Consider the following 205,175-nt stretch of genomic DNA (forward strand, 5'->3'; position numbering starts at 1 on the left):
AGGCTCTGCAAGCTGACAAACCTTCTGCCCTACCCCGGCATCGCTGAGAGCCCCGTTTTGGAAATCTCATTCTCTGTATCTAGGTAGACAGGAATGGCTCCCGAGCCCTACTGTACCTTCCATTTCACATCCAGCTCTCCACTGGAGAACCAGTGCCAAATCTGATGGTGTTTTTCCAGCAAACTGTATTTGGAAACTCAGATCCTGAATTTAAAGGCAACTCCCCAGTTTTTGCTGCACACAGATATTTACCTACACGTTGATATTTCTCTAGCCATTACACATTTTTACACCCAGTGTTAAGTAGGTCTGACTGACACTGGCAACAGAAAGTAGGGTATATCCCCTTTTATATCTATGTGCACACACTCTTTGATACCTAACACCCTCCATGCATTGAAGAGGAAAAAAACACCTCCTCTCAAAAAATGTCCAGCTACATTTTTCTCAGAAGATAAAAATAATGTCTGTAAGTTCCTCTTTGTGCCCCAATCAGGCCATGAAAGAAAAAAAAAAAAAAAACAGCCCATTGTAAACATATTTACTTAGAGTTACAGAGCAGGAAGGGCTGGCATATTTCAGTATGTATAATCTGTTCGAAAGTGAGGACCTTTGATATAAAAAATGGGAACAAACTAGCATGGCAGAAAAATCAACATTTGTTTAAGCTCAAGGAATTCAGATCCAGGTAAATAAGAACATCCCCACCCCAAATCCAGGTACTAGATGCTAAGAAAGTAATCAGATGCACAGTGAGGGAAAATCTCTTCTGTTACAAATTTTATGACATGACCATCTTATTGTATTACATCTGCACCACTTTCAAATATATGTCAAAATCATATAGCCTAAGGAACCCATGTCCTTATGGCGAAGGCATAAAATATACATACACATTATTAAAGTTGAATTAGCTTTGTTCATTCTGCAACACAAAGCCTTGGACGAATTGTTGCCTTGATGAGCAAAACACCAGTTTTGGTAGTTAGGAGCATAAATACTAATCCCTCCTCTGATATACACCTAGCTTGAAACTTCAGGTATGTCACTTGTGCTGTAATTTCCTTCCTTGTGAAGTATGGAGGAAATAGTATTGTGTTTGCCTTGCAGGGCTATCTTGGAATGGTTAGAAGTTGACTCTGCTTTAAATGGGTAGGGTACTGCTACTTAATAGCTCAGTATTTTTAAAAGCCACTTCTTTTTCAAGAACTCAAAGGTCTCTTTAGTGATTCATCTGGTTTTCCCTTGGTCACCCTTGTGACAGGCTGTGAAGATGTTCCCAGAGGAAAGAAGGAGGGGACACTGAATGGCAGAGTGCCATGCTGCCTTTCAGAGGGACACCACAGCTGCCCGTGTAGAACAGCCTGGTGATGCATCCAGCTCAGCACATATCTCCCACAGTGTCCCCTGCCATGTGCTCTGGAGGAAAGAGTAGATATTCCCCCACATTTCAACCTGTCAGGAAGTCAACATTGTACTACAGAACAAGCTCTGCATTCCTGACTGCCTCTGCCACTCATGACGAAGAAGAGGATTTTTGAGCCCTCTAATGACCAGCATATAAATGATACAAAAAAATATCCTTCTCCTCTCTGTACTATCCAGATTTGTACATTAGCACAGACCTGCCTCTGAAACTTCCCAGAATTCCTAACCAAAAGTACCAAAATCCTCGTGCGAAGACTGCACTGTCTGTGTAACACGCTCACATCTGCAACAGTGCGTTGTTTCTCCCGGCTCCGGGCAGCTCCGGCGCATTTTGGCCCCGCCTCCCTCCGGAGCTCGGGCTTGCCGCTTCTCTTCCACGTGCCACTGTGGCGGCACGCCGGTCGGGGCTTGCCGGGTTCTGTCGCCCGCGCGAGGGTCCAAGGCGAAAAGGGAAGCAATTGTCCAGATCACCCACGAGGAAGGCGGGAAGGTTTTATTGGTCACGGAGAGCTGCAGCGGAGGGGGCCTCGATCCACACTTCCAGTGCCCGCATGGGGAAATGGCGCCGGGACCGGGGAGATGCGGGGTTTTATCAGGGGCGGGGCGAGGGGAGCAGGAGCGCCCCCTGGCCAATGGGGCACACGCCGTGGCAGTGACGTCAACAGGAGCATGGCAGGGGCGGACACGGGGCTCCGGGGCAAACGGGGTTGCGGGATTGGGGTGACAGACACCAAACTCCCGGGACTCGACGGGGGAGTGGTCACAGGAGTGGCGGGGGAGGCTCCTATGGTGGGCAGCCTGGAGTGGGCCACCGCGGGTGGGGGGAGACACGGGAGGTGCATGGGGGTACACAGGACTCAGCTAGCTAACATAGATTAGAACCCCTAATCTAAACATCACACACTAATCTACAACACACATCTCCCTTGGTGCTCTGGAAAGTTGTTTGCCCCTCTTGTTGGGGTGGTTAATATGCCATTGTCTTGCCTTCCTCAACCATCCTGTCAGACCCAGCACCACTATACTCGTGACACCCAAGGAAGAAGTACAGCCATCTCCAGACACCACACGTCCAGAGTGTTTTACCCTGACCATTGTTACAGAATCTCTGTATTTCAAGATACTGATGACGTGAACATCTCAGGTTCATTCAAGACAGGCAGCCATAGAGTGGATGTGTCCAACCATAGCTAGTCTGTGGAACACCTTGAAATTCTTGAGTCTTAGGAATAAATGGTTGCACTAATCTGATAGACAAGAAAAATACAGTGTATGATGTGTAAGCAGTCTGCTGCTGACCAGAGCACAGGGAGCCTGAAAAACAGGTAAAACCTATATCAGAGCTGATATAGGGCTACAGCCTTCTCCCTTTCCAACATATGTGAGAAAGATCTCTTTTTTTTCAGTAATTAGAAAGGAGGCCTTAAAATATAAAGCATTCAGTGTAATACAGCTGCAGTACTGATGTCAGATGTGCATAACCCAGAGCATGGAGAAAGAAAACAAGAGCACATTGCACATGAATAATAACCAATCTCTGTGAAATCATATGACTATTCCAGTTGGTGGATTAATAATTTTAGCAGCTGTTCCAACCAGACTGGCTCTCCTGAGGAAAAGCATTAAAGAAAAGCTTCCCTCCCCACCGTCCTGAGAGAGAGACCCTCTGCAACAGAGTCCTTAGTATCAAATAATGCATTGAACTAGAACTGCAATGTTGAATTTTTTTATGTCTCCCACATAGCAAGCAATCCTTTGAGCCATCAAAGTTTGGTCACTTAAGAAGTCCAGTGTAAGGTAATACAGATGTATTCATCAGGATGAATGACTGACACAACTGATTTCCACTTTCCCATCATGCTAGGCTGTTGAAATTTGATAGAATCATACATTAAGAATGGAGCTGCATATAAGCACTTTGAGGAAAAATTTAAAAATGTCATTTTTGATTTTTCTTTCTAAAATAACCAGAAGATTTAAATCTAGTCTCAAACACAGATATACCTTTTAATATAAGATTTTGAAATTCATTCTGGTCCTCTGATTATAGAAAAAGAGCAACTTCAAACTTTAGTATTTCTGTCATGAAAAGGTCATCACTCTAATGTTTTATCATTCTATTTCATTTTCCATCCATGGGACATGTAGGACATAAAACTTCTGACTTGGAGAAAGTAGGGTCAGTTGAGGTCACTTGTTCTGTTTTTTAAGCTTTAGGCAAGACACCTCTCAAAGGGGAGCAAGTGCATTGTAGACATTGATGCTGATTGTCTGTGAGCTAACAGGTCAGCTGCAGTCCATCAAAAAAGCCTTGAGGTCTGTACAAAGAGGATCCAGATTTTGGATGAATCTGAGTGCACAGATAGAGGAACTGCCACAGTAAATAAGCGTTTGGCAGGTATGTTCATGTTTCATATTGTGTTTCTTCTTAGTAACACTACTTAATGTGCTAGGATACAGAGCCTGAAATTTATTTAGCTGTCTAATGAAGAGTAAAATCATTGGAAGAAAACATCTTGAAGCACCATGGAATGTGTTTTAAGTGTCACGTTTCCACAGAAATTGTAACTTGCCAAATATCAGATTACTGATACTTCTTTCTCTCTGAAAAGCGCACCATGACCTTTTCCAGTCTTTCTTAGAAGAAGAGTTTCCATGTTCAGAAGCAAGAATCTCAGGGGAGTGAGAAAGGTTGCTATTGCTGATAACTTTCCAGGACAGGTGCTCAGAGCAATGGTGGGCAGTTATGAGTCTGCACTTGGGCCTGAGTGCTTAAGTCTCTCTTGTAGTTAAGTCTCTTCCTAAACAAACCTGTGGTGTGCCAATCAGAGGACAAGTCAGAGATTGAAATGTCTCTGCAGTGCTGAGGAACAGCATAGGGACTTTGAAGGCAGTTTAGGTCAATGATCATGAAATTCTGCACCCAAGAGGACATACATAATCTATAGAAATCTTTAAAGCCCTCACAGGACTAAATTTAAAATTATTAACTATGAGACTAATGCTTTGATCTCAAAGAAAACACGCTGCTTCTGAGCTGGAGCTGTAGGCAAGCCTCAAACCATCTTTTTCCAACCAGTCACAATGAAGTGGGTTATTAATCAAAGTTTTGCTTCCTCTTCCTCAAATGTCCACCTAGCAAAACTCTGTTTCCAGGACAGAGAAACTGAAATACTGGAGGAATACAGGCATCCAACATCATCCATGTTCTACATGTTCCTGGACAGAAAAAAAAAAAAAAAAAAAAAAAAAAAAAAAGCAGCAGAGATGTGTCTAAACACCTTTAAGGAACCAGTACTTCATTCAAAAGTTTGAGATGCTTTGAAATATAACTGAAGTGAACTTCCTCAGCACACCTTGACAGAAAGTTGTTGTTTCTCTCCTACCTACCACATTAATTCTGAGCAGGAGCTAGATTGGCATAGGTTGGAAAAACAACAGGTGTTGAAGAAAAAGCTGGGAGGATAAACATCCTCTTCAGCAGAAACTATGAAGCACTTTCCTAATCCTGGTGGACGTTCTCTGAAGGCTTCCAAAAATATGCCCCCTGGAAAGATCAAGATATTATTTGCTCTTGCAACAGCTCCTCCGAAAGTGTAACATAATGCCTGGCTTTCTTCTAAATTCTCTCTGTGTGTCTGTCCTTTGACTGGGTGCTTCTCTGATCAGAGTATTCTTGGCACAATTCTAACATGTACTTGTGATTAATTAATTGTAGTCAAAGAGAGACCTGTAGGCATAGACAGATTGCTTTCATCCTGGGAGAAAACATTGCCTTTCTCATGTCCCATATCTGCAAAGGAAACAAGAGCTCCACACACCACCCATTGTCATCAGTGTTAGAAAATTTACATTCGGGGCAAAATGATGGGAAAAACAACATGTCCTACCCAAGAGCTCCAAGTAAACGTCCATGCCCATGAGTACACATGATTCAATGTCGAGAAGACCATGTCTCAGCTACTGGAGATAACTACTGGTGAGTTCGCTGCTGCCCATAGACAGCACAAACCTAGTGCTCCCATGGGGTAACCAAGAGCCTAAAACAGCAATTTCTGCCTCCCAAGCAACTCTCTGCAATCAAAACACTCTCTTTCCTAAAAACCTCTCAACATGAAAAGCAAAAGCCAAACTCCAGAGGAAAGGAACAGAGTCTGAGGTGATGAGCCTAGAGGAGATTCCTCTGTTTATCCATTTCCATACCTATGTTAGCACAGCCTGCATCACGCCAGAAACTTAGTCTGGGTATGAAACTGACAAAATACTGCTTCTCTTGGAAGGTTTCTGGTGCAATGGTACACTCAGACTAAATCACAGAATCACAGAACAGCCCAAGTTGGAAGGGATCTTGAAAAGTCATCTGGTCCAGTCTTTTGAGGGAAAGGGAGCACAAATAGGATTATCTAGCACTCTAAGCTATCACATCTTGAAAAACTCCAATGATGGGGGCTCTACCACATTCTTGAAGAGACACACACACAGAACACAGAATGGCAAGGTTGGAAGAGACCTACAAGATCATCGAGTGCAACCCATGCCCTAACACCTCAACTAAACCATGGCACCGAGTGCCATATCCAGTCTTTTTTTAAATACATCCAGGGATGGTGACTCCACCACCTCCCCAGGCAAGCCATTCCAGAACTTTATCACTCTTTCCATGAAAAACTTTTTCCTAATATCCAAGTTATATCTCCCTTGATGTAGCATGAGACTGTGTCCTCTGGTTCTATCATTTGCTGCCTATAGAAAGAGACCAACCCCCACCTCACTACAATCACCTTTTAGGAAGTTGCAGAGAGTGATAAGATCACCCCTGAGTCTCCTTTTCTCCAGGCTAAACAACCCCAGCTCCCTCAGTCACTCCTCACAGGGCTTGTGTTCCAAGCCCCTCACCAGCCTTGTTGCCCTCCTCTGGACACACTCAAGCGTCTCAACGTCCTTCCCAAACTGAGGGGCCCAGAACTGGACACAGCACTCAAGGTGTGGCCTCACCAGTGCCAAGTACAGGGGGAGAATGACCTCCCTGCTCCTGCTGGCCACACTATTCCTGATACAGGCCAGGATGCCGTTGGCCTTCTTGGCCACCAGGGCACACTGCTGGCTCATGTTCAGTCAGCTGTCAACCAGTACCCCCAGGTCCCTTTCTTCTTGGGCACTGTCTAACCACACCGTCTCCAGCCTGTAACATTGCAGGGGGTTATTGTGGTCAAAATGCAGGACTCGGCACTTGGACTTATTAAACTTCATGCTGTTGGACTCTGCCCATCCATCCAACCGTTCCAGATTTCTCTGCAGAGCCCTCCTACCTTCCAACAGATTGACACACACTCCCAGCTTAGTGTAATCTGCAAATTTACTAATGAAAGACTTGATACCCTCATCCATGTCATCAATAAAAATACTGAACAGAACTGGCCCCAGCACAGAACCCTGAGGAACACCACTGGTGAGCAGCCACCAGCTGGATGCAGCACCATTCACCACCACTCTCTGGGCCCAGCCATCCAGCCAGTTCCTAACCCAGCAAAGAGTGCTCCTGTCCAAGCCGTGGCCTGCCAGCTTTTCAAGGAGAGTCCTGTGGGAGACAGTGTCAAATGCCTTGCTGATGTCCAAACAGACAACATCTACAGCCTTTCCTGCATCCACCAGGTGGGTCACTTGGTCATAAAAGGAGACAAGGTTGGTCAAACATGACCTCCCCCTCCTATACCCCTGCCGACTGGGTCTGATACGCTGGCCATCCTGTAAGTGCTACGTGATGAAGCTCAGTATAAACTGTTCCATAACCTTACCAAGTACTGAGGTCAGGCTGACTGGTCTATAATTACCAGGATCCTCATTCCCACCCTTTTTGTGAATGGACATCAGATTGGCCAGCTTCCAGTCCTCTGGAACCTTACCACTGAGCCAGGACTGTTGGTAAATGATGGAGAGCATCTTCACAATCTCATCTGCCAGCTCTCTTATCACCCTGGGATGGATCCCATCTGGTCCCACAGATTTATAAACATCCAAGTGGCTCAGCAGTTCTCTGACTGCTTCCTCCTGATAACAGGGGGACCATTCTGCTCTCTGATACCATCGACGAACCCAAGAGGACAGTTGTCCTGAAGGAAAGTCATCTTCCCACTAAAAACTGAGGCAAAGAAGGCCTTAAGCACCTCTGCCTTCTCCTCATCTGCAGTTACTAAGTTCAATTCTGCATCTAACGAAGAACAAAGGTTGGTCTTTCCCTTCCTTTTACCATTAATATATTTGTAAAGTAATTTATTATTATCCTTTACAAAAGTCACCATAAGTTCACACTGAGCTTTGGCTTCCCTATTTTTTTCCTACATGCCTTAGCAGACCCCTTAAGTACTTCCTGAGAGACCTGACCCTCCTTCCAAAGATGATACATGCTCTTTTTATTCCTAAGTTCCTCCAAATCCTCCTTGCCCATCCAAGCTAGACATTTGCCTTGTCAACTCGTCTTTTGGCACACAGGGACAGTCTGTTCCTGTGCCCTCAAGATCTCTGTTTTGAAGCACACCCACCTTTCCTGAACTCCTTTGTTTTTAAGGGCTGCTTCCCAAGGAACTCTCTGAATAAGTCTCCTAAATAGGCCAAAGTTTGCCCTCCAAAAGTCCAGTGTAAAAGTCGTATTGATGTTCCTCCTGATTTCACCAAATATTGAGAATTCTATAATTTCATTATCACTGTGCTCCAAGTAGTCTCCAACCACCACAATTCCCACCAGCCCATCTCCATTTACAAACAACAGATCCAACATAGTCCCTCCCCTGGTGGGCTAACCCACCAGCTGTGACAAAAGTTGTCCTTCACATACTCTAAAAATTTCCTGGACTGCCTTTTTTCAGCTGTATTAAGTTCCCAGCAAATGTCCAGCAGGTTAAAATTGCCTACAAGAACAAAGGCTGATGATCCTGAAATATTCTCTAGCTGCCTATATGAGTTGTCCACCTTTTCTTCCTGGTTGGGTGGACGATAACAGATTCCCAGTAGGATGTCAGCCTTGTTGGCCTTCCCCTAAATTCTTACCCATAGGGACTCCATCGTCATTAGTTTCAATACCTATGGTGTCCAAAGCCTCCCTAATATAAAGGGCCACCCCTCCACCTCTTCTTCCTCTCCTGTCTGTCCTGAATAGCTTGTAGCTATCCAGTGCAGTTCTCCAGCCATGTGAGTCATTCCACTATGCTTCTGTGATGGCAACTACATCACATGTCTGCTGTTGCACCATGACCTCCAGCTCCTTGTTTGTTACCCATGCTGCGTGCATTAGTGTAAATGCACCTCAGCTGGGCTGCTGATTTCACCCCTATCTCAGGCTTACCACCTCTTGGGCCTGCTTCTAGACAGCCCAACTGCATCCCCTTCCCCCTTCAAACCTACTTTAAAGCCATCTCCATGAGTTCCACCAGTTCATGAGCTAAAAACTTTCTGCCCTTAACAGAGAGATGGAGCCCGTCCAGTTCCAGCAGGCCAGGTGCCATAAAATGGCCCCATGATTGAAGAATCCAAAATTCTGCTGACACCAACCCTTGAGCCACTTGTTGATAATGTGAGCTCTCCTATTCCTTTCACCATTTCTCTCAGCCACCAAAGGGACTGAGAAAAAACTACCTTTGCCCCTGTCCTATCAACTACTTGACCCAGTGCCCTGAAGTCCCTTTTAATTGCCCTGACACTCCTCTTTTAAATCTCATCACTGCCAGCCTGGAGTATCAGCAGTGGGTAATACTCAGAGGGCTGAATCAGCCTAGGGAGTCTCTCAGTGATATCCCATACCCAGGGAGGCAGCAGACCTCTCTGTGGGATGGGTCCGATCGACATGTTCCCTTCAGAAGAGAGTCACCCACTACGATTGCCATTCTTAGATGTTTGTGTTCCTTAGAAGCTGCCTCACTCTGGGGCAGATCAACACAAAAAAGAGCCATCCTCCTGCCCGTTGCAGCAAAGATTCTGATGATACAGTAGGTGTAAGTAGCTACTCATGGGAAAATAATAACAACTGATCTATGACCAGAACCAGCCTGCATGACTTGGACATGCAGGACAGTGAAGCATGTTAATATGACACACTCAGAAATGTGCCTTTTCTGCCCTTTGTGGGTGCTGAGTGTAACAGAGGCTATTTTCAACCCCTCAAAAATCCAGTTTCTTCCAGAAGAAACAGTATTAACATGCTGAAAGGGTGATGACTAATGCTGGACAAATTAATTTTGTTGCAACATTTGTTTTATGAAAAACCTTAAATTAACCTATTTATTTTATTTCCAGAAAGCGTTGCTCCTTACTGATGACTGACTTTTACTGATGGCATCCTTAGAAACCCACAAATGATTGGTTTGGGGGTTGTCAATGTGGCTATTTGCAGGTGATGGAGAAAGGAAGTAAGTAAAAATATGATTTGGCATTTCATTAGTAAGGCTAGAGATGGCTGTGCATGGAACAGAGGCAATGAATATTGCACCTGCTGGAGTGCAAGCAATAAAGGCAAATGCATAGCCTGCTCTGACCTCTAGCCTTCATTACCCAGAACAATATGCCATTCCCTGTATCCAAAATCATACTATGCTTGTGATAGCAGCAACCAGTGGATGGATTTACATCTACCCAGCCGGAGCTAAATTGCTATGATTCAGCTACCTCCTTCCTTTCTCTCTTGAACATAACCTGTCTTCTAGCTAGACTACTGCCTTTCCAGTTGAGAATAAGCTACTGTTTTAAAGAAAAAGAACTGTGTGGGTGGAATGAAATGCTTGCAGGATACAGTGCTCTGCCATTTAGATTTTTTTTCCCTAATAAAGAGAGGGTGCAAAAAGGTGCCAGCATCCAAATCATAAACCCAAGTGTGCAGCTGCATCTTTGAGCTTCTTTCTTGACCATTTAGCTAACTATATTACAAAAAAAAAAAAAAAAAAAAAAAAAAGATTGAAATTTCCAGACTAACTATAAGAAATCTGTGGTGACGAGTCCAAATATTTTAATGATAGCAATGATTAACAGTCAAGTGAAATTCCTCAATAAAGATTGTGGCAATTCATGCAATTTACAGTGGTATAAAGAAGATGAGACTTTGACCCTGTATGAACACATAATCAATCAGTGAGCTACCCTATGAACAAAAAGCCATTTCCTTGTACTTGATACTTGAGGAGATTATAAGGAAATTACATGTTTTGTATAAAATAGAGTGCAAAGGCTTGTGCCTGGAAGGAGAGGTCATATGCACAACCCATTATTAAGAAGAACCTTATTTTTCTGCTGGTCATCTAGTTCTTAACTTCTTAAAAATAAGAGCATCTCTTAAACATTGTTAGTTTTCTTTATAGTGGAGGTGATAAAAATTCTTTCCTAGCTCCATTCTTGTGTGAGGCATCCACATTTGGCTCTAACAGGACCAGTGGGCAATCTCAGTGAGAAGTGCACTGGAACAAGCTGGCATGTGGGGTTCACCAATAGTGAACTTTCTTCATTTCTCCTGGCAGAGAGAGCTGAGTTTAACCAAGTAACACAATCTCCCTGTCCCACAAACCATCACAGCTGGGTATATCATCATGGAAAGTATAAAGCTGTTAATGAAATGGCTGAGGCTTTGTAATAGATCTGGGCTTATATTGACTAAGGAAATAAGCTTTATATTGTGCCAATCTAGAGAGAGAGATACATAGTGAATATACTTACACACTTACCTATGTATACATAAGAATAGATATAAAGATATAAAATATATAAACATGATATATCCTTCTTTACCAGTGGGCTATAGAATATTTATTTTGGGTCAGCAACTCCTATCTCTCTTTGGAGAGCTGACCAGTCTCTGAGAACATCTGCTTTCTGGCTTAGCTCTCTCTCTTCCTCTTTTGGCCACTTGCCTCCAAAGAACGAATTACTTACACTGGTTTATGCCTGGATTAATTAAGGTTTCATTCCAATGTGGATGGAAGTCAGTTCTCTCATTGACTTGGTTGTTCACATGCACACAAACACCTTTACAGGACACAATTCAGTGGCATTTGGGAAACCTGTTTTAAGGCATGACCTGATGGTGAAGATGAGAAAACTAAACAGTCCTTTACTGGAAGCTAGTGAGGAGTAACTATTCTGGTGGTAGCACTGCCTAGGTGCTGCATTAATGGCACAGTGCTTCCTAGAGGCTCAGGCAATGCTCAAAGCATTCAGCACAAGCTTTACTACCTGAATTCACATCCAAAGTTATTCTATTGGTATTTCATTTTCAGCTTAACCTTGCTCTCAGCTTAACCTTGCTCTCCAATTTGAAGAATTATTTCAGACAGTGAGGAACAGAGCTACCAGCAGTGGTCACTAAGTGATCATTTAGGGTACTTGGTAGTACAGCATTTATGGCACTCATCAGATGGGTGAGAGACACAAGCAAATTCACTCAGGTAGAAAGCAGAGTTGAACCACTGTCCCTGTAGGTAGCTACAAGCTGTGACCACAGAGCTCTAAGATGTACCAGCAATAGTCTCACCTCCCTTCCAGACTCTCTGCTGCATGATAAATGGTGAGACATGCACAGTTGATATAAACAATGGGTTTGACAGTAAATAAAGCATACCTATGGAAAAATAGTGCTTAGCTGTACTCCAGTGTCATTTGGCTGTTTATGAAAATATTGGCCCAACCCAAAAGAAGCCCTTATCAGATTTCAGTATAAAACATAAACAGAAAGATAAATAAAGAAAATGAAACCTTTCTGAAATGATTTACCATTATTAAAGCATTAAGTGGGCAAGGAGTAGGCAGGGTGTCTGAAAAGAAAGGAAGAAGTGCCACAATCACCTGGAAAAGTGAACTGAACAGTCCATCTTACTCAGATCTGTGAAGAAATCAGTCTGAGAAGGATGGTTTCTGATCCCTTCTGAATCATGCCTTCACTCTACAAAGCAGTAATAGAAACAGTATCTAGTCTTACATAGCACTTAAAATCTGCAGCAGTTGAAGTACAGGACTCATGCTTTGAATTACTTACTCAGATATGGAGTCAGGAGTTTGCAATTTGTTCTCTAAAGAGGGAAAGAGAAAGTAGCAACTATGTTCTTGTTTTGTCCAGGTAAAATCAAAATTTTTTGTGGCTCTGAATAAGCTGAGAAGCACAGGTTTAGGCTGCAATGACAATCAAAACATGGTCAAGATGGCAAGCACAGAGTCTGGGGACTGCACATAAGCATGTGTTCAAAACCAAAAATGCACCTTTGCTGCTGCATTCACCAAGGCTAATGTCCTTTGAAGTGTTTCTTTGAACTGTAGTCACTGGATTGGGGCCCAGAGAGAAACAAATTCCTGGCTCCAGTGAGCTTTGCAACCTGCTCACAGGTGTATAAATCTCAAGGCACCTCATCTAATTACAGTTTCAAGCAAAATATCAGAGGATGTAGTTCTAAAAAAAAATGTTACCATCACTCCTGCCACATAGATATTTATGATCTCATCTGTGTCTGCAGGGTCAACACTTCCACCTAGAGGTGGTTTTCCATAAGAATGTCAAATTTATGTTGACGCTTTTGTAGAGCCGTTCTGCAGAAATGAACGAGCCGGAGACTGGGGAAAGCTCATGCCTACAGCCAATTATTCCTGTTTGGCAGGACTCCTTCCTTCTGTTTTCAAGTTGTGGCTTACCATTTCCCGGTGATTCACTCACACTTTAGTGCTAACCCAATGTACAGATCCAGTGCAAAGCTCAGAGTACTCCAGTGGGTGAAGCCAGCTGGCAGTTCAGAGGAGCTAAAACCTGACCTGTTTACTCTTAAACCATTTCTTCCCTGGCTTGCTGTAGGGCTAGATACTATATAAATTGAGTTTTCTCACTCTTTTTTTGGTGATCACTCCTAAAGTCTCTTCTGGGAGAGGATGAAATCTTCCTTCCTGCTCAGTTGGAGACCTCTGCAAGACTTCAACCCTAAAACACACTTCAGAAGTGTTGCATGGGGCCCTCAACACAGAGGTTAATTTTACAGAATTTAACACATGCACATTGACTCTGAAAATCCAATATGTTCTTAACTGCAGAAATGATCAGTTAGCATAATATTTTTGCATTCTTTGTTTTCATGAGCATATCTTGTACCTTGGTATAACTTTAAGCATATTCAGATACAGTTTCTCTAACTGTTGACAGCAGAAGAATGGTTCACATTTATTTCGTCTTTGTGACTTACTACAAAGGCAAGTGGTCAAAGTATTTGTTTTAAAAATAGCAAATCATTTTCAGCTTTAAGCTTTTTTTAAACAATTGGCATTATATTATTCTGAATTGTGAAAACCTCAACAACAACACTGTTCTTGGAATACCAGGAAAGCTATGTCTGACAAAACCAGTGCTGTGCAGACCATGAGTCCAAATCTCCGTCTCACTGAAATCACTTGTACAATTTAACTTATTTTCAGAAAAGTTGAAAATTTATCACCAACCTAATTACTCAGAAACAGGAAGAAGCCCCATCTTCACAGGGGCTTTCTGCAGAATAGGTTTTGTAGAATGTAACGGAATGTAAGTTTTCTGAACAGTCTAATGGGGAAACAGACTGCTTTGACATCTCCATGTTTACACTGACATTCTTTTTTATCTGAATGTATTTTATAAGAAAAGTTGGGTACCTAAAATTAATGAATTTTAGAAACTTATAAATCAACAGGTTATTGGGTCTTTGGGTGTGGCTTGTTTTGTTTTGGGTTTTTTTTTCAGAAATGCTGTTCATCCAGCAGCTATGTGCTGAGGATGTTAGAGAGCTGTAGTGTGTCAAACAGTACCCACCAAGCTCCCTGCTTGTGCTGGGCACAGCACAGATGCCTTTCCCCCACCAGGACATGGAGCCATGGCACCAAGCAGGTCACACTCCACAGAGATGCTCCCCATAGACAGCATCCTGCTGCTGACCATGGGGCACTGGCCCTGGGGCTCACAGAAGCTCCCTCTCAGTCTTCCAGTGCCATGTTTCGAAGATGGTCCTGCTTTTTCTTCTGGTTTTCTGAAGGAAGAGGCACACTAGGAGTAAAACAGGGATAACTGTTACTTCTACCTTTCAGAAACCCCACGAAGACGCACCAGGGCTGTTAAAGTCTGGCTGAGGTCTGAAACTTGCTGACATGCAACATCCAGAAAGCACCATACAGAAAAAAACGAGATCTGTATCACAGAAATTAAGCTTTTGTGTTGCTGCCTGAGTCCATGAGGCCTGTACTCTGATAGCTGTGCAGAGATGGAACCACCACCCAGGACACAGACTTCTATAGCAGTGGAGAGGGGAACTCTCTAACTGGGTAACCCATCTCAGGAAGAAAAGCATAATCACACGGGGATAAAAGTTGCTACTATGTTTGGGATTTTGAATTTTCTGTCATGCACAAAGTTAATAGTTCCACGCCTAGGTCCACGTGGTATGTTTGATAGTGGGGGGGGGGGGTGTGAATGAGGAAGATTAAGAGTTGTAGAAACACAGTTGTGCAACTATTCAGCTGATTTATATGAATGGTCCTTGTGTTTTTACCCATGCTTCTTCCTTTTAGTCTTTTTTTTTTGAGAAAATATGTTGGATGCAATCCTGGTCTCTCTGAGATGAATGGGAAGGAACATTGACTCACTTTGTGTGGGCACTGTGGAAGAAAGTGGTGGGATTTTTTCAAGGAGAACTTAAATAACAGGCTGGATGGACTAGCGTAGTGAAAGACAACTGAGACTGCTGTGCAAAAGTGGTTGGCGGTGTTGTGATTTTTTTTTTAAAGAAACCAGGGCAGAAAAAATATTGTAGGGGCTTGTTACTTCATTGGGGGTTGGGGATGGCAGGGTGAGCACAGCCATTTTGGAAAGCTGATCAAATAGGACAGTGTCATTGAGTAATGTGCTGAGCTAGGAATATGAGGAGCTATTTCATTCCCACTTCTAGTGGTAAATGCAGGTTCATGCCAGGCAAAACAATTTACCTGTGTTGCCTTCTCCAAGTCCCTTTTCCATGGCTGTCCCTCAGGATTGCCCTGCAGGGCAAAGCAACATTTCTGACTCTGTATTTCTCAAAGTATGGATTAGCAAGAAAGTCCTAAATTGTTTTAGAGTCCCTCTTCCTCCACCTTTCTGGCAGCCACGCTGTTGCTGGTGCTTTCACCTCCATGCTCAACGATGTGGCTCTATCCATGGCAGCTTGCACCATGCACTCAGGGATCCTGACTTTGCTCCTAGCAGTGATGACTTGGAGAAGTCCTCAACAATCGGCCGGAGCAAAGCTTTTTACGCGCACTTCTGACAAATCCATCTGATGTATTAGCTGGCCAGTTCTCACACTCTCCTGTTGTAACATACACAGTAAATAACAAACAGAAATGGCAGACACTCACTACAGCTAAATGCTATCCAGACCATAAAACTCAGACAGAAACAACAAAGAAATGTTCCACTTTGTAATTACAGCTGGAAATATTTCAGGCATTAGAAGTGTGAAGTAATATCAATAAAAAGAGAAAGTGCACTCAGGAGCCTAAAATAAATAAATATTTATTTGAAAAGTGATCATTTCAAAAATTATGTTCACAGTCTCTTCAAAAGAGGCTGAATATTTACTGGTTAAGCCAGAGACCAGTGCCTTGGCCATAGGTAAAACTGCTGAGTAAGGGATGTACCACAGGCAATTTATACTTCGCTCTTAGTCCCAGTTTTAAGGCACAATGATGCCTGCAAGCCACTGCCTGAGAACCACTTTTTTGCACCAACATTCTTCAGCCTTTTGATCTCAACAGATCATACCTCACTCTTCCATCAAATAAGCAGAAATTTCTGTCCAGTGTTCTTGATTCTATGCTTTTCCAACACTTGAGGAGCATGTCATACAGCCCCCAACAAGCAACTTGGCATAGCTCCACAGCATATCTGTGTCTTTTTAATACAGTTTGAGGTCCCTGAGAAAGAGGGTAGAAGGAAGAAGGCTGAGAGATACCAAACCTCTGAGCTGGGAACATTGTTTGTTCCCTCTCCATGTTTGACAGGCTTCAGGAAAAATCAGGAGCAAACAGTGGACTGGGTTAAATCTTGTGACAGGGCTGAACTCTACCTACTGGAAATTATTAAATTTTTTTACAATACATATTGTGGCAATTTATTGGTACCTCATACTTGACCCACACATTTTTCATGGCCACAATAACAATTACAAACTTGTAATTTTTTTTGTCAGAGCATTGTATTCGGTGTGTGGGGCAATGTTTTGGTGGAGGGGAGCTACAGGTATAGAAAATCAAGAGTGAAGTTGAGGCTGGGAAGAAGGGAGGGCTAGGGGGAAGGTATCTTAAGGTTTGATTTTCCCCAAGTCAAGTCTGTTTTGCCTGTGATGATAAGAGGTGAGGGATCTCCCACTGTCCCTATCTCGACCCATGAGCTTTTCCTTTTATTTTCTCTCCCCTGTCCAGGAGGGGAGTGATAGTGCATTGGTGGGCATATGGCCTCCAGCTAGGGTCAATCCCCCACACACATATTAAACCAACACTATCCACCTGTGAGTGGCACCAGCAGAGTCTTGCTATCTTAACTGCAATAACACCATAGATCTCTTTTGCTGGTTAGGTCAGCAGTCACATCACTTCAGTTCCTACCATAGAGTAGGGTATGATCAATTTATTTAGGTTCCAGCAAGTCATCTTCCTTGGAACAGTAGATTTTTATCATCATAATAGAAGAAATGTAATTCCTTTATCACAGAAGATAGGCAGGGCTGTGTCTTAGAGATTAGTGCTATGATGAACTCTACACTTTAAAATGAACTAAAATATTATGTCCATCCTGAAAATATATAAATAAGATGTGGGAAAAGATCCATAGCAGCTTAGAGCATTGCAGCTCTGTTGATTTCAGTGAGCTATATTAATTTGCATGAAATGTAGGTCCAGGCTGCATTCCCAGTGCATCCTTCTCAGATGGAGAACGGGAAAAAAATATAGAAAACACAAGGGGAATCATAGTAGCCCTAGTGCCTCAAACTGAGTACTAATCAAGATAACAGAAACATAAAACAGACAGTAAAATATTATCTTATTTCTCATTGTGTATATTCTTTCCTTGGGATTTTTTTCCCCCTCCATTTGCATTAGGCATAGGTGCATAGGATGTAGATCATATCTTTAAGGCTTCCTCTGATTCTGCATCTAATAATGCTTATCAGTTGCTGATTTAAAAGGAGCAAAAGTCATCAAGTAATTGATGCCTTATCTGCAAGAAACAATTCTCTTGGTAGTAGTATCTGAGCAACACAAAACCAATTATTATTTTCAGTAACTTTTAACTAAAGAAAAATGCAATCTAATTTCTCAAAACTCAACTGTTTTCTTAATTTTTAATAATTTACAGCTTTTCCCCAGTAGAAAGCTATGTGTGCTGATCAGAGTGGTTGGTAAATGGGATGAGGTGAACTTTCTGAGACTCTTAATTAATTGTCCCATGCCCACTGGTCTGTGCCTAATAAGAGCTTGTGGTGGCCTCATGAACAAGAATGTTGAAAAATAAAAGAAAAAAATCACTGTTATCCACAGCTGATAAACCTAGCCTGTTTTCTAAAGCTGTTCTTCTTCCTTCCCTAAAGAGCCAGATCCAATTTTCTGGATTCCAGCTAGAGGTTTGAGTCTGAGAAAGAGGGGAACCATTGTGGACACCAAATCCCATCCACCGAAATCACAGGCAGCCATTCATCTGTTGTCACTGGCTGCTTATCCCACATCCTCAGTATGACTTGCTTTTCCTCAGGATTTTCTTGCTTGGAAATCCTTGAATCACAAATGCTCTAGAAGATGCCCAAAGCTTAATAGTATTCTGCTGTAGCTCAGTGGTGAATCGTGGAAAAGACTGGTAAAAATAATTTTTATTAAAAGTTACATCGTAATTTTTCTGTAAGAAACTTTGGGACAATAACATGGAGGGTTGCCCTTGCCATCTTCCCTGAATCCTCAGTAGTGACAGCTGTAAGTCAGAAAGAGCAATTCCAATGAGGTGAAGCTACCATTTTCCTTCTTTTCCTCCTTGAGAGCAACAAATGCTAGACCCGACTTGCCTTTTCCTAGAGAGGTGAATGGGATGATTTCATGAGGATATGAGGAAACCTTGACAGTTTAAACAACATATATAGCAGCTAATGTTTGAAAATATCAAACAAATGGAGTAGTCTCACTGTCAATAAACATAAATGATCTAGAACTGTAGCCAAATCATGAAGAAAAGAGTATTCTGGGAAAATGGGTGTCAATAAAAAAAGCCATTCTGGAATTATGAAATTCCTTGAGAGGTTTTATAGAAAAGAACCAGAGTAAACATCCATCAGTCCAAATGGAAACACAAATTAAGACTGAATTAATTATTTTATGGAAGAAAATCTTGACTAAAATTGTGACTACTTCTAGTTTTTGGGCAAAAACAAGTTAAATCTCTTAAGATAAATTCAAGCTTCCCTGTACTTGTGTGTCACATGACATCTGTGCAGATGATCTGAAAACATTTTAAAACAATCTGGTAGTTTGCATTAATATTTTCAGAATTCTGCTAAGGTTATTATCTATGAAATAGTAAATTGCAAGACAGTTCCCTAATTAATAACCCATTTATTTTTTCAGACTCAGGGCTAAATTCAGTGGTGAACTTTATGACCATGTGACACATACCTCAACAGCTTCTCGCTGGTCTCCCTTCCAAAGGGACCTCTCTGGTGCCATCACCCTAAGAGAAGCAGAACCACTTTTGGAGAATAAATGAGAAAATAACCTATGTCAAGACAAAAATTGACCATGGGGATTTACACAGATCAAAAACTGTGCCTTCACTAACATCATAACATTTTAAATCCATCTAGATGTGAGGTGGTTTAACTTACATTGGATCAGCTGAAGATACTGTGGATTCACTGGAGATGCAAAATTTTGTCCTAAAAGATCAAATTCAAACTTTAGTTAATTCTTGCCAAACACACTAACAACGAGGTAAAAATATGGCTGCAGGTATGAAGGAATGTATGGATATGGACTAAATTAGGGAGATGCTTGTTTTGTAGTCTTTCACTAACACTGTTCTTCTGTCTCTTCGGTGCGTCCATCATACTCATTTTATAAGATCAGATGGTCCAAGCTGCAATACATTGCAACTTCTGTGTTTTTTCTGACTAATCTGTTACCAACCTGATAATGTCTTCAGCTACCTGTTCTAACATTTCTTGCCTGTATTTGATTGCTTTTCTTGCCCCCCCCGATTTTCTGTTTGAATCTCCTTGTACTTAAACACACTGTGAGTCTGATCTGACACCCACTCCATGTATCTTCAAAGGCCTACAAGGTATAGATCCCTACATCTAGACTAGTTTTTCTTTAGAGTCAGTGGAAGGAATCAGGTGATTCCTTCACAATACGTGATTTATATCACTGATTTTAGACCTACAGTAGATGCAATGCATCACAGCCTCAATGTCCTTGTTTTGCTTTCTGTGGACTCAGAGAATGACTTGTTAAGCTGTGGATACCTGCAGCTGAGATACCTACACCACAGATATCAATATAATATTAGATAGATCCTACCTCAGATTGATAGCCTTATCATTACAGCAGTGTGGCTTTCCAGAAACTTTTTTTATTGGAATTGCTTCTAACATGTATTTTTCCTTTTTCCCTTTTTTCCTTTTTCATTCTTCCTCTTAGCGATGCTGCTAGACAATAAATTGAAAAGAAAGAGCAAAAGCAATCTCCGTCTTCTACCAAGGATTTGATGACGGGTTAGACAATTGATGGCTTGGATTTTTATATTAGGTGCAAGGAATTTATGTTGGAAAACATAAAAAAATCCAAAATACATTTGCTCTTTAATAATTCCCAGCCTCTTTAGAACAAGATGGCAGGCCTATCTATGTTCTCCTGTGATTCACCATTTTGTGAATCCTGAATTTCACTTTAGCAAATCCTAATTTAGCAAAATTTTCTGTTTATCTGTAGCTTCTTTACAAATTGCTGGGGCAGAGCTCATATAGTCATGGACTCTATAGTTCAATACCTGTGTTTTGTAGTATCCAAACTGAATTGATGTTGGAGTCCAAAAAGTGTACAAAGAAAATGGGAGGAGAGCTCAGCAAAACCATGAGGCGAATGGCCAGTTGTTTCAAAGAGCCGACTGGAGACTCCTTCCCTTGCAACTCAGACATGATATTAGAAGGCAGAAGGAATACAAGAAGTAAAGCAAATCATCAGCATTGCAATGTCAAGGAAATGTCCAGTGGAATAAGAAATAAGGGATATATATATTCACCTGTTTGCATAGAATTTGGTCAGGAAAAAGTACACAGTTCTCCAATGCAGAATTGCAGATACTCAGGGCAAAATTTACTTCTATCTCAGCACAGGAGAAGAAAGAGAGCTAGAAATCCATCGAAGGCATAGACAGAAAACAAATAACTTCAAAAGCAAATTTCTCAAAGAAAATACTATATCTAATAAGATATACTGAATTTGTAAGAAATTCTATAGCAGAGAGCTTCAGAGGCTCTTAGGTCATCCAAAGAAAAAGGAGAGCGAAATGACTGGAGATTATTCTCAGAATGAATCTGAAGCATGTCTCAAGGCAGCAGGATCTCCAACTTAGCTTCAGAGAGCCTCCACTGAGCAGCATATAAAGGGGGCTGTGACATTTAACTACTGTGAGGACCCACAGAGGGCAATCCAGGGGACACAGGGATCTATGCTTATGTCAGGGTGGTGTAGGAAGGACATTGATTCAGCCTGGGAAAAATCCTAATCAGAGAGTAGGATGGCAATCATGGTAATTGCAAACTCCTGCAAGATCTGCCTTTTGCCATCTCCCATGGAGATCTAAGCAGTCCATGCACAGCACAACAGAGCCACCACTATATAATGTATATCTTACTTAAGCCATCTAAATAGTATTTAGCTAGAGATAAAGGGAGCAGAAGGAAATTGGGGTTTTGCCCTTCATTCATTAGACTAACACATTATATATATATTCTCTTGCCCAGTATAGCAAATTTAGGCTTGTGGGGAGCATACACTCAGAGATACATAAAACTTAGGAGCATGTTTAACCCAAAGGGCAATGCTGGCATGGAAACACAATGTCTAGTTTTGGATTTTTGTCAGCTATGAGTAAGCTGACAACAGACAGTTTGTACCTCCTGCATCAGAAAGGCTCTGGAGGAACCTTCCAGGAGTAAGATGAGGGAAGGAGAACTATTTGGTAAAGTGATGCATTTATAAAAGAGATGGTATGACCTGTTTGCCCATGATAGAAAAGAGCTGAACACAAGGATTTTTATGAAAAGCAAGGTGATAAATACATCAGTTAAACACAAATGATGACTTTTGTTTATTACAGTCTTTGGAATACTTTCCCATTATCATCACTGCTTCCAGCAAATCCTTGGAAAAAACATTATCACAGACACATTAATTGTGGGAGGAGAGGAAAAAAGACAGCATGGGACAGGGTGGGGAGGATGTGCATGCACTCTGACTGAATGCTGCACTCTTAGCTCCAAACTATCTGAAGCAAAAAATATATATATCAACTTGTGAAAGCAGCAGGACAGCAGCACCCATGGGATCGAGTGCTGGCCTAGCTCCAAGCAGAGCAGGGTGCAGTTCAGGTCTTGGCATGCTGGATGACCTTCACTGAATCCCTTTATCTCCTGAGGTTCCCCATCAGCAGTGATCATCAGTGCTGATGATTACAGCCCCTTTCTTCAAGGGCTTTGAGATCTACAAATTTAAATTACTGCATGAAAAAGATCTTGTCACTTTGCCAAAGATTTAGTGACAGGATATTTAAATTTTAAATCCAGTAAACTTTTTCTAGTACAATACTGAAAACTCTTATTTCTACATGAAAAAACAGGACCTTGGATATGTTTTAAAAGCTGTTTAAGAAGTAAACACTCCAAATGCCTTTTTAAATATCAGCTTTGGCTATTAAAGAAAAAAAGTAAATTGTAATCAAAATTAGGAGCAAAATTACACAGGAATTCTGAAGCATAAGTAAATATATGTTCACAAAAAATTGGCAAAATAGTTTACCTTAGATTTTTCTGTCTCTACAAATATGTTACCAATATTTTTGAAAATGTACTGACTAGCACTGGGGTTAAGACTCACAAATCTCCTTTTAATAAAAGAAGTTTTGGTTTCAGCTGACTCTGGTCTGATTTAGCACCCAAGAGAAAACTAATGATGGTGGTTCACCTTTCTTCATTCTTCTTTAATGGGCTACCAAGAGCCCATACACAAAGCCAAATATTAAGATTTCTAGACTGACATTAATGGTCACACTACATAGAAAAGGTATTGCAATTTCTGTCTCTTTGCATATGTTCTCTCTTTATCTTGTCCAAATATCCTCACCCCCAAGAGAGAGCAAGATACAGCTACCTGCAACCGTTGGAAGGTACACAAGGAACAGCTGGGCTACTCACACCTTCCAGGGAAAGTGCACCCGTTCGAACTGTGTAACTTTCTAAAGGCTGAGCCAGTAGTTGGGATTAGAGCTCTGTAGGTGGCTTCCCTCTCCATTTACCTTACCTTTTGTCCCATGTGTTTAGGGCTGAGCTTGCACTTCCTGCAACAGGCTTTGTTTTGTAGGAAATTAAGGGCTATGTTACTTACTAAAAATAAAGCTGACCTGGCACTACTGGTGAGCATATTAATCACCTAAATTTGTTTTGGCACATACTTTGTGATTGGGATGAGGAAAACATGGTATGAATTTGACTTTGTTTCACTGCATTACTGAATGACTACATTTCTTCTTGGCAGGTTTTATTCCAGTTGAATTCTTTTTTCTAACTGCTTTTGTTATAAAACTGTTTTCTTCTTCTTGAAGAAACAATAAAATTATTAAAATATGCTAACCCAGAATAAAATGTTTTGAGTGAGGTAATATGAAATACATTTTAAATATAGTTCTCTTTGAGATCTTATTCTTTTTTTTTTTTTTTAATGAAAAATTAATGCAGCACCAGTCAGTTGTAAGGCTCTCCTCCCACTCCCTACATGGGACTGCAGACCAATGCAATCAGACCTGTGGTATTTTATAGCCACTTCTGTTTGAACAAATACAATTAGAGGTCAGGATAAGATACAAGGCAATGGTCTATCAGGCCTTTTGTCTTTATGGGTGATATCTGTGCACTGCCTATACATTTTGGGCAGGAGTCCAGCAGCCAGAATTGACACAGCTGGCCTCTAGAGGTAGTCTTGCTTTTCCATAGTGTAAACTATGATAAGGGCTGTATTGTAAAACCTATGTGGAGACTGAAACAGATTATCACAATGTATTTGGGAGTTATAACTGACGCCAGTGTAATTCCTGCTATTTTCTGCAGAGTAGATTTAGATACAGTTGAGAACCTGGCCTGGCATTATTTCCTGCCTGGGAATTTCCTATTTGTACATCTCTTTATGCCTTCAGAGAGACCCTAGAGCATATTGAGAGGTTTGATAGATACCAGCCATAAGAGGTTTAATTTATAATAGTTTACAGATTCTAAACAAGCTTCTGCCAATAAATTCCATCAATTGATCCTAACTTCCTAAAGCAAAATTCACTGCCTCAACCAAAAAGTTTATTTTTTTTCTTGCACTCTTGGTTGACATTTTTCAACTTCTGGCCCTTGCTTTTAAATAACAAGAACATGTGTATGGTGGAAAATGCACCAGAAGACTTTGGCTGACATGAAAGACCTGCATCATCTTGAGCTGCAGACACACAACTTCATTTGTAAAATGCACAAGTAATTATGTAGCATAATTACATGGTCTATCCAGGTAATTGCAGGTGAAATTAGGCATGGTGTGTGCTAATGAGGATTACAGCTACACTGAAATATTTTTGTGTATGATTGCATTGATTAGGAAATTTTAAATCTACTCTTAATAGTAAGAGTTATTCAATTGTCTGGTCTAAAGTACTCCCAGCAGGGTAGAAATCTACCATCACAGACGTTTAGCATAAGGCCTTTTCATCACTTATATTTTTCAAGCAGAAATTAAATGTGAGCTCTTTCTCCTTCCACTGCTGGTCCAGTCACTCTGTAAGAAGTTGCCTAGCAATGATCCATTTCTCTTGTGCCAGTGGAAACCAGGAAAACAGGAGAAATCAGGAAAATCGCTGAGGTCCTGCTGCCACTGTCATGTGTCAATAGGCTGTGTACAGACTGGCAGATAAAGTGTGTCATGTACAAACTGGGTGTTTAGTGCTGACATATCAGAGTGATACACAGATGGTTATCCCATTGCCTCAGGGAGAGAGCAGGAGGAAGGCCTGGTAGACCTGCCCCAGTATGGTTTTGCTCCTTGGGGTGATGGAGGGTATGTTCAGCATCTCTCAGAAAACTGTTGCCAATGTTATTTCAGTCCATTGTGCAGCCCCAAGGGTTGCTTTGAGGCTAGGTACTCCGCATAAATCCTGCAGAGGCCACTGTCCCTGAAGAACCTGCAGCATACCCTGCTTGCTGCTGGCTGGGGTCACTTGCAACAGCCACCAGATCTTGGGGTCCTTCCCCCCTCCATCAGTCCCCAGGCAGGAGCTGCATCACCACCCATGCATGACAGCAGCTCTCCTCCATGACCCATCTGGCTTCCCTTCCCTGTCACCAAGCACTGGAAAGCATGGGAGGGACTGCAGCAACAGCAAGGATGGGCCGAGTGACCCCTCTTGCATCCAGTATTACCCATCCTTTCCTGTTATCCATGTCCGTGGATGTGTCGGCTGTGCCCAACCATGGAAATCAGAGCTGTGTAAAAGACTCGTTTACAAGGAAGGTGAGATCAGACCAGAATACAGCACCTGGCCTTTCTTGCAAGTTTATAATACTAACACCTGCTAACATTTAAAAAATACCCCGTTAGGAAAATTATTTCATCCACACTGTCTCACAGCAGTCTTCCCTTTCACTGAAAAGGATACATTAGCACCAAAATCTTCTGCTGCTGTTTTCCCACTGGCTACAGCAATATAGGAATGAAGCCTAAATATGAATATAATTGAGAACTCTTTTGAATAAAATTACCTCATTCAGACATACTGGTTCTAGGAAGTCTGGCTAATGTAATCATTACAGTGGGAGTCTAGAAGTCCAGGGCTGCTTACCTCTCCTGATTTGCCTACTGACTTGTTTTATGACTTTAGAAGCAACTTAACTTTTCTGTGCTTCATCTCCTTCTGCTGGAAGATAGATATGATAATGTTTGTTTATTTCAATTAAGTCTTGAGTGGTTTAAAAGGGATTAATTAACCTCCATCAGACAACTTTGAAAGGTTCTAATTCATAGTGTTAATAATACCATAAAAAACCTAAAAATGAGGAAGGGGAGGACATTTTAGAAGTTGCAGAGCTTTAAGCTTAGAGGTGCTGTGTAGGAAGGACAGACAATATCTTGGTGAGTGGGAATATAGAAACTACTGCCATCTAGTTCACTCTTAAGCAAGACATCTTAGATTTTGTGTATTTAAGTATCAGTGAACCACATGTCTTCTGATTACCCCTTGGCTGCTAATTAATTCCATTTAGTAGGAGAATGTTCACATTTGTTCTCATAAAATCCCATTCATACCTTTTATTTTTTCAAATTAATTATCCTTGCTCAAACTTGGGTATACCATTTAGAGATAATCCTTTCAAGAGTATCTTACTCTGATAATACATCCAATAGACAGTGCTTGGGATAACACCACTTTGAAACAATATTAGATTTGCAGCATACACCCAGCCTGAGTGTTTTTTTTCCCAGCACAAATTTGCATTTTAGGGGCTGAAAGTCTGAGCTGATAGTTTGAGTGACCTGAAGCAAACCACTCTACAATTTCTCTGGAGACAACTGAAATACATCCATTCAGAATAGCCAAGGCTCTAGTCATGCCATAATAATTAAGACACATGTCCATGTAAAAAAAATGTACAATCTGAGTCTATACTTACTTGTGTATTTTTAACCAAATAATTTAGTGCTAAATTCAGACCTTACATACAACTGTGAATATGCACATGAGGGCAGAGTTGATTCTTGTCATCATAAATGTCATCAGCCTTTTTCAGGCTTCCAGTGGAAAGCATAAATCTGAGGAGCCTAAGGCTGCAAGATCCATGTCTTTCCATGAGCAGGTGGGGAGCAAATTGTGCTCCAAAGGTAGAGTTTGTGAGCGCCAGTGTGTGTCACCAAGTTATCATGTAAGTTCATTAGTGTTTTCTGATGAGTAAGTCATTGCATTTACAGGCTATTTTCATAATAATTAGTGCCTTGATTCAGTCCTGTTTGGAATAGAAGAAAATACACAGCTACACTAAAAATAATCACCACTGTCCATGCAGCTGACCACTTTCACCCCTTGTCATCAATAAGTTGAACTGAGAGGCAGCTCACTTATCAGTTCTTATCCATGGAAAGATTGTTTGTCTCTGTCATAGTATTGAACACCTTCTATATAATAGCTCCTTCCTCTGTTGAGCAGCTATTCCTCTCCAAATATTCGTTTATTAAAATTAGATTCTATCAGTCCCCAAGTACACCACTTGGTCTCATATGTATGCAGCTTCCACACTTCTCCTTGGTGGATTTATTATGAATGCAGTATTGGTGGTATTTTAGTCTTCACAGCAAGTAGCTGTTCCTAAGTATTGCTCCTAGGAAACTTGTGGTAATGTTTTCAAAATCACCTAAGAGGCCAAGTTCCACTTTTAATGGTGAGCAAGGTGACCACATCTCTGGCCAAAGGAGCACATTGACAGCCAGATGGCCATTTCAGCCCAGCATTATGGAAGTGCAAAAATTTCCCATCTTTTGGTCACACTGGGCTGCTGAAGGAAAACTCATGCTCACAGAGCCTTCTGGATATCTCCTACCTCATCTGCATTCATTCAGTATCCCTATGACAACTACAGCAGCAATTGCCCACTTGAAATAGTGATCTTAGGACACTGTTATATCATTCTTTCTTTTAACTGATTTAGTGACTGAAAGTAAAAGAACACAGTCAAAGAGCATCCATGACCTAGCAGGTCTGTGGAGACAACATTTAACTACTCAACAGGACCAGAAGATGTCCAAGCTGCTTAGAACAACTGCACTCAGCAAAAAGCTATGGTCTTTCTCTTGGGCAGCTCAGCACTTTGCCTCGGCGCTAGTTAGAATGATGGAAGGGGAAGTAGCCCTTAGATAAGGAAGAAACCTCACAAGTTACATCTAGGGAGGAAGTACCCTTTTTTAGGTCAGTGCTTCTGAGGTGTGTAATTTGTAGCATCACTCTCTTGAAAGGTTTTTGCATCTGAGAACTGAAATTCTTTATCATGGACTCTAAATGGCAACCAAAATTTTACAGTGAAGGGCTCAGTTAATATTGGGATATATTTCTCTACTCCATCTTATTATTGATTAGAATCCATATCAATGTGATGGGTCTGGTTTCATCCAGCTACTGCAGCAGCATCAGACTGTCTGTGCACCAATACCTACAGGATATTTTTTGTCTCCATCTGCAGACATTTCATGGAAAATGTCTGCTGAAATTTTCAGGTCTTCATGCTTTGCAGAGGTTTATGGTGCTTCATTTTGAAAATCCATAGCTCAGTGTCATTGTCAGTGTCAGCAAAGGTGAAGTCAATCAGACTGTTTCAAGGTCTTTACACCACTTTAAATCCAATTTAACAATGTCAAGATATTTTAGTGACATAGAATACCTGTGCTGGGCCTTCTTTTGTTCTTTAAGAGCAGATATAAAAACATGCCTACATTCTTGAGGTCACTCCCAAACTGGGTTATTCTATGATTTTGGTTTTTCTAGGTACAGTTTTCCAAATTGGTCTCACTTGCATTGGCACATTTGAATTACACTCACCTCTACTCTGCCCAGCTTTCAAATTGAATACTACATGTGAACATGCAGCAGGTCACCAAATTGTAAGCTCAGCTTAATGGCTAAAAGATTTTAAAATAGCAATATATCTATACTAGAGAAATTGTGGCTTTATGCAACAATGGCCTTTGTAACACTTAATAGTAAATTTGACCATAAGTTTCTGAAATACTGACTGATATAGGACTAAATTATTTAGTTTCTATGTTTAGCTCCTATCAAGCTTCATGGGAAGATACATCACACATGAGTGAGAGAGTGGTCCTGACAACAGAGACAACAGATATTGACTGCCAGAGACAAGCTGGGGAGTCTTTTTCTTTATGAAAAAGGTTTTATTTGATTTTTTTTTTTAATCTGAGTGACAACAGAAAAAAGGTGAAAATTTCATTGCAAGTTATATCTGTATTTAGAAATACAAAACCAACCAAATGACACCATCTTCATGCACTCTTACTTTGGCCATAGCATGCATTCTTCCATACTAAACATGATTGGGAGGAACCTCTTGTGTGTGCATGTCTGCAAACATCTAATCACACAAATACTTTAAAACATTACTGAAATTAATAAACATTTGAGGAAGAAATGTGTCCCCACTGAAGCCAATGGTGTAACACCAACCTCAACACAGCCATCCTTACCTGTAATTATGTCTTGAGGTTGAAACCTCTAACTTCAGGGAACTAACTGGAAAAGCTTAATTTGCTGCCAGTCTCTTCCCTCCTAGTTTATTATACATGGTTCCTCCCATGAAGAGCAAGAGATATTGTAAAAGGCAGGAATAGAAATCAATTTTTAGATTGGTACATGGGAAATCTGGCTGGCAAAACCATTCAGGTATACTGAGATGAAAAACTGAATATAAAACTTGGACTGATATTATTGGAAATATAAAGTTTGAATGATTCAGAAGTGAGAAATGTTGACAATTATAACTATTTCACGCATTAACTTTCATTATTTCTTTAGTTATAAGTAAACAGTAAAGTTACAATACAGAAATATACGCTTTTACAAGTTTATTCTTCAAAATACATTCTTTCCAATGAATTTCCATTTCCATATTATGTTAAACATTGTATTTCCATAGGAGCCACAAAAAAAAGAGAAAATAAACATATATAGAGATGTACATACTTCTACAATAAACATATGCTTAATTAAATCGTTATTTTGCAATTAAATCAGTTTTCTGCTTCAGAAGCTTTCCTGAAAAATATATTTGTGTGGATGAATCATTTTAAGATTCAACAGTCAGTGGAAGTTGACAGAGTCTTTTCATATGAAATATGACACAACCTTATGAACATCAAAATTATATGGCAGGACTGTTCTGTTGAGCACTACATTCACTTTCCCAGGATCAGATCAATACATTTTCTGTCAAAGAAAAAGAATCTGCTAAAACAACAGGATTTTTTTTCAAGAAAATGTTATTTTTTATACAGCTAACAGTATAATTCTACAGCAATAGACTTTTTAACATGGTTTCTGATTGAAGTAAACTGAGGAGGTACTAAACAGATTTCTTGCACATATTCACAGCATCAGACCCTTCTTGCAAAAGCTTGTGAACATGCTTAACTTGAGGTTACACCTCAGAGAGGTGTATTTATTTCAATATTAGGTCTCTGCCTGCAAAGTGTGCACATATGTTAAATCTTTTCAAAATCAACCACACAGGGACTTTGGTTCTGATCCTACAGGCAACTGCATAAGCTCATCCCTGAAACTAGCTAAATGCCATATACAACACATGAAAGGCTTGTCTTCACAAACAGCTCTCAAGGTCCATACAAACTCTGGAAACATTCTGCCTATCCATAGCTTTTCAGGGGTGCTATAATTAAAGACTGCCTTATTCAATCCCAGTGGATCTAGCCATAGTTCCAGAATTGTTTTTGAAGACTTCTTATGTGTCAGCTGCAGCTCTTTTTGCATAACTCATGTGGAAGCTTCTGAGCAGCTTTCAGAAAATGTCGAGACCTCTTACTGTATTATATGATACAAAAAGATAAAAGAAAGGGTTGATATTTCTTTGCTTTTTCAAAAATTAGAATTATCATTTGAAGGACCAGTCATTATTTGCTCTCTTTAGTTTGATAAACCTTCACTCCCAGTCTCTGGCAGTCAATATCCCACTGTATCAGTAAAAATAATTAGTGCCCTGTGTTGGATTAAGCATAATTGGATTGTATTGATGATTGCAATGATTGTAACAGGGTGAGGAAATAAAATAGTTGTTGAATTGGATCTTGGGTTGAAGAATGTGTTTGAACTATATAAACTAGATTATTTGAGGCAGTCATCCCTGTATGCTTAATTTAAATCCAGTAGATAGGAAATTTAAATATGGTAGGCAGGAAATTAGCATTTTCTAGGTTCTCTGTTCTTCTAAATCTTCATACAGGAAAGCTAAATGGAACTGTGACACCACTCACTTCAGGCATGTACATGACTCTAACAAAAGACACTCTCATCAGATTCTTTACGTAGATAGTAAGGGGAGCTGAGCAACCACCAAAAGAAATCCAGAGTGAGTCCAGGTCCAAGGGGAGCCTGTGGGTCTCTTCACCACTTACAGCAGGAGCTGAAGGACATCTAGCCTAAATTGAATCACCACCTAATTATACTTGTTCTAGGCCTTATAATCTATTGCTTACATATTAATCTCCCTATTCACAAACCCTTTGGTTATGAGTCTGTACACAGGCCCAGTTAGTAATTCATAGATTCTCCTTAAAAAACTGTGCCCAAAGTTCTACATTTTTTATCTGAATTACAGCACATAACTGGATAACAATGCCTTTGTTTGTCCTTAGCCTCTTTTAACAGATACTCAGGGAAAGCCATGGAATGAGGACTGAGGGAACCTTGTGAAGCAACTTCAGAAGATGGCAACAGCTGCAGTGCCAGGCATCTCAAGGGGGAGTTGCACATGAAGCCAAGGTCTGGGCTTCCAATGCCCATGTCCACTCTGGGGGTGCTTACTTGGACATTGAGGTTCTGGGAGGGTGCCTTGCCTGTTTTCTGATGAGCTGTCATCAACTTACCACTTTCTATGAGATAAACCCAGTATGAGTATCTGCTGCTGTCCACATCTGCAGACCAGCTTGCTCCTTGCCTCAGAGTAAATTTCTCTGACAGGAAGAACCAGTTGTGGGGACTGAAGGCTGATTTTTTGAACTTCTGCCAATGCCTTAATTTTCTTCAACTTCTTAGCTACCATGAAGACTTCCTGGAAGCTGGGGAAAGATACCTTCCCTTTTCTTCTCAGAGGTCATAGGGATCCATACCTTCAGTAATGTCACAGTCATCTACAAAACCATTCTAGTGTCTGGGTGATGTAGGCCATGGTGTGAGAGTCTCCATCCTCCACTGTCTCACACTCTTCTCCCTGGGTTATTGCAAGAAAGAGAGAAGCAAAGAAAACAATCCCTGGGCTTTGCCTCCTCTGGGGACATCAGGAAAGCCATAGTTCACCTTGGGCATCTGTCTTCGTTTGAAAAGACAGGAGTCTGTGAAGGAAGGCAAGGGCCTCCCGTGAAATGGAAAAGGTAAACCCCCTCCCTCTAAATTACCACAATTTCAAAATAAAAAGGCTCTCAGGCAAAAATATGGGAATAACAGTTCTTTACTAGGAAAAAATTATAAGAAAAAAAAAGTAATTAGTACAAACAAAATTACTGATAGTGTCAGAAACCTGACACCCTGAGGAGTCAGGGTGTTAGTGATAGTCCAGTTAAATGGTGGCTGCTCCTCCTGCTCCTGGAGTGGAAGATGAAATGCTGTTGAAGCGATGATCTAGTAGAAGGGTATAGTTTTCTCTGAAGGTCTGGTGATAGAGTAGATGGGCCTGGTCTTCCTCTGGGAATCCAGTGAAGAGGCTGAGTTGCTGTCTTAAGAAATGCTGATTTTATGCAGGTAGGGATGCTTGGCTCCTCCCTCTGGGTGGAGCATCTTACAATGGGGTGATGTAACTTTATCAGTCATGCAGTGAGCCATTCAATGGCACATTAACAGAAGATATCTCCCCAGAGGGAGACATTGTTCTTGGAAAAGATAAGAAAACTGCCCAACAGATGGCAAATAGAATATATGCTTATTTTACAAGCCAGGACAGCATCCTTGGACAAAGTTACACACATCGGTTTGCAGTACTGATTCCTATCATCCCACACACAAATGAGGGCTGGGTCTGGTAGAGACAGCTATCCACACCTTGAGGATTTAAGTGGTTTTGTACTTGTTTCTGGAGTGCCAGAAACAGTGAATGCTTGTGTTCAATTTCAATTCAAGTTCTCTTCAACGATTTCTTTTTGCAGAACTGTGAGGATTCAAATTTTCATTGTCTCCAGCCAAGAGAGAATGTAAAATGGCCTCAACAAGTGCAACAAAGAAGCACTTCAGAGTCCTCTCATAACTCAACAGACATAAAGTAAATGTATTCAATAAAAATTTTATTTTGACACATAATACATATACGCAGTTTAAGAAAATGCTATGGCTAAAGGGATGCTTACAAATATATTGACCAAAAAAAACAGAAAAGCATAAAATTATAATTTTCCTGAAGAGAATTATTTTTGTACTTAGAAGAATTTTTATGCTATTCATTGAGAACCATCTATGTGTTTTATACTGCTGAGAATGTACAGCCCACCCTGCAATAAATATTTTCAGAATCATCCAAGTGATTTGGAGATGAAGACCTACTGACTGTCAGTAGTTATTAGGTGCTTTTGATGGTGTTACCTGTCTTGTGCAGTCCACCGGGCTCCTTATCTAAACCCTTGAGGTCACTAGGAGATTTTCTGTTTACTTCAAGGGCTCTGTGTCAGATCTGCAAAGTGCTATAAGCTCTCTATTAAGGAGATGGGAACCTTTTCTGGAACAACAGATTGCTTTGGACTACAAGAGGTCATTTACTGAGGACAATATTAGGTATTTTTAAGTAGGTGACACTGACTGCTAAAATGTAAACAGCTGAGGGAGTGGTACTAGTGTAGTGCTGCTTTCCAGTGAATTAAGAAGAAAAACCTACAAAACCAACACACCACTTTGCTTCACACCACTTCAAACTGCTGCATTTATCCATGGAAACCTCAAGTAATCTTTGGCAAACCTTCAGCATCCCAATAAGATTAGCAAAGAAAAAATATTACTCACCTTGCTCTCTTCTGTCTACTCAGATTTAAAAGAATGAGGGATGCCTTTTGTTATGAAACCCAACCTTGTGGGGATTCCAAGCTGGAGAGCACAAGTGCCTGAAAATACCAGAAAACTGTGGTTTAGCAAGAAAAACAGGGAATGAGCAAAGGAGCCATTCTGTTGATTTTGGAAGGAGTTGCAAAAGTTCTCCTGACTTCAGCTGGGCATCAGCCAAGCCCAATGGGCATAAGACTCCACTCAACATCTCTTCTATCTTCCACACACAATACTGACAGGGGTCCCACAGACAAAATTTAATTGCCTGTGGCACTCAGACACCACCAAAAATTGTTTCTTTGTGGTAGAGTTTACCCGTGTGTAAAAAGTCAGCACAAACAGGACTCTGAGGGACTTGGATGGTACATAAACCTCGTTTTGTTCCTCTGCATAACTGAATTCCACCCTTGGAGAATAAGCTAGGAAGTCTGATTCTTGATGGTTAGTTTTCTGTTACAACACATGATGGATGACTGTTTTAAAAATATTTGCAAAGGCATGTATGTATTATACTAAAGAAAAGTGTTATTTTGATAGCATTGGGGAATGAAACCTTAGATTTAGCCAGAGATAAGAAATAATCCTTTAATATGTCCATAAAATCTCTGGTTGAAACAAAGACACAGCAGCATCCTATGCCTTCATCAGTCCCCAGCACTAAAACTGTTTCCTAACAGCTTTTTACGGAGCCTAATACAGAGGACAAAGATCAACAGGATGCTATTATCAAGCACCATGTGCTGTGAAAGGCTAAATGCTGAAACAGTCTGTGCTAGCATCCTTGTTTGTATTATCTCTGAATCCAGGGATAGTGAGAAAATGAGGGCTTCTAAAAGAACACCTAACGAAATTGACCTTTGTCTTATTATGATGCTAAAATACTATATCATACATAAAGGAGTCCAAAAGTGGTCTAGGACAGTTACTATACTGAAACTTTTGAATACTGTAGGATATTATTCCCCACTTTTTTCATACATACATGCCTGTTCAGCATAAAATTTATTAGCAAGCGATACACAAAATTTCTCAAAGCACACAGAAGTTTTGAAAAAGAAAGAAATTAGTTCCATTGTCAACATATGTATTTGGTTACTGCCACAAGGAAAGCAGGCTACCCCTACAGATCTCTTTGCAGGTATAACAATCTGAAAAAATCAGACTCTGGACTTTCTTCAGTGTCATTGTAAAAGCTCTGAATAAAGCTGTAGAACAAGAGGTCAAAGCAATATTTTAAATGAGAGGTTGTATTCCAAGAAAAACAACAAGATTTTACCAGCTAGGCCTTTTCTTGGGAAAGTGATGAGCAGTAACAGAGAAGGTAGCAACCACACAACTTTCTAGCCAAAATCTAATACTACCCTTACAGAAAGTGCATCACTATTCATGGTAACAGGAAAATGCCTAAAAAGTTTTTGGGCCTTTCCATTAAACCATCACAGTTGATTATATAAAAACTACTTTTGAGGAAGGATTCTCTATCTGTTACTGGCCCTGAATCATAAAGGAGTATAAATGTGAACAAACTCATTTTTCCTTGATTGAAAGTGTGGCAGAGGCTGTGTTCAGCATCAAGAGAGATTCTGAAGTAAGAAAAGCAGGAACAACAATGGACAATTTCCACCCAAGTGTGAGCATGGTAAAAACCCAATTTAGAGAAAAGATAGGGAAGTGAACGTGGTGAAAATACATAAAAGAGAGTGTGCACCATATTCCCACTTGAATGTGTCTTGGAGGACAAGGGGCATTCCAGCCTCTCCTACCGTGATGGAACAACTCAGCAGAAAACACAACATACCAACAGTCAGCAAGACTTTTTCCCTTGGTGGGGCAATGCTTATGATCAGAAATCAAACCAAGTTAATATAGAGGCAACACTTGCAGAAGAACTAAAAAAAAAAAAAAACAAAACAAACAAACAAACAAACAAACAAAAAAAACCCCTAGCATAGAACTACCTACTTCAATAACAGAGTTTTTACATATGGTGGCCCTTGCACTCTCATTTTCCTAAAATATACTTTCTTATAGGACTACAGACAGATTTGGCCTAACCTGAATGTTGAAGGAGAGGTCTTATTCTCTAGCCATTCTGCTAGCAAGGGCCATGCAAGCCCACAGCCTCCCAGGTATGTGCTGTATCCAGGTGCTGAACCATTTAGAGGCACTGACATTCAAAGCAGCTCAGTGAGGCACCTGTGGAAGGAGGCTCTTCCACCTAGCACTGATTTGAGGCCATTGCAGCCAGTTCATTTGGATTGGCGATATTCCATTTGAGAATGCATTACTGTAAAACATCTCAAATTATTAAATTAGAAGATAGCTGAAGTTATTCTTGTCCTAGCTCCCAGTACGTTTTTTCCAATCATAACTGATGTCAAATAGTTTCAGTCCACATTTCTGTTTGTGTACACCATATCTTAATGGTGTCTTTGTTTTCCCTGCCCCATTTCAGAAACATGATAAAACATTCTGGAAATGGGTTTGCCATTAAAATATTTGAATCCTTGGGGACATACTTGGTTTTAATCATGCACTTTCCTATTTTGAAAGGCACACAGTGAGGAAAAACGGTTGTATTTTGGTCACTGTGTGCATGGGATGAACCCCACAAACATGCTGGATGAATGTATGTTTTGTGTAACTGAATTTACCCCTGGCATTAATCTGTATTCAGGCCTGCATGCTTACCCCATTTCCATGTATTTAGCTCTTTCTGCTTGTTAACTTGTGTGTACAACGAAATTCAGTCCAGTATTCACTCTGGAAGTATATCAACAGGCAGGTAGAACTGTGAGGACCTTTTCTGTGTTGGTGGGCATTTACTTAGGTCATTGTACCTGCTGAGAAAGTGCTTGCCAACACATATTACAGCTCCACAATCCAGCCTCATGTAATCAGGTTCTGGCTGTATGAGGTTAGATGCCTCCACAATGAAGCATTTCCATTCCCTGAAAAACAGCTGCATGTGGAATCAAGCAAGCAGATATTTTTACCCATACAATTTTCCTCTTGCCAGACAGCTGTTTGGGTTTTATTTGCTTATGGTTTGTTTGCACATTTGTTTGTTTATTTGTTTGCTTATGAGTATGTCCAGAGGGAAATGTCATTTACACTTAATGTTTTTATTTACTTATTTTGATAGCAAATTCAAACAATTCAACGAAGATAAACATTCTGCTTGGCATATGTTGCATAAGAAATATGAACAATTTCTAATGAAATGTATTCATTTGAAATTGTAAGGTGCAGGGGTTCCTGTCAAATACGATGTAAAATACGAGGAGGATTTTTCCTTAAGGAAATAACACTTCCCACAGCAGTTAACACTCTGTGTGGTAAGGAAAGGAAACAGAAGAGGATGCATGGTCACAGCTTCTGCTCCACTCATCTACACATGCCTGTTACACCTGCATGTGTGGATACAAAGATGCTGAGATCTAAATTATACCAATGGCGGCAGAAGGGCACAACTCGAGGACCGCCCTCCATTGATTGACATGAATGTGATCATTTCCAAGAACTCTGCCAAGGTTTAGTACAGCACCCTTCTTAGAATGGGTTCACACAGCATTGCTACTTTGAGTTTGTGGGGGCAGCCAGGGAGAGGCTTCACCTCTTTGGACAATTCAGTGTCTTATTTCAGGCTTATTTGTGAAATAAGTGAAAGATAAGAGAGCATTGCATACACACACTCAGAAGCACAATGAGAAAAATATAAACAAAAATTATTATAAACTTAAAGCTATATAAGCAAATGTCTCACAAACTAAAACCCTCAATTCTTTCCATTAACAAAAATTTGGTATGTAACACTGGCTGAATGAGAAATCTCAGACCAGGTCTTCTGTCTAGCTATTGCCATCTATAGTGCAAAATAAGAGATCCTGGCAAGTATTTACAAACTCATGATAGCAGGAGAAGATTCTGTGGTAGTGAATGAGCTCTATCACTGCTTTTCACACCATCAGGATTTTGCTCACCAACTGTAAAGTTTTGAAGCAAGAAGTGTGTCACAACACAAAGCTCCAGCTTCACAAGAAAAATTAAGAAGTGACAGACTTTTGAAGCTAAAGTCACTTGTTTCTGGGCAGGTCTTTTTGGAAGAACCAAGATAATGCACAGGTTAAGCTCATATGCATGAACAATTCCCTCAAAGTCAACAGAAGATACATAAACCTCCCTTTACCTGGGTTCTAGGTTTTAATGTAAGGAGCTCTAGTACTTTTCAACATAAGGTTTTAATATGTGCAGAAAAAGTGGAGTGGAAGCAACAGTCATCTGGAAATTGAAGAATGTAGGGGAAATAATTATTAATCTGAGCACTGCTGAGCATGCATGACTTGAGTTCTACTCAGTAGGGCTTCAATAGAGTCACAGATTTAAGGTTTCTTTATGAACACCCAGTTTATCAGAGACCATAAACTGGATCTATGGTAAGACTTACCATAGATCTCTGCATGCCTTCCACTAGCCAAATTTTCAAATTTTCAATCTGAAAAAAAATGCAGACATGGCTGTGCAAACCACTGATTTTTCAAATTGCTGGAAGTTACAAAAAAAAAAAAAAAAAAAAAAAAAAAAAAAAAAAAAAAAAAGACAACAGATCACTTGTTGTGACCTGGACTGATTATTTTTCAAAATTTTTTGTTGAAAAATAACATTGAAGGCCAGGAAAATGCTATGTTTCAGGCTGGAGCATTTTAAAGGATTTTTTAAAATTTGAAACATGAAAATGCTTAATTTCGAAAGCATTTGAAAATGTAAACTTCTGCATGCAGATATAGGTACTTCTACCTCCCCTTCCCTTTACAGACATAAATATAACCCCCCAAACCAGCAATTGACAAAACTCATAATTTGAAAAGAAACGGCCTAGTACTATCAAACTGTTTTTTTGCTGATGCAGTTAAAACTTAAAATATGGATCAGCTCCACCACTTACCTGTACAAAATTATAAGGAGACACAGCATTACAACCAGTGAAGGATGTAACTTCTAGTGATACAGAGATTTCAACACAAACAAGCCCTTAAGCTAGAGTTTCAGACAATCAGAACAGGGGAAATGCACACCCATCACAGGTGTTTGAGGGCTAAACCAAGTATGGCTGGCAGACAGACAGTGTAGAATCTGCCTGTTTTCTAGAGTAAAGTACCTTCCTTGCTGCAGCACTTGGCATTGGGGAAAGCCACGAGAACCTGCTGACTTCAGGGAAAAGCCCCACTAAAAAGGCAAGCAGGAAGGCACATCATGTATTTCCAAAAGAGCTAGCTCTTACAGGCTGGTCTGCCAATGATTGTCATGCTGGAACAGGGAGGAGCAGAAGAAAATGCCCTTCTAAAATTTCACCTTCTTCTCCGTTTGAACCTAGTGGGACAGAAACAATGCAATGTTCGGATTTAATTTCCTCTTGCAAGGCCTCTCACCTGGATGCACTGAAGCGGTGCACAGCCTTGATCCTGTAAGAATATTTATAGTAGGTGTCACTAGTCCAAGACATGAATTTTTATTCCTTCCTTTTCTTTTTTTTTCTCTAGAAGGCTTCAAGATCCATCCAGTTTTGCTCCCCACCCTAATCTTTCTTTAAAGCTGAAAATTTTAATTCCAAAAGCAATGCTTCTAAAAGGAAACACTAGATGTGGTTCCCTGTCTTTGTGTTCCACTGGACTGGGTGTTTTTTCCTCTTTGACAGGAGCTGAGCTAGGAGTTCTTCACGGTGTCCACTGTGTCACATAGCCATCACCTGAAGGAATAAAATTCTGATCTCTGCCTCTTTGAAGCCTCTCCCTTGCAGAGATGAACACGATCCCTAATGCTACATCTGCAGTGCTCTGTATTTCCCTATATATAACAAGAGTCTTGGAGTCAATATAACCTTGTCTTTGAGTAGTACAATGACTAATGCATGCTCTTGTTATTCAGGGTCAAATGGTCACTTGCTTTGTTTACTTTACAAATGGTAGCAACACTGTGTGGCCAAAAAAGCATGCTGTGGTCTCAGAATGAACATAACTCCAGACGTGGCAGTGGGGCAGTGAGACATGCATCTAGGAAGCTCACCAAGCTGCAAGGATTCATGCTCAGACCTAATGGGTGCTGCTCTTTCACCTGAGTCACTGCAGGCACTGGCCACTTGTCAAGCACAGACTCAACAACATCCTCTTCAGCTAAACAGTGGCACTACCAGGTGGAGAACTTTTTGCTCCTTGACTGTCCTCATTCTTCTAGACAGAAGTAAATACATATTTGTGAGGTAGCTTTGAAGTCTCTGGTGGTACTCTGGAAGTTGAAGAAAGACACTAGAACAGAGCTGTAGTGTCTTCAAAGCACCATGAAAAGGAATAACAAGCAAAAATTGAATAATACCAGAAACAGAAATAGGAAAAAGAGACCTTTGGGTGGAAGAGGAAGAAATCCACTTGATAGCACTAAAATGTAATAAGGGGCAAACAATCTAAAACTGAAATATGAGTTCCAATTACATTTTATGCTAAAAGCAGTTAAATATTATTGCAGTTTACATGAGAATTAAAGCAGAATTGTAAAAACCGAAGTGTAGCATTGAGGAAAAACTGCTACGCTTTGGCCCTGCTTTTAACAGGGACTTTGCTAGTAAGTGAAAGAATCCCAAGTTACTGGATGTGAATGACAGACCCACTGCTTTCGTGTGTCATTGGCTATGGAAACTGATTTGCATGCACTAGACTAACTCAAAGGGCTACACAACATCAAGCAAGCAGGTCTGACCTGATTTACATATTTTGTATACTGCAGTATACTTGCATAATGACAAGGAGAATCTGAGTTTAGAGATTAGCAGACAATTGCTTCACTATTCCTAACATTGTATACTTCATATACACTAGTATGGTTAGTTAATATATATTAGTTTAACATATACCTAAATGTCTTCCAGGGTCAGATGGAGTTTTTTACAGAGATGATAGACTCAAACGGATGTGGATGTTCTGGCTAACCTATTATTCATTCCTTCTGAAACAGGAAAAATGGTAAATAGTTCCTCAAGGTGTAGTTATGTTTTTCTGAAAAAGGGAGGCACTATGAAAGAAATCTCAGAGCAGCAGATAAAGAAAGAAATGGATGGAATAATGCACTAGAAGTTAGAAGCTCAGATTTGATTTTTGACTTTGCTGCTTCCAAACTGTGAGACTCCTGGAAGGTCATTTCACCTGTTTGCCTTCCTATTCTCATGTCTAACTTGTCAAATGAAAGTGGTAGCAGCTTAGGCCAGAGGTTGCTTGTAGGATCTAATGCTCTTAATGTCTGGTTCTATTAAAGGGTTGCAGTTACTAATGCTCCTCTAGTAAAAAGAGGTATTAAAAAAAAAAACAAACCACTTGATAGGAGACAGTAGGAATTAGATAACTAGATGAACTAGTATAGAAAAACAACACACAGAAGCAGTATCTCAAAATTATGAAGAAAATACCCAGATTATTTTAATGCTGTGAAAGAACAGGAGTGAGGAATAGGAACAAAGAAATATAGTAAGAGTATAACTGTCCTCCTACAGAGAAACCAACAGAACAAGTTGTCCTTTTCTTTGACTTCTACAAACTTCTGTTGAGTTCTCAAGAAACTGAAAGTGGAGCTGAGGTGGGAACAATAACTTCTAGACGGGTGCTTCTTGAAGAATGGTTGTCCTGCACTGATCCTGTGGCTCTGTTCCTACTCCACAGTGAATATTCTGCAGCTTTATTTCAGCTAAAATGCCTCCTCCCTTCAATGCTTGCACATAAATTGCTATTAATATTACCATGTTATACAAGTGCATTGGGGAGGAAAATAGGCCCACTAATGCATTGTCCTGCTCCAGTGTTTTTTAACCTGGAGGATGCCGGGATGCCGCGCTATTCCATGGACTGTGGGTGGGCATAGGCCACAGGAAAAAAGCAACAGAGGTGGGACATGCTCCATAAGGATGCATCTGCCTCACCCTTTCTTCCCCATGCTTCTCCCCAGGCTGTGTGCAAAGCTTAACGCAAATAAAGCATATGTTCCCAGAGTTGCCTTATGGCCTTCCTTCCCTGCTCACATGACAACCGTCACTTGTAGTCAGCCATGGTAGCAGCTCAAAGGGATCCAGGGCCTGCAGGCTCAGGCTGCAGCTGGCTAGTCCAAGCTTCCTTTATATTATTTGAATAAATTTACAATGGCCATGGAACATGCTTCTGCCTCAGCCCGGAAGAGCTACCAGTGGGCAGGTCAGTTCCACAGGCAGGAGGCAGAATCTGCCCTGGGCAGGAGAAGATGATGGTAATTAAGATCCAACTCAGTCCCCTCCTTAACACTACTGAGCTCCATGGCAGGCCCCCAAAAGAGGGAGTTTAAAAAAAAAAAAAAAAAAAACCTGTTATTTATATCAATGCTACTATTTTTTCTGTTATTCTTAAATAAGAACAAAGTGAATGGAAATATTTTTTTCTCTCTTGACAGAGCACAGACACATGGCTGCTTATGTCTTTTATGTTGTGCCATGGATTAATTAGGAGGGGACATGCAACTCCGCCGCTAGCTAAGCGCAAAGCAGGCAAACCCAGATGAACTCACACAAATTCCATGGACGCGCAACTTGGAAGCCCCAAATCCCGCTGTACATGCAACAGAGCAAATGCTTTATCTGAGCTGAACTGCACCAACTTTAGTGCAGGCTGGCTGTGCACAGCAGCCCACGTGAGCCTGCCACATGGTAGGGCCAGGACATCACTCTCAAAAACTAATACCAGTTACACACAAGTGACAGAAAGGTCCTATCTGATGACACAAGTTTTTGCAGAAAAATCTAGAAATGCACCTTGTGTGGAGTTCTAAAATACTAATGAGCAAGCAACTTAAAACATTTCAGCACTTGCTGTCTTGCTGTCCCTTGAAAAATTCCTCACAGACACTTGCTAACACCTTAAAACTCTTGATAACAGTGGCTGATGAAAGCCAGAAATATCTCCAAGTGGGCATAAAAAGAGATTAATTTGCTTGAAATCATATACAGAAAAACAGAAACCCAGAAATATTTACTATCCTCTCCCTCTTCCCTTCATGACGTCAGTATTTGCAAAAGGTTCTGTATTGACAACCCAAGAAAATATATTCTCTCTTTCACTATGGACAGAATAAATCAAAGGCAGTGGAAAGGCAAACATTCTGTTTTCTGAACAAGCACACCTCAGGTTACTCATCTCTCTTAAAGGATGAAAAAATCCTTGTGCTTCTACAGACCTAATAGGTGGCCTGCCTTGCAACTAACTCACAAGCCATTTGTAACTGTATGAACCTGGCACAAAACACAATTGTTCTATTTAGGAGCACTGTATATCCATTTTGTCCAGCTGTAAAAAAACTACATTACATGCAAAGTGTCCTTATCTTGGCCTCTTTCCTGAAAAGGCCAGCAAAGGTATCAAGTGTAATAGAGAGATCTGTTAACAACAAAATGAAACAATCTTTAAAATGAGGTCCATGTATACTGTCAAGTGCCTACATCACTTATATTGCTCAGTAATTACCTGCTTTGACAGGATTTTAGCAATGAAGAGGTAGGAGAGGCTCCACAGTGTGGTGTTAATATGGGTTTAAGAATCCAGGACACAAGGCACTAATAGCACTAATACTGACGTGTAAGAAACTATACCATGTAAGTTTTAACTGTCTGGATTAGGCCTCTTACTCTTACCAGCAACTGTTTATGCATACCGAAAAGATGCTGCTTACCCACTACTGCAAAGCACTTCACAAAATCTGGAAATGATAGGAGGAAGCTCTGCCTAAAAATTAGGCCAACCTTTTTATATGTGACTAATGAAATGTGTGTGCTTTCACTTGCCAGTGTCCCAGCCTCTGACACCTGACGTGCACCTGAGTTCCAGTGGATAGATGGTCAGTTGTGTCTTCTTAGCAATGAAAATGAAATACCGAAGTAGAATGCATTAATTACAAGAATATATTTATGCTGTTATTTTTATATTATTCAGGCACTGACAAACCCATCCCTGCTTAAAACAAACAAATGGGTGGGGCATTTACAATAATTTTGTCACATCTTAAGAAAAATGTGTAGGCTAATTTTAAAATGCTTTCTCAGAAATACAGATACTATTTAGTTTTCTACTATGAGCTTGTACTTTACTGCGTTGTACTATTCAGACAAGACATGGGAAGATGCTGAAATTAACCATATTACATTGGAAAAAAGTTCAGGACTGAGAACATATGGAATAAACTCTGCAACATCCTTGGATGTGTAAAGCCATCATGAAACACAAACATAGTTCTTCTATTGGAAAAAAATAGCATATTTCCATTATTATTATAACTATTATTTCTTAGTTTATTATTTAAAAACTATTATTATAAGCTATTAGTTAGCTTATTAAATAAACCTTATTATTTTCTTATTAGAACTATTATTTCTTTTTTTTTAGTATGACAATTGCTGACTGGAAGTCAGCATCCCACCTAGAGACAGAGCCGCACAAAAAATTAGTTCTTCCTAATTCTAAGAATCAATGCCACGTGTCTTCTGCTTAAAAACCATGAGGGCCTCATGTTGCATTTATTCAAGTCCTCATGAACATTAATACACAGGGTCAGCGCATGCAGTATGTTTCCACACTGTTTGATTAATGTAATGAAAGGGAGCTTCCCACAGAAATTTCCAACACCCGTCTGCACAATCGCCATGCAGCCACGCAAAAGCTGCTGGCCTCACACTGTCGCTCTGTGCATATCAGCTCGTCAGCCACAGAAATTCTCAAATTAATTTCACATCCATGTGTTTGGTACCGTCCACGACGTGCAGGGCAGAGGACCGGGCAGGACACGGAGCTTAGCGCGGACCCCAGCGTTATACTCGGCTAGTTCTGCCAACAGAGCGGTCTCTGTGGGAAGCCGATGTGAACCCGGCCGTGCTGTCGATGCTGGCCCGGGGAGGGCCTCTCCGCCACGCCTGGGCGACGATTCCTACGGCAGGGGGCACCGCCCGGAGCTCCGCCGCATCCCCGCGCGGCGCCACTGCCTGAATCCCCCTCGCCGGGTCAGGGGGCAGCGCCGGCCCAGCCCGTCCGCCCTCGGGCCGCGGGGGTGGCTCCCCGTGTGTACTGCCCCAGCAGGGGCTGCGCGGATGCGCTGCTGCCTCCCGCAACTTCTGGCTCGCCGTGCTGTGGCCTCTGAATGAAACTCGCCCAACTCGGCCGAGTAAGTTACCGGGAGGCTGCTCGTGGTGCGCCGGGCCGGGCCGGGCCGAGCCCGCACCCCGCTACCCCGCGGCGCTGCCCGGGCGGCCAATGGACAGTGTCTGCCGGCGCCGTGGCCGGCACGGCTCCGCGCTGTCCCGGGCGGCCCCCGCTCCCTGCCCCGCTCCGGCACCGCCGCCGGGGGCTCTGCGAGCCCTGCAAGGGGCAGCGCGGCGATCTTTGTGTGTGTGCGGGGAGTGTGTGCGCCGGCGGCTCCCTCGCGGGCCGCGGGTGTAACGGCAGCGCTGATTGGCCGGCGGGCCCGTCGCTCAGCGCGCCGGCCAATGGCGGGGAGCCTTATATCGCGGAGAGTGTTGTGGCGCTGCCCGGGTTGCATGGCTCTGTGTGGAGCCGTGTTCCGCGGGCGCCGAGGCGGAGGGGCTGCGCTGCGAGCCGCGTTCGGCCCAGCGGCGCGGTGCGCACTCCGCCGAGGTGAGTGTCCCCGCCCGCAGACCCGCACCGGGCGGGCGGAGATGGGCAGCGGCAGGGAGGGAGAGATAGGGAGAGGGGTGCCCTCGCCCCACGCTTTACGCTCCGCGCTCAGCTGCGGAGCAGCCCCCCGCGCCCCTTCTGCGGCGCTGGCGGACGGGAGGGAGGCGCGGAGCTTCCCCTGCCCAGCTAGGCGGCTGCCGCGGCTCCCAGTCACTTTTCCTTCCTCTTGCCAGCCTTGCCTTCGTTTTGAAAGTTTGGGCAGCGGAGGACGGGTGGGTTGGTGCCGCCAGCCCTCCGCCCGGCCGGCAGGGTAGGGATGACCGGGGGTATGTGACGGGGAGGGGGCCAAGTGGATCGCGGTACAGCGCAGGGCATTTAAAACACCAGCGAGCCGAGCCAGAGAGGCGGCGGGGGTAGGCCAGCCAGTGCCAGGCTGCGTTTGAAACCAGGCACCTCTCGCCGCCACAGAGAGAGGCAAGAGCAGCGGCGGAGAGAGGAAGGGGAAGGAGGGCGAGGAGGAGGAGGGATGGCCACCGGCCGCCGCTCGGTGCGTGCCTCCGAGGGGACTTGACAGGGAAATCGCGGCAGACAGAAACGAAACTTCATCCCGAGGGGCGGCGAGGCGCGGGGGAGAGTGCGCGGATCGGTATCGGCTGCCGCCGGCCTGGGGGGGCTCCGCGCCGCCGGGAGAAAGGGCGGGGGGGGGGGGGGGATATAAAACCGGAGAGGGGGAAGCAGCAGATCCAGCGGCCGCACGGGGAGCGGGAGGAAAAACCCCGGCACCGACCCCGACAACAACAGCGGCCGCCGGGCTCGGCCGTAGAGTTGGGCTGTGCGTTTTCCGGTAGTCATCGGCGATCCACCCGGGGCGGCGGCGGCCCCGGTGGGCAGCAGCGGGGCGGCCCTGCCGGAGTTTCGCGTGGATGCGAGATTATGTTGTGTCAATAAGTTTAAGGTGGAGAGGGAGGGAGGGAGGGAGGAAGGCGGGCGGGGGCCGGGGGGAGGTGGCGGCAGGCCTCGGCCGCGCGAAGTCCTATTTCTGAAGGTAAGTTGTGACATTGGGTGGTCGCGATGACAGAAAACTTGGCGAGTGATGCCTTGGGGAGGGGGCGGCTGCCTCGGGGGGGTCTCTCCTGGCCGCCGGGAGCCGGATGGGTGCTCGGCTGTTATTTGCCGCTGCGAGATCGGGTCGCTGGTAAATTACAGAAAGCAGCCCTCCTCCTCCTCCCCCCGCTCCCCGCCAGGCGCTTCGCTCTTCCTCCTCTCGGGTTTATTTGCAATGTATGAAACTTGCATGGCTGTGAGGACAGCCGATCCAGTGTGGGTTTGCGAGGAGGAGGAGGAGGACGGGGAAGGAAGGGTTGGAGGCAGGGGAGAAGGAGGCAGTCGCGTTAATCCCGGGCGCCGCACGGCAGCAGGTTTTCGTTAGGAATATCGGTGGCAGCCCGCTGCCGCTGCTGAATGAGGAAGGTAAAACGAAGCGATGCGAGAGCCGCCAAGGCGACATGCACGGCGGCGGGGCGAGAGGCACCGGCAGGCGGCTGCCCGCCCCCTCCCTCCCTGCCTGGTGCCTCCTCCCTCCCTCCCCGCCGGGGCGGGGAAGGACCGTGCCCGGGTCTCCCCCGCTCGCCGCCAGCCGAGCCGGGGGGCCGCGGGGCTTTAACCGTGTGCGGGGCGGATTCGCCACTTTTTCCGGGGAAGGCCCGCGGTTAAAAGTTTTCTGCGGAGGTGAGTGTGTGCGGGGAGGCCGGGGTGCCGCCAGGCCGGCGGTGGTCACTCGGGCCTGGGGCGCCGAAACCATTGCCCGTCCTGCTGGTGACACGTCCAAGTTCCGCAGCCCGGCGAGGCGGCGGAGGGGCCCGGCTCGGCCACCGGGGCAGGGACGGGGTGCCGGTCTCCATGTGGGCTCTCCCGGCAGCGGCACCTCCTCCCCGGTGGCAGCGGCGGCAGCAGCGGGATCATCGCCCGGGCCCGCGGGGAGGAGGAGGGGAGCAGCAGGGAGGTGTTTGCTGCCAGCCTGCCTCGCTGGAGCCCGCCGGGGAGGGCAGCTGGGAGGCCTGGAGAGCCCACCGCGCCGCCGCCCCTTCCCTGCGCGCCCGCCCGCCCCCAAAGGTGTTGTGCAGACTTTTCCCCCGGGAGGGTGAGATTTATGTGCTGCATTATTGCTCTTCTCCTCCCCCCTCAAAGCAAGATGGACTCTCGTCTTTCTCTCACTCACTCTCTCCCTCTCTCTCGTTCTCTCCCCCTCTCCCTGTGTCTTGTCAGCCTTCAAGATCGACATTTTGTAACTAGGATGCAAACTTGATGGTGACCGGGGGCGGGGGGCGAGGAGGGGAGACGGGAAAACCCTGGGTCACGGCGGTCTTTCTCCATATTTAATACCTTTTCTTTCCACCCCACCCCGGAGCCCGGATTCCGGTGGCCCTACACTTTGCACGGGCGGGGGTGGGCGGAGGGCGGGCGGCGGCTGCGAGCGCCGTTCCCCCCGCGGCGACCGGGGGTCTCTCCCCGCGGGCTGCGGTGGCGGAGGGGCGCCTGGGCGGCCGCAGCGCTCCGGGCGGCTCTGCTGGGGGGCAGCGGGCATTACCTGAAACTCTGCTCCAGCCTTGCAGCCTTCGTCCGTCGCTCTGTCTCTTTCCCCGGGTGGATCTCGTACCTGCGGTGTGGCGGCTTATTCTTGTTGCTAATTTTTGCGTTGTTTGGCATATTGTCCACTCGCGGGGATTGATCGCTCACTTGTAAGTTCCCGGGGATTACTGTCATGTATGCCTCCTTGCAGATGGTGGTCAACTTTCTGTCTTTTATTTTGATAACACATGTGAGTATTACTCTATGTGCGTGTAAATAATTATGTGATGCATCTCTGTGTGTACGCATGTCTGTGCACGCTCATAAACATGCATCTGTGTGAGAGAGAGAGAGAGAGACAGAGGAAGAGCAGCTCACCCTGCTGATGCACACTCAGATGATTTGCTCCATTTGCCCACTCCTAATGCCCTCTAAAGGCACGGTGCATCTTTTGTTTGCTCCTTACAGTTTCCTGCGACTGTCATCTTGTTTTAATGACGACTTAGCTGGGATGGGGGTGAGGAGGAAGCAAGTTTCAAGTTTGTTGGTGATGTGGTGAGTTGCAATATTGTAAAATCATGGTGTGCTGATAGTGTGCCTTTATTTGATGCTTTATAGGTCACTATCATATGACAAAGGCTTTGAGACAGCTTCATCTTCGTCTGTCTGTAATTTCCATTTGCCTTCCTGGGTAAGTATGTAATCTGTACACATGAAAAAAGAACTTGGTTGTTGTTGATAGAATAGAGGTCCTCGTGCTGCCACTTTTTGTCCTGGTTTTAGCATCTCGGAAAGCATGTCTTCTTCAGGTGCTAATAGCTACTGCTAGAATACAAAGTTTGTATATAGGGGTGCCTCCAAGTAACCTGGGAATTAAAAGGCTATGCATATTTAGAGCTCTCTTTCTGTATTTTTTAGTGGTGTTTTTTTTCCCTTAAACTTTGTAAAGACAACCAGCTAATTGACTTAGGGTAAAAGTTTTAGACCAAAGTAACATTAGAATATGCAAAGTGCAACACACAAGTCGAAAATGTAATGAGTGTGTAAAGTCCTTTTAAAATTGAGTGGTAGAAATGTATGAGAATGTAAACTGAATAGGTAATTAGAAAACTCTGAAGGTCAAGAATTGGTGACAAGTTTAGCAGAACTGTAATGCTGCTGCAACAGGAGTTCGTTCAGTTTTAACATGTAAACTGAGAGCTAATTAGAATTCCATCCATGCTCATTCTGTGTTACTGTTTTTACTTTTGGCATTGATGAATGCCGATACCAATCAATTTGAAATATGTATCTCAGTGACTAATTTACTAGTATTCCTAAGTTTTCAGGTACACAACAGTGTTTTTCTTTAATCTACATGCTGGGAAAAGTTATGGTAACTTTTGAAGGTTTTGACACCTTTTAAGCTGAAGTGAAAGTGGTAGTTTAAAGAAGAGGTCCTAAATTTTTGGGTCACATTTATAAAGGACATAAAATTAGTGGCATTTGGAGCACTTCTCATACAATTGCCCATAGTGTCACTGACCTGCATTTGGCCCAAAATGGGAAGTGGGAGGTAGCATATCTTCTTGGCACTATTCTGCACATAATTAAAAACAAGACAGGACATGTATTTGGGGTAATCTTAGTACTCATAAATGCAAATGATTAATAACAGACTCCTGACCTTTTGCAGGCAGTGTATAGCAGACACAGGATAAGTGATGGTCCCAAACATTCTGACTTGAAGGAGGCTGTTGGGAGCAGCTGTTCTAGTGTGATATTATGACCACAAAGCTAGTGTTAAAGGTGGGGTAACCACTGTGGGCAGTTGGCTGGAAGGGAGAATTCTGCTGTTCTCCTGTTCTGGCTGATTTACACCCAAATTTCAGGTTTTCAGATTTTGTATGCGATGTGGTTGGTGTGTGCAGGTCTCAGAGTATAAACACCAAATTCAATTAGTGAAATTTTTTATGACAGACTAGTTGCATAGGAGAATATTGCTTTTGGTTTTATAGCATTACTGACAAGGATCGTGTTTTGTGAAGAGTAATTGTTGCAATAATTTTTTCCAAGTAAAAATGCATGTGGAAATTCAAAACTGGCAGATAGGCTTCAAAATGTTGATCAGGGCTGAATACAAATGTACTGATTTCTGAACTTAATTTTCTGTGTTTTCAGTTAAGAGTCACACGAGAGTGCTATAAGTGTGAAGGATGTTTTCTTTATTTCGAGTAATAGTAAAGGATCCTGAAGAAGAATAGCTCAGAGACCTTGACTCAGGTCTTGAGTCATTATCTGGTTTTAGTTCTGTTATGAAGTCTTTTGGATATATGGAATGTTGATCTGGCAGCGAAGAGGTGATTGTAATCTTCCCGCACTTGGAGAGGAGCGGATCTTGGTTTTGTGCATTGTGCTAAATGTCTCACCTGATGCTGAACTGGCTTGAACAAAGAAAAGGATAGGGTACCATTTTTATAAAAAAAGCATATTAGGAGCTGTAGAGGAAGAGGAAGAAATACGTTTCCTCGTAGCTTAAAAAAAAGGCAATGAAAATAATGTGCGTAGTTAAGGTGAGAATAGAGATGTTGTTAGATTTGTCCATGACTAGAAATCTCCGTTTACTTTAGGGACCTTTTATTTTGGTAAAAGGGAAGTTTTCTTTTATTACACAGTTCTCACTAAAGTAACTGTTCATGACTGGATTTTAGTCATTCAGTCTTGACATACAGGAGTTCTAGTTTGCTTGGTGAGTGCCAGTGCAGGGCTGGTGTGTCACAAGATAGACAGTGATGAGCTGCTTTGCGAGGGGCCTTGTGGATGTTTCAAAAATTGGCCCAAGCTCTCAAAAGTTTGTTGCACACTACTGGCCCTCTTGGCACAGCAAGCTGATAAACCATGTCAAGCAGGCATGTAATTTAGCAGAAACATAGCTGGTTTCTGTGTGGAGGTAAACTCAGAGTATTTAAGAAGCTTACCCTTGACCCTTTGGAGTTATTTGGGGGTTGCTTGCTGTAAGCTCATTGCCTGCAAAACTTCCACTGGCTTCAGCAGGAGGTTTATTTAGGAAAGGAGTGTAGGAGTGATGGTGAGAGGAATTTGTCCATGTTCATTTTTCCCTTCAAGGAAGAAAAAGTTTCTCTTTCGTAGCTGTTGTGTGAATAATTAAAGATATTAAATGTCAGTTTTCCACATAAAATATCAGAGGTAATCATGCCATTATTTTATAACTAATGTTTTTCCTGTTCATCCAGAATACTCTTAATACACCTTGTTCGTAAATTAGTGGTTCTGTAATTGGCAAGCCTGTAAGCATGTGAATATCTTGAAGCAGATGACAAGTCTTGTTAAATTCACTGGTATGATCGCTCGCATTCAGAGCTTAAAGTTCTTCCAAGTTGCTGCCACTTGTGGTCTGGGGGCTTAGGATGCGCGGTGTCTGGAGCTCATGAACATGACATTAGGCAGGGCAGTCTTCTGGCACAGAGCTGGGTAACGAGTGGTGTGAAGAGAGGAGAGCTTGACTGAGCGAGCTGGGACGAGGTGCTCTTCCACCACATGTGGTGGTGGAAAAGGTGCAGGTAATGTTGATGAGACCTGTGGTGTGCAAGGCTCTGTTGTGATGTGAAGTTGCTAAATACACCTGCAATGAAATTTGGATGCCTGGGAGGTGAGGCACTTCTTTTTCAACTACACCATGGCTGGTGTAATGTTCAGATCCCCTTTCTTTCTGAAGGAGGTTCTTTGGTGGAGGAATGTACTACAAATTAAAATTGGAACTGAAGTGAAACTCTAATTTTAATTTTTGAGTGTGTTGCAGGCTGTCTCTGTGAGCTCTGGCAAGTGATGTAGTCAAAACCAGAGGCTGCTTTCCAAATTTTGGACCCAACCTGGACTTCCTGTGCCCTGTCATTATGATGGCCTGCTGTGGCCACTAGTGGAATCAGCAGCACAGCTTTGGCCTGCTGATGGCTTCCAAGGTCTTTACTTTTACAAGCATAGCCATATGTCCCTTGGTCACTTCTAAATGGAGAGTGACAGTACTTCCCTGTATCATTAAATCATATGGTGCCCATATATTGGGACAGTTTTCATGAGTGATTTAAGTTTTTCAAAGCAGTATAGATACTGTTGTAGCTTACTGTAAACTTAATAATTTATGTTTTCATTATTACTTAGGGGTCTATAAAGCTGGATTGAATTTACTATCATATGTATTTCAAAATATTCTTGAGAAGAAATAGGTTAAAGTCATCCTTCTAACTTCTATAGTATTATTTCTTTTCCTTCTACCATGTTTCTCCCTTTCCTGGGATATTATTGCCAGAAGCATTTTTGTTCAGTTTTGTATCAAAAGATTATTAGGACTTACTTCCTTTTTATTTTTTTGTTTTGTTGTTTGTTTTTTTTAAGATCAGTAATGATACAGTGTTTCTGTGTGTGAGTAATGGGGTGAATGTGGTCCTGGTGGACATGGGAATTTCACAAAAGATTCCTACAGCTGTCACCCTTCTTGATAGTTTTGGAAGGGGTAATATCTGAAGTAGCCTAAGGATTACTCCGAATTTAAAAATGGCTTGATGGGCTGCTGTTTTGCATTGCTTGAAAAAGAAAAAAGGACATACTATTTTCCCAATAATAGTGATATTATTAAATATTGGCGTTTGTAGGCTTTGCCTTATTTATGTACTTCTGTCGTGTTTGGTGAAGTACACAAGCCATACTGTAATCACACACCTCAAGATCAAGAACAATCATTTTTTCCCCAGTTTTAGGCATCTGAGATGAAAAGCTGCGAAGGAGCGTAGGCTTTCCTGCAGTCATTTAGCAGGATAGCAGTAGCAGGGAATGAAAAAAAATCTGCATCTGACTCCTTAGTTTTGTGTCCTTTCCCTTGCTCTGAAGCTTTCCTGGTAAGTGCTTTTCTTGAGATGTGAGTAGACTCACTGAATTCTGTGCCACTTGGACATCTTCTGTCAATACTCTGCTTTCATTCATAATGCTGCTTAAAGAAAATCCCACCTTCAGAATGTTGTGAAGTTACTGATTTACAATTTGGTTATATTTATTGACAAGACAGTGTAAAGTAGGAGGAGAGCTTACTTAAGAGCTTTTGCCAGTAAACATGGTATTTAAACTGCTGTTTATTGCAGTATTTATTAGCCCTATTTATTTAATACTAACTTTGTAAAGTTAATGCAAGGAAAAAAATGATTCTTCATAGTGATGTTTTTAAAATGTGATTCATGTGAAATAGTTCTTCACAATTATTTTTTCATATTCATAATCTAATGTAAAATGACAACTGATTTTCTTAAAAAACTGGAATTGACAGAAGCAGCTACTTTGGCACTCTGACAGTATTGTGATAGGGTAACTTCCTTACTGAGCTTTTATTTCTAGAGATGGTAAACATATGTAAGATTTTCAGGTTTGCTGTTTACTGGTGTTTTGTTACTTAAAATAAAAATTTGATGTAAAAATTGGAGGTGAATTTGAGGAGTAAAGCACACTTTACTTAATGCCTGGGTGTAGAACTATTTGAATATTCTCACAAAGGTAGCAACATTTTATTATTTCTAACATTTATAAATTTAATTACCTAAAAAATGAATCAACAAAGAGGAAAAGCATGGTTTTGACACTTTCCAGTGTTCATGCTTTTTCCTTTATAGCACACAAATGCATAATGTAATAGCAAGTCCTTATGAGCATGGACAATTCAGCATGTGAAAATAAACTAGCTTCAGGCATATCTGAGTACAAAGAAACCTAGTATAACAACATTTCAATTTTTAGCGAGGGGAAGGAAAGTTAACAGGATTTTATGAGGCTACACTAAGAAAATCAGTTGCTTAGGAAGCATGGAATTTTTATTGTCAGAAATCTTCCACGTGGGTGTCTCTATATAAGACATTTTATAAAATGTAGCAAATGCTGAAAGTAAGAAGCAGCATTTTATTGACCCTTAATGTCACAGAGCCTCATTCAGCAAAGATAAAAATAATTCAGTGGACTTGCACAACATGGGATCTATGGAACTTAATGCAAGTGGAAGCTCTCTTGACAAGAAGCTTATCAAGTCCTGTCTACATCTTCCCGTTCTGAGGGAAAGTGGAAAGGTGCCTTCCCTCTGGCCGTGTGGTGTTTTGTTTGGGGGTTTATGATGCTTGCTTTCGGAAAGGCATTATGTGTATAGGAAATGGTCTGTTTTGAGACATTGTGGAACACCCCTAACTGCCTTCCTGGCTGTGCAATCACTCTCCTCTTACGCAGGTGTAGCAACAGGAAGATTTCTGCCACCCTCACTCCTGGTACAGGCTTTGTCCTGTGCTTCTGAAACCCCAAGGTCCCCTTGGCAGGGTTAGGCATTAAAGGCCTGCTCCTCGGTTCTCTTCATGATAACTGAACTGGCCTGTTGCAGGATTCAAGTGAGAAAGTCTTAAACTTGGTCCTGTGCCACTGGTGAGCTGGGTAAAGGATTGGTACAATGCTGCTGAGTGTCAGGCAGTGTTTCAGTGCTTGAATGCTTTCATCCAATACCTTTCAGTTCATTCCCCAATATGTTTTCTAATGCTGGCTACATAAAGACTTTTCAACTTAAACCTTTTTAGAAGTTGTCTGTCTTTTTGTTTTGAATATTTTGTTTTTCATTTGTACTCATGCATTGCAAGTCAAGAGGTACCCAGCATCGGGCAGAGCACATCATAGTTAGGATTACATCTCTTGCAGTAGAGTAGTACATCTTCCCTCTGCAGCCTGTGTGTTCTTCTATGAAACAAGTAAGTCTAAATTTTTGTTTGTGTATGTGAGAGAATGCATTGTTTTGTGGTTGGCAAAGCAATATTTAGGAGAGACTTCAAAAGAAAATTGAACGTGAAGATGAATAAAGAAAACATTAGGTGAGAATGGAAGGACTGAGGGAGGACTTGATTCTTACCTCATTTCATTTTTGTGGTTGGCCGTGTTTGGGTTTGCTTTCCCTAAGTGGTGGTCTTGAGCCACATCCTGCTTACAGTGAACTACAGTCAGCAACATCATGCTGACTTATGGGATGAACTACAGGAACAGCAGTTTCTCTTAACCTCATGGCTGAAGAGCCTGATCCTGCAGTTACAACTGCGCAGGTGAATTCCTGAACAAAAAGCCAGAACCAGACCTGCATCTGGTTATGCACCCCTTTGCAGGTTTGCTGGCTGAAGTTCCTGGTGGCCTGAAATTCTTCAGAAAAGCTGCAGATCTCATATTATTCTTAGTTATTGATGTGCAGTCTCAGGGACTGGCACCTGTTGTACTCACAAGCTTACAGGCCATCCTTGACCTGATGGTGAGCTGGGGATAGAGAGACATTGCTGAAACATGCCAAGTTCCTGTAAATGAGAAGAGGGTGGAAGAGCATGAAGTGTGAGAATGCCATTTGGTAGATGATAAGTCTTCTGGCATGTAAACCATTTTGTTCAAGTATGTTTGCTTCACAAGTTGGCTGTCTGTTTAGGGAAAGAAAGCATTCTGATGTACTTCAAATCAATGGGCAGAGGTGATAGATTTGGAAAGAAGTACAATTTTCACCTCCACTTCCTTGGTAAAGCTGTCTTCAGCTGTTCTTTCTCTTTCCAAAAGGTTTCTTTATATCCTAATTTCATGTGGGGTAGTGTAAACTTCTTGCCTAGCTCAGTTCTAATCAGTCAGTGTTCCATGCCACAAACTAGTGAGTTCCAGGGTTTAGCTCTTGTTTGAATATACCTGTAATTCTTTTTCTTATTTAAGTTTCTTTATTTGTATTCCCTCTAATTTGTTTGAGATGCTCTTTCATACATGGTGTTAAACATCAGTCATCAAGTGCTCATAATATATTTTGAAACAAGCATGCAAAATTGCAGCATAATCCTGCACTGATTACAGAACTATAGCATATGAATTAATAAGAAAATAAAACCAGCATAATTAATTTCCAGCTGCTTTTGGAGAAACAGAGGTGTTTATAAGGGGAAATTTGGTTTGTGCAAATTAAAGAATAACAAAGCTGATAGCAAATATATTTATGCAGACAATTATTCACAATTTGCTTCCTCTGTTGTATTGATTAAAAATATGTTTTTAGTGCTGAAAGAGTAAGCAGCAGAAGCTCCAGTGCCGTTCTTCTAAAATGGTTGGACTAAATGAAAAGCACAAGTGTCAGAAGTAGAGCAAGAGAAGGAAGTTTTTAACTTTATTTCTTTGTATGGAAGACCTTAAATAAGGGAAGTAAATGACAGATAACTAAGTGTAATGGTGGATTTTGTCCATGTCTCATTACTATGAGATTTCGATTAATATGAGAAAACTGCCTGTTTGTGTGTGTGTGTAAAACAGTTTTTGAGTGTTAAGTATTTTCCTTGCGTCTCTTGTATGTCCTTGTGCTCATCTGTCTTAGCACTGTGTACCAAAGCAGCAGAGGGTAAATAAAGTCCATGGTTAAAAGTGATCCAGGCAGAATCTCGCACTGTGAGCACCCTTGCCATAGTTTGGTTCTTCAGAGTCCTTTGGAGGAAGCTGTTGAAGGGATCTGGATACTCAGTTGCCAGTTTTGAAATCACCTCATTTGCTGCTACTCACGTCTGGCCTGTTGTTCATGTGGGAGCTCGTGACAAAGCTTTGGGTCTGTGTGCCTGCAATGTCTTCCTGGTTTTTAATCAGCAAAGGAAGATCCTGCTCTCCTGAGAGATATGTCTAAAGGAAATGGATTATTTATTTATATAGTGAAGTAGACTCTCGAGGATGTCCCTGTCGAGCTTTCTGTTTTGCTGTGCCATGTGCTGATGGGGCTGAAGTGAGTGAGAGGATGCTGGAGTGCGTGGAGGGAAGCACCTGAGAAAACTGACCAGATACTGTGTTTTATCTAAAGTGTTCTGCTGGTTTCTCTGCCACAGCTGATCTGGTTTCTGTGTGCAGTCTTGCTTTCCTGGATGGACCCACAGCATTTGATGTTTGCTGTTACTCTTCGCAGAAAGAAGGAAATCAAAATGGGAGGTGAGGTTGTCATCGCAGACATCCCCATGAAATGGGTTACATGAGGGAAGGGCACATTTCAGATCTACAGTGGGGACAGTATGTGTTCTCTTATTCAAGGATCCTAAAAGGGGGAAAAAAAAATCTTTGAGTGGGGGATGACGTTTTGTGGAGCTCTAACAGGCTTTGCAGAGATTGAGTAGGGCTGAAGGAGAGAGTGGGGGCAGGCACACTGAAAGCAGGGAGGGTTTTATGCCTCCTGTTCCTGGCCCTTGTGAGCCCCTCTGTACGTACGCTCACATGTCTGCTGCCTTGACATTCCAGTTACACCTATTGAACTGATTTAAATCAGGATTTAGCTCAATAAACACTTGGGTTAAATTGGTGCTTATAATCTCATTTTGCTTTGATATTTTTGTTTTCTTCGGGAGCAGTCTGTATTGGTAGACAACCATTAAAATATGTTGCCAAATTTAGCTTTTACACTAAATTAGGCACTACTTGTTTTTGTTATTTCAGAGCATGCACTGTATGCCTGCACACTTTCTAGGTGATTTCCTGGCCTATCTGCATTTATCTAGATTGCAGCTGTTAAAGTTTTTATTTAGGACATGAAAAATTATGCTTTTTTTTTTGATGGTGGCCTTTAAACATGTTCTACTTAATAAAATTACACTCATCCACAAAAACACAAATAAATGCAAATAGATTTTGCACTTAAAATAAAACTAAAGTATTATCCCTAGTAAGGTGACTGATTCTGCTTAACTGAATGCAAGCTTTTAGAACTAACAAACTCAAACTTCTTTGTTTTCTCAGAAGAGAAGGAAAAAAAATAATCTTACTCTTTCAATTCCCAGTTAGTTTCCCAGCTTTACAGGAAGTGCCATTAAGTGACTTATGGAGCAAAGACACTGCAGATGCAATGGAAGGTATTAGTTTCAGGTAACTTGGTTGTAAACCTAATACTGGTTCTTGGTACTTCAAGGAAGACTTACCTGTTTGGTGTTTGAGTTCTTCTTACAATTTTGACATCAAACATTTGCAAATTTTTTTAATATAAATCAAGTTACATAATATTACAGTGGAATTTAACATTGGTTTGTAATTTAAGGGCAAATTGCAATTAGATATTTTTTGTTAAAATATATCTAGCAACAATAACATCTGAAATGTCGATATGATTTATTTGTTCAGAAACAGTTCATTTGTGACAGTATCTGTTTCTGTTAAGCAGAATATATTTTTTTAGATGACTTTAGCGTCTATTATCCAGTTGCTATTTGTAATAGCAGATGCCTTCGGCTGTATCTTCTGCCATTAAGGAATGCAGAGTAGCTCAGTAGGTAACACTGTGGCCATATTAATGTATTTTTTTTGGTGGGTGCTAGATGCCTCATTAATTATTTTAAAATTGCTGTTACAAGTTTTCCATTTGACTAGGTGGTATGTGATTGACTATGTGGTATGTGATTAATGGTTGAGGGGGTACTTTACAACATCCAGGAAGGAATCTAGCACTGCTGGTGAGAGAAAGCAAAACATGAAACTGAGTTGTTGCTGGATGCTGCATGTATTGCTAATGTATTAGAGGGAAAAGAAATAAGGAAAAATAAATTGGTGTATATACCATAGCAACTCCATGGCTGACATGAATTCTAACCCCCACCATACCAAAATATTAATAGCATCTGTGCAGTCAAAGAGCTTGATAATATGTATTGGCTCTGCAGCAAGGGAGCTGTATAGCAGTATTTGTGACCATTAAGGAATGCAGAGTTAGACCTCTTAGTTAGGAGAAGAGTTGTGCTCAGAAATGCAGAGTGTGCCTGAAGCCTGATAGTACAGTTACACAAACTGTGTACAAATGCAGTTTTGCCCCTGCCTCCCAAAAAGGAGGAGTTACACACTTCAAGAAGTGGTTTTATGGCCTTCACTCCCTGGTGTAAACACAGGTTTCATGATCCTGTCTCTGTCCTGGTTTTCTATTTTCTTTTGTATCAATGTATAGGGTATTCAAAGTCTCAGCAGTTGTTGTGGTCTAGTAGAACTAAATATGATAAGATTAGGAAGTGGAATAGAAATCAGAGGAAAATTGAAGCAAAGGTCAAAATGTTATTGTAGGTTGCAAATGTTTAAAATGGTCAACTTTTATAAAGAAATAAAAAGAAAACCTTCCTTAAAAATTGAAACAGGAAAATTACTGAGTATTTCTTACTCTAAAGCGAACAAGCCAAAGTAAGATTAATCACTCATCCTGAAAGGGTCATCATTTTCATTTTCATATACATTTGATTCGATATCAGTAAGAAAATAGTATAGTCATATATTTAGGTAACTTTTTTGGTAGGAGCTGTTTATTGCTGAAGCATTCATGTTTTTAACTGCTCTAAAACAAATAGCTTTTTTTTAACATAAGCATTCCAGCAGAATGCATTTTTACTTCTCACCCACTGTGCTGTTCTTGTGTCACTCCACCTGGAGAGCTGCATCCAGCTCTGGGATCCCCAGTATAATAAAGGCATGGACCTGTTGGAACAAGTCCAGAGGAGGGATATGCAGTTGATCAGAGGGCTGCAGCACCTTTCCTATGAGAACAGGCAGGGAGAGTTGGGATTTTTCAACTTGAAGAAGACATGGCTCCAGGAAGACCTTGTAGCAGCTTTCCAGTACCTCATGTGGCCTATGAGAGAGATGGAGAGGGACTTCTCATGAGAGCAGGTAGTGACAGGACAAAGGGGAATGGCTTCAAACTGAAAGAGAGTAGATTTAGTTTACATATTTGGAAGAAATTCTTTACTCCGATGGGATAACTGCACTGGCTGCCCCATCCCTGGAAGTGCTCAAGGCCATGTTGGATGGGGCTTGAGCAACCTGATCTAGTTGAAGGTGTCCCTGCCCATGGCTGGGGAGTTTGAATTAGATGACCTTTAAGGTGCCTTCCAACTCAAACTATTCTGTGATTCTACAATGCGGCTGATTTTATAATTACTGTATTTTCATAGAATTGAATTATTCTTGTCCTAACTTGTTCCTTCCTCCCCTCCCCTTATAGACGTGAAATGTTGAGGCTTTCCTTCCTTTCAGAAAATAAGTATTGGAGCCAAGATTTTATCAAGAGAATTTGTATCTTTGACAGTGTTCTGTCTGAAATGTCTCAGAGAAACCTGTTAATCCACATGTGCTGAGCAGTGTTCTCCTGCTAGGTTACATTGAAATGGGCTACTGGTCAGGCTAAAAAATCTGGATGTAAAATTCACTTTGGTCTGAAATCAGAGTTGATATGAGCTTGTGCAATTCCACTGAGGCTGCTGAACAGAATTTGGTTGTGTTAGTCTGGGGGATTGTGGCAAAACCAGTTAAGAGAATTGTGTGCTTAAAACATTGCTGAAACTATATCAGTAGCACATGATCAGAAGAATGAGACACCCTCACTACTTTTTATTTTTTACTGGGGAGCAGGGGAAGAGGTGGCAGTGGGTAATGGTGGTGGTGGTGTCCCATCACTGCAATTAAAACTCAATTTTTTTCTTTGGAGAGTTAGTCACATGGATGAACTTCGTGAAATAGTCAACTGGCAGTCCATATTTAGATGATGGGCCAGTCTTTTTTTTTGGAACAATTTTAAACTGAGGAACCGGAAGTATTTCTGCTAGTGCTGAACCAAAGTAGTGTCTCTGCCAAGCAGTCTGCTTTCATGGCAGCTCTAGCCAAGCATAGAGGGAGTGGAAAAGCAGGTGCACTGTCTTAGCCTGAGCACTTCAAGCTTGTGTAAAGTAAACTGCAGAGGAATGTCCTTTGCAAAGTATCATATATGTTGTGCACTGTCTGCAAAACAGATTCTGTTGCTTCCCCAAGTTCTTCTCCCACACACCAAAAGCAATGGTGGCAGCTTACCATATGTTTGATTTTGCCCATCTCCCATCCAAAAAAGAGCTGTACTGTTGCCCAGGAGCTGGACCCCATTAGATGTAACCACTGCCACGCTGAGTTCAGTAAGAATTTTGTTACAGACTTCAGTGGAAATAAAGATTTTCTTACAAGTCAGAATTTATTGATCTCCTTGAGGTTTCTGAAAGAATCATCTGTACTTCACCAGTATAATGACACTGCTGATTGGCATGAATTTCCCAGTTTTACAAATGTGATTGAAAGTATACAGTAGCCTTAGAATAAAGGTAGAGTATGCCACTGCAGCCTTTTCAGCAATGGAGACCAAATAAAGCAGTTTCACCATTTACAGATGTAGGGTGGTAATAGGTTCTTCCCATATAAAGTGTTGTGCAGTTTCTGAAAGAAAAACTAGTTAGTGCGTAGCAGGGCAGAAAGTTGAGAAGAGTTGTCCACTTCTGTTGGTTGTTGTTTTTGTTTTTTTTTTGTTAGCCCTGTCAGGGTAAAATGACAGTTGCATTAATTGTAGTTGTGTGATAATATTTGGGGAAAATTTTACACTGAGGCTCAGTTTTGTTGATTGTGAAGATCTAGAAAAAGAGTTTTCTCTGGGGAAATGGACTTCAGGTCTATCCTACCAGAGAATCAAAACAATTCACTTTCTAAACAGGTATATAACAAATCTTTTAAGAGTGTGTACCATAGAACATAGGTAGTGTTGTCATTTATGTATTATGTATTTTGTTAAACAGCGTGTTTTTAGGGTGTAATAACATTTTATTCTTCTATTGTGTGCTTTTACATACATCAACTAACTACATTTTACAAACATTTCAGAAACAGTGCTACCCACCCCCATTTTGCAGTTTGCAGAGTAGACTCAGGGATATTCAGGTAAGACCAAGATGACTGGTGGTAGAATGAAGTACAGAATTCCTGAACTTCCTGAAAGTTCTTACATGACTGTTAAACTTACTACACCAACTACTTCTTTGTTACTAAAATATCTGCCCTGTGCACATTACTTTCCTCTATTGGTTGGTGAAAAAATGGTGATGAATTGTTACCTGTTGATTTCCAGCTTACTGGTTGAGTACTTGTGAACTTAGACTTGAAAAATCTGTTTGCTTCCAAATTCAGTTCAGGATTCTTCCTCCACATCTAAGAGCTTTTGCTGCCTGATAGGAAAGTACCCTTGCAGGTCAGAGCTTTTGGGCCTGGTCTTCTGTTCTTCCAAGCCAAGGTCTCTTCTTACTGTAGTGCTGTGTGAATATTGCCCTCTGTTCTTCCTAATTCTCTGAAAAATACTTTTGCAAGGATGCATAGGCATAATTTGATTGCTGTACAAGATGTGTGAAGGTGATAGAAACATACTTGTGCTGGTTCGAAGAATGAGTTAAAATATCCTGTTGCTCACAAGGGCTTCATAAAGTCAAGCTTTGTCTCTACCTACATATTTCAGTGTGTTCAGTTCAGCTCTTCAGCCAGAGCTTCTTGTTGTAAGGATTGGTATAAGTGCCCTGAAGGAAGTCAGCATTGTGACAGTGTAGGGTTTTGCAGGGTACTTTGTAATTCAGGTGCCAGATTTGAACTTGTAGTTTAGTTTTAGGTCAGTAACAAGCATGTCTACTGACTGTCTTTCAAAGCAGGTAAGACTGAGAATCCATGGATCTTGGGCTTTCATTTCTTAGGCTAGTACAGTTCAGAACTGTGGACTTGTGTGCACGTAGGGTTTTAAATAACTCCTGTTTTCTCAGTTGGTACACAATCTTGAGCATACCAGAATCTGATTTACAGAAAACTCTTAATATCTTGTTCACCTTCTGATTTCAAATCCAACTATCTGTATGCTATACTATAGATCCCAAGGGAGTTATCTCCCATCCTTGCTCTACAGTTCCAGACAGCGCTATCAGGTTTTTTAACTGCTTTTTTTTTAATGTGAACAAATTTGCATCTTTTGACTGAATCTTTTCATCTGTTGGGCTTAGGACAGGGGCCTTGCTGTGTCATTCTAGTAATTCTGTCTGCAAGAAAAAGCTCCAAAACATCTGGAAAACAAATTCTATTAAAAAAAAAAACCAATAAAACAAAAATAAAAAGAGAAAACAGCTTATAGATTTTAAGGAGCTTGTCCTGAAGAATGCTGGTCCTGCTTGTTGTCCAAAGAACTGATTTTTATTTCACAAATACAAAAGTTTTTTGTTCCATTCATTTTTAAGAATTGTGCTTCAGTTGTGGAGAGCACAAAGATCTTTATATACTTGATTATTTTAGGGCCCAGTCCTGCAATGCCTCTATCATAGCAGTCTCCTTGAGCTATTGCAGTTGCAGGATTGAAGCTGTATATGCAGCTAATCTTACAGGGGCCTGATCCTGCTCTGAGACTTTTTGGCACAAATTCTTGGGCACATACACAGTTCTGGGTAAGCTCTTGTGGCTTGGCATCAATGAAACAATGGTAAAGATGGATCTGATTGTGTATTCTGGTTTATGAAGCAGTGAGGTTCCTCTTGGAAATCTCATAAAGCAGGCTATGTACAGAAGTTTGTAAAGTCTGTAACCTGGGCGATTTTTAGAGGTGTTTCTCAAGAAATAAGACAATTAGATTCAGAACTTTTCTCTTTTCTCCTTGAAATGTAAGGCCAAACAGTTGACAGCAAAAGTATATCAATAAGAATATAGATAAAATAAAAAACAGAAGGAACAAGTGGCCCAGTGGTGTTTGGTTTGTTTTGTGGGTTTTTGTTTGTTTTTAAATACTTCTTTCTCCAGTAAGTACATGAATAAAGTAATTAATTTATGAAACTTCTTGGAAAGTTCCCTCAACAAAAGTTTGCAAAAGTCAAATGTTTTTGTAGAAAAATAAATATTCTGAGAAAATGTAAAACAAATCTTATCCTGACAGTTAGGCAGTAGTGTTTCAGATGGGAACCAGGCTCAAGCCATGTCATGAGTCTTCCTTGACCTGGACGAGATATTTGTCTCATTGGAGAACTCACAACTTCAAGTGAAGTTAATGCAGGCCAGTTTTTGCTGCTGGTGTTCAGAAAACTGTGCAATACTTTCAGGAAGAGCTGAAAAATCATCAGGGACTTTTCAGTCTGCTGCTGCTTGGGAGTCCTGTATTGTCAGGTCAGTGAGTTACACTTACCAAAGAGAGCATGCCTAGTTGGGGTATGAAAAGTGTGTTTATGCTTCTACTGGTTTCAAAGCATCCTGAAGAATAAGATGCTAGTTAACTCTCTGGTACTACAATTAGACAGCCATGGGCATGCAGACATGCAGAAAGTTAGCTCAGGGATCTTCCTGCTGTATTAGTAGCACTGCAGTATACAGGACTCGTAGAGAAATAAAATGAAAATAGAAGGATATGTCAGGATATGATTCACTTGCATCAAAATGAAATTTCTTAAAAGGTCCTAGTATTTACTTCTTTTGTGTTACGGTGTTACTGAGACCTGCAGTGGGTGTTGGATCCAATCCACTCTCTTGCTAGGGCATGCTATTTCTTTTTCTGTGTAGCCAGGGATGGAAGATGGCTCTTAGATACATGTCTGCAGTTACAGTGAGACTGACATAACATCAGGGTGCTCCAGGGCAGGGAAAAATCTGAATCAAATAAGCTCTGGGTAAGGAGGTATCTGTATTCCTAACACTCACAGTGGGGTAGAGAATAGTGCTGCCTGTCCTGTCCTTGCAAGGTGATGGCTGTGTTGGGGTCAGGTAGAATATGCTCTGTGGTTCTGATTCCCTCATCATCCGGACTGATTACTCTTCTAGAGCTCCCTACCAGTTTGTCTGTCTGGATTTCCTGAAGTGGAGATTGGGATGGGTAAGGACAGCTGTGAGAGGAGTGTTTTGGTGCCTTCCAGACAGTCAGGACACTGACATACCTCAGTCTGGGAGAGATTCTCAGTGTTGGAGCAGAGGTGTAGTCAGAGATTCTTGTGAACACGTATGAGCTTTGCCTTGTAAGTTAATTGTGTGGCTACTGGGACCTTAACAATATATAAAAAGAGATAAGGGGTTGTGTGTGAGGGAATATGATGGCTGTCAGAAACAACCTCACTTGTGAAGTTACCAGGGAAGCTAGTGAGATTCTGAAACTTCTTGTTTAAGAACATACAATTTATGTTCCTTAGGTATGCTGTGCCAATTGATTCATAGCCTGACATTTTGTTATTGTTTCAGTCTTGAGCAAAAATGCATTCTGTTTATGGATTAAAAAAAAAAAAATTGCTGCATTTCCTTTGGCTGTGGAGCTGTAATTATTGTTCTTGAGTCCATTTATGAACTACTAAAGGCCTTTAGTAGAGATGATTTGCTTTTGACATCAGGAAGAACTGTTCCTGTTTCAAGTCTGTTGACAGTTTTTTCTCTAGCAGAAGGAAGTTCCAAGGACTTAAGTTTGCTACAGTTAGCATCAAGTACATAGCATGATAGATCTCCCAAGTTCACTGAAGCAGTTTTGGGATGGTGGGGGGGAAGAAGTGCTCCCTAACTGGTCTTGCATTTTTGTGCATCTATTACAAATCACTCGACTCCAAGAACAGACAGGAGCAGGTTTGTTGAGGTTGTTGATTAGGTTCATGGAGTCACATCGTCTGCAGTCCTCTGTGCTCTTGCAGTTTTGATATTTGGAACAGCAGAGGTTTGGCTTAAATAAAAAGAGAATCTCATCCCTTCCCAGTGATTGCAGCTGCTGTTGTCTTTTGCATCTCTACAAAGTAGGTGTGACAAATGCCTGTCAGAGGGGCAGCAGACAACATGTAAGACATGAGGATGAGGATCCATGCATCTTCACCTTCTTGTTACTGTGGTGGAAAAGTCTTTCTATTACAACTGTCTTATTCTTCTTTAGAGAACTTGACTCATTCATTAAGTTGGCCATGTATGATAGAAGTGGCTGGATGAGGAGAGGAAAAACGAAACAGGAAGTCAAATTGCAGTTAAAAGGTAAATACATGGAATAGGGTCTTGTGGGAGAACTAGACATGTCATCACCATATAAAAAATTAAGCATATACATAATTCTTTGAGACTGAAGTTATTATTTGGATTTAAAATTGCACCTGAATGCAAGGATTTTCAGTCTAAATTTGTATTATTTCTGTGTGGAATCTATTTTGAACATGTGAAATTTGCTAGTGGTGACAAGTATTTGATCATAATGTTATTTTAAACTTGGATGCATCAGCTTCCAAAACTTAGGACTCTTGACAGATATTTAAATATTTAAAACACCCTTTATAAGATTACTAAATCCAGCAGTTCAACTATATAAACAATGCTAGGGATAATGAACCAGAAAATATTCAAAATGGCATACCCTCTCCATAAATATTTCTCTCTTATTTCAACATTCAACAGAATGAATCACAAGAAAAGTAACTCCCAAATGTTTATTTGTTTTAAGTCACTAGTTTACTGATGATCTGAGCTTTCAGGGAAACCCATGAAGTCCCACAAGGTGGCAGAAGCTAACTGTTCTATACTAGACCATTACGTGATTTAGAGGAAAATAAAGGTAATAAACTCATTTTGCTAGTGGCATGCATTCAGATCATAAGTCAGGCCAAAATTTCAAAAACCACCTTTGTGTTTCTTAGACTTGTGAATAATTCTGGTAAATGAACAAGATTCTGTCCTCAAGAATCTTACTTCCAGACATAAAATTCAAGCATTCTTACTTTGTCAACAAAACAGGACCTTTATTTTCAGTAAGCAGTCGTAATTTGCTTGTAATGTGTATTGTCACTGTAAGTGGACATCAGGGGTGAATCCATTCAGGAACTTAGTGATAATTGACATTCACAGTTTAACAAATTGGCAGTGAGCATCTCCAACTTGCACATTCACACTGACACTGTGGGAATGCTGATCATGAGGTGGGACACAGGGCTAAGGAACTGCAGAAGCAAAGGCATTCTCTGCTGCTTCAGTGAGACTGCAGAGATATTTTACTTTGGAAACTGAAGAATCAAAACATCATTAAAAGTATCAGAGTTGGGGGATTATTGGCAATAATTGAAATAGCTTATCCTAACTAGTGAGACAGTGTTGGCTAGTATATAGAACATAAGGCTGAAATTTTGTTTTTCTTTTCCCAGTGCTCCAATCTTTACTTGGCCTGCTGGATTTCTTATTCCACTTTTCTTGCTTTTGTTTCCATGTACCTGCTGATGGGCCAGCACTTTCCTGAAACATTCTGTGATCAGGATGTAAAGCACTGCAAAAGAGCAAGCAATCAAGTATGTCTCCTCAAAAGCATGATTTGAGACCTGTGATGGTATCCCCATGCTTATTTAACCTTGCACTTTGAGTTCCAAATCTCGTTTTTAAAAATCCTCTCTGGCCTGCCCTAGAAATCCATGGACCTGGAGGGTTTTCGTTGGCAGAAGTAACACTGAAGGAAACAGTAATAAAATGAAGTGATTGTCTCTGATTCAGTGGACCATAAAGTGTTGGTTTGAGACTTGACTCTCTCGATTTTTGTTTAGAGATTTTATTTTAAATCAGCTAATGTCCATTTTTGTTTTTTTAAGTGAGGGGACAAATATGTATATTAACCAGGTATCTTCAGGAATGTGAACAGTGTTGCTTATGTGGACAAGACAATGCAATTCAGTAGGATTAGGTGAAACAGCTACCTAAGATTAGGTAGCTTTCTTAATCAATAGACAGATACTAGGAGTAAAAATATTTCAACTCTCATAAGAAATTTAAAATTCCATGCCACTTGGTGTCAATTGCTTGTCATTATGATGTAGAGAAAGTTCCTAATACTGTATTATGGGGGTATCTGTAATAGCCATATAAGGTGAATGAAGTGAAAATCCTTCCACGCCTGATATGAAATAGTATTGATGAAAGGAACTTGCTACACAATTGATTTTAAATGTTCTTGACTTACAGACCTATTGCACTAGTGTGTTGTCCAGTAAAATACCTGCACCTCACTAGTACAGGGATTGTGGGATGAGATAGAGATGAGCGTTCTCAGCAGCTGCCACAAAGAAGTAGCATAAACCATTGTTCTGCCAAAATATGTGAGCTTTAGGACATTTATTTTTATACCCCTGTTTGCAGGAATGCTTGAAATTTAGAAAAACCCTTGGGTTTAGATCTAACCTGAGTATTTTTAGTGGCTGCAGTCAGATGATACTTATAGTTTCAAGTGAAAATTCTGTGATTTTCAGTAGTTACACCTTTCATTTGCCTCTAATTTGAAAGAAATTCTAGTTTTTACATAAACATCTTAATGATTAGAAAGTAAATAATTATTAAGGATTCAGCATTTGATGAATGTACTAGTGAAAGTTGTTCAATGCAGTTGAAAAGGTGCACTATTTACAGAGTAATGTACCAGTAGGAGCAGGACTCTCAGCTGTGGATTAAGTGATTGTTGCTTATTGAAACAAGCCTGGCTATATCTGTCATTTCTTCTGTTTGAAATTTTCAGTTACATAAGTGAGGTAGATGCCTCACTTCCATTGCAACTCAGAAGCAGTGGGTCACTTATACTGATGTGAAATACTTAAAAAAAACCCTACATACCTTTATGTAAATACAATGAAAAAAATCAATTTCAGACTTTAAGATGGAAGATCATGTATTACTGTGGTGTCTGTGTTCAGCAGTGTCACCCGATATGATGTGCAAACATGGATGTTAATGTGGCTTGCAGAGAATTTGCTGCTGCTGCCTCTTCAGACCACTATGTCAGGGTAAAGTTTGAATCTTACGTTTCTTTATGCATAAAAAGTCAGCGATCATGATAATACCAGGGTTAGAAAGAGTAGTGCAAGCAATTAATTTTAATTTCACCACACAGTCAATACAGGAAAAGGCATTGGAGTGTATATTGGCATATGTGCTTTTGGGCAGAGGAGTAGCTTTCCAGAGAATGGTGGATGCTGTTTCTCAGCAGTGGCAAATTGTTATGAGAGATACCTGCTTTGTGGTGTACTTAAAATTGTTATAATGAAATGGGAGGCTTAGTAAAGATTACTGAATAGTTTAGCAATTGATGGCAATTGCTGTATAACTCCAAATTAATCACAGTATTACTAGAGGAAACGTGGGAGGTGAAGAGGAATGCACAGGGCATGTGGCCCTCCAACAGAGGTATATTCTTCCAGGAAACCCGGAGTCTTCCCTCCCTATCTGCCAAACCCTGTCTTAAATGCCTCAACTGTTTGCTGACTTTGGTTAATTCAGGGACAATTGGAGTTGCCCCCTCCACCAGATTACCTGCTGAAGTGCTGAATGCCCTCTCTTATCCATGACCAGCTTGGGAATTCAGGGCATCACTGGCCTCTGGTAAATGCCCAACTCAAAAAAGAGTCCAGCCAGACAAATGGACAAATAGATACTGCCTGTTTAGTAACTAAGCCAAGAGTTGTATACATCCCTCCCAAGTCAGATTTGAGGGATTTTGAGGTCTAGAGAGTTGGCTGTGCAGCATGCAGGGTCTTAAAAAGAAAGAAAAAGTGCAGAGATTCTTTATTATCAACTTCTTGGAAACACCTTGCTAAAATGTAGCATTTAAAAATACATATTAATAGAACCTGGCATCATCTCAAATCTTAAATAGTATGTCTCTACATGGTTTTGTGGTCACCTGAGGGTTCTTCCAATAAGGCAGAACAAGTATCAGAAGGAGGATAGGGTAGCATGGAGCTGTGTGTGTGCTAGTTTAACTTGCATTGAGTAAGGGGAGGCTAGATCATGCAGAGTGGGGCTAGGCTGGTGCACTTAGAGTTCCTGGTACTTGATTTGTTGGTTTAAATCAGGTTGCTGTGTCTAAGAGGTACCAAAACTACTGAGTCTCTGGGGCCAGTCACTGACAATTAGTGTTGATGAGACAAGGACATGTCCTGGACATTCCTTCTAGAGGCAAGATCTGGTTAGGCTGCACTAACACCTGCGCCTGTGCTAGGAGGTTGCAAATCCTGTCTGTGGATTTCTTTTAGAGCACTGGATGTCGAAAACAGTACTTTCTCTTGGGAAATGATTATTCAATTAACTGGGTATTTATTTTGATAATAAGTTTTGTTGTTATTGAAAGTGAAAACTAATTGGGGATAAGATCTGCTTATTAGAGGGCTTGTTCTTGGGTTTTATATGAGTGAGGGAGGCAGGGGAGGATGAGCTTACTGCCTTTGGTGCTCCAGGTAGAATTTTTGCCCTGTTTTTCTGCCTTTCCTTAAAGAAGCTGTCATTGAAAACTGGAGTCTTTGGGAATGTGTGGGAAATGCAGGAGTAAGCAGAACACTGAGAAGTAGGGTCACAGTACAGAAGTAAGGCCTCAACGCTGAGACCCAAGTTACCTGTGTTTCTCTAAAGTATCTAGTGTTTACCAGCCCATTTAGTATCTAGACTGTGTTTAACATTCTCCCCAACCCTCCCCCCCCACTCTCTGGTAGAAAAAGTAACATTAAAAAAAACTAATAGAACAATTAGTGTGCTGAAGATTTGCTTAGGTATCTGTTGATAGGGAGTTTGTGTCTTTGTGGTTTATATACTGCATTGGTTTATAAGTGATGCTGTTAAATTCACAGCCCACATGTTCACCCAAGCAGAAGATCAAATTGTAATACTGGAATCACTTTAATATAAATGTAAATGTTGGAGAAGATGTTGAACTACACCAAATCACTTGTTACTGCAGTCTCTTACTTCTAGAGGAGCACACTTACCCTTGCTCAGGTATTTTCAGCACCAAAGTTAAAAGATGCTTTTGTTCTCCTCCCTTTTCCTGGGCTGTACCAGGCAGGGTCCCAAACAGCAGCAATAGTGGTCAGCTATTTGAGAGATGCAGGGATGCAGCTGGTAACTTCTCTAGAGTTTAACAACACCATCTGGGAGTTTCTTGGTGTCATGGTTGGACACTGGCGCAATGCCAGCGTCCCTATGAAAATGCACTTTTTTAAATAAATGCTGTGAGATGTTATCAGGAACAGAGCAGAGCAGGCTCAAGCTTAATAACAAAGGAAAAAAAAACTTTATTAAACTACTACTAATACAGAAAACACATAAACTAAATTTAGGATGAAGACCTTTTAAACCACCCTTCTTCTTAATTCTAAAAACACTTAGCTATGAAACATCACCCGGGATTCTTGATCAAATCACTACCCTTTAGGTAATCTATACTCAAACTATTAAGGGAGAGAGAAGTCTCTCTTGTACTACAGACCCCTAGGAAACACAGCTGCCCCGCTGTGTTTCCCTGTCACACATGGCAACTGCCCGGAAAAAATCTGCTAGTGTGACACTCTCTATTTTATGTCACAGTGCTCTCACCACCGTGCATGGACAGACTGCTCATAGGGCTCCTTTAAGGATGCTTTGCCACGGACCTAAAGATATAACAGTTCAGTTTCTTATCTTGGGACTACAGTCTTCCCTATTTTCTCCTGGGGCCGAGGGGTCTAAAAACAGGACTCATCTTTTTCCCGAAGACAGAGGGTATCACCATTCCCTCTTCAGCTTTCTTCGTTTTTCGCCATTCTTGTGCTGCTCGAAGCTGAAACAGGTCTCCTTGGGTCACCACTGCATCCTCCTAAAATGCAGTCTTTATTGCAGGAGAGTTTGGTTCAGTCTATGGCTAACAAGAAAAGTCTAGCCAAAGCTACTTCATCATCTCTTTTCACCTAAATATTTTTTCTTCTAACATCTCAGTTCCCAGACTATCTCTCTTCCCCTACAAATCAAGGAGGAGTAATACTTTTAAAAAGCCCTCATTTCTTGGAAAGGGTTAAAAGTTCAGACTCTTTGGACGGCTGATATCTCAGTCCAGCATTCCGCCTCCCACGGTGGGCATCCCCCCCCCCTCCTTCTCCTCTGCCGGCAAATTTCCAGGTGCCGCCAGGATTTCTGTCTCTTTCCCTCTTGGGGGGGGGGGGGGGGGGGTAAAGGCATCTCCGCTTCTCTCTACCCTTCTGTCTACAGGAGCTGGCTCGGTTCTAGACCCTCAGCCCCCCTCGGCCTACCTGGACAAGGCCGCGTGGCTTCCCCTCCCCCACCCAGCCTAAGGCTGGGCAGGGGGAGAGTCTGCACTCTCTGACGACCGGAACCAAAAGAGAGAGTTCTCCTGGGAGTTCTTGCTTTTAACCCCCTGTGTTCTCAGAGGCGTGTCCATACTTTCAGTGGTCACTCCAGGTGCCAATATCTAAACCTGACCACTGATTGGTTTGACCCAACTTCCTTGAAAAAATTCACTTCCATGTCAAACCACGACACTTGGTCTCATATGGACCATTGTACTGCTCTGTTGCAGTTCAAAATGCAGTGGTGGAAAAGTTATCAGTGGGTCAGCTCTGCAGCAACTGCACTTCACAGCATGATGTTTTTGTGCAAATAGTTCTTACTGCTAATCTGTGATTAATTTAAGGAGTGCTGGACAATTGCAGGAGTAGGACAGTTTGTATGACTGGCAAGCCAGTGTTGTACCCTGACAAGTATAGTGGCTCTGCACATAGAGCAAGAATGCAGTTGGGATCCGTAAGGCTTCTTTGGTATAGAGTAGCCTATCTTAAACCTTTTCTTTCCGTCAGTTAAAAACAAGCAAAAAACAAAAACAAAAAAAACCCAAAACAAAACAAAAACAAAACAAAACAAAAAAAACAAAAAAACCCCAAAAACCAAAGTGTTTGTATGTTAATGTTGTTACTGTATTGTATTTATACGGGCAGCTATATAACATGGAGATTGGAATCTGTGTTCCTTGCATTCATGCTGGAGTGGCAAGGAAGAGACCCACCCTCTTCTGTGGTGTCACACACATATATTTTAGACTTGAATGCAAGGATCCTGTATGATTTTTCTTGATGAAGAGATCTGCTGCATTTCTATGTGCAGTATCACTTTGCATACTTCATTAACTTCTGGTGAGTGAAGCTAGAAAGTAGAAAAATAAATTTGTTTGGGCAACTTTTTTATGGGGGGAGATGCATTTTTTGAAGTAAAATATGAATTTTGACTTTCAGTAATCTGTTTTGTATTCTCTTACAGTAAAGTGAAATGTTGTATAGTAAAAACTACTTCTTTTAACCCTGAGTCCCACACAAACACTGTGGAGAAAACCATGGGCCAGAGGATAAAATAATACCTTTTTTTTAATTGAATGACAAGAATTTCTCATTTAGTTTTAGGTATTATGCACAAAAAATGTAGAGAAGCTTTTAGAGGAGACCATGTAATAGTCATTGATTCACATCTGGCTTTGGTGTCAGGTCGTTAGACAAGAGCAGACATCATCACAAGGGATGTTATAGCAGGTATTTTGCTCTGGTATAAGAAACAGTAAGCAGCATTTAATGCTGGAGATGAAATGATGCTACTGTTTTTTTAAGTAGGTTTGCAATTTGCAAATGTTGCTTTTGGAGAAGCACCTTCAGTTCAATTTAGTTGGAGTTATTCAGAGGAATTAGTACTTGGTAAAACAAAAGAACAGCTAAAGATTGGGTGACATCTCAGAAAATCATAGGGTTAGTTGAAAATTTTTTCTTTTTTCGCTGGATTTTCATGTTTGCTACTTCATGTATTTATATGGTGCATTCATGCTGGCATAACCCCCTCTTCCTCGTGTTTCTAGGGAGGAGTCCTCTGTCCTTGCTCACAGCTGTGGTGGCCTTGGCTGGGGCCAGCCATCCTCCTGCAGCTCTGCTTCCCAGGGATGGCTGTGCCAGGCCAGCTGTTTCCAAAAAACCATGATGTGTGCTGATGTACCCTTGCAGGCACCCTGGGGCAGGGTAGGCCCCCTCTGCCAGGGGGCAGGGGTGGCAGGGGAGGCTGTGGAGATGGGAGAGCAGCCGTAGGTTAAAGAAGCATAAGGACAGCTAAAGGTCAGGCAGGGTTTGCTCTTAAGTAAAAGTGAATGAAAATTATTTTCCTGCTGCTTTTGCTGCCCTGCTCACTTTTCCAGCAAGCATGTTTATGGAGGAAGATATAACCTGAATATGCCAGGAATGGGATGGCAACCCACCTGCAGGGACCTGACCTCTCCTCCATGCTTGCTCCCTCTCACTCAGTGCTACCACAGAGACTGATCTCATCTCCTCCCGTGGCTGGCACAGTTGCCAGCTGTCCACAGGTGCAGACAGAATATATTTCTTTAAGTCCCTTCCCTGTTTTCTGAATCTTGCCCACTTTGTTCTCCAACTTTTTCCAGGGCCTACAGAGGTCAGTCGGATTTTTGGGCCTTAAATGTAAAAAGAAATCTAAAGGTCACAGATTACATCCCCAAACAAAGCTGAACTTCAGAATTCTGGCAAAAGTGACATCAGTGAGATCAAGCTCAAAAAACCTGAGCTCTAGTTCAGGTGCTCAAGCTTCAGTGGCATTTGATCACTGTCTTAATATACAAATAGGTGCCCAACTTGTGCTTTCTGATGTGCAAGCTAATACTGAAACCTGAAGAAAATTGCAAATGTATCCTGAAAGCAGACCTCAAGCTGCTGTGATGTTTTTTTAGCATTTCATTAAAATAAGCTAAATTTGAAATACTTATTTTTATATACATTAGGATTTTAATTCAGTGAAGTACTTAGTGAATGAGATGTGAAACTGGAGGGAGTGTGAGGGTTTTCTCCTTGCAGAAAAGATGACAAGATTTGGCCCAATACTGGAGGATTTTGTAAAAACAATTATACATACTTTAAAGGAAAGTTCAAATAAATAGTTGTGTGTAGTGACTGTTTCTAATTGGGCTTGATGTTTTATCACAATTAGTTTTCCATTTAGGAGGGAGGATAGAAACTATAAAACTTTTTGCAAATTAGCAGAGTGAAATAGTTTTCAACTGCTCTTTGAGTCTTTGCACCTCTTTTAAGTATATGTTTAGAAAATATTGCTGCAGTACATCTAGGAAGAAAACTGAGTTGTTTTGGAAATCTTGTTTCTGATAGAACTAGAAAATAGAGAAGACTATACTAATGGAAATTCGTTTTTAAGACTTTGGATTGCATTTTAACCCCATGGAGAACAGCTGTCATTATTCTTAAAGTAAAAACTAGACAAAACCCTCCTAATTTTAAGAAACTTTGATACTGGAAATGTGTTGATATTTTTTTGCTACAAGTAATATGTGAATTATATTGTGAGAAGTAAACTTCTGTATCTGTAAATTTGCGGGTAACTTGTTCTCATAATTTTAAAAAGGGCACAACAGTAATAGGATTTTATTCTGCCATATTGTATGTAGTATCTGAGCACCTTCCACCTATAGCAGAGAAGAAGTGGGATTTAATTTCTCAGGATAACAGTGTGGGGGAGGGATAAGAAGAGACAGCATGCTGCTTGTTGGTAGGATTTTTGGCTTGGGTATTTTGTGCATTATTGATATGATATGATATGATATGATGCTTGTACCTGAAGTTTTTCTGACATTTGAGGTGTGTGGGTGTGTGCAGTAGGTAACAGGGCAGTGGCTTTCTATGATGGAAGTGTGCTGTTAATTTACTGCATAGCTCAGAAAGCACTGCTGTGTACATGTGCATATATGAAAATATTGGATACAACGTCTAAGAAGTGCTGAGATCCAGGAATGATAAAAATGGTGATTCTGCTATTTCTGAATACGCAGATTGTCAATGTTTTCTGGAGTGTTTTATCAGTTAATGTGTCTGTTTAGTGTTATATTGATTGTGTGGTATTGCAGTCTTATATAAGCATTGGATTGGGAGATTGCATCTGTTTTGAGGTGAATTGTGACTTTGTTTAGATTTAGTAATTAAAATTGTATTTCTTCATGGAGTTGGAATAAAATGCAGAGCTTCAATAAAGATGCTACTTTATTAGTATTGCTGCAATACTCTATGTATATGTGAGCGCAGTTCAGGTCTGAATTTTACTGGAGGCAGGATTACAGTAGTAGACTGAAATTGCAGATTTGATTGGAGAATTGTTTGGATGCCTTCACTGATAGTCACTTTCAGGTTAAGTTTTGGAGTGTTGTAAGCATACTCTCAAGATATGTTTGTTTCATTCATTTAATTGTTTGCTGGCTCACAACGCAGCTGTGAACTGCTGTATTTTCTTGCTATATAGCAGGGGAAAGCCTTTACTTAGGCAAGATTAATCAGTGCTACTTTTTCTATATTCTTTGACCAGATCTTCTCCATCCTGGTCACTTACTAAGCAATTTTAATGCTCATAAAGTACCCAAGCAAGCCAGGAGAAGTGATTTGGTCATATCAGTTCAGGACAAGATAGATAAACTGATGGAGTGAGTAAATGAGTGATCAAACTACCTCTGGCTTGGCTTGTTTTAAATAAATACAGAGACAGTTTGATGCCTAATCTCCACGAGCCATTAATGTAGGGAATGAGAGGTGAGAAATTGTCACATGGAAATTTATTTTGACAACAGTAGTTTAAGCAATACAAAACATCAAGTTAGTTTTAAAGCCGTAACTGCTTGACTGAAAGTGCTTGGACTTCTAAGTATGTTCATACCCACACTTTTACTGCTTGCTACTTCTTCCTTATGCCTTCTTGTGAAGTAGTTTTTTATCTAGTAGCTAATGGATGATCCCTTTTGACCATGTTCAAGCTTTAAGAAAATATGTATCTCCCTGCAAGAAAAAAGCTGACACAATTTAAAGTAGTGGGTTTTCAACTTTTCCAAAATTACTTTAAAGACATTAAAACATTGTCCTGTAGATGATGCGAATGCCTGAAAGAAGGAATGTAAGCCTACCAACAGACTCATCTTCTTAGTTCCTTCTGCAGACCTGTAGGAAGTAATGAGTGCAGTGTTAAAAGCTGCTCATGTACTGCTGTATCTGTACTGCAGTGAGAGACCTCTGGACAGGGTAATAACAGTAGTCAGCAAAGATAATGACAGAAATCTAACTGTTTGGTAGTTTTAAGCACAAACAGTTTTGCTTTGAAAAGAATGGTGGCATAACATGACTTGAACAGTCCTGGCTGTGGAATCCTACTGAAATGATAAACTTTGATTTTAAAATGTACTTGTTCTTTTCTTGACCTCAGTCAAGGAGACTTAGGAGAGACAAATGAGCAGAGAATAATTATTTGAAGTACAAGCAGATGATACTCTTGTTTCTCAAGGAAGTTTCTTGCGTAGAAAGGCAGGGTTAAAGAAACGGAGCTTTTTGTACTGAAAACAATGCAATACTTTAGCCTATTTTCCCAGCTTTTTCTTTGTATGACCTGTCATCTTAAGGATGAAGTGCCTTTAATAATGAAAGACTGAAGTGGACTGGTAGAGGAGGGTCTTTCAGAATAGTTTAAAGTCATTTACAAAATACATAATAGCAGGTTACTTAAAAAGATGTGAGAAAGTTTTATTTCGTTACCAAATCAAGATGTGCTTTAAGTGATTTGTTAGTTAACCTCATAACAATGGTTAATTATATTTATTTCCTGCTAGAAGTATTTCTTCTAGGAAAAAAAAAAATAAAAGATGCTTCTGTTTCTGCTTTCTGTTTCTGCTTTTGAGGTTGCTGAAATAAATGGTCCTTGTCTGTCATGTCAGGAGTGCCAGACTGTTTTTCTGTATCTAGTGAAATACTCTCAGGTGTACCTGAAGTAAAGAAGTAGAGGAGAGGAAGGAGGCTTTTCTGTGCACTGTAGCAACACATACCTGTCCAGTATTGATGAGAACTAAGAAGTGCCCTTTCAAAACTGAGTATCAAATTGAGAAGCAGGGGAAAAACAATGCTCATTGCTGTAGAATCTCTTCTATACAGCAGGTAGGAAACAGCTTCTCTGAAATACACAGAATAACCCTGAGATTGGTGGTGGGCTTATGAGCTCATTTATCTCAGGGGTTGTGGACTCCCAGAGCTGTGAGTAATGCAGTACAATTGTTGGTTTTGATTTGAAGAGAAGCCCAGGTATTTATGTAACAATAATTGTATCAGAAAAGCTTTGGGAGTATCTTTGCTGTTTCTCTTAGGTTGTTTACTATTAAGAGCTCTTACCTGTATTTTCACTTTCTCTGCTGTTGGTCCACGTACCACCACAGCACAATATTCCATGCAGATTTTGTGGTTTCTTGGTTTAAATGCTCATTAAATCTGTTCAGCTGAGTGTATAAATCACATTTGCAGTTTTGATATAGCTCTGGCTTTAAGGTGTATGTTTCCTTAGTAAGGAAGCAGCTGTATATCTTTCCAGTGCTAATAGTTTCCCCCAAAAAGAATGATTAAGTACTCGTGGGAGCAAAACTAGTTAAAGCTGCCAAACTACAGGGACACTAGTGCAGAAATGGCATTGATATTAAGGGGGATAGGATGTGGTGTGTTGCTGCTCAAACTCTGGCTAGCCTAGCCTGAATGCTGAGATTCAGGCTGCCTTTAGTCTCCTTGTGGCTTTTGTGATGTTGCTGCAGCACCTGAAGGTCCTGCTGCAATGAGGCTTTGCATCCGCTCGGTGGGAGCTGACTGCTCCGTCGGAGGAGCTGTAGATGGGGATGTATGTCTGTATCAGTGACCTTCAGCTTACAGCCTGAGGATTCAGTGTAACTGCAGTCACCACAGGCAGGCTGTGAACTGGGAAGCCTTGGGACAAAAGCATGGGTCCTGTCTGCCCACTCCTGGAAATAAAGGCCACAGGCTTTGGAGAGAGGCCAAGAGAGAGGTGTGATTGTGTTTCTAGCTTAGTCTGGATTTGTCAGCAGACTGAGTATAGGACATACTTTGAAACAGTGTCAAAAAGTGAACAAGCCACAGTGAATTTTAAAGGAGTCATTAAATGCTTTCTTAGAAGTTGCTGAGTTTCATAATCTGGAATGGAATCTTCCAAATGGGATTTAGACATGCTACAGGTTCCTTTACTGAGCAGACAAGAGAAAATATATGCAAGAAGTGGTAAAAATAAAATTGGTTGGCCACCTTGCCTCTGTTTTCTGTTCTTCTGTCAGTATAATGTAGAGGACATGAGATGGGATTTTTTTAAAGTGTAAGAACTTCACTTAAACTGATTTTCTGTTTTATTTTGGCCCTATTTTATATCTACTCTGTACCTACCAGTACAAAACACCCTGCATCTTGCTATACAGAGCTAATGGGGCAAAACATTGAGACCTGAAAGAGGGCAAGACAAGTATAAAAACCATGCAGTGTCCCTACTTACCTCCACAGCCTCATTTAGAAAAGCCCTAAATGCGTGGGGATTCTCTCCTTTTGGCTGAGAAGTATAGATCATCAGATCCTAGGTGTGCTAGTGTTACTAACATCCACTGCCATGCTGTTTCCTGTTACGAATTTAAATTATTACTTTGAAACACTGGCTGATGGTGCTCATGGTAGTCAGTCCACCCCCTCCTTGTGGTTTTTTGACTTCTGTTTTCCAAGCTCATGTTTATTTAGAATGCTGTATATCACTGTTTTTTGTGGGATTTTTGTAACGCTGTCCTAATGACACAAACCAGCCTTGCTGCTGAGGAATGTGGGGGACAGGCAAGCAGCAGAAGCAGCCCGACTCTGGCACAGGCCAGGACGGCAGCACCAGCCTTCCCGGGGTTACCAGCTCCTGCAGGGAGCAAGCTTCCGTGGCCTGCCTTCCCGTGGGAACGGGAGCCCCGTGGAGGTAGAGAAAGACCTTACAGCGTGGGAGATGCTGTTGTCGAGGTTAAGCCCTGCTTGCGTCGGTTTGAGTTTTAGAATGAAAAGCCTCTCAGTTCTTCAAGCTGTTTTCCTAAAGAATCCCCCCCTTTTTCTTTTAAACCTCATCAGAAGAAGTTATTTACGCGCTAGACGCGGCAGTTCAGTCCTTCAGAAGATGCCATAATCTGTTGCTGTTAGCACGCCGGAGGACTTCCCGCAGTTGCAGGGCAGGAGAGTTGGGTCCGTCCCGGAGGACGTGCCCTTTCAAACCGGCTCACGCGTGATAACGGGCTCGGCGCCCACGGCAGCCCTCACCCCGGACCGGGGCGAGCAGGGAGGCATCCAGGGCCGCTGCAGGGCCGGGGACTGTGGCGGCAGCGGGGCGGGTGGCGTGTGGGGCCGCTTGCGCAGGGCCGGTACCTCTGCGGCGAGTGCGCTGCGCGGGGCTGCCGCGGGCCTGCGCCCCTGGGCCAGGGGGTGCCGGCGTCCGTGTCAGGCCCGGCGCTGGTATTTCAGTAATACGGTACTGAAAACCAAGCTATAAGCAGCGAGTCTTTGCTCCACTTTTCCTCGCTCCGTGCCTCTGCTCCGCCCCGTCCGTACTCCCCGCGCTGCTGAGATCAGTTTCCTGCTTTTCGTTTCCCTCGGAACAGCGCTGTTATTCCTCCCCCGAAAGAGTTATTTTCATCGGTCTGGAGCTAATTTCTGCGTGTGGCTGTGGGTTCTGTTTGTGACAGGCGAACGCCGGGCTGGAGGAGCGGTGTCACGGCGGTCGTGGTGTGTTGCAGGGCGCCAGGGCTGTAGGCAGGATGGCAGAGCTCTGCGCCGAAAACACTTGTGTGCCAGCTCTGTGACCGGGAAGGCAGAGGAGGTGAGTGCCGCTCGTACTTGGCGTGGGTCCAGGCAGTTGTTGGAGGTGGAACCAAGAGTCACAACCTAGCCCGGCTCGATAACAAGAGACGAGCAATTATGTTGTTACCGTCTCCGATTAGACGGTTTTACTCCTGCTAATACTGTAATGGAGTATACTCAGGAAATTATGTATTTTGCTGTAGCAAAGATCTGTAGTCAATAAAAGTTTATAGTTTGTAAATATGTTTTTTCTCATTGAAAAGTATAAATAGGTATGACACAAATGCAGCCATAAAAGATGATAAAGGTAAAGTTTAAACAACTTTAAAAACCCACTCACGTTATTTCGGAACTTCTGGATGGATTGAGTAATGCAAGAAAAGAGACTTTACAGTGGTTTAGTAATAACTGTGGATCTAGAACAGTGTGATGTATTTGAGGGAGTGATGTTATAACATGGAAATAACATTATACACATGAAAAGCAAAAAAGAAAAAATACTTTTTACAGTTGCCAAGCATCCCTCAGAAAGGAAGCCAGGTTGGTTGAGTGAAAACAGCGTGTGGAATAATGTCAGTTGCAACAGATGAGCAACTTCTACGGAAAAGTGTCTTCATGCATTATTGCATTGGATTTTTAAAAATTATTTTTCTTTACAGAGTGAAGAATGTAAATATCACAGGTTCATTAATCAATTTTCAGCTTTTCAAACAGATGAGCACCATTCTCTGTATTCCCTCAAAGTTCTGGAATTGCTAATCTGTAACTGGTGGTAGGTTACACAAATACTTTGTGTTGCCATATTCTGCTTTTGCTGTGTTTTTATTACTGCCTGTTAACAATCAGATTAATGGAATGACTTTTTTTGCTCTGGGTGTGATGCTCTGAGCGAGTTTGCAGAGGACTCTTCATGAGAAGCCACTCAAACACGCAGCTGTGGTGGGCCAGCCTGGTGCTGGATGTGCCACTGCAGCTACAGGGCACTGCCACAGGTCTGAGCTGCTCCCCAGGTGACAGGGGACAGTAGTAACAAATCAAAGACCTTGATCAGGATCATCTGAGGCCTAACCATAATTGCTTGTGCTCTTGATCCAGACAAGGGTGTGTGATTTGAGTAGCTGTTTTCTGTTCTGACAAGTTTAATTTATTGATTGTTCTGTAAAATGAAAGCCGTGGAACCCTTTATTAGATCTTACAGTGAAGTTCTCCAGTAGCTTTGCTGAAAGCCGTTCTGGAGAAGCACGTGTTTTAAAGTTCGATGCATTGTGGTGAAAAATGAGAGAGGTGCAGTAAATTGGAAATTGGGAATTGATTTCTGGTAAATTTTTTTGATGAATACTGACTTGACATTTTTCCTTGGTGGAAGTTAGCTCTGCTTCTTACCAGCAGCCTTACACTTTAAGGAGTCTTTCAAGAAGGCTGGAGAGACAGGGCATGTAGTGACAGAACAAGGGAGCATCACCTTAAGCTAAAGAAGGGTAGGTTTAGATTAGATATTAGGAAGAAATTCTTCATCCTGAGCGTGGTGAGGCACTGGAACATGTTGCCCTGAGATGCTGATCCATCCCTGGAGGTGTTCAAGAACAGGTGGAGTGGAGCTCTTAGGAACATGGTCTAGTTGAAGGTGTCCCTGCCTGTGGCAGAGGGGTTGGAGCCAGATGATCTTCAAGGTCCCTTCCAACCCCAACCATTCTGTGATTTTATGCTTCTGTGATTCTTCAAGTTTCAGGGCAAGTAGAAGTCATAAGGGTGTTGTATTATTGGCTCACACTTACTGCTTGCAGTTGAACAGCTTTGTAGGTAAAGGTGTAAGGGCAAAATGAAAACAAACCACTTTTCTAGCCTAATCTGTGGCCTCCACTTGAGTATTGGTGGAGGAGCATTGTATAGGAGGTAACAATAAAATTTCCAGTCATGTGTGGCCTTGCATCTTTTATATTTGTTTTCATGTGCTGGGTATACTGCACTGCATGTTTTTTCCTCTATGCAATCTTTAAATTCATTGCTGCTAAATCTACTACTTGGTATAGACTTGTGCTCAAGAAATTAACCCTGTGTTATGTCATTACTCTGAGGGATAAAAAAGTGGATAAAGACATTTTATGTGCCGTGCACATTTTATCAGTGTGTTAAAAAGACAACACAAGCCCGTTTGTTTCAGTGTGTTGAATATAAAGATAATTCTATGTGCTAATGTCTTCACAAGAAACGTGTGGTAAATGTGCTTATGCTGTAGATTCCCATTTCCATTGTGGGCCCGAGTATCAACCCTTATTTGCCAAAGTTACTACCTTTTTACTTGCCTTCTGCCAGCAAAGAAACTGTGTAGCATTGAGTGCTTCAGCAGAATGTGAAGTGTCAAGTGCAACAGGTATTGGACCTTTGTTCTGTTTTATTCAGTTTGTACCTATTTTCAACATCTCAGTTATAATTGATAGGAGGCGGCTGTAAAAAATCCAACCTGTATCAATAAAGGGTGGCTCTACATTTGGTTCTAATAACTAGTTTTCTTGCTTCACTGACAGCTAGAGTCAAAGCATTTGCTGCTTCTCTGTCATACTTCGGCAACCTAGTTTTCTCTTAGCTTGTAGAAATTGGTTTATGTATTTTGGCATCTACCAAAGGGGGATAAGAAGTTGTGTCTTAAAGCTGGATACTTCCTTACTGGAGATATCACAAGGGTACTAAGAAGTGCTCTGTTTTTGTAGGCATGAAGAGAAGAATGAAGGGAATGGCTCCCAGAGTATTTTTTTTCACCTTCAACATGTGTAATGTTGACCACTATCTTCATTATAGATAGAAGATACAGACATTATTTGAATTACAGCTCCCTGACAAAGAAGTGGAATGCGACATATTTAACGGAAGTAATAGTGAATCACCATATTTAAATGACAGCACTATTACTTAAAGAAACAGTCCTTGCATCTTGGGACCATGCTAATGTTTTTGTTGTATCCTAAACTAGACTGGAGGAATGATCATAGCTAAAATTAATGTTGTTTATTAGCTAAACTCTTTCTGCCTAAAGATAAAACTGACCACTACTTGGTGGACCAGCTAATGTATTGCAAATCAGACTGAAGAACTGAACAGCTCTGTTGCCCCCTAAAAAGGGGTCCAGGAGCGCATAGTAGAAAAGCAGGATAGGGGACACAACTCATTTTGGTTTCAGAGCTGGCCTATGCTTGCTTCTTGTCAAGCTAGAGCCTTAAGGGCAAGCTAAGTAAAGTCCAAGAGGAGGAGGATGTATCTCCAGAATTAGAGCACTACTGTCTATTTCTTTTACTAGGGTCTTACATGTATCTTTTAAACATGATTTTGCAATCTGGATAGTTTCCAGAGCAGATAGCATCAGTTAGTTACTGATGCTGAAGATAACATGTCTTAATTGTGATGTTGTTTTTATCTTTCTCCTGTGATCCTTTCTGAAGTTGATGCTGTAAAGTGTTAATTTCATCAGTTACTCTTGAGATTTTCAGTAATGGTGAACTACCTGAAAAAGAGCAGATAGCTTCTCCTTGAGTGGCCTGTAAAATGAGTACATTTCTCTGGCCAATATTCTAATATTTCTTTGTTTGTTTTTTAAATGGCAGGGTGATATTAGTTGTTTGAGTGTGATTTGTGTGGAGTTCAGGAAGTTTTTGTTAATAGTTTTCAAGCTTTTGTCATGTGTCAGGTGCTGGAGAAACCAACAACAGGTATTCAGCAGGCATTCACTGGGTCAGTGTTTTGGCTAAAGAAGTCAAATGTTACATTCCAAGGTAAAGTTCCTGTTCTGAGATTTGCTAATGTGTACCCATGCATTTTGTCTGGGGCCTTGTTATTTTCTTAGAGACGCCATGCAAGTACAGAAATACACAGTAGTGAATTTTGACAAGGCATAAAAGGATCAATGTTTACTTTGCTTGGAAATTGCTCAGATGGTAGAGTTCAGAGTTGAAAATGTTGTCTCTGCTCTTTCTCTTGCCCTATGAAAGTAAACTGAAAACCGTAGAAAAATGTGGCATATTGTGTCTTCAGATTTTTGTGTAATATTTTAGGATACCTTAAGCTGCAAAATTATACTGTTAATTGAAAACTTTATACAAACCCAAAATTATAATTGTGGGAAAGTAACAAGAGGAATGATAGTTTCAGGATGAGAAAGAAAACTTATTTTAATATCCCTGTCAAGCTTGCACAGTTTTTATAAAGCCAAAAGGACTGAAACAATGACCTAGAAATGCAAACACGACAAAAAATATAAAAATTGGCTACTTGGTTTGATTGTATCTTTCTTTCACAGGGAAAAGTAAGATTCTCGCTTTTTGCTGTAAGTGGAGAAGGTACTTATTAAGAGTAAACCACAAAAACCATGCTTTCTTTGGTAGCCAAGTTATGGCACAATACAAGGGGACCTTAAATGCTCTAGAATTGATGCAGCTGTGCCATGACCATGGCTCTCTAAGTTCGCAGCTTCTGTGCACTTTCGGGGTGCTGCCCCTGTTGCAGCACCTTCGAACAGTGCTGTGTCCTCCCTCCTCGTGGCTGTGGTGTAACAGCAGCAGCTTGGACCATTCTCCTTGGACTTCTGTGTGGGATGATGCTGGGAGAGCCTCACTGGGAAGCATGGTCACAGAAGTGGAGGGACTTAGCAGGGAGCTGGGGTCATGTGCTGCTTTGGGAGACAGTCTTCCCTGATGGCCAGCTAGCCTGACTTGAAACCCTGGCAGCCTCTGAGATTCTTTAGATGTGAAACTTGAGTATGGAAGGGCATGGCTTTTGTACTGCTCTACAGATTACTTCTTCTTTCAAAAGCAGCCAGAGAAGGTGCTGCCAGAAAAACCTGTGCATTTCAGTTGAAGATGAGCAGGATCTGCTGCAGGGGAAAGTTACTCAAAATGTATCCACCCCTTTTTATCTGTTACTTCACTACTGCACAGTAAAGTGCTTTTTATGATATCAGGAGATTAAAATACTTTCAAATTAAAGGGATATCTTTATGCAGATGTTCAAACAAAATATTTTCCCCAAACTAATTAAAAAATTCAACTGTCTGTAGAAATGAAAATAATTTGAGTTTTCCTGTTCCCTGCTAGCTACAAGAATATATAAGGGTGTTTTAAATTTAAAATTGTGCTATTGTAGCTGTAACTGTTCCATACTTAAATAAATAACTTTCTTCTTTTTGTAACTAATGCTACCCCTCAAAGCTTGTTAATGTATGAAGTAACTTGGAAGTAGTAATCAGGTAATCCAGGTGTAAACACCTGGAAGTTTTTTGGGTAAAGATGCAGGCAAATTCCACACGGGCCTATTGTGCATTGACAAAATCTCAGTAAACAGAATTTTAGTGCATGTCACTCAAGAAGCAGGTTCTTGCTAGTCAGGAGCAGTAAAGTGTTACTAGATGTCAGGTATTTCCTTCTCCCTTCAAGGCTCCAGTAAGGCAGGCAGCTGGCCAAGACCCATTTGAAAAAAAACAATGGTATATTCTAACAACGCGACAGGCCTTCCCATCTGTAGCGGTGCTCATGGTTTATTCAGAATGATCACAGGAATAAGACTCTGGTAGAGGTTTTCTGAATTAGATGCTGGGCTTTGACTGAATGTCTGATCTGAGTCCCTGCTCTGTGAATTCTGAATCTGCACCTGGAGATGTTTGCTGCAGGTACTGACATCTGCTTTCTGGTGGACCTCTAGTGAGACAAGGAATCCAAACTGATGTGTTGAAGTGGTGGCTAGGCAGAGGAAAAATAGGTATTTTCTGGGTGGCATTTCATAAGAAGTGAATATACTCTATTATCATCAATTTACACTGTTGCTTGTGACTACATTTTCTGCAGTATGAGTTGACAAATGCACATAAAAGCAGATAAATCCTCTGCTTTTGGCAGTTCTAAGAGGTATTTCAGCTTGTCCTGCAGGTCCTTAGAGAAAGACATCTTCAGTTGACTGATAACTCTTTAGCACATTTCTGCTGAGTAATTAAGGTGCAAATAGAGGCTGTAGAGATGCTTAGGCTTCAGTTAGTAATGTGTTTGTTTTAAGATGGTCAGCCTCCTTCATTTATACATAGAAATAATTAATTCTTGAACATTTTGTCATCTCTTGAAGATGATTAAGGAGCATGATATGCTCCCTTTGTCAAGCCTGGTGGGGAGCAAGGGGGTAAGCAGCTACTCGGCTAACCAAAGTTCCCAGGTCTGTGTTAAGACCTCTAGAAAAGGCATATTATGGTTGTCTTTTGGGGTGATAAAAGCCTGGTCAATATCAGAAACCATTTATCAAAAGGAAGTATGCCAACCTAGGTATTTGCAGCACTAACAAAGTACATGATTTGTACAAAGTGCCATGGCTGATCTGCATATTAAGAAGTAGTAGAGTGGCTTAAAGAGTGGTATTTTGCAATTTCTTGTGTTTTCAAGTCTGCCACTGATTTTGGTTTATGCATGTCACCTTTGCAAAACAGGCCTGCTGTGTGGTGTTCACTTTTATCTTGCATGTACCTGCAGAAAAGTATGTATAGATAGCTACACATGTAAACACTTACGTGTGTGTATGTATGAACATGTATGTAATAGAAAAAGTATGTGCATCTTTACTGTGGTAACAGGACAAAATGAGCTTTGGTGGCTATTCCTGATCCCCATTTACTCTTGCAGTTCACTGAAAATATGAGACAAGGCAACAAGACTTGGCCTAATACATGAGACATGAGTAGACCTCTGGTGCTATCTGCTGCTGATTTCATCAGTGATGTTTTTTGGCATGTTGTGTTAGACCAGTAGTGAACCCACTCTTTCATTGTTGTTAGAGTATGTAAGAGTATCTTATATTTAAAGTACCTAGATAAAGAAATAAAGTGAATTAAATTTGTGTCTAAATAAAAATCCAAATAAAGTAAATGTTACATAAAGTATTAAGAGTGGCATTACCTTTCATATGATTCTGGCTAGTCAAGGCTGCAAAATACTGATATTATTTTTGTTGATAGTACGAATTAGGCCTGTTTAAGAACTAGGGAAATAGATCCGATTAATGCCTGTACAAACCTCTTGAGTCCTGCAGAACTGTTTTCTCAGTTCCAGAGACCTCTGTGACTGGACCGCTGAGCAGTGTGTAGCAAGAAATAGCTCTTGTTGATTTATGGACCTAAAAAGATAAAGGTGTCCCCCATCTTGGAAAAATAAATATGATTGAGTCAGTCTTTCTGCAGGTCCTCCACATAGGGCAAATCGGACCAACCCTTAATTTGTTAGACATGTGAAGCAAGGTGGAGGTGTTGCCTGCTGGGATCAGAGCTTTTAAACATCACTTAGCTGCTGCTCATGCCCTCACTATTTTGAAGGAATCTTCTCTCTTTAATTCTGACACTAGGGCTTGCAAGGATCATTTTTTTTTTCTTTCATGTCTTTGTATAGTTGTAGTACCACTGTTTTCCACCTTCAAATGCAGATTGAAATAGGTTGGAGCTCCTTAACCATACCAGAATGATAATTTGCATTTTATAGCCTTTTTCACTTGCTGTACTTGAATGATGTATAGGATCAATGAAAAAAGCTACGTGACACCTTTGTGACTGAGGTGATTGAGGCAGGTGGAACTCTGAATCACAAGAAGGTTAAGTATGAATTTAAAGAAGCCTTTTGGCTTCCTTGAAAGGTTTGGAGAACCTATGGTTCCTTATTTTGAGGGTGGGGAGGGGAAGCTGCTGCTGCTGGGATTCAGTTATAGGATGTTAAACCGCATGGCAGGGCATAAGGGGGTATATTATAAAATGGTGTGAAAGTTGTGTGTGATGATTAGCACCTGATGCTCACTGTATTAGATTCACCTCTGATCAACAGTGCAAACATCCCAAGAGAAAATATGCAAACAGGAACTCCTAGTCTGTGAAGGAAGAGTAGCAACATGTTCTTCCAGAGTCTGGCATTAGCGTGGCAGCAAAGTGATTTCCAGGAACAAAAAAAAGCCTAAGACAATCTTGCCTAAGATGTATTTAGGTGTCTGCAATTCAGTTATTCAACAGGTAACACAGATTAACACACAGAAAAAAATGGATCTGAGTTTGTTTTGAAACCAAGGTGTTGATATGAAAAATCAGTACCAGTTTTTCACTTTATTACATAGTTGAAATGGCCATTAATTTGAAGAATGAATATTTGATGTTTTCATAAAAAATTCTGTGCTTAAATTTCTGTAGCATACCTGGCTGGAGGGGTTGTACAGATAACTGATAGCACATTACAAATATTTATGAAGCTTAGTAAGATTATTATAGATGTTAATACTGTTTATCAAATCATTATTTTAACTCATACTTCAGATACCTGTTCAGTCTATTATGGTTCTTTCTTTTGCATGTTACTAGGTAGCTGATTGTTCCATGGCAAGCCTACACAGTGGGTTTGTGGCAGAGGAGGGATATGGACCAAGGAGGATCCCTTGGCTTGTCCTGCTGCTGCTGCTTAGCAGTTTAATCCGTGTCACCTGAACTGGTGCTTCCCAGGGGTAGCGACGTTTCTCAGAAAAGGTTTGCCCACCCCTGAAGAGGAACAGGCAGCTGCACAAGGGTTAGAATAACACAGCCATGTTTGTTCCCAAGCATAAGGAGAGAACTTGGTTTTGGCCTTGACATGGGCTGGAAGTGGGAAACTAGCATCTAGGGCACACTAAGGAACATCAGCAGGGAACATCATGAGGAAGGCTGCAAGGACTGTGTCATGCTTCAGATACTGGACCTGCATTGGACTCTTGTCAGTGCTCTTGTGCTTTAAGCGGTAAAAAACCTTGTCTTGCACTGGCAAGCTGGACTACAGAAGCTGGTGAGGCTGCAGGCATTGTTTGTGGCCGCTAGATGACTCCTTCAGCCTGATGGTGGATAAACTCAGAGCTGAAAAGAAGTCTGAAGAGCTGGTGCAGGAAGGAGGGGCTGTTCTGGGTCCGTGCTGAGAGAGGTGCACCAGAACAAACGGGTTATGCATCTCCCAACTGATGGAAGTGTTACATGGTTTTTAGTTTGAGTTGAAGTAGTTCATGGTAATAAAACTCTCCAGGTGACTAATTTGGCATGTTTGTTAATAAGTTTGCATTTTCAAAACAAGGGTGCTAATCTCCGTAAGGTCAGGCTGGATTGACTGAGGCAATAAACATGTAAAGAAGCTAATTTTACAAGTTGTACTACTAGTTGACTAGACTGCAAATGATACCTGGGTTGTGAGGGGCTCTGGCTCTTACTTTGCAGGCTTTCATGAAAAGAACTCACTGAACACTCCATCCAAACCAGCAGCAACATAATGTTATCTTTGCCTCTTCTTTGCATCTTGTAGATGGGCAAGACAAATCCTGTTAGGCTAGGAAAAATGTAAACAGATTTACTGAAGTCAAGGCCTAGACAAAATTCCCACAAACTTGCTATAAATTTTGTTGCATATGTAGAGGGTCCACTCACTATGTGATGCTCAGGATTAAATAATCTTCCTGTCATTTAGAGAGAGTGCAGACAATGCTTTAGTTGCATAAACATCTATTTGCCAATGTCTGTACTAAGTGTGTAGTACCTTTATCAAGGTAATTAGGTGATGAGGTGGTTCTGCTGTTGCTCCATGTGTTTCCTCATATCTGTTTCTATTTCTGAGATGTAATAATGAATCATTAGTTGCCATTAAATGTGACCAGTTCCTGGTGCAAAGTATGTGCTGGATAAAACAATAGTGCCCATGGCTGATTTTTTAAAATTCAAAACTGTTTTTTTAAGCCAAGAATCTCATAGCAAGTAAGACTTGCTATGAGCCTCATCTGTGGCTTGATCTGTGAACACATTATATGATTCTTTGAAGCTGTGAAGTCTGAGTGCTTCAGTGTTTGTGGTAAACTAATCTTGTTTTTAAACTTAATGCACAGTAAGAGTGTCATATTTGGAAATTTTCTTCAGTTAAAGTTTTTTCTCTCTTAAATACAGAAGACCTGTTGGTAAGTCCAAAACTACTTCTGAATTAGCTTCCAAAAATGCAATTCTGGATTGAGTCTTTGCAAACCAGGACTAGAATTTTCTTGACCCAAACTGTCTCTTGAGGGTTATGTTTACCCAGTGGTATATTGGGGTTTAGTTCTTTGGATGTGTCACCATGACATGATATAAAAGCAGGTGTTGTATGAGATTTTCAGTTACTTTCTATTTATGCATGTAGGATATGTATGTAATACATTTCTTTGTATGAATATATGCAAACATCCCTTATCTCTTGTTTTCCAAATATGCATACCTTGACACATACACACAGGCATCCTTCCCTTCCTCTCTACCTTGTATTCTATGCCAAGACCCTGTTTTTGAGATTGTGTTTAAAAGCTGTGATACAGCAATTTTGTACTGGTCTAAAGGGAAACTGCATAACCTGTAATTTACACTACATTTATTTGTAAATAAACTGTGACAGAATTGATGAGCAGAAATACTGAAAAAAGAAACTGAGTTTTGGCATTTGCTTAAATATTTTCTGTCTGTCTTGTTGCTGAGTCATTATTTTGTTACACTAAGTGTTCTGTTTAACTTGCTTTCTGAGATTTCCATGTTTTTATCTGTTTACTTAAAAGCTGTAGTTCTAAGGAGATGCCTTGCGTGGTTTAATTGAAAGGCCAAGAAGGAAGATTTAGGGGCAAGGCCAGGAGCAAAGCTAATGGCCATCTATTTAAGCTTACTTGGTCTGGGTGCGTTCAGTGTGTTGATCTTTTATGTGCTGCAAGAGAAATAAAGCTGTGCTGCACCATGTTAAGATCTAGCTAATAAAATGTAAAGAAAAAATAAAAGGGAAAATTACCTAATCCTGTAGTTCCCATTAGATTCTCGTTCTGAGAAGTGTTTTATTGTTGGATTTATGCTTTTTCTGCTGCTGTCAGTGATGGTTGTAGATATGAATAGAAGGCAGCATGTGTAGCATGGATCAAAGCGAGGTGAATGAGCTGAATTGGAAATTTACCATGCTTGAGCTAAGCTGGCAATGGAAATGACATGAACGGCTTAATTTTATTTAGAGTTGTGTAAAGGGAGAAGCATTCATGTGAGTGCATGTGTGCAGGTGCTATCTCCCCCAGCCTCTGCCTTGTCCCTCCTCTCATTCTCCTGGGCCCCTGGTGACGTGCTGGACATACAGGTTATCAGTTCTGAGCACGTCTGGCATTTCAGGAATTAGCTGGGCTGCTGCTGGGAGCACAAGGGATGGTGGCATATTTTATGTTCAGCTTCCTCTCTGAAGTGGCTGAGCTGAGTCAGACAGCAGGGAAAAGGCTGAACAAGGCACTGATGTTTCCCTGAAGACTGCTGGTGTGCTTTCCTGCCTGCCCTGTTCGCTGACTGTGATCTGGTGATGGAATAGCCAGTCTCTTTGGTATTTCTTTGTCCCAGCCCTCAGCATAGTCAGTGTTCAGGATGGTTAATAGGCATACTTCCTAATGTTATGTCTTAAGAAGGAAAGCTTCAGATATTTCTTACCCATTCCTATTTTCACCTCAAATGCAAGCATTTGATTATGAAGCAAGATTTAACTGGGAACTTGAAATGCTGTTGAAGACTGTTTGCAGAAAGTTTGTCCTTTTTATTCATGCATTGAATTACTTAAGTGTAAACTGAATGTGTCTTAAAACAAGAACTCCTAAAACTTTTATTTTGTCCTGCAAAACCTTGGGATATCTTTGTACCCTAACGTTGTACTTTGCAAAGGTTTATACCTGTATTACCATCACAGGGAACATTGCACTAGTGCTCTCATGAAGTTTCTGTCACCTGGAGTCTTTCCCAGCATCAGTTTTAGAAGTTAGGTTTCATTTCCTAATGCCAATATTGACATAGTTGTGATTTGGGTGTATTTAGTGTTCACTCTGAAGAGGGTATATTCTTGGATGTGCATCCAGAAAATTGTTTTGTTGTGGGTGGGACTTCTATTGTATATGGGCACCAGGGTTCCCTCTAGGATTAGATTTCCTCATCCTCCCAAAGCTGCTTTGAGGAGAATGCTTTTTGGACTGCTGAGAATTGGATTTGGCCTCAAAGACTGTTCCGGTGCATTGTGTATCAACTACGCAGAACACCCGACAGTTCACAAGTGTCCTCCCCAGCCATGGGGACCAAAGTCCTGCCATCTTCTTTACCCTTCCTAGCTCTCAGAACAGGAAACCTATAGAAAAAGACTGGTGAAATGCTTAAATTGCAGCTGTTATTACTAATACTTCATTTTAGAATGATACCAGTGCTAATTTCACTGGTTTATTTGGACTCCTGTGAAGTCAGTCATAATCTCAGTCTGTCTCGTTTCCAGCCTTGTATTTCCAGGTAATGTGCAACTACACAATCTATTTATGGCTTGTGCCAGTGCATCATGCTGGATGACACATAATTTTTTGCATGTGAATTAAGGAGGGGATAAAGAATCTGTATTTATTTAATAAGACTTGGTTCCCTAACTGAGTTGTGGCAGAAACTCTACATGAGGTGGTACTAGAGACATAAAAGTAATACCTCACACTGGTTAAGCCCTTCTAGTGCAGCTGAAAGTTGTAGATCAAGTCTCCAAAGAGATGGACTATCTGTAGCAGAGCTTTTACAGCCTGAGATGGACAGATCCCATGTGAAAGTGGGGTGCTGATGGTAACTAGTTGAAACTTATTCTGGATTTTGGAATTGTTACTGGTTTTCCCTCTCAGCTGTGAAGAAGCAGCAAACCAGACTTTTAATAGATGCTAGATATTTGTTTGTTTATAATAGGTATCCCATCCAGGTGATTGATGGGCTATCTCTGTTTATCTTGAGGTATATTTCTGCATCAAGCACTTACTTTAATTTGGTAGAGATCTGTACCACTTCAGTTTGTGATAGACTACAGGGCAGCATGCATAGATATGATTGCATAAACCTGCAATTTAGGTGCTATTAATTACAAATTTTTTTAAAATCCCTAACCTAAACCTAAAAAAAATCCTAGCACCACAAAACCAACCCCTCTCCCAAAAAAATCCGCCCAAACAGCCAACAATTGAATATGCATAATTTTGTGTATACAACAGTTTTACAGTCATCCTTGATGTTCTGCTGTTGACTATCTCTACTGCTAGAATAGGCAAAAAATGCTGAAAAGTGTTCTTTACATTGTATTGTTGTGGTATTTTTATTTTTTTACTTTATTTTTCACTTTATTTTTCACTTTATTTTTCACTTTATTTTTCACTTTATTTTTCACTTTATTTTTCACTTTATTTTTCACTTTATTTTTCACTTTATTTTTCACTTTATTTTTCACTTTATTTTTCACTTTATTTTTCACTTTATTTTTCACTTTATTTTTCACTTTATTTTTCACTTTATTTTTCACTTTATTTTTCACTTTATTTTTCACTTTATTTTTCACTTTATTTTTCACTTTATTTTTCACTTTATTTTTCACTTTATTTTTCACTTTATTTTTCACTTTATTTTTCACTTTATTTTTCACTTTATTTTTCACTTTATTTTTCACTTTATTTTTCACTTTATTTTTCACTTTATTTTTCACTTTATTTTTCACTTTATTTTTCACTTTATTTTTCACTTTATTTTTCACTTTATTTTTCACTTTATTTTTCACTTTATTTTTCACTTTATTTTTCACTTTATTTTTCACTTTATTTTTCACTTTATTTTTCACTTTATTTTTCACTTTATTTTTCACTTTATTTTTCACTTTATTTTTCACTTTATTTTTCACTTTATTTTTCACTTTATTTTTCACTTTATTTTTCACTTTATTTTTCACTTTATTTTTCACTTTATTTTTCACTTTATTTTTCACTTTATTTTTCACTTTATTTTTCACTTTATTTTTCACTTTATTTTTCACTTCATTTTTCACTTCATTTTTCACTTCATTTTTCACTTCATTTTTCACTTCATTTTTAAACTGAATATTATTGCAAATGCTTTAAAATATGGTGACAATACATTTTTATTATGTCAGAAACAACTAAATTACATTTAGGCTAAGTTGGAGACTCAGAATATGCTCTTATTTTGTCTAATAGGCATGTACATAGACCAGGCATAGTAAGGAAATACAGGTGGAAACTTGAAGAGTTGTCTTGATGCCACTTTTTCCTATGCAGGTGTAGGCACAAGGACTGAAACTGAGGATTGGAGTAAATGAGTAGTCCCCCATTCAATTATTTCATTTCCTGATAAAATTTTATTAAGAATTGTCATTTTTATTTTAAGAAGTTTAAATAATAACAAGGTATTTGTGGCTTTTCTTCCCACCCCCACAAAAACTGTTTTAGTTGAGCATTCTGATAAGGTCTGTAATTCCATGATTACATAGCATTGAGGAATGAAGGAAAATATCATGCTATTCAGCAAACACAGTGTACAAATACAAGTTAATGGTTAACTACACTTAAGTCTGGAAATGATTGTATATTAATTACAGTTAATTATGAGATGATACAAGCACATTGCCGTGCAATGTGCTCAGAACGCACTGTGACTTCAAAGTGTGTTTTAGGACAAGAATTTGGGTATTAGCACCTCACTTTAGGACAGAAATACCATTCTTCACTACAAAAATCACTGAAAAACCTTTATGGCTCAGCCTGGTCTTAACGTGCAGGCTTGTATTCTTCAGTGAACACCTCCAAAGAAAAGTTAATCAATTTCCATTTGAGCAGCAGTGATAACAGCTTGCCCAGCTGCATGGTTTGCTACCTGTGACTGGCCCCATAGAGCAAAGGTAGTTTCTCCTGATGGATTTTTGGAACCACTTTGAAACTTGTCCCTGTTAGAGTTGCCTTTAGGCAACTCCTAGCGTGCTATGTTTTGGCTTCTGCATATCTGTTTTCTGGCTGCACACCAAGATGAGATATTTAAGAGTGTGCTGTGCTCCCCTCTGACTATACCTCTGGAGCAGCCTCTATGAAATCAGGATTTTTGCAGCCAGTTTTCCCTTACTTTCTGCCCTTAATCAGAGGCTGTGTCAGGGAAAAAAGTTTGCTTTCCAGATTTTTTTTTTCCCCAAGACAAAATCAATCTGTTCTTCATCCCATGGTCTTTAGCCTTTTTATAATATTACTACTAATAATACTTACTATTTTTGGCTAGCACCTTTTGCTGAAAGTCAGTTTCTAAAAAAAAATGTCAGCTTGTATGACAAGGAACTCCTCTGTGCAACCCACCTCATGAAAGTTTCACAAGGTCTGCAGAAGTGCTCAGCAAGTGGGAGCTCAAAGGCCACAGCTCTTAAGTCTTGATCTTGAGAATATTTGCATGTAGGCATCGCTTCTCCACCAAAGCTCCCTTCTGTTGACCTCAGGGCTGACTTGTGTATTTGAAACGGAGCCCAAATATTAACGCTCGCGAGTTGGTGACAACAGGCAGTGGGGAGGCAGGGTGTAAGTGCACTGCTGAGAAGGGTGGCATTCAGTTTCCTGCTATCAACTGCCCATCCCGGTGGTCTGACTACTGCCCTGATACTGCTCCAGAAGGATGGGCATGTTCTTGGGCTCCGCTGGCATATTTGCCAGCCCATGAAGACATCATAGGTACTCCAGTCCTTCTTACACACTCACAGGTACTGAAGGACAGATTTTAGGAAGCAGCATCCATTCCTAAGTAGCTTGACTCTATTTTAGAGTAAAAGCAACTTTTCTGAAACTCTTAATAAAAAAGCAGTAATTACTGAAATCATTGTCAGGGTCATGACGAGCTGCTGCATCAATCTCTCAAGGCAGTTACGATCATCCTGTTTTCTTCAATACTCTGGGGATACTCATGGTGTTGGAACTCACGCTGAGGAATAGAGGCAGGGCTGATGGATGATAATGGTTGAGTTGGTCTGTGTGTGATATTGATGGAGGGGGAAACAATGCTGTGTTTCAGCCGGCTTTAGCCGTGGCTTTGGTTTTCTGTCAGCATTCCAGTTAACAGTGTTGTTTAAAATTCAGCTCTGTGGTATCTGTAAATGCCTCTTATGAAGTGGGGAGAAAGTACTTACATACTCTTACAGATGCTTTCAGTTACCACATATTAATATAAATACTTGTCCCTCTGAGTGATTGCACAAAGCAAGTAGGACCTAAGACATCAGCACTTCCTTAAAAAATGGGGATGTTTTTCACCCTTTGTAAGTTTGATTTGTTTTCAGGTGGTTTGTAACTGGCCACTCGCTGATACGGTGCAACTAATTTTGAATACCTAAGCAATTAGTTTTTTACATCATAAGCAGCTACTTGTGCAGTGAACTTAAAGCTGATTTCTGCTGTATAGTACAGAAACAAATGTATTACTTGGCACTGGGGAATAATAATCCCTACCTGACGCCTAAAGCTCCTTATGGACTGCATTACTGTGACTCTTCACTGGGTAGTTAACAGGTATTGTTTCCTGTTTTTCAGAAAGCTGAAATAGGATGTATGTCCTGGGTTGCCAACTAGATAGATAATGGAGTAGAACCCTTTCAACACCTCCAGTGCTATGTTCAGTCTTCCATGGCCTCTCGGTTTTTACAAGAAAAGTCAATGTGACCTGCAGCACCAAACATAACAAACTTGCATAATAAGATCCAGAATTTGGGGGAGACTGTAAAGTGGTGCCTGTTGACAGGCACACTTACTTAAAGATTCCTGTGTTAGGAAGATTATCCTCATACAGCTGTCTTTTCAAAAGAGTTGGCATTGTCACTAAGCAGCATCCAAACAGATCTGTTTTCATAAATCTAAATGAGAAAAGCTTTTGGGAAAGCCGTGAGGCCTTATGTAGGCATATGGGCTACCTGTCTTCTTGCCAGCAAAATGCTACCTGATCCACAGGAAGATGAAGCTCCCATCCCAGCATGCTTCCTTGTTGTTGCACCCAAATTTATGTGAGGACTGCCTTGAAAGTTGGTCTTTTACCTCTTTCCGTGAACCTGAAGAGGAAGGATAGGAATGTAAATGTACTGAAGGCACACTCTTATCAAAATTATCAAATATCCCAAAAGCATTACAAATCTACACATTTATTGCAAGTTTATGTAATCTGTTTGTAAAACTCCTTACCATAGTATAGTTTTAATGATGTATTCCTGAGATAAAACAACAAAACCAAGTAGGATTATTTTTACCTGAAACCAGTTCTTGTAAGTCTAGTTTTGAATACATCTTTGTGGACTTGCAATCATACCTGGTATATCTTTAATTTCTTGAATTTAAATGCAGTGCTTCCCATTTTGAAACAAAATTGGACTGGAGAAGGGGTTGTGAAGAACGTCAGCCTTACTTTGAGAGTCCCTATGTTTCTTCCAATTAGTTTGAAAGAGAAATCTTGCTCAGGTGGTGTTTTTCAGTAAGACCGTTGACTCTGCCAGAGCTGATACACTGAAAATGTGTATGGATACAAATGCACCAGGTACATTTGGAGAAGGATTGTTTTCTTTTCTGGTCATTTACGTTGATTGTAACCTTTCTACATATGGGTTAATCCTGCTGCTCTCAGTGTGGATGGCTTTAATGGAAAGCCTGACAGAGGGTATCCATAAAGTCTTCTAAAATACACACAACAATGGGGGTAAATGTAGACCTTCTGAAAAGAAGTCTTATCTGTACTAACTAGTAAAATATTTTTTCTGCCTTTTATTTGTACACATTTCTGTGCTTTTCCAGATTCTCAAACTACCTAGGGTATAAGTTTTTCACTTTTTTTTTCTACTTTAGGACTTCTGTCGGGAATCAGTCCAATAAAAGTTGAAGATAACGTGTTAGGAAAACAGTTCTGAGATTTTATTTTTGTGTGCCAGTAAAGAAGAGACTGCAAAGCTGTTGACTGTTACTGGAACAGCATGTTTGGGGGTAAAATAATTCCTTAATGTTAAATTGAAGATGTCTGTACATAGATATTTTTTAATATCCGATGCCCATTATTTAGATTACCTTTTATAATTTGGTTAATCACAAGGTGTGAAAATAGATGTAGTCACTCTAGTTGATTTTAGAAGCTGACAGGTGCAATTTAGAAAAAACTATTTTGATGTTGAGTATTTTGCTCTGCTATGGCTTTCAGGGTGGAGGTTTTCTGGTTTAGTGTTCTGGATGTTGTTTGCTTTTTGCTTCAATATTTTGTTCAGAGAGATTTAAACTTTTATTTATGTTTCTTTCCTTCTTCCCCTCATGCATCATCATTCAGTATCTACTAGTGCTCTGTAGGATTAAGAAGAATTAATAGTCATCATTTTTCTGTTCATTGTACTGTTTTCCAGTCTCTTGTAAAAGAACTTTTATTTTTTAATACTGAAATCTGTCAAATGATGTAAAAACAAAACAATGGAGAAGATTTATAATTTTATTTCTTTCTTTCTGATATGAGAGTGTATTCATTTCCAATTTATTTTTGGCATTAAAAGAAAATCAGATCAAGATAAGGATCCCATTGAGCTGAATACAGCAGACCTCAAAAGATATAGTACATTGTACTCCCAAGCACTAACCACCTGGAATCACAGTTACTTCAGGCTATTAAATGCTGTGGTTATAGTTCCAGACATAGGAATGCTGCAGTGGTTTTGGACACCTGTCCGTCCATTCCACCAAAATGCTTCTGCAAAACTAGAAATACGGCTTGAAGGTAGCTGGTGTGTGGAGTAACTACAGAAGCACATTGGTGGGAAGTGGAAGAGAATGTTCAGGAATTCCTGGCAAAAATCAGGTTTAAAAAAAAAAAAACAAACCAAAAAAAAAACAAACAGGTTTGGCTGTAGGCTGGTTATAGGGTTTCTGTGACAAATCTGCTGAATGCAAAAGCTGGAAGAATGAAAGGAATGTGCATTGTTTGTCCTGCACAGTTCAGCTTGGGGGAGCAGAGTTAATTGTGTTCTTCCTGCGGTTTTACTGTGATTGATAAAGTTAATTTTAGGCTTGATTCTGCCTTGTCTGGCAGCTCTGCTATCCTGTTGTGCTCAGTGTGGGAGAAAGGGAAATAGGTCACATGCACAGAAACTGGTCTTGCAGGCAAAACCTGGTGGGCAGCTTTGGTGACACGGAGATGGAGCTGTGATCTGTTTATCCGCTTGTTGTTCTGCAGGCTGGGGCCGGGAGTAGGACTGGGAACTAACGGGACTCTTTGTGTTGTTAAACAGTGCACTGACAGGGAGCCTGTCTGCTGAGTCAGGAAATGGCAGGTTTGCATCACTACTTCTAGGAGTGCCTATTGAGGGAAAGGGTGGCAGTGCAGAATTTTATTTTGGAACATTCCACTGAATGTATGTAGTTAAATAAATCCAGATAAGATTTTGAAACAGTTCAGAATAATAAAAGGGTATATGTGTGTCCATGCTGAAGTCAAAATGCTTCACGTTATTACTGTTTGCAGAATTTGAGACATTAGTGTATTGATTTATTTTTAAATATACATATATATATAGATAGATAGATAACATGTAGGTTGCTGTTGCAAATAAAAAAATAAACAAGAAAATGTGTCTTGTAAAGTATGAAGTAGCAGTATGAAAGATTTCACAGAAAGCTTACATTTCCTTATTTTGTGGTCTCTTGTTTGTTCAGGTTATATGTTTGTATATATATATAAAAAAGATAACATACATATGAAGGTTTTTACTATATATATATATTTTTCATCTTGCATTTTACATAGGAGGCTTGAGAATTTCCCCTCCAGGTGCTGAGCTTATGGAAGCAAAATCTGAGCCTTTTCCAATATTTTTCTCTTTGTATCTTTGTGGTTCTGTCAAACTGTGGCCAGAGTGTTCTGGGCTGGAAGGGACCCACAAGGATCATTAAGTCCAACACCTAAGGGAATGGCTCTGTTATGCCCAGTGTACAGGCAGACTTGTGCAGTATCAGCCACAAGAGTCCTGCATCTGTGGGAGTAGCTCCATAGGCTGGCTTGGGGAAGTTTGGCAGGGCAAAGAGGCTGGGCCCAGGAGTTCAGAATAGTTTGAAAGAGCCCAGGAATACACATAGGGAAATATGAGTGTTTTTTCAACTTCTGTTTCACAGCTGTGTTTGTAAACATGTCCAAGCTATATCAACCTGCAAGTGAAAGTAACTTCTGCTTATATGGATAATATTATGAATTAGTATGTCTTACACCAAGCTTTGCCTTAAAGAGAAATTCTGTTTCATGAGAGAATTAACCTGTGAAACTCAAGGTTTTTCTTTTGAAATTTATTATCAATTAGGTATCTGAGCAGCTTTTTTTACTGCTGATCATGTTCTCCTCAGAGGGAGAAGCTGTGGAGAAAGGAGGAAGATTTCTTTTGAAACTCAGGATAAACCCACTTTCTTCTCAGTGCTTTCTCACTCTCTTGATGTAGTGTAAAGCAGGTAGCAACAATCTGTCCTAATTCTAGTATATCCATGAGCAAGTCACTGGGTGTTCAGATGTGTTGCTACGCCTCTGTTACTTTCCTTTTTTTTGTCTTTTTCCCCCTCACCCTCTTAGATTTAATCTATCTTAGGAGTTACCAGGCAAGGTTTGGGATCCATTGAGGGGAGTGATGGTGAAGAGCATTTCATTTTCTTCACTTACATACTCTGTTTGATTTTCAGACAGTTCATGTGGATAACCCTCTAAAAGTCTGGGGGCAACTGCATTTTCTGGTTTGTGTGATTCTGAGCTATACCAAATATCATGAAACACACTGTGCTGAGTCGAAATAGTTCTCAGATCTCTGGCTTCTTTGAGAACCTTTTCCAGTTGGAGGTTGGCTTCTGTGTCAGAGACTATTTTTAGGCTGTGAGATGCTTAGGTCAATGATTTTTGTTGCTTGAATATTTGAAGACCATATGTGAAACGTAGAAAGTTTTGGTATTGTACAACTCTCTCTTGAAAAAAGCTTTTTCCTGGGGATTATGCCTGATGCACCAGTGGCTTTTAGTGAGCCTATACATGAACCTGAGCCTCTGCTGTGCCTGTTGTGAGCTGGCTGTTGTGAGCTACAGGGATACACCTGCAGGTCTGCTTGCAGTTCCCACATGTTTGATGGCATTTCTCAAACTTGATGTACTTTGAAGCACTAGCAGGCTTGGTCGTTGCTTTTGGGCTAAGCAAATAGATGAGGAGCCTTGGAAGTGGCTATTCAATTCCCAGTTACTTGTATCTCCATTTCACTTCTATTTCTCATGGAAAGGGTGCCTGCTTGGGTCCTGGGAGGCTTCTGAGCCCTTGGCTACAGCCTTGAGCAGGCATCTCTGACTTGCAGCATTTCCAGACTATAATGTCTTCCCCAGGAATAATCTCCTCGCTAGAGATTGATAGATACTCTAACTAACATTGGATTTAGCAGCAGTTGCCATTCATCCAATCTTCCTGATGGGGGGAAGAAGGTAGGTAAATTTCACTCCTGTCAAGCCAGAGGTGATGGTTTTAGAGCTCAGGGGGCACAAGGAGTTCATCGATAACATGGATCAGATCCTCTAGGTACTGTGAATCAGTGTAGTCAGCTGGATAAGGTGGCCTTGCTGGGGTTGTGACCTATGACTTAAAATAGGTAACAAGATTCAATATTGTGTTGGTTAGTTATGGCATCTAATACTGACTGTTCAGGAAAATGCCTGCTTCTTCATTTTCCTCCAACTCAAGCTTGTAACTTATATCTTAGTGTTGTCTTAAATTAAGCCTCAGCCAATCCAGTATTGTGCCATTCTCCTTTAAGCATAAGTTGAGGTGTGCAGGGCACACACAGAACTCCAGATAATCCTTGTTTGCTTTTGACTACTGGTAACAACTTTGTTGAGTTAGGATGAGTTGGATCACCAGTATCTGGCCACCATCTGATGATGTGTCAGAGCCTTTTAACAGTGTGTTCAGCCATGAACAAATGGGCTGTGTAATGCTGATCTGCATCCCTGTATCTCAAACTTCAGCTGTAGTAGGAGAGTTTATTTTTATATTTTTATATTTATATTTATATTTATAAATTCCATCCACTGTTTCTATGGCAATGGGCAGTCTGCTGCAGTCACCTAGCAGGTGCTGCTGTGTCCCCTTTGTGTCATCATGAGAGATGCATTAAGAGCTAGCTGTTGTGTTAGGTACGTGGCCAGGCATGTGGTGGGACACACCATGCAGAGTTTTCGCATGTGGAGAATTCTTGATGGTCAGTGCTCTCTGGAATGTGGACACCTGGTGGGTGTTACGGTGTGAGCACCAGTCTGGTACTCCTGTGGGATGGACCTTGCAGCAGATCATGGGATAAGGATGTTTTTTTGATTGGGTATCTGCAGCTTCTACAGGGAGTGCTGTTGTCCCAGTGGTGAGGTGGAGTGAGTAGACTCCATAAATCCTCTTTCGTGACATTTTCTCCATTCAAATCCCCTATCATTTGACTTTCATAAGGGAAAAATGTACTTGACCTGGCTTTTGCTGTAGGCCAAAGTTCACATGTATAGTCAGCTACACAGCTCAGCTGCTCAAATTACAGTAACTTAGTCCTGTTTCTAAGCTCATAAATCCATTTAACCTAAATCAAAGTAGTGAACTCTCTAAATTATTTGTCTTACGAGGCTTCAGCTTTGTGGATTCTTTGATCAGATATCAGCCTGGTTTTTGTGACACGCTGACAGTCACATGCCAAGGATGTAAATTCCAACATTTGGTACAGCTGTGTTTCCCTGGCATTCTCTGAGCTTTGTGGTGTTGAGGAACAAGCCTAAGCTATCTGAGAGTAAACAAGTCTCCCTGAAATAAGAACTGAAAACATCTGAGTTAATTTTAGTTAACTGTTCCTCTGTAAATAAGGGCTTGTTGTCTATGTAAGATAACTTCCGTAGCCTAAAAAGTAGGAAATTCTCTTTGCTGATGTGAATTTCTGTAATGGCCTGTGAAAAGTTATGTGACACAGGTAGTCCAGAGAAAGCAAAATGTCAAATACCAAACACTCACTGAGTGATGTAATTCCTTTCTAATCTGATACAGAGCTTGCATATAGTGCATCTTAACACTGAGCTCTAGCAGGCTCCAGCATAAATGGTCTTCTGAGATGCATCTTGTTAGGATTTAATGTCATAAAGCAATTCATAATTCAGAAGAGTCTCTCTCCAAGGGTAAAATTCCCCTCTCCTAGCTCTTGTAAATATGTGTATACAATAAAATAAACAAGTTTGATAGAGGTACAAAATGCAAAAGTTGTACATGTTAAACTGTATCCCAGCTGTTCTGATTTAGTAATTTCACTGTATATATAATACAACAGAGTAGACAGTATGATTTCTGGCAAATTACTTATTTTATACTTTCTCCAGTGAGACCATTTTAAAACACTGCATTTCAGTATGCTTTTATTGTGCAAAGCAATAAGAACTGCATTAGAATTTTTCAGATAGCACTTAAAAAAACAGTGAAGTCAATCTTTCTTCACTGAACACCCATTCAAAGTGATAAGAATGCATACAGGATGCTCAATTAGAGTCTACAAAATGTGAAATTACAAACTTGAATGTATTTATTTTATTTATCCTGACTTACCTATTTTATTTATCTTCGGCTTTGCTAGGGACTCTTTGTGGTGAAGAGCTGCTCCAGAATGAAGTCATAGAGTGATTCAGTAGAGGTGTTCAAGCATTATGTAAGCTGTCAGTTTGCTTTTCCTCTTTCTGGATCGTTCTCCTTCTATAAGATTTTATTTCCATAGCCTGGCATAGGTATTGTAGGTCATTATCTGCATTGTGAAGGGTGCTTTTCCATGAAGCAGGGAAGGCAAAATCTCAAATTGTCTGAGGTTGAATAAGAAAACCCTTTAAATACAAAGGTGTCAGTAGTTCAGTAATGGTCTGTATTCCTACCTCTCATGCATGCTGATTTAAATTAGCTTTGAGTCTAAGCTTGGTGTAGCCATATATATTTATATATCGTTTCTCTGGTATCATAATAGAGACTTTTGGGCTTCCTTGGCAAAACAAGATAGGGAAGTGGAAATGAAAGTAACCTGGGATTTTTGTTTGGTTTGATTGCTTCTTTTCTCCAGAGAGATGGTTTTGTGGGTCTGGGTTTTTGTATGTGATGATTACCACACTCAGCTTGTTTATAACCTTATCTATGAGGAAACCGTCATCTTTTAATGAATGTCTAGGAAAAAGCCTAATTACTTAAAAGCACAGCCTTTTTAATAAGGAGATATTTTCTTCTGCATCACATTGCTTTCTAAAGATGTCTCTGAAGCTGAACACATTAAATTCAAGTCTACAATGCTCTGTACCACAAAGACCTAGCAAGATCTTAGGACTTCAGGACACAGCCTCTGGAGTTGTGCCTGGAGATGTCCTGAGTACTTGCAGATATGAGTATACTCAGTGTGCTGTTACTTGCATAGCAATAACTGATGACAGGTTTTATTACAAAAAAGGTGATCTCCAAGGTGTGCTGCCCAATACATCTGCTGTCACGTCCCCCCTCTCCACAGACACTCTTGTATCAATCTCAGAGCAAACATCTAAATAATACCTGGAAGGATTTAGTCTTTAGGGCCTTTTTTGTTTTGGAGTGGGGGTTTTTGGTTTTTTTTTTTGTTTAGTTTTTGTTGTTGTTTGGTTTTTTGGGGGGGGGTTGTGTTTTTTTTGTTTGGTTTTTGGTTTTGCTTATTTATTATGCATCTTCTGATAAATCCTGATCTTATGGAAAATAAATCCTGATGATTTTAGGCTGCTTTGGAGTCAGTTCACCACTGTTGCAGGTGTGAGCCTTGCAGATGGAAAGGTGTGCCGAAGCCCTGGCTTTAAGCCCTTGGAGAGAAGGCTGGCAGTGCAGAAAGTGGGCTTTGTGGAGCAAACGGGGCCATGTGTGGCCCCAAGCTTGGCATTGCTCTGAAGGCAGCTGAGGCTGTTTCAAGTGAAATCTCTGCTGACTTTGGTGACGTAGGAAGAGCACTGAGTTATGTAGTGAGGAAAGGAATTTGGAGCTTAAAAACCCCCAGTGCCTTGAGGTTGATGCTGTAGCACTTGTCAGCCCTGTTGCACAGATGTCCCTCTTGGGCATTGGAGGTTTGCCCACACTCGGCTTCCTGTAGTCCCTTGTGCAGGGAAGGGAAGGGCTCGAGATGCTGTTCAGCTGTCCTGGTGTCTCTAGCAGTGTGTTTTGCCCAGTGGTAACTGCAGGCAGAGATGTGGCTGACAAAGCCACTTACCTGCCATGGAGTAGTGTGATTGAAGGAATGCTGAGATGGCAGCTGCTGTATTCACCGGGATGTTTTCAAAGAAAGCTGCATTCATAAGGACACAGCAGGAGTAAGGAGACTTGGCAGTTACTGTTTGGGTGCATTGTGGGCTGCTCATTATTAATTCATCAGCACTGGATGGTCAGTGTCATGTCCATCTGGCTTCTGCTCCCCTCTGTTCCAGGTGATGGGTGAATGTTCTGAGCAAAGCAAAGTTTGAGGGAGGGTTGACAGGCAAATAGTTTTCCTTCTGCAACAAGTGAGGTCACTGTAGGAAAGTGAAAAGGTGGAAGGTGGCTGTCACTGTTCTGCTTTGTAGTTTAAATCTCTCTGCTGTGGTTCCTAATGTAAACAGAAAAGGGATTCTGATCAGCTTTCAAGAAAAACTGAAAGCAGATTTGCTACATTTGAGTAAACCAAATTTACAGCATAGAGGAACTATCCTGTGATCTTTGACTTCATTGTATCATTTCCAATTACTTGGACATGATCAATTCCTTAATTGAAAACTGACTGTACAGCAAATCATTATTAAAAAGATAAACCTCAATGACATTGCTGTACCCATCAACAGAACAAAATGGAAAATTCTCTTCTATTCAAAGAGATCCATTCCTTAAATGTAGAGAAAGGGATTTCATCAGCAAATATTCTCATTACATGAATAGTTTTGTATTGATAGTTTCATTTCAGTAAACTATATCTTGACTTGTCTTGTGGGCACAGCTGCCACTTCTTCTGTAGCAGAGCAGCTGGATGTAAAACCTTGAGTTTATGACCTGACATGTATACATAGTTAGATGTAGATATATCTTGTCTGAACCTATATCTGTATTTCCATCTAGGAATATCTGTATAAGCATAATCATACAGTTTGTAAAGCTCATTAAAAGTATGGAGGCATTCACAAATACTCCATTCTGTATGTGTTAAACAATCAGCAAAGATTCCCAGTAGTGATCAAAAGAACTGAGAAAAACAATATTTCCATCTTTGTTTCTCTGTGGTTATAAAGATAGGAAGATAAAACCCATAAAGCCTACCTGTAATCTTGTTTGAGGTGTAGCTTACTTGTGAAGTGGCTTTTTTATGTTGGCTGGAGGTTTATTGTTTTGGTTTTTCTCTGCTGGAGAACTACAAGAGCGGTTTACAAGAGCTGGAGCCAGACTGTTGGAATTTTTTTTATGAAGCCACTTCTTTGACTGTTGGTTAAGAAATGTGAGTTTTACATAGGTAATATTAAAAGCAAAATGAGAACCCAAAGTTTAAATAACCCATTTTACTAAGAGAACTTCTCCTTTCAGTTTTTATGGGCCTCTGGTACTTTCTTGGGGGTTCTCCAGAAAGTCTTGCCAAAAGGAGATCTAACGAAACAGTACAGGCCAATATCCTCTACTTAAGGCAACGTTGTTTTTGACTACAGCTCTTCAGTTTACTGTTTTACTTGGTATTTTTGAGGTGTACAAAGCATTATTAAAAAGAATAACTGATAACAACAAACCCCCAAATTAAAAGGCAGATGTTTTCCACACTTCTCATATTCACTCACACATCTTCATATGCACTCAGAGAGCTGAATCACAGACCATGGGACTTGGCAGCAGAGGGAACCTGTGTTTTATGTGTTAGTGCTCTCTTTCCAGACCTCAGTGTTTCCTAGGAATGCCTACATCAAATGTTTTCCTACAGTTCTTTTTCTTTGGTTTTTTTCTGGCTGGTTGTGTTGTATTGGAAGTTGGCCATGGGTGGTCCTGAGGCATCCTTCTTTTCAAGAAAATATTCAGTGTGTAAATGGTTTATGTTGAATGCTTTGCCATTACATTTTGGGAGTCTGCCTTTGCTGTCTTATGTCTCTGGATTTCTCCTGCAGGGATAGGCCCGTGCACTGGAAGTGTGAATTAAAGATAATTGACTGTGGAAGTGGTGTATTTTTTCCTGTGAGCTGACTTTGCCCTTGTACTGAGAATGTTTACAATGATGAGAACTCATTTGCACTTCCTAAGCTTTAGTCAAATTTTTGACTTGTCATAATTTAACTGTGATATAAAGCAAACTGAGGTATTTAATGCCAACACCAGAAAGAGTTACCAAGAGCCAGTTTTCACAAATCCAGTTTTAGTTGTGGATTGGGATGAGTCATTTAATCTGATGCAATGAAAACAGAAAAGATGTTGAAGCACAGGTGTGTGAGTTCATCTTCCACTTCTCATGTTCCAGAGGAAAAAATTTTCCTGTCTGGGGGAAATTTTTAAGCTGTCTGCAGTGTTAACTTGTAACTTGATAGACATCCCAAACAGTAAGAATTCAAGACAGTGTTAATACTGATCATGGAAAAATAGGTCCTTAGAACCCACTGAACTAAAGGAGTCTCTCTTCTGAGTTCATATAGTAGTATGTAGAAGGTAGGGTTGATCGAATAACCTGGCACATCCACAGTTAAGTCTGCTTCTTTCCTTCGCCACAGCATTGCAGTTTATGTCAGCAGAGGAACTCTGGTCATAGATAATGACCATAGGTGGTAAGATGTACTCATTCCAGGAGCACAAGGAATAGTAAGCTGCAGAGCCAGTATGTGCTTGTGTACAGAAGCCTGCCATCACTGATACCCAGAGTGCTCAGGAGAAACCCATCTGTTTCCCCAGTCTTTTGAAAATGTTGGATACACGTGGAGATAATTTTTTTAAGAGTGACAAGAGCCTAAAGAAGTTGTGGTTTGTTGGCTCATATTTTAAAACCTTTTTATTGATGGAATTTGGGTTTTTTAAAATTTGTTCATTAAATGACAAAAGGGGTCCAGCATTATGAATGGCATCAGAAGATGAAGACAAAGGACTACTCAGTGTTCCTGAGTTGTTGCTTAATGATGGGTATGTGTTCCAGTTCACATACGCATGAAATCCACCAATTCTGAGAGGACTTCATTAAGGGCTCAGCCTTTAATAAGCAAGACTCCAACAGCCATGTTTGAGAGCTTTTTGTGTTCCAAAGTGCCACTCCAGTTAAAATCTCTTCAAAAAGAAAAGAAAAATCTCTCCCTACTTCCTGCAGAGATTTCAGTGCAAATCTAGACTACTCATGGGAGGAACTGTCTCAGATGATTTCAAGTGTTTGATTCTTGAGTGGGCTGACGAGTCTCTTGCAGTGAGATTGTGTCACCATTCAAGGCTTGTGAAAGACCCGTGCACCCCAGAGACCGCTGCCAAATGAATGTATCCTATGGCAATTCTAGAGTATTGCAAAGACCTTCCACCTGTTTTCTCCCAAACTGCAAACTGTGGCATACAGAGCAAATTATTTTAAAAATTAGATTGGAAAGTGCTGTCCAAGCTTATTGACATCCTTTGGAATCTTCACGGTTTCTGGTAAGTTTTTGTGAGCAAATTGTATGGTTGTTTGTCCAGTTGCTTACCAGCTCATCAGGGACCTAGACTTTCAGAGAAAACTTGTTTGGATTTAAACCCTTGAGCCTAGAACAACAGACTTGTGAATAACCTGTCCGCTGCAGACCTCCCTAGATGGCAAACATCTGGATTTTAGATTTTGTTCATTGGGTGCCCCACATTATTTGATAAGGAAGCTCACTTGCTTCCTCTTGTTCTCTTGCTTGCTGAGGTTTTTTTAGAGCTTGCCTCAGAATCACAGTAACTTCTTGTTCTTCCCCCTATTGAAAACCAAGCTTTTCAAAAATATAAAATGTAAAGAAAAGCTTGGATTAAATTGGACTCATATTTTCAAACACAATTAAAATACCTTGCCATGTTTAGATTTCATGGATTTTTAATTTTTTTTTAAGTGGGGCAGAGGTGTTTGCAAACTTCAGTTTGTAGTATTGGATAGTTTCTTGAAAGAAACAGGAAGGGTTGAGGCAAACTAGTTGTGCTGCTTGTTCTCCAGATACCAGTATTTCCAGCTCTTCTGCATTTGGAATTGCTGCCAAACAGGTAGCATGGTTGTAATCTCAGGTCACCACAGGTCAAATGAAACAGGGTTATCATTCTTTTGGATCATACAGGCAGAAGAAATCGTACTCTCAGGTGTTTCATTGTGCTCTAAGGCACTAATAAACATCTGGGAAACAGCAGGCTAACTGACCTCAGCTTGGTCACTGAGCAGACTGCAGCACTGGTCCTCCTGGAAATCACTTCTAGGCACATGAAGAGCAAGAGGACAGGAAACAGCCAAACATGAATTTACCATGGGCAAATTCTTCCTGAGTGTGAAGAAGTGATGGAGAGAGATCTTGGCAAAGGGAGAGCAGAGGACCTTGTTTACTTCGATGGTACCAAGGTTTCGACACTTTCATTATCATCCCTGGAGCCAAACTGAATTCCCTCTAGATGGATTGTTGGATAGACTTGCAGTGTGTGAAAAATTGGCTGAGCCAACATTGAACTGGCAGAGAGTTATTTGCGGTATTCCTTGTGGGCTGATACTGGTGCCAGTGTTTAATATTTTCATTGGTGGTACAAATGACAAGCTGGAGTGCACTCTCAGCAAATCAAAGGTGACATGAAATTGGTGGAAGTAGTAGATTACAGGAGCTGCCATTCAGAGGAACTTGAGAATGCTGACATGGGCTAGCAGGAACCCAAGAAGTTTAACAAAAAGAAAGGCAGAAAACAGCTTTGCAGAGAAAACCTGGGCTGTAAGTTGACTAGAATTCAGTAGCAAGACCTTGTAGCCACAAAAGCAAACCACAGACTGGGCTGTGTGAGCAGGAGTGTAGACAGCAGGTTGAGAGAGGTTTTCCTGCTCTGAGCTTGGGAGACTGAATACCCATACAGAGGGACTGTAGGGAGCAATGTCGAGGACCACTCCGGGGGTTGGGTCAGAGCACATGACATACCAGGAAAGGCTGTGAGAGCTCCTTGTGTTTCACCTGAGAAGGCTGAGGGGATGCTCCAGTTGACTCCAAACTATCCGTAGGATCATTATGAAGAAGAGGGACCTAAACTTTCAGAGGAGTCTAGTGAAAAGATAGGCATGAGGTGATTGTCAGAAGTTTCAGGTGGGGAAATTCGGGTTGAGCATAAGGAAAAATACCCTCCATTGTGAGAGTGGTGAAAGAGGTGATAGATTCTCTATCCCTGAGGGGGGTCTGGAGCAGTGTTGTTCAGCTTTGAAGCTAGGTCTGCCTTGAGCAGGACTAGAGACCCCCAGCTGCTCACCTTAGTATTTAATATTGCCTTTTTCTTGAAATAATGGTTTGTTAGTGCATGAAAATGAATAACTATATCATGGCTTTTTGAGAGGAACAATGCAAAAGTATTTTTTTCCTAAATCTTTCACATGCAGCTCATGTCACATTTCTAGCTTTAGATCTTTAGAAGTGGACGTTGCTGAATCCTGTGATTGTCTTTCTATGAATGAAAAATAAGCCAAGTCTCTTTCTCCTTAAAAGAGACTGTTATGTTCAGCAGAACTCGAGGTGGTGATGCATTTTTGCATATGAGCATGCATATGGCTTGAGAATGGGAGCATTGTCTACAGCCCTGCTTACTTTTGATGGTTTAGTTCAAAGCTTATTTGAGAGATTGTTAGGGGAAAATTCTGAAATGTCTTCTAGCATCAAGCTACCTCCTTGGCAAAGAGCACATTTTCTTGGTAGCTTGTTTTCTTCAGGAATTTGATATCATTCATACTCAATATCCACAGAGCTTCAGAAGAATGTGGCCATAATGCTACAGGGAATTGCCATCAAAAAAATATGGGCATTCTCACACATAATTTGCCATTATATAGGGCTTTCTAGCTCATACTGGTATATATGTAGCTCTCAATTAAAGCAATTTTTTAAATTGTGGTATGAAAGTAAAATTACTTTTTAAAAATTTTAAAAGCTGTGTGGGTTTGATCTTTAGACCTTTTCCATCAAGTGAAGTACTATAAATCTCCATGCAGAATTTTAGCTCACATTTCCCTGCCAAAAAGAGCAGTAGACTTACTGGTGTTGTGTAGCATCCTGGGGGAACTGCTTTGCTAACTTGGCTCATATCATTTTAACACATGGGCTCTTAGAGGGGATACAGCTGAGGGAGTACACAAAGTACTCTCATCCTAGAAAGAACTTGAAGCAGTATAGGCCAAAATTTCCATGCCCTTTTAATGGATTAACTGAACTAGCCGAGTACAGTGATTTAGGCAACAGGATAATGGAACTATGGAACTTCAAGTTATTTTGATTATTTTGATAGGTGTTTAAAGAGGGGTTTAATGTGCTAAGTAGCTGAGGCTGCTTTATTGAGGTTATACATGGAATAAAATAGCATTCTACCTTCTGAGGGCTTTTAAAGTAACATTGTTTATTCCTTTCATCTGTGTATTACATAATATTTTTTTTACCCTTTCAGGCATTGCATATGTATGCCCTGTTCTTGTATTCAGGAGCAGCTTTGTGATTTCCTGCATCTCCAGATCTTTGTGTTGTTTATTATCCAGTTGCCTAGGGGTAGTTGCCCTATCCTGTAAGTTTTCCAGGACTGGTAGTTGGGTTATTACACTGAGGCTGTCGGATGAGCCCTGGTGTGTGTAAGGGGTTGTGTGCATGAGGAGTAGGACACAGGGCTGGGATCTCGAGTGAGGAATGGGCCAGGGCTGTCCATTGGAGTGCTGGCTCACATGAGCAAGCTCGTTGCTGTTGGTGCCCTGGTGGGATGACACCGCTGGCTCTGCGAGGCTGTGCTGCTCCCCAAGGGCTGGGCAGGGGCTGTGGGGTGAGGGACAGCAGTGTGGCCCTGCCAGGGGGACGAGCTGCCTGTCGCTCCACTGCATCCTCTGAGCTACATGGCTCTGGGGACCCCCACTTGGAGCTGCATCCAAAGTGTGCCTTGCTGGGCATGTGTAATGTCTCTGAGTACGCATGGAACAAGCACACAAAACAGTTGCTGAATGTGAAAGTTTTCTTTTCAGATTCTTTGTTTTCTGGAAGGGGAGAGACAGCAGAAGGGAGCACAGACTGGGATCAGAGTTAAAAGCTCTCTTTCCAGTTTGACTATGAATTTGTTTCTGACCTTTTGTCGAAGATTTTTTTGTCTTTGTTAGACTCTTTCCAAACTGCAAAAGTCAGGAAGATAACAATGTTCACACATTTTATTAAACTGCTTTGAATTCAAGATAGAGTTAATAAGATCTAAGTGTTTTTACTTTTTTCCCCAGAGAATTTGTTTCTGCCACAGCTAACAAGTCTTTCAGTAGAATAATAACAAAGACAATGTTTGGTTATGGTATGTTTTTAACTTTGGCTCTGTCACAGACTCAGAGTTCTAATACTTTTTCTATAGCCATAGGTGAATACAAAATTATTTGTATGTTACTGTAGCTCTGTGGATGTATATTACAGAAATAGAAACATCTTACTTTTAGGCTCTCTGAGGTTCATTGTGAAGAAGCCCAGATGTTTTCCTTATTTTGTTGGCTGCCTGACACAGTCTTCCACAAATTTCCAGGTGGAATGGAAGCACACATACATGTCTTTCCATACATATTAAGTTCAGGATTTGATATGCTCTGTGTGTTTCACACAGGCTGTCTGCATGGTACGCACAGTTGGTTTGATGCTATCTTGGGCACACTACTGCACGTGCACATATAGCCATTTTTTGGGATACCTGGTGAGCCCAATTCCTTATACTTGGGGAATAAGAGGATATTTGAGATGGGATACAGAAGACATAAAGTAATTGTTCCCATTATGAGACTACTATGTTAAGTGGTCAGATTTTGCTGAGTATTTTACGTTTTGGGCTTGTGTAATATCACAGGTTGGGTTGAATGTAAAACCGAAACTTTTTGATATGGCACTGTGGATTTTTGGCTTTATCCAGTGTGAGGAATGCTTAGAACATGCTTTTTTTCTCCGGGATTTTCTTGTGTGTTTAGTTGACACCCTAGTTCTTTACAGACTTCTAACAAGTCAGAATTTTCTCATGATAAGAAGTCAATGAGTTGTACTGAAAAAGCTCTATATAATGAACTGACATTTGTGCCTTGTTTCCATGGATGAGGTTGGGGGAATTTTTCCCCTTTTTCTTTCAGTTCTTTTTTTTTCAGAAATCTGCTGTTTTCTGGCCCAAATTCAGTTCATCAGAATGCTCAAACTTAGGCTTAATTCAAGCATCTATTTACCATTGCACGGTCAAGAGTCACATCATAAAATAACAGGAAGTGATAGAAATAATAAACTTAAAAAAAAATTTAAAGATAAGGAAAAGGGAAGGTTTTTTTTTAAACTCACTTTTAAACAAAGTGAAATAGAAAATAACCACTAGATGGCACTTGAAAATTGTGTATAAGATAATACATCTGCTTTCAAAATCATTACAAGTGTTCATAGACCCAAAAGATGTTTATGTGGATCCACATAGTTCTGAGGCAGTGATACTTCTGAAAGCAGAATTAAAGTTCTTCAGCTTAGTATCTCCTTCTGTGATCAGACTAAACCACTGCATTAAGGAATCTAGTCTGAATTAAAAGCTCATTTCTGAGTCTTAAAATGCTGCCTTTAGCAAGATGATAAATACAAATATTGCTGATAAATGTATGCAAATTAGTTTGGTTTCCCCTTACTTTTAATGGAATCACAGAATTGTTTAGGTAGGAAAAAACCTTGAAGATCATTGAAGTCCACCATTAAGCCATGTCCCTAAATGCCACATCTACATGTCTTTCCAAAGACCTCCTGGGATGGTGACTCAACCAGATCTCTGAGCAGCCTGTTCCAATGCTTGACAACCCTTTTGATGGGGAAGTTTTTCCTTATATCCAGTCTAAACTTGAGGCCATTTCCTCTTGTTGTTTGGGAGAGGAGATTTGTAGCCATTTGTTTTAGCAAAATTCTGCTCTTCCTTGGCGTTCTGTTTACCTACTTGTGTTATGCCTAATGTTAGATACAATGTATTTTGACAAAGTGTTGCTGCTTTAAAGATGGTTAATAGCTTGGAAATTAACTCAGAATTTGCTAGGGAGGGGTTTATACAAGAAACAGACTCACAAAGGTTAATTTCTCATTTTTGGCTTTGTACACTTGCCCCTCTTGGTAAGGGAAGAGGATGGAAGATGATTATGACAATTTGATTATGAAGAAAATATTTTAGTAGCCCAGAGGAATTTATTATCAAGTCAGTCTTGTGGTATTTCTGTTAGTGAATATGGCACAAGCCCCTTTTATTTGAAATTCTTGTGTAGCCTCTTTATGGTTGTTTCTGAGAGTTGCATTGCATAAGAGTTACATTACCATGATTTACAGGCTTTATATTGAAGATACATTGAGCTGAGTAAATACTTTCTGTAGCCATTAATTTGATTCTTCTTCCATAGGAGTAGTGGATAGTAGCTGTACAAGGGAATGTTTAGACAACTGCCTTAGCCTATTGCACTTGAACTGAAGAGAACAGAAGTAGACAAACTATAATATGGGGTTATGCAGGGATATTTTATGGCCTATTAAATATGTATTAAGGGAGTGATTCTTTCATTTGCTCATACAGCTGTATATGGTTCCCCTGACACTGGTGGTAATTATGAGTGGATTTTATATGAAAGCTCTGTTAAGCACATGGTAAACCTTAGAATGGGTTACAATAGTGATGGACACAGCTGCACTGTCCTGGTTTTGCAGAAGACACTGGGACACAATCAATAAGAGGTGAAAAGGAGAGTTGAACAATTTTACCATTCAGCTGTGCTCCCCCTGCGATGTCTGCTGCAGGAACATCTCTTTGTGCTGCTCTGCACTGCACAAAAGCACTTGGCTGTGTTTCTGCCATGACTGCACCCTACAGCAATTTGTATGCCTGCTAATCACAGATAAAAATGGAGCTTTGGGATTGACAAGTCTAGAACATGTACTTTTTTACTTTTTTTTCTTTCATTCATAGGGTCTCATCCTCCGAAGGCTGCGAGCAGAACTCCAGGCCATCATTTTTGTTCACATAAAATTCCAATTTGACTTTGATTTCTTACCTGATAGGCCCTTCAGTGAGGAAGCTGTTGCTGAACTGCAGATGCCCTCCTGGGAATGATCTGATGAAAATGTCCATGCACTAAAATTCATTAAGATTTTTGTGTGGCCATCTTACCTGTGAGCGCACTAGCCCTAAAAACTTTTTATGCTGAGATTAAGAATTTAGTAGCTTGCAAAAGCTAGAGAGCTAGCTGATGATCAAGTTGACAAATCACAAAGACTTTCATTTTGCAACACTGAAATAATAGGAAATGCAGGAATGACAGCTGTCTTTCTAGAAAAGCTGCTCCCCATGCAGGCTCAGGTAGTCTTGCTTACACAGGAACCCAAAGCAATTTTTCATGGTGTGCTCCCTCAGATCTAACTTGCTGAAAGTCAGTGGTTTTTTGGATTGTGCTGTTGCTATGGTTTGTGATGCTCTGCAGACAAGCTCTCATCTCCTGTCTGAGAGGTGATTGCACTTTACAGTCTATTCCATGAAAAGTGCTCTGCTGACAAATGACTCTGGTGTCAGTAGAGGGCTTTGAAGTGGTTGTTGTAATTATCTCCCCTCTGTGGGAGGAAGTATTGCAAAGTAGGTTGGGCTCTGCTGCCTCTGTGTTCTGAATTTCAGGCATTTATTCTGCTCACCTTCCCAGGTTTCTTGGTGCTCTCTCCTGTTGTGGCAGCAAATGTAGAAACAAAAAGAAATGCTGCTTTGGAGCAAAAGAATTGCCAGAATTTCCAGGTTCTGTGCTTTATATCTCCTTCATCTAGGAGCAGAGCCAGGTTTGATAGTGCAGGTGTCCCAGTGTGTCCCTCCCCTGGGTGACTTCACCTACATCTGCAGGAGGCCTTGCTCTGCTCCCCAGTTTGTAGTTCCTTTGAATTAGCACTGCAGAGAGCATGCAAGGAGAGAACCCCCTGCCTGCTCTCCGGGAGCTCCAGGCAAAGGAAGTTGCTAGACTAATAATCCAGGTGTCTCATTCCAGCAGATGCACAGGGTTATAGGCAGACCTGCTGGTGATCCTTTGGCACGTGGGATGGTTAGCACCTGGTGTCCAGAAGGATGGATGTCAACCTAACAAATGCTTGTCTTCTGTACTTTATGACCCGAACATTTTGGCTAGCAGAGTGTGTCACTGGAGCCTTGCTTGGTGAAGTAAGCATAGCTGGAGCCTGTGACTTGATGGGTTTCTGGTTTTTGTGTTTCTGCCTTTGCAGCTGCTGAAGTCTAAAATGAGCCCTACAATAGCAAATGTCCTACTGTAACTTAAATTGAAGACAACAAAAGTTATGGTTATATGGTTAAGACCTGAGTCTTCAGACAGCTGCTTTTACCTAAGTGACTCTAGGCTACTGTTAATATGCTTCTGTTTGAGGAAAGATGTTAGTGATTTGCAGCCCCAGACCTTTTTCTGCAAGGCAAACTCTTCCATCAAATCTTCCCCTTCATCGGCACCAGCAAGCCACTTCACAGAGGCAAAAGGTGCCATAGTGAATGCTGTTGTTAAACATAAAATGTTTTCCATACTAGACAAAGCTTGCTTGATTTCTTTGCATTAAAAAATGCCAAAGAAAATATTTCTTATTTTGCATGTCTGAAGGAAAAGAGAAAGAGTAGAGTTGAAGTTTAAACTCAATTGACTTGTGTTATATGTTGCTTTTCTTCCTCTTTGGCAGGTATGAAATGGATACTTAAAAAAACCCCAAAATTTAAAAGAAGTGCTGTTGACGTTTTTCTATGATCTTGGAGTTTAATTTTATGTGTTAGAGAACAAAGAAAGCAAGCAACTGATATCGGAGTTTGAGAATAAGGAACAGTTTAAAATAATTCTGAAGATGGAAGAGTATGTCATTAAAAATTAACTAACACTTGTAGCTGTGCTGCTAAGTGTTTCATGTGGTGACAGTCTCTCCCAAACCTCCACTGGCAAACAGGACCCCATTGAGTCTCAGCATGTCCCCCATTAAACCATAACATCTCTGAAAATTAGAAAGCTCATTAATGGCTTTCTGCTGTGAAGCAATAAAGAGTATATTCACTGACTGGTCAGCAATTAGTGCCAACTAGTTTTTGTCTTACATTATAGAAATATTCTGGTTCATTTATTCCACAGCTAAAAGAAACCTATTAAAAAAAAAAAATACTTTGTATTTGTGTAGGTGTATTTTCCAGCCAGCAGTCTCCTTTTACTTTCATGTGAAAATTCAAATACCTCTTCAGCCCACTAGACTGCTGAGAACAAGAACTCATTTCCCAGTCTCCTGCTTCTTTATTGAAACAGCTCAAGTCACTGACTTAGTAGTCCCCAAAACAACAAGCTATTAGTGTCATAGTTTCATAGTTCAATCCTCTCTTTTCTTGCTAGCATTTGTTTTTATCATGTAGTAGAGAATTTAGATGTGTAAAATAGAGTAGAAAGTGTGGAAAATCCACTTGAAACTCAGCCTTTGCTCCTTTGTACCAGTAGTCTTCATTGAGTCAACCAAGAGCCCAGCTGGCCTCTAGGAAATGTGGGGGTTTTTTTAAGGTAACAGGAAATCTGAAATTCATTTCCACTGTCCTCATGGAAATGAGAGTTGCTGAAGCTCAGATGTTGTTCTATTGAGAATCTTCCAACAGGGAATTGGAAGATAGTCGCAATCCATGTCTATGGGGTTCTCCTTTTGCAGGTCTTGCATTTCTTTCTAACCTGTATTACAACATGTGCCTTAGAGCACTTGGCTGTTTTTGAAGGCCTTTATAAGGATTTTGGTGTTTGTGGATGTAGTTTATCAAGTGTAGCTTATTTAGCACAAGCAGCATTCTCAGTGGCAGATCAACACTGGGATGAGATAGTCCCAAAACTAGTATTGCTGAATTAGTACTTGGTCACCTGTGTGTATAAGGTTTTATAAATAACAGAGGAAGATAGCAGAAAAACAGAACTTAGCATTATCAAATGTAATCAAATGCTTGTTGTTTACGAACACTTTAAAAAACAAAGACTTGTAAACAGTTACGTATTTGAAATCGAAACAGAGGCAGTAAAAAGCTAAACATTTTCTCCCCTACTTTCCCTCCATCCACCTCTTTTCTTAAGGAATTTTTTTTTTCATCTGAAGCTCTATTACCTATACATAAGACATCCAAGAAGAGTGTGATTCTTTGATTAGTGTTTCTTGGACCAGGACAGCCAGCAGACGCACATACACACACACACAAGAAAATTCTAAATTTTTTTGTACTGATGTAATATTTCTGTAATATTTGATCTGTATATGCACGAAAAGTAAATGTACAATGTCACCCTAAAGGTATCTTGCTGTCAATTAATCATGAATGTCAGCCTTGACAGGTATCCTCTAATGACATTATAAAGCATATGTGGTTTATTTTAAGGAAAGCTGTCCATACCTTTGTCTTGTCTTGTTGAAATATTCCTACTTTCTCTCTAGAAGCTGTCATTTCATTTTTGTCATCCTTAAGCTGAGAAGTAACTTGTTGCCCGGTTTTAATAATTTTTACTTTTGCAAACTTCTAAAAGCTATTACATCTGCCTTAAAAGATACATGATATTTCTAGTGATATCTGTAGAAGAAATTACTCTCTTTTTTTTATGTTCTGGTTCATAAATTCCAGTTATTGCAAACTTTGCAGTTTAGGTGTTGTGTATCCTCTCTACTTTTAAACCCAAATCTCTCAAAGATTTGGCTTGTTCTGTGACTTTCTATGGACCTTCTCAGTTGCCAAGCTTAAATGTGTGCTGCTGTTCTTGTAGGGTCCAAGTCCAGCTCTTTCTTTAAAAGCATGCTGGTAGAGATGCTTGCCAGCACTTGAGGATCCCTGAAAGAGAAACAGGTGGTATTTTTGCTTGCTTCTGTCTGCCAACTTCCAGTCTCATGTAAAACAAGCAGCTAACGTGCTATTGACGATGTGTCAAGGGGAAAAAAAAATCAGAGAAATAAATAGAATCCTAAGAGTCAGGTAATTGGATTCCATTGATGTTTTGCCATTCAAGAAGTAAATAATGGCAGTAAAACTTTCACTGTCGTTTCATCATAATAACACATGCATTCTGCTATGTCTTGCCAAAAGGAAAATGTTCATGTCCATGTTAGCTGTAATTTGCATTTGTCTGGATTTTTAAAATGGATTTCTCTCATAATTATGTATGTGAATGTATCAACAATTAGGAGACAAATGACCATAAAGCATGGGCATTGTAAAATAAAAGATGAAGCAATCCAGAGGAAAACAGGTTTACCACATTATGTTGGCATCCATTTTTAACAGGATGTCACATGTAATGTAATAAAGAATTAGAACATTTTTCATTATGCCAATCCTATATTTGACTGAGGGGCATCAGCAAAAAGTACACCAAAAAAAAGGTCTCTGGAAAGTCTTTGAAATCTCTCTGTCTCAAATGTAGGTCAGAACTTACAGGGACCTGAAGAAATAAATATGGGGAAGAGGATTTGGAAACACAAAAGTATGTAAAAATAGGATACGACCCACCCTTAAGTGGAAGGAAATAATTTTGTGTTTGTTATGAATTAATTCCTATTTTAGAGGAAAGAAGAGCGGGCATAAAGAGTAGAGTACATAGCTTGACATACTTAAGAAGTGAGGGACTTCTATGATGTAAACATAAAGTTTGAAGTCTGTCTGTTGCCTCAGTCCTTCCATCAGTGGGGTCAAAATCAGGAGGGGCTTTGCTGTTGACCAATGCAGAGATTCTTTATGAAGCACAAAGAGTGACTGTTTTTCTGTGGTAAATGGTGCTCGTATGACAGCCAGGATCTGTCTGACTCTGTGTTGTAAAATGGTTCATAATTTATTAACCTAATGAACATCCCTTGAATTCTTGAAGCTGAGTGTGCATTTTTATTTTAGCACTAATGACATTTGATTAATTTATTTTAGTGATGAGTATTTAATACCTAGCCTTCATGCAAGGAAAACAAAAATTATTTGTGAGCTCAGCTGTGGTGAAGAGGTATAAGGTACTGAGAGCCCCTTAGGGATTTGCAAGGTGACTGGTGCCAAACTCAGCACAGAGCATCGCCAGGTCTCGGGAGTGATGGAGAACACATGTAAAGAACACCTCAGTCCTGTGAAGTCTTCCCTTGCTGATCCTTTTAAAGGGCAGCAGGCAGAGAGGTGCCAGCTCTAAAGGCAGTGCTGTTGTTGAAATAGCCCTGAGACTTCAGCTGAGCTTTGTAAAGAAGGATGATGGAGAACTTCTCAAACATTCGTTTCACACTAACAAGGTAGAAGGCTACTAGTAGTACTCATCATACTTAGGACTGATTGAAGACAGAAGCCATATGATTAGCTCATGTACACGAGTGAGTGGTGAGGGCTGGAGTAGCTCTCCCCGTTGTACAGTAGCGTATTTATCCTCTCAGAAATAGGCCACATGCTTTATTGACTGCAGTAATAGGCAGATCTGTATCACTTAGCAATCTCTGAACAAATCTCTGCTTCCCACGGGAGCTGAAGTTCCTGCTTGAACATTAACTCAGCTTTGTTGATTTGTGTCTGAGAATGCCCCTAACAAAAGCAAATGGTGGTTCAGCACTTTAGGAAGAGAGATAGATGGAGAGCACAGTGTAGTGTGGTACATGGCAGAGTCACAGTGGGATAAAACCAATTTCAAACATATATTTCGTGATACTGGATTGTGGCTTAATTTTCCACACTTTAATGTTTTTTGTTTTTTTTTTTTAAGATAAAGTGGTTCATTTATTTGGATCTGTTTTGCAAGTCATGGATGAAAATTTAGGTGAAATGGGGCGTGGTTATGTGCTGCATAAAACTCCCTGTAACCTACAGGAGTTAGTACAGAAAATGAATAGAGGAGTGCATGATATGAAATCAAAGCTTAAACATTTTCCAGGCAGAAGTGGCATTATGTGGATAGCAAAGTATGTCACTTAATGGGACAAAGTTACTACAAAGTTACAGTTTCTGTAATGAGTTGGGGGGCAGGTACTACTGACAAATGGGGAAGGTCTAACAAACTTCAAAATACATCCAGGAAAATGCTATTTTAAAATGTAGGTTAAAATTTGTGAACCTTCTTCCTTCAGGCTTGAGTTGTTCCTCCAGCAACCAGTGTTTGAAGGTCCTTCAGCTTTCTGCACTCTCGAAGTCTGCAGGGGAAGCAGCTGCTTATGCGTGTTTCAGGTGCCAGCAAGGGCACATTGCTAAAATGCCAGTGAGTTAGCCAACAAGAAATAACCTGGAAGAGATCATCCAAAACCAGAAGTAGTGCTCACTAAATGTAGGAGTGTGGCTGGAGCTGTGCATGATGGTTCTTGTGGGGCATTTGCCCTGGAGGTGACACAGTGGCTCAGGCAGTTGGTCTTAAGTGCAAATGTGGCAGCTTTCTCGTGTGCCCCTGCAAGCTGAAACATTAGCATTGCACCAGGGATCTCATAGAAAGCAGCATCCTAAAATGTACTGTGACCTTGCAGTTACAAGGTTTGATTCTTTCTGTGCCCTTTTCCTGACAGTCAGCAACACAGCTTCTTGTGGCTTTGCCTATGGAACCAGGGCTTAGTGCAGCTGCTTTATCCTGCTGGTGAGAAACTCCTGTGAGACTACATCACATTTATTTGCTTTATAAAGATGTAGCTGGCTAACCACTCTTAAGTTCAGTTTGTTTTGATGTTTGTGTTGTTTTCTTGGAAAGCTAGCCATGCTCCTGTCAGAATTGCCACTGATATTACACTATGCTAATAGAAGGCTACGAGGGACCAGACTGTGTGCCAGCAGCACTTGCTGGGCACTTCAGTACTTTGATGTGATGTGCTGTTTTTATATATATATATATATATATATATATATATATATATATATAAATTTGTCCCTTAGTTGGGTAGCACATCTCTTAACCCTTAAACTGATACTTTGGATGTGTTAAGCATGTATTTTTACTAAGAGGTAGTTCTGAGGTATTTTTTAGATAAGGACACATGCACAACTAAATATGATTTGTCTTCTGCGTGCACTTGGCTCAGCACGTTTTTTTTGTTTCCTGTGCAGTACTTTGGAAATGTAAGCATAACTATCTCTGGTTGTTTGCTTCAAATCTGTGTATTCAAATTGACTTCTCTTAGGGACTCAGATTTCCCTATCACACCTTTTAATGGCACTGGACAAATCCTAGCTCATAGTATCATGGGGCTCTGTATCAACATTGGTGTATATAAGTGCATGATTAACACGTGAGTGGCTGGTGATATGTTCCACTGTGAGAAAGAGGGATGTCCTGACATTGACATTTGCAGTGGCAAAATATGAAAAGCTGCAATGGATATATGTATGAGAGAGCTGTGGAGTCTCTTGCTCACTTGGTTAGTGAAGGACTTCTCTGCCATCCTTCAGACAGGGGCAGTTGAGAGCTGGATTAGCTGGCATCCTTACTTCATGCTGTTAAATAGTGTATTGCTAGTTACTCTAGGCATTAGGTGAAAGTGTTAAGATTGCAAAAAGTACATCCATGCTTATGTTGATAATTGGAATAAATCTATCTAATATCTTGCCAGAAAATTCTGAGAGTCTTGCATTGGTACCTCATATATTTGCCACTGGTTTGATGGTCATTTATGCCTAAGTGAATTTATCAATATTTTTGCATGACAGGTCACAGTAATGAAAGGCAGTAGTAGGAATAAGGATCACTCAACAGAAGGTGAAGGAACTGGGAAGCGACCAAAAAGGAAGTGTCTTCAGTGGCATCCCCTGCTTGCCAAGAAACTCCTTGACTTCTCTGAAGAGGAAGAAGAGGAAGAAGAAGAGGAAGATATTGATAAGGTAGATTTAATTGGATGCTTTGACTCAAGATGGTTAATGGTGGATTGGATTCTCCCTAGCTGTGTTTTTTATTTTGTGTTGTCTTGTTCTCTTCTGTGAAGAAACACAGCCAATAAAAAGTGATCTGATGCGGTGTCCATAAGGCTGTAAAGGCAGATAGTGACACAAGAAAGTGAGTTGTTAATCATGCCTTTAAAATAGTGGACAAATTTTTGAAGTCTGGAATATTTTTATCTGCTTTGTTTCAATAATGTGTTGCACATCCTAATCTTGATTGCTCAAAGTGGGTTTCTGATGTTCTTTTTTTTTAATTGCTTATTTCAGACGTGACATTGGCTTGTGGTTGGTATCTGCTTCTAGTAGCTCTGAAGAGCATACCAAACTACAACTTTTCATTCTTCTTTGTTAAAGGTGAAAACTACAAAGATTAAAAGGGAAAAAGAAGGAAAAAGCTGTCTGCAATTTTTACTGTCTTTGCATGTGAAATTCAACTTACCCTCCAGAGTACTGAGTGCACAGTGGAAGTAATCTGTCTCTGGTTTGACACTTGGTATTTTGGTATTGTTCAATAACGCTGACCTTGACCTTTTTTAATGCCATGTGGCACCTCACACTTTTCCAGTTAGACTCATTCTCTGTAACAAGAACTGGGAACTGTTTATGTAGATGCGATGATCCCATCGTGTGGATGGCATTCATATCTGTATCTCCTTGATGCCTTTCTAAGGCTGGAATGGAAAGGTCAATGCTGAGGACACTGCCTTGAGCCATACACTGATAAGAGAGGGTGACCTTGACAAGGATAAGCAAGAGCCCAATTCTCTGATGGTGCTTTCTGTTGATCTTACAGGTCCTTTCACAACATGGCATAAAATAGCAGTGTCGCAGTTAGGTAGGAGGTGGTTTTCTGTCTCATGCAGTAAGTTCTGTGGCTCGTCCCTTGTAGGAATGATACGCTGGCCTGTAAATGGAGAGAGCACATTTTGGCAGTGTATTCTGTTGAGATTTGCCCTCTGCCTCTGCTGGGCAGTTTTGTGGTGGCTGCACTGCTGTGCTGCTCACAGGCTGAGCAGTGATCAGCAGGAGAAGGGAAAAAACTGACAAACTAGCAAACTATTTACCTGTTCCTCCTTGTGTGCTCTGTGGTTGCAAACATGAATAATCAAGGTCCAAGGTAGCTCTGCTTGCCTCAACCCACTAAGATGATTTCTAGGTTGTCAGAAGGAGAGTAGATCTTGTCCCTCTATCCTCCCTTTAGGATTGTTAGTAGAGAATGGTCCTCAGCTTAGAAATTTTTCCACTTGGAAGTCAGTGTTAAGTCTTGCAGACCATGAATGAACCTGGGACCATCAGGTGAGGAGGTTTGATGTAGAACTCTGCTCTGTGTGGATGGAATGGTTGGCCTTTGGAGACAGCTGCGTGTCATGTGCCCATGGACAGTGTGTGTCCATGTGCCTCTCCCTCACTCCCATGCAGCACACACCGTCTCAGTCTTTGTGCGAAATGCAGATAACTGAGCTTACAACCCTTCCCTTTTGGTTCTGCTAGGTGCCGCTCCTTGGCCCTGATGGTTTAGAGCAGGATGCTGATGAGACTGAAGATGATGAGTCCTCAGAGCAACGAGCTCGCCGACCAATGAACGCGTTTCTCTTGTTCTGCAAACGCCACCGCTCTCTTGTGCGGAAAGAACACCCTCGACTCGATAATCGTGGCGCAACCAAGATCTTGGCAGATTGGTGGTCTGTTCTAGATTCAAAAGAAAAACAGAAATACACTGACATGGCCAAGGAGGTATGTTCTGTCTGAATGGTGGATGTAAAGGGAGTTCATTACATATTTCTCTTCTTTTTCTCTTTGTATTAAATGTTTTGTGTGGGATCTTTCTCTTCCCCCTGTTCCTCAACTTCACCATGGGATTATGATGCCCAGAGCAGCTGCTGTTCTTGCTTTAATTCACTTGATCCTTTGGACCATAATGGAAAGCAATTGGTCTGTGTACACAAACTAACCTGGTTCCGGTAGTCATTGCTGTAATTATATGCACTTTGTGATTGTATGGCCTGATAATTTCTGCTGTACAAGCATTAACACAAGGATAGTGGCCATTGTAAACACTAACATACTGTTCCGTGTCAGCTGACTAGTGATACTTAGCTGTGCATTCTCTGTCGGTGGTGCCAGCTACTGGTGGACCAAACCAATGGCACAGTCAAGAAATGTAGTCCCTTTTTACCTTTGATGCTAATGAATTAAAAAATTACTAGTGTTTCTTGAAGTACATTTCCCATTAACCAGTTTCTGATGAAGCAAGATTTGGTGAGCCCAGTACCAAGTCAGAGAGCAGTGCCTAATCAGAGTCCATTAACCAGGAGCAAGGAAAGGAGATTTATCGCCCTATTTCACAATGTATCTTTATGTCAACTTAAAAATTCAATGAGCCTTTTAAGAAATAGCTTTCTTGATAAGCTGTTTTCAAGAAGGCTGTGGTTATCAATAGTAGAGTGAGAAAAACACAGCAAATTACTTAGTCTGATAACCTTACCCCAAAACAGATCCCTGTGATTACCTGTATGATACAGATTGTGGGTAACCTTTGAATTCAATCTTAATAAAAATAAAGGAACACAGTGAGAAGGAAAAACATCTCTTTCCTTTGTTGAGTATGCTAGCACACTGTGGGAAGTGTAGATAGCTATGAAAATTTTGGGCAAACTATTACCCTACCTGCCCTGGGATCTGAAAGTGTCTGCTACTGTTAACAAGCTGTAAGGTCTGTCTGTTAAGCTTCCATGTGAGCATGGAAAGGTCCACAAGAAAAACAAAGTGTTTAACATGGCAGATCCTTTTTTAAGCAGTGTCTGTAGAACCTCTGTAGTTCCTCATCTGTGGCACAGTATTGAAACATTTGAGTCTGAGCTTTGTCCAGCCATTCCAGTTTCATTCTGCATCCCTGCTTATGAATTAGTGATATTTCTCTAAATGTCTGGAGAAAGGGCAATTAGAAGATTCAGTACAGATACAGAGAAAGGAAAGATGAGAATAAAGAAATAATTTTTGGAAGAAACAAACCCAATGCAACTGTTTTTCTTAGCCTTTTGTCTTGCTGAAGGAAACTTGTTCATTAAGAAGGAAAATAATTGCAGAACTTTCGTATGAAGTGACAGATCTGAAACTGTTAATCATATTGTTATAGAAATCATTGTTCTTGTAGTGATTTTTTTGGCATGAAGAAGAAATTGAATATTCAACATCAAAGCAGAACAATAAATCTAAGTCGTTTACATCATTATAAGTAGTTCTAAGAATGAGAACTAGAGGAGAGATAGCATATAATTTTTATTCTTTAAACAGTGTATGTTACAGCAATAATTAGCATAATTAGCAGCTATAATGTGCTGTTGAATCCATTTGGGCCTTCTTCAGCAACAAGCCTATTCTGTCTGCATGGATTGGTCATTTTATTGTAACACTTGCTTTTCACAGAACCACAGAATGGTTGGGGGTAGAAGGGGCCTCTGGAGATCGTCTTGTCCAACCCACTGCTTAAGCAGGTTCACATAGAGCAGGTTGAACAGGTTCACCTGTAAGTAGGCTTACTGCTGAGACTGTCAAAAAGAGGTCAGTGTCAACTGTAGTGAGAACCAGCTGTTGATACTTCCCTTTTTCCTAAAGAGAATTTATTTAAAAATCAAGAAGGTGAGTGCCTTTGAAAGAAGATAAAAATACCATTGTACCAATGGTCTTCTGTTTGAGTGCCTATATAAGCTCACTGAGATCTAAGATACAGTGAGTTGCTTAAACGTAGCTTTTCAGTGTCCTTTGACTTCCATATTTCACTGCACAGGCTGTAGCCACTGTCCTGGCAGGACACACATCTCCCAGGGAGCCCTCTATCATATCTGTTCTCCCTACAAAGTGTCTTGTATACCGTGAGCATCCAAACCACTTCTGCAGAGATACATGTGGGCCTTACAGAAGTGGTCCCTCCTGCAGTGGCTACAGTCCCTGCTCTTCTACAGTCTCTAGAATGTTTCTTTACTACTCATTGCTATAGTTCCCAAAATCATTTAGATTAGATCATGTGCCATGCAAGAAGCTTTCAGTTTCTTGCCGGCTTACTACTAGCAGTGATATTACCTCAGCAGCATGCACATAAAGGCACTTATATATTTACTTACTTATGTCTAGCTGTGTGCAAGATGTATCATTTTGGAAGATAGTGAGGCACCCAAACTTTTTGCTGGCTGGAATTATGAGAAGTTTCCTAGTAGATGGACATCTGTCCTTGACTCCCTGAGAGGCTCATCAGGTCTTTAGTTCATTCAGGCACTGTGGAAAATCCCACAGTCTGCACCTTGGGGTACCTAAATTATCTGGAAAAAGTGGCCCCACACTCCCTCTATTTTCCGTCTTGTGGTTTATGGTCTCTTGTAGCAACAGCTGCCCTGGAGACCTGGTGCTACACCTGCAGAGCTTGATGTGTGCTTTTGCTGGTGTTACTTCATGCGTAGGCTTTCTATTTCTACCCTGCAGACTTCCTAGACCAGCTTAAATTTGAAAGTTTCACTGTCTAGGATATAAGCCCAGTAGTTGATACATACTCAGAAAGGAACCAGAAGTGTTGCTCTATGTTTCAGCATTGTCCTTCACTGAGGGAAATTCATCTGGCCACTCATAAATATGCACCAGCATTTTTATTCAGTAATAAGGGTAGTGTTATTCTGTTAACTCTTACAGGACTTCTTGGGAGTGTTCAGCTGCCTTAGAAAGTATCTGGTGAGATTGTTATTGTTTAAGCCCTATTCCCTTGCTAGAAGACACTTCATTTTTAAATATGTCTTTGCGTCAGCAAGATCCAGGCTGTCAGGATTGTTTCCTATCGGGAGCAGCCTGATAAATGTGATTAGACATTGGAGTGGACTGCTCCAGAAGGTGGTGGAGGCACCAACCCTGAAGGTGTTAAACAAAAGACTGGACATGGCTCTGAGTGCCGTGGTGTAGTTGGCAAGGCGTGTTGGTCCGTGGGCTGAACTCAGTGATCTCAGAGGTCTTTTCCAACCTCACTGATGGTGTGATTCTGCTGCCGTTCAGTGGCTAAGCTGAACACTTCTCCCTGCTGGTCCTTGACCAGTGGTGTTTTGGGTCCAGTCAGCCAGACTGGGAGCTTGCTGGCCTTGTGGTGCCACTGCTTTGGCAGCTCCTCAGGGTAGGAGGGACAAATGTCCTGGCTTGCTGGCTGGAGTTTGCTAAGTCCACTGGCTGATGTATGGACTGTAAAATGTGTAATGCGAACTCTGCATCCTTCAGGAGTGAAAAATTGAGTGCTGTTATTTTCTCGGGAATTTTTTTAATGTTAGGTGTTGTTAGGTCTCTGAGATTCATGTGACATTTAATAGCATACATTTAAAATTAAACACGTGCTAACAGCTAGCCTGAGGTGTAGCTGAAATCCACTTGTGAGCTCCTGTTCCTACTGCAAATAGAGGAAGCAAATCTTTTTTTATTTGGTGATGAAAGCAACTTGTGGAGTTTTAACCTCAGTTCTGAAGTGGTACCGGTCCTGCTACATAACACAACATTCTCCAGGCTTTCACAAAACAGAAATAAGGCATCAAACCAATCCCACCAACACATCTTGTTCTATTTCTTACCTGAAACTTCAGAACATGACTCTGCTGGGCAGTCCCTGCCATTTGTTGTGGAAAGCAAGGTGGTGTCTTTTCATTCCAGGTTAGGTACTTATGTTTGGGTTGGGTTTTTGTGGTTTTTCTTTGGTTGGTTTGGTTTGCTTGTGTTTTGGGGTTTTTTAAATCAATTTTAGACATATGCTTAGACTGGCTGTGTTAAGTGCTTTACTGCATAATTGGTGAAAGAGAGGAAAGCAATAGATTACGTTATTGTCTTAGACCTTTTCTTGTTACTGTGTAACTCATTTAAGTTATCTTCTCATGACCCAGTAAACAAAATCTATTTGTCTGTTTTAGGCCTTGGTCTAGTAATCACAAAAGTCAATACTGAAAAGGTTTTAAGATTTGGATCAGGCCCCTGTATGAATTTATATGAAGTCCTTCTTGGACATTGTTTAACTTCTTAAATTTTCTCTTTTTTTATCTTATGTATTGAAACTGAATCGTTCCAATGAGTTGTTCTCCCTCAGTTTGCTCCCTTGCCTTCAGAAACTGCAGTTAATGTTCACTTCTTGGCTTTGCAGAGAAAAAAAAAAAGACATTACTAGACCAGCTCACTTGAATTGCTCTTGTTGAAAACTGATTAAAAGCTTATTGCAGCCTTGTCCTAGTTCTCATTTGATGGGCAGCCTGTCGGCTTGTCAAATTACTCAATAGAATAATTCAATTACTCAAAGCAGCATTGCTGATATGAAGAGCTTATGTAGCTCACTGCTAGCAACTCTGCGCTTTTCACTCTGCAGGCTGGAAACATGATTTATGAGTGGGCTGTGGCTTTAACCATGGAAGGCAAAGCTGCTTCGTCGTGTATTTCCTTTCCTCCTCTTCCCTTACCCTCCCCTTCCTATCCCTTCCCTCCACTAGGCTATTTTTGTGGTGTACTGAGCTCCCAAAGCAAACTGAAGGAAAGGGAAAAGGAGTGAGGTGAGCAGTGTCACAGTCCGTACTTTGCAGATTTAATACATACACCCTATTCAGAAAATACAGCATGTATGTGGGTCAGTGATCCCTGCAGACTTTTATTATTTTTAGCCATTTCTATAAATACAGGACTTCCCACAGCAGGGTTCACGCAGTGCTGTATTTCTTGTAAACTGAAACGTTTTTATCTGTGTTACAGTCTGGAGGTAGCAAGTGCCAGCTCAAAGGTGAAGACAGAAATGAAAGAAAGCACTGCACGTGCAGTGGTGACCCTGCCACAAGGCAGACTGTTGAGCTGGGAAAACACTGTAGTGGCTCTAGCAGAGGGCAAGGCTTTCAGTGCTATTTCTGTATTTGATGCCCAAGGGATGTTTTTTCCTCTCTATGTTTCTGTGCATGCATGTGTGTGAAATATAGGTGCTTCTCTGTGCCATGAGTGGGACTGATGGCAGCAATGTGGGTGGGAATGTGTAATCACAGAACAAACTTCCTGCATCTGCCCTGCCATGTGCTTCCAAGCACAAAGTCGGTCTTTTGGTCATGTGCTGCCCCTGAGAGCTACCCAGTCGTGAAGGGGTGTTGGGTTCCTTCTCCCTGCAGTGAGCACTGGTACTGGCTGGGCAGGCTCCCACAGCAGCAAGTGCTGTACACCCCTATCAGTTGTTAGGCAAACATCTGCAGCTGGAATGTGTGGCATGTTCCTCTGATTTGCCAGTTCTCAACCTTGCATAGCAACACATGTAAAATACTGAAATGCTGTCTTTCTGTTACTGTTAACATTCAAAAATCTTGGTTTAATGTGGGCAGTAAAATTCTTGGAAGACGTTGGTGTTTTGTTTTGTGAATAAAATAGATCCCGGTCCTTTCCCCCACCCCTCAAACTGTGGGATCCAGACCCTTTCCCCCACTGCCCGTGTGTAGTTTGGCTTCCTTTGTTTTGCTGCCTCATACCAAAAACACAGCAAACAAGTGAGATGTGTGCTGGGTGCTCAAGGCCAAAGAATGTTTTAAATGGTCACAGTTTGTTTTATGCAGCCATACAGCATGGTACATTTTGGAAGGAACACTGGGATGATGTTATCACAAGATACTGAATATGATGTTATACTGGTTGCAGTTTGTTTTCGGTGCCTGGTTTAGGAAAGCATATACTCAAATATTCTAAAATACAGAACTACTAGAGAAGAATGAGTGCAAGTTAAGGCATCATGCTGCATTTATTGCTAAATGAGTGTTTGTTTTTAATTCAAACTAGAAAGTAAACCTGCAAAGAATTCAAGTATCTGTTTCTCACAGCATAAGCATACAAGCACTGGGGAGCAGTTTGCAGGATAAGAACTTCAGCCTGCTCTGGGTAATAGACCCTCAGGAGAGGAAAGAGAAAACCCACGTTTTTAGATACACCTCTCTTTATCTTAATACTTCTTCTTAGCATATTGTGTTGGTGGTTGGACTCTAAGCATGTGATATTTAAGGATTGGTTACTGTATTAAATCTTCTTACATGCAGTGTGCTCTGGTTGCCCTGTGTAGAGAATAATGTCATGATTGATAATTTCTGTTTTCTTTTCTAGTACAAGGATGCATTTATGAAAGCAAACCCAGGGTACAAGTGGTGTCCCACAGCCAACAAACCTGTGAAAACCCAGGCATCCAGTGTTACAAACAGGAAAAAGCTATGGGCTATTGCATCAGACTCTGCAAAAGACTTACCAAGCCCAAGGAAAGTAACCAAAAGTGAAGAAATGCCACAACTTAACTTTGGGATGGCAGGTGAGATATCCATCCATGGTACTCAGCTGTAGCTCTGGGGATGTGGTTTTGAAACTGAATTGGGATACCTGTTTTCTTTATTGCACATGATACTGTAGTGTCCCAGATTAAGTTGCCAAAACTGTAGTTAAACCTCTGTGTAACAGTTTTCTAAGATTTTCCATAGTGCATTATTTATTTTCAAGAGTCAATTCCAGATATGAGGCATCCTAACTCTTACCTCCTGTAGGGCCCAGATTTGATTGATTTTTCAATTCCAGCTTATGTGCTGTTAGAGACCTCCATTCTCTGGTTAAAAAAGGAAAGTGCTGATTGTGTGCATTCTATTTCTCTGTCATAGAATGCTGTACTCTTTTAAGTAATTTACTATTTGCAAAAATAATTTATGGGTGTCTCAAGTTGGATATGCTAATCTTGTAGATTAATGTGCCAGTGGGGCTAACACTTTTGTATTTTCATCAAGAGAAGTATAATTTTATTTCACTTAAATGTGCTCTTTTACCCATTGTATCTTGGAGGATCAAATTCTAAACTTCTAAACATTTGAAAAAAAAAAAATGAAGAAGTATAGGTGGAGTGCCTGAACTGGTGAAAAGTAGATAATCTCTTGCTGATATCCATAAATAGCAGAACTGTTATAATCATGACCTTGAAATACAGGGACATTAATGTTAAATACTGGCAGCTTGAGAACCTAGCAGTCAAGGGGAAAAAAATCCCTGCCATTGTTTTTCTCTTTTGATTTCCTTGGTTTTTGTTTTTTTTTTGTGTGTGTGTTTTGCAGGTTTTTTGTTTGTTTGTTTTGTTTTTTGCTTGTTTAAAGTTTCAGATGCATCAGTAGTTACAAAATTAGAAACTTTGTCATATCCTGCCTGGTTTATGACAGGTGTTTAGCAGATAGAACTTCTCTGCTTAGAGAGATTGTGAGCTGGAGAGTAGAAAATGGTTTTATGGAACAAGGGTAAAAGAATGAAAAGGGTTAAAGAGGCATGTATACCTTAGTATAGTGGCATGAAAATTCCTATAATGAAATTTCTTCTGGCTCTTAAGGAACTGAAATGTGATCAAAATAAAAGTGTTTCATGTTTCATAGTTCTTTTATATGGGACAGCATTTCCAAAAATCACAAGCCCCTTCAGACTATTCTGCTTTTGCTTTTAGAAGAGTCATTTCTATGCTCCTTAAATATTTAGTGACTTAACACAAAAAACAAGTAAGAAGCCTTAATCTGCCTCTCATCCATCCCCCAGTACTCCTGCTAGGCTATCCTAATGTCAAGTTTTTGAGCACAAAGGTCTTGAATCAACACCTGTCAGAGTAGGGGACAGAGAAATTAAGAATTAATTAGAAACTAATCCATTGTTCTATCTATAGAGCCATTCATATCTGAATAAAGTCCTTTAGTGCTACCTGTGATTGGTTTTTTTTTCCTGCAGGTTGAGTCAATGAGCATAGTAATTCATAAGGATCTTGCTCCTGTCCTCATGCCAGTGAAGGCTGGCAATATCTTGGGTATAAGAATACCTTATAAAATAAAGACCGCTTCTGACAGAGATGTTAGCAGCATCCACATGATGACAAGTGTGCCATGCCAAATGGATTCCTGCTTTGTCAACTATATACCAGTTCTTGCTAAATATGTTTATTGTGCTCCTCTCTGCTTGACTTCACATGATAGTTAAATTCTCACTCTTCTACCCAGTACAGTGTCTTAAAAATCCAGTCTGTGTACTAGCTGATGAACTGAAATGTAGCTGAAGCACCTCAAAAACCTTTTACCTTTGAAATGCCACTGATTCACTTGTATCTTCAAGGCAGAAAATTTCCTCAGGATAGGGTTTATATGAGTCTAGAATCATGCCAGGAAAATTGTTTCATTTGTTGGTCATTGCTAATCATGTGTTGATTGCTTTTTGTGTTTTACATTTTACTTTGGAAAATCTAGTATGTAGAGAGTAAGATCTCACTTCATTTTTCAAAGTCCCACACAGGCTGTTTCTGTCCCTTTTTGGCTTTACAAGAATAACCATGCCAGATTTAAGTCTGTTATGCTGACCTACCATTATGTGGAGGTGTGGCACCAGCATTGGGCTTCCGACCTGCAGACCCACTAGTGGTGTCTTTGTCATCCAGCCTGTAAGCTGTAATTGAGCATGTTTTTCTTATACAGCTCACCTTTGTAGGGTGTAGGGCAAAGAACACTGTTGTTTGAAAAAGCTTTGCCATACAAATATGTGAGATTCCCAGTACTTGCATATTTTTGCTTCAGAAGAAAACCATCCATGCTTAGTGAGGCAAAGGCTGGAAGAAAGGCACTTCTGGAGTAGGCTATATCCCTATAGAAACACAGTTTCTGTTTTTTTAGAAAGAAGCTCAATTATGCACCCAGGTAAAGTTGGTTGAAGTTGGTTCCTGCTAGCCTTCTTCCTGCTTAGTACTTCCTCAGTTTGTTGTTTCCTCTGACAGAGAAATGGCTAAGATGAACAAGCCAGCCTGCTGAGTCTGTAACCAGCCCAGTACTAACAAAGTATGTAATTCCCAAACAGAGATGGTTTTAAGTTTCATCAATATTAAAAGCTGTTGAGAAAGTCACGAATGGCCTGCCGTTCTGCAAGTCAAATGTGTGCTATTTTCTCACTACTGTTGATTTAAGAATAAATTCTGTAAAATACCCCTTAAAATTATTCTTCATACCAGTAAGCTCCTAGTGCCAGAAGAGAAACATTGTTGTGCTGAGAAGGCACTATAAGCATATGGCAGTATTTGGATATGTACATTTTGTCTTCCCTTAGGTGAAGTTATTTTGTAATTGGAAACCTTAGTAGAAGGATTTTTGTTTTTCTCGTGAGCAGACATCTAAGCACCAACCCTCTGCTACAGCTGCAGCATAAGTGTTGAAGTTGTTTAAGCATCACATTAAACTTTTATTTCCAATTCATCTGACATTTTTTCCTTCCTCCTAATTTTTATATTTAAATAAACAGTTTAAGTATTTGCTTACTTGGGGAGAAAAACACTAAACCACACTTCTATCTTTGTTCTCTTATGATAAGCTACGTAATTGAAAGGCAGAAAGCCAAAACTACCAAGAAGATATTTAAAATACAGGCAAGAATTTTACAGTCTTAAACTGGGTGTTCTTGAGATGGCCAAAACTGGGGAGGGGGAAAAGGACCAACAGGTAATGAAAATAAAGCAAAAAAGAGCAGCTGGGAGTCATCAGGGTGATGCAGGCATGCGAAAGTGCTATACTGCAGTTTGTTAGGCAAAGTGTTTTCAGGACCCCCCCTCATCTGATGTGGTTGCATTGCTGGTCATCCATATAGAAGGAGGATGAACTGCACCTTGGATAACTGCAGAGGATAGCTATAGAAATTGCTGAAATTATGGGAGATAGATGTGCTCGATGACATTGGGAGATCTTGAATTGTTTAGACCAAGAAAACAAGTGGAAGAAGAGTAGGAAAAGTCCTGTAAATGCTGAAAAGGGAGATACCATTTAGGGAAACAGTTACTAATCTTAGAGATGGAAGTACCAGAAAAACATGTACTACCTGGCCCTGAGTATATTTAAGCTAAAACCTGGAAGAAAGCCATTAATGCTTAGAAGATCTGAATCCTGCAAAAATCTTCCAAAGGGAGTAAAGAAAGCAGAAAGCAACCAGCCAAGGCCTTACTGTTTAATATGGGGCTCAGTAAGTTTATGGAGGACCTGGAGATCTCTTCTAGTCTCTCCTTCCTCCAAATCAGCTGCCTGCTCAGGCATTATCTTTCAAGATATGTGTTCACTTTTCACTTCCTAATTGCTCTGATGTTCTCTGGTTTGAAGGACTGAATGGTTTCTGATCAACTGCTTGGATGGCAAAAAGTGCTGTTGCTGACAGGATCACTTCACTTACGAATTGTGTTTAGATACTTACTGGCCCTTCACATTTTCTGTGTCTCTTACTGTTGCTACATCCTACACTTCTGGTAGTGTCTTGTCTCTTCATTGAAGTGTGATTTTTTTTCCCCTTTTTTATTTAAAAAGGCAAACTTCTTCAAAAAAATGAAAACCTCCAAAACACTTGCATTCTATGTGTTTATTATGGTGAAGGAAAAGGTTAATTCCAGTTGAATATTGGGTTTGAAGCTAGGTGCTATTTAGGATGCCTGTTAAGTACTATTTAATAATCTGCCACTCTTCTATCCATGGGGTAGTGAACAAGCCTGGTTTATTTACATTGTTTTCTTCTGTTTCTATTTAATGCCCTTCTAAAAGACTATTGGAAAAATTTACCTTGAGAATGTCAGTGAGAGATGCTGTGTGCAGGAAAACTTTGGACAGCATCTGTGGTACTAAATTAAACAGCATTGATGAATATTCCCATGAATTGGACCATGATCATCTGTAGTCCTAAACTGTTTGGAGGTTTACAGGTACAGGTTTGGCCCATGTCAGCTGAAAGCATCAAAAATTCCACTCACATTATGGCTGTTGTATGAGACATTTGGCTGCTGTCTGTCTCCCTGTCTCTACGTGACAGTGTTAAATCAGGTGCCTGCATTGCTCCCAAGGCATTCTATAAAATCAGAAAATTAGTCTTCTTAGTGATGAAGAGCAACCACTGTTCTGAGTGGAAAAGCTACTCCATGAGTAATGCAGTGTCAGAGTTTATTGCTTTCACTTCTTGTCATTTTCTGAGCTCCTGAGGTGTAGGAAGGCTAGAGGGGAAAAGCTGTCAGTATCAAATACTTGGAGAAAGAACATTTATCTCTCCATTTCACATTCCTCAATTATGTATTGTATTGACAGGGCAACAAGTAGGCAGGCAGCTTGCCTGGCCAGTGCTTGTGCTGTTCTGGCTTCGTGCTTCAGAGCTGTCAGGCTGGCACTTTCCACCACCAAATACAGCTCTAAATTACAGACAAATGAAAATAGAAATTTTGCTTCAGAGCTTGATCATGTTGTTTTGTTCCATCCCTTTATTTGATCACTTGCCAAGGAAGGAACTGCTCCCTTGGTAAGAGCATCCACCGACTTATAAACCTGTGCATTATTAGAGCATCTTTGTGTATATTTATATGTGAGATCATTACAGTTGCTGTTTTAAAGATACTCATCTCTGTAGTACATAAAACCTTTGGCAGTAGAATTATAAATCCATGCAATGGGGTGTTAAGCACACAAATCCAATTAAATCCTTCAAAGAGCTTTGAAAGCCTTCCCAGAGGGTACAGAAATGGTTATTTGTGATTCTCTTGAACTGCCTTTTATGGCAGCTTGCTGAGAGTGTCTGTGACAAATAGTCTTCTGGGGGTTTAGTGGTGCAAGTGGTAGGTTTTTTAAACAAGCAAATGAATCAACTTAAGACTTCATTTTACTCTTTTAACAGATCCTACACAAATGGGAGGCCTTAGTATGCTGCTTCTAGCAGGGGAACATGCACTTACTGCACATGAGGTAAGGAACTCTCTTCTCTCTCTTACCATGAACTCTTAAGTTTAAAGAGCTTGTAAGAGGAATATTTGACCAGTGAGGAATAAAAGTTAGGGCACATCTCAGGTAACTTCAGCTGGGAATGAAATGTGTGTCTTGTATCCCTGCTGTGAATGTAGGTTGAGCACAGTTCAGTATTAACTCTGCTGATACTTTAGCACAAGTCAAGCCTGCCCTATGAAGAGACATTGTCACAGGTAAAAGGGTTGTGTTAACCAACAGGTGGTTTGCAAGCTTTTCTGGGCAAGGATTCTATATGCTTGTGCAATGCCTGACACAACTGTGGCCTCGACACTAACAGATAAATAAACAAGTAATTTCCTACAAAGTCAGCATCATTGTATATACATTCTGAAACCCAGAAAGTGCTAACAGGTAATTGAAGTATTGCAGTCTGCTCCTATTCACTAAATCCTTATGTCTAAAAAGAAGTTTGTAGTTCAGTTGCCATCACAAATGTGTTATTACATTTTTACAAAAGAGGCTAGTAAGTGTTTTTGCATATCTCCAGTAGTGCAGAGATCTCTGGTCTTTCTTTAGACTGATTAATAATATCATCTGGTTTTTAGGCCAACTTTGAAAATTGTTCAAAAGGTGGCTTATTTGTTGGGTATAGTAAGTAGTCACTGCCATAAATCTCTAGCTCTAGGAAAGAGCTCTCTTTTGTTGTTTGTTTTATTGGGAGGAAAAGTAATAATTAACTTAATCTATATGTGTAGTTCACTTGAGATTTATTGCTCCTGTACTGCCAGGACTCTTCAATGCTTTGCACACCAGTTTTAGCCATGGAAATTTTGTGCTGTGTGGGTACTGGCCTTCTGTGCTGCAGCATGAAAAATAAGAAACATTCAAGCCAAGTTGACAAAGAAGTGAAAAGAAATACATTATTTTGTGCTAAAATTACACTGTCCTTCTCAAACTTGTAATCTCTCAGCTTGGAGCATAGAAGCTGCTTTTAATATGCTGTTAGGTTTAAATGTGAGGGAAGGTATATTGTAGTCACAGATACTGCATTCCTTTAAAAAAGGTCTTTGTTATGACCTTGAGAGCTGAGGTGTCTTAATTCTATAAGAGCCATAGTAGTATAATTTCAGATGGCAATGTAGGAATAAAATCCACATGTAGATTTAGAGTCAAATCAAGAAGCATGTTGTGTGATTGTTTTGATGCATGAAAGTTCTTATAATCAGAACTTTCTTATTCTGAGCAAAAGACATGCTTCCTGTGTGCCTCAATAAATCCTGGTTTTCCTGATAGAAGCATGCAGTACTGCTTGTGATGAAATATTCACTTTATGTATAAACTGCACTTTACTCTCCTGGGCCTGTGGTCTTCTTTAGAAACCTGGCCCTCTACATCAAAGAAGCAAGCTGTGTAATCTGCTTTCCCCAAAAAATTAGAGCAAAATAATTGTCATAGATACAGCCTAGACAAAACTAGTTGGCAGATTGTTAGAATTGTGATGGGCCATAATCTAGCCCATACTTACTAATAAGTTACCATATTTTAATTGTCCGACCCTATCTGACAAGTGTTTAAGGGGCAGAGCACTCTCCCAGGAAACTGCACATCTCTGATTCTTTTTGAGGGTCCCCTTTATGAAATACCTCCTCCAGATCGATTGGGGTGATTGATATTCTTAAAGAGACCCAAATGAGCAAAGTCCTCCTCATTGTGTGTTTGCAGGAGTTAAGTCTCCAGCTGTGTGTCCAGGTGCTGAGAGACTTTCTCCGTTTCTTTTGTGTAGCAACCCTGGTGTGTCTTCCATTTTTCCTTTATTTTCTTATGTTTCAGTGGTGAATAGATACAGAGCAAATATTTCTTAGGCATGTGTTTCTCAAATGCAGTAATGATCCTAAATCTGTTTAGACTTGAATAAATGAACAGCTCTTCTGTTTTCCCACCCTCAAGCATGTAGACAGAGGAGGAGATGTAAGATGGTCATCTTCGCGTACCTTTGGGAGAATCTGTGGTTGGATTTCCATGCTTATGATCTTGAACTTAAACCAGCATTTGGGAGACTAGCAGAACATGCTCTAGGAGGTAGTATGACAGACTCAGAAAGCAGCTTGAGAATTCATTGTAGAACTGGGAAGCTGCTTTGCTCTTCAGTGGAGAGGAGGAGTCAGTTGTGTTGTATTAGAGTTGGTATCCACATGGAAGAGAATATGGTGTGCTAATGTGACTACAGAGGTATGGTTAGTGAAAGAGGTTCAGAAGTTGCTTTGTTATGGAGAATGTATGTATTGTTTTTATATGCTCATAAGTATATAAATACACATTTATACATCTAAAGCATTGGCATTTCTTATTTAAAAAAAAGGACAGAGTGTCATATTTTAAAGAATGCTCTAAATTATAACATGTAGTCTAAATTATCATGGAAGTGTGTGTATACACTTAAGATACATGTACACATATATGGTTCTTAAAATGGGGATCTGCCAGACAGAGGATTAGCTGTCAACATGTGTATTGACTGCTGTGCATATGTATGATTATGTGGCCTTGTAAGCAGAGGTCTTACATACTCCTACAATTTTAAAGTTGTTAACAGAGGGAAGGCAGCACTGACACAGTTTTGCTCAGCACTTGAGAGAGGATGAAGGACATTGTACTTAGAGGTCTGCTAATCCAATGAAAGGTATTCAACACCTGTTGATGTTCTGCCAAGTGTATGCTAAATGAATGGATAGGGATTTTTCAAGTGAAGTGTTTAATCTGCAAGTTGTCAGAAGCCCAGATGTCAGTTAACGAAGTGACCAGCCAGCAGGAGGATGGGAAGAGGCACAACAGTCATATGTGCAAAATTGTTTTGTAATTGTCAGTTGCAATCTCTGTGTGTTTGCCAGTATGTTTCCAGTTTTGCAAATTTTTGTGACAGACTAGAGAGATAACAGATAACAGAATACAGAATTCAGTGTTGGTAGGCGATTGATTTCTAGGCAGCAGCTGGAGTAACTAAGCAGACAGGCAAGAGAAGCTGCAGACCTTACAGGTAGTTGGCAAAGGACATGGATATGCAGTGAGTTTCCCCCTGCATTTTGGATGCTTTCATCAGTTACACAAGACAGTAGTGTATGAGCATATTTTACGGAACACCTGAGCGGAGATGCCGGACGTATCATCTCCAGCTGCTGTGGTTGCGCCAGGCAAAGCCCGGTCCTCGCCGCAGGTTACTGTCAGCAAGGCTGAAGCCGGGTGAGCGGCGTTCCTTGCTTGCCCGTCCGCCTCCCTGGACATCTGCCGTACTCGTCCGTCGGGCCCTTTCCTTGCCTTACAGCATCACCTAGTGGAGTCTCTGTGGGTTACTGCCCAGAAATGCCGAAATCCGGAGCGGCCTCCAAAGCCGGCCTGTCTAGCGGCGCTAACGCCTCGCAGCAGTCAGGGTGTGGACGGCCCAGGGATTTCCTCCACCCTTGTTGGGTGTGATGGTTTTAGAGGAGGTTATGGTAACCTGCAGGGACAGGAAGGCCTGTGATGGCCTTCTTTTTGAGAGCAAAAGGCTATCTTGCATGTGATGCAGGGTCTGTGCAAAGTGTGAATGAGAAGTGAAAAACCTCTCGGTGCAGCTCCAGGGAAGGCTTGGAGGAACAAACAGGAGAGGAAATGGGATGTTGAGGACATTTTGTTAGAGCAGGAAATAAGATGTACAAAATGGCACTATCTGTGCATCTGTTCCTTCTGGTAATTATTTTAATGCTTTGATCAGGTTCAATCTGGCAAATGGTAGAAGTCCTGGAGATAATAAGTTTCCCACAGGTCAAGAATGTTTGGGGAGCAGCAGAGTAGAAGAAACAAGCTCCAATTAGTGCTCTGCCAAGTAAAGGCAACTCTAGAAGCATTAACTTTTTAAAGAGTAGCAGGAATTGATAGGAAAAGCATAGTGGTTCCAACCACAAAACCTCCACTGAGTTACTGAGCACCAGCAATCTGTCCTCTACACATAAAACCGTAGAAAACTGGGATTCACACCTCCCGCAGCAAGTGGCTGCTGGCCCAGCCCCCAGCATGTGGCCTCCGAGGCAGAGAGAAGGCTCATCCTGAATGTCTGACAGCGCCTGTGTTGTGGGGGCTGTGCCCCTCTTGGATGGGCACTGCCACTCTAGCACAGTGGTCCTGGGGTCCATGGCTCGATGGCTCCAAACTCAGAGCTAAGCAGTATAAGGCAGCTGGCTGAACTGCAAAAAATATGGGAAACAAGTCCAAAATTTGGTCATTCCTTTAAAAATTCCACCAGGGCAGTGGCCTAAAATAACCAAATGAGTGCTCAGACGTGCAGGCAGCAACGTTATATATCTGCACCTTGCAGAGTCTCAGACCTTCAGAGATGGGTCTCTCAAAAGCAGCCAGATACTTTTCTGATGGTGATCCAGACTACTGTTGAGGCACAGGCATCTTAAACAGACTGTACAGAAACATGATAAAAGTCAGTAATAAACATTACATCAGTGAAATCAGTAGCACAACCTACTAAAAAGGCAGAAGATAGACATTAAAAATACATTCTTTGTGGCCCTTTAGGTTGCTGTACTCCCATAGTACACTGATAAAACATCCTGCTCAGTGTTTAATAAATACGGTGGAAATATAGATCACAGGAGTCACTGTTGTTGCTCAGTTTTATAGCTGGGAAGAAACAAGTTTGTTTGTATATGTAAGCAAATTGTCACGTTGGTGAATTTTCCCTTGTCCTCTGGGTTGCTACACTTGGATTTAGTGTTTCCAGGGGAGCGTGGGTAGCAGATTCTTGAAAGCAAATGTTGCTATTGCAGTGCTTCAGGATGTCAGACAAACAGCAGCAGGGCAAGCTGCACATGCTGTGGGGCTTTGTGCTTACTAACAACAGGTGCAGTCAGTAGCTAAATCTCATGTGCTTTCACCAATAAAAGCTGTTGATTTGCTTGTTTAGGTAATGAATAAGAAAAAGCCCCATATTTATATTTGAAGTTAAGTAAACTGAAATTTTGAGGGGAAAAAAGTTAGGGAAAAAAAGTCCATCCTGTTACTTTTTATAAAATCTTACAAAGCCTCCTTCGTTTTCTTCTGTTTCTTACAAGCCATATTACATACCTTATTTTATACTAACAGTACTTCATTCTCCTAGGAGTTACACATGTACATCTTTTACACTCAAATGTAACACTTTATGAATGTGTCATATTTGATAGAATTCCTTTACAGAATAATGCTTGATTAACACATTTCTAGCTAATAAGAACACCATGGCTAAGATCTGTGTTAATTCAAACAAGGCTTTTGGTTTTGAACAGTCATTTCTTTGTATTTTGTTTTCAGTTACGACTTTCTTGCACTGTTTCTCAAAAGCACCCTCAAAATGTATGTTTATGTACATGATTTGAGAAATTTTAGGCTTGTACTGTCCTTACCTACTTAAATCCATGCTGTTATGATAGGAGATTATTTTTCTAATTAGTATTCCTGTCATCAACTGTGTCTTCAAAATATTCTTTTACCTTCTATGTAATCTTACTCAGAATTATAGGACAAATTACAGATATAGCAGTGTTGATAGCATCACCAATACAAGATAGTTATGTGTGTAGTCTAGTATAATCCATTGATATTCTATTGTATAAAACTATTCTGACAAGTTCAGAATCTTAAAAGGAGAAGAAAAGCCTGGTATTTTTCTGGTCTTTTTTCTAAGACAGTTTTCAAATACATTAAAATGGGCGCTAAACAATGTTTTCATCTGTAAATATGATTTAATCTTTCCAGGACTGTGAAACATTAGCTTGTCCTTCTTCTCTTGAATGGTTTATTTTGCTCACTGTTGTTTTAGCTTGAGGAAAGCACCTTTGAGGTCTTACTCTGCACTCTCTTTTTTTCAGGTTTCCTCCAGTACTTGCCAGTCTGATACATCTAATTCTACAGAAGCCTGTCAGAAGTCATCATTGTTTCAGTTTGCAGAGGTGCGTTTCTTTAAAAAAGGGTTTTTTTCTAAGTGTTGTATCCTTTTAAGAAGCATCTGATACCCAGCTGAAAGAAAAATCAAATGTCTTTAACTAAAATTTATGCTTTTATTTGTTCCCTCATTTTTGGGTTTATACTGTTGAATAATTTATCAAGTTGGTAAGACTTGAAGTGCAAGAGAGTGTGTTCAGGACCCTGGTGGAAACCCAAGTGCAATAATGGAACTGTGGTTTAAGCTGTAATTTGGAGATATGTCATTCCTGCACTTAGTTTTAAACTAGAGCCTTATTAACTAAGGTTTAACATGTATTTGGATGTTTCTAATCTAGTGTGGCTACTTTAGTCACTGGCTTCATCAAAAATTTCCAAAATTTTCTTCTAGAACCACCAAACAGCTCTATGCAATTGCACTTTAATTTTGCAACATACAATATTTTTGTCAACATACTTCAGTTATTGCTAGAAGTGCAACTGTGGTGTGTATTGTTGTTCTTTTTCTTTGAAGAAAGAGTTTCATCCAAATCTTAATGGGTTTCATAGATATAAATAACATGACAAAAATGAGATTGCAAGGAATTCTAGCCCTCTGCAAGCATCACTTGTTTCTTGAAATAGTCATAAGAGATGACACAGATATACTTAGTTGTATATGTACTGATTTTACAAGACACTGGGTAGTTTTTAATTAAGTGTATATGGAAAGAAATTTTGTCATAGTGAGGGCTTTTTATTACCTGTATTCACACCAGCTGTGAATCTGACTTATGTGTCTTTATTACCCATTGCCTCGTGCACCTTCATACTCCTCCCTAAAAAATCATCACTTCAGGAGCAGATAACACTACAGTCCTAGCACACAAGAAATGGGACTTCTTTTTCAGTTGGATATTTTAACATCAGTGCAAAAAGCCCTTGAATTCCAGCTTAAGATCGGAGTCTCAAATATATTACAAATAAATTGGAGCACTGATCCTTTATTTCTGATTAAAGATAATGACCAGAGTGAAGTAGATAACTTGTAATTAGGCTCTTAAACAGCCTGCTGGCTTTTCTTGTTAGGAAGAGGAAATGCCTGGTGTGCCAGCAATGAAAAGCAATACTTAGATGCTTCTCAGAATTGGTTAATTCCAGTATCACTTATGACACTTCTGTGGTAATGATTCAACATCCATCTTCCAGTATTTCTGAGATGCTTCTGTGTGCTTATACTGTCAGTAGAGCAATGTCTTATATTGAATTTCACTGCTGAATCTTCTAAAGAGTAAGACAAATACCAGTTCACCTAATTGTTTCAGTTCATTTTACAGTGCTGAAGGAGGGAAGTGCCAGATGCATGTGGTAGTAGGCAGGAATTGTGTGCTGCCAGATATGCCTTTGCTACGGGTTTCTCAACTCTGGCTTTTCCTTACCCATTGAAGAAAATTTTTTGTGGGTGCCAGGAAACAAGCTCTCCTGCACTGCTAAAACATGTGTTTTAGAAGTAGCCTACTGGTGATCAGTTATTAGAAATGTAAATTAGCTAGCCTTATTTTTCAAGCATGTTAAACATCCTGTAGAGAGGGTGCATCTAACCAGTGCATGGTCCGTATGTGTGTCAGTGGCAAAATAATTGATACTTGTAGTGAAGTCTAACATTAATCAGAGGTGTCATTTGCAACAAAACTAATTTACATAAGTTAAACAGTATGAAATGCAGTTACCTTAGTGTGTGGGATAGATCTGGTATCTCAAAATACCTGCACACATTGTGTTTCTGTCCATACTTACCTTCTGTGCTAAGTAGCAATTCGTGCTCTGTCATCACCACCATTCTGCAGTCTCAGGTCTTCCACTGAACTGTGAAATACAATACAGCGTTAAGTATTTGTTGCTAACCCTTCATTGACATATCAGCAGGCAAATGAAAGCCCTTCAAAACTTATTTTGTAGGTCCTAGGAAGGATTTCCCTTCTGAAAAGTAATTCAAGATTACCATATCAGAGATCACCTGTTTATGTGTTTCCTGGAAAGCAAGATACTGTTTGTTCTAAGGGTGTGTTGGGACTTGTTTGCATACTCTGGAGTACTAGGAATCTTTTTATGACAGATTATAAATTTAGCATGTTGAAGTCTGATACTGAAACTGAAGAGTTAGGTAATACAAGTATAATTGTTTTCCTGACAGATCTCTTCCAACACGTCACAGCCTGGAGTGCTGGGGGCAGTAAAACAAACGGAGGAGTCTGCGTTGTTTCAGTTTGCTGAGGTACAATGGCTGCATGTGGTGGGGGAGGATGGGAGGAAGCAAGGAACCGGTAAGAGTTGTCACTGAATGGCTGAGCACCCTGTCTTATCAGAGATTCCCATCAGGAGATGTATATCTTTCAAGTATTGTGTTAGGAAAACCATGGGGTGAATAACCAGTGACTGGATGAGATGTTGGTCAGTTCTACCAGCTGAGAGATACTGGGCTTTTGAGCATTACCTAGCCTTCCATATCCAAAGGATCACTGCAGACTTACTATCCAAATGGCGTTTTAATTTACATCTAGGAAAACAGCAGTTAAAAGACATTCTGAAATGACACTGCACTGCCTGTGGAAGAGGCTGCAGCAGGGCAGAATGGTGATTGCCCTAGAGGCAGGAATCATTTGGAGACTCCTTGCAGGTCAAAAGAAGCTTATCACAACAGCCAGTAGGATATTTAACAGCATCGTATGGTGGTGACTTATCAAGCCTATCAGTTTCCCATAAGTGTGTAGCCTTTCCGCCTTCCTCCACATATTGGAGATTTGGAGTTTGTGAAATGCTGCTTTTAGGAATTTCTTCTTCCATGTGTTGAATGTGCCTCTGTAAACTGATTTTCCACACATATACTATTCTTGCCCATTTGGGGGAGTCTGATTGCAGACTTGCAGATTCTGCTTGCAGAATCATTTAAGCTACAGGTGCATTTTGTCTGTCTGAAAAGGCTGGGATTGGAGCTGGGGCTATTGCAGAGGAGCATAAAGGGATTAAAAGATACCCTGATTGTTATTCTGTGTGTCACACACTTCCTTCTGTGAAATGTTGAGCTAATTGTCTACTATGTGTTTCCAGCTTGGCTGGGATGGGCCTTGGTGTTTTTCTTAGGAGGGCCAAGGAAGACAAATCAATTTACTGATTCAGGTGCTAGAAAATACCTGGCTGCAAACACCCCTGTAAAAGACACAATAGAGTTAATATCTCTAGTCATGAAGGTGTTTTCATATGTACCACAGCTTTGAAAGTTAGAAGTCAAATTGCAAAGCTCTTTTGAGAAAATTAGTAGAATTGAGCAGGATGAAACTATGTGCTGAAGCCAGACTTTTAAACCAAGTTAAAAGATACAAAAAGATAGAGAACATTTCTTTTTAATTTTATTGCAAAATACTGGAATAATACTGCAAGTGAATCTCCTGACTTAGTTGCAAAAATCTCGGTTGTTCTGAATATCTGCCAAGTTGAACAGAGTATGTATTGCATTTAGTACAACATTCTGAAATTGTCACATAAAACCTGGCTTAGCCATACTCTCAGAATTTCACAGAACCTAAAATCGTTTTCTCTCCTAATTGAACAAACAAAATGACAAACCTGAAAATTGTCATACGGATGTGGCAATGCATTGAGTTGCATTCCACTATGCTGAGTGAGCTCCTTTGGCTCACTGGAGTGCAGATATGAATCATCAAATGCTAGGTAGAGGAGGTGCTTAGAAAGTTATTTAGGATTTACTGAGGACAGTTTGAGAGTCAGGGCTAATCTCTTTTTCTTGTAGAAATATTTTAATGTGTGTGCAGTCTGAAAGGGTTGGTTTTGTTCCGTAGCTGGAAATTGGAGACAGAAATCTGGAGAAAAGACAAAAAAATTTAAACCTGCCTTGTTAGCCATGGTTATTCTTCCTGGGAAACCTTAATGACAGTGATGAACATCATTTTTTATATATAGCAGTAGAGAAATGGTCTTTTTCTAAGCTTGTAGCCTGATGATTTAATTTGGGTTGCTCCTAGGGAAAGTATTGAGCATGTTACAGAACCTCTTTAAGCTTTCTCCCCCGCTATTAAAGCTGCTTGTGCTCTTTCAGCTATAAGGGCTTTCATTTGCGCAGGCTGTCTTTGTGAAATTTGGCAAAAGTCCTATTCCTTACTGTGCCATTTCTTACTGCATCTTGTCTATATGAACGCATTACTGCATTTAATGAACTAAATTATGGCAAGCAATTTGCAGTGGGCTGCTCTCAGCAATGTACTGTGCTACAAAAGAAAAAAGAGAAGGAGAGAAAGTAGTTATTTAACCAGTAGCCAAGTAGACCTGTGAAGAAATGTGAAGTGTGCTCTGGTATGATGTGCCTGGAGACTTCTGGCAGCCATCCCAGCTCAGTTTTGGTTTTGGCTGGGTGTTCCTCCTATGTTGCCTTTCTCTTCACCGCCCTTGCAGCAGGGTGAATAAGAGTGCTTCTTCGTGAAAACAGCCATCCCATTGAGTAGGCTTGTCATTTAAAACAGACACCTTTACCTCAGGAGTACAAGTGCCCTGTCACTCAGAAACAGCTCATTATGTGTAGAGTAGCATGGGATTCTTTTTGTCTTTACAGCCTCAATTAGTCTTTTATCTGGTTGTCTAGCCCAAGTGCTGTAGTTGTCAATTAAAGCTGTTCAGGATATGCCTAATGAGGCCTGCCCAGTGACTTGACACAAGACACAAGAGAAGATGAAAATCCTGGGAGCAAGACTTCATTCGGTCCTGTGGGTGCACAGGCAAATGCCTTGGAGGTCTTCAAAGATGATGTGACATCCTCATTAGAGCTTTTTAAAGTTTGGATTGTTGTCAAGTTACACTTTTGGCTTTCTCATGCTTCTGACCTTGCAAGTAGTTGGCCCTACTTTTGTCCTTCTCACTTGACCCTTTATGGAAAGGCTGTGATTTCTGAGCAGTGGGCTGTGTTCCTTAGGGCAGTGGCTGTTTGCAGGCTGTCTGCTCACAGGGGCTGGTCGCTGTCCCCTTCCTTGCCATGAGAGAGAAGCAGAGCAGATGGGACCCCTTGCTCTCTTAGTCTTACTGCATCTCTGTTTGGCAAATGTGAACAGATGGTGGTGATTGTTGTTTTGAGAAGAAAGATGAGTACCTCTTGGATTTACTGTCCTAAACTCTTATTCATTCATTATTAAAGAAAAGGCTTCTGGGGTATGAAAGCAAAAGAATTGCTAGTTCAACCATCTTAAAAATAAAACAAATCCACAACCACCAAACTCCTTGCTTTCAGCAGCTTTTCTAAATTTTTTCTCTAATTTTTTTCTCTGATTTAATTAAAAAAAAAAAAAAAACAAACAAACAAAAAAAAACCAGTCACATGCAGTATGCAACAAGGTGGATTTTTTTTTTTTGCTAATCCAGCATGTTACTTTCATTTAAGGAAAAAAGCATGACTCAGGATGATTTTGTCCATGCTGCATTCTCACATACTCACTTTGAGAAGGTTTATTTCTGTGCCGAACTGGAAGTTTGAATCCAAAACTTTTGGTCAAAATACCGTGAAATTTGGAGTGTAAAAACTAGTGAGTGTTTTCTCTTCCAGCTTTCCCATATATAAAGCTGTAATCTTCCCAGGTAAAGACAAATGTATTTGCTCTTTACCCACATACTGAAATTATTAAATGTTTGTGTTGGAATGAAATGCCTGTTCTACGAGGAAAATGAAAAAGTAGTTCCATGCTTCTTTTGCAAACTAAAATGTAATATAATAGCTAAAATCCCACTTGTACCATAATAAAAGATAGTAACTTGATCCTAATGATCTCCCACTTAAACCTCTACATAAGTAAAGGGCTTTTTGTGGTTGTAGTACTCGAGGTTCTGATTATTCTTAAGTCTGGGAGATGTTCTTAAGACAGAGAATGGGATCTGTAATCTCACTGAGAGCTGATTGATCAGCCATTCTTTTCCTTCTGATGTTTGGCCAGTAACTTCATCAGAATGAGTTACATGCTTGTGTTACTTGCTGTTTGTTTTCTTAGCTCTTTAAAGGTTAGGGGTTTTTTTTCTGATATGAAGTGTCTGCTTCCCCTCTTTCTTTTAATACTATAAAGATCTCACATTTTATTAGGAATGCCTATTGTCTTCTCAAAATTGCTTTACTCTTTCCTCACTTTCTGCATCAGGAGGCAAGATATGCCTGTATGTTCTCAAGTTATAATTCGGTGTGTGTGGGTGTTGTTCTGTCCCTTTCCTGCCATTCATGTTATGCGGAAAAAAAATCATTGAGATGAGCATTTGTCAAAATAGAAAGATAAAAAGTTGAAGTGCACTGTACAAGATCACTTAGTCAAGTAGGGTCCTGAGCAGGTTCACTGAACTGTCTTGCAGCAAAACTAGGATGTTGAAATATTTCCGTTTAATATTAAAAATTACTATTAGTGCAATTTGAGTATTATTCACTGTCTTTAAATAGCTTCAAGTGAAATGGATGTCCTGGATTTTGGTGGAGGAGGATGCAGTGGGGAATATAATAATAAATTCTTTGACAGGTAACTGAAAGATAAATTCTTCAAATACCCTAGTTCAAAAGAAAGAATTCATTACAAGGAGAAAGGCAAACATGATAATTTTTGCATCTGGAAGATCATAGAATGGTTTGAATTGGAAGGGACCTTAAAGCTCATCTTGCTCCAACCCACCTGCCACATGCAGGGACACCTTCCACTCAATGAGGTTTCTCAAAGCCCCATCCAGCCTGGCCCTGAGCACCAGCCTCTCTGGGCCACCTGTTCCAGTGCCTCACCACCCTCTGAGTTAAGAATTTTTTGTAACATCTGCCATAAACCTGCCTCTTTCAGCTTAAAACCATTGCCCTTCTCCTGTCACTACATGTGTGATCATGGTCCTAAGTGTGATGTTTGTGGTGAGAGCGATACACGGAAACACTGATGATTTTGTCCCAGGGCTTTTAAAGGCTTCTAAGTCAAATACTACCCTGCAATGCCATGCCAAAAAAAGGTCGCATATCAGAAAATTCTTGCATTTCTGAATTCATAATGCTGTAACTGGAAAGTGGGTCTGAAAAAATTTGGCTGTAAAAGCAGCGCCCTAAAGTAGTAATGGTAGTTATTCACTTACCAGAGATGCTGGCACACCAACAGCTCTTCGGAAGGCTAGATTTGATCTCCAGACATAGGTCTTACTTCCTTTTCATAACTAAAGAAAGTGAAACAAGAACTGCCTGTGAGGACAGATGGTCCTCTTCTCTGTCTAAGTAATGGGAAATACTGACCAGACCTTCTGGGAGAGTTTTATTTAACCTTAACAACTAATAGTGCATATTTTTAAGCAACAGGTATAATTTGTTCACTTGGTCACATAAAACACACAGCATGACAGAATATTAGCTGTGGACAATATAAACATAGAGTATCCATAAGCTTAATCTAAGGAAGGAATGTGGTATTTGCTTGTATTCTCCTGTTTTCTACATATCTCTTTAAGTGTTTCTTGGGTGGGGTTGCCTGTCTAAAGTAGGGCTTTTTGCCAGAAAGAACTAAAATTAACTGATTTAACTAATCTCTTATTTTCCATTCTCTTTCTCCCTCCCTTTCTGTCTTTCCTGTGTGCCACTGAAATATTTTCTCCTCTGTTCATTTGTAACCTAGATCTCATCAAACACTTCCCAGTTGCCAAGTCCCGAGCCAGTAAAGCACTGTGGGAAGTCGGCACTCTTCCAGTTGGCAGAGGTAAAGTTATACCCAATAGTGTCAGAAGGGGATCATGCATATAACTTTTCTACAAAAAAAGTATGGATTGTTTAAGATTTGCTCTCGTATCAAGTTTGATGTTTCCAGAAACATAGATTAGTAAATAATGACATACCAAGAGAAGTAGGCAGTGGCTATGGTCCCAGGGACCTAGTCTTTTAGACACTTGTGAATGTGCTTATTTTCTTAGAGACAGCACAGAAAGTTACACTTCTTTTTAGGAAAGTTAGCTTTATAACGGTAATAAAAACAATTCTCAGGAGAGCAGCAAAGGTAGGAGATAACAGTATTCTTAATTAGGAGCTGGATACCAGGATTAAAAAAATAAAGCTTTAGTTATAATGATTGCATTGCTTAATCAGGGACTAAGAATAGGAAAAGAAAAGTAGACTTTGAGGTCATCAGGAATCTGAATGAAGAGTTGGAAGTTGATGCAGTGTATTAAATTCTGAAATTGGCAGCTGTCAGCAGTAATCAAGAATGCTGGGTCAGGTTTCCTCAAAGTCCTAGAAATTCTCAGTGAGTCTTAAATATAACCTTGTAGAGGTCTTCTCTTTGATACAGATGATTCACTGAAAAATCTCTGAGGTTTGATGTGCAGATGCTATTCTTTGTGATGATTGAAAGATGAAGATACTGTATTCAAAGACAAAAAAAGGAGTATGCTAGCACATTACTTGTACCCTTTTTTGTTGGTTTTTGTTGTGGTGTTTTAGTTTTTTATTTCAAATTCACATCCTATTTTAGTAAGGAAAATGGTTCTCTAGATCCTGTCCGGTTGCAGCCAGCCCTTTCTGCTTGCTGGTGAGATCAGTCCCTCTCAGGAAAAAGGCAGAGGTTGGAAGCATTGAAATTAAAGTATTTCATGTCTTGCTCTATGGATAGTGTTGCAAGACTGTGGCTTTATAGGAACTTATATGAGTGGAAGAAAATCTGCCCTGCTGTACAGGCAGTCACTGGCAGTAGCAGAGTTTGTGGCAATGTGCTCTACTGCCAGCAGTGCCTGTGCAAGGGTGATTACACCCGTGATCAGTAATCCATAAGGGTATTTGGCTGTTGCAGCTCTGGGACAGCAGAAGGGCTGGTAGTATTTACTTAGGGACACCAGAAGTTTCTAACATGGCCTCTAACCAGGACAGCAGCAGGCTGAGTAGTAGTGTTCTGAAGTAAGGCTTATTGCCATGTGCAGCCTGATTTTTAGAAGTCAGCATTAGAAGTTGTGATGTGACTATGAAGCTTGTGAAGCCCTAATTTATTAGAAGGACAGATGCTTGTCCACAGGAGTGCACAGTTTGTACTACAGGTGGCAGAAAAAGTGAAGCTAAGTCTGGCAGCATGATGTTGCGTGTTGGACGGCTTTCTGTGAGCTCTCAATGATTGCTTAGATGGATTCCTGCAAGCCTAATTTAATACACAAAATGGACATTAAAGGCTCTGATTCAGACAGGGAAAAACACAGCAGATGTGCTAAGCACATTTTCCAGGTCTCTCGCTCTTGTAGGACATTTCTTTTTTTTTTTCTTCTTTTTTTTTCTTCTTTTTTTTTCTTCTTTTTTTTTTCTTCTTTTTTTATCCAGTTTTGGAGATCTCTAATGTTGGATCATAGTTGAATAAATGATGTGTGAGAGATTCAGTTTAAGTTTTCAGATAGCAGTTCAATCCCTGGTGTGGAGCATCCCAAATAAACCATGTTCATGATCACCTCGAGGGTGTCTTAGTTTGTAAGTGGATTTGGCAGACAGCTGTGCTATGCTGCTGTAACTCCAAACTGCAGATGCTGTGTGCTGGAGGGGACTGGACTACTGTTTCCATGCTGTTGGCATGGCAAGTGTCTGGTGAATAGGAGCCTGTCTTCTTCAGCATACCACACTGCTCTGCTTCTCCTTCATCTCTTTGCTATGTAGATTAAACAATTTGATCTTCTTTTTTTTTTTTTCCCTCTTCCCTATCCCTTCCTTTTTGATATTTCACAATATTTCACAGATGGTGATTAAAATAAAATGGAGAAGGGGGTTTAATTATTTTCTAAAACTTCTGAGGATTTTTAAATTTCTAAAAATGGTTGGAGCCACTCTGCATTCTGAAGCCTGGGAGGCTGTTGCTGTTCAGCTCTGCAGAGTCCCTTGCTTTGTCTTTAGCCTTCAGTGCGGAGGCATGAGAGTGAAGGGAGGCGGTGCAGGAGTGGAGCATCACCTCACCAAGGCAAGGAGGCCACATCACAGCACTAATAGCACCTGGCTGTCAGCAGCATGGGGAGGCTTGAGCTCTGATGGTCAGAGCTTGGGAGGTGCTGTGAAGAGCTGCACCTTCCGGAACATGTAGAGACAGTGTTGTTTTTTGTTTATTTCCTTTATGGCAGTGACAGACCAAATTCTGCGATCAACTATGTTGGTTGAGAGCAATGAAAACTGAGTTTCTGGGGACAGGGAGAGACAAAAGGGTGTAAATACTTTGGTTCCCCAGTCCCTTATAACTTCACTTTCTTATGCAGCCTAAAGAAGGAGGTATAAGAAACCCACAAGCCTGGTCAGAGATGATGGGGTATTTTGTTAAAAAAATAACATTTTTTTCATACTAATGACCAATCCTGATACTGATACTTTAAATTTGTTTAGAAAAAGATAATTTCCTTGCACCTGGCTCAAAACTGGTACAAAACACTCTAAAGTACTGAAGAGGATCATCACCTGATACAGGAAAAGATTCTGGAGGATAATCAGCTACATGCTTGCATGACAGCCTCCTTGTATTCTGAGGAGTCTTTAGGAATACTGAGGATTACCAAAGGCTTGAGGGCTTCTACTTAACTTTGGGTTCAGAGCATCTCTTATATATGAGTCCTATAGGACATCAAAAGACAATACCATAACCTGAAAGAAATAGCCTCCTTAACCTATGATAATGAAATGAAAGAATTAAAAATTTTGGTAAGCCTTCAAAAACACCACCAGCTGGGTTGCATGCTAGTGTAGATTGTTGCTTAAAGCTGGAGTCTGTTCTTGTGTGAGAGAGCATATATTTCAGTTCATCCTGTTCTTCAAAGGGAGTCCTGAAAGAAAAACCCCAAATCTGCAAGTATTATTTAGCATACAGTGGCATTATCCACCAGAGTCGTGTTGGAGTGGGCTTTTATTCATACTGGCATGCACAGGTCTACACTTCCTTTTTAGTATATAATCTTCAGAATTAATTTTGGGAAGGGGGAAACAATCCATTGAAAAGCTGTGTCATAAACATAAAAGAATTTGTAGTGATCAAAGAATGTTTTATTTGTGTTGATTTTTCTCTCCATAGATTTCTTCAAGTACATCCCATTCAGGGCCTTCTGATTTAATGAAACAGTGTGGAACATCAGCATTATTTCAGCTGGCAGAGGTAATACTAAACCACTGGTGACTAATTGCCTCATGTGCACTGGGGTGCAGAAGTTAAAGCTATTGATTGCCAAAGTCTGCAAGGCAGAACAGTGATACAGTTATAATTGCCCTGCTGCTTATAGAACCATAAATTATCATGGCTCAGATGTCACAAGTCAAGATTTCCCCAGATTAGCCATCAACATAGAGGTTTCTAAGAATCTCATGCAGCTGAGAAGTGGCAAAGGGACTTGGTTGCAGTAGAACTTGATTCAGTTTCTTAGTTTAGGCTTTGAGGTTTTAGGGTTTAACTGAGGACACAAATAGTTGAGAGGATGACAGGATGACTGTGTTATCAAATTCGGGCATTGCCATTACAAATTCATGTTAATGGTTATGAGCTGCTTTCATTTATTTTTGCTTTTCATGCCCATTTTATTTTTCAGGTGAACTAACAGGTCAATAACTTCTATAGAAGTTCTGCTATGATACTCTCAGCAGATTTTCCTTCTGGGAGCAGTTTAAACCAATGTCTCTTTATTGAAATTTTGCCTTTTTTTGTTTCTAAACATTTTTTTTAAGCTTGAAGATTGTTTAATTACAAGTTTATTTTCTGACAAGACAGAAGTCACTTTTTTTTGTAGCCACATCTATAGCTCTGTACTACTGTCTATTGCAGAAGAAGCAAATGTATGAAAGGAAAAAAATAATTGGCTATGGGGTGTACGTTGAATTGACAAAATATTCTTAGTCCAGTGAGCTCCATCTTAAATATTGAGCTTTAGCTTTTGAAAATCACATGGCTGTGCTTAACATTGCAGTAAAAAAGTCACAGAAGTACCTTTGTACCAAGAACCCAGTTCAGCACAGTTGTGGAGTTCTCCTTTGCCTAGTCTAACCTGCTTCCCAATAGATACTGTGTGTTGCCCACGTTCTGGTGCTTTACAGTGCTCAGCCTGGTTTATCCTGAGCCAGATCAGTAATTTCTACCTTGTGCAGCAAGAATTTTGGAAACCTGCTACAAAAACATGCCAATCGTTGGTGTTATGTTCTTACATAAATTGGTATGAGAGACTTTTTTAGTTTGCAAGGTAAAAAAGCTTTGCCAATTTAAGAAATTTAAAATGGACCTAAAGAGAGCCCAGGTGCCTTGAGGAGGTACATCCATACTGACCACATGGCCTGTGGGCTGAGCTGCGGGAACCTTCTGATGTCTGGTTCTAAGTAAGCCTCTTCCATCTGGTTTTGCTCCAGGTGACTGGTTGACATTTGCTCTAAAAAAAGAACTGCACTGGGAATTCAGCTTGGGGGCTTTGAGAAAGAACACTAAGAACAAAGCATGTCTTCCCAAGGGCAGTTGGTTGGTGCCGTGAAGGTCTACCTTCTGTAGATGTGTCCACATAGCTTACAGGTGATCCAAAACAGAGGATCTCCTAAGTCAGTGCTGCAGGAACATGGCAGTTTGAGGACCTTCTGACAGCTCCTTTTCTGAATATCGATGTTCCCCAGATAGTATAAGGATTTTGGTTTCCATTAGTGGTATCTCCAGGAGGAGATAACCATAGCAACCACTGCTGCTTTGCAGTTCTTTGCAAAATAAGTCTGTGACATGAGAAGAAAGATTTGGGAGGTTTTCTACTACCTTTCAAATTATTTCTTACATTCAAGTAAAAAAAATAATCTCAGGGAGATTCAGTAAACATTTTTTTTCTACCTCCTTCAAGGCCATTTGGAAAACAGAGAAAGGAATTGTATTAGGGACGTTTGAAAGTTGAAGTGGGAATGGATGTGATATTCCAAGTAGATTGTCTGTGGAATAGTCAGAGAATCTGTTCTGTTGCATTTCAGATATTTTGAAAATCTATCTAGCAGTGGGTTTCCAGATTATATAAAGAGCCTTAAAAGAAACACCACTGAGATCAGTTGGAGTCTTTTTCTGTTAGAGCAATGAACCTACCAGCCTTATTCTAGCACTTAGCCCTCATCCCATTGCATCAGTTTCAGCGTGTCTTCAGCCTGTTTCTCAGTACTGTAACACAGTTTGCTTTCCTAAACTAAAATGCCAGAGAGATTCCCTGTTAAATGCTCCTGTTAGTATAAGTAAGTAATGTTAACAGTTGATGTTTGTTTCATGGGACTGTTTTTAAAATTATTTTAGATGTGCCTTGCTTCAGAAGGAGTAAAAGTGAAAGAACCTGGGAAAACAAAAGTGGAAGCACTGGAAGATGAGGAAGGGGAAGTTTCAGAGGACATGGAAGTAGAGCTGGAGAACACAATAGTAAAAGACTCCAGTAATGGAAAAGTAGAACAATCAGCGACAGAAAAAATGCAAAACCCAGATGAAACAAAAGCTGAGGAATCAGAAACTGCAAGATGCAGAGATTTTACTAGTCTTGCAACAGAAAGCAGTCCTTTTGAGAGGAAGGATAACACAAAGGATCACATGTGCCATTCTCCAGAGCTTTTTATGAGTGACATGACTATCCTTGGGCTAAAGCCAGAAAAGATAAAGAAGAAAAAGAAAAAAAATAAGCTGGACCAGCACACAAATGAAAAATCCACCCCCAAAAAATCTTGTAAAAAGAGGCAGTCCTCTGAGTCGGACATTGAAAGTGTAATGTACACAATTGAAGCTGTGGCCAAGGGGGACTGGGGTGCTGAGAGATTCACGGATACTCCCCGCAAAAAAAATCGCCCTGTCTCAAATGTGAAGGGAAGCATGTTGGATACAAAATCACCAAAGAAAAAAGTGAAATCAAAAGAAAAGAAAACATCAAAGGAGAAACCAATGGAGACCACCAAAGAATCCAAACCTCCCAACTTCCTTAGTATTGAAGCAGGCAAGGAAGTACTGTGTGAGGCTTCTGATAACATCAAAGTGGAACCACTGACCCCAACAGAAGAGGTGGTACCCCAAAGCTTACCAGAACAGGTCAAAACTGAGGACAGTGACTGTGTTAAAAAGACAGAAACCTGTGGCTCCAGGAAATCAGAGAGATCTTGCAAAGGTGCTCTTTATAAAACTCTGGTGTCAGAGGGCATGCTCACATCTCTGCGCGCTAATGTGGACAGAGGTGGGTGGCTTTGAGTGTTTTATTTACAGCATGAACTGCAAAAGCCTGTCTGGAGTGGGAGGAAAAGCAAAAATCCATGTTTGAGCTGGAGTTTGAGCAGTGTGGGAATGTTGTGTCTGGCCACCTGAGATACTAGGGACAGGTAGAGTGACTGGACTCCATATTCTAGGGCAAGTCTTTTGAAGTCTTGCGATCTGTGTTCCTGCTTACCTCACAAACTCCTAACTGCTCTCATTTTGTCTTTCATTATCTGAGTTTTAGCTTCTTGACTGAAGGCTTTGTTGTTTAATTTGTCAGCCTGCTGACAGATATGTGTGGGACTTGTGATGTACGTAACCCCAAACAATTACCTTGTTTCTATATAAGCAACTCTTGTGGTTGTGAGCATAGTTCTCAATCCTGCAAGGAGCAAATGTGTTCTGGTTTTGCTTTGGTTGTTAGTTTTGCTGTAGGCAGTAAGTGAGAACCCTTTATCTTGTGGAAGGATAAATTTGAGATAATATCTGGAAGCTTTCAGTGAAATGTCTGGAAGTGTATTTTTCCAACTGGTAGATTTATATGTGTAATTAGAACACTTAGAAAAGAAAAAAATATGTTTGTAATTTAGGGAAGCTTATTACTGTATATCTCTTCATCTTTTTCTTCTTTATACCTTAAGAGATCCCATCTTTTAAGATAGTCCAGGAAAAGCCAGGACAGGGGATGCAGAATAGTTGTCAATATCATCATTGCCCAGTTTAAAATGAAAAATGTTTTGTAACTGCCTTAAAGGTCAGGCTTCATAAGTTGCCATACTCACTGGGTATACAAGTTTCTTCTGAGACTACTTTGTTTTGGAATATTTTTCTAAAGATGAGAAACAATTTTCTGCCTTCATCACAGGAAAAAGAAGCTCAGGAAAAGGTAACTCCTCAGATCATGAAGGATGCTGGAATGAAGAAATCTGGGCCTTTTCCCCAAGTGGGACAAGTGGGAACAAAAAACTGAAAAAGACTAAGCCAAAGGAAGAGTTTGTTTTTGGGTAAGTTGTGGCTTAACACTGTTTGATGTTTTAGTTAGGTCAGCCTAATAATTTAAGAGTGAGTCCTCCTCACTGCAGCTAAGTGACCTGCATCTAACACACAAATAATCACAATTCCAAAAATGAAAAACTCTGTCGGACTGAGTCATGCTCTAAATACCCATCGTTTATATAGCAAAGTAATTCCTTTGAGATCTTTCCTGGTTTACACCACTATAAGTGAATTTGAATGGTGTTATTTGCTCAGTTCTAAACAAACCACTCAGTTCTAAACAAACCCACAGCTCAAAAGTAGTGAAGAGGGTTACTTACATTTTCAGAGTACTTTGCAAGCACTATTTAAAGTTCTGTGTAGGTGTTCAATCATCATAAACCAGATTAGACTAGAAAGAATAGATCTCTTTCTCCACTTGGAGAGATTGCTTACAGAGGAATAGTAAACAATGTTCTTATATTGGCAAATAATTATGATAAATATGTCATTTTTCTATTGTAGAGAAAAGATATTTAAACTGTTTATGTCCACCATGATGAAATTAAATATCTCTTAAAAACAATTAATGAGTATAGATGCATTAAAATTTAGCAAGGCTCCACAGAATTACTTTTCTAGTATACAAGTGATTTTTGTCAGAGTATTACAGATGTATTTAGCTGTAGGTGCAGTAGTTCAATCTGGGTAGCCATTTATACTTGCAAATTCTTGCAGATGGGAAAATGTATTTTAAAGGGGGAGTTTTTCCATATTTCATGCTTAAAATTATAATATGTTTGGGTTTGCAGGTTTGCAGTACCCTTTTTACAACCTAGTTTATGTGACATCTAATTGCAGCTCAGTTTCAGCAAACATATTAAATCTGTGGGAATCCCCAAGTCATGTTTATTGGAATAGTCAAGAAAAAATAGTTTAAAAAAAATGGAACACTGCATTTTTAGAGCTTTGTATAAGTTTGGGAAATATTTTAAGTTGAAAGAATGAAAACTTTTCCCACATAATGGTGGGAAAACTAATCACATCTCCTAGCATAAAAGAAGGTAGTTGTAAATTATTTATTCAACAAGTACCTAGGAAAATTGCCTAAATCATTACTTCAACGATACCCTCATTAGCTGGCTGGATGAGAAAATACATATTTTCCAATCTTTCATCTTTATTCAGTTGCATCATTAAAGAATATTATTTAGTGAACTCTGTAAAGGTAGAATTAAGAATGTGTGAAGCATAAGTGCTGGAGAAGGTATCCCATATCCCATTTCATGACCTGATCTTCTGGCTACTTGAAGAGCTGGTTTTACCTCTACCTGCTCCACTTAACTCCCTCAGCTCCCTTCAGCATCACATTTCAGCCTCATTTTGTACATGTGTTGGTGAAAGGGTGCTCACCCCTTCAGAATGACATCATTTTCATCATTTTCCCTGTGTGCTCTTACCTTCCCCATCAGTAGTTTCCCACATTTCCCTGATATTCTGGTTCAGATGTGCTTTCCCCATGTAGAGCCCACTCCTTTGCAAAGCAGGGCTCTACCTGCATGTATCTCTGGCAGGACTAGGTTGTGCAGCATGAACACCTCAGCTCAGCTGCACATGTCTAATCAGGCCTCTGAGAGGCTCTTAAAATTCATTACAGTGTGAATGATTTTTTATTTCTTTAAAGAATTAATCGCTTACACAGAGATAGCAGCACTCCCCATTGCCTGCACATCACACAAGTTATAAATTCCTAGCCAGGAAGGTAGCTCATCCACTGTCTCATGAGGTTTGGCCTTCCCAATTAGAGCTGCAGCCCCTCACATGCCCTTGGGGCAGGAGCTGAGGCAGGTGGGAACAGACAGTGGGAGAGGAGCTGAGTCAGAGCAGAAAATCAGATGGCTTTGTGGTTGTCAGGGAACATCTGTGTGGAAGAGAAAAAGGTAGCAGTACCAAGCAGTACTGATGTCAGAGACCTTTGTGATTCAAAACCAAAATAAAACATGTACGCAAACAAACAAATCTCACCATGCACCTGGTCTGCAAAGAGCCAAGGCTGTATTTTAAGATGGAAAATTGCTTCCTGAGAGAAATAATAATTAAGGAGAAAAAAATGAGGTTTCTTTCTGTGTACCAAAGCTTTCAAAATGCAATTTGTTTGATGTGTTGCTTCAGAAAGTATAGAGAAGTACCATGTTTCTTGTGATACTTCTAAGTGTATAAGGGCCATCCTTCCAACAGTCATGCCAACTTCTGTCAAGTTGAGGTTTTTCATAGCAAGGAGAATTAAAAACAAGTGAAAGATGTCATTGTTCCCCTATCATTGACAGTGCTATTTATAACCTGCCTAACTGTGTGCTTGCCTTTTACTAAAACACAATTTCTACTTCTGCCTGGATGCAAAAATTTGCAGGAACAGAGTGCTTATGCAAGCCAGTGTAATCATTACAGCTGGAAATGCTGTGCCATCCTCTTTTGAGTGCTTTGTTTTCTTCCGACTGTTAGGAACAACCATACCTTGTCTGTGGATTTCTTGAGTTGTAGTTAATCTGCTGACAGTAACTCAGGTTAAGCTGCAGTATGAGGCACATTGGCTTTCATGAAAGCATAAACTAGTTGCATTTTTCATCTCACAAATGAAATACGAGGAGAGAAAATCTAACCACACAGAACAAATACAAAACTAATTCCCACCCCAAAGCTTCATGTTTCAGAATAGCCACAGAAGATTGATTAGTTTGACATTCTTCTTCTGGTTTGAAATGCTGTTTTCATTCTGGTGTAAGAAGTTTTATGTGAAGTTGTTTTATTGGTTTATTTATTGTTTTTACTGTCTTTGTTCATTCCCCTCATAGAACAGACAAATCTCTTGTACAAATCTGTGCAGCAAATGGAGCTAAATGTCACCAGTATGACATTGTTTTTTGTTTTTTTTTTGTTTTGGTGGTTTTTTGTTTGTTTGTTTTTTTGGGTTTTTTTTGGTTTTTTGTTTTTTTTTAATTTTAACATATGCTACTACGGTAATCAATTTGCACTGTTACAAATGCAGAAGCAGAAATGTATATTCTTATTCCAAAGTTTGATTAATATATACTGGTTTGGTGTTTACAGTGTGTGCACTTACCTGATTTTCCCCTCTGTGTAGAAGGGTGTGTGTGTATACACAGACATGCTCTTAAACAATATATTTTTTTCTCCAGAAAGAGTTACATTTAATTTGAATGGTTTTGTTTCCCATTCAGCTTAGCAAAATTGGAAGAGGAATTTGCAAAGAAATTCAACAGCCTCCCTCAATACAGTCCTATTACCTTTGACAGGAAAAATTCAGCTGTCTCAAGGAAAAAGCGAAAGATTGGAAGCGGCTCATGTGAACTACCAAAATCCAACAAAGGTAAGTTGCCAAGTGCAGGAAGTTCTTAAACAACGGCAGTGCTGTAACAAGCTCAGGAATTTATATATTCTTACTTTACTGTTACCAGTTGAAAGTCTGAAGTCAAAGAATTACCTAGCACTAAAGTTAGTGGGTTCTCATCTGGTTTAGTTTTCAGGCTGATTGTTTTCACTCTTGATTCCTGGTTTTCATGATAAGTAGAACTGGGTAGAGTTTGTACATGAAATGTATTTCTCATAGCAAGAAAGTTTTTCAAGAAAATCAGTATTTGTGAGGTAAGTAAATTTGACAAGTTTTTCCCGGGAGAAGATGGGAGGAAAAGGGCATATGATCAAAGGTTGTATTTTCTAAGCTTAGTTTTATGGCAGTTCTAATTTCACTGTAATTTTAGTGTCTGTAAATTAAAATATAAAATACCAGAGATGTCTGAATGAAACATCTGAAATTATTCTTCTATCAAGATTATAGTTCTGTCACAAGTTTTGAGTAAAAATGCCCTGATGTGATTAAAACAAAGAGGACATGAAAACCAATTCCAAACCCAGCTCCATTGCTGAGGCTCATGGAGGGAGAAACTCATCACACACTTGGCTATTTTTTTGTATAGACAGCCTGTGACAGAGGTGGTAGAGAAGTGACAATGTGGTAGGGTAAAACTACTTTTATACCATGGCAGAAATACTGGTGCAAATATACAGTATAGAAGCATCACAAAATGAAGGAATTATATACCAGTAATTCCACAAGATAAAAGGATGCTCAAAAGGATCCTCATCAGGCACAGTTTGCAATGTGAAGTTGGTTTCCTTTTCTGCAACAATGGTAGTTCCACTGACTGACAGGCTTTAAGATCTAATACGGCTGTTTTAGCCAGGTGACCCTGGATTAGATCTACGCCTTTTGAATGCTTCACAAATAATCACATTACAGTGTGCAGGATTGAGCAGCTGTTCTTTCCTAGTGCATGCCAGTTTTCCTATTGATTTTTGTAATTAGATGTGGAACAGCCACTTTGTAAAATTAGACTTGTGCTAATACTGTTATGGTTTGACACTGGCGCAATGCCAGCGCTCTTTTGAAAATAAACTTTCTTAAATAAATGCTGTGAGATGTTATCAGGAATAGAGTAGACTAGGCCTAAACTTAATAACAAAGGAAAAAAACTTTACTAAACTACTACTATAGAAGACACACACACTAAATTTAGGATGAAGACCTTCTAAAACACCCCTCCTCCTCCCAATTTCTAAAACAACTACTATGAAACATTACCCAGGATTCTTGATCAAATTACTACTTTTCAGATAATTAATACTCAGTCTATTAACGGAGAGAGAAGTCTCTCTTGCGCCATAGACCGCCCCCCCCCCCCCCGCCCCAGGAAACACAGTTGCCACCTCCTGTGTTTCCATGTCACACATAGCAACCACCAGAGAAAATCTGTCAGTGTGACACTCTCCTTTCCATGTCACAGTGCTCTCACTACCATGCATGGACAGATTGCCCATAGGGCTCCTTTAAGGATGCTTTGCCATGGACTAAAAGAGACAACAGTTCAGCATCTTATCTTGTGACCACAGTCCCTCCCAGTTTCCCCTGGGGCTAAGGGTCCAGGAACAGAGATCATCTTCTTCTTGAAGACAGAGGGCATCACCATTCCCTCTTCAGCTTTCCTCTGTTCTTGTCATTCTTGGTGGTTGCTGAAGCAGGTCTCTTTGGGTCACCACTGCATCCCCCTAAAATGCAGTTTCTATTGCAGGAGAATTTGGTTCAGTCTATGGCTAACAAGAAAAGTCCAGCCAAAAGCTACTCCATCATCTCCTCCTACCTAAAAGTTTCTTCTTCTAACCTCTCAGGTCCCGGACTGTCTCTTTTCTACTACAAATCAAGGAGGAGTAATATTTTATAAAGCCTTCATTTCTCAGGAAAGGGTTAAAAGTTCAGACTCCCTGGGCAGCTGAAATCTCTGCCCAGCACTCTGGACTCTTACACTGGGCATCATCCCCTCCCTTTCTCCTTCTCTGCCGGCAAATTTCTAAGTGCCGTGAGGCTCTCTGTCTCTTTCCCTCTGGTGGGGGGGGACAAAGGCATCTTCACTTCTTTCTACCCTTCTGTCCGCAGGAGCTGGCTCGGTTTCAGACCTTCAGCCCCTTCAGCCTACCTGGACAAGGCCGCATGGCTTCCCCTCCCCCACCCAGCCTGAGGCTGGGCTGGGGAGAGTCTGCACTCTCTGAGGACTAAAACTAAAGAGAGAGTTCCCCTGAGAGTTCTTACTTTTAACCCCCTGTGTTCTCAGAGGTGTGTCCATACTTTCAGTGGTCACTCTAAGTGCCAATATCCAAACCTGACTACTGATTAGTTTGACCCAACTTCTTAAAAAAAAATTCACTTCCATGTCAAACCACAACAAATACCAAGCTGGTTCTGACTTCAGCTGCCTTTAATTTTGTTTTATGGTATGTATTTGACAGAACTTCTTAAATGAGCATGAATGAATTGCTTTACAGCATGATAACACACTGGTAATTAAGCAACATTTGTTGAGAAGAAAACCTCTTCAACTACAGTAATCTAGCAATTGAAGTTGTAGTAGCAGCTCATTGGATTTCTCACTACAGTATTTACCTGTTCAGGTGTCTGGATGTTTAAAAATCCTGCAGGCCCTGTGTTGTTTGGGAATGGTGGGCTAGAATTCTGCCTCAAGCCAGGTAGCTCAGAACTGCATTCTGCTTTTGGATAGGCTCATACAGGAGAGTTTAGTTTTTATCTTTGTTAGCATCACTTAAAGAACTTTGGAATATATTTGGCCTTGTCTCAAGGGAAGGTCAAAAATATAACTGCAGGCTGGTTACAAGCCTGATATGAGTAGCTTTGGCACAGCCCTGCAGAGACAGTCATGGAGCATTTGCCTCTGGCTGACAATAAGGGCTCTTTAAATTAAGCCAGCTGATTTTTCACTGAGCAGATGGTAAACAGTCACATGAACTTTTCCACCCACTGAGCTGTGGGGTTGCAACAAGCAGCCCCAGGGCAGGAATATCGGACAGTAACACTACTCCTTCTGTAGTGAGCATCTAACCACAGCCCCAAACTAAATCCAGACAGAGCTAGTGGTACCTGCTCCTATTTGCAGTGAATGTTGAATTCACACACTTAAGCTGGGCAAGCTGACAGTTCTGTGGCAGTCATTCCAACTCCCTGAAGAGCAAGGTACAGTCAGCTCTCAAGAGGTAGCTGAAAAACTTTCCAACAAACCATTTTTCTTCTGGAAAAGAAGGATTGCTAAAAAGTAAATATTCAATGGCAATGGGTCAATTTTAAATGTGTTGTATTTTCTTAGGATGTGTAAAACTAGGATGTGAGTTGTGGATTTGAAATGATCTGATCTACAGTGCATACAGGCAAGCTTACTAGCATAGTATGGTTTGTTCCAGTTGAGTCAAACATTTATTAAGCTCAATCCTCAATTTAATTTGTGATGTACTGACAATCCATTGAGCCTCATTGTGCTGTTGTCTCGTGAAGTGTGATGGATATAAAGACTCTTAGAGAACCCTGGCCTCCAAAAGTGTAGCACAAGCAGGTCTGTGTGCTAGGCTAATGCAGAAAATGAAACTGGCATTTTGCAAATATAATAGATATATATTATGCAAAATAATAGAGCTTGGTTTGGTGTGGTTATGGGTCTTCTGAATTGTCCTCTTTTTTTACACCCTTAGAATTAAACAAAAGTAGCATTTTTGTGCAATGTGCATGAGCCATGAAGGGTCAGTATTATGGGTGTGACTGTGTGGGGATGTAGGAGACCTTAACTTTGCACTGCTCTGCATTACTGTATTGTGTGGAGTTGTTTCTGCTGTGTGGCTTTTCCTTAGGTGTGTCTCTGCCACCTAATTAGAAGAGTTGGTCAGCGCAAATAGTGTCTACAAGTGTTTACAGCCTTTGAATGTTTCCAAATAACAGATAAAAATCAGTAGGTATATGTTTAAGTAAACACTCCTTGAAATTATGTGCTGCTTTTTTTGAAAGAGTATGTGCAGGATCATAAACTATCTACTCATTTCACTCAACACAGATAACTAGTTAATTTTTGAAGTCTACAGTGTCTACTAAACATTTAAAATTTAGAAAATATGTTGGAGTGCTGCACTCTAAACCTTCCCTAGGATGTTGGGTGAATAAAAATGGAGAAATGTTTTTGTTTGTTGGGTTTGGGGTGTTTCTCTGCACCCCACACCCAATTGTAACTATAGGCTTTAATAAGTTTTATTTTTGAGTAAATGGTGCTGGATTGATTCTCTATCAAAAGTCATTAGCCTGTACCTACAGCAAGCTTATCTGCTACCTAACCACACAGCCAGATTTGTCAGGATGTTCTCCTGTTCTGGAAAAGCAGTAGGGCAGTGCCCACTGACTACTTCTGTTGTGATTGTCATGTCCAGTCCACACTTCAGCCAGTTCTTTCACGTAAGAACACCTGAAGAACCCTGTAACATGAAAGCTGTTTCACATTCACATATATGAAAGAAAATTTGAACCGTTTCTTAAATGAGAAGCACTTTTTTCCCCAGTTTCCAAATTGTCTAAATTCTGCTCCCACTGAAATGATTGGGGGTCTTTCTTCAATGGGAGCAGGACTGAACCAGCCATAAAGCTTTGTCAAAATCCACATCAAGCATTCTGAACTGGGAATGTGCACATACAATAAAAATGTCACAAAATGGCTGAAGAATACAGCTATACTGAATCTGTGCAGATGGCTTGCTCCGACATTTACTGGAGCTGTGACTGTTTCCTCTTTTTTTTCTTCTTTCCTATGTCATATGTGCCAAAACATCCCACCACACAGAAGTCAGCTGTCTGCAGTGAGTCACTAATCTGCTTGTATGCAAAAGTGAGCAACAGGCAGAGTCATTATTTCTGCTTTGTCCTTCGAAGAAATGCTCAGTTATACACCAAGCACTGCACTAAAGCTTTCATTTTAGGAATGCAAAGAGGGGAATGCACAGTTTGCTTTTATTTGGGGAAGAGATTTTCTACCTTTTTTTTTTTTGGCTTTTATGTCTGTGGCCTCTAGCACTAGAAGTAAAGCATTAGCTTAAAATGGATGCTGCTTTGTGGCATTCCTCTTGGTCTTAGCTCTGGGGTTTTTTTGGCTCAAAGCATTCAGATGCTTGCAGATTTCATGCTGTAATGTTCCAAGGATCATGACCTAAAAATACAGCACCTTCCTCTGAGAGATGCCGAAATGCACAAACTGTTTGTCCTGATTTTGTTAGGATATTATTGAAACGTCCTCAATTTGATCAGATCCTTGAAAAAAGGGAACTTTTTGAGAGCAAAAGGGGCCTATGCCCAGAAATTTGGAGGAAATGCAGTTATGGTTCATTTTCTTGCCTGCTGCTTCTCCAGGCAGCTGCCACTGGCCATAGCAAGTATTCCCAGGAGGAATCCCTACTGCCCTCAGTGAGCACTATGGACAAGCCAAGGATTAAATCCTCTGGCTATTTCTGAAGTGCTAGGGAGAGGAATAACCATGTAGAATATTGCCAACAGAGCAAGATGAGTAGATGGCTGTATAATAATGTCAAGTAAACTAAAATTAAAAGCTTTTTTTCAGCTTTCTATAGGAAATCACATCTAGGGTCCATTGTCTAACAGCAAGACTTTTAGGTTAGTTTTTTAAGTCATGGATTTTCTCTGGATTGAATGTTCACAAGTGGCATTTGTTCAAAGTCTTGGAATACTTGCCTGTTGTCCCTGTGAAACAGGTGTAGCCCAGCTGGGCGTCCTGTCAGCTCCAGGATGGTGACTGTGCTTACACTGTTAAGGCAGAGTGTGGATTAAGTTTCTTGTGGAGTCAGAGGTTACATTGTCAGATCCAAGTGTGAACTGTTGACTTATTTAGCTATTAGCCCGTCTTATCTTTCAATGCATTTATGGCCAAAGGAAATTCTAAGTGTCACTGGGCACTGTCTCACAGGAGTAACAGCTAAAAGGGAAGGAAATCCTTGCCTTGCCTTGCCTTACTGAAAGGCAAGATTTGGCTCTACTAAAGTCCTTGGGTTTTCCACATGGAAAAGTGGCATTTTGCAGATACAGGCTGTAATGTGGGGAAAAAAAGAGATTAAAAACCCAGGTTTCCCTCTGTGTGCAATGCTTATCATCTTCTGAGTTTTTCATCTTAGTTATTCTGCTTAGACTTGCTGACATTGGCTGTCTGTCATAGTGGTTGTAGTGGTTTGTATGATGCAGGTTGAGCTGTAGAAATTGAGACATGGGTGATATGTAACGTGTTGCTTCTTCCAAGCACCTGAAAAAACCACTAATCGGCTAAGTAAAGAATAATAGCAAAAATGTCACAAGAATCACGTACGTCTGTCTTCTTGTGGAACTGGTGGGAATGCTTGTTTCTGTTGATGTGGATGAAGTATTTGAGCTTGGTATCAAGAAAAGCTTAGTTCTTTCACTTAGGCTTTTGCTCAAACTCTCCAAGCTTTTTCATTCCTTGTTTTACATTTTTGTTGCACTGACACTAGACTAGTCCTCTGTGATACTCAGGAAGCTGTTGTAAAATTTGCAGAACACTTCAGTAAGTTTGAGTGAATATGGCCTCTTCTGTTGTACTTTCTGGTGTTTCCTATACAGGTTCTAGTAAAGCTGTTCAGATTCAAGCTGATGTTGCATAAGATGATCTCTTGCTTGGACTTTATTTGGTTTGTTTTTTGACTTCTAGATTTACGGAACTTTATTAATCTTTCTCCAAAGTTTTGATTTTTTCCATATTAAAAAAGAAGTAGCAGTAAGCCACAAAGCCAACATGGACAAGATATTAAAGTTTCTATGCCTGCCTCTGGCTGGGTTTTAGCTTTCTCTCACTAATTCTCAGTATTGATCAGATAGCCTAGTGTCTGTGAATGGCTTTCACTTCCTAAGACTAAATTCTTCTTCCATGTGCTACACACTTTACTCTTTCTTTCCTTGTGTATGGAGTCTGAGATGGCAAATTGCAGATGTTTAAGTAGATTTATCCTGATTGCACATTCCTATATGGTTGCAGTTGTGTCTCAGTAGCTAATGTGTGTGTCTGGTTCCTTTTAAGGATAAGGAGGAGTGAAAAAAGCCAGTATTTGTGGTGGGTAGAATCCTGTTCCAGATGAGCTAGAGATGGCAAGGACACCTGCTTGTTAGGCTCTAAATCATCTTGTCAACATGCACAGCATCTCATTTCTGTTTGGGCTGGTCTGTTCTGAATTAGCCTGAAGACTTACTTGTCCACTGTATCTTTGGAAATAAGATTTTGAAGTTGAGTTTCTGTAAACTCCCTAAAATTTGCTTAGCATTGTGGAGATATGCATCTCTTATGCCTATGTTGCTATTATATCACTGAGATGCTGTGTAAACACTGCTCAGCAGTAACTAAACCACTAAAAAAACACTAAAGTGTTTCCAGCACTGCTAAGTTTACTCCCTCCCAGCCAAGCCCAGTATACATACAAAAGAGAGTATATCTTTAAACAAGAAAGAAAACCCCCTGTTTTATTGTATCGCTAGGCTTTCCTAAGGGTTTCATTCCCCAAAGTGCATTGTATGCACTTAAACATTGGGAGGTGGTAGATTGAACTACAGCTTGCTGAAAGCCTCCAGAGTCCCTTCAGGCAGTAGGTCAGGTTTTGTGCTTCCCTGAAAAGTGGCAACTTGTATTATAGGAAGGGGAGGTTGTATAGTACATAGTGTGACTGTTGTACTCATTTTCAAGCTTCTAATTAAAAGTATGTATTATTAATGTTGTCTGTAGGTTCATTCCAGTCTCAGAAAAAGAACATATTCCACAAAATTGTAAGCAAATTTAAGCACAGAAAGAAGCTTAATGTTCTGGACACAGGTACTGGTGTATTGCTTAAGGTTTTCAGCTGCCTTCTTTCTTAATTCAGTCTTGGAGAAATGCTTCTAGACAGAGACACCTCAGCTCTCTACTCTTTGATTGCTTTGGTTCCTTATTTTCCCTGTCTGCTATGATTCCATTGCCTTCTGGCTCCAGTTGATATTACCTTACTCCAGTATGATGCTGTTTAGTTTTTACTTGGCATCTCCCTTTAATTACAGTTTCCCTGCTCCAGATGCCATGCAGCAGAGCTGACAAAGCAAGGACAATTCTGCAGTTGGCCCTGAAAACTTTTATCTTCTACAGCTCACAGCTCTGTAGTCCTTAGGTTGCTCTTATCTGCATTCTTCTGTATGAGTGACCATATTATTTTGCCAGAACATTTTTGCATGTCCCTATCTCCTATTCCTATGATTTCTTGCTGTCTGGAATTTTGCAGACCGCAGCTGATCAAGGTGTAAGAGCCTGGTCAGGATGTAAGTGCTTATTTCTGCACCAGATCTCAGAAATACCAACATCCAACCCTGCCTCTGTAGAAATCTTAAATCAGCTTTCTGTTTGCTTCATACTGAAAATACCTTCTGCAGTTTTTTATGTTCTGGACCTTGTATACCCGCCATCCACAGTTAGCTCTCTAAAGTCTTTTTCTTGTTACAGTATCATAATCCTGCACAGTAGGAACTCAAAACTCTGAAGGGCATTTTTAAGTGTACAGTATGTACAGGATTATAGCTTAGCCTGCTTCCCTGGGCCCTTTTTCTTTTCTCATCATGTTGCCCACATTGTTCAAGTTATGCCCAGGCTGTTCCTCTGTTCCACAGTGGTGTTCTCTCCTGCATTGTTCCTGTCATGTAGAAAAGCCTCTCTGGTTCTTCTTACTTAACTCCATTAATTTTGGCTGGTTTCTTCCCCCCCCCACGTTCATCTCTAAGATTATAAAATTGGTTTTCCCAACTCCAGTTTCCCCAGCTACCTTTATGGTTAATATCTTTTCCTAAGACTTGGCCATGTAATTTCCTCGCCTTTCTTGGTGCTGTATTTTCTGTCATCTCTGTTGCACATGCACTATTTTCCCACATAGACTCTGCTTGCTTTTCTGCATTCCATGGTGCAAATAATTTGAAATTACTTGCTCTGTCTTGTTGTATTTGTACAATGAATATGTTGTGGCAGTTGCTTATGAGAAGAAACTATCTTGCTTCCATGTTGGTGTAAAAAAGGCATCATACATTAGCATAATTTTTGACTTCGTTCGATTTTGTTTCTGAATTATTAATAGACCATGTAGACAAATTATTAAGAAAAATGGATGTTTAAATTCTCCTGGGGGAAAAGAAACAGAAAGTATTTAATGGATGATTACATAAAGAGTAAAAAATACAAATACCTTAAAATCTGCAGATAAAAATGTGGGTAAACAAAATGTCCAATTTGTTTAAAAGAAGCCAGCCTGTTTTGATACAAAGTGAAGTGTGCACTATGATCAAAGATTCAACCCTGGCAAGTGTTGAGTAACCTGGCCTCATTCCAGCACAGCACAGAGGCATGTCCTTGGAAGTTAAGCATGTGAATAATGTCATAGTGTCTAAACATTAAAGATGTGTCTGTGCATTTGCTGGGGCAGAGCCAGCTTGCTAAGTTCCTCCCAAGACTAAAGCAAAGACACAAACTTAGGAGCCTTACACTGCCCACATATAATCATCAGAGGACAGGCAGTGGATGTCTGTATATTGATGGGGAACTGCATTTTCCCCTGAATTACCAAGTAGAGAAAATTTGGAGTCTTGCTTACTCTGAAGTATACCATTAGTGATTGAAACCAAAATGTTGATCAGCAAAGTGCAGTGTAGGCATGGCCTCAGCAGATGCTGGACAGCCTCTCCCTCATGTGCTTACTACAGATCTTCATCCTCCATCCAGGAGTTCCTAGGCAACAGACCTTAAACCGTGTGGGTGAGCTGTCTCATATTCTGCAGCATTCAAGATGGGAATCCCAGAATCTTAATTTCAATTCAGATAATATTTATTTGAGCATTTTGTGAATCAAACAATAAGTGAAAATTTCTACTCCCTTTTGTGGTTAGTCTATACTTGTGGTGAGTCACAAGTCTACCTAATGTGCGGTTTTGGCTTTTATGAAGTTAATTTTGCAGAAAGAAGGAGCTTGAATGTTTGTATAGCTGCAGAGGAGACACTTGGAAGGATTGCTGTCAGCAGAGGTCATGCTGGCTTCATGTTTTTTCATCTTGAAAAATGTGTGTGCTTGTGTGCATCTCTTAGGAGTGAAGGAAAAAAAGTGCAGTAGAGGCAAATTTAATGTGATTGTGTTGTGTTGTCCATGTGTCTCTGGTATGAAAATCTGAGTGAATTTTGACCACATTGTACATGGCAGCACCAGTGCACGTCACCATGTTAAGAGTTTGCAGCTGCTCATCGAGCAGGGTACAACCCAGTTAAACACCAGTGAAATGCTACAGAGAGCACGCAATAATGCAACTGAGTATGTCAAGAGATACATCTCTTCCTTAGGAAGGCTGACAGAAGCCCAGCTGGACCCATGCCTGTTTGGGAAAGTTAACACTCATCTGGGAGTTTTATTTTTCTGCCACACCAGAAAGGCTTTCCAATGGGAAGCAGTACTTAAAATAACAAGTCACAGTGATTGCATCTTTGCAGGTATAGTTAGTGAGCTGTGCTGAGGCTCTTGCATGAGCTGTGCTGGTGCTGTTGCATGGTCTGTGTAGCAGCCAGCTGTAACACTGGCCTTGGCACAGGATGGGGAGAAGAGAGGATGAACACATACACTGGTCTCAGCACCAGCTCACACATGAAGCAGCCTTGTCACTGTGCCTGCTCCTACAGCAGCTCTCCCACACACATCAGAGCCCTGTTTTGTGGGGCTTGCAGCCCAGAGGGAACCAGTAGCTCTTGTGCATTTGGCAGCCATTCTGGTTGGGGGAGGGCTGGATCAGGACAGGCTCCTGCAGCAGAGCTTCCCGCCCAGGCGGCTGTCTCCTACACCTGGTTTGACCATCTGCTGCTTTGTATCTCTGCTTGTTAGTCCCAGTCCTTGCTGCATCTCTGTGTGCTGCCTGGCCCCAAAGCAGTATTGTAGCAGTGTCCTATTGTCAGAAGAGCTGCAATTTCTGCCAGTTCGGTCTGCTCGGCATCACTTCCTTGGTGAAGTGGTTCCGTAGACACTGATGACTTGAAGCGATGCCCTGTCTGGCTAGATTTTCACTGTTTGTCTTCATAAAGACAATTAAATCATTACAGCCCACCTTTCTTCCTTGATACCTGCATGCTTAGACTCACAGAGCATTTGCTCTCCACTAAGTGTGGTTAAACTTCTGCAGCTCTCTCTCATAAGAGGCATCACTAAAGAAATTCTTTAAAGTCTGTGTTTTTTTGGGGTTTGATCTGAAAAGCTCATCTGAAAAGCTTTGGTGTGGTGAGTCAATTCAATTGACTTCGTTTTTCTTGTTCACAAAGGTAGGGGGGAAATAAGACTACATATACTCTGCATGCCTGCAGAATAGGATAAACTGTTTGTGCAAACCTTTAACAAACCTAGCTGAGGAAACCATCTGGCATAGACCTCTGGATATGTCCCTCTCAGAGTCATTTCTGCCACTGTGGCATAGGCATGCCTTAAGACCCACACCTTCATGACATATTCTCAACTCTGCTTGCAAAGATAGCCCAGTCGTTCTGCCCATGCCACTGTCATGGAGAGCTGAGCATGCAACTACCTGTTGGCAGGACTGCACAGTAACTGCAGAACCTCATTTCATGTCTAGTCAATGTTCCCCTGAAAATTAGCTGAGTTCCTCTTGGGACAGCTCTTGAATGCAGGACAGCGTGGAAGCAGAAAGGATATCAAATGGATTAAAGAAAACTACAGGGAATTAAGCGTGGCTAGCCCTACCTTTCCTGCAGAACAAAACCAGGTCCTGATTTGGAGCATCTGTATGGATATACCTTTGTCACTTGAAGCAGTGGGATGCTGTTCCTCTTGAAGAAGGTGCAGGAGCACATAGTTTTGATGTAGAGTTGTTGAAATATGGGCTCCTTTCTCCTCTAGAGATCAGCACAAAGGGTCTTGTGAGTGAAGACTTTGTGTGATTTCTAAGTTTTATGTCTGCTTGAATAATACTCTGTAAAGAAGTCAGTGAAAATATTTCTAAACCCAGTGTCCACTAAAACTGATAGAGAAGAGAAAAATATGCTCTTCCCTTCAACATTCACCCTGCACCCACACACACACAAAATACTCATTGTTCACCTTCAATCCTTCCTTCTTCAAGACTATGCAACAATGTTGTGTTGAAGTGATAAAGAGCTTCTTTTAGAGCTAGAGGAGAAAAGGAAAGTAGATGACTTTCAAGTCTCATTTCAAGGATTACAATTAAAACTTCGGAGAGGGAATATAAAACAATATAAAAACATGGAGAGGGAATATACTTACTGCATCTGAGCTTTTACAGCCACCTTCTGCTGCTTCTTAGTCAAACATGCCAACATCATATACTCCTTATGGCTTCCACTATTGCCTATTTTACCTTTCAAGGTTTTTTTTCTCTTTATTTTTTGACACATACAATATGAGAAGGAAAAATATAAAAGGGAACCCTCAGCTGTAGTGATCAATCAAGTTAATTTCTAGTGACTTGACATACAACACATCTAATTAAACGCATACCAGATCAAGTCTCTTTTAATTGTATGTTGTTCATTGTTTGAAATCATGTCTTATATTTTTATTAAATGTAAAAAGAAAAAAAGTGAGTTGTAGTACTAAGATTAAAAGCATTATAAACTCAATCAAGGTAGAAGTAGACAGCAGTGTCAAAGTGCTAATTAGAGCAAATCAGAATTAACAGATAGTGTTGGGACTACAACCAGACCATTACATTAAAATATAATCAATGCTTATGAATTCCCAAATAAGAAATCTGGAGGGAAAGCTGCCTATTTAATTATACATTCCAATTAAGATCCTGGTCTTAATGCACAAAGCTTATCTGAACATCTCACTGTTGGCCCAGTTGAGTTACTTGAAAGTCACATTTGCAGTCATTGGTGCTTCTACTTAATTGGACTCTTACAGGGTGGATCTTTTCCTGTGCTTTCTCTTGAGTGCTCTTTACAAAAAAATCAGTTTTACAGCAAAACTCTGGAAAGGTTGGCAGCTAGAGCTATGCACTTTAAAATGCTAATTAAAGCAGTGTGCTTTTTTTCCAAATAAAAAACATGCACAAGTTCAAAAGTGTTTTACAAGAGAACATAGGTGAATTAAAATCATAAACAAAGTTTGGAATGTTTCAAATGTTTGTGCATGTATGTACTAGATCTGATTGTATTCTTAGACAATAAAACATTAAAAGGTCCTTCCCATTCAAACAGAAGAGCAAAGGGCAACTGCTAACAAGATGAAATGTGTTACAGGTATTCTCTTCATCTAGTCCACATCTTCACACAATTAACAGTTTAAAAAGCCAGCAAAATATAAAGGTGTTATTAGCAACATCTTTGAATAGAACATTCATTAAATCTACAAAATTAACAATAAACAGAAATACACACTAACGTGAAAGGCAAAGGCTATGCAGACTGTTAGGCTGTTGTGCACAGCTCAGTGGGGCTGGAAGTTCCTGTGTGACACCACCAGTCTCAGTGCAGGAGATTGGAATTGTTAGTTCTTAGCCCTTCTTAAAGAGCTAGTTTGCACTCTGGCTTCAGTTTTGCGTGTGTAATTTCTGCTGGTCAAACCACCCAAAAAGTGACAATGTGTCTTAAAGTCTTTAAAACGGGGAGAAAGATTAAAAGAAACTGGAGGGAAGAGTAAGCTAACTGTAGACACAGTAACAGCTGTGGAAATATGTCAAGGAGTGTTGCAGAGATGGGATCTAACCTGACAGGGAGTAAAGAGAATAATGCATTAAAAATGCATCAAGGGAGATGAGGTGCAGGAAAAAATATTTGGGAAAAAATACATACTCATTCAGGATGGCAGTGAACTGGGAAAAAATACCTCAAGAACGTGGTGCAGGTATCTATCATGAGTGTTCCCAGTTTCAAAACAGGTTAGACAGGCACCTGTAAAAAATTTCTTGAGCATTCCATTTGCTACCTGTAGCCTCTTTCTAACCCTGGCTGACAGTGATCACAGATGAGGCAGGCTTCATAGCACTTTATCACCGGAGGGAAAAAGATGTCACAGATTGCCTTTATGCACTGGCAATACCCTTTGGGATCAGCAGAATGGCTTATTGAATCAATGCAAATTGCAAACAGTTGACTACTAAGCACTGAGCTCAGACTTTGGAAGCTTAAATATGTTTTGTGATTGCTGTCTGACCAATTTCTTTGTGAACAAGATTAAAATAAACTCTTTAGTCAAGTGAAAATTCGGGATCATGTTCCAGTTCAGGGTAAAAGGCTGCTTCAGAACACCACCACTGGAGCTGCTGAGAAAGATTTAAACTGTTCCTTTCTCATTCTCTGAATTTATATGGGCAGCATTTCTGTCATGGTATTCTATCCCATGCTTACTTCCTTTTTTTAGCATGCTTGTTTTCAGCTGTGGTCCAGTTATGCTTTTTTATTTGCAGCCTTTGGGGTGTTTTTTAAGGTTCATTATTTTGTAAAAGGCAGTATTTCCCTTTCTTAGAGGAGTTGATGTAGAGTGACTAAAGAGGTAAGACTACGATTTTAGTCAGGAATTGCTGAATTCTGCTTGTCAGTCCGTCTGTGAGCTAAGATAAGCTTATGTGAAGACCCTTGTTCTTTAAATACATTTTGTCTCTTAGGCACTTGCTGACATCTTCTGTTGCAGAATGTTTTATACAGAGCAATACCCTGCTCCTACTCAAGTGCCACTGCCAATCTCACAGTTTTCTTGGCAAATATTAGAAATTGAACCTTCAGTATATCTTTAAGGTGGATTCTGTTACTTCACTGCAAACATCTATGGCATTCAGGTCATATCTTGGCATGGGTTATGCTCTTGAGTACCTGTTAGGAAGAGTTTTATGCAGATGGATGCAAAATGAGCATAGCTAGTGGCTGAATTATTCTACATCTAAAGTTGTGTTTTTATTCTCTTCCAGCCATACTATTAGAAGACAGAAATTCCGGTGAGTCTGCCTGGAAGAATAAAATTTCTATATCTACCCTAAACACTCCAGAGCCAGCAATGATGCATGAGCCTTTAGTTGGCAGCCAGAAAAGGAAAGCAAGGAAAACTAAGATCACGCATCTTGTCCGAACAGCAGATGGGCGAGTGTCACCAGCAGCAGGGACACTGGGTAAGGAAATTGGAGTTAAAATTTCATTAAAACTGAATGGTTGGAGAAGGTTTGAGGGTACAAGCAACCTATCAGGGCAGTGTTTTTCAATTAGCTTGTTTTCTTACCTGCTTAGAATTGTTATTATTTAAAATACAGGTATTCATCAACTGGGAAATCACTGAGTCCGTAATGGCCAACTTCTGTTTGAATGACCAATTTTGTCTTTTCTCCCTGGGTATTTCACTCTAAGAACTGTGCACTCATGCAAAGAGAAATGGAAAATGGTTACCTTTCATAATTTGTTTCCAGCCCAGCAAAGAAATTGCACTGCACCTGGTTATAGGTTGTAAAACTGAATTTCATAGTATGACAGTTAATACCAGAGTCCTTGTTGGAGCTCTCCAGTAAGATAATCTTTCAGGACTACTATATCTAAAACATACACAAAAGCTCTCTTGCCTGACTGAAGAGATCAAATTCAGTTGAATGCAAAATCAGTAAACTGCTTCATAAACCTTAGTACTTGCTACTGCTTCTGACCCAGTAGCTTAAGTCAGAAGAGGTTACAGCATGAATCAGATGCCACTGGCAGAATCAAAGTCCTAAAGGTACAGGTTCTGTTAACACCAGACTAGTCAGCTGCAGTGAATTTATGGACTATGTCTGCACGCTTGACTTACTTTCTTTGCAGAGGAGAAGCCAAAAGAGCTGCCACAAAGTACTCTTCAAAAATCATCAAGTGTAGAAGCAGATTGCAACAGTGAAGGCTCCAGAAACACAGAGACAGAAGAAAATCATAGTATTACGTCAGATATGCCAGCGGTGTCTGCATTTTTTAGCTTAGCTGCTCTGGCAGAAGTAGCAGCCATGGAAAATGTACACAGGTATGGTTTTCTTTACTTCTTCTTGTCTTAAGTAAACAGTATGTAGCTGACAGCTTGTTCAGAAAGCATGTGAATAGCAGACTGTTTAATTTGGCCCGCATTTCCTCTTCCACAGCTTTATATCTGCTTTACCCCACTTGCTTAGTAGTGTTAAGTCTTCACCTAAATGATAATGTAATCTATTTAGCAGTTAGTAAAATGATCCTTCCCAGTAAGCTTTTGTACCAGTTTTTATATGTAAACAGGTTCATATGTTCCTTGATATCCTAATGACAGAGAATTATCAGATGCTATGTGTCAGATAACAGGAGATTTAAATAGCTACTGCATGCTGATCTGCATTTTCTAGTGGCCTAAAAACCTCAAATGATGGAGAGAATTTCATACATTTTGAGATTAATTTTTTTATGCTGAACATGGCTGAGGGAAGCTAACTAGTTATTCTTACTCTTTTGCTTTGCTGTGTAGAAGGCAATGCATCTGCAGAATAGCATGGGGCAGAACAACTCTGGGTGATGGAAAGCCAGGGTAGTCTGGGTTGGTCCTCTCAGTTATTGAGTAGGCCATCCATACAGATAAGGTGGAGAATGTGCAGGTTACTTATGGCTTATGAATCAGTTCAGCATGGTCAGACCTTTGATGAGAGTAAACCAGTGACAGTAGGTCCTCCTTGGCTCTTGATTATCCAGTGTTGTTCTTTCATGGAACTTACTGCATATGAAATCCCATCCTCTCCTGCAGTGGAAAATCATTGAGGAAGCATTGGGCCAGTTTGAAACCATCTCAGCCTCTGCAGATGCAATTTGACAGATTACTGGCTGCCTAAGCAACTCCTCAAGGCAGCAGTTCATGAAACCATTCACAACCTCAATTAACGGTTCCTCTCGTGGGCCCCATTGATGAACCCAGTCCTTTGTGTTCAGGCTGCACATCAAATGCTCAAAGGCATTTTAGAAGCTCAGGAACCCTAAAAGAAACAGATCTGCTGGTTCCTCTCTGCAGAAGCTGTTGTCTTGCTTAAGCAGTGTTGTTTTGGGTGAGAAGTGATTTCACACTGCAGTTGGGCTGTCTGTCATCATAAGCCACAAAATGGGACTTGTGGAAGTGCTGTGCTAAGCTGTGCTCTCACTCACACCATTATGGTCTCATTGACTGCCATTAACACTGACCAGAAATACACTAAAGCAACAGGATTTGCTCTGCTGTGGTTTTTCTTCCTTGTGCCTCTTAAGAGTTCTTGTCCTCCTCTTGTCCTTGTTGAAGTCAGCTCATGTTTTGCAGAGCTTTGTGCTTGGGCCTTTCTCTTTGAATCCCCTCTTATGTCATTATGTAGCTTGGGCGATGCAGCACCTTTCATAAGGCCTGAAAACACCAAATGGGCAAATATCCCACAACTGTTGGAAATGCCATTTTGTAACTGGGACGTGAAATGGGACGTGAAATGACAACAGGGGAGGAGTCCTCCAGTAGAAAGTTAGGCACGTCTCTCACTTGGCAAATGGAAGTCAAACCAGAAGCCTCAATCTTTTACAGGCTAGATGCTTCTCTGTTTTCTACTCTGTCAACTGTTGTTACCGTTTGTAACTAACTTTTGCAAATAGCCAGAAATGTGAAGAAAAGAATTGGTGGTTTGCTTGATGTGTTTCTTCAGTATCTGAATGTAATTTATTAAATAGGGTCATAGAGCCTTGGGACATGGAATCCTTCTGGCAGTGTGGTTTTCATTTAAAGACTTCTGCTTATCTTTATTTACCTTGTACATGCCCTTGTTAAGCATGTGAGTCTGAGGTGCATTTTGTGCCAAGGCCACTTCATTGCACTCCCCTTGTGTGAAGCAGATGGGTACCTCTGCTGGGAGTTTCTGTGGGGAGGTCTTAGCTGAGCCAGAGTGAGGTAAAGTGTCCCTGGTGTAAATGAGAAGCAGGCCTCAGATTTTCATTGCTACCAATGATAAATACTGTAACAAAAACAGAACCTCACCTCTGAGAGTAAATAACAGGCAGTGATATGCTCAGTGTATGTATTTTAAAAAACAAGCTGCAAAGGAGTTCTCCCAAGTCCATTTGGTACCATGACTGATGTTGATTTCCAGCATATAATTCTGGCACCATTTATTTTTATGATACCCTGTGCCAAGGGATCATTTGTAAACTAACACTGCTGTAGTAATGAAAGAGATGTACTAGGCTGATGTAGTCAGGTAACTCTGCTGATGAGTATATTTCTATATTGCTTAAAAGCTGTCTTTTGACTCACACTAACATGATCTGTGTCTCTGTGCAGTTACCTTTTGCCACACATGCTAGATGCTCTGCTTCTGAGGGCTGCAGCAGCTCCCTTGCAAAATGAGTCATAGCACTTGTGCGCTCTTAACTTACTCTTATGCTGTGGATTTTGCTTTGTGTAGTCAAATACCATCACATCTGTTTTTTCCTGCCTTTGCATTGTGATGTAGCTTGCCCTCAGGATATTGTGTTACTGTTGCAGGAACACCTCTGAAAGCAGGTATAACCAGAGTATTGTGAGCACCTGCAGCAGTGAGGAGTTACCATGCTGCCGTGTCCGTGTTGGGTGCTAAACCCTACAGCTGCTGCTTTCTCTGCTTTCTGGTCTGATAACAGCACCTCCTGTGCTCCAAGTATTGATGGGTGGCTTTTCTTTTCTTCTTTTGCAGAAATCAGAGGGCCACACCTCTCCCACATGATGGACAGCCAAATGAAATGTCTCAGGCTCCAGTGCTTATTTCCTGCGCTGACCAGTGAAGCTCCACTTTATTGTAAAACATTGTGCTTTACCTAATATCCTAGCCTTGTCTTTACCAAGGGAAGCTAGTCAGTCCATATGATGGAACTAGAGACTGCAATAAAGTGCTTATTGCTCTGAGTGGCCCAGAATTCGCTGGAAGCTAGATGTTAGCAACTTGGGCTAGGTCCTCAAATTGGAATCCAGTATGTAGGAGGGTGATATTGTCTATTAATGAACTGAAATGGAGTGGAATGATCCCAGAGCTTGCTTTCTATTGAAGGCTTTTAAACAGTAAACAGGTGGTTGGTGTGAAAAAGGCTGCCTTTACTGTTAGCTCACACAGCATTTCTTTTACCAACCAGAGAGTATGACAACTAGTTTCATATAATATCTAGTTATTCTAAATGAAAAAGAAAAAAAAAAAAAAACAAAAAAAACAAAAACACTGATGCACTGCACTAGTTACTATTAGATATTCTTAGTCATTTTTGTACATGAAGATTTAAGTTCTAAGATGGTTTATATTAATAGGTTATGCCTACGTTTATATTGTAGAATGAATTTAAAACCTGTTCCAGAGAACTCAAGGCAGCCTGGACTGTACCATTGTTAGATGTACCATTGTTAGCGGTGTTTGGGCAGCCACGTGGTCCAGATGTTCTGCACTTTTATATTTGCCACGGGAGTGGTAGAGTTTACTGGGAAAAGTTCTGACAGGCTACATTTGGGTTTGTTTCTTTTTAATTTAGCTTTGAATAACCAGGATGATGTGCATTAGAAAAAGGTGTGGTGTATGGAAAAGAAAATACTGCAGATAATTGACTTGTCTTTCATGCCTTGGAGGGTTTCTTTATTTTTGCATAGATATTTGAGCGACTTGGTGAAACTTTCCTGTAAACAAAAAGTACTGCAAATGCGTTTTTCAAAAGTGACCTTAGTATTATTTCACAGTTCTGAATAACATATAACCATGACTTTTCGATATGGTGTACACCAGTACACATACCTTTTACATTTTACAGACACTGGCATTGTTGTAGTTACTATGCACAGTCCAAATCAGCTTCAGAGTTTGCATAACGGGCCAATTACAGTTTGTGTTGGTAAAGTGGAAAGCTGTATACAGTTAAACTACAACTGAAGAGTAGCGTTTGACTGAATTCAGACTACCAAACAGATACATCTGCCAGTTGCTGTCTCTGCTTGTGTTGAATTTTTGTGTTTTGCTGTCATAAATACATCCCAAAAGCAGGCCAAGTGTATCACTTGGCTGTTACCTTCACTATTCTGACTTACACTATTATATAACCAAGCATTGATTCCTACCAATAGATGCAAAATGATCACTAGTAATTGATCTAAAGCTACAAATTCAACAGGGTACTTCTTCTATAGCACAAGATGTTTCCCTACTTTTTGCATTGTAGCACAACAATTTACCAAATTGGACTCCAGCAATAATTTTATATTATTCTTCGTCATACCGGCTGAACTTTTGATAGTATTAGATTGAGTTTGAAATTCTTTGAATTAAGTCTTTAAATGATGCAAGTTTACATCATTCTATCAGGCATTCTTATTTATACTTGACTGAATTGATAATGTGTTTTGAGGTTATTTTGTAACTAATTTGATGTAATAGCCATATGGACAGTAACTATTAATGCTTGCTAGGTTTAGCCTTTCATTGTTGTAGTTAAGTGAAAGTCTCTGTCTGGTTCAGTGTCAGGAAACAATACACAATGATACAATGTACCACAAGAGTTTTAAGAAAGGATTAAAGGTCTGACAAAAGGCACATAGCTGGGGAAGAGTCACTGAAACAGCAACATCAAGGATGAATGTGGTGAAAGAAGGGAACAACAGGAGAACAATAAAATTTACAAAGCAATGAGTCAGTGAAAAGGCTTTTTGAAAAATTCAGGTGACTAAATGTCTGAGAGCCCCTAGAATGCCATTGCAGCATATGGTGGTATTTTAAATAAGATTTTATTAAAGTTTTATAAGTTATTTTAACAAGACAGGAAAAATTTAAATTACTTAAAACTTGTGGGTCACAGCAGGGTGGCTTTTGGAGTTTTGGACCACTTTATAATTAGCTGAAATCCAAATATGTTACAGTGCAGGCCGTTCACGTTGACAATGGTACTAACTTATTTCTCTAGAAACCTTTAGAGTAGATATATTTTTGTCAAAGCACCCCATCCTTCCTCGATTTAAATTTCAATATTGTTCCTGGAGATATTTCTGTATATTAATGGTACCTTTTTTAAAAGAAACATAAAATTACTTTTTTCTATATTAATTAATATCTTACTTGATCTGCTTTTCCTTGACTTTCCCTTAGAGAGGGGGTAGGGTTGGGTCAGTTTACTGGATATGACTGTTTTCAGATACTTACAAAACATTTTGTAGATATGCTTAATTTTTAAGCGATTAGGCACTAAGAGTAGCAGAAATCCTGCAAAGCTTTATAGTTCACTAGGCATTTGCCTTTGTTGGTTCTCTGAGTGATGTCTTGATTTGAGTAGCTAGAATTTTCCCTGAATCTACTAGAAGGGGTATCAGTATTTTCAGGTAACAAAGTCTGTTAGCACAACAAAAACTTCAGACCAATATCTTACTGTATTGGGGTTGGGTTTTTTTCCCTTGTTTGTTTTGTTTTAATTTTTATTAATTTCAGCTGCTTTCCTTTTGGAAAATCTCATTGCTATTGTGTGTACTTCAGTATACCAGCAAACACTCTTACTTGTTAACACGTTGTCCACAAATGCCTCTAGACAAAATATTGTTGCACCTTATGTATATCTCAAGCAAACCAAAATATGATGCTTTCCTGCTTTGTTTATTCTGAATATGTTGTATCATACTTTACTGAACCCATTTTAACTTAGCTAAAGCTATCAATATTTATGCATTTCACATTATTTTCTGGATCTGAACCTGTGTATAAATCTTCCTTTAAAAAAAAAAAAGACAAGCATTTACTGTAGTTGTCCTCTGTGACTTATCCATGGGAGGGGGGAATCTTGTCTCAAGTGTAAAATGCAGTACTGTCCCAGTTTTCCTTGGCTTTTATTTATTTAGTCATCTTTGCTATTTCATAGTTCTGAGGCATACAGAATACATTGTCATAGCTGAAGCTACAGATCTAAGAAGCTGGGAGAAAATTACTGTAATGTCTTCTTAATTGTTCTAGTACTGTATACAAATATGGGAAATATGTTCTGCAGAACATTTGAGATGCAGATTCTTATCCCCACAGTAGACTATTTTCCACGTATTAGAGCAAATCAATCAAAACTTCATATCTTACAGGTCTTTTCTGACTAAATTATTCTGAAAACATCTATGGAGATTACTTAATGCTCTGCTTTTGGCAGCAACTACCCCTTGAATGTGCTGTGATTTCAGAAAAGAATATATTTATTTAAGCTCTCTGAATGCTCTTTTATACTAATACGGTATCCCAAAGTCAGAAGCAAGAGATTTCTTGGTAGTTTGGGTTTCTATTTTATAGAATTGTTGCATGACTTTTGAAATTAAAGTGATAAGCATTGTTGGAAAGGTGCACAAAAACAAGGGACTGGTAGAAGTGTGTGGATTTGTGGTGTTTAAATTCCAGCTCTGGTCTTTATTATTTGGGTGAAAGCTGCCTTTGTAGCACAAGGCCGAACAGCATTCTGTAGTTTGTATCAAGTAGAGAGTTGTAAGTCACATCAGTACAAAGGAATGCCTTATAGTTTGGATGCTGTCTTTTGCAACAGAATATTAATTGAAGCAGTTATAATTTCCACTGCCTGTTTAGCTACTGTACAGATACTGAACCAACTGAAAGCAAGTTACAGACATGGGGGCAGCTAAGAGTATGTAAGGAAAGCTGTCCTTTATTCTCATTATGGCAACAAAGGGGAATTAGAAAATAATTTAGATGTCTATATACTGGGGGGGGGGGAGATGAGTGTGTGTGTGTGTGCACATGTGTGTGCCTAAGTGTGTACATTGTGAAAAAAAAAAACTATGTAGGAAACCAGAAACATGATGGGTCTACAAGACACTATAATGTATGTTGACCCTTTTGAGTGCGCTCCCTTTTTTTTGAATGCTGAGTCTAATATGGCTACCTCTCCTAAAAGACTACTTTTGTTAACTTCATTTGCTTTCAGGCTTAATAATGTAATCTTTTTGGCCATTGATACCATTTGTATATCGTTGTGTGCTTTATTTTCCAAGAGCAACATTTATATAGTGCAGACACCATAAAGGCTGAATATACAGTGGGAGCCAAACTATGTTGCTGGAGTGTTTTTGTTTAACCTCTGCCACAGTCATATGGGTTGCAAGACGGGGCCCACTAGCTCTGCTTGATTCAGTGAGATCAGTTTATGCAAGAGCAGAAGATGCAGTTCTTGAGGGGTGGTGGACTTGTGATGTTTCCAGAGGTGTCGAGTAAGCCATGTGCTGTTCTTGAAACAACTTCTGGAGTTTACATTTGCAGTCCTGATTTTGCAAGGAAACGTAACTGTGCAACTTGGGTGTTGTATACCCTATGTTATCCATTAGATGGTGTTTGTTTGATAGGTTGTAGAGCTCCTTTGCCATGTTTTGCAATACTCAAGGCGTTCTCCTTACCTTGTACATATTTTTGAACTGTCAACTACAGCTGCCAGGATGCTGAGGCCCTTCAGGACACTGAGTGCCATGAACAAGTACATACTTAGGCTGTGAAAGGGTTACTTGCCTCCTCCCCTGGATTCCCCAAGAAAAAGGCACAATGAGGTTTATGCTCTCACTGAAGTACTACCATAGTCATTTATATACTCAGTATTCTGTACTAAATTGGCAGCTTTGAAGAAGCTTATAAGATGGATGTCTATTTCATGTTCCCCCACTAATGCTTTGATGGCAGAAATCTAGGAAGACTTGACATGAGATCTCCACTCAGCAAGACACCCAGGCTTAGGCTGGAAACCCTTCTTCCTTATAGGCCGCATTGTTGTTGGCACTGTGACAGTGTGGGAGCCCCGATCACAGACCACTATGCTCTTGGATTTAAGCCTGGGCTTACATAATGTTCCTGGGGGAGCAGCACATCATCATGACCTAGGGCCTTCATTAAGGTGGAATTTTAAATATTGCTGCAAATAGCTTAACATTTCTGGAGTTCTTCCAAAGAATTATATTGTGGTTTCTGGATCTTGGCTGTTTAGCATATACCAGCAGACCTGCGCTGTACTCCACTGGAAAAATCACATCTGTTCAGGAAAACTGACTGGGCTCCTGAATGTAATGCTCGTCTGCTCTTTTCAGCTCCAAGGTGAAACCTTGTTTGCCCCTCAGTACTGCTATACTCCAAACAGGGTTTGAGTCTTTGAGAACAACAAAAGCAGAAGAGGCATGTACATGCATGTGTCTGCATGTGTGTATACATACACACATGCACATCGGAGTGCAGTGACTTCCAGCATGTACTCTGTACTAAAGTGTTCCCATGTTCACGCACAAAACAACTTCGAAGTTTTTCAGACTTCCTTGCTAGATTTTGGTATCTTTTCTTCAAATTACACAACATAAGGTGTGAGTTTCAAAAATCACACCTGAAAAAAACACAGATCCTGCTGACCTGGATGCTGCAAAAACCTTCTTTCTCAGCAGTGCTTGCTTTTAATAACCAGTATCTGTTGACAGTGTCAATACAACTGATTTACTATGATCTTTCTTCTTTAAGCCCAATCCTTCAACTTCTATTTCCACATGTATTTCCACTGAATTGTGACCTAGTATATAGTTTTGTTCCCTCCAAAGTTTGGTGTAAACATGCCTTACAATAGTTCATCTCCATCAGGGGTATAACAGAGCTACTGCCTTCTTAGTTGTGTGTAGTTAAGTCAGTAAGCACATTTATAGAATGTCATACTTTGCTCAAAAACCTCTAATTTAGTACTTTTAAGTGCACATGTTAAGTCATGTGTATAACATGCTAAACTACATCAAACTGTGATAATGAAGCTGAATAAAATATTTAATAAAATATTTGAAATATTTGATAAGGACCTTTAAATAGATTTCTTTATGTTCATTCTATTTTGGTTATCTAGTGTGTGCCTGTAAACAGTTTCCCATTTCAAACTAATGATTGCAAATAAATACTATTCAAATGGAGCTTCTTTGATACTTCACCTGCTTTACCATCAAATGATTGTTTACTTTAACATATGGCTGAGGTAGAAGTATATGCAGAATTTGTTTTTAGCTACAGTATGAACTTGTTGGGTTATTTATATTTAAACAAGCTCATTTTCACTGGAAAATGGAAGATGCCAAAACCCAGAGATGGATCCTCAGAACTGTATGCTGCAGTTTTCTGTCAGATCATCCACTCAGCTTCTACACAACGACTGTGAAGATGTTATTTATTTTGCAAAGAACTTCTGCCCAATTGTTCTTCCTTGCATGTGTCTATACTGGGAGCTTCCATTTTATTTTTTAAAACTTCTGAGCCCGGCTCAGCACTGTTGACATTGCTTAGAAGATCCACAGATCCATTCAGCTGCCCCAGAATTCTATGGACTTACATTGCATGAAGCTGGAGATTGTGGGACAGAGAGAGCCAGGACTCTGTGCAGTTAGGCTTCGGAAGAAAAGTGTGGCTTTTCTTCTGAGCTTTCTAGGTATCTACTTTGTTTTTGTGGATTTTGTCTTCTTTGCACAATTGGGAAGCTTGTTGTTAGTCAACAAAGATAAAAGAGAAGTCACCTCACAGAAGCCCTTGCTATGATTTCAGTCTTTGTACATAAGAGAACTTACTCAGGAATGGTTTCTCTTTTAGAAATAAGTAGCAAGTGACATCAATGCCTAAACATAAAGGTAGTAGGTTCCCACTATATTGGAAACTTGTTTAAACCAGGAATCTGCTCTGCCCATATATTTTACCCTCTTGGGGCTTGAAAATTAGATTGTTGGGGATCTTCTCTTTTCCAGTCCTTGGATGCCTGAAACCTCTTTGATTGCCATGTATTTTTTGATCACAGAAGATCCCAGAACAGACTTCATGAAGCCAGTAGACACTGGCTGTTCACATGGGAGCAGATCTGTCTCTGAGTCAAAAGCAGCAGAAGGGAAACCTTTAGGTTTTTTTTATCTATGTGCTATTTACTCAGGAAAGAAGAAACGTATGCAATCTTGCACTGCCTTTACTGGGTATGCGTCAGTATCTCTGCAAAGAAACACCAGGAATGGAAAAGCTTTAGCCTTAAAGGCCATGTAAAGGTCATGGGAAAGGGGAAGGAAAGTTCTGATTCAGTGAGCAAAAAAAGTGGAAGAAATTTTAAGAAATGCATGTTCTATCAGTATTGGATGCCCTGTCAGGGACCTTGAAGTCACTATTCACTTTTTTTATTACTAAATTACCTTAAAACAGTTGAATTCATTCCTTGAAGTCCCATCTTTTCTCATCTGCTCTCATTTGGTTCTTCCAACTAAAAACCTGCTGAATTCAGCTAATTCTCAGTGCATCTAGATCTGGTCTGTTACCCAGCTCTCACTCTTGTTGCTTTTTGCAACTACATGGCATTACAGGTATGGTAAATTTCCACTAATACTTCTGGAAAAACACAGGGTGGAAAGGCATCATCCAACTCAAGCACCGTGCTTTGCTAGACACTGCTGTTCCCCCCTCGATACCTATGTTGGTCCCTTTCATTGTTTATCCTGAAGTTTTTTAATATACAGCTAACCCTACTTTCAGAGAGACTTTTTTTTCCTACAATGTGACAACATGGAGTGAGACACACAGGATACCTGGGCATACAGTAGCCATGCTATACACCAGCTCGTGGAGCTGTCCATTCTCCAGTAGGACACTAGCACTTTGTAACAAAATACAAGATGCATTCCTATCTCTGCTGCAAAGTTCTGGTTTGTTTTGTTTTCTGAAATAAAACCTGTAAGATACAACATCTACCTTCTATCCAGTGTCAAATTCTTTTTTGTGGACTGTTCTTGGCACAGCAACAGTAAGAAATGGAGTTCTAATACAGTTGTATTTAAAATATACTTGAAATTTCACTGAGGCTTTATTGGTTGTTTTCTGATTGGAGAATTATTTGATGTTCAGCAGAAGTGCACTGGCCCACAGTGTCGCTGCTGCAAGCCCAGCAGAAATTCCAGTTGAAAATCCAGCCTATATGAAGTACAAAATACAAAACATATATTCCATATAGAGCAGCACTTTAGCTTATTTGTCAGCCTGTGAAACAAGAGGAACTAATTGAAATAGACTCAAAAATCAAGCCAGTTGAGTCAGAATGACATTGCAGAACAGTAAGAGAAGGCAGGTGTTGCCATCAAACAACATCAAATTTAAGAAAACAGAAAGGATGGGAAAAAGAAAACCTGAGGTCCTGGGAGGTGTCCTTCCAATCCAAAATAAGTTTTTGGAGTACAAGTTTATATATGGTCCACCAAAGGCTTCCCAGTTAGAGCAGACCATCAGGCTTCAGTCAGACCAATCTGAGTATCAATTCCCTTTTTTCCAAAGGTGGGTTCCCTTAATACCTGGTCAGCACCACTGGGTTATTAAAACACTCTGCTGTTTTTAGGAGTTAAGGAGAATTTCGAAATCAGATAGTCCCAATCTGTCAATAGTTTAGGATACTTAGTTTTGGTTTTGGTGTCCAATAATAATGGCTTTTGTAATGGCTTTGGAGTTCATGTGTTTTCAGTCTGGCAAAACCAATGTCATTGATTCAGGTAGCCTGCAGCATGCCATTGCCATCAGTCAGAGTGATGTAATTTGAAGCAAATTCACTGCACATCTCTCTCTTGACAGACAGATGATTCCCTGTTACAGTCTGAGATGATTCATCTGGTTTGGGACTCCCAGCTGTGGTGTTTGTCATGAAGCTGGGCTCTGGCAGGGAGAGGTTCTTTCGCTACAAGCCCCTCCACTACAGGATGGCAAAAAGTTTGTCAATGCCTCAACAACTTTGTGTGGGATCTGTGCTTGCCTGCAGGTGCTTAGATGGATTTTTGTAATACAAAGTGAAACAAACCCGGCTGGGAACTCAATGGTGAAGTTGGACCTTCATGAGCTTCCAGGCTTCAGTAGGCGGTACAGAGATTGACAGGTTGTGGCAACAAGGGTGTACTTGCTTTTGTTTTGAAGAGCAGTGTTTTCTAACAGAAGTAAAGTGGCAGGGAAATTGCCATCACAGCAGATGGACAATTCATTGTCTTCAAGAGGTTCCAATTTCAAGAGCAAGGTTTTGCAAGTGGTCTGAAAAAAAAGCAGAAATGGCAGTTCAAGTCTGTGGCTTGGAATGGATGCTGTGTTTTGCTTTGGTGACTGTAGCAATAATTTTTCAGTTAGAAGTAATGGGTGAGCTGCTTAAGGGGTGATGCAGTTCTAAACTGTCCCATTCACTCACAGATGACAGATGCATTTGGCACGTGTGTAAGTGTTGCTAATGAGAGCTTCCCTGCAAGTACATCATAAATAATATCAAGTGCTCATCATTATTTGAATCAGTAATTAAGAAAATTCTTCTTGCTGTCTTAAGAAAATATACCATGCTTGGCTGCCACAAGGCATAGTTGTACACTGGAAAGTAATGGAGGGAAGCATTTGCTGTGTGACTGTTTAATCTTGGTACATAATTTTTTTCCAAACATCTTTGCTCGTAATTGTCTGTAGTGCATCACATTTAGGACGTAGTTAATTGAGCTCTGGGATCTTTCAAAGTGAAGGTAACTACTTATTTCTCATGCAGAAATCCATGCCAGCAAGGAAATCAGGGAATTAGGGAAGAAGGGTTGCATTTTTGAATTAACTAATTTATGAGGATATTACTCATGTTTCATGGGTGAGAACCTTGAAAACACTATAATACACAAGAGTCAATATAAAAACAGTAGCTTCATATTCATGGATTCTGTTAATCTATAACTAATTTAAAGAACCTAGACAAAAAAAATGGATATTTCCTGTTCCATCTTGACACGGTGGTTCTCTAGTTAAAGGCCAAGGGTTGCCAGCAGGGATTTAAAAGCATCTTTAATGATGAGATAAAAATGTATTCTTAAATAGAAATTTCTGGGCTTTTAGACCACTCAGAAAATACTCAGTATGTTTTGCAAGATGAGCAATTTTTTAGTACTTTGGATAAATAAAACCACGAATAGAGCTATTTCAACAGTTTTAAGATAAATAGAAAGTGGCAAATGGAAGTTTATAGATTCTGTGAGTTAGAGGCTGTGAGTTGCCTCAGACATGGATGGGAGTCCCTTAGCAGTGGTGGCTTGTCACACCTGACATTGCTTGTGGGAGGATGTGGTGGCATGCCTGGAATGTGCATTTGTATTCAGCATTAAACCACCATCCCACAAATCTCAGCTGCTGGAAATCCATTTCCATCAAGATACAAGGGACATAAACAGCATAAAAGCTGTTTAAAAAGAACTGGTTGGGTTTTTTGTCCCACTGAAAATGCTTTATATTTGGTAGAAACATATCTCTTCCTTGGATGGTTTTCTTTACGTTGTTGCAGGAAGTTGGGAACACCAAGTTTCACTTGCAAATCTTTCACCTTGCTTTTCAATTATCTTGCCTTTCTCTCTCTTTTTTTGAGAGGCTGAACACTTGGTTGACATCAGTAGCAAAACATGCCACAGATTTTCAGTGGGATGGACAGTATCCCACACCTTCCCAAGCTACTGATAACTCTGAAAAACCTGCAGTGTTTTTTTAAATTAGTATTTTAACAACAGTTTTCCTGACCTATGGCTGTGCACCAAACACAGCTTCTGCAAAAAGACAGGCACGGGGGGTGGGATCCTGCTGGGAAGTGGATAGAGCAGCAAAACTCAGCTCCCCAGGCCTTTCTTGTGCCTCAGCTCTCTGTAGGAAAGCCCACCAGTGCCAGAGCCAGGTACCCAGCAGGTTTTTGAAACCTGATAAATTATTTCCTCCTCCTAAGAGTTTATTGTATGAATAGATTCACATTTTATGGGAAGTTGGCCTGGTTCATTTCTTAGTGCATGGCTTAAATTCACTTTTTTTTTTTTAAAGCCAAACCAAACCCCCTTCATGCATATTAGAGACCTAAAACATTCACAAGAACTCATGCTAAGCCTTAACTTGCAAAATAAAACTCAACACATTTCTAAATTTCTTTATTAAAGGAGGAAAAGACAACCCCCAGACAATTACACTTATTTTCTCCATCATTACAGAAGAAATCTTGAAATAAAGCTAATACTGGCTTTTCCAGTTACCTTGCTTATACAGCCTTGCCTGAGGCAGCAGGCACACATGGGGGCAGCCTGTGGGATCAGACATGCAGCATTATGGCTTTCCCTCCAGAGAAGGCACCCTGGCCATTGGGAAGCTACGCAGCAGCCCCACTGCATCCAAAGGAATGGGATAAGGGATGCCACGTGCTGCAGAAAGCTGCAGTTCGAGTTGCACCTGCAGGATTCACATAGCCAAGGGCTCTTGCCCTGCATGTTTTGTCAGTTTGTAAAATACTGCTTTTAATTTCTGTCTCTTTCACCTGCTTGTGTTTGAAAGCTGTTCTAGGCACTTTGCATGGCAGAGATTGTGTTGGGAGAGCAGTTCCCTGCAGGTTTGTTACAGAGATTGGCGGTGGAAGCACCGGACACTTGCTGTTCATCCATCTCCTTGAAATACTGTTGTGATGGTAGTTGTCTCAAGGCTCTGTGCACATGGAGTAATTGCTGATGTAAAGACATTTTTTATCCTCTTGTTATTGTTTCTAAGCACTGCTTTCATCAAGAAACATGAATTGTGGAAGGATGCCACAGACTTTCACAATTAAATCTGTCCCTAGATGGTCTCTTTTCACCCATGTGAAATTTATAAATAGGGGTGGAGGGTGCAGACAAGCCTGTAAAGAAAGACCAGCACCTCCATAAATCAAATTCTCCATTTTCTGCTTGTGTTTCTAAGTTGCTAAAATAATTGTTTACTGCAGAAATGGTGAACAGATGGATTCCCACTGCCATCCATAGATGAGCGTGGCAGACCAGTGTGGCTGCTGGTGTTTGTTCACTTCCTTTCGCTCCTTGTAGGTTGACTGCTGTTTTGTTGCTGCATTAATTGTGCACCATAAGCCAGCTGAGAGGAGCTGGGGGTGGGAGGTCAGCTTTGGGCAATCATGTTACGTGAAATGCAGTGTCGCACATTATCGTCACAGTAGTGTTGGTATTTCCTAAGAGGTCTTTCATCTTGGTATTTGTGAGTGCCTGTTTGAAAATGGCCCAGGTGCATAGCTTGACTTTTTTATTTTTTTTTTTCCCCAAGACAGAGTTATGTTTCATGTAAACCACATAATTCTTTGGGCTACTTGTAGCAGATTTTACAAACCAGATGCTCCTTGAATGCCCAACGCACGAAATCCATGGGCAAGAGCCAGTGAAGGGTATTTAAAAGAGGCAGAGGTTCTTGTCAGTGTGGGGTTTTCTTGTTCATTATCAACTTGTCAGAAGATAGGTCAGCATTTTTCAAGATGGAAAAAGACTGAAGGAGGACTTTCTGTGACAGCTTTTGAATGTCAAAATGGATATTTCTGTATGATCCCCTTGGTTTGCTGCTCCCCACTTTCATCTTTTTTCAGGGTGACTATAGAAGTAGACAGGGTTTTGGTGGTGTATGATGAAGGTGCAAGCTGACTCTTAAGAGGATGTCTGAAGTGCTTGTGTGTGTTCGTGGACAAACAGCAAGCTAAGGCAGAAAACCAAACAGCCAGACAGGATATTAAATACATCCTGGGCTGTGGCAGGATGAAATCTTGGCAGTATTTACTTGGTGCAGAGTCACAAAGTCAAAAGGGACTTGGAGACATCAGCTAGACATTTTCCAAGGCAAGTTAAGCTCTACTTAGCACAGACCTGATGGGTGGACGTGTGAGTGTTGAACTTGTCCATAAAAGCCTCTAATAGTGGAGAATCAACCATTTCCCATGCTGTTTTTTCCAGTGTTTGACTGTCTTTTTGAGGGTGGTTTATTCCCCTAGTGCCTAAGTACAAAATTTTAGGGTGTAGGAGAAAAAGACAATGCCCTCAAATGACATTAGATAGAGGAGCATTTTAACTGTTTTTATAAATGCAACCTAAGAAATAATGGTCAGATAAAATCTGAGACAAGATTTTCAAGGATCCCCAGCCCAAATTTGCTCACCACAGGACTCCTCCATGCCTTTAAAAACCTCTTTCTTCGAGTGGTGGATCAGGTTGATGCTTAATAGCCATATCAGAAAGATTCAAAGAGACCTTTCTCCTCATGCTGTGTTTTCTATCCAATAGTTGCCTTCAATTTTTTTTTTACAGAGTGAAAAAAAGCAGTGAAAAAACAGAAAGCCAAACCAAAAAATCCCTAGCCCCAAACCAACCCAGCTTGCCAGCCTTTTTCCTTGGTACCCTTTTCAGATACTAAAAGGCCATCAGTAAAGCCATATTGCGAGGAGGAAACCAAAGGCGAACATCATCCATTTATTTAGGCAGTGCTTGTGCCAGCCACAGGAAGAGGCTGGAGAGGCAGCAGAGGCCAGAGCCTGCCCTTGGCCTACAGCTGTCTTCTCCCTCCTTCCTCCTGCCTTGGAAACAGCCTTTTTCCTATCTATCCTCTGGTGGGATGCTGCTGGCAAGGCATCACCTGTGCTTGCAGCAAGGTCCCTGCCTGCGGTCTGATGCAATCTCTCCCTGGAAGACATGGGAAAAGCTGCATGCAATGGTGTTGGCAGTGCAGGGACCAGGACATGCCCAGGTCTCTGCTTTGAGACAGGGACCCATGGCTGTGCCTGCAATACTCTCTCCAGCTCCAAACTCAGACTAGTGGAATAATTTTGAAACAGAACAGTAATGGAGTATGGCCAGTGTGTTGCAAGTGCTGTAACCTGTGCACCAGTTTAGCTGGGGCAATGACACAGTTCATTGAGGAGTGTCTGGGTGGCACACCGTGCTGAGAACCCATTGCTGGGAATAGGCATCCAATGGGGAAGCAAAGGGGAGAGCACGTCCCTCAAGCTGAGCAGTTGCCTTCCTTTTCTGCCTGTTGTGGTTCATCGGGAGGCTCTCAGCCTGGACTCCTGGTCGCTGTGCCTGGTGCCCTGTGCCTGGTGCCGGGGCTTTGCCACACTCAACGGAAGCAGCAGGCTTGTGGGGAATGCGTCGGTAAATCTCTTACACTCTACTGGTCCAGGCACCAGGCAGAGATCACCCCAGCCATGCTGGCATGTGCTGGGACCCTGCCCCAGAGCCTGCAGCCCTGCTCTTCTGTGTGGTCACACGAAGCTCAAGGGGGGAAGGCAATGGCAAAGGCCCCTGGCCCCCGTGGCAACCAGCACTGGTGCCTCCTGCAGTGCACAGCAGCCCTTTGTAGCTCTTTGTAGCCCCACACACAGGGCCAGCAACACTCCCCAGGGCTGCTAAGGCTGCGTGCACCAGCCCTGCACAGCCATGGCTCCGTGGCCTCGGCAGGGAACAGTGCAGGCAGTGCATAGGTGGCCCTGCTGCCACAGGCATTCAGTGTCTCTTGTCTGCTGTGGTGCTCCGAGGCCCCGTTGAGCTGCTCCATGTGGTGGCACAGAGCTGGGCACTGACACCCAGGGAGTCACAGCAAAGCAGCACAGGGACTATGTGCTGTGTTGAAGAGCTGAAACAAGTGGTACCACTGGCAGGACACAAAGCAGAGGCTTCCTATAGATGCTTGCTCCAGGTGACATCTGGCCCCAGTTATGGACATGGATATGGCAAGGAGCTTGGATGGATGGGGCACCCAGGTCTGTTCAGTTCTGTTCGTTGAGCCTTTGATGAAATCCCTGTACTGACCAAAGACTGACTTTGAAAGGCAGTATCTCCACAGACAAGCTCCTGCAGAAGTTGGCATTCTCCAAGCACTGAGAGAGAAAATATTTAATGGCTTAAAAAGGAAAAGGGGGCAATGGAGCAGTTTAGAAAACGCAATTTCCTCAACAACTTTGTGATTGGAAGAACTGGCACTATAAAAGGGGAAACCAAACTTGTGGGAGGGATGAAATTATTTTCCCCAAGCCAAATAATCACCCTGGCTTAGAGCTAGGAGTTTTTGCTCCTGTTGTCACACACAAACTGCTCCTGGTTTTGCTCCTGTTGTCACACGCAAACTGTGAAACTATGGTGCATGCCTATCAGGCTGCACTTCAGTTGCAAATTAACCAGTATGTTCAGTAGTCCTCACTTTCACCATCAATGTAGTCTTTAGTGATGTCTGGGGAAGGAAAAGTGTTTTCCTCCATGTTTCACGGTTTTTCTCCTACTCTCGTAGACTCTTAATCCTTCATTATTTTCTCAGTGCTGCTCAGCCCTGGGAACCCTACCTGGAATAAGCAAAAACTAGTTACAGTGGAGACAAAAGTGACAAAAAAAAGTTGCACTTTACAGCAGATCTACCAGAGTAAAACGGTATGACTTCCAAATTATACTCTGTTACTCAGTAGTCAACACAAGAGCAGCCAGTACAGATGAATATTCATCTGATTTTACAGTGTAATTGCTTCTCGCTTGAAAATTTGCTCTTTTTTTTCCTTTCCTCCCAGCATAACAACATGCTTCCTGCATTTTCCCTGCTCTTGAGTATCAGCATGTGCTTTGAGTCCTATAGAGCTGGAGAGGAATTACTAACAGAACTGAAAAATAACTCTGATTCTCTTACCCTTGCATGCACAAAATTCTTAGCAAAATACAAAAAAAGGGCATTTCTCTTGTGTTGTGCTTGCACAGTGTCAATGGCAAAGCAAAGTCTAAGGGCATAAATAAGGTGAAATGATGCTCTGTGGTGATGCAGAGACTGAAGTGACTGGGTTTTAAGCAGTGTCCCTACACACTGTCTTTCCTGATGTAGGCAGAAGAATTTATATCATGTGCCATTTATATCAGCTTCCAGCTTTTGTGCACACCCCTCTTCTTGTGGCACTTTCCTGCCTGCTCTCTGTGGGTACCTGGATGAGACAAAGAAGGATACTTGCTGCTCAGATAGATAAGATTGCTTCTGAGTTCGCTTGAAATCCCAGTCAGGAACTTTCTGTCTTTACCATTTTGTAATCAAAGATGCAGAGGGTGCAATTCAGGCAGGATGTGTTTGCTGGGCTGAGTGCTCATGGTATGTGTGCTCTTGGGTACAGACCATCCTTCCTTCCCTCACACTGCAAATACATCCTGTTCCATCAGGGCATCCTTCTTTCAAATACCTATTTTTAAGCTCCCCTATCAAAATGCCAGAATTATTAGGGAAAACTGTTTGTTTATTGCCACACTTGTCTTGATACATGTCTTGTGCTGTATCAAAGATGGCTTCTGTTGAGTGTGTGCTGTGTGCTTTTGGTCAGATGTTGGAGCTTGCACTGGAGGTTGTTTCTGCCTGGCTGGGGGGTGCAGGAGAACAGAGTGGTCACTTGTGCAGGTGGGACCATGCTGAGTCACACGGGCAGGACCCTGTTTTGGCAGGAAATGTGGCAGGCTGTGGGGGATACCCTCAACACTGGTGTGGTACCTGAGGCAGGGCAACTGCTATCAGGGTGTGATCACTGATTTGGGAAGAGGCTTCTAGAAACCCTCAGGCAGGGAGTGTTTTAGGTGACATCTCTGAACAAAAGTGGTGTGGCATCTCTGAACAAAAGTGGTGTGGCATCTCTTGTGAGCAGCGAGGGTTGGACTGAGAGCAAAGTGGTACCACTTACAAGACGGGCCTCACGCCTCCATCCCTGTTTTTAGGAGGAAATACATTGGAAGGGGTGCTGCCTGTCTGCATGTGAATGCTCCTAGTTTGCCTTTGTGAGTGGACCCCAAGACACCAACAGGGAGCAGACTGGAAAAGGGTGGCACAAAAGGCATCCTGGGCTTTGCTGGGCCTTTGTGGTGCTCCCTGAAAATGTCTCTCCCTTTCTCATCCCCTATTGGCAATTTGGGCTTGGTTCTTGGCCAGCAGCAACAGGCAGCACTCTGCTCCCTGCCTGCTGTGGGGTGCATGAGGCTCATATGGCCCAGCTGGAGATTTGACCAAAATGTGTTAAAAGCATTTCCTCAAATAGTCAGTTTTAATTTTAATAAGTCATATTTAGTAGCCTTAGGGACACTGGCTGTGTGAGAGGAAAGGGTTATGTCCTGAAAACAAAGTTGGATAAGTGGGTGCCGTGTGAAGGGCTGCTGAGAGCTGGTGTGGGGTGAGAGGCATCACATCTTCCTTAAGAGAGAGGAGCCCTTGCCATATGGTTGAAAAGCATGGTGGGATTGACAGGGGAAGCACTTTGACTGAGAAATGTTCTTTTAGATTAAGCAACAAAATTCTGCATGCACATACAGACTAGATCTTCGTAATGCAGCAGGCTTTGACAGTGTACTGCAGCATTATTGCTATTTATAATCGACAATTACTAACACTATAATCCAGTAAATTTAGTGGTAGCAATTACAGCAACATAAATAGCAATCCAGATGACTAAAGCCATTGCTGTCAATGCAGGTGGCAGATATAGCATTAGACAAAGAAGCTGGAGGGAAGATACCAGGACGCGACATGTGAGCTTGGGTCTGCTAGTCTTTTATATACCATTTTTAATATACTTCCTGAAATGAAGCTTCAGAAAGGTACACTGCCTCTTTAAAATTAGTCTAGGAACTACAGGTAGTTCACATTATTTTTAAAATAATAAATCTCTCTATATATATCTATATTAAAATATGTATGTATACATAAGTTGGCTAGCCTACCTTGTGGAAAGGCTGCAGCTCAACTAAGTCTCAGCTAATATTGTATTACCATGGTCTTCTGGTTTGTAGATAGCCCTTCCTTATTACATGAGGTTCTGTTCTTGCTCCACAGAAGGTGCCTGTGTATATAACTCCTTTGTATTGCTTTCTGCAGAGTCCCTTATATATTTCTTACTACTAATGCTGTGTAGAAAAGGAAATCCAGAGATTTTACTACTGATAATTAACCATATAATGGCCATTAGCAAAATAAAGATTTAGTTGTTTGGGAAACAAATTATTTATATTGTGTATGGTTTATTGCCTGATAACTTGTTTGGTGACTGGATATTCTTTTCCTTCTCTTAGTCATTTTCTGCTTTTTCCAGCTATGGTGTTTACTCCTCACTTTGATTATCTAGCAGGCAATAAAGTATATTGTATGTTTTGAAGCCAAGTGGTGTGCTCCTTACTCATGCACCGTGGGGAGCCGGGGCTGCTGAGGGGCAGGAGGTGGCTCTGCAGCCACAGCTGGCACCTCTCCTGCTGGAGAAGCCAAGGCCCAGGTGGGCACCAGGACAGAAACCTGGCAGCTCCTGCTCCAAAGGAGGGAGTGCAGCCAGGAGCCATCAGAGCTTTGCTTCCTCAGCCATTCCCAAGGACATGAAGAGACCACGTGGACACAGAAGAGTCACTGCATATCTTCTAAACTCATAACCACCCTTTTTACTTCTCTGGCATGGACAGCAGTGGCAGTGGCAAGTACTGTCACTGTCACTGGCAGCTTCTGGCTGTCTCAACAGCCTCATGCTGCTGGGTTTTCACCTCTGGGAATGGACATCGGCAGAGCTCTGTGCTCATGCCAGGCTCAGGTCCTGTTACAGCAGGGGCACTCTGTGCTTTCCTACACACAAGGCAGTGCAGCCTCCATGCCCAGCAGCTACCCAGCCAGGCAGTGTGTGCTGAAACACTGCTCCAGGCAACACACTCGCACCCCAGACAGACCTGATCTGCTTGTTTGGGGCTGCATTGCTTTGGTTTGCTTTGCTTTGAATGGGGAGCCAAGTTCTGCATGGCAGTTCCTCCCTCCTGACATCTGGCAGATTTTCTTCTGTGGTTCTTCTGTGGTTGCCAGATGCAACTGGTGGGGGTGCACCCTTGGCTGTGTTTGCAGGAGGAGCACATCCTTCTCTGCTGCGTTCCCTTCCTCAGCTGTGGCTGCTCAGAGGCCACCGCAGTGCTCGGTGTCACCCCGCGAGGGGACACAGCATTGCCCCGTGCTTTGCCCTCCCCTCGACAGCCCTGGTGCAGCATGAGGGGCTGCAGTCAGGCCACTCACCCGACCAAGCCAGCTCTCCTCCAGGAGCTGGGATGTGGGTGCATGGCGCCCACTCCTCTGGCTCAGGGAACGGGGGGGGATCAGAGTAAACCCACCTCCCTATAAAGATCCTAAGAAACAAATAGCTTTGGTATCTGGGGAAATGAAGCTGCTAAAAAACTCAGCCTTTATCAGTCAGCATCATTTTCTGATGTTTGTATTGCCCCATTCCACCCTGAAGCAAAAGTCGAAATGGTGGCACTGTCTGTGCAGAAAAGCTTCCCAAAAAACAGTAAAAACCTCTCATTTGTAAGTCAAAACATAAATCTGTTTTGTTTCTGTATCTGACCTTCACATATTTTGCTGCTTTTTATGTAGCTGTATGTGTGCATGCTACATATAAGTACACCTTAGTCCATCCTTACTAGTAATTTAAAATAATGGAATTGTTCCCTGATGGTGGCAATTGTGAACATGACAGTATTTTTGCAGTTTTGCATTTGTGCAGCCCTGCTCAAGCTCCTGCCTGTGCCCCACTGGTCCCTGCACCACGAACTGGCTTTCTTGGAGAGAGGGAACAGGCACAGGCTGCTGCATATGACCCATTGAAAAGTACAAACCTCCAGTTTGGTCCCTTACCACCTGCACCTCTCCTGCTTGGGGAAAAAAAAAAAAAATGCTTTTTATAAGTATCTACAGGGTTTTTTAGTTTGGATTTTTGAATTGTGGGTTTTTTTTTTTTTTGCATCAGCAAAGAAGATGAACCAGAGACTTGCATTCAGGAAATGCCTGACTTCATCTTGCTGTGCTTGCTGCATGATGGGGGAAAAGATCACTCCCACTTCTAAGCAGTGAGGCTTCTCCCTTGGACCTTGACCCCCTCACATAATCTTCTTCTGTCCTCAGATGCCTGTGCCAGGAACTGGCATCATTCGCACATCCCACCTGGAGAAATCAGTTGGTGAAGTAGGCAGCAGCAAAGCTGGTGGCTCTGAGTGGGTACAGCAGCCCACAACATCTATATTCAGCAACTAATGAGCACTGCAGAAGTCTCAATGATAAAGCATATTTCACATGCAAGTGTTTCTATTGCATATTTTTTCCTTTTTAAAATTGCTAATTAGGGCATCTTTATGACTGACATTTTGGGTGTTGGTTTTTTTGTTTTCCATAGGGCAAATTGGATCCTCAGAGGCTTTTTTGCCAACACAAATGAGATGAGCAAAAAGAAGGGTTGCTGCAGGTACTTGGGGAAGGTAAATGCCTTCCTCTCCACATTAGTCCAGCTGCTAATCACAGGGACTGTTTGTACAAACACAACAAACCTTGTGTTTGTGCTGGGCCTGGTGTCCTCAGAGGAAGCCCAGGGCAGCAGGTGCTCCCAGGTTTGTGGACGGAAGGCTTGGGTGTGCTCCAGGCTCCTCCAGAGCTGTGGTAAACCCCACATCTTCAGCCACAGACTGGAGCTCTTCTGTCTTTTGTTGCACCATTTGGTGAATGGTTTGGGCCAGCTTGCCAAAGCCAAGCCAAGGTCTTGCACCCCAGAGAACGAAGAAACGCTTTTGAGCTGATGGAAGTCTGACAAATGGCACTGAGGAGCTTCTTGGTTTGGGTGGAAGCAGAGTAAGGCAGGGGATGACCCACCGGGCTGTCCCAACCCAGTGGATTCAGGAAATAGCATTGGTTACCAGCTCAGCAGTCTCAGGACATGTGACTGGCAGGGTTATGGAGAGGTCCTTCAACTAAACCAACTGGTTTAGGGCAAAAAATGGGCACTGTTTCAGCCTGCAGGTCCTGGAGCTCAGCTGTGTGAGCATCCTCACAGCTCGTGGGTTTCCATCTGCTGCACAGGGGCTGGGTTGAACAAGAGCCTTTGAGGTAGGGGCTCATTCCTGACCAGCCAGGCCCTCTTCAAGCAGCCAGATCCAGTTGAAATGCTTACGCTGAAGGGAAGCTTCAAATCTGTGTCATTTCAAAAAAATAATTAAATCAATAAAGCTGGGCACCATGAACCATTTGGGGCTGGAATCTTCATCCTCCTCCTCCCCCTTACTGTATATCATCAGCTTCCTCTTCATTTATATAGACTGGAGGACACACTTGGGCTGGCACTTAATTACCCATCATAAGGACAATTAAATTAATTAGAAGCCTGATACTGCAAGGTACAGAGAGGAACCCCCTGTGTCAGTGGTGCTCATAGATGTAAAATCTTAACCAAAGTGCTCCACCTTTTGTGGTCCTAATTTCTTCCTAGCTAACTAGAAGGGGTTTTGTCACTAATATGTCTCACTGTACTCTCCTGAGCTTTCTATGCTATAAATGGTTGATCCATAGCCTGTTCTGATGGCACACCATGAGATTTAAAATACCATGTGAGAGGAAATTTGCCTGCAAATTTTCAGCAGTTCTTTTTTATTCAGGTAGAGTTGGGGAAAGGAAAACCAAATGCAAATATTCTCAGTGCTAGCCTTCCCTTGGAAGGGAAATCTAGAAGAAGCCTGGGAAGAAGGTTTTTCTCCCAGGATCTCTAGCAGTTGTGCACAGCAGGAGGGATGGGGAGCTCTGCAGTGTCTTACTGTGCTCATACTGCTTTTAGTTAATGGTATTTAACTGTGCCAACCTCCCAGGATATGTAAACAAGTCATGGTGGCGTGACAGGGTGGCAACAGCACACTGGTGCTCATCTCTCCTGGTGTCCCTGTTGCTCAGAGGCCAGTTTTGGCCCACACATCTCCAGCATCCACCCAGAGATCTGTGACTTGCATGGGAAGGCAGAGCTGCCTTCAGCCCAGAGCAATGAATCACTTTGCCGGGGGCCTGGAGCACCCCTCTGTGAAAGCAGAGTGACAGAAATCCAGCCCTCCATTGGGAGCCCTGGATTTATGGCCTGCACGTCTCATTGTCCAACAGTGAGCTGCTGGTCCTTTATTAGCTGTGGGGTCTTTTCAACAGGCACCATAAAGGAGATGGCAGGATTGATGGAAAACCCCCAGCCACATAGCAGAAGGCAGCATGCCAGGCAGCCCTCAGAGGGACTTAATTCTACCAGGCATTTCTTACTCCTGTTCTTCCTGGGAGGGATGCTTTCACTGCCCTGCCCTAAATGCACTTCTACTCAGTGGAGTTTCACCACATGAGAAATTGGCCTGGCCTGGCCCCTGCTTTTTTAATCTCCAGATCCTTGGTATAAGTAAATGACAGTCAGAAAAGATCTTTTTACAAGCAGGTCCTTTAAAGGCCAACAGAATGCATTTGTGTGTAATAGAATGATTCCCTTGCTTTGCATGTTACTGAAAAAAAACCCAGTGTATTCATAACTCATGGACTTTTAAGGCAAGTTTTAGTTGTCTGAAAAGTGTGGATTAGTGATATACTTGATTCATCCTTTGAGGGCTGCAGTTGATTCATCACTACAGCTTTAGCTGGGTGTTTAATGTCCTTTTCCTTTTCTTCTTCCCCCAGCTGGCTGCATGTCTAGTTCCTGTTGATTTTAATAGGAGTTGGACCTGCTAATCCCTCTGAAATGTTTAAAAATCTCTGTGTTTTCCTTAGGGAAGCATGCAGAGCACAAGGATGCAAAAGCTGAAGTCAGCAGCCGCCCCACTGCCCTCCAGGGCTAACAGCCTGGGCTGCCACCCATTTCCAGAGTGCTTTGCTTTCTTCTTCCAAAAGCACCAGGGCTGGGTCCAGCAGCTCTGGGAAAATACCAGTGATGAAGAAGATTAAATTTGGAGGGAGGGGAAGATCCCCTGCAGCACACTGGAGGTGTCTGCCCAAGTGGAAAAAAAAAAGGAATAGGGAAGGGGGAAAGGGGAAATATCCCTGGTGGGAGTTCAGTAATCCTGATGGAAGGTATATGCCTTCAAAGGCTGGGACTGCAGAGCTGCAATGGGTGTGAATCCCCACGCTTGCAGGATGCTGCCACCCTCCCCTCCTGCCAGCCCCTGCTCCAAGCCTTATCCCTATTTTCCAGATGTCTGTGTGAACCCTGGCAAGGTTTGGCATCTGGTAGAGCAGGACTGATCTCCTGACTGAGTCACTTAGGATGAAGGACAATGCTGCTTGCTTTTCCCTGCTCCCTGGCTCATGCTCTTGGACCCACAATTTTCTCCCAGGTCAGGTCAAAAAGGGGTCTGTGAGTACTTTTCTGGAAAGCTCTCCTGCTTTTCTGCTGTGCAAGTTTAATCCAATTGACATTGGCTGAGGAACCATGTCCATTACCTGGAGCAGGGAGTATATTCATGGGCTAACAAAATAAAACCCAACAGGTTCTATTAATTCAGTAACTGTGTTACTGAAAGGCATAATCTCAATTAATTAATTATTGATAATTTTTTATTATTTTACCTTTTCCATGTTTTGCTGTTGCCTGTCTGGCGGTGTATCTTATTGCTGAGGTTTAACCCAGTTCCTGGCTCTGTCCCTGCAGAGGACTCTTACTCCCCAAAATATTTTACTTTAGGAGCATCTCCAATGGCTTCCCTTTGCCAAGCAAAGCATTTCCCAAAATATATCTGATTTTGAGGCAGATTTTTCTTTTATTTTTCCTTTTTATAAACCACCTCCCATTTCTCAGCACTGGAGGGAGGGGGACAATGACACACCCTTCCCACCTGGTTCATCAAACTTTTATCAGTCAGTTTAAATTGCCCTAAGCCTGGGGAGATGCTGGATATTTCTCAGGTCTCACCAATGCTGCTCCAGCTCTCAAGAGCTGTTAAACTGGCACCATTTATATTAATGTAAACCAGATTATTTCACCCTCATCCCTATTCCCCAGACTTATTTCAGCCACTGAGGTGATCCAGGCTGAACCCCTGCCTGAACATGAAAAGGCTTTGGTTGAGTTCAGCTACACCATTTGGTGGCAATGCAAATATTCACAGCAACCCTGTGGAGGAAGGGTGGTGCAAGTGAAGCTTCTCCCTAGTGAAACACTTGAAGTGTGTGTGCAGCATAAAGAACCCAAGCTCTGAGGCTAAGCTGTAGTTTCATCACTTTTTGACACTGCAGTCAAGATTTAGGGGTTATGCTTCTGAGAGCAGCATCAAACACCTGGTGTGGCACTCCTGGAGGCACCCTGCTGTTGCTGGGAGAGGGAAATGCTATTGAGCAACTTCCAGAAAACTAAAATCAGTGCAGAATCATGAAAAATAATGCAGCCCAATCCAAAGCTTTCTCTTAATTTTTAATTATTTAGGAAATTCAGTGGTTCTCAAACTGTGTGCCCATAGGTTATCAGTCTTCTGCAGACCCAGGCAAGCCAGTGATACTTTTCATGTAGCACAGTACATACTTGTACTGTACATTCCCATGGTGATGTCAGAGATGTCTGTATCCACAGTTCACACTGGGTACTGTTGCAAGCTAAGCCACAACAAGCTCTATCCTGATGTCCACACCAGATATTATTCAGGTTATATCATAAGCAAGCACAGTGGACCTAGCCCCAAAGCACCCAGTAAGGGGGGGCAAATCCCATTCAACTCCAAGGGACCCCTTGCAACCACCCAATTATGCCAAATTTGCTGCAAAACTGGCGCATTCAGCAATCCTTTGGCCCATGCTGGTTCCTCCTGGCAGGGGAATGGTGGTGCATGTGCATTCTTTTTTTTCTGGCGTGTAATGAGCTGGCAGCTCCGGGCTGGACATGCACCAAACACGAGCCAGCTCTAAGAAGGACATACAGGATCCTCCTGTGGGCATCTTCCAGCCTTGCACCAAGGACCTTCTGTGCATGTGCCTGGGGACAGACAGACTATACCTAGTGGTAAAACCCCTGAAACCTCGATACAGAGGCAGTGACTCAGCTGTCTTGTTTTAGTCCATTGCAGAAAATTATTTGCTAATGAGTAATTTGAAAAATCACCCATGTGTGGTGATGGCAAAAACAACAGGTGTTAAGTATCAAAGACAGAGGTTTCCCTCACCTGCCAAAGGTGTCTTGCTGGAACAGTGACGGGGAAGTTAAAGGTGTTGGAG

The 205,175-nt window shown here is 40.9% G+C and overlaps 1 protein-coding gene across 5 annotated transcripts; it reads left to right on the forward strand.

Annotated features, from left to right (window-relative positions):
- The first annotated feature begins 45,160 nt into the window (after positions 1-45,160).
- BBX (BBX high mobility group box domain containing) lies at positions 45,161-180,279 on the forward strand. 5 transcript variants are annotated; one of them, XM_054001710.1, is made up of 16 exons: positions 45,161-45,219; positions 48,406-48,478; positions 122,803-122,973; positions 124,522-124,764; positions 131,155-131,353; positions 136,729-136,796; positions 142,688-142,768; positions 144,934-145,014; positions 150,413-150,493; positions 153,809-153,889; positions 156,029-156,944; positions 157,827-157,965; positions 161,176-161,324; positions 176,322-176,519; positions 177,193-177,385; positions 180,060-180,279. In XM_054001710.1, exons 3-16 carry the CDS (start codon positions 122,812-122,814, stop codon positions 180,145-180,147), a joined length of 2,679 nt encoding a protein of 892 aa, XP_053857685.1. In that variant the 5' UTR covers positions 45,161-45,219; positions 48,406-48,478; positions 122,803-122,811; the 3' UTR covers positions 180,148-180,279. The 5 variants fall into 5 exon arrangements, with proteins under 5 accessions (XP_053857685.1, XP_053857675.1, XP_053857667.1 ...); XM_054001700.1 differs by lacking the exon at positions 45,161-45,219 and adding an exon at positions 46,929-46,947; XM_054001696.1 differs by lacking the exons at positions 45,161-45,219; positions 48,406-48,478 and adding exons at positions 102,103-102,172; positions 103,568-103,639.
- Positions 180,280-205,175: the final 24,896 nt, after the last annotated feature.

The sequence above is a fragment of the Vidua macroura genome, chromosome 2 (assembly GCF_024509145.1).
Source record: "Vidua macroura isolate BioBank_ID:100142 chromosome 2, ASM2450914v1, whole genome shotgun sequence".
Taxonomy (NCBI): domain Eukaryota; kingdom Metazoa; phylum Chordata; class Aves; order Passeriformes; family Viduidae; genus Vidua; species Vidua macroura.

Coding starts and splice junctions, on each gene's coding strand:
- BBX (XM_054001710.1), top strand. CDS start 122,812: ATGAAAGGCAGTAGTAGGAATAAGGATCACTCAACAGAAGGTGAAGGA. Junction 142,769..144,933: donor CATTGTTTCAGTTTGCAGAG/GTGCGTTTCTTT, acceptor TTTTCCTGACAG/ATCTCTTCCAACACGTCACA. Junction 153,890..156,028: donor CATTATTTCAGCTGGCAGAG/GTAATACTAAAC, acceptor AAATTATTTTAG/ATGTGCCTTGCTTCAGAAGG.